At 45.4% G+C, this 288,358-nt stretch overlaps 2 protein-coding genes and 1 long non-coding RNA gene across 4 annotated transcripts; 1 reads left to right on the plus strand and 2 right to left on the minus strand.

The window, feature by feature from the left end:
* The first annotated feature begins 3,360 nt into the window (after positions 1 to 3,360).
* Positions 3,361 to 221,544, plus strand: STARD13 (StAR related lipid transfer domain containing 13). 2 transcript variants are annotated; one of them, XM_003409453.4, is made up of 14 exons: positions 3,361 to 3,789; positions 150,587 to 150,658; positions 151,856 to 151,937; positions 166,907 to 166,970; positions 189,374 to 190,749; positions 192,109 to 192,282; positions 194,278 to 194,437; positions 203,763 to 203,961; positions 207,730 to 207,940; positions 208,861 to 208,975; positions 210,580 to 210,801; positions 212,063 to 212,280; positions 218,414 to 218,590; positions 220,679 to 221,544. In XM_003409453.4, exons 1-14 carry the CDS (start codon positions 3,621 to 3,623, stop codon positions 220,794 to 220,796), a joined length of 3,357 nt encoding a protein of 1,118 aa, XP_003409501.2. In that variant the 5' UTR covers positions 3,361 to 3,620; the 3' UTR covers positions 220,797 to 221,544. The 2 variants fall into 2 exon arrangements, with proteins under 2 accessions (XP_003409501.2, XP_010587666.2); XM_010589364.3 differs by lacking the exon at positions 192,109 to 192,282.
* LOC135227970 (uncharacterized) lies at positions 11,528 to 25,076 on the minus strand. Its single transcript, XR_010318167.1, has 2 exons — positions 24,071 to 25,076; positions 11,528 to 11,878 (listed from the first exon to the last, which is right to left on the minus strand). It is a non-coding gene; the product is annotated as an uncharacterized LOC135227970 (long non-coding RNA).
* A 22,138-nt stretch (positions 221,545 to 243,682) lies between the features above and the next one.
* On the minus strand, positions 243,683 to 278,785 carry KL (klotho). The gene is made up of 5 exons (XM_064270253.1): positions 277,964 to 278,785; positions 256,411 to 256,921; positions 254,945 to 255,213; positions 244,645 to 245,746; positions 243,683 to 244,020 (listed from the first exon to the last, which is right to left on the minus strand). Exons 1-5 carry the CDS (start codon positions 278,783 to 278,785, stop codon positions 243,683 to 243,685), a joined length of 3,042 nt encoding a protein of 1,013 aa, XP_064126323.1.
* Between the last annotated feature and the right edge of the window lie 9,573 nt (positions 278,786 to 288,358).

Below are 288,358 nucleotides of genomic sequence, written 5' to 3' on the forward strand. Positions count from 1 at the left end.
CAGGGGTCCTCCCCCTCCCCCCCGCACATAGACAGGGGTCCTCCCTCCCGCCCGCATAGACAGGGGTCCTCCCCCCCTCCGCACATAGACAGGGGTCCTCCCCGCCCCCTCCCTGCACATAGACAGGGGTCCTCCCCCCCCGCAGATAGACAGGGGTCCTCCCCTCCTCCGCACATAGACAGGGGTCCTCCCCGCCCCCTCCCCGCACATAGACAGGGGTATGGCCGAATCTCATTACAGGCAGGGCCCTCAGCAAGCCCTCCGACTCCCCATCTGCGTATTCCTGGGCACAGACTCTCCTGCAAAGCCCCCGCCCACTTCTGCCTGTCGGAATCCCACCCATGTTTTAAAGCCCTCCCACAAATCTCCTTCGCTGGCGTGGCCCGGTCTGATGGCCCTAGTCACAGATAATAATGCTTACCCAACATGGTGTCTGCACCTTCTATGGGCCGCCCTTCGTGTAATGGTACCAGCTGGCCCCAACATGGTGTCTGCACCTTCTACGGGCCGCCCTTCGCGTACCGGTACCAGCTGGCCTGGAGTCGATGCTGACTCACAGCGGCCCTAGGAGTTTCAGCGGGTGGTTTTTCCGAGTAGATCACTAGGGCCTTCTTCTGAGGCGCCTCTGGGTGAACTCAAACAGCCAGTCTTGTGGTTAGCAGTTGATTGTGTTAACTGTTTCCACCACCCAGGGACTCTCCTTTAACCTGTTGTTGTTGTTTTGTACCATCGAGTCTCTTCTGATTCATAGCGACCCTACAAGACAGGGTAGAACTGCCCCTTAGGGTTTCCAAGGAGCGACTGGTAGATTTGAACTGCCGACCTTTTGGTTAGCAGCTGAGCTCTTTCTTGTAAGGCCTTGTTTATAAGCTTTCCATAACTTCTCTACTGACTGTTAGCACCTTGCCGGCAGGGCTTGGATATTTATTTTTGCATTTACTACAATGGTTCTTAGCATAATGTTGTCAATGTGATGGGTACTAAATGAGTATTTTGCTTCTTGGCAATTAAAAATTAGGGAAGGGTAGGAATTTGTCTTTTACATTTATGTAGAAAGATATTCCTTCTAACATAATTGATAACATCAATAGATTGGAAACAACTTCACTGCCCAGCACCAGTGGTTCAGTTAAAAGCTGGAGTCATCATGAAATACGGTATTTGCTGACACCCTTACAAAACATGCTTTAGAAAAAGAATCCCAAACCTGGGTGCCACGTAGCAGCAGAAGTGAATGATGCAGGCTGGATATAAAATGGAGACAATGGAAACGTATTTCGTCTTCCTCTTGTGGAAATGGCCTGGCAGGGCCTTGTGACCTCGTCAGAAGGGGCGGAGTGATCACCTTCAGCAGCCCAAGGTGCTTGCTCTGAAGCGGGGATCAGACATGCCTCCACCCTCCGACCTTTTATCAGTTCTGACACCAGCCGTCCCTCCCACAGCATTGTCTTCTGCTGGGCTCGATAGGTAACAATTCAGCATCAGGAATTGACTCAGGATATAGCTCTTGGATCAGGACAGCTTCTCCTCAGCTGTGCCCGCAGGCAGGCCTCTCTTGACCCTCAGCCCCTGCCCTTTTCCGGCAGGTGTTACGAAGCTCTTTAGCTCCACCAGTAAGTGCCCGAAGGTACCCCACGCTGCCAACAAACCTCCTGCCCAGAGACAATCAGCTCTCTGGCTCCGTGAATCGGCACACCCATTATAGCCACCTCACTCTGTGGGCCAGTAAGCCCACCATGCCATCTCAGGCTGGTCTCCTGCTTCTCCCTTCGAGGGTTCTGTGCATCTTATTTGCATTGTTAGCAAGCTGTCCAATCCCCTTGGTGGGCCACAAACACTGTATTTGCATAGTGTCACCCAATCATTTGGAAACCCTGGTGGCGTAGTGTTTAAGAGTTTGGCTGCTAATCAAAAGGTTGGCAGTTTGAATCCACCAGGTGCTCCTTGGAAACCCTCTAGGGCTGCAATGAATTGGAATCAACTCGATGGCAACGGGCTTGGCTTGATTTTGATTTACCCAGTCATTTGGTGGGAGTTATCAGACCATGCATGGCAAAAAGGGCCACATTAAGTAATTCACCAGACTGCACCTCTTAACTATGTCATTAAAAGACAGTACAAGTGAAATAAAAAATTTGTTGTTGTTGGGTGCTGTCAAGTCGATTCTGACTTATAACAACTCCATGTGACAGAGTACAACTGCCCTGTAGAGTTTCCTAGGCTGTAATCTTTATGGGAACAGATCACCAAGTCTTTCTCCCAAGGATCCACTGCATGGCCTTGAACCGCCGACCTTTCAGTTATCAGAGGATTCCTATTTCATCTCAGGTGGAGGACGGTAGGGAGCAGTGGAAACTGCAGTTAACAGTCTCTCAGGATCAGCTCTCTCTCAGGTCCAGGAAGTAGAATACCGTGGAAGGCAGTCAGATCTGTTTATCATCACTTTATCACTTCACAACCATCGCTTTACAATTTTTAGTGGCAAAAAAAAAGAAAAATGTTTGTAATCCTTAAGTGTAAAAAGCAGCCTATGCGGCAGTACATACAGTATGATATTGAACCAGATAATAACCGTGTGTGTTTGAGTGTGTGTGCGTCCCAATACAGTGACACCTGTGAGAGCCAGAACTCAACCAGACCACCTTCTTTCTCCAGGCCTCACAAATTTTCCGCCTTTGGCAGGGGCAGTCTTACCACTTTAATATTACCGCTAGCGGAAAATATTTGCATTTCCCTTCTGACAGATTTCCTTCTTACACAGGTTCCAGCTTTCAGAAGTTTTACTGTATATGCATAGGGAAGAAAATCTGGAAGGAAATAAATAAAAATGTGGTTTTATGTAAAAAAAAAAAAAATTCTTTTTCGTTAGAAACAAAATTGGCGAAGTGGAAAACTTAAAGGGGAATGGACACTTAATAAATAACACTTCGGAAGTTTGCCTGAGTGTTGTCTGTAAGAGCCCTCCGGTTTCCATCCTGGGAGAGCCTCGGCTCTCTGTGCTGTTTACCCTGGGTGCTAAAGCACTTCATGTTTATTTTTTGTTGGAAAGGCTTTGTTTGATCTAGTGCTTTTCCATGCAGGGTGGCAGTTGGCATTCAGCTACTTATGCTTGTTTGAAGTAGATTCTTACTTAAGACATGGATCACATCTGTCTTACCTGGCTGCAGCAGCCTTGTGGAAAGCCAGAGGACTTTCTGGAACTTGTGCAGCCCAAGAGTTCCTCCACCCAGGGTTTATTTTCCTGTGAGCGTCTTTTCTCTCGCCTCTCTCAGGGTGCTTGCTGGGTGCTTACTCAGCTCTGAGGCATGCCATTGATATTTGCATTTGCTCTCAGCTTTGTGTGGGGGTTGTAGCTGCCTGGGCTGCTGCCTCTGTGGGTTCAGGCAGACGACTGTGGATGTTCCTACTTTGTTCCCTGCCTCCGATTGGTCCCTGAGGTCACATGAGGGCTCGGGGGCTGGAATTCTGAGTTGTGGCTTTGGCACTCCTTTTTCTTTTTTAAAAATCGCTCTGTCTGTTGAGCTCTCCTGGGCTTGGTGCCTTACTCTTTGACTGAGACTGGAGACGACGAAACAGCCACCAGCAGGCAGACCGAGGTGACACTTGGACAGCCAGCCAGGATGTTCAGTCAGGTGCCCAGGACCCCAGCTTCAGGCTGCTACTACCTAAATGCCATGTCACCTGAGGGCCAGGAGATGTACTTGCGATTTGATCAGACTGCAAGACGCTCCTCGTACAGGGTCAGCCGGATCCTAGCACGCCATCAGCTAGTGACAAAAATCCAGCAAGGTGAGTTGCCCGAAATGAAAACGGCAGAAGGCTGTTTGTTGCTGATTCTGATTCCTCTTGGTTCGATTTCATGCTAACCCAGTTTTTTGTTTTTTTTTTTAATTATCGTCTTCACTTTACAACAGATGGATTTCTGTGCCACACTGCGCATAGCTTTGAAAAGTAACTTCAGGCTCAAGTTTTAAGCAAACGGTGACAGCGTTTCACTGCCACGTGACCTGACATAAAGTGCACAGAAAAGTCCACAGCAGGCAACAGTGAGCTGTGAATTTCCAGGACACGTGTGTGTGTGTGTGTGTGTGTGTGTGTGTGTGTGTGTGTGTGTCTGTACAGCAAGCCAGAAGGATTGACTTAGCGTGTATTACAGGAGCTTTTTGGCAGGTTCCTCACTCTCTGTGACATTTAAAACATGGACATTAGAGGATTTAACTAGGGGAGAAGGGAAGGAAACCAAGCCCCTACCCTGCCCAGTTAGTTCGAACACTGTCAGTGAAGGCAACAAAAAGGGAAAAGTGACAGTTAAGATCACTGGAAGCCCGAGAGTATCCCAGCAGCCCAGTGTAGGGAATCATGTGTGGTATCGCACAGCCTTGTAGGGGGACGCCTGGCAGGCTGGTGAAAAATGATTTTACCGGGCAAAGGTTTCCCAGAAGGCTGGCTTAAGTGGAGGCAGCAAAAATCCCAGTTGTGTTCCGAGGCCCATCAGGCTGACAGCCAGAATCTCAGTCTTTGCCCACTGATGTGTTTCTGTCCGTAGTTGCCACTGCTTTGTTGATACAGTTTTTCTGGTGAAGGATACAAGTGTCTGCTAACCTCAAAAAAATCCTGTGACCTGTGCCCAGAAGCACTGGCTTCATAAAGCAGAAGGGAAAGGTGATATTACCTACGAGTAACCAGGTATGGTTGGTGGGTTGGTTGGTTTGTTTTTAACTCTCAGCCTCCCCCCTCAAAAAGCCTGGAAATCACTAAAATTTATCATTCTCAAAAAAAAAAAAAGTTTAAACCGTGCTTCTTATCTTAGGATAGATCCAAAGGAAGTAGAAAGTTGAACATTCTTAAGAAACCCGTAACCGGTGCCCATTTAAAAGACACACATATTCACAGATAGACAGCCAGTTAGCCACCACCCCCCTTCCGGACTAAAAAACATAATAACTGAATTACTATATCGGTGATAAGTTTCCCAGAGATTTCTAGAGCCATTACAAAAATATAGTTTCCACTGAAATGAACGAGTTTGGGGTGATTACTGAATTTTAGAGGGGAAGTTGGGGTTTGTAATCGCTGAGATCTTTTTGTATTCTATCGAAAAGGAACAATACGTAGTCTAGTGAGCAAGGTTTGATGAGATTGTTTCCTTGGAAATTAGGGTTTGTTTGCAGAGGCTCCGGAACCGGTGATATGTGAAGGATGCTAGTCCTGCATACCAACCTGATTTCAGGAAGGATATTATGTCATTCCATAAACTCTGTGTGCGAGCCTGGATTGAATAGAAACAAAAGTCATCATTTCCCTGTGGCTTGATTTAAAAATAAATTTGGCTGAGAGTAAAAACCAGCTCTATGTAAGGTTTACACGGTGGTGCTTCTTTTACTATTATGGATGTTGTTGCTGTTGGGTGTCGTCGAGTCAATTCCGACTCATAGCGACCCCATGTGACAGAATAGAACTGCCCCATAGGGTTTACAAGGCTGTAATCTCTTTATGGAAGCCAACTGCCAGATCTTTCTCCCGAGGAGTGGCTGGTGGGCTCAGACTGATGATCTTTTGATTAGCAACCGAGTACTTAACCATTGCGCCACTAGGGCTGCTTACCATTGTGGATGCAGGGGCATAGTAAATGTTTGGTGACGATCTATAATCTATGGTTGGGAGCATTTCCTCCACATGCATATAGAGAGGATTATGTTAGAAATACTGCGTAAAACTGCTTCGAAATAAGGAGATCTGGTGGTGCGACAGTCAAGCACTCAGCAGCTAACTGAAAGGTTGGCAGTTCAAATCCACCCAGAGGCTCTGCTGGAAAAAGGCCTGGCGAGCTGCTCCTGTAAAGATCACTGCCTAGAAAACCCTACTGGGCAGTTCTACTCTGTCACGTGGGATCGCTATGACTGGGGATTGACCGGGCACCCAGCAGCCACAAGTTTGAAATTGCTTTGCGTACCTCCTTAGGTGTGTTTACAGTAATTGATTTCATTAAAGAAATAATTGTTCTTTTTTTTTTCCCTATTTAAGATTTGATGTTATGAATGCATACATTATCTTAGAAGCACCCTCTTCTGTAGACACGCGCGTTCTCTGGGTCAGTGTCATTCCAATTACTTAGAGAGTTTGAGGAGTCTCAACTACTTTTTTCTTTTTTTAATCGTGAGATGGTGGACTGTTTGGGACGATGAATGCCTGAAAATGAAAGTGACAATTAAGACCATTAGGGAAGAGAACTTCAGCAGTCCAGTGATGGGAAACCTTTATCTGTTGATGTCACGCAGCCTTATAGGAAGACACGTGAGAACGCAGATGGAAAATGACCATGTGGGCTGGAGGTTTTTAAGAAGATTGGTTTAAGGTAACAGTGGAGGGTTTTGGCTGAGCATTCACTGCGTGTGCTGAGAGCTTTACATGTATTTTATCTGCCAAAAAATTCCTTGTAGTTAAGCGTTACTGATATAACCATTTTAAAGGTGACAAAACCGAGGCACATTGGAGTTAAAGTAGCTTGTCCAAGGTATTGTTTTCTCATTTTTATGATGAGTGCTGAAGTAATGAACCTAAGATTAGTTTTTCGAATTAGATAATATGCCAAAGACCTTCCCGTCTTTGATGCCCAGCAAAGAGCTGCGTTACAGAATCAGAAATTCACGCTGAGATTCTCAGTCAGCTGTTATCTCTCCGGGAAGCCAAGGGGCATGTGTGTTAGTTTTCCTGAACAGGTAGCACCTAATAGTGTGTGGTGCCAACTGATTTTACTAATGAATGGTCTGTAACCAAGCTCCAAACCAAACCTGTTGCCACAAATCAGTCCTGGCTGATAGCAATTCTGTAGGAGAGAGTAGAGCTGCTCTGCAGGGTTTCCTAGGCTGTAATCCTTATGCGAGGAGCCCTGGTGGCACAGTGGTTAAGGCATTCAGCTGTGAACTGAAAGGTCGGCAGTTCATATCCACAAGCTGCTGTGCAGGAGAAAGATGTGGAAATTTGCTCCGGTAAAGAGCACAGCCTAGAAAGCTCTATGGGCAGTTCTACCTTGTCCTATAGGGTTGCTATGAGTCGGAATCGACTCCACAGCAATGGGCTTGGGTTTTTGTTCTGTTTTGGAATCTTCACGGAGGCTCAGCGCCACATCTTTCTTCTGTGAAACAGTTGGTGGGTTCCAACCACAAACCTTATGGTTAGCAGCCTAGTGCTTAACCACTGTGCCACCAGGACTCCTTAACGCTCTATAATCATGCATTAAAGTCTGTCAAGTGCGTATTACATGAATTCCACTAAGTTTTGTAGTTCACATAGCAGTGTCTTGAAATGACAGCTACATCAGTAAAATTATTGGCATGACTCTGCTTTAGATGCTTCAAGGAAAACTTAGCATTATATTAGTGTAATTTGGGGGGTAATTACAGTCACCATCTCTCAGGGCTCTTGGGAACAGTGCAAATGAGAGCGAGTTGCTCAGCACTGACCTCATTACAGTGAGATAATGGTTGGATGGTATGGGCATGATTCAACAGCAGATACACTCACAGGGAGGAAAAATAAGGAGGAGAAATAAAGACATCTTTGATGATACATAGGATTAGAATCAGTTACCCAAACCCAGGATGAATCTAAGCTTGCTCATCTAGGGTGCACTCCAAAATACACAAGGCATCCTTTTCTCCTGCCTGCTCTCTGCTTCTCGAGTGCTAAGGCCAGTCAGAAAGGCGGAGCTGTTTAAAATGGAGGGTCTTGTTTTGCGGAGTTCAAGTTTATCGCCAGTCATACTGCCCATAATCCCCACCCTGCATTCTTTGCTTGAATCAATAGGGAAATTGTTGTTGGGAGAGAGAATGGAATAATAACGGTCCTTATTTCCTCCCGGGCAGGCACTTGGGACTGGGTCAGGGAGAGGGTGCTGAGGAGGTAGAGAGAACCATGGTAGGCCAAGGGAGGGGAGATTCCACTTTTATAACACTATTTCGTGGTTATGACTTACTGAAGGAGCTTTGGTGGCACAATGGTTAAACACTCAGTTGCTAAACTAAAAGGTTAATGGTTTGAACCCACCAGCAGCTCCACAAGAGAAAGACGTGGGGATCTGCTCCTGTAAAGATTACAGCCTAGGAAACCCTGTGGGGCAGTTCTACCCTCACGTGGGGCCGTCGGAATCGGAACCGGCTTGACGGCAGCCAACGAGAACATGACTTGTTAGTTTGTTCTGTAAACCTTCATCTAAAGTAAAAAAAGAGAACATTACTTATTGGCTACAGGTGCTTTGAATACCATGTACATGACAGAACAACCAAAATGGAAATAACGAGAATGCTGATATATTGTGGAGTGTAACCAATGTTGCTCAACAAAGTGTGTAGAAATTATTGAGTGAGAACCTAACTTCCTGTGCAAGTTTTCACCAAAAATGCAATAAAATATATTTTTAAAAACGACCATGTACAAAGGCCAAGTCATGGAAGCTCCAGAGACACATCCAGATGCCCTGAGGGACCGAATTGCTGGGCTGAAGGCTATGGGACCATGGTCTCAGGAAACATCTAGCTCAATTGGCATAAGATAGTTTATAAAGAAAATATTCTACATTTTACTTTGGTGACTAGCGTCTGGGGAATTAAAAGCTTGTGAGCGGCCATCTAAGATACTCCACTGGTCTCATTCCTTCGAGAACGAGGGAGAATGAAGAAAACTAAAGATACAAGGGAAAGATTAGTCCAAAGGACTAATGGACCACATCTACCACTGCCTCGACCACACTGAGTCCAGCACAACTAGATGGTGCCTGGCTACCACCACTGACTGCTCTGAGAGACATCACAATAGTGGGTCCTGGGCAGAGCTGGAGAAAATGTAGATCAAAATTCTAACTAAAAAAAAAGACCAGACTTACTGGTCTGACAGAGACTGGAGAAACCCCGAGAGTATGGCCCCAGGACACCCTTTTAGCTCAGTAATGAAGTCACTCCTGAGGTTCACCCTTCAGCCAAGGGTTAGACAGGCCCGTAAAACAAAACGAGACTAAGTGGGCACACCAGCCCAGGGCCAAGGACCAGAAGGCAGGAGGGGACAGGAAAGCTGGTAACAGGGAACCCAAGGTCGAGAAAGGAGAATGTTGACATGTTGTGGGGTTGGCAACCAATGTCACAAAACAGTACGTGTACTAACTGTTTAATTAGAAGCGACTTCTGTAAACCTTCATCTAAAATACAATTTAAAAAAAGATAATGTACATATACACATGCTATTTGGAAAATCCAGATCTGTGCAAATATATGAATGTGATTGCTTGCTTTGTGAAAGGATTCAGTATGCTATTAAACCTTTTTTTTATTTTAAATGCTTAAAAACAGCATGCTGTAGACCGGATTGCGGTAAACACATGGATCCAGGAGAAAAGGTGCCCAGGGACCCAAACCCTTTGTAGACACCCCTTCACTCTCACTGTGGCCAGTTTTAGAGCTTCCCTGGGCCCTCATTTCTTGATTAGAAAAGGAAGAGTTGGACTATGATTGCTAAGGCTTGTTCTGGTTCTCTTGTTACTGTTGTTGCGTGCTGTCGAGTTGACCCCAGCTCGTGGCAGCCCCATGTGACAGAGTAGAACTGTCCCAGAGGGTTTCTTAGGCTGTAATCTTTACAAGAGCAGATTGCCAGGTCTTTCTTCTGTGAAGCCTCTGAGCGGGTTCCAACTGCCAACCTTTTGGTTAGCAGCTGAGTGCTTAACCACTGCACTACCAGGGCTTCCTACTCTCGTTCTCAAGTTCTCTAATTCTCTCTGTAGCTCAGTCAGTCACTCTTTGCACTAGAGTGTGGGAAGGCAGGAGAACTTAAACCTAAACTAATGCAAGCTGGAAAGAAAACAGCAGCTTGATAATGTAAATAATGGCTTATACTTCTTCTGCAACTTGTCAAGGAAACGGTAATGTGGAAATCAGATTTTAGCTCTACCTCTGTATCTGGGCCACGTCATAATGTCTCTGGGCCTTCTTTTCTTCTCCAATAAAAATAAAGGGTTTGTTTTAAATCACCCCTGCAGTCCCCGTCATCTCTCAGCCTCTGGGATCCTGTGATCACAGTCTGACCTAGAGAGAGGGAGAGTTCTTACGTTTTCCTTGCTGTGTGAGTCAGCATATACCTGGTCCTGCTTCATGACACCTGTCTAAGGCTTATTACCCACTTCACAGGAGCATTAGGAGGTCTGGGCTTGGGGACTATTTCAATGTGCAAGGCAGTGGTGGTTCCATAGTAGAATTCTTGCCTTCCATGTGGGAGACCTGGGTTCCATTCCCGGCCGGTGCACCACGTGCACAGCCACCACCCACCTGTCAGCGGAGGTTTATGTGTTGCTGTGATGCTGAACAGGTTTCAGCGGAGCTGGCAGACTAAGGCAGACTGGGAAGAAAGGCCTGGCGATCGACTTCTGAAAATCAGCCAGCGAAAACCCTGTGGACAACAATGCTCCAATCCACAGTGTATCATGGGGATGGCACAGGACCGGGCAGTATTTTGTTCTGTCGTGCATGGGGTCGTCATGAGACAGGGAGCAACTACGACAGCTACCAACAACAACATAATCTATAATTCAAAAGAACTTGTAGCAGGCTTGCTTTCTCAGGAGACCAGGGCTGTGAAGCAGAGTAATGGGATGCCTGGCCTGTTACAAGGACTGGGAGCCTAGGGGATGCCCATGTATGTGCGCACCTATGCTTGATGGAAGATGTAAAATGTAGTCACTTTCACTACTAAACCAAAAAAAAACAAAAAACAAAAAACATTGCCGTCATGTCGATTCCGACTCATAGGGACCCTATAAGACAGAGTAGAGCTGACCCACAGGGTTTCCAAGGAGCAGCTGGTGGATTCGAACTGCGGACCTTTTGGTTAGCAGCTGTAGTTCTTAACCACTGCGGCACCAGGGTTTACTACTAAGGGAGGTAGTGAAGGTCACATTTGCCTTTTCATTGGCTCTGTCTGCTTTTTTTTGTTTTTGTTTTTGACTATTTTTGAATATAGATCGCATCTGCAGGAATGTCACTAGAGTGGAATAAACTGCCTTTTTTATGTTCACAGGAGCCCTGGTGGCACAGTGGTTAAAGTGCTTGGCTGCTAACCAAAAGGTCAGTAGTTCGAACCCACCAGCCACTTCTAGGGAGAAAAACGTGGCAGTCTGCTTCCATAAAGATTCCAGCCTTGAAAACCCTATGGGGCAGTTCTACTCTGCCCTACAGGGTCTCTCTGAGTCAGAACACACTGCGCAGCCCCGGGTACGGTGTGGGTATGGTATGTTCCCAGAGAATGAAGTGAGCACTTGTGATGTCTGCGCCCTCTTTGCTCCATCAAATGGCATCTTGGGAATTTGCCCAACCTCAGTGGTGAGCGCTGCCCTCCACCAGCATAGGGGACCACCGCTCAGTTGCCATCAGCCTGGAGTAAACAGCCCTTTGTCCTTTTGGAATTGCCCTCTCCCTGTCTTTAGTATTTCTTACCCCACTGCTTTCAGAAAGGAAGGGTGAAGACACTGGTGGGAAGACGGAAGGAACACAGAAAGCACACTGAGTGCCTCCTTTGTGGGTTGCACAAGTTCTCATGGAAACTAATGAGTGGTGACCGTCACAGCTTCCTCTTTCAGGACGCGGGGCTTCTTTCCGTCCACGGCTGCTCAGTGAGGTGGTTGTGGGTGGGTAGTGGTGAATCATTCTTGCCTAATGGTGACCCCATGTATTGCAGAGTAGAACTGTCCCCCAGAGCTCCCTAGGCTGTAATCTCTAAGGGAGCAGATCACCAGGTCTTTTCTCCTGCAGAGCCGCTGGTGGGTTTGAACAGCCAACCTTTCAGTTAGCAGCCAGGTGCTTGATGGTTGTGACACCGGGGCTCTTGCTCACTGTGGGGCCTGTGTAGAAAGGATACTGTTTAACCAAAAGTTGTAGAAAAATCTGCTGAGCTAATTAAGCCAACTAACTTTAGTGTAACATTCAGCAAATTATTACGTAGTGGAAACGGGAACAGTGAAGAGTGAGTACTAGAGGGACATTAGAGAATGAGCCATGGGCTTGTACCATGCAGAGCTCGAGAGTTTAACTCCAGCCAGACTGTGGCTGCAGCTTTGATCAGCTCTGGTCTCACAAACACATATCTCAGATGCAGGCCGTCACCAGATTCGGGTTTGCTGATACTAGTTAGAGAATCGCCATCAGGGAGATAAGCGGCACACTTCACCAAGGAGAGGGGAAGGCGGAAGTCAGACTCTAGCCCTACTTCTGCCACTCATTATTGAGCGGTCTGGGGCAAGTCGTAATTTCTCTGTGCTATCTTTTTTTCTTCCTTGAAATAAAGGATTTGGATTAAACAATCTCTTGAAGTCTCCATTGTAGTCCTTGGGTGGTGCACACAGTTAATATGTGCAGCTGTTAACTGAAAACTTGGAGGTTTAAGTCCACCCAGAGACACCCGGAAAGAAAGGCCTGGTGATCTACTTAAGAAAGGTCAGCCATCAAAAACCCTATGGAGCACACAGGGTTGCCATGAGTCTGAACTGACTTGAAAGCCAAGTGGTTGGCTCAACTCCCCATCATCTCTAAAATTCTGGGATTCTGTGATCACAAGTATTACCTAAAGAGAGAGACGTTTCTTATTTACATTTTCCTTATTGTGTCATTCAAGGAGCCCTGATGGTGCAATGGTTAAGTGCTTGCCTGCTAAGTGAAAGGTTAGTGGTTCTAAGCGAAATGTTAGTGGTTCAAACTCACCCAGCAGCTTCATGGGAGAAAGATCTGGCAATCTGCTCCCGTAAAGATTACAGCCCAGGAAACGCTGTGGGGCAGTTCTACTGTGTCACAGTGAGTCGGAATCGACTTGACAGCAATGGGTTTATGACAGAGCTGAGGCCCTGAGTGAGTTCTAGAAAGGTCTGACGTTGCTGCAGCTAATTCAGGATATTCCATTACTGCTGGAAAGTGGAGCTGCCATCCACAGGAAAGAGGCAGGAAACTCTTCAGGAGTCTACAATTCTCCCAGGCTCTGGGTAATGTGGGATAGGGCCTCTCTGAGGTCCAGACCGGGGTGGCTTTGAGTTGATTTCTGACTACATCGTCCAGACATATTTTTGATTACATAAAATCTCTCTCTGTATGACAGAGGAAAGTGAATTGGTGGATTATGTTAATAGTAAAATCTGTTGGGTTCATTGTATAAGCAACTTATCAAGTTTCCCAGGATGTCTACAAATATTTTCTATTTTTCCTCTTGCTGGCAAAGAGATAACATGTTGGCATTGACATTATGAACGATGCTTTTTGAGAGAACCCCACAAACTTTCAACAAGTGACAACAGAATGCATAAGGAATTAGCCTAAAAGGAGCCCTGGTGGTACAGTGGTCAAACGCTTGGCTGCTGACTGAAATGTCAGCGGTTCAAACCCACCAGCTGCTCTGAGGGAGAGAGATGTGGCAGTCTGCTTGCTTCCTTAAAGCCTTACAGCCTTGGAAACCCCATGGGGCAGTTCCACTCTTTCCTATAGGATTGCCACGGTCAGAATCGACTCAACGGCAACAGGTTTGTCTTTTGGTTGGTGTAGCCTAAACCCCTGAGCCGTAAAGCCACATGGGACCATTTTGCAATCACTCTAGAAGGGGGCAGTCGAGGGCAGAGCTGCGAGAGAAAGACCTGGCCGTCTGCTCCTGTGAAGATTACAGCATTTCCTGTGGGGCACCTCTGCCCTGTCACGTGGGGTCACTGTGAGTCACTATGACGTGACCGGGTGGAAGCTGACAGCAACAACAACAACAACAACAGCAGCAGTCCTGCCCTGTCACGTGGGGTCACTGTGAGTCGCTGTGACACGACTGGATGGAAGCTGACAACAACAACAACAACAACAACAGCAGCTTTGCCCTGTCACGTGGGGTCACTGTGAGTCACTGTGATGCAGCTGGATGGAAGCTGACAACGACAACAACAACAACAACAGCAGCAGCTCTGCCCTGTCACTTGGGGTCACTGTGAATCGCTGTGACGTGACTAGACAGAAGCTGACAACAACAACAACAGCAGCTCTGCCCTGTCACGTGGGGTCACTGGGAGTCGCTGTGATGCAGCTGGATGGAAGCTGACAACAACAATAACAACAACAACAGCAGCTCTGGCCTGTCACGTGGGGTCACTGGGAGTCGCTGTGACACAGCTGGATGGAAGCTGACAACAACAACAACAACAACAGCTCTGCCCTGTCACGTGGGGTCACTGTGAGTCGCTGTGATGCAGCTGGATGGAAGCTGACAACAATAACAGCAGCTCTGACCTGTCACAGGGGGTCACTGTGAGTCGCTGTGACGCAGCTGGATGGAAGGTGACAACAACAACAACAACAGCTCTGCCCTGTCACGCGGGGTCACTGTGACTCGCTGTGATGCAGCTGGATGGAAGCTGACAACAACAACAACAACAACAGCTCTGCCCTGTCACGTGGGGTCACTGTGAGTCGCTGTGACGCAGCTGGATGGAAGCTGACAACAACAACAACAACAACAACAACAGCTCTGCCCTGTCACGTGGGGTCACTGTGAGTCACTGTGATGCAGCTGGATGGAAGCTGACAACAACAACAACAACAGCTCTGCCCTGTCACGTGGGGTCACTGGGAGTCGCTGTGATGCAGCTGGATGGAAGCTGACAACAACAACAACAACAACAACAGCAGCAGCTCTGCCCTGTCACGTGGGGTCACTGTGAGTCACTGTGATGCGGCTGCATGGAAGCTGACAACAACAACAACAACAATTGGTTTTTCTCTTTTTCTCATGACACTTGAAGGCGGCTGTGTGGTGCGGACTGTTTGCCCTGGACTACTACTGACTTAGTCTGGCAGTGCGGACCCTCTCAGTGGTGTCGGGGACAAAGGGCCTGCTGAATGGCTTCCGTAAAGATTACAGCCCAGAAAACGCTGTGGGGAAGTTCTGCTCTGTCACATGGGGTCACTGTGAGCCGAAACTGACTTGACAGAGCCCAACAACAACAACAAACAGGGCAGAATTGGTGTCGAACTGACTGTAGGCATGTACACACTCTTCTTTGAAAAGACATAAATTCCCATTTTTGAGAAGCTTAGGATCTGAAGGAATTTAAATAGGGCCCTTTGGCTAGAAAAAGGAAATCGATAGAAATAAATCCGAAATATCTGGCTAGACTAGACTGTCAAATATTTTCCTTGCAGGTAGCAGAAATCCTGCCAATATTAAAGGTCTGACAGAGACAGAGCTGGCTAAGGTACAGGTCTGTACTCTCTAACGAAACACAAGGGTGAGACAGTGGAGGGGAGAGAGGTGGACTTGTAAAAGAACTTGGCAGTCAAGGTGCCTGACTGACTGTCGGAATTTTGAGCTGAAGGAGAAATTGTCCTCATACATTGCAACGCGCCTCTTTCTGGTGGGAAACACTGGGATGTCAGGGAAGAATCTGTGATCAGCATGCAGTCTCTCTAAGTGACCAGTAACACTGCACGTCCCTTTGTGTCCGCCACATGACACACTGGGAGAAGTATGTGTTGTTGGCTGTGGACCAGTCAGCCCCTGACTCCACGCACAACAGAACGAAACACTACCTGGCCCTGAGCCATTCCCACAATCAGTTGTGTATTGGAGTGGTGTGACCCACTGGGCTTCTGCTGTTTGATTTTCAGAAGTAGGTCACCAGGTCTTTGTTCTCTGTGGCACAGGGTCAGAGTGAGTCAGAACTGACTTGATGGCACCCAACAGCAGGAATAACGGCGGCATCCCTGGCCGCTGCAGCCAGTCTGCCGAGGGCGCCTGGAGGAGCTCACGAAGTGAAGGCGTAGACCTGGGCTTTTGTTCTTGCCTTCCTCCCATGACCAGCTGTGTGTTGGACACTTGGGAGTTGGACCCTTGGGATCCGTTGGGTTTCCATTGGCTGATTTTTGGAAGATCACCAGGCCTTTCTTCCTAGTCTCAGTCTGGAAGCTGCCCTGAAACTTGTTCAGCATCACAGCAACACACAGGCCGGCACTGGCAGACGGGTGGTGGCTAAACACGAGGTGTAGTAGGCGGGAATGGAACCCGGGTCTCTCACGTGGAAGAGGAGAGCTCTACCGCGGAATCATCAATTCCGTCCCTCCCCAAAGCCCAGCGGTAAATTGGTCACGGAGAATAATTATAATAGTGATAAATTACAGGACACACTAATGCTGCGCCGGGACCAAAAGTTTATTTGATGTTATTGTCCAGTTTTATTTGACACATACAAAGAGAGAATGGAAACTGATTTTATGGTGGGCCTATGCTCACCAGCTGAAGAGCCCTGGTAGTACAATGGTTAAGTGCTCAGATGCTAACCCAAATGTCGGCGGTTCAAGCCTACCAGCAACTCCGTGGCAGAAAGACCTGGTGACCTGCTGCCTTAAAGACCGCAGCCTAGAAAACCCTCTGGGGCAGTTCTGCTCTCTCTAGGGCCACTGTGAGCCGAAATCACCTTGACAGCGGTGGGTTTTTGCTTACTGGGCACTGTGCTAGTTGCTCTAAAATTGGTATTTTTACCTTATTTAAGACTCAGAACACTTGAAGATGTTATTATCCTCTTTTTTTTTTTTTTTTAGCAGAGCAAGCTGAGAACAGATAATCTCGAGCTGCAGGTAAACGAATGAAATAGAAGTACATTCGAGCAGCATTGTATGAAAGCCACCCCCAGACCGTATGATTCTCTAAACTGCTGAGTTCGTTTTGAGGTTTTTGTTACTTTTATGGAAACTTTCAAGTTTTATAAGTCTTTGTGTACAGAAATTTATGTATTAAAAAATGCACTCAAAATGTAGATAAACGTCCTAATGCCCGCTTAGCAACTTAAAAACTAACCTTGTGTTTCTCACACTGATTCAAACGAATTACCTAAGAAACTTCCATTGCCGTTTCCTCGAAGGATGTCCTTCTGCTCCAGTGAGGAGTGTTCGTCATATTTATTAGATTCTTCAGCTAAGGAAGACTGCGTGAGGATGTCATTATCATCTGCTGAACTTTGTTTTTAGTGTCGAACAGATTAAAATCCTAACAACTAAACATTGTGGATTATTTCTCTTTTATTTTATGGACTATATATAGCATATATGTGTTGTTGTTGGGTGCCGTGGAGGGGATCTGACTCACAGGGACCTCGTGTGACAGAGTAGAACTGCCCCATCAGATTTTCTAGGCTGTAACCTTTACAGGGTCGGTATGAGTTGGAATTGACGCCAGTGGGCTTGGGTTTTTTGGTCTTTAACCTTTACAGGAGCAGGTCACCAGGTCTTTTCTCCCCGGGAGCCACTGGGCTGGTTCAAACCAACAGCGTTTCGGTCAGCAACCGAGTGCTTAAGCATTGCACCATAAGGATTCTTCAATATACATATAGCCCGATTCGTTGCCACTGAGTCAATTCTGACTCACAGCAACCCTATAGGACAGAGTAGAGCTTCTCCATAGGGTTTCCAAGGCTGTAATCTTTATGGAAGCAGACTGCCACATCTGTCTCCTTTTGGTTAGCAGCCAAGCACTCAACCACTGCGCCACCAGGCCTCCTGAATATATGTATAGCATATATAATATGTGTAATATAATATATAACATATATATAATTTGTTGTTGTTGTTGGGTGCCGTTGAGTCAGTTCTGGCTCATAGCGACCCCATGCACGATAGAACGAAACACTGCCATGTCCTGCTCCATCCCCACAATAGTTGTTACGCTTGAGCCCATTCTTGCAGCCACTGTGTCAATCCACCTCGTTGAGGGTCTTCCTCTTTTCCGCTGACCCTGTACTCTGCCAAGCATGATGTCCTTCTCCAGGGACTGATCCCTCCTGACAACATGTCCAAAGTATATAAGACACAGCCTCACTATCCTTGCTTCTGAGGAGCATTCTGGTTGTACTTCTTCTAAGACAGATTTGTTCGTTCTTTTGGCAGTCCGTGGGATATTCAATATTCTTCGCCAACACAATTCAAAAGCGTCAACTCTTCTTCAGTCTTCCTTATTCATTGTCCAGCTTTCACATGCATATGATGCGATTGAAAACACCATGGCTTGGGTTGGGCGCACCTTAGTCTTCAGGGTGACATCTTTGCTCTTCAACACTTTGAAAAGGCCCTTTGCAGCAGATTTACCCAATGCAATGCATCTTTTGATTTCTTGACTGCTGCTTCCATGGCTGCTGATTGTGGATCCAAGTAAAATGAAATCCTTGACAACTTCGATCTTTTCTCTGTTTATCATATATATATACACACACACACACACACATATATATATAAAATATATATATATGTATTTTATGGTCCCATTTAGGGGAACCCCCACAAAGGAATAGAGGCATTTGCTAGTACAGTCAATCATATGTTAAATTTAAATTAATCTTGAACCTTGTAAAACCCTTGTTTTATAGGATAAAATATTTGATGTTTTCAGCAGGCCTAATGGCACAAAGGTTAAGCAATTGGCTACTAATTGAACCCACCCAGCAGCTCTGCGGGATAAAGACCTGGCAATCTGCTTCTGTAAAGATTACAGCCTAGGAAACCCTATGGGGTAGCTCTGCTCTGTCACATGGGGTCGGTATGAGTTGGAATCAACTCGATGGCACCAGCAGCCAGTGTTTGTAAACCTGGAGAGCTACTCTGATAATAATCCCTTCACTTGGACAGCGCGTGATGGTTTGTGAAGAATTCCACGTGTGCGATCCTTTTGAAAACATGTGTAAGGTGGGATTATACTAAAACCTAGGAAAGCCAGAACCTGTGTGAGGAGAAAGCCTGTCCAAGAAGGAAAACTCAAATATTTTCCACTAAAATGAGCCATAGAAAAGTCGTAAGACTGCATCCGTCAAAGGTGGAAAATTCGCCAGATCCAGAAAAACAGCCAGTCCCGTTGAGTTCCGGGTCTCACTGGTTTCATTGTACAATCTCAATGGCAACGAGTTTGGGTTGTTTGTTTGTTTTTAAGGAGCATGTTGTTGTTTTTAGGTGCCGTCGAGTCAGCTCCAACTCACAGGTACTCCATGGACAACAAAATGAAACGTATTCCCCTGGAATCTGTCTTTCAGAGACCTGACAAATACCTATTCAAGCTTTCTGCTTTGAAATATTTCTAATGTTTTCCTGAATCATTCCTTTGGAAATGGAGTTTGACTTTGTTTTGCCGTTGTATGTAAAGGTGCGTTTACCTCAGCGGGCCCTACAGATGTACAGGGTCAGCTGTGAGAGCCGGAACTTGATGGAACTGCCTTGCTTCCCCCGGTCTCGAAAGTTTTCCACCTTTGCCACGGTGCAGTCCTACCAGTTTTCTACCGCTCATGTCAGTGGAAAATATTTGCGTTTTCCTTGTCCGACAGGCTTCCTCCTTACACAGGTCCCGGCTTTCGCAGGTTTTACGGTAATAAGGAAACTTGGCGTTGAGCTGCTGTGTTTGTAAAACATTAACTCATTGGCAGGTTGTTGCAGAGTCCAGTTTTCCCTTTTCCTTTCCTTCTGTAGTAAAATTACTTCCTCACATGCAGCTTCACAGGGGAATTTCTGACACGGCCCTTACACTCCTGTCTCGCCTGAGGTTTCTCCGAGCTGTCTCTCTCGTCTCCCCCGACCCTTGGGTCCCTTGGCCAAGCCGGGCCTGGCTGCTACAGCGTCTGTTCTGTCAGGCCTGTTTGCTGTGCTCAGTTGAGACAGGTTCTTCTCAGCTGGCGAACTGTCCCCAGGTCCCAGTGAGCCATGATGGCTGGACAGGGAGAGTGCATCTGCCCGTGAGTCCCCGATGTGAGAAGACTTGGCCTTGGGGATGGAAAGGCGGGTTGTCAGCAGAGTTTACTAACATTCATGTGCGTTTCGATAGAAGATTTGAGTCTGGGGATTGGTAATTTGTCATTACAAATTTCCTGCCACAATTTTTAACTCTTGGAGCCCGTTGCCGTCCGGTCGATTCCAACTCGTAGAACTGCCCCCATAGAGTTTCCAAGGCTGTAATCTTCATGGGGAGCCCTGATGGTGCAATGGTTAAGAGCTTGGTCACTAAACAAAAGGTCGGCAGTTCGAGTCCACCATCTGCTCTTTGGAAACCCAATGGGGCAGTTCTACTCTGTCCTATAGGGTCACTATGAGTCGGGATTGACTCAATGGTAACGGCCTTGGTTTGGTTTAATCTTTATGGAAGCAGACTGCCACATCTTTCTCCCTCATGGCGGCTTCATGTATTCCCGAGTAGAACGGTGCTCCATAGGGTTTCCTCAGCTGTAATCTTTATGGAGGAAGGTTGCCAGGCGTTTCTTCTGCAGTACAGCTGGATGGGTTCAAACCACACCAACTTTTAGGTTAGCGGTCAAATGCACTGCCTGGCAATGTACTTGGAGCTACCCATATCGAGGGTTTACTGAGCTGTACCAAGGCGATTTAAGCACTACGTATATTATTATTGTATTTCATTTTTACAAAGACGTGAGAGTTAGGCTTACTTAGCTGGAAAATGCACGTAGTAAGACCTCACTCTTAACCACAGTAAGGCCTTTACCAGTTGTTACCAGTTGGCATTGAGTCAGCTCTGACTCCTGGTGAGCCCACGTGTGTCAGAGGAGAAGTGCGCTCCATAAGGTTTGCAATGGCTAAATTTCTGGAAGTAGATTGCCAGGCCTCTCTTTCAAGGCACCTCTGGTGAACTCAAACCTCCAGCCTTTTGGTTAACAGCCAAGCTGGTTGGCCATTTGTACCGCCCAGGGACTTAGATGTGTAAACAAAGGCTCAGAGAGTTAAATGAACTCCCTAAGCTGCCCTGGTTGTAGGTAGTAAAGCAGGGCTTCAAAGGCCAGTCTGTGTGACTTGGGAGCCCGTGCTTCTCACCACTTTGCGTACTTATCCCCTTCCTAATTACAGGTGACATGTTTACATTACACTGAGCCAATGATGGATTTAGTTTTTCATCACTATATTATATGGAGGGCTGATGGCTCAGTGGTTAAGAACTTGACTGCTAATCAAAAGGTTGGTGGTTCAAATCCACCAGGCACTCCTTGGAAACCCTGTAGGGCAATTCTGCTCCGGACTAGGGATCAACTCAGTGGCAGTGGGTTTGGTTTTTGTTTTACAGACCTGGTCGGTCCCCTCTTGAAGGGCCGGTGGGGGACCTCAGGGTGCCACCCAAACCTGCGGCAACTTGGCATCACCGTCCTCCACTACCTCCTCTCCCGCTGCCCTCTGGAGGGCTGTCTGCCCTTTATCTGGGACACTCTGTCCTGTGTAAATGTCCCAGCAGTGACATTCCTGTGTCTGGCAAGGAATCTAGTGAAGTTAGGAAGGAACAAGATTCTGCCGCCCCCAGCCCCCTTTCCTACTTCTGACCCTTCAAAAGGTCACTTTCTCCCTAGGAAAGGCGGGGGGTGGAGGACCCTTCTCCTCCACATTTTCGCAGGACCCCCAGGCCCACAGAGCTAAGTGGCCCACTGGGCGTTCACAGTGGGCCTTTTCAGAGGGGCGAGCAGGAACCGGGCCAGACCTGGGTGGTTCTCTGGACCAGGGTGTGCCCAGCTCGTCACCTCCATCCTGCCATGAAAGCAGCACATTGAGCGAGGGTCTCCATTTCTGGAGACGAGGCCTGGGTGGAGATTTTTTTTTTCCAGATTTTGCAATTCTGACCTCAGCCCCGCCTGAGACCTGTGGAACCAGAATAGAGGTAGTTGTCCTCTGCACTTTTAGCCAGACAACAGTAGCCAGTCAGAAGAAAATATCAGTGTTCTGCCAACTTCTTCTGTTTGTGAAATTTTGCCAGAAGCAAAACAGGATCAAAAATAATAAACAGCCCTCTTCCCTGGCTGTGTGGCTGCTATTTATGCAGAGGCGGGTGACCTGACTGCCTGTGTGTGAGTGCTAGGGGAGGGGCTTCTGAATGAGAGGTTAATTTGGGGGTGATCGCTTGCACGCGATTCAGGGCTCTCTCACATAATCGTTTTTCCAAAGAGGCAGCCTGGAGTATAAGTAGCCCTGCCTCTCCAAAAGTACTGCAGCCTAAACTGAGGCTAAAACAGCCTGTAACACAGCTTCCTGAAAGTACTGATACTTCCATAGGAGAAACCAGGGAACAAAGTGAGCTCTAGGTGGGATAGTCAGGATTCCAGCAGAGCCAGAAACCTGGCCTGCAGGCCACACACAGGGAGCTAGAAGGCTGAAGGGCTGGATCCCAGGGCATCTTTGCGTCAGCTAGCCTGGTGATCGTGGATGTTTTTATTTAACCTGCTGGTGACTCAGTTTCTCCATCTGTCAAACGGGAATGATAGTAGCCTCTGCTATTCCGTAAAATTGTTGTTATTGTGAGGTGCCATGGAAGCGATTCTGACTCATGGCAACCCCATACCACAGAGTAGAAGTGCCCCAGAGGGTTTTTCTAGGCTGCAATCCTTAGGTCAAGTCTTTCTCCTGAGGATCCACTGTGGGGGGTTCAAACCGACGCCAACCTTTCAGTGAGCAGCTGAGAGCTTAACTGTTTCGCCACCTGGGGAATCAAATTAAATGGAGTGGCAAAGCAACGTAGGGTTGCTATAAGTCGCAATCAACTCATAGCAACAGGCTAGGGGCCCTGGTGATGTAGTGGCTAAAGAGCTCAGCTGCTGGCCAAAGGGTCGGTGGTTTGGATCCATCAGCTGCTCCTTGGGAACCCTGTGGGGCATCTCTACTCTGTCCTTTAGGGTCATTATGAGTGGGAACAAACTTGATGGCAGTAGGGGTGGGGAAGAAACATTGGGTCACTATGAGTCAGAATCAACTCGTTGTCAACACGCTTGATGTTTTTAAGCAATGTTAGGGCACCTGTTAGGGATCACTGTGCTTGCCTGAATACCAAAACCAAACCAAACCAGTTGGCATGGAGTGGACTCCATCTCATGGCGACCCCATGTGCGTCAGGGTAGAGCTGTGCTCCATAGGGCTTTCTTCTTTTTTTCCTAATCCATTAATTCCAGTATTTTTCCTTCTTTTGTTATTGTTGAGAATATACACAGGAAAACATATACCAATTCAACAGTTTCTATAGGTACCATTTAGTGACATTGGTTACATTTTTCGAGTTGTGTAATCATTCTCACCCTCATTTTCAGAGTTGTTCTTCCACTATTGACTTAAATTCACTGCCCCCTAAAGTCTCTATCTAATCTTTCGAGTTGCTGTTGTCAGTTTGATCCCATATAGGTAGCTCTTAAAAGAGCATAATGCTCAAAGCTAGTTAAACTAAATTATTGTTTTGTTTTAAGAAGACTTCAGGGGATGTTTTTGGTTTAAGGTTTAAAGATTATCTCAGGGAAAAAGTGTCAGGAGTTCATCCAACCTTCATGGTTCTGGGAAGTCTGGAATCCATGAGAATTTAAAATTCTGTTCAGGGTTTTCCCCCTTTTGATCAGAATTCTCCTTCAGAATCTTTGATCAAAATGTTCAGTAATGGTAGCTGGGCACCATCCAGTTCTCCTGGTCTCATGGCAAAGGAGGCAGTTGTTCATGGAGGCAATTAGCCTCACATACCATTTCCTTCTCCTATTCCTGACTCCCCTTCCTCTGTTGCTTCAGGCAAATAGAGACCAATTGTTGTGCTGCTGATGGCCACTTGCAAGTTTTTAAGACCCCAGGTACTATGTCTCAAACTAGGAGGCAGAACAGAAACACTAAACACATTATTAGGCCAATTAACTAGAATGTCCCATGAAGCCATGACCCTAAACCTCCAAACCAAAGAACCAAATCCCATGAGGTTTTGGTTGTACATAATCAGCCTCAGCAGCTACTCTTTTTTTTTTTTTTTTTTGTCAGAATAGAGTTGTTGTAAACATATTAATCACACAACTTTTGCCAATTCAACTTTTTACAGGTGTACGACTTGTACAACTTATTGACCCGCAATTACAGTAATCAGCTGTGCAAACCTGCCCTTAATCAATACAATATTTCCATCACCATTAACCCCCCTTACCTCTCCCTCCTGCCCCTGGTAACCACTAATAAACTTTGGTCTCTGTACATTTATCTGTTCTTGTCATTTTATATAAGTGAGGTCATACAATTTTTGTCCTTTGCGATTGACTTACTTCACTCAGCATAATGTCTTCCGGCTCCACCCATATTGTAGCATTTGTCAAGACTTCATTTCTCCTACTGGCTGAGTAGTATTCCATTGTGTATAGGTACCACATTTTGTCTATCCGTTCATCTGCTGAAGAACATTTAAGTCATTTCCCGCTTTGGGCTATTGTGAATAGAGCTGCAGTGAACATTGGAGTATAAGTCTCTTTTTGAGTCTCTGCTTTAAAGTCTTTTGGGTGTATACCTAGGAGTGGAATTGCTGGGTCATATGGTAGTTCTATTTTTAGTTTTTTGAGGAACTGCCACACTGTTTTCCACAATGGCTGTACCATTTTGCATTTCTGCCAGCAATGGATAAGGGTTCCAACTTCCTCACATCCTCACCAACATTTGTTGTTTTCTTTCTTAGCTGTAGTGGGAGTAAAATGGTATCTCATTCTGGTTTTGATTTGCATCTCTTTGATGGCTAATGATGCTGAATGTTTTTTCATGTTTTTGGTGGCCATTTGAATGTCCTCTTTGGTGAAATGTCTATTCAAGTCCTTCTCCCATTTTATGATTGGGTTATTTGTCTTTTTGTTGTGAAGTTGTTGAAGTTTTATATATGTATTGGTTGTTAGGTACTTGTCAGACACATGGTTTCAGAAGATAGTCTCCCAGTTTGTATCTTGTCAGTTTACTTTTTTTTTGGATGTGCCTGTGAGGCTTCTATGACTTTGCCGTGGTCAACTTGTGCGGGCCTCCTCAGTATTGTGTACTCTCTTACCCTTCATCAAAGCTACCACTTATCTATTGTCTAGTCAGTGTTTTTCCCTCCTCCCCATCCCCTCCCTCGTAACCATCAAAGATTGTTTCTTCTTGTGCGGAAACCTTTTCATGTGTTTTATAATAGTGGCCTCATACAGTGTTTGCCCTTTCTGATTGACTTGTTTCACTCAGCATAATGACTTGTTTGGTAAAGTCTTTTGATGAATAAAATTTTTAATTTTTATGAGGTCTCATTTACTTATTTTGTCTTTTGATCCTTGTACTTCTGTCATTAGATAATCCATTGTTCAAAGCTGGGCCTGACAGCATTGCCCCTGATTTTTCTTCTAAGAATTTTATGGTTTTAGTTTGCCCATTTAGGTTCTTAATTCATTTTGAAGAATGTTTTTGTGCATGGTGTGAGGCATGGATCCTGTTTCGTTTTTATACATGTGGAAATCCAATTTTCCCAGCACCATTTATTGAAGAGATTCTTCTTTCCCCATTGAATGGACTTAGCAGCCTTGTAAAAAATCAGTTGACCATGTACGTGTGCATTTATTTCTGGACTACCAATTCTATCCCATTGGTCTGTGTGTCTATTGTTACGTCAGTACCAGGCTGTTTGGATTACTATAGCTGTATGGTATGTTTTAAAATCAGAAAGTTTGAGTCCTGCTACTTTGTTCTTCTCTTTCAGTGTTGCGTTAGCTATTGGGCCTCTTACCTTCCCATGTAACGTTGAGGATAGTTTTTCTATTTCTATAATGAAGGCTGTTAGAATTCTTATCGGGCTTGCATTGACTCTGTAGATGGCTTTGGGCATTTGACATCCCGACCATATTAAGTCTTCAACGAACATGGAACATCTTCCCATTCATTTAGTCTTCTTCAGTCTCTTTCAGCAGTGTTTTATAGTTTTCGTTGTGTAAGTCCTTCGTGTTCCTGGTTAGATTTACTCTGAGGCATTCCATTCTCTTAGATGCTGCTGTAAATGGAATTGTTTCTCTGGCTTGCCTTTGAGGTTTCTCATTGCTGGTGTATACAAACCCACCTGATTTTGGTTTATTGACCTTGTGCCCTGGTACTTTGCTAAATTCTGCCCTTATCTCTAGAAGTTTCCTCCATAGGGTTTTCAGTGGCTCATTTTTTGGGAAGATCATCACCAGGCCTTTCTTCCAAGGTGTCTCTGCATGTGCTTGAACTTCCAACCTTGTGGTATGGTAACCGTTTGTACCCCCAAGGTCTCCACTTGCTGGGACACAGCAGCCGGAAAGACCAAGATCCAGCTCTTTGAGTTGGACACAAAGCACTTCTCTGAAAAGTATTTCTATAATTTAATAACTTATATCACTCTTCAGCGATGTGAGAACAGTGCAGTAACGTGTGCTTTATCTCTATGTTTTGTTTTTTAACTGGTTCCCAAGGAGGTAAAGTCTACTGATTCTTTGTTTTATTTTACACCTTCCTTTTATGTGTTTGAAGTGTTGTGAGTGAATCTATGTAATTAATTGGGGTCATTTTGAACTTCGCCTTATTCGTCTTATTTTTCTTCAATGCTGAGGTATCAAGAATTTTATTTTGGATTTTTACTCAGCAATAAGTATCGTTTTACCCTTAATGAATAATTTCCCGTAACCATGAAGAGAGCCTTTTAAAGTGAAAGATACTGTGTTGTAGACTCAGGGCCACTGGCACGTCAAAGTGTCATAAATCATACACTTTCAGAGTTATGAATTTCCAGAGATAAACTGGGCTTCCTGCCCAGGGCTCAGATCTTACGTGGCTAGTTACTCCTATGGACAGATGGCCTGGTGTGGTCGTGGAGCTGGACGGAGGCCGACAGAGCCCACGGTGGTCACAGCTGATTGCCTCTGACAGGGACCGGAGGAGCCCTGGTCACTCAGCCAGGGCCCTGCTGAAGGGAAGACGTGCCCAGTGCTGTTCCAGCCACTGTTGCCAGCACAGGCCGGCCTGGCAAGTCCTAGGAAGTAAGGCGAAAGGAACACACACTTTGTAAACATACCCCGCTAAAGCATTCGGGTTCTGTTTGATCGTTTTGATGGCAGCTTAATTTTGTTTGTTTTAAACAGTTTGAGTGCCGACGATGGGAGATTCCAGGGAAAAGGGCAGTTACTAAGCTAAGACTTGTGTGAAAGTCTTTGGGAATTGCTGTTCTAGCTGGGTGCTGTTGAGTCAATTTTCGACTCACAATGACCCCATGTGACAGAGTAGAACGGCCTCTGTAGAATTTTCTAGGCTGTAATCTTTAGGAAAGCAGATCGCCAGGCCTTTCTCCTGCAGAACCTCTGGGTGGGTTGGAACTGCTTACTTTTTGGTTAGCAGCTGAGTACTTAAATATTGCACCACCAGGACTCCTTCAAGCACAGTGTACATGAGGTTATTTGGAAAGGCTTGGGTTTCTGGAATGAAGTAGAATTGTAGGGGAACTTGACTGAAGCTTGTTTGCTGGAGGAATTTCCAAGTAGGAGGAATGACACACCAAAACTCTTAGGCCTCAGAAAAATGGGACCTGTCAGGATTCAAGTGACTCCCTCCTCACAGGAGGGTGAGACTAAGTTCTCTCCAGCACCACACAGGTATGTAACGCAGCTGGGTTTCCCTGCAGCCTTTGGTTCAGCAGAGCGCGTTTCTGGTTTGTACCTGGCTCCACTCAATGAACAGCTGTGTAGATAAATTACCACGTGTTGTGACTGATGTTAATAATTTGACTTGGGAGTTATGAAGCTCTCAGATCCTTGCTTTATCAGAGAAAGAATCTTCCAGATGTTTTTTTCTTTGGCTCTGGGAGGCTGTAGCATTTCTGAAACTTGTGGTTTGTAGATGAAATGTGTGTTGCTGAAAGGCAAGGGTTTTGGTATTATCTAGACCTGGGTTCAAGTCCTAATTCCAGCACGGATTGGCCATGTGATCTTGAGAGAGCGCCAAGACCTTCATAATCCTGTCTCCGTGTATAAACTGAGAATCGTAATGCTACCATTGACCACATCGTGTTGTTATGAGAATGAAGTGTTGTCCTACTTGTAACTTCATGCTCAGCTGCTAACTGAAAGGTTGGAGGTTAGAAGCCACCCAGCGGCTCCTTGGGAGAAAGACCCAGTGATCTGCTCCCATCGAGATTACACAGCTGAGACAATACTATTGGGCAGTTCTGCTCTGTCATATGGGGTCGCTGTGAGGTGGAATTGACTTGATGGCACCCAATAACAACAACATTTTAGAAATAAATATCACTTTTTTTGCACCTCCTAAACTAGTGGAGAAACCAACCTTGTCAATAATTCAACGGATATATGTTCAAAGTCAATCATGTGCAGAGAACTTTGCTGGTGTTGTGTGTGAGGCAAAATTATATCACACACAGCCACTGCTCGAGATTGCAATTAAATAAGACATACCAACAGTCAGTGCTAACACAGGTCAGGGGAGCCTCTGGTTCGGGGACTAAAAGGCCATCAAAATATAGGTGTTCAGAAGGAGAAGAACGTCTTGTCAGCAGGGCAGTAAGGTAAAGAAGACGAAATACTTGGCCTGAACTATAGAAAGTGGTCATGGTAAACTGAGAAAATATTGAAGTTGTTGAAGATTGCATTTCACTTGGCTCTACAATCACCACCCATGGAAGTAACAGTCAAGAAATCAAACAATTTGCATTGGGCAAATCTGCTGCAAAAGACCTCGTTAAAGTGTTCAAAAGCAAAGATGTCACCTTGAGGACTAAAGTGACCCAAGCCATGATATTTTCAAATCGCCTCATGTGCATGTGAAAGCTGGACAATGACTAAGAAAGATTGAAGAAGAATTGATGCCTTTGCATTATGGTGTTGTCGAAGGATATCGAATGTACCACGGACAACCAAAAGAACAAACAAATCTGTCTTGGAAGAAGTACAGCCAGAGTGCTCCTTAGAAGCAAGAAAGGTGAGACTTCATCTCACATACTCTGGACATGTTATCAAGAGGGACCAGTCTCTGGAGAAGGACATCATGCTTGGTAAAGTAGAGGGTCAGCAAAAAAGAGGAAGACCCTCAGTGAGGTGGATTGGCATGGTGGAGAGATGGTAATAGTTACTGAGCATGTATTACGCCTGTTGTTGGGTGTCATCCATTCCGACTTATCCTGACCCTATATGACAGAGTAGAACTGCCCCATAGGGCTTTCTAGGATGTAATCTTTTTTTTTTTTAATTTTATTATCCTTTAGGTGAGAGTTTACTGCTCAGATTAGTTTCTCATTCAAACATTTTATACACAAATTGTTTTGTGACTTCAGTTACAATCCCAGCAATGTGTCAGCACTCTCCCCCTTTCCCTTTCCACCCAGGTTCCCCATGTCCTTTCACACAGTTTTTCTGTCCCTTCCTGCCTCCTTGTCTTTGATTTTGGGCAGGTATTGCCTGCCCATTTGGTCTCATGTACTTGATTGAACTAAGAAGCACATTCCTCATGTGTTTTATTGTCTGTTTTATAGGCCTGTGTAACCTTTGGCTGAAAAGTGGACAGCAGGAGTGGCCTCAGTTCTGAGTCAGCAGGATGTCCGGAAACCATAGTCTCAGGGGTTCCTCTAGGCTGTAATCTTTACGGGAACAGATTGCCAGGTCTTTCTCCCACTTGAAATGCTGGGCGGGTTCGAACTGCCAACCTTTCTGTTCATTTAACTGTTGCTTCACCAGGGCTCCTAGTGTTAAGCCCAGGCTCTGTGTAAACATATTAACCAGTTATCTCATTGAGTCCTCACAACAGTAGATAGTATTGTTATTCTCATTTTGCAGGTGAAGAAATTGAGACCCAGAGGTTAGAGTCACTTCTTCAAGCTAAACCAAAAGAACCAACAGAGTCAGGATTTGAACCCAGGTCTGATCAAGTCTATGCTCTTCTACTGGTCACGGCTTCCCTTTATAGCTGCTGTTGCCGTTGTCGCCATGACTGACTAAACGAACATCATGAGGGATGAGGCTGTTACCTACATTGATGGGAAAATGATAAATATAGGCTGTATCTCTGCAACTTTTCAGAATGGCAAGATATTAAAGTGCTTGATAAGATTTCAGTGTGTCCAGGTCCCGACTTACTCTCTGTGTTTTTTCTCGCTCACCATGATAAGAACCCATTACTTGAGTTTGTTTTGTTACTGTTCCTTCTACTTGAGGTTTTCGTTTTACTTTAAGACACTTGGTCAGTGATTTGTGTTAGCAGTAATTCTCCCTCAGTGAAGGGGGTGTCACCTCACAGCAGACTACATCCATTTCCTGTCTGCTTTAGGTATAATCCGCTAAACATCAATTGGTAAGGGGTAAATGAAATCAACTACTATCATTAAGTGAATTTATCGTTTGTGGTAAGGAGGTTTGAGTTTTAAAAGCCTAGATATCACAAGGAGTCCCCTGCATGGCACGGATGGTTAAGTGCTCAACTACTAGCTGAAAGGTTGGCGGTTCAAACCCGCCCCAAGGCACCTCAGAAGACAGGCCTGGCAATCTGCTTCCGAAAGGTGACAGCCTTGAAACCCTGTGGAACAGTTCTATTCTGCACATGTGGGGTTGCCATGAGCGTAATCGGCCTGACGGCACTAACAACAGGAAGACATCACAAATGAGCTTGAATGATATTTTTTCTTTAAAAAATGTTTTTTCTAATAGTATAATATGACTAAATACAAATATAATTTAGTGCCTGTTTTTAGAAATGTGGATAAACCAAAATGCTGGTTAGATTGGGCCAACTGGGATGAAATAGCTTAAAACCACAAAATTAATCTGTAGAGCCACTCAGTAAACACATGTCTCCATAGGACCCTGTTCTTGCTGTTTATACCAAGTTCTTTGGAGGAGAGTCAGCATTTTATCAAGAAAGAGAACCTGGAATGTGAACTCTTCCGAAGTAACTGAAAACTCCGTAAATATTTTATGAAGTGTGAAGCCGCACATAGCTGCCTCCAGCAGGCTCCTGATGAAACTGAGTAAAAACTGCCCATACGGTGTTTTATAGGAGCTGTTAATGCAAAGTTTTACTTCCCTCCCTGAGCTGAAGTCCACACTCTGAGTCTGGCTGCAGGTTAAATCCAAATGAAGGAAGACTGAAGAGCCTCCAGGGAGCAGTCTGTGCTGAGGGGAAGAAGCCACACTGGAGAAGTTCTTTACTCTGAAATGCATAAATGATATCGATTTATTCAGTCTGTGCACTGCCTACTATTTTCCCAACACCCGCTAGTTTCTGGGCTCCAGTAAGGAGCCCTGTTGGCACAGTGGTTAAGCTGCTCTGCTGCTAACTGAAAGGTCGGCAGTTCAAATCTACCCGATGCTCCATGGAAGAAAAGACCTGACAATCTGCCTTTGTAAAGATTGCAGCCTAGGAAACCCTTCGAGGTATGTCTACTCTGTCACATGGGGTCGCTATGAGTTGAAAATCAACTTGGTGGCACCTAACAACAACAACTATGTATACATAGCTCATGAAGCCATTGTTAAACTAGTTTATATATACACACAAACACACACACATACACACACATGGAAATCCTGGTAGGGTACTGGTTAAGAGATATGGTTGTTGACGAAAAGGTCAGCAGTTCAAATCCACCAGGCACTCCCTGGAAGCTCCTTGGGGCAGTTCTACTCTGTCTTATAGGGTCACTATGAGTGGGAATTGACTTGACAGCAATGGGTTTTTGATATATGTATACACATATGTTGTTGTTGGGTGCTGTCGAGTTGATTCCGACTCATAGTGGCTCTATAGGACAGAGTAGAACTGCCCCATGGGGTTTCCAAGGCTATAATCTTCTTTACAGAAACAGACTGCCACATCTTTCTCCCATAATATATGAATGAAGGAGCCCTGTGGCACAACAGTTAAGCATTCAGCTGCTAACCCAAAGGCTGGCAGTTCAAACCCACCCAGCAGTTCCATGGGAGAAAGCCTTGGCAATCTGCTCCCATAAAGATTACAGCCTAAAAAACACTGTGGGGAAGTTCTGCTCTGTCCTGTTGGGTCGCTATGAGTCAGAGCCGACTTGACGGCAATGGCTGCACAGAAAGTGACTTTACTGTCTCCCTCAAGTCTAGTCCACTTGTATCTTCCTTCTTCAAGACGGGCTATGCCTGCAGATCAAGATGGCTCAAGGCCATGTTGGCATCGGCCAAATTCTCCTCTTGGCACGCCATGACCACAGTGTGACCTCTCCCAATAGAGCAAACACTGGCGGTCACTGGCCGACTTCTGCTTCCATGCCAGGTTATTCTCCAGGACAGGTGACATGTGCTGGAAGGGTCACTGCTTACCGAGAGGGCATTCTTCTCTCGAGGTTCACTATTGTGTATATATATATATATATATATATATATATATATATACACACACATATATATCTCTGTGTGTGTATATGTGTGCACACACACACACACACGCATATATATATATAGGCAATATATACAACCCAGCATACTCCATTCACAATTTACATGAACAGTTCAATGGCATCGGTTACACACTTCACACCGTGTCACCATTCTCCCCATCTCTGCCCATATTGTCTCATCACCATTAGTTCAGGCTCTCTTCCTCTTACAGTTCTCCTCTGTGCTTCAGATTAACTGTTGCCAGTTTACACTCACATAGATAATTCTTCATAAGAGTGCTGTACTCTAGCCAAACATTCTTTATGAATTGAGCTAAAGTATTGTTTAGTTTAATGATGGCCTCATGGGACAGTATCAGTTCAAGGTTAAAGATCATTTCCAGGCTTTGAATTCAGTGGTTCTCCCAGTCTCAGTGGATCCAAGAAGGCTGGTTTTCATATGAGTTTGAATTTCTGTTCCATGCTTTTCCCCTCTTGGTCAGGGGATTCAAGGTTCACTCTTCCTTTCTTGCCAGACCCAATTCTCTCTTTCCTGCTGGCCAGCTGCTCTGTAGATGGGTGGCATGAAAGACACCACAAGCTCTCCAACTACGATGTATAAAGGAAGACCTCAAAATTCTGGAATTCAGATCCCCACCAAGGTCAGGGAAGCCCATTCCCTGACTTTATTGATGTAACCTCAGGCTGAGTGAATCATGGAAAGCCCAAGTTCACCAGTTGAACACCCTCTTTGGGGGGCAGTGGCTGAACTTCATGGAGGCATGCTTCAGTGACTTGCTCTAGAGTAAATCACCCCCAACTTAGTGGCATAAAACAATGGCCGTTTGTTGTGCTTATGGATTCAGTGGGTCAGGAATTTGGAAAAGACAGCAGGGAGGACTGATCTCTGTCCCACCATGGCTGTGACCTAAAGATGGGGCTGGCTCAGTAACTGGGGGTGGGACTATCCAAAGCCTCGTGTGCCCCAGCGGGCAGTTGACCCTGGCTGTGGGTCAGGACCTCAGCAGGCACTGCCATCTGGGACATCTGTCTACATGTGGCCTTTCTGCGGCACTGAGGCTCCTACCACATGGGGAGCACACTGCAAAAGTGAGCAAGGCAAAAATGTCTGGGATTTTTTTTTTAATTTGTGTTGTGCTTTTAGTGAAAGTTTATAGATCAAGTCGGTCTCTCACACAAAAACTTATATACGCCTTGCTAAAACACTTTGCTACGTACTCCCAATTGCTCTCCCACTAAAGAGACAGCCCGTTCCCTCCCTCCACTCTCTCTTTTCGTGTCCATTTTGCCAGCTTCTAACCCCCTCCACCCTCTCATCTCCCCTCCGGGGAGGAGATGCCAACATAGTCTCAAGTGTCCACCTGATCCAAGAAGCTCACTCCTCACCAGCATTCCTCTCCAACCCATTGTCCAGTCCAATCCATGTCTGAAGAGTTGGCTTTGGGAGTGGTTCCTGTCCTGTGGCAACAGAAGGTCTGGGGGCCATGACCACCGGAGTCCTTCTAGTCTCAGTCAGACCATTAAGTCTGGTCTTTTTATGAGAATTTGGGTCTGCATCCCACTGCTCTTCTGCCCCCTCGGGGGCTCTCTGTTGTGTTCCCTCTCAGGGCAGTCATCGGTTGTGGCCGGGCACCATCTAGTTCTTCTGGTCTCAGGCTGATGTAGTCTCTGGTTTACGTGGTCCTTTCTGTCTGTTGGGCTCATAATTACCTTGTGTCTTTGGTGTTCCTCATTCTCCTTTGCTCCCGGTGGGTTGAGACCCATTGATGCATCTTAGATGGCTGCTTGCTACCCTTTATGACCCCAGAAGTTGCTCGCCAAAGTGGGATGTAGAATGTTTTTTAATAGACTTTACGATGCCAATTGAATATCTGGCATTTTTGTTGTTGGTGGTGAGAATACCCGCAGCAAAACATACACCAGTCCAACAAATTCCACACATACAGCTCAGTGATATTGACTGTATTCCTCGAGCTGTGCACCATTCTCGCCCTCCTGTTCCAAATTGTTCCTCCCCCATTAACAAAAACTCACTGCCCCCTAAACTTCCTATCTAAACTTTTGAGTTGCTATTGACACTTTGATCCCGTTTAGATAGTTTTTTAAAAGAGCACAACGCTCAAGACAGACATTCTTTTCTAATACAGCTAAACTATTGCTCAGTTTGAAGGAGACTTCAGGGGATAGTTTTGGTTTGAAGTTTAAGGTTTAAAGGTTATCTCAGGGCAATAGTTTCAGGGATTCATCCCACCTCAATGGCTCCAGCAAGTCTGGATTCCATGAGAATTTGAAATTCTGCATTTATCCCCCGTTTGATAGGGATTCTTCTGTAGAGTCTTTGACCAAAATGTTCAGTAATGGCATCCAGGTACCATCCAGTTCTTCTGGTCTCCTGGCAGAGGAGGCAGTTGTTCCTGGAGGCAGTTAACCACGGAAATGCATGGCATTTTTATGACCTAGCTTGGGACAATGCATAGTGTCCCTTTTGCTGCATTTTATTGGTTGAGTTCCACCGCCTGTCTGTCAATTTCTGGTACTGTGGTGGCCTGCCTGTTGCTGTGATGCTAAAAGCTATGCCACCGGAATTTCAGACACCAGGAGGGTCGCCCGTGGTGGACAGGTTTTGGCGGAGCTTCCAGACTAAGACAGACTGGGAAGAAAGGCTTGGTGATCTACTTCTGAAAATTAGCCAGTGAAATCCCTGTGGATCACAACAGAAAATTGTCTGATAGAGTGTTGGAAGATGAGCCCTGTAGGTGGGAAGGCACTGAAAATACACAGTAGCTGCAACAGTGAACTTGGGCATGCCAACGATAGTAAAGCTGGCACAGGACCGGGCAAGGTTTCGTTCTGTTGTACATGGGGTCTCCATGAGTTGACTCCAGCAGCTAACAACAGCAACACTGGTCAAGATAATCATAAAAGAGTACCCAGGTTCAAGGGAAGCATCCATAGGAAGAGGGTCAAAGAATTCATAGTCTATTTCATGACAGCTATAGGGCATGTTTGACACACTTGATGATCCCAGATTTCTGCCATTCTTGGTGGCAGGTGGTTGTCCCTTGACTGATTCCTTTAACTGGACGCTACGCCAGGAAGCAGCAGTACAACTAGAATCGTCGCCAGTGTGGACTTACCCCAGGTGTGAAGAGTGCCCCGGTGACGTTCCCTTGAGTACTGTTGTTGTCGTTGTTGGGTGCCCTTGATTTGATATCAACCCATAGCGACCCCACGTGACAGAGAACTGCCGCATAGGGTTTCCTAGGCTGTAATTGTTATGGGAGCAGATGGCCCTGTCATTCTCCCTCAGAGCCGCTGGATAGATTTCAGCCGCCAACCTTCCGGTGAGCAGCTGAGCGCTTAAAGCCACTGTGCCACCAGGGCTCCCCCTTTGCGTGCTAACTTGCACTAATTCCTTGGTTGCAAGTGCGTGTTGTGTAGACATGTGCTGGCGTTGTTGTACATATTTGCACACACCTCATCTTTGCTCACCCACAGCCCTGTGAGATAGCAAAGGCGAATATTCCCACAATTAAAGCAGAATCTAGGACCTTCAAGGTTTGGGGCTGGAGAAGAGTTGGTTCCTGACATTATTGCAGACCCTGTTTTCTTCCTGGTTCTCTCCTTTCACTGTAATTGTTTTTCCTGCTGCCATCTCTGATTTCCTGGGGTAGAACTAAAGTTTCTGAGTGCCATTTTATTAAGAAATTTAAGAAGATGGGGATCCTTTACAGCGGTGGTTCTCAAACAGGAAGAGTTTTACTCCCGAAGGGACATTTAGGAGCCCTGGTGTTGCAACAGTTAAGTGGTTGAGCGCTAACTGATAATGCTAGTGGTTCCAACCCACCAGAGACTCTGTGAAAGAAAGACCTGGTGATCTGCTTCGTAAAGAGTACAGCCTAGAAAACCCCATGGGGCAGCTCTGCTTTTTCACATGGGGTCACTGAGTCAGAATCGACTTGCCGGCGATGGGTTTGGTATTTCTTTATTTTTTTTTTTTTTTTTGGTTGTACTTTGCCTAGCCTTGTCCTCTGCCCAGAGGAAGTACTCAGAGAGGGAAGCGGGTTTCCTCATTTTTCATGTATCCTGGTTGGTGTGAAAGGCACCACACCCTCCTTAATGAGCACGTTTCACTGCAGTGGACACGGTGTTCCCAGCAGTTTCCCTCCCTCTCCAGGAAGCTGGTACGGTGCTCTCATGGGGTAGTTAAGACTTTAGTAGGGTGTAGGTGGGAGCTGGACTCTAACCCTCCCAGAGGGAGACCTAGGAATACCACCGGAAAAGCTGGAGCCCAAGGCATGTGCATGTGTGGATATGTGTGTGTTCATGTGTGTGCACTCGTGTGTGTGCAAGTGTGTATGCATTCATGTGTGTGTTCATGTGTGAGGATTCATGTGCGTGCATGTGTGCATATGTTCATGTGTGTGTTCATGTGTGTGCATTCATACCTGCTCATGTATGTGCATATGTGTTTGTGTACGTGTCTGAGTGTGTGCATTCACGTGTGTTTGTGTGCATCCATTTGTGCTTGTGTGTATGTGTGCTTATGTGCATGTGTTCATGTGCACACAAGTACGTACATGTGTGTTGTGCACGTGCACATGTGTGCATTGTATATGTGCACAGGCTTGTGTTCATACGTGCGTGTGTGTGTGTGTGTTTATGCACGTGTGCGGTCTGGGTATATCGTGGGAGGGCAGTGAGATCTCATCTCACAGTGACAGGCAAGTGGCTAATTACTTGTAATTTTGGAGATAATTATTTTCTCATCCTGCAAGCACAACGAGCAGGAAATTAAACTCACAAAGTTTGGGTCGTCCACGGATTGTCAGGAAAGACAGACTTGTTCTCCCCTCAGATCCCACCCCTCCCATCTAACAGCTGGCTGGAGACTAAAGCTGCCATGAAGTGCTGCCACCTCCATACCAGGCTCACGGTGCCACCAGGAACTGGCCAGAAGGCAGGACAGACAGCCTGGCAAAGGCGGGCCCGGGCAGACGGACCAGCTCCCGTCCACACCTGATGAATGTCATGGATACACAGCACCTGCTGTGAGTCAGCCTTTCTGGTTGGCCCATTCATTACTTGGCATTCCACGTCCAGGACAAACGAGGCTTCAGGTCATCAGTGCCAGTTAAAATGTCAGACAAATGCTGTCTCCCGTAAAAGGCCTGGCATCTCTGCTCAGTGTCTTTTGCTTCCCAGTTTGCGGCCACCTGTCTTCATTTCCAGAGAGGAGGATAAATACAATCCAGATTGTCCTCCTAGATCGAGTGTCCTCTGCCCCTGTTTTCTCACTGCTCAGGGGCTGGATTGGCCAGGGAGAGTCTTCTAGGGCCACTCCCAGAACAAAGGGAAAAGCCGGCCCTGCCTTCTGTCCTCGAGTGGCCTGCGCATACAGTGTTTTAACTGTTCTGGAAAGAATGAAGCATTCATAAGCCGTTGCATTTTCAAGAAAAAAATTTCCTGTGACATTTTAATCCCCTTTTGTGCTGGAGCACGTTCGCGTTTTCCTCGCTAGCCCTCTCAAGTGTTTTGTACCTTCCATTTTCAGCTGAATTGTATATTATGAGCCGTGACCCACAGTAAAAAATAATGCCACTGTTACTTAATGAAAGTCCTGTTCTTGGGCTATTCTGGGCTAAGGGGTCGGCATATAGACGCTGACCCCTGAAAGTGCAAAGAGCTGATCTGGTTCAGGCTTACGTTAGAAGGACAAAACGAGCAATGAGATGAGAATGGCCACCTGTGACCCCCGATTTGGTTTACATTTCCATGAAGTAGATTTTTCTATAAATGGTATGAGTGGGTGTCTGGGCATTTTTCCTACCATGGTTGCTGGTTTGTTTCTGAGCTCTCTTACGTTGCCTGTGGTAGCTTTGTGGATCAAGATTTCTCAACTTCAGCACGACTGACGTCTGGGGCAGACAGTCCTGTTTTTGTGGGAGCTGTCTTGTGAGTCGGAGGGTGTTAAGTGGCATCCCTGGCCTCAACTCACTACATATCGGCAGCAACCCCTCCCCTGCAGTTTCAAAACCAAACATGTCTACAGACATTGCCACGCGTTGTCCGGCTGATAACCGCTGATTTCCATAAAGGAAGAGTACCTGTATACAAGTGAATTCATTCCTCTACGTATGGTTTCTACAAATGTCTCTTGAACCCCTACTGTGTGCCAGAAGCTTCTTCAGAGACTGAAAATTGAGAGTAAATGTTGTCGTTAGCTGCCATCCTGACTCATGGCGACCCCATGCACAACCGAGTGAAACCCTACCAGCTCCTGCAACATGCCCAGGATGGGTTGTGGATCAGAGCGTTGTGATCCACAGGGTTTCTACTGGCCAATTTTCAAAAATAGGTTGCCAGGCCTTTCTTCCTAGCCTGTCTTAGTCTGGAAGCTCTAAGGAAACCTGTTCAGCAATACACGAGCCCCTACTGACAGATGGGTGGTGGTGGTGTAGGAGATGCCTTGACCAGGAATAGAACCCAGGTCTCCCGCATGGAAGGAGGGAATATTACCGCTGAATCACCTTGCCCTCAGGAGGTGAGGAGATCATAGCTACCGCCCTCCAGGGACTTGTGAGAAAGACAGACATAAATCTAAATAATTACACCCAGGCCATGCTCAGATAAAGATATGAAGGCATCTACTTGGGAGCTCAGCAGAGACTCTCAGCTCTGCACCGCCTTATGAGACTTCCTGGGAATTCTAATTTCCCGTTGTTTCAGGAAGTACCTTTTCCAGGGGAAAATGACCATTTATCAAGACATTTAACCAGAGAGAATTCCAAAACTAAACTTATAAATTCTTTCATAATTTTTTTTTTTAGTAAGTTGAATTTTCGCTGTCAAATGTAGATAGAAAATACCGTAATATCTAAATATGATTGTATGTACAAGGAGCCCTGGTGGCACAATGGTTAAGTGCTCAGCTGCTAACCAAAAGGTTGGTGGTTCGAATTTACCCAGCAATTCCCCGGGAGAAAGACTTTGTAAAGGTTACAGTCTAGGAAACCCCATCATGAGGCAGTTCTACTCTGTCACATGGGGTCGCTAGGAGTCAGAATCGATTCCATGGCACCTAACAACAGCCACAATCACCTGAGATTGTAGAATTTTGGATTTTATGAGCTGGAGTCTTTTTTTTTTTTCTTTTTGTAAAACAAAAAGATTTTATTTGGCAAATGTGCCAAGAGGCAAAAGTGGGAAACGAGCAAGCATGCTCCCAGAGCTGTGTCTGCCCCGAGTCGGCAGAATGTTACAGAATTATCAGTATGTGTGTAGGCCTTACGAATGGGTAGCACCTTCTAAAGCTTCATCTTTTCACAGACTGGGTAAGATCTGTTAAGTCACCATGACTCCACATTTGAATTGTCTTTCTTAATAATCGTGGGTACAAGTTTCAGTAACTACAGTCAGAAGGGCTATCATTGGTCCAACAAATCTTACTAGTTAGTAAATGCTAATAGAAGTAGATAAGAGCAGAAAATAGGTGGGTCTTTGTGCCCTAAGTATTTGTTTATGTGAAAGGTTTCCTAAAAGATGTTTTCCAAGATTGCCTTAGCTATTGTCTTTATACCTCAGGGCCCAGTTGACGGAGTCCAGCTCCAGGTGGGTTACGTTCTTTACACGCAACGACAGGGAATAATGGCTCCAATTTTATTTCCTAAATTACTCCCTCCTTTTGATTGGAGATTGGAGATGACACATCCATGATCAAAACCTGGACTTAGTGGAGATCCTGGGTGGCAGCCATGCAGGTGCCGGTTTTCCACGGGACAGCATCTAGTTCCTCACCAGGATCTTAAGTAAAGTAAGAGCACCGTTCTAATCAATCACATTGCAGAAATGAGCAGTCCGTGTACAGCAGCAATTTAGCCCGAGGCCTTCTTTTGCCTTTTAAGAGTGTGAGACGATAGAAGATAAATTTTATTAGCCTAATACTATCAGGATGGAGACTAAGAATATTACTGTTCCTTGGCAGTAGTGGTCTAGCCCATGTACTTGTTCCTGATGGTAACCAACCAGACAAATGCGGTGTTTGTAGGGGTGCCGTAGCGTGTGACCAAGTGGCTTGCTGTCTAATTCTGTGTTATCCTGTTTTACTTCTCCTGTGTTAGTTATACAAATGCAACAAGAGGTAATTGCTACAGCCCAGACCCCACCTTCTTGGGCTAATAAAGAATCTAAGGCTGTCCTGTTACCTGCTCTCTCCTTGGAGCCCTGGTGGCACAGTGGCTAAGAGCTCAGCTGCTAATCAAGAGGTCAGCAGTTCGAGTCAGCAGCCACTCCTTGGAAACCCTATGGGGCAGTTCTACTCTGTCCTATGGGGTCAGTATGAGTCGGAATCGATTTGATGGCAATTAGTTTAATGTCACCTTGGCTAAGGAGGTCAGAGATCGCTGTTGTGTTCCCATCCCATTAGTAGCTTCGTCTGCTATTTGTGCCATAAAAAAAAAATTTGTGCCATAGTGATGGATAAATTTCTTAAAGATTTTTCTAATTCAACTATACCATAAGTGGGAATTAAAGCTCTTAGAAATGACCGTGATCTGGAGTTTCTCGGCGTTTTCACCGCTGTGTTGAAGCTCTGTCTAAGGAAATGGGGGTGACTTCATGAAGGACATGCACTACAAGCTAACAGCACAAGCCGCGTTATAAATACCCTGCTGACATTTGGAATGTCCCTGGGAGACAAAGAGATGGCCGGAATTATTCTCCAGGCTTTCAAGCAGCAAAACAGATTTATTGAAAGGTGAATTCTCTTCCCAAGGTCACAGAGCTAGGCAGCGTAAGGGTAGTGGCTGGAATCCAAGGCTTGGTCCCTGCAACAAATTCCAAATGTGTTCGTGGTCTAATGTGGCTAGTCTAAGAAACTGGTCTGACGTGAGTTGTCTAAGAAATTGGGTCTCGCATTAGAATGATAGGTCTGTATTCAGGTGACACGGTGGTTAAGCGTTCAGCTGCAAATCGGAAGTTTGATGGTTCAAACCCACCAGCCTGCTCCACAGGAGAAAGATGTGGCAGTCTGCTTTCGTCAAGATTACAGCCTTGGCAGACTGTTGAATGGTCACAGGAAACCCAGGGTGGGAAGGGGGAGTGCACTGTCGCGTTATGGGGATTGCAAGTAGGGTCACATAACAATGTGTATAAATTTTTGTATGAGAGATTAACTTAGACTGTAAACTTTCACCTAAAGCACAATAAAGAAAGAAAAAAAGATTAAAGCCTTGGAAACCCTATGGAGCAGTTCTGCTTTGTCCTATAGGGTCCCTATGAGTTGGAATCAATCCAATGACAATGCGAGTTGCTACAGAAGCAAACCACCAGGTCTTTTCTCCTGCAAAGCCATTGGGTAGATTTGAACCACTAGTCTTTCGGTTATGAGCCTAGCACTTAACCATTGTACCACCAGGGCACCTTTCAAACATTTTATTTAACAGACCAGAAGCAGTTCACAGTGATTGTAAAAGCTTCCTAATTAAGCTTAAAAATGACAAGCACGTTAACAAAGGTGATGGCAGAAGCAAAAAGACGACCGATTGCTGCTAACCCTACCTGTGGTGGTGGCTAGGACCCGTGAGAGTTTCAGTAAAGCAGAATTTGTTTCATACGTTCATTTTTTTAAGCGTAAGGAGAGGAGCTGCTGTATTTGAATCACAACGTTTGCGGAGGAAATAGAGTATTCAATCTACCAGTTGAGACCAGGACTCCCTGAGACTAGTGCCCTGAGATGTTCTTTAAGCCTTGAACCGAAACTACCCTGAGGTCACTTTTTAGTGAAATAACAGACTGGCACACAAAATAAAGGATATTATCTGTGAGTACAAGGCTGCATTAAAAAACATCTATATAAAACCAAAAGATCAGCAATTACTCGAAGGCAGAGATGAGAAGGTAAGAACTAGATCACCAGGCCTTTCTTCCTAGTCTGTCTTAGTCTGGAAGCTCCGCTGAAACCTGTCTACCATGGGTGACCCTGCTGGTGTTTGAAACATGGCAGCACAGCTTCCAACATCACAGTAACACACAAGCCACCACAGTATAACAAACAGACCCCAAGAAGCTGGTAAAGCGGAGACGTCCATTTAAAATGAGTCAAGGCCTTATCCTGCATGTAAAACAAGATGACTAAATGCAGCAGGTGGGAGATTACAGTGAGCTTTAAAAATATATATATCTTTAATAGCTAAAGGGCTCTTGCCAACACATGCTGATAGCACGGCAGCTGTCATATGCCATGCAATCTCAGTTTGTGAGTCCCAGCTTTTATAAACTGCAAAATGTGTTTACAGCCAGTGATCTCCTCTTGCTCGATGCAAACTCCCAGAGAGGTTCAAACTAAATCTGGCCTCCTGGATTCGTGTCTGTTGCCCTCTGGCATGGAACAGAAAAGGCTGACAAACCCGATAATAGTAACCAGACTCCTTCTTATTGGTAATTTATGAGTCTCATTGTGATTATAATAATCCCAATACCAGGAGCCCTGGTGGTGCAATAGTTAAGTGCTCGGCTGCTAAATGAAGAGTCAGTGGTTCGAACCCACTAGCAGTTCTGTGGGAGAAAGACCTGGTGATCTGCTCCTGTAAAGATTACAGCCTAGGAAGCCCTATGGGGCAGTTCCACTCTGTCACATGGGGTCGCTATAAGTCAGAATCAGACTGCAACAATGGCTGCAAAAATGGGCTCAAAAATAGTAAACATAGGAAACAGGGAGAAGAATTGTTCTTGTTTTTTTTTTTTTTTTCTTATGATATTTGAAGGCAGCTGGGTGGGGCAAATGGTTTGCATTGCATTCCTAACCTAAATGTTGATGGTTCAAACTCACTCAGTGGTGTTGTGGAGGAAACGCCTGGCAATCTTCTTCCATAAAAACTGCAGTCTAGAACACACTATGGGGCAGTTCTACTCTGTCACATGGGGTCACTATGAAAATTAAGTCTTTCTGAGAATCAGCCAACGAAAACCCTATGGATCATAGCAGAATGTTGCACAGTATACCATGTTTTACACAGATAATACGCGCCTTCTACATTTGCTTGCCAACTGCACCCTCCTTTCTTGAGGTATTTTTGTAAGTAAGTGCACTATGCTAATTTTGTTTTACAGAAACATGTAAAAAAAACAAAAAAACAATTGGCCTAACAGCACTTACAGAAGTACCTCGTGCGGAGGGGAGAAGGTTGGCAAACGCAGAAGGCTTGCGTTACTTGTGTAAAACTACATTAGTGCTGAGGTGAGCCCCAACGTTGGAAGCACTCAAAAGACCAAGGGGCTGCACTAGTGGAGATCCTGAAGGTGATACAGGACCAGACAACGTTTCGTTCTGTTGTACACGGGGTCTCCGTGATTTAGAGCTAACTCAATGGCAACTAACAGCAACAGGGTCCTAATTTTCATAGGGACTGACAATATTGCTCTTTCTAAGATACCAGGGAGCCCTGGTGGCGCAGTGGTTAAGAGCTCAGACTGCTAACCAAAAGGTCGGCAGTTCATATCCACCAGCTGGTCCTATAGGGTCGCTATGAGGTGGAATCGACTTGATGGCAATGGGTTTTTTGGTTTAAGATACTGGTAAAAACCAACTGGTAGGAATTTATAATTAATAGAGAAACATACCAATAAGGAGGCTATCCAAGCAAGAATGGTCACGGAAAAGAGCCTCCTCACCAGCATCTCTACTATTAACCTGCTAGCTTGCTTTGCTGTAGGTGCCCCTGTGGGATGTGGTGTCAGCCGTCTCTCATGACCCTGCGTGCCTAAACTCAGCCTCATCTACACAGCCGTCAAGCGAAGAGAACCGGAAGTGCTGTGGGCACGTTCTTTTTTTTTTTTTTTTTTTGTGCTTTAAGTGAAAGTTTACACTCAAGGCAGTTTCTCATACAAAAACTTAAACACACGTTGTTATGTGACCCTAGTTGCTCTCCCTATACAATGTGACAGCACACTCCTCTCCACCCTGTATTTCCTGTGTCCATTCAACCAGCTCCTGTATCCCCTGCCTTCTCATCTCGCCTCCAGACAGGAGCTGCCCATATAGTCTCATGTGTCTACTTGAGCCAAGAAGCGTGTTATTCACAAGCATCATTTTGTGTCTTATAATCCAGTCTAATCTTAGTCTGAAGAGTCGGCTTCAGGAATGGCTTTAGTTTTGGGCTAACAGAGAGTTTGGGGGCCATGTCCTCTGGGGTTCCTCCAGTCTCAGTCAGACCATTAAGCCTGGTCTTTTTACTAGAATTTGAGGTCTGCACACCACTTTTCTCCTGCTGCATCAGGGACTCTGTGTTGTGTTCCCTGTCAGGGTGGTCGCTGGTGGTAGCCAGGCACCATCTAGTACTTCAGGTCTCTGGCTGATGGAGTCTCTGATTTACGTGGACCTTTTTGTCTCCTGAGCTCATATTTTCCTTGTGTCTTTGGTATTTGTCAGTTGGTGGGTTGAGACCAACTGATGCATCTTAGATGGCCACTTGCTAGGTTTTAAGACCTCAGATGCCACTCACCAAAGTGGGATGCAGAACATTTTCTTAAAAGATTTTATTATGCTAATTGACCTGGATATCCCCTGAAACCATGGTCCCTAGACCCCCGTCCCTTCTACTCTGTCCCTGAAATTGCTTGGTTGTATTTAGCAAACTTCTTAGCTTTTGGTTTAGTCCAGTTGTGTTGACCTCCCCTGTATTGTGTGTTGTCCTTCCCTTCACCTAAAATAATTCCTGTCTACTATCTACTTTACTATCTAGTTGGAAACCCTGGTGGTGTACTGTTTAAGAGCTACAGCTACTAACCAAAAGGTCGTCAGTTCAAACCCACCAGGCACTCCTTGGAAACTCTATGGAGCAGTTTTGCTCTGTCCTGTAGGGTCGTCATGAGTCAGAATCGACTCGACAACTATGGGTTTTGGTTTTATCTAGTTTATGAATAACCCTCTCCCTCCCTCCCCACCCTCGTAACCATCAAAGAATGTTTTCTTCTGCGTTTAAACCTTTTCTTGAGTTCATTTGTCAATGTCATTGGTCTGATACAATATTTGTCCTTTTGGGACTGAGTAATTTCACTCACCATACTGCTTTCCAGATTTCTCCATGTTATGAGATGTTTCACGGATTCATCATTGTTCCTTATCGTTGTGTAGTATTCCATTGTGTGAATATACCATAATTTGTTTATCCATTCATCCGTCCACGGGCACCAAGGCTGTTTCCATCTTTCTCCTATTGTAAACAGTGCTGCAGTGAACATGGGCATGCGTATATCTATTCATGTGAGGGCTCTTCTTTCTCTAGGATATATCCCAAGGAGTGGGGTTGCTGGATCATATGGTAGCTCTATTTCCAGCTTTTTAAGGAAGTGCCAAATGGATTTCCAAAGTGGTTGTACCATTTTACATTCCCACCAGCAGTGTATAAGTGTTCCAGTCTCTCCACAACCTCTCCAAAATTTATTATTTTGTGTTTTTTGGATTAATGCTAGCCTTGTTGGAGTGAGATGGAATCTCATTGTAGTTTTGATTTGCATTTCTTTAATGGATAATGATTGTGAGCATTTCCTAATGTATCTGTTAGCCGCCTGAATGTCTTCTTTGGTGAAGCACCTGTTCATATCCTTTGTCCATTTTTGAAAGGAGTTATTTGTCCTTTTGTTGTTGAGATTTTGCAGTATCTTGTAGATTTTAAAGATTAGATGCTGATCAGGTTTGTTGTAGCCATAATTTTTTTCCCAGTCTGTAGATAATCTTTTTACTCTTTTGGTGAAGTCTTTTGATGAGCATAGGTGTTTGATTTTTAGGAGCTTGCAGCTATCAAGGTTCTCTTCTGGTGTTTCTGCATTGTTAGTAATGTTTTGTATGCTGTTTATGCCATGTATTAGGGCTCCTAGCATTGTCCCTATTTTTTTCTTCCATGATCTTTATCACTTTAGATTTTATATTTAGGTCTTTTGAGTTAGTTTTGTGCATGCTGTGGGGTATGGGTCTTGTTTCATTTTTTTGCAGATGGATATCCAGTAATGCCAGCACCATTTGTTAAAGAGCCTGTCTTTTCCCCAGTTAACGGACTTTGGGCCTTTGTCAAATACCAACTGCTCATAAGTGGGTGAATTTACGTCTGGATTCTCAGTTCTGTTCCATTGGTCTATGTGTCTGTTGTTGTACCCGTACAAGGCTGTTTTGACTGTTGTGGCGGTATAATAGGTTCTAAAATCAGGTAGTGTGAGGCCTCCCACTTTGATCTTCCTTTTCAGTAAAATTTTTTTTTTTTTTTTGCTTATCTGGGGCCGTGTCCCTTTGCATATGAAGTTGGTGACTTGTTTCTCCATCTCATTGAAAAATGCCATTGGAATTTGGATCGGGATTGCATTGTATCTATAGATCGTTTTGGGTAGAATAGACATTTTCACAATGTTGAGTCTTCCTATCCATGAGCAAGGTATGTTTTTCCACTTATGTAGGCCTCTTTTGGTTTCTTACAGTAGCATCTTGTAGTTTTCTTTGTATAGGTCTTTCACATCTCTGGTAAGATTTATTCCTAAGTATTTTATCTTCCTGGGAGCTATTGTAAATGGTATTGATTTGGTGATTTCCTCTGACATTCTCTTTGGTGGTGTAGAGGAATCCAACTGATTTTTGTATGTTTATCTTGTATCCTGATACTCTGCTGAACTCTTCTATTAGTTCCAGTAGTTTTCTTTTGGATTCTTTAGGGTTTTCTGCATATAAGAGCATATCATCTGTAAATAGAGATACCTTTACTTCTTTTTTGCCAGTTTGGATGCCCTTTATTTATTTTTTTCTAACCTATTTTTTTTTTTAATTATGCTGGCTAGGACCTCCAGCACAATGTTGAATAAGAGTGGTAATGAAGGGCATCCTTGTCTGGTTCCTGTTCTTGAGGGGAATACTTTCAGACTCTCTCCATTTAGGATGATGCTAGCTGTTGGCTTTGTATAAATGCCGTTTATTATGTTGAAGAATTTCTCTTCTACTCCTATTTGCTGAGAGTTTTTATCAGGAATGGATGTTGGACTTTCTCAAATGCCTTTTCTGCATCAATTGATAAGATCATGTGGCTTTTGTCTTTTCTTTTATTTATGTGATGGATTACATTGATTGTTTTTCTAATGTTGAACCATCGCTGCATACCTGGTATGAATCCCACTTGATCATGCTGAATTTTTTTTTTTTGATGTGTTGTTGAATTCTATTGGCTAGAATTTTGTTGAAGATTTTCACATCTTAATTTCATGAGGGATATTGGTCTGTAATTTTCTTTTTTTGTGGTATCTTTACCTGGCTTTGGTATCAGGGTTATGCTGGCTTCATAGAATGAGTATGGGAGTATTCCATCCTTTTCTTTGCTTTGAAATACCTTAGTAAGTAGTGGTGTTAACTCTTCTCTGTAATTTTGGTAGAATTCTCCAGTGAAGCCGTCAGGATCAGGGCTTTTTTGGTTGGAAGTTTTTAAATCACCTCTTTGTTATGGGTTTATTTAGTTCCACCTCTGTTGTGTTAGCTTATGTAGGTAGTGTGTTTCCAGAAATTTGTCCATTTTCTCTAGGTTTTCAAATTTGTAAGAGTACATTTTTTCATAGTATTCTGTTATGACTCTTAATCTCAGTTAGATCTGTTTTGATATCACCCATCTCATTTCTTATTCAGGTGTTTTGCTTCCTCTCCTTTTTTTTTTCTTTTGTCAGTTTGGCCAGTGGTTTGTCAATGATCTTGTTAATTCTTTTAGTTGTTTTTCTGTTCTTTATTTCATTTAATTCTGCTCTAATTTTTATTGTTTTCTTCTGGTGCCTGAGGGCTCCTTTTGTAGTTCTCTATTTCTTTGAGTTGCAGGGATAATTCTTTGATTTTGGCCTTTTCTTCTTTTTGGATGTGTGCTTTTATTGCTATAAATTGACCTCTGAGCACTGCTTTAGCTGTGTCCCAAAAGTTCTGGTAAGAAGTGTTTTCATTCTCATTTGATTATATGAATTTCTTTATTTTGTCCTTAATTTCTTCTGTAAACTGGTGGTTTTTTAGCAAGGTGTTCTTCAGTTTCCATGTGTTTAATTTTTTTTTCCTGGCTTTTTATGTTATTGATTTCTACTTTTATGGCCTTATGATCAGAAAAGATGCCTTGTAATATTTTGATGTTTTGGATTCTGTTAAGGCTTGCTTTATGGCCTAATACATGGTCTGTTCTGGAGAATGTTCCATGTGCTTTGGACAAGAAAGTATACTTGGCTGCTGTTGCATGTTATGTATATGTCTATGAAGTCAAGTTGGTTGATTGTGGCATTTAGATCTTCCATGTCTTTATTGAGCTTCTTTCTGGATGTTCTGTCCTTTACCAAAAGTGGTTTATTGAAGTCTCCTACTATTATTGTGGAGCTGTCTGTCTCTCTTTTCAATTCTGTTAGAGATTTTTTAATGTATTTTGGAGAACTGTCGTTGGGTGCATAAGTATTTATTATGGTTATATCCTCCTGCTATATTGACCCTTTAATCATTATGTAGTGTCCATCATTACCCTTTGTGTTAGATTTTACTTTAAAGGCTATTTGGTCAGAAATTAACATTGTTACTCCTGCTCTTTTTTGACTGTTGTTTGCTAGATACATATTTTTCTATCCTTTGAGTTTTAGTTTGTGTTTCTAAGTCTAAGGTGTGTCTCTTGTAGGAAGTGTATACATGGATCATGATTTTTTATCCATTCTGCCACTCTCTGTCTCTTTATTTGTGCATTTAGTCCATTTACATTCAGCAAGATTATGAATAGGTATGAGTTTACTGCTATCTTTGGTGTCTTTTGTGTGTGTCTGTTCTTGACAGTTTCTTTTTTCCATTTAATTTTCTGTGCTGAGTGATTTTTCTTTATGCATTTTCTTTTCCTCTTTTTCATTATTGTTGCTTTTGTATTTGCCGAGTCTTTACATTTTTCTTATTTTTTTTATTTTGATGTGTAAGATTGTTAGTTTCCATTGTGGTTACCTTAATACTTACCTGTATTTTTCTAAATTTAAACCATTCTTTTATTTCTTCATATCGCCTTGACTTCTTCCCAATAGGAAAGATCTACGACTACATTTTTTAGCCCTTCTTTTTTGTTTTATTGTTGTCATCTTTTACATAATGTCATCTCTGTTTCCCTGTTAGGAGTGTTTTTGCTTTGATTTATTTTTGTGGTTTGCCTATCTGGGTTGATATCTTGTTGCTCTGTCATGTGTTCTAGTCTTGGGCTGTTATCTGAGTTTCTAACCAGAGGACTCCCTTTAGTATTTCTTGTAATTTTGATTTGGTTTTTGCAAATTCCATAAACTTCTGTTTATCTGGAAATGTCCTAATTTCACCTTCATATTTGAGAGACAGTTTTGCTTGATATGTAATTCTTGGCTGGCAATTTTTTTTCCTTCAAGGCTTTATATATGTCATCCATTGCCTTCTTGCCTGCATGGCTTCTGCTGAATAGTCCAAGCTTAGTCTTATTGACTCTCTTTTGTAGGTAACTTTTCATTTATCCCAAGCCGCTCTTAAAATTCTCTATCTTTGGTTTTGGTAAGTTTGATTATAATATGTCTTGGTGACTTTCTTTTGGGATCTACCTTGTGTGTTGTTCGATAAGCATCTTGGATAGATACCTTCTCATTTTTCATGATATCAGAGAAGTTTTCTGCCAACAAATATTCAACAATTCTCTCTGTATTTTCTGTTATCCTCCCCCCACCCCGTTCTGGTACTCCAGTCACTCGTAGGTTGTTTCTCTTGAGAAAGTTCTACATAATTCTTAGAGTTTATTCATTTTTTAAAAATTCTTTTATCTGATTTTTCCTCAAGTATATTGGTTTCAAGTGCTTTATCTTCAGTCTCACTAATTCTGACTTCCATTTCCTCACTTCTGCTCCTATGACTTTCTATTGATTTGTCTAATTCTGAAATTTTATTGTTATTCTCCTGGATTTCTGTTTGCTGTCTCTCTATGGATTCTTGCAGCCTATTAAATTTGTCATTATGCTCTTCTCTAAACTTCTTAAGTTCCTCGTGTGCTTTGTCTGTGTGCTGCTTGGCTTGTTCTGCATTTTGCCAGATCTCTTTGATTTCTTGAAGAGTTCTGTATATTAATCCTTTGTATTTTACCTCTGGTAATTTTTTTAATTCCAGTTAATTCTCTTCATCTGGAAGATTTCTTCAGCTGTAGTTCTGGGAGCTTGCTGAAACCATCATGATCTGCCTCTTTATGTGATTTGATATTGACTGTTGTCTCCAAGCCATCAATAAGTTCTTGTATTTATTTATTTATGTTTGATTTTTTGATTACTGTGTCCTAGCTTCTTGTTTTATTTTGTTTTGATATGCCCAAGTAGGCTGCTCAAGTGAGCTAGTTTGATTATTGGCACCTCTGAAGTTCTAACATCCTGTCACCAGGTGGTTAGATCTGCTACTAGGTATATGAGCCCAGGAGTCCATTTACTTTTCTTGTATGGATTCAGCTCAGGTGTCCAGGTAGTCAGTCACCAGGTGTGTCGTGCAGGCTCTTACCTACAATTAGATGAGCAGGGGTGATTGGTGTAGGCACAGTTATCTGGCTGTGGTAGGAGGTCACATGCTGAGCAAGGCAGGAGGCTGACAACTGCCCTAGAGTGTCTGTGAGGAAAGCATGTCCCTGTTCCCTAGGTCACCTAGGTGCGTGGGTTTTGCAGCTAGATGATGGGCACTCAGCACTGTTGGCTATGAGGACTGGGAGGCAGCACTCATCCTTGAACCCTTGTCACAGGTGGCTAGGTGGTGTAGGTGGAGCCACCAGTCCTCAGGCCCCTGATGTTGGTAAGTGAGGACCCTGCTTAACAGGCAGAGCAGTGTCAAACGTCATGAACCTACCTCTCCACCATATAGCTGAAACAGCTGAAGTTAGACTTCAGGTATATACTCTGTTGTGCTGTTCTGGGCACATTCTTAAGTCTCGGTGGTTAAGGGCAAAGGCATTCTCTGTTTATGGGTGGATCCCAGCCATGAATTTGCCCAAAAAAGGGACACTTTTGCTTGCATTTAGAAATCACTGCTGAGGTTCCTAATGATTCCTGAACTGGAGATACATTTAAAGGCTTCGTTGATCTCTGTTTACATGGGACTGTCCAGTGTGGGCTTGCTGACCTTGGGTCCTTTACCTGCAGCAGCTCAACAGCAACAGGTTTGGGTTTTTTGGGTTTGTTTTGTTTTGTTGTCAACAATTCTTTACCACTTGAAGCAAGTGTATTTTCATTTCATTTTACTTTTCTCTCCATTCTGTGGGGAGGTTCTCAGAACCTGAAGTCCAGAGTGTCAGCATCCATGTTTGTCTGTTACTGCTAAGCACAGGTTGAACAGTGTGGCTCTGAAGTATGGCAGACACCTTACCGAGGCTGAGCCTGGACGCTGCCTACAGCTCAGGGCTCACTCTGCCCTTGACCCATGATATCCAATAAGTTCATTCACCACTTTAATGTACACGCTTTGTACATACGTTGCTGTTGTCGGGTGCCATCAAGTCGACTCCAACTGATGGTGACCTCATGTGACAGAGTAGAACTGCCCCGTAGGGTTTCCTAGGCTGTAATCTTTATGGAACTGATTCCCAAGCCTTTTCCCGTGGGCTCAAATGTCTGACCTTTTGGTTAGCAGCTGAGTGCTTTAACCACTGCACCACCAGGGCCCCTTCAAGGTGAGCATAACCAAAAGAAAACAAAGCCCACCGCACCACCAAGTTGTGATCTAGGTGTTATGTGAAAGTCGTTTGGTATCAGCTCCTGCTGTCCTCCTAGGCAGTCTGGAAATAGGGAAGGGCCAGATCATTGTTGGGCAAGGAGTGGGCGCAGGGTTGGTATGTTGAGGCGACCTTGTGGTGGCTGGTACACTCCCTTGAGCTTTCCAGGGAGCCACAGTGCTGTCCTATACAGCCCTCATCATTCCACACGTGGGCAGGACTGTGAACTCCTGTGCCTTGCATGGATCACTCCGGTTTTATTGCAAAAGCACTTTGATGAAAATCTGGCTATTCATAGGGGCAAAATTGGTTTTCCTCTAGCAACTTCAGCATCAGATCAACAAGCTTGTTGTTGGGTGCTGTTGAGTGTATTTCAACTCGTAGCAACCCCATGTGAAGATCAAAGACCACAGCCTTCAGTATGGATTACACCTCAACATGAAGAAAACAAAAATCCTCACAACTGGACCAATGAGCAACATCATGATAAACAGAGAAAAGATTGAAGTTGTCAAGGATTTCGTTTTCCTTGGATCCACAATCAACAGCAATGGGAACAGCAGTCAAGAAATCAAAAGACGCATTGCATTGGGCAAATCTGCTACAAAGGACCTCTTTAAGGTGTTGAAGAGCAAAGATGTCACCTTGAAGACTAAGGTGCACCTGACACAAGCCATGGTATTTTCAATTGCATCATATGCATGTGAAAGCTGGACAGTGAATAAGGAAGACCGAAGAAGAACTGATGCCTTTGAATTGTGGTGTTGGTGAAGAATATTGAATATACCATGGACTGCCAAAAGAATGACAAATCTGTCTTGGGAGAAGTACAACCAGAATGCTCCTTAGAAGCAAGGATGGCGAGACTGTGTCTTACATACTTTGGACATGTTGTCAGGAGGGATCAGTCCCTGGAGAAGGACATCACACTTGGCAAAGTACAGGGTCAGTGGAAAAGAGGAAGACCCTCAATGAGGTGGATTGACACAGTGGCTGCAACAATGAGCTCAAGCATAACAACGATTGTAAGGATGGCTCAGGACCAGGCAGTGTTTCGTTCTGTTGTGCATAGGGTTGCTGTGAGTCAGAACGAACTCGACAGCACCTAACAATGACAACAAGTGACCCACGTGACAGAGTAGACCTGCACCATAGGGTTTCCTAGGCTGTAATCTTTACAGGAGAGTTCTGGCTGCGCAGTGGTAAAGCGCCCGGCTGCTAACTGAAAGGTTGGTGGTTTGAACCCACCCAGCAGCTAAGACCTGGTGATCAACTCAATGGCATACAACAACAATCTTTACGGAAGCAGATTGCCAGATCTTTCTCTCTCTTGCAGCTGGTGGGTTCGAACTGCCAGCCTTTCAGTTAGCGTCTGGGCACTTAACCACTGCACCGCTAGGACTCCTTCTTAGCAATCTTAGATGCTGGGATTTATTCAGAGCTCAGACTGGTGGTTTACTACATTTAAATATATGCAGAAGGGAGAAAACTAAATAAAGCCCAGAGGGTGAAAACCTTCTCAGACACTCAGTGTGGTTAAAAAAAAAAAAAGGAGGCTGTGGTGCAGTTATTCCAGGCTCCTGCACAGATCGCCCAGTGCTCTGTTATCACTGTCTTTGTGGTGGCCTCACCTGTGTTCCCATCATCCCCTCGTCACAAACAGGCAGGGAATTCCAAATAAAGGACAGCTTCTGACATGTAAAAGCTACTCAGAATCCGGGATAAATCTCAGATTTAAGCAGAATAAATTGAATTAGAAGATATTTCCTTTGAGCACCAGAGGGCCTGTTAGCATGCAGGAAATATTAACTCCAGTAATGATTGTTACTTGGTGTCAAGTTTAATTCAACTCATGGCGACCCCATTTGTGTCAGAGAAGAGCTACTGCACAGGGTTTTCAAGGCTGTGACCTTTCGGAAGAAGATCACCAGGCCTGTCTTCCGAAGCACCTCTGAGTGGATTCAAACCAGCAACCTTTTGGCTAGTGGTGGATCGCATAATCATTTTTGCCACCCAGCGACTCCTATAGTAATGATAGATTAGCTTATTGAATATGTTAGTTTTTAAAAAATATGTGCAGTGTTTCTGGATGGATAAAGCTTATTGTTTTGATTTTTAGCCTTTATCAGAAATCTGCAGAGTAGGGTTTTTGCTAGTTTGTCTATTTTGAAGAGGAAGGTAATCTCCTCTGGAAACTGTTCAAGAATAAAGGTTACTTGCTTAATATGTGTAGCAGGTTGATTTGACAAGCCAAATAGGGTGCTAAATCTTATGTTCCCAGAAAGTAGACTTTCAAATTCTAATCTAATATATTAAAAATATACTTCATTACAGCTTACTGTAGAGGCAAGTAATTACCTAGCGTATAGCTAAACCAGAAAAATCCATTGCCGTTGAGTCGATTCCAACTCATGGCGGCCCCACCTGTTACAGAGTAGAACTGCTCCATAGGGTTTTCTTGGCTGTAATCTTTATAGAAGCTGATCGCCCGGCCTTTCTTCTTTGACACCACTGGAAGAGTTTGAACCAGGAACATTTAGGTTAGTATCAGAAAGACCAAACCCAGTGCGATTGAGTTGAGTCTGACTCGCAGCACAGAGTAGAACTGCCCTAAAGGGTTTCCAGGGCTATAATCTTTAAGGAAGCAGACTGCCACGTCTTTCTCCCATGGAGTTGCTGGTGAGTTCAAACCATCAACCTTTCAGTTAGCAGCCAAGCACTTAACCACTGCGCCACGAGGGTTCCTTTAGGTTAGTAGCTGAGAACAAACCATTGGCTCTACCCAGGGGCCTTAGCATATAGATAGGCCTGTACTTTGCACGGAGCTCTGGTGGCGCAGTGGTTAAGAGCTCGGCTGCTAACCAAAAGACTGGCAATTTGAACCCACCAGCCACTTCTTGGAAACCCCATGAGGCAGTTCTACTCTGTCCCATAGGGTCGGTATGAGTCAGAACCGACTCTATGGCAACAGGTTTGGTTTTTGGTTTTTTGGTACTTTATACAGAGTCCCAGGGTGGTGCAAACAGTTAACCCGCTCAGCTGCTAACTGAAAGGTTGGAGCCAGCAGCACCTTGGAAGAAAGGCCCGGCGATCTGCTTCTGAAAACTCAGCCACTGAAAATTCTGTGGAGCACAGTTCTACCCTGACACACCTGGGGGCGCCATGAGTCGGAGTTGACGTGACAGCATCTCGTGTTTTCCCTTTGTCCTGGTACTTTATATAAATAGCCAGTTAGACATGTATATTTTCTTTTGAAGAAAGGAGAAATTTTGGGAAATGTCAACATGTGAACACAGCCTGTAAAGGTCCCCCGGCCTCTGATGTGGTGCTGACATCAAGTCCTGTGCTATTCCTCCTTTAAAATACACAAATAAATGACGCAGAGACCAAGAGCCCTGCAAACGAGTGGCTCTTCAGGCTTTGCAGCTGTACTGAGCCACATGGTTTCCTGATGATGACACAGCTGGGGATGGTGACTCACCCTGACCTGGCAAGCAGTTTCACTACATTTTCCATTTTAAAGACATGATTCAGAGAGCTGGTAAAATGAGGATAAGGCCTGGAATGTCGGAGCCCTGCAGTCTCAGCTTGCCACCCCTCCTACCTCTCTCTTCCTTTCTCCCCCGCTCCCCTGTCTGTCCTTCCCATCCTTATTCTGTCCTATCCAGTCACCATGTCCCCATCCCTTTATTCATTCCTTTATTCAAAACATCCAGAGCTTCTGCTGGTCCCTGTGGCGCAAATGGTTGTGCTCCACTCGACAGCACACAACAACATTATCCTAAAGGTTGGCAGTTCAAACCCGTCCAGCAGCTCTGCAGGAGAAAGACCTGGTGATCTGCTCCCATAAAGATTACAGCCTGGGAAACCCTAGGGGGCAGCTCTGCTCTGTCACACGGGGGTGCTGTGTTGCAGAATTGGCTCAATGCCAAAGAGTTAGAGCTTCTGTGGAGTCACTGGATGGTGAAACGTTTAATGAGCTCGGCTGCTCATTGGAAGTTTGGAGGTTCAGGTCCACCCAGAGGTGCCTTGGAAGAAAGTCCTGGCAAACCACTTCCAAAACCTCAGCCACTGAAAACCCTACTCTGACACACACCGGATAGCCACGAGTCGGAGTCACCCCAACGGCAGTTGGTTGCTGGTTAGAGCTTCTATGCCACGGCAGGCCTGTGGGAGGTGCTGGGATATCACAGGGAAGAAGACAGACAAGGACCTCATCCTCATGGAGCTTATAACGCAGCAGACAAGAACCAGTGGGAGCCGAAGTAGAGACTCAGGAGTGGGGTGCGGGGAACCGCTTGTAGACAGTGTGCTTCCTGGGAAAGGTGGCTAGTGTATTCGCTGACAGAGTAAGAATTTGAAGACATTTCAACAGGACGGAACAATGGGCCAGACACAACCACTGGTTGAAGTTAAAAAGAAGTTAAGCAGGAGTAAATATCAAGTCTTTCACTCAGGTTTATCAATATATAAACCAACACCAGGAAGACGCAACTTCATAGAAGGATGAGTTACGCCTTCAAAGCCGTGCAGCCTTAGGCTGCGTCTGCAGCGTGTCCGAGCCACATCCAGAGCCTTCTACAGGGCTTCTCTGTTTTTAGGGAGACACTGATGAATAAATAGCACATATTGGTCTCTTTTTTTTTCATTCTATGACCTAAGATTTGCCATTTTAATCATTTTTTAAGTGCACCGTCCTATGGCATTAATCACACTCTCAATGTTTGCAGCCGTCAAGGTTTGTTTCCAAACTTTTCCATTGCCCCAAATGTAAACTCTGCCCTTTAATCATCACCTGCCCATCCCTCCCACCCCCAGCTGCCAGTCTACTTTCATATAATATTTGGCCTTTTGTGTCTGACTTATTTCACTTAGCACAATGTTTTCCAGGTTCACCCATGCTGTAGCGTGTGTCAGGACTTGGTTTGTCTTTATGGCGAAGTAATACTCCTTTGTATGTAGGTACCAAGTTTTGTTTACCATTTGGTGGACACTTGGCTATTCTTTCCCCCTTTTGGCTGTCTATCGTGAGCAGGGCTACAGTGACCATTGGTGTACAAGTCTCTGTTTGAGTCCCTGATCTCAAGTCTTTTGGGTATATAACTTGGAGTTGAATTGCTGGGTTGTATTCCATGTTTAACTCTGAGGAAAGCATATTCTGTTTTTTGTTTTTGGGAGAATAAAACTCCCCACAATTCTCTTTCCCCTGGTAGAAGGTGAGAATGCTTATTTAATTCTTCTCCCCTAGTAAGCTTTAAGGAGCCCTGGTGGTGAAGTGGTTAAGCGCTCAGCTGCTAACCAAAAGGTAAGCAGCTCAAATCCACCAGCCACTCCTTGGAAGCCCTATAGGGCAGTTCTACTCTGTCCTATAGGGTTGCTATGCATCGGAATCTACTCGACAGAAACTTTTTTTTTTTTTTAATAAGCTCACAGTGGTTAAGCACTCGGCTGCTAACCGGAAGGTTGGTGGTTTGAACCCGCCAGCTGCTGGGAAAAAGATGTGGCAGTCTGCTTCCGTAACAATTACAGCCTTGGAAACTCTATGGGGCAACTCTCCTCTGTGCCGTAGGGTCCTTATGAGTTGGAATCCACTCGACGGCAACAGGAATAAACTTTCCCCACAGGGAATTTGGGTTTGGTATATGAAATGAGGCGGCTTTGGTGGTGCAGTGGTTAAAACAATCGGCTGCTAAAGAAAAGGTTCGAACCCACCGAGGGAGAACGATGTGACAATGTGCTCCCATAGAGACTACAGCCTAGGACACCCTGTGGAGTGTCTGTGAATCAGAATCAATTCAACGGCAGTGGGTATACATGAAATAAAAAAAAAATAAAAAAAATAAAAACAGGCATTAATTGGTTTTCTAAAGTAGCGGCTTTTCCTTAACAAACCTAGTAAAGTCTACTTATTGCTCAAAATGTGTAGGGTACAAACTTGCACTAGTAATTTTTACTACAGTTGTCCCTCAGTATAGGTGGGGATGCTTGAGTCCCTTACTTGTATAAAATGGCATGGTATTTGCGTATAACCTACACACTCCTCCCGAATACTTTAAACATCTCTTCATTACTTATAATACCTAATACCATGTAAATTTTATGTAAACAGTAGTTTTACTGTACTGTTTAGGGAATAATGACAAGAAAAAGAAGGCTTTTTTTTTCCCCTAATATTTTCCATTCGAGGTTGGTTGAATCTGCCATGTGGAACCCATAGGTGTGGAGGGCCGACTGTATTTTAGTCTGTTTTCTGAGACAAAATGAGTGTGGAGATGCTGCTGTAAGAGAGTAAGCTAGTCTATGATGTGCTTGTGGTAGCAATGGGAAGAAACAAAGGAGAGACAGTGTGAAGTTGTGGAAAGAACACTGGCCTTAGAGTCAGACACCTGGTGTGGGCTCCAGCTCTGCATGGGGTCACTGTGACGTAGACAAGCTCTTTAATCTCTCAGCGCCTCAGTTTCCTCATTGCAAATACCCTTGGGGGGTCTGTTTCCAGTGTATAAATGGGAGTTCTAGGAAATCCCACTCTCGCTCAGCCCTGCATTCTCCTCCTTGTTCCACCTCTGCTGGTTCCTGGGTCTTAACCCAGCAGAGGCCTTCAGCCTGCTGCCTGACCTGCAGATGTTGGATCCCCCAGTCCCCAGCAACCCCATGAGCCTGCAGAGGCCTCCAGCCTGCTTCCAAACCTACAGATTTGGGACTTGGTAACAATGACAAAAAAAATCAAACCCACTGCCATCAGGTTGATTCCAACTGACAGTGACCCTGAAGGTCAGAGTAGAACTGTGCCGTAGGGTTTCCAAGGCTGTCATCTTTATGGAAGCAGACTGCCCCATCTTTCTCCCACGGAGCAGCTAGTGGGTTTGAACCACTGACCTTTCGGTTAGCAGCTGAGTGCTTTAACCCTTGTGCCACCCCACAATTGTGTGAGCTATTTCCTTGAAGTAAATCTCTCTATTTATACATATGTTTCACTGGTTTTACTCCTCTAGAGAACCTAGACTAAGACAGCCACGTACAATGTGAAAGGTCCTTTGTTAGGCAATTGACCAAGGAAACTCCCCTTTTAACTAATTGGCTGTTCACATGAAACACATCATGGAAGGTGATTACATTATACCACATTATGGGAGAGCACCCAGTCCAGTGTCTGCCAAACCACTGAGAATCAGCCTACCCAAGTTGACACATGACATTAACCATCGCCGTGGCTGAGGAAACTGAGAAAACAGATCATTGGAAGAAAGGGGGGCGAGTCAAGGAAGGATTCTTGAAGAAATGCTTTCTGAGATTCATCCTTAGGCAGTCAAGGGCACAACTGACTGAGTGTTGAGGAACCCAGGACAACCAGGGAAAATGACAAAACGAAGACACAAGGTCAAGCGTTTGTGTGTGTGCTGTTGTGTTTCCTCTTGTGTCCGCCGGGTCATCATTTGATAGTGTGCTCCTCTGGGGTTAAAACAGATTGATAGTGTGCTCCTCTGGGGTTAGAACAGATTGATAGTGTGCTCCTCTGGGGTTAGGACGGATTAATAGCGTGCTCCTCTGGGGTTAAAACAGATTGATAGTGTGCTCCTCTGGGGTTAGAACAGATTGATAGTGTGCTCCTCTGGGGTTAGGACGGATTAATAGTGTGCTTCTCTGGGGTTAGGACGGATTAATAGTGTGCTTCTCTGGGGTTAGGGTGGATTAATAGCGTGCTCCTCTGGGGTTAAAACAGATTGATAGTGTGCTTCTCTGGGGTTAGGACGGATTAATAGCGTGCTTCTCTGGGGTTAGGATGGATTAATAGCGTGCTCCTCTGGGGTTAGGACGGATTAATAGCGTGCTTCTCTGGGGTTAGGACGGATTAGTAGCGTGCTTCTCTGGGGTTAGGACGGATTAGTAGCGTGCTTCTCTGGGGTTAGGACGGATTAATAGCGTGCTTCTCTGGGGTTAGGACGGATTAATAGCGTGCTTCTCTGGGGTTAGGACGGATTAATAGCGTGCTTCTCTGGGGTTAGGACGGATTAATAGCGTGCTTCTCTGGGGTTAGGACGGATTAATAGCGTGCTTCTCTGGGGTTAGGACGGATTAATAGCGTGCTTCTCTGGGGTTAGGACGGATTAATAGCGTGCTTCTCTGGGGTTAGGACGGATTAGTAGTGTGCTTCTCTGGGGTTAAAAGGGTCAGTGATGAGCACCTCTGGCTGTGTGTCGATTTCCTTCCTCCTGAATCCTCTTAGCCAGGCCCTGGGGGGTGCGAATAGTTAATGCACTCAGCTGCTAACCAAAACATTGGAGCTTTGAGTACACCCAGAGAAGCCTTGGAAGAAAGGCCTGGCGATCTCCTTCTGAAAAATCAGCCATTGAAAACCCTGTGGAGCACAGTTCTACTCCGACACACACGAGGTCGCCATGAGCTGATGTGACGGCAGCTGGAATTCTCGAAGAGTTTCCACTTCTGACGTTTGGGAAATGTCATTATATTGTTATCAGCTTGTATTTCTCACTTTCATTTACGGAACTGGCATCCAGTTTAGTGTCAGCTATTTTCCATGAGGGTTTGTAGGAAGCACATTTCCTGGCGGTAGCTGCCTTTAACATGTACCGCTCGGTTCATTTCCTTTATCAGCAATAGCTGGCGAGGAAGCAAGGAGTTTTGTTTAGTTTTCTTTATCAGGAGCTACTGTTCCATTCATTAATGAAAAGCAGCTTATTTAAACTAGATATGTTCAATTTGCCACCTTAAAATCTAAGAATACAGAGCCTGAAGGTCATTCAGTAAATACAACCAAATACTTAACATATTCTGTGATTCAGGGCTTTTTGTTTTTGGGGGTTTTTTGGTTAATAAGGGAGAAGGTGTAAGTGAAAAAGAAACAAATGATCGAGGAAGAAGGGATCGGAAGAAAGGGAAACAGAGAAAATGTAGGGTAAGAAAGGGAGAGAAACAATGGAGGAACGGGAGAAGAAAGAAGAAAGCATGAGGAGCCAAACCAAACCTGTTGCCATCGAGTCGTTTCTGACTTATAGTGACCCTATAGGACAGAGTAGAACTGCCCCATAGGGTTTCCAAGGAGAGCTTGGTGGATTTGAACTGCTGACCTTTTGGTTAGCAACCAAAACTTAACCACCGTGCCGCCAGGGTTTCCAGCACAAGGAAAAGGAGACATAAAGATTGGGAAAGAGGAATGAGCAGGACCCAGTGTGGGGTGGGGGGGTCCCTCTACTCCCAGACACGCTGCCTCTCTTTCCCATCTCGCCATCCAAATCTTGACCCCACTGAGGAAGTAGCCCTAGATCTGAAAGAACAACATCAGAGTCTCTAACAGGTTGTCACATGCCCAGGATCGTCACCGACTTCGGTTGCAAGTATGTCCTAAATATTCCTATAACAATCTACAGGCCTTGGTTACATTTCCTTCTTTCTTCCTTTTTACCAGATGACAGCCCTGACTCATGCAAAATTCACGACAACAGTAGAAATCTGTTTAAAATATCATATGCTCATTTATTCAGATTTTTCCTTTGAGCCTAGTTGGGCCTTGAAGTATAATGATATAAGGAGCCCTCAATAGAGAACGTAAAATCACCCGAATGAGAAACCCTTGGCTTCGGTGGTTTCTAGCTATTAAAAATGAGGCTGTCTGGGGAGGCATGGTAGAATTCTCACCTTCCACGCGGGAGACCCAAGTTTGATTCCAGACCAGTGCACCTCAAGCGTGAACAAGATGCTACCATCAAGTCAGTTATAGTAAGACATGCATGACTTTAAAAAAAAAAGAGTATCTGGACCCACCCTCTGGGGTGCTCTGAGGTGGGGCTTATTTTTTAAGTACCTTGGATGATATGAGGGAAGTCCCTGCGTAGTATAGACTGTTAAGCGCTCGGCTACTAACTGAAAGGTTAGAGGTTGGAGTCCACCCAGAGGCACCTTGGGAGAAAGGCCTGGCAGTCTATTTCTGAAAAATCAGCCGTTGAAGACCCTGTGGAGCACAGCTCTACACTCTACACTGACCCTCTAGGGCCACCACGGGGTCGGAATCAACACCATGGCACCTGGTGTGGGTGATGTGTTGTGCGGCCAGCGCTGAGAACCAGGTCTCTTAGGCGATGGTAGTAGAGTGTGTGAACCTTGACTCTAGCACATCTACTAAGGGTTTGTATAGATAACTGGGACCATATTGTTTTGTAACTTTTTTTTTTTTTTAAGTTGGTCAAATCTTTGGGTATCCTGGAAAATGCTGTGAAAAGACTAGCTCCAAAAAGTGAGGGGGGCGAGTCACGTGGAGCCATGTCTGTGGGGACGTTGCTGGAGTCTGTTTACTTTTCCATCATCTAGGCACAGTGCTTATCACATTGCCCCAAGACGGACTGAACAGTTGTCATCAGGCCGACTCTGACTCGTGGTGGCCCCGTGGGGTCAGAGCGCGACTGTGCTCGGGAGGGTGTTCCAGGGGTGATTCTTCAGAAGTAGCTTGCCAGGCCTTTCTTCTGAGGCACCTCTGGGTGGACTTGAACCTCCAACCTCTGGTTAGCAGCTGAGTGTGTTAACCATTTGCACTTCCCAGGGGCTTCACATGGTTCTCACTGCTTTCTGAAGCGAGCACAAACTTCTCACCGGGATGTTCCTTCGCTCTGAGTCTGCCCCTTTCTCCGGGCTCCAGCCAAACCCAGCTACAATGCATTCTCTTTCGGGTCTTTTTCTGGCCATTCCTTCGTTGTTGTTATTTTGGGGGTTGCGTCGATCCTGGCTCATAGCGGCCCCATGTGACAGAGTAGAACTGCTGCGTTGGGTTTCCTAGGCTGTAATCTTTACAGGAGCAGACGGCCAGGTCTTTCTTCTGTGGAGCTGCTGGGTGGTTTTGAACTGCCGACCTTTCGTTTAGCAGTTGAGCATTTAATCATTGTGCCACCTGCGCTCCTTGGCCATTCCTTTTACATGGCCGTATGTATGACTCATGCTAACCATACCCCTGTCATTGCCTGTTGACAGTCTATCCACCTTCCAGACCCTTCTTCCATGAAGCAGTCTTAATTCTCTTGCCAGCAGATACAAATAACCCATCTTGTCTTTGAAATTCCCCACTTTTTTTTTTTTTCTTCTCTCCCTCTCTCTTCCTGTGGACTTATCTGTTTTTGTTTCATGACCAGGAGTTTTTTCTTTACTGTTGTTGTTTTCACCCTTGCTTTTGTTTTTTCTAAGCTTAATTATCTAATAAGCTGACTGAGGGTTGTGAATATCTTATATTCCCTTGGATTTTCTGTTGTGTCTCCCTAGCACCGTGCTTTGTGTAGAAAGTTCTCAGCAAACATTCATTCAGCTTTTAATAAAAATCAAAATTAGTGTTGATTGAGATATATGAAAGTGAAATTTGGACAGGTATGTTTGTTGAAATGGGCCAGCAGTTTTAGGAGATGTTTTTCTGTTTCTAGTCGATTCTAGCTCATGGTGACCCCATGTGTGTCAGAGGAGGACTCTGCTCCATAGGGTTTTCAATGACTGGTTTTCTGAAGTAGATCACCAGGCTTTTCTTCCGAGGTACCTCTGGAGGGACGCGAGCAGGCCTAGACGCCGCTATAGAATCTCATGGTCTCTACTAAGTTCCAGCCAACACTGGAGAGAGAGGTCAACGTGTAGGCTCCTGGTGTGCATCAGGGACACACGAGGTGAATGAATAGGTGAAATTTTCTCCACCGCATGCTCAGTACTGCAGTGCCTCCCTTGTGTGAAACAAGACAGTCATCTGTCCCTCTGAGCCACTTCACCTTGCTTCAGTTTGATGTTTACATCTTGAATTATAATGGCAAGATTTATTATCATTTCGCTTCAGAAAAAAGCAAGCATTTATATGAAGGAATACAGTGCAGTTACCCTCACACACACCCCCACATACACACACACACAAAGTGATTATCATTCTTAAGGAATTGGCACACGTGAGCTTTTTCTTGACCAGGATCCTCTAGAAGGCAGGCCACCCCACCACCCCCCGCACTGTCTAAATGTTCCTTCTTTTACAGGAACTAAAACGTCAGTGCTGTCCTTGGGCCATGTCCTTCTCCTGCTGTGTAAGGTAGCCACACGTGTGCGTCTGAAGGAGAACCTACCTCCTGAGTTTACCAGTTCGTTTCATCAACTCTCTCTAATTATTTTCCCTTCCTGCCTTCCTTCCAGGTGCTTCTTGGAAACTCTATGGGGCAGTTCTACTCTGTCCTATAGGGTCGCTGTGAGTCAGAATTGACTTGACCTCAATAGGCTGGGCTGGTCCTTCCTTCCTTCTCTCTTTCTTCTTCCCTTCCTCCTTCCCTTTCTTTCTTTCTTTCCTTCCTTTCCTTCTTTCTTCCAAGTAATTTAAAAAAAAGAAAATCTATTTCAGGCACATAGACGCATCTCTGCAGCATTCTTTTCACGTGAAAAGACAAAGAATCTTTGCAGTAAGAGGACAGAGTGACAGTCCCACTCGTCTTGGCAGCTCAGAAATTAGATCAATCACATATTCTCTGTCAAAGAAGAAACCCTGTCTTAGCAGCGAAATTTCCGAATCCTTCATCTACACGTCAGTCAGATCCCTGTCACCAGCAGGAGCCTGATTCCATTTATATGTTTCCATTAGGGTACCATAAACAATGAGCTCCTCAGGGCTTAGTTTATTACTGGGATCCAGTCCTGCTTTCCTCTGCTGAATGGCAGCCTGAAAGCCTCCATTCTGAACATACTCACCTCAGGATACCCGCATAGTGTGGCCCCAAATGATTCAATTACGGCTGAAAAACACTTTCTTCCTGGAACTGGGACTCTGAAAGCCCATCTTCAGGCTTTCAGGTTCACAGGGTTTTTTATTTTTCATGAGTATTCCCGCCAAGACGTAAATGGGTACGAGGAGCAGGCTCCATCTTCTCATTCTTCTCGCTCCTCTGCTTTTACAGATTGAAGCATGTTTGAACAAATTACCCTCGATCTGCCCACAAATTAGCTTCTACACCAGTTGATTCAAATGAGAAATATTCTCCTATAGCACCAATAGTAGCAAATGCTAGCTCACAGTGAGGTTGAACTATAAAATAGTGAAAACCACTTATCTTCAAGTCGACTCCAACTCCTGGCGACCCCGTGTGTGTCCAGGTAGAACTGGGCTCCGTAGGGTTGTCAATGGCTGGTTTTTTGGAAGTAGTTCTCCAGGCCTTTCTTCCAAGACACCCCTGGGTGGATTGAACCTCCACCCTTTCAGTTAGCAGCTGAGCCCATTAACCATTTGTACTACTTGGGGGATCCACAGTAGTTATAGTTTACTATCCTTCTAGCAAAAAGGAGCCTGCGTTTCAAATGAGAACTTGAAATGCCCAGAGCGGCTTCTGACATTTACCAGTTCCCTCCTACCTGCCAGCAACAAGGAGATCCCTCTTCCTCCCTCTCATCAGAGGCAGCTTGATGTGGTGTGCTGGATGTAGGGTATGTCACTTGTCTGTTGCTGTGTAACAAACCACCCGAAGCTTAAAGACTTAAAGTAACAGTCATTTGTCAGCTCACAGTTCTGTGTGTGGGCAGTTGGGTCAGGGCTCAGCTGGCAGGTTCTTCTGCTGGTGTCTCCTAGGCTCAGCCATACAGTGACTTAGTGGAGTCTGGGTGGCCCTTACTGACAAGTCTGGTGGTTTGTGCCGGCTGCCAGCCAGGCTGCTCTCTCTATGTGGTCCCTCAAACTCAAGGAGGCTGGCCTGGGCCTCTTTTCAAATGATGATCTCAGAATCCCAAGAGGGTAATATTTGAAGCTGTGAGACCTCCTGAGGCTTAGGCTCCTAAGTTGCACAAGATCACTTTTGCATCAACTGTTGGTCAAAGCAAGTCACGTGGCCAAACCCAGAGTCAAGGGCCCTTCTTTTTTTTTTTTTTTAATTGTACTTTAGATGAAGGTTTACAGAGCAAATTAATTTCTCATTAAATAATTAATACACATATTATTTTCTGACATCGGTTAACAACCCCACGACATGTCAACACTCTCCCTTCTGGACCTGGACCTTGGGTTCCCTAGTACCAGCTTTCCCGTCCCCTCCTGCCTTCTAGTCCTTGCCTTTGGGCGGGTGTGCCCATTTAGTCTTGTTTTGTTTTATGGGCCTGTCTAATCTTTGACTGAAGGGTGAACCTCAGGAGTGACTTCATTACTGAGCTATAATGGTATCCGGGGGCCGTGCTGTTGGGGTTTCTCCAGTCTCAGGCCAGTAAGTCTGGTCTTTCTTTGTGAGCTAGAATTTTGTTCTATATTTTTCTCTAGCTCTGCCCAGGACCCTCTATTGTGATCCCTGTCAGAGCAGTCAGTTATATTTATCTATTAAGTGAATGAATGAAATGAAAGTAAATGCTGTTTAGAACAGAATCTTAGGACATCTGACCTGGAATTAATGCAGAGTTTCCCACAGGTAGTCAGTGGACAAGCAATCCTAATACACATTTCTACTTTCTGCTGGTCTGTACATAAATAACGTTGTTGTTGTTGTTGTGTGTCATCAAGTCTGTTTTGACTCACAGTGACCCCATGTGACAGAGTAGAACTGCCCCATAGGGTTTCCTAGGCTGTAATCTTTACAGAAGCAGATAGACAGGTTTTTCTCCTAGGGAGCAGCTAGGTGGGTTCAAACCGCCAACCTTTCAGTTAGTAGCCGAGTGCTTAACCATAGTGCCACCAGGGCCCCTTCACAGAAATAGTAGTGATCAGTTACTCTGTATGTCTTACCTAAGATGTATTCCTGAAAGCCATAATTTGGTCTGTCTCTTTTTTGTGACAATGCTGTAGACAGAAATGAAGCAATTTTCTGTATCTGGCGTACTCCGATCTTGGTCCCCATTGGATTAAGTGTATTTTTTTGTTAGATCGGTTAAGTTTATTGTGAAAGGTAAAAATCCGTCCAGAGGAGATGGAGTGTTTCCCAAGCATCAGTAATGATCAAGGCAGGGTTTTCCTTAGGAGTTTTTGACAAAGTAGTTTGAGGAGTCTCGGAAGTGTTTGAGTAAGGGATCACACAAAGGGGTATCTAGCAGCCAACCCATTGCTGTCTAGTCAATTTCAACTCATAGTGACCCTATAGGAATGAGTAGAACTACGCCAGGGTTTCCTAGGAGTGGCTCGTGGATTTGAACTGCCGATCTTTTGGTTAGCAGTCAAATGTTTAACCACGGAGCCACCAGGGCCCCATGTAGCAGCCAGATGTAGGATTACCTGGAGAAGAAAGAAGCTGGAGGCAGGAAGACCAGAAAAGGAGGCAGTTTGAAATAGTTCAGGTAGGAAACAAGGATTCTCTAAAATGGGTCAACGGTGGTGTCAAGGATTGAATTGTGTCCCCCCAAAATATGTATCAACTTGGGTAGGCTATGATTCCCAATATTATGTAATTGTCTGCCATTTTGTGATCCGATGTCATTGTTCTCCACGTTGTGATATTATATAATTATCCTCCATTTTATGTGTTGTGAATCCTGACTTCTGCCTGTGATTATAATCCCGTTGGTGAATAGGTTGTGTTTCTTATGTTAATGAGGCTGGATTAAGCTGTGTCACTGAGAATGAGGTTATGTTTATTATAATAATGAGGCAAGATTAGGGCATATCTTGAGTCAATCTCTTTTGAGATATAAAAGAGATTAAACAAGCAAGCAAGAGAAGCGGAGAAGGGGGTGAGAGATGCCAAGCCCCATGAAGATCGCCCAGGAGCAGAAACTCAAAAGAGACAAGGAACTTCCGCCAGAACCGACATAGAGAGAAAGCCTTTCCCTAGAGCTGGCACTCTGAATTCAGACTTCTAGCCTCCTAAACTGTCAGGAAATAAATTTCTGTTCGTTAAAGCCACCCACTTGGAATATTTCTGTTATAGCAGCAGTAGATAACTAAGGCAGTGTTGGAAACAGAAAGAAATAAGACATATTACAAAATGGGGCTGTTTACCTTTTTGAACAAATCCTTGGGTGGCACAAACAGTTAAGCGCTCAGCTATTAACTGAAAGGTTGGAGATTCGAACTCACCCAGAGGCTCCTCAGGGCAACGACCTGATGATCTGCTTCTGAAAGCTCACAGCCATGAAACCCCGTTGGAGCACAGGTCTACTCTGACACATGCGGGGTCGTCATGAGCTGGGATTGACTCGACAGCAACTGGTGTTTTCTTGTAGCTTTCTGAAGACAGGACTAAGTCTTAGGTCTCCAGCACTAAGCACAGTGCCTTCACCTGGCAGGTACTCTGTAGGTCTTTTACGAATTCAGAAATGGATGGAAGGTGAGAGGAAAAATAAGGATTATAAGACGATTACTTTTTTTTTTTTTTTTGGTCTTGTTAGCTAAAAGTGATGGTTCTGTTAAGAATATTAAGTACGGAGGAGGACAAATCCAGATTTTCATGGGAAAGATACGGAGCCCAGCTTTGGTTGGGGTGAATTTGATAGGCAGGTAGCAGTTGGAAATCTGACACTGGGCCTTGGAAAGAGGACAAGTGGGGTTTCAGGAGAGGGACTCAGAGGCCACCAGTCAACGGAGGAAGTTGAATTCCTCGGCATGCGATTATGAAGGGCTGGTTCTAGGCAGAAAAGAGAAGAGGCTAATGTGTAGCTCTTTGGGCAGAGCATATATAAGGAGAGGGAGAACAAAGAAAAGAAAGCCGAGAAGACCAAAAGTCATTTTAAAAATAGGAGAATGTCCAAGGGAAGAAAACATTTTCACTACATGACAGTCTTCAAAAAGTCAAAAAGCAACAGAGGAAGAAAGAGAGTCAGGAATAGGAGAAGGAACAGTTGTCCCCTTTGCCATGAGGCCAGAAGAACTGGATGGTGCCCAGCGACCATTACTGAATGTTTTGATCAAAGTTTCTATAGAAGAACCTTGATCAAAAGAGGGAAAATGCAGAACAGAGTTTCAAATTCTCATGAAATCCAGACTTTCTGGGGCCACGCAGGCTGGATGAATTCTGAAACTGTTGCCCTGAGATAATCTGGAAATCTTAAGCCAAAAATATCCCCCGAAGTCTTCTTAATAGCTTAACAATAAAAAAAAAAAAAATAGCTTAGCTTAATTAGTAAAGTTGAGTTACTGAGAACAGTAACTCAAAAGGTTAGATGGAAAACTTAAAGGACGATGAATTTATGTTAATAGGGGGGAACAGCTTGGAAAAGGAGAGTGAGAATGGTTGTAGTTTTCTATGTATAAGTCTTTTACATCTCTGGTAAGATTTATGCCTAAGTGTTTTATCTCCTTGGGGGCTACTGTAAATGGTATTGATTTGGTGGTTTCCTCTTCGATGTTCTTTTTGTTGGTGTAGAGGAATCCAACTGATTTTTGTATGTTTATCTTGTATCCCGATACTCTGCTGAACTCTTCTATTAATTTTAGTAGTTTTCTTGAAGATTCCTTAGGGTTTTCTTTATAAGATCATGTGTTCTGCAAATAGAGATACTTTTACTTCTTCCTTGCCCATCTGGATGCCCTTTATTTCTTTATCTAGCCTAATTGCTCTGGCTAGGACTTCCAGCACAATGTTGAGTAAGAGTGGTGATAAAGGGCATCCTTGTCTGGTTCCCGATCTCAAGGGGAATGCTTTGAGACTCCCTCCATTTAGGGTGATGTTGGCTGTTGGCTTTGTATAAATGCCCTTTATTATGTTGAGGAATTTTCCTTCTATTCCTATTTTGCTGAGACTTTTTATCATGAATGGGTGTTGAACTTTGACAAATGCCTTTTCTGCACCAATTGATAAAATCATGTGATTCTTGTCTTTCGTTTTATTTATATGATGGATTACATTAATTGTTTTTCTAATGTTGAACCATCCCTGCATACCTGGTATGAATCCCACTTGGTCATGGTGAATTTTTTTTTTGATATGTTGTTGAATTCTATTGGCTAGAATTTTGTTGAGGATTTTTGCATCTAAGTTCATGAGGGATATAGGTCTGTAATTTTATTTTATTTTATTTTATTGTGTTGTCTTTACCTGGTTTTGGTATCAGGGATATGGTGGCTTCATAGAATGAGTTTGGTAGTATTCTGTCCTTTTCTATGCTCTGAAATACCTATAGTAGTAGTGGTGTTAACTCTTCTCTGAAAGTTTGGTAGAACTCTGCAGTGAAGCCATCCAGGCCAGGGCTTTTTTTTGTTGGGAGTGTTTTGATTAGCTTTTCAATCTCTTTTGTAATGGGTCTATTTAGTTGTTCTACCTCTGTTTGTGTTAGTTTAGGTAGATAGTGTGTTCCTAGGAATTCATCCATTCCTTCTAGGTTTTCAAATTTATTAGAGTACAGTTTTTCATAGTAATCTAATATGATTCTTTTAATTTCAGTTGGGTCTCTTGTAATATAGCCCATCTCACTTCTCATTCAGGTTATTTGCTTCCTCTCCTGTTTTTCTTTTGTCGGTTTGGCCAATGGTTTATCAATTTTGTTAATTTTTTCAAAGAACTAGCTTTTGGTCTTGTTAATTCTTTCAGTTTTCTATTTCATTTAGTTCTGCTCTAATTTTTATTATTTGTTTTCTTCTGGTGCCTGGGGGTTTCTTTTGTTGGTGTCTTTCTATTTATTCAAGTTATAGGGATAATTCTTTGATTTTGGCCCTTTCTTCTTTTTGTATGTGTGTATTTGTTGATATAAATTGACCTCTGACCACTGCGTTCACTGTGTCCCAAAGGTTCTGATCGGAAGTGTTCTCATTCTCATTGGATTCTATGAGTTTCTTTATTCCATCCTTAATGTCTTCTATAATCCAGTCTTTTTTGAGCAGGTTATTGTTCAGTTTCCAAGTGTTTGATTTCTTTTCCCTGCTTTTCCTGTTATTGATTTCCCCTTTTATGGCCTTATGGTCAGAGAAGATGCTTTGTAATATTTCAATGTTTTGGATTCTAAGGCTTGCTTTATGACCTAATATGTGGTCTATTCTAGAGAATGTTCCATGTGCACTAGAAAAGAAAGTATAGTTAGTTGCTGTTGGGTGGAGTGTTCTGTATATGTCTACGAGGTCAAGTTGGTTGATTGTGGCATTTAGATCTTATGTGTCTTTATTGAGCTTCTTTCTGGATGTCCTGTCCTTCACCGAAAGTGGTGTGTTCAAGTCTCCTACTATTATTGTGGAGCTGTCTATCTCACTTTTCAATGCTGATAGAGTTTGTTTTAATGTATCTTTCAGCCCTGTCATTGGGTGCATCAGTATTTAATATGGTTATATCTTCTTGGTATATTATCCCTTTAATCATTTTATAGTGTCCTTCCTTATCCTTTCTGATGGATTTAACTTTAAAGTCTATTTTGTCAGAAATTAATGTTGCGACTCCTGCTCTTTTTTGATTGTTGTTTGCTTGATATATTTTTTTCCATCCTTTGAGTTTTAGTTTGTTTGTGTTTCTAAGTCTAATGTGTGTCTCTTGTAGGCAGCATATAGACGGATCTTGTTTTTCAATCCATTCTGCCACTCTCTGTCTCTTTATTGGTGCATCTAGTCCATTTACATTCAGCGTAATTATGGATAGGTATGAATTTAGTGCTATCATTTTGATGTCTTTTTTTGTGTGTTGTTGACAGTTTCTTTTTCCCACTTGATTTTATGTGCTGAGTAGCTTATCTTTATATATTGTCATTTCCTCATATTCATTGTTGTTGATTTTGTTTCTGCTGAGTCTCCATTTTTTTCCTGTATTTTATTTTGACATGTAGAATAGTTTGTCTCCTTTGTGGTTACCTTATTATTTACCCCTATTTTTCTAAATTTAAACCTAACTTTTATTTCTTTGTGTCACCTTGTCTTCCTCTCCATATGGAAAATCTATGACTACACTTCTTAAAAAAAAAAAAATTAGTCCCTGTTTATTGTTTTAATGTTGTCTTCTTTTACATAATAACATTGCTGTTTCCCTATTTTGAGCGTTTTTTTTTTTTAATCTTGATTTATTTTTGTGATTTCCCTGTTTGGGTTGACTTCTGATTGCTGTGCCCAGTGTTCTAGTCTTGGGTCGATACCTGATATTATTGATTTTCTAACCAAAAAACTCCCTTTAGTATTTCTTGTAGTTTTGGTTTGTTTTTTACGAATTCCCTAAACTTCTGTTTATCTGGAAATGTCATAATTTCACATTCATATTTGAGAGACAGTTTTGCTGGATATAAGATTCTTGGCAGGCAATTTTTTTCCTTCAGTTTTTTATACAAGTCATCCCATTGCCTTCTTGCCTGCATGGTTTCTGCCAAGTAGTCCGAGCTTATTCTTATTGGCTCTCCTTTGTAGGTGACTTTTTATTTATCCTAGCTGCTCTTGAATTTCTCTTTATCTTTGGTTTTAGCAAGTTTGACTTTCTTTTAAAATCTACCTTATGTGGAGTTCAATGAGCATCTTAGATAGATATCTTCTCATCTTTCACGATATCAGGGAAGTTTTCTGCCCACAAATCTTTAACGATTCTCTCTGTATTTTCTGTTATCCCTCCCTGTTCTGGTACTCCAATCACTTGTAGGTTATTTCTCTTGATAGAGTCCCACATTATTCTTAAGATTTCTTCTTTTTTTTAAGTTCTTTTATCTGATTTTCCTTCAGATATGTTAGTGCCAAGTGCTTTATCTTTAAGTTCAGAAATTCTGCCTTCCACTTGCTCAATTCTGCTCCTCTGACTTTCTGTTGAATTGTCTAATTCTGTAATTCTATTTTTAATCTTCTGAATTTCTGATTGCTGTCTGTCTATGGATTTTTCCAGCTTATTAAATTTTTCATTATGTTCCTGAATAATCTCTTTAATTTCTTCAATTGCTTTATCTGTGTGTTCCTTGGCTTGTTCTGTGTATTGCCTCATTTCCTTCCTGATGTCTTGAAGGGCTCTGTATATTAATCTTTTGTATTCTCCCTCTGGTAATTCCAGGAATTCATCTAGAAGATCCCTTGATTCTTTGTTTTGAGAGCCTGTTGAGGTGATCATGGTCTGTTTCTTTATGTGACTTGATATTGACTGTTGTCTTCAAGCCATCTATATGTTATTTTATTAGTTTATTTATGTTTGCTTACTGTGTTGTAGCTTCTTGCTTTGTTTTGTTTTGATATTCCCATATGGGTTGCTTGAGTGAGCTAGCTTGATTATTTTTACCTTTGGAGCTTTGACGTCCTGTCCCCAGATGGCTAGATCTATTATCAGGTATATCAGTCTAGGAGTCCATTCCCTTTTCTTGTATGAATTCAGCTCAGGTGTCCAGGTAGCTGATCATCAAGTGTGTCGTACAGGCCCTGTCCTACAGTCTTAGAAGGGCAGGGGTGATTGGTGTAGGTACCGGTATCTGGTTGCAGCAGGAGGTCACACTCTGAACAAGGCAGGGGGCTAAGAATCATTCCCCCAAGTGTTTCTGAGGGAAGCGTGTCCCTCTTTCCTGGAGCGTATAAGTGGGTGGGTTCTGCAGATGCACCATGGGCACCCAGTGTTTTTGGTTGTAAGGACTGGGAGGTACCAGTTATTCTTGGACCCTGTCATGGGTGGCTGGGTGACCTGAGTGGAGCCACCAGTCCTTAGGCCCCTGATGTGGGTAGGTGAGGACCCTGTTTAATAGGCAAAGCAATGTCAGACATCAAACACCCATCTTTCTGCTGCACAGCTGAAACTGTTGGAATCTGCCAACAAGGGCCAATTCTCATGAAATAGGCCCACACAGGCCCATGCAGGGAGGAAAGGTACTCAAAGTCCACAGACTGTTTATGCCTGGACAGGAGCTGCTTCTGTCCTGAGCTCCCCCAGTTAGTGAAGCTGGCAAATTATCTTTTCCCCCGAATGCAAATTTATCCCTTCTCCAAGGCCGGGAAGATGGTTCTAAGTGCCCAGCAGGGCCTATCTCAGGCCCAGGGAAATCAGCCGCTGAAGCCAGCTTGGGAGCGGTGGGGCGAGGGGCATGGTAAAATATACGCAAGTACTTAGCTTTTGCCAAGAGTGCCATTCTTCTCTGGTTCTGGAGGTGTGAGTAGGCTGTGTGGCTGGCTGCTTCTCCCTGAGGAAACTGCGGCTGAACACTAGTACCCGCCTGCCACTGCTGCTCCCAGGAATGGTGCCTGCGGGCTCCCCACGATTCGGGTCCGATAACTCCTCTCTGCTTCTGAACCATCTCTTCCTCCCCCTGCCCCTCAGTTCATTTTCTAAGCTTGCCTTTGATATTCAGAGCCCCTAGCTTGTCATAAATATACTTGTTTCACTTGTTTTTTCGGGACTTTGTTGTAAGAGGGCTTGCTGGAAGCGTCTGCCTATTCCTTCATCTTGGCTCCTGGACCTCATTGTTCTTTATGGCTGACCAATATTCTGTTGTGTGTTTAGTTTATCCATTCATCTGTTGATGGACACTTGGTTTGTTCCCACCTTTCCTCTATTGTGAATAAGGCTGCAATGAATATTGGTGTACAAGTATCAGTTTGTGTCCCTGCTTTCAATTTTTTTGCGTATATTCACAGAAGGGCAGCACAGTGGTTAAGAGCTTGGCTGCTAACCAAAAAGACGGCAGCTCGTATCCATCAGCCCCTCCTTGGAAATCCTATTGAGCAGTTCTACTCTGTCCTACAGGGTCGCTATAAGTCGGAATTGACTCAATAGCAATGGATTTGTTTTTTTTATTTGGATCATAATTCTATGTTTAACTTTTTGAAGAACCATCACACTGTTCTCCACAGTGGCTGCAACATTTTACATTCCAGCAATGCACAAGGGTTCCAATTTCTCCACATCTCTCCAATCCTTGTTCTTTTCCATTTTTCTGATAATAGCCATCCTAGTGGGTGTGACTCATAGCGACCCTATAGGACAGAGTAGAACTGCCCCATAGTGTTTCTAAGGGGCACCTGGTGGATTCGAACTGCTGACCTTTTGGTTAGCAGCCGTAGCTCTTAAGCACTACACCACCAGGTATAGGGTTGCTATGAGTCAGAATCTACTTGAGGGCAACAGGTGTTTTTTGGTTTAGCAGTGGGTTTTCATTGTGGTTTTGATTTGCATTTCCTTAATGACTAATGATGCTGACATCTTTTCATGTGCTTATTGGCCATTCGTATATATTCTTTGGAAAAATGTCTATGCAAGCCATTTGCCTATTTTTTTAAGCCTTTTTTTGCCTTTTTTTGTTGAGTTACTAAGGTTCTTTCTGTATTCTGCATATTAAACCTTATCAGATGCTTGGTTACCGACTCTTTTATCCCATTCTATAGGTTGTCTGTTCACTTTGCTAATAAAGTCCTGTGACACACAAAAGGTTTTCACTGAGATGAAGTCAACCTTATCTATTTTATCTTTTGTTGCTGCCACAGCATTTTGAAGATGCTTCTATCTTAGCCTTCCTAGGATATTGGAATTATTTACATGCTGGAGCCTCTGTTTCCTCACAAGCTATTTAGCATCTTACAGTCCTGGTCCTGGCATCCTCCACAGTGCGTAGCTGGTCCTTTCCATGTCGGGAACACTTAGGAGTACTTTGCTTGAACTGAAGAACTTAATCACTCAGGTTCAAAATGAGTAAATACTGACCCTGGGCATCATAATGGACTAAATAAACAGTGTTCCAAAGAGATAAGTTGGTTCTCAGATGAACCAACAGGAAGATAACAGGAAGTAGGCCAAGGTTTCAGCAAAGAGGGTTCCACTTATCAAAAGAAAGCTCCTGACCAGAAGGATGATGAAGAACAGTGGGTACGGCATGCAACTTGTTAAAAGCTGTAGCACACGTGCGTCTGGGTTTAAGGTGAAGATTTTCTAAACTCAGGGAGTGGATGAAATAATGTTGGAGGCACTGTTGAGGGAGGCTGTCTCCATGGAACCCAGCGGGCCAGAATGGGTGTTCTCTGTGTTCCCACCAGAGGCGCCAGACCTATCTGTCTCTTTAGCCAGGGTAAACAAACAAAAACCTTAAAGGAGCCCTGATGGTGCAGTGGTTAAGTGTTGGGGTGCTAACTGAAAGGTTGGCAGTTCGAACCCGCCCAGCGGCTCCACGGAGAAAGACCTGGCGATCTGCTCCCATAAAGATGACAGCTTAGGAAATGCTATGGGGCAGCTCTACTTTGTCATATAGGGTCAGCAACAAAAAGATTTGTATGTCGTGATTGCTTAGGGTTAGAAATCAGGAGATAGTAAAGTTAGCTAGCAGCCGATGATGGGTCTTTCCCATACAGGCAGTTGGGGTGCACATGGACTAAGACTTGGTGAATTACCATTTGCCATGCCCCTCACTTGAGAACGACCACTCCAAACTCCTTGCTCTATGTGGACTGACCATCTGCTGGCGATAATTGCAAATCCGCTTCCAGGATTCATAAAGCCCCTCTGTGTTCTTAGGCATCTCTGAAATGCCTCAGGCAACTGCGCTTCCCCCTCCGAGGACGCAGCCGCAGCAGCTGTGGGATTCACCAGGGTTTGTCTCTGCTCCATTCCTGGCAGCAGGCGACACTTGCCAAGCTGCTTTCCAGAAAAGTCTGCAAACTGTAAACCCAGAAAGGTGGAGCTCCTTGGGGCAGCAGAAAGTGCGGCCTTTGACAGTGAGCTCTGTGTGGGATCTGGGAGGACCTGGCACCTGGGCTTGTCCTCAGGGCCCGGCGATCTGTAGGGAAAGGTACAGGCTTCTGGGGCTGTATTTTCGCAGGATTCCCAAACAAAAGGTTCTTTCTTCAACCCTCCCCACCCCCCACAGCTCTTTTTCAGATTGCTAATTAACCAAACCTGGTGGAAGATAGGCCTTTGCTATAAATAAAATGGAAGTTGTGTGTGTGTGTGTGGTGCCCTGGTGGCCCAAAGGTGAAGCACTTGGCTGCTGCTAACCAAAAGGTTGGTGGTTCAGACCCACCCTGCAGCTCCTCGAGAGAAAGACCTGGTGATCTGCTGCCTATGGGGCGGTACCACTCGGTCGTGTGGGGTCGCTGGGAGTCAGAACAGAGGTGACATCACCCCACAGCAGTGGACGTGTGTACATGTGTGTAGGGGTTGACGTGAGCTGTAGTGTTTTTTGTTTTTGTTTGTGGAGACAGTGAATGAAGTCCTGCTTTCATTCTGATGAGAAGGGAAGGGGACTGTCGCAGGCCCTGTCATCTCTTCTAGTAATTTTTCCTGTACACAGTCTTGCAGCTTAACTTACTCCCAGCCTGGTTATCCACTTTTCATCAGAAAGCTGCCTTAGTGTATTGAATATGCTCTGCATTTTGCGTGGAGCCACTGTCTTCCCCAAGTTGAGAATTACCCCAGTCTCCCCGCTGCTGGGGTCTGTGTTGGGCTGCGCCCTTTCAGCACTCTGGCTATGTCTCATCTGTCTCCTCCGTGTTTATTTCCATATAGGCACAATTTAGGAAGTCCCTCCTTGGCCCGTCTGCCTTAAATTACTGCTCCGTTTATATTCTAAGCCGCTTTCCCACCCAGGAACCTTCTCTGGGTGCCTTTTATGTTTTGTAAAAACCAAAAACCAAACCGACTGCCGTCGGGTCCATTCTGACTCATAGAGACCCTACAGGACAGAGCAGAGCTGTCCCATAGCTTCCAAGACTGTAATCTTTACAGGAGCAGATTGCCACATCTTTTTTCCACAGAACAGGTGGTGGGTTAAGAGCCGAGCGCTTAACCGCTGTGTCATGAGGGCTCCTCTTGTGTTTAGTATGCACTTGAAAAGCCCAAAGCCCTCTTCCTTCAAGAGGTGCTGGGGCTTTCTATTCCCCAGCCTCCACCATGTGGTGCACACTCCCAAGTAGTCAAAACCTGCCAGGGTCTGGTGGCCTCTTGGGATCATGGCTGGAGCCTCTAAAACTCCATTTCTTTTAAGTTTACTTTTTCCCGCCAGTATTAGTAGAGGTTCTCTGCTGGCGCAGGGGTTCAGCGTTCAGGTGCTAACCAAAAGGGCAGAAGTTCGAATCCACCAGCTGCTCCTTGGAAACCCTATGGGGCAATTCGACTCAACTACAACCAGTTTGGTTTTGGTTATTAGCAGTTGTGTGGGTTTTGCAAATCATTATCTTATAAGTTTTGAAAGCGTATTGCATCTTCTTGATTTTATCCATAATTATGGTTCTTATTGTGAAGTTATCTGTCAGTGAGTTCTTTATTGATGTTTGATCAATATTTCTTATTTGTGTTATTTCTGGCCTCTTTTGTTGCAAGACTCCATGTAATGGGAGAAAGAAGCTCTCCACAGGCCTCTAGTGGACATGTTGAGGAACTGCGGAAATCTGGAATTCAGGTGTATTAATTCCTGAGGTAGGAATTAGTCGATCCAGGAAGTATGTTCTTCATTTGATATTGAATGTAAAAATAAATAGCATGCTTGAGGGCAAGGAAATTAAGAAGAATGGTGAAATCAAATTCTTGGTTGAATTTGACTACAAAGTATCGAGTTCTCAACTGTGGCCTATGGTCAACTGAATTGAGTTTTCTTTGACAAAGGGGTCATTCTAGTCACTGTTGTAAAACAGCAGTTCAATTTTAACTTCAAAGGATAGCTTTCAGTCATCTGTCTTCATAATTCATTTTTGTTTTTAAAGCCATAGTTGTTATCAATAATCTAAGATGACTGCTATGTTCATAGATTCATTATCTGAGTAAGAAGCCATCAGTCTAGCTGTTTCATCTCAGGAGAGTTGAGAATGACGATTTTAACTTCAAATGATGGTTTTATGTCAGCTGTATTACTGATTCATTTTTGCTTTTTAATCAGCAATCCCAAAGGACTGACCGGTTCACAAGTTGATTAAGAAACCGCCGATTTAGTTGCTTCATCACTGAGGGGTGGAGAACGACGTCCGCGGGAGGGATTGCGTGGGACCCGCTGCTGTCCACAGGCAGCCCCAGCCAGTCTCTGTGAGCAGCCAGTCCTCCACGTACCTCTGCGCTGCTGGGTTTCCTTTGCTGAAACTACTCCGCCCGCCACTTCCCCACCTGGTGAAATTCTTCGTAGCTTCACAAACCCAAGTCAAATGGCGTTTTGCCCCCCTTCTCCCTCCCCACCGTATACACACTACACAACCAAACGGCTGTTTGTTGGGTCCTGTCAAGTCGATTCTGATTCATGGCGACTCCCCATGACAGAGTAGAAATGCCCCATGGGGTTTCGGGGGCTGTAATCTTTATGGGAGCAGGTTGCCAGGTCTTTCTCCTGCAGAGCCGCTGAGTGGGTTCGAACTGTCAACCGTTCGGTTAGCAGCCGAGCACGTAACCACTGCGCAACCAGGGCTCCTTTCGGTTTTGTTGCAGATGTCCGATATGCTATCATAAGTTAAGTTGTGAAGGGGCTGTCAGTTTCTGTCGCCGAACCTTCAGCTTCTCACCGATGAGTATGGTGGTGTGTTTTGCAGTATTCTCGTCATCAGCCTACCGTAGACAGCTAGCAGGGCTCCTGCAGCGTCGGCTAGGTGGAAGAAGCCTGTCAACCAAACAGCACAGAGGACATGTACAGGAGCTCCCGTGCTTACTCAGAGGAGAGCACCCGAGAGCCTTGCACATCACCGTGCTGACTCTTACTTTACAAATCGGTTAAGTGCTTGGCTGCTAGCGGAAAGTTTGGCTGTTCAAACCCACCCGGTGGCTCCTCAGAGAAAGACCTGGTGGCCTGCTCCCTTGAAGAGTGCAGCCATGTCTATTCTGCCTCATGGGGTCACTGGGAGTCGGGCCCCGTAAGCCCGTGTTAAGGACCCCTGAGCGAGGTGTCTTCCTCCAATCAGCTGTGACCATCGCTCCGCAAGCAAGAGGTGGTACAGATATCTAGGAAAAGTAATGGCTGACCTTGACTGTCCACTTAGTATACACCAGGCGCTGTTCTCTGTGCTTACAAGCGTGAATTCATTTAATCCTCGTAACAACCAAACAAAATCAGTTTTACAAATGTGTAGACCGAGGCATGGAGAAGGTAAATAACTTGTTCAGGGCACACTGCTAGGAGTGGTAGAGGCAGGATTTGAACCTGGGCATTGTGGCTCCTGGTGATGCAATGGTTAAGCATTCAGCTGCTAACCAAAAGGTCAGCAGTTTGAACCCACCAACGGCTTCAAGGGAGAAAGACTACAGCCAAGGAAACCCCCTGGGGCAGTTCTGCTCTGTCAAACTGGGTCACTATGAGTTAGAATCGACTTGACGGGACACAACAACCACAACGACAGTGTATCACCAGAGTTCACACTTATAACTACTGTACAGAGCATTGCTTTTTGGGGGGGGCGGTGTTTATACCAAAACCAACCAAACCAAACCCATTGCTGTGGGGTTGCCTCGGACTCACAGCAGCATAGAACCAGAAATGTGTTGCGTGTGTGAGCTTTTAGAATGTATTCAGGTTGTTTCTAATTTAGGACAGCAACGTAGAAACACTATTTTTGAGGAACCAGCATTGGAACGTGTGTCCCAGGGCATTGTCTGACCCCTGTCCTCAGACAACCCTTCTCACCTCTGTCTGCACGCGCTGGGCCGGCCGACAAATGCTGGGTAGTCTCAGGCGCGTTGGACGGCTTCCACGTTTGGGTGGACTCCCAGGTCCTAACTAAACTGGTCCGTGGTCTGTTTTCAGAAATTCAGTTCTGTAGTGATACCAAAGCAGAAATGAATTTCTAACCTCTCTTTCTCTTTGAAAGCCATTGTCTTTAGCAGCCACTTAACTTTTCAGAGCTGCACAGGCCAGTGATCAACATGACATTAATCAAGTCTCAGGGTAAGTCAGCCTGCAAAGAAGTAAGAAGGGTAACTGTTGGACTCAGGGCTGTGTTTCTTCAGATTACTGCTGCTGTCCATCTGTGACATTATTCATGACCAAAAACAGATTCTGAATATTTTACAAATTGCTAAAAATTGCAAATGGCTGAGAATTTTTAGGGCCTTGCCATATATGTATATCACGATAACACATATGGGTGTGTCCCTTCTTCCATAATGCAGGAATCTATGAGGGAAAAAAATGCAATAGAAATGGACATAAAGTGTGTTGTAGGGAAAGGTGACAACAGGTACCCTGGGATGTTGTGAACTTGTTCTGTTCTATTTTGAGCCTTGACGGGGCTTTGTCATTACGTAATGGGAAGAATTAATTCAAAAAAGTGTATTGAATACCTTCTAGCATCCAAAAAATGGTAAACAGTGAAAGAAAATTTAAAAATGAATAAATTCTTGCCCTCAAGGAATTCACAGTTTAGTGGGAGGATATTTCCACATACAGATAAATACCATGTTTTTCACAAATAACGTGTCCATGTAAATAACGCGCACGCACATATAACACCCGAATGGTGAAATTAAGCAAAACGATTCTGGCATAGCGCACCCAGGCATATACCACTAGTGTCCTGTGACATTTCCAGAAGGGGATTTCTGCCTCATTTACCTGTCCTCCCATAAAAAAAAAAAAATTACAGGTAAATCCTATCATTCTGTTCATTTTCTTTCTTTCTGTTTATTTTCTTTAATCCCCTGCTTATGTGTATAAAAATAGTAAGAAAATGTTACTTTTTTATCATAATTGTATAATAAAGGGACAAGCCACGGTCAAGAAGTCGTGGATCACGTTCGGTAGTCCCGCTGTAATCGGAAAATAACCACAACTGTGTGTTCGTTTCTGTAAATTTAAGTTGATGATTATGGCTGTTTAGCTCAAGAGTTGAATGCAAAAACCTTGTCAGATCACCTGAAGTGAAACCATTAGGTTAGGCTGGGTCTGCTTATTTCACAGTCTAATTGTGTCTTCATAGGGTCAGTTGAAGTCAGCAACATATGTATAAAATTGGCATGCCTCCCTTATGAAAATAGTGCATGCGTGTGGGGGTGGGAGGTTGTGTGGTTGGCAGAACAAGCGTATGAGGCGAGCGTTATCGGTGGGAGGTTGTGTGGTTGGCAGAACAAGCGTATGAGGCGAGCGTTATTGGTGGAAAATATGATAGTGGAGTCCCTGTTGGTGCAAACGGTTTACATTCTTGGCTGCAAACAGAAAGATTAGCATCCGAGCACTTAGCCGTTGTGCCACCAGGGCTCCTCGTGACACAGTGTAGTCTGCTAGAATCAGAGCCTGGTAACTCTCAGTTGTCTGTTTTCTGTTGTGTTTTAAATTCTTTAATTTTTAAGTAGGGATCATCTTCACCCTTGTAGCTAGTACTCCTTCTGTAGAGCCAGCTAATACTCATCGTCTACAACATAAAACAATGTGTTCATCGATTATGCTGTTCATTCATTTGGTTTATATTGATCACCTGGGTGCTGTAATGGTTAGTGAACTCAGCAGCTAACCGAAAGGTTGGCAATTTGAGTCCACCCAGAGCTGCCTCGGAAGAAAGGCCTGGCAATCAGTTTCTAAAATGAGCCATTGAAAAGCCGACAAGCACAGATTTACTCTGACACACACAGGGTCTCCACGAGCCAGGGTCGGCTCTGCAGCAGCTAGTTGGTTGCTATGTGCTAGACAATGTTCTAGCCACTGAAGATACAAACAAAAGTTGGCCGTTGAGTGGATTCTGACTCACAGCGACCCTGCAGGACAGAGTGCAAGGCCCCATAGACTTTCCAAGGAGCGGCTGGTGGATTTCAACTGCTAACCTTTCAGTTAGCAGCCAAATTCTTAACCACTGCGCACCCAGCGCTCCAAAGATACATCAGTGTGCGTAAAATACACAAGTCCCTGCCTCCCGGGCCCTTTATCCAGGGGGAGATGAACGTTAAACATAGCGAGCAAACAGTATGATGGAAGGTGCAAGTTGTTGTGGTTGTTGACAGCTGCTGTCAAGTCGATTCATGGTGACCCCACATGACAGAGCAGAACCGCCCCATAGGGTTTCCTAGGCTGTAATCCTTATGGGAGCAGATGGCCAGGCCTTTCTCCTGTGGAGCCACTGGATGGGTTTGAACTGCTGACCTTTCAGTTAACAGCAGAGTGCTTAAGCGTTATGCCACCAGAGTGCCTTTCGTTTATCCTAATGCAGTTTGCTCTGTCACAAGAAGGAATACTGTCTCAGTGCCTCACGAGAGAGGGGAAGGCAAAGCAGAAAGGGAGGGTCTCACTGTGCAGGTGCTTCCGGGGTCGCTATGAGTCGGAATCGACTTGACAGCAGCGGTTTGGCTTTTGTGTTTACAGTGACGTGACTTCAAAATAGCCTTTCTGCCCATCAGGATTTCAGTCTTGGCCCCCGCAGCTGTCTGGCTTCGTGCTGGCCCATCCAGCTTCCCTCTCTGTGGTCGCGCCCTTCTACTATGAGGAGCGGTGGGGTGTTCCCCCTTGTGCCACCGAAGCTGCTTGAAGGTTTCTTTTAATCATTCTCGTGTCCACCCCCTAGCAGCTCACACAGGGCTCTGTATTCAATAGACATAGTAAACACAGATGTGTTATATTTTAAAAATGAAGAACACATACTGTGTCTGAGGCATCAGTGGTAGAATTCTTGCCTTTCATGTGGGAGACCTGGGTTCAATTCCCGGCCAGTGCACCTCATACACAGTGACCACCCATCTGTTAGTGGAGGTTTGTGTGTTGCTGTGACGCGGAACAGGTTTCAGCAGAGCTTGCAGACTGAGAGGGACTAGGAAGAAAGGCCTGGCGATCGACGTCTGAAAATCCACCTATGAAAACACTACGGAGCACAAGTGTCCGACCCACAGCCGATCATGGGGATGGCACAGGACTGGGCAGCGTTCAGCTCCATTGGGCATGGGGTCGCCATGGGGCGTGGGGCGACACTTGGTGGCAGCTGACATCAATGACATACTCTGCATATTTCTAACGCCCTTATTTTTAGAGTCATCCAAGTTCTATGTTTACCTCCAGAGTTCCTTTTTAAAGAAATGATTGTACAGGTGAAGAGCTCAGCTGCTAACCAAAAGGTTGACAGCTGATATCCACCAGCCTTTCCTTGGAAACCCTACAGGGCAGTTCTACTCTGTGCTATAGGGTTGCTGTGAGTCGGTATCAACTCCACGACAACGGGTTTGGTTTTGGTTTATATTGTTCAGCACAACCAAGCACAGAATGATGTGAGCCAGTAAGTGTTGATCACAAAGAGTCCTTCTCTGTCTTTTCCGTAACAAATTCTCTAAGCTGAGAATCAAGGATGTATAAATTATTGTCTGTTCTTTATGAAAACTCAGAGAGAAGTGGACACTTCACAGCAATGTTGCCTTGAGCTTATGCCGAGCCCCTGCTGTGTTAAAACAGGTGACAGCATTTCTTACAGCATCGTGCTGCTCTCAGTCAGACCAGTGAAGGGAAACGGGCCTCGGAGCACAGAAACAGCTGGGCTTGTCGCCACGAGCGGGGTCGACCTGACAGCTCTGGCTGGTTGTTGTTGTTGTTGTTGGAATTACGTGTGCTGGACGGAGACTTAAATTTGAATGCGATGTTGGTTACTTCCGTGAAGCCTTTGGCGCCACTTAAATCCCTGAGCTTCGTTCGGTTCCTGCATATGTAAAACAGTGATGGTTATGCCTACCCGGCTGTGCAATGGTTAAGTGCTCGGCTCCTGACCAAAAGGTTGGCGGTTCAAATCCACTCAGCCGTTCCTCAGGAGAAAGACCCAGTGATCTGCTCCTGTAAAGTTTACAGCCAGGAAAACCCTACAGGGCAGTTACACATTGTCCTACTCTGTTACATGGGGTCACTGTGAGTCTCAATCCACCTGGCAACACACAACGATAGCAACGACAAGCCCTGGTGGCGAAGCATTTAAGCGCTCGGCTGCTAACCGAAAGATAGGTGGTTCGAATCCACCAGTGGCTCCACAGGAGGAAGATCGGGTGATCTGCTTCCATAAGGATGACAACCTTGGAAACCCAATGGGGCCGTTCTACTCTGTCCTGTAGGGCCACTGTGAGTCAGAATCGACCCGAAAGCACCTAACAACAACCGCTTTAAGTGAAAGCAAGAAAATTCCACCAATCAGAGACTAGCAGGCTCAGCAGCAAACCTTCATTTCCCCCAAACGCCCATTTCCGTTCCGTTCCTGAATTCCTTACGCTCAGCACACACCTCGGAGCCTATGAAGCTGTTTTTGTTCTCTGAATGCATTCTTTCCCAGGAGCAACTGTTTCTGTCTTAGGGGAGAAACTACAGTCAGAGACCAATGCTTCCACAGGATTTAAACAAGATTTTGTTTCCCTGGAAACCAGGTCCTTCCTGCCCGCTGGACACATTTTTCATGAGATCTGTGGCCTCCGAGTCTCTGGGCAGTAAAGGCCACCTTGAACTCAAAATGTGGGTGGTGTTCTGAGGCACATCCTAGCTGTGGAGGAGACCCCAGATCTACACAGCCCCCGTGCTTTTGGCTTTAGTTACCGTCACAGGAGAAGGGAGGGCTGCGTGTGTGTGTCTGTGTGTGCTCATGAGCACGTGTTCGCGTGTGTTTGTGCGTGTGTGCGTGTGGGAGGGGGTGTGTGTGTGCATGTGTGCGTGTGTGTGTGGTGTGTGTGTGCGTATGTGTGTGCGTTTGTGTGCGTGCCTGTGTGTGTGCATTTGTGTGCGTGTGTGTGCATTTGTGTGCGTGTGTGTGTTGTCTAAGGTGACGGAAGAGCGAATGTGGGATTTATTAAAAGCAAAGCCTTTTAATAAGGAGTCCTGGTGGCGAAACATTTAAGTGCCTGGCTGCTAAATGAATGGTTGGTGGTTTGAACCCACGCAGCAGCTCCACAGGAGAAAGGCCTGGCAATCTTTTCCCATAAAGATTAAAAAAAAAAAAAGAAACCTTTGCTGTCCAGTTGATTCCGGCTCGTAGCCACCCTGTAATAGGGCGAGTAGAAGTGCATACCCTGTGGGCAGTTCTACTCTGTCCCCTCGGGTCGCTATGAGAAGGAAGCAACTCTATGGCACCCACCAATACCCAAGTTTTAATCCATTTTGATCATGGAAGGGCTGGAGCTGCCTTAGACGGTTACCCTGGGGTGCTGACGCCCCAGAATTCGGGTTACTGGGAGTAGTGTTACCACAGAGTAGCTCATCTTTTGTGGCCGGCGCCGCTTGCCTATGTTGCTGAATCAGAGGAACAGCATTAAAAGCCAAAGGCATTAGCAGATGCCCTGTAGCTGCCAGGGATGCTCAGGGCCACCCGTGCTTCACACTAAAAGGAGAAAGAAACCCTACAACCAAGCTTCAGGGGCCCGGGTCCCTAGACCTGTTAGAGAAGTGTGCCTCCAAGATTGGTTTTTAAGCTGGTTTCAATCAACTCTTAGAGAACTATTGTTAGAAAAGCAACCAGACAGAAGCAAAAAAACTGAGGAATGTGCTTTTTGTCTGAGAGGTGGTAAAAAGACAGTGTAATTATAGTTCCAGAATCTTCTTCAGGTCAACTTTTGTCCCTCGGAACCCTGGTGGCTCTGTGGTTAAGAGCCCGGCTGCTAACCAAAGAGCCAACAGTTCGAATCCACCAGCCCCTCCTTGGAAACCCTGTGGGGCAGAGCTACTCTGTCTTATAGGGTCGCTGTAAGTCAGAATCAGCTTGACAGCAATGGGTCTTTGTCCCTTAAATTTCCAAGTGAACTTCAAAATAGACACTAGATTTTTTTTAGAAATAGCATTGCATAATCCAATTTTTGATACTAACCTTGAATAAAAGCCGGGCTTGCCCTGTGACGGACCGGGGCTGAGTTCGGTCTGACCCTCAGGTTCATCAAGGATGGCCACTAGTATTATAAGTCAAGGTGACCTCTGCGCTGAGTGTCCTACCCTGGAATTCTGGATTTCTCCGCCCAGGCTTAAAGCTAACAGGGTTGAATTTTAGAGTAGAACTGCCCTACCGTGTTTCCAAGGCCATAAATCTTTACAGAAGCAGACTGCCTCATCTTTGTCCCTTGGAGCGGCTGTTGGGCTGGAACTGCTGTCTTCTCTGTTAGCAGCCAAGCGCTTAACCACTGTGCCGCCAGGACTCCCAAAAGGAAAAAAGCAATTGTCACTGAGTCAACCCCGGCTCATGGTGACCCCACGCGTGTCAGAGTAGAACTGTGCTCCTTAGGGTTTTCACTGGCCGCTGGCACAGTGTGCGTATGGCCACCAGCCTAAGACTGGTGGTTTGAACCCACTCAAGGGCCCTGTGGATGAAAGGCCTGGCAATCTGCTTCTGTAACCGTCGTAGCCCGGAAAACTATGGAGCAGTTCTGCTCTGACACACACGGGGTCGCCAGGGGTCAGAGCAGACTCAACAGCAAACAGGTTTGGTTTTTTCAGTTTGACCTTTAGAAGCAGATCATCAGGCCTTTCTTCCAAGGCACCTCTGGATGCTTTTGAACCACCAGCCTTTCAATTAGTAGCTGAAGGCTGAACCGTTTGCATCACCCAGGAACTTAGACCAGTATAAGATTTGATATTTAAGAGTGTTACAAATAATCAAAACTCTATGAAATTTCAGCACAGTGTTCATTCTGAGAAGTTGTTCTATATGCATGTAGGGAGACCATCTTGGTCCCAGAAAAAGCAAATGGATGGAAGAAGCTAGGTACAATGAGGCTAATCAGAGAGGAGGAGGAGGAAGAATAGATGATCAGCCACTGGCTAACCTTAACGTGATCGACTGAATCCTGCCCTTCTTCTTTGACTGAGATCAACTGATGGCACAAGGTGGTCTCTGCCCCTCCACCCAGCCATGTCTTTTGAAATTTAAATTTAGTAAGCCTGGCTTTGAACAAGAAAGAAAGGATTTTGCATCTTTGGGGTAGAGACAACACCTGGCAGAATTAATTGTGGTCAGGAATTTCTTTAGCATGACTATTTGGTTTCCTGAGTAAGAAAACCCCAAAATCAAAGCAAGATATCTGCTATCAACCTCTCTTTGACAGAAGTTAAGGGTTGTTGTTATAGTTGTGTGCCACCGAGCCTATTCTGACACATAGTGACCCCATGTGAAAAAGTAGAACTGCCTCATAAGGTTTTCTTGGTTGTAATCTTTATGTAAGACCGAAGAAGAATTGATGCCTTTGAATTATGCTGTTGGTGAACAATATCGAATATACATGGACTGCCAGAAGAATGAACAGATCTGTCTTGGAAGAAGTACAGCCAGAGTGCTCCTTAGAAGCAAGGATGGTGAGACTCGTCTCACGTACTTTGGACGTGTTATCAGGAGGGACCAGTCGCTGGAGAAGGACATCATGCTTGTAAAGGAGAGGGTCAGCAAAAAAGAGGAAGCCCCTCAATAAGAAGAATTGACACAGTGGCTGCAAAGATGGGCTCTAGCATAACAACGATTGTGAGGATGGCGCAGGACCGGGCCGTGTTTCTTTCTGTTGTACCTGGGGTCACTATGAGTCAGAACCCACTCGATGGCGGCTAGCAGCAACAGCACATCTTCACAGAAGCAGATTGTCAGGTCTTTCTCCCATGGAGTGGCTGGTGGTTCCAACTGACAACCTTTCAGTTAGCAGCTGAGCACTTAACCATTGCACAATGAGGGCGGTGGGAGTTGGGGCGAAGAGGAATAGACAAGCCAGAATTCGGATAGACAGTCCTGCAGAATAGTAGTGCAGAGTTCGAAGAGGCAACCCTATTCTCGCAGCGTTGTTACTAACACAGTACCTGAAGCTGGCACTGCCCCGGCAGGTGTTGTATGCTTTCTGCCAGACTGCTGACTCGCCCTGGTCTGCAGCCACTGAGTACCAAACTTCACAACCCTTCCAGACCATGTGAGAGCCAGCATCGACTCAGGCCTTTGGCAACGGAAACAACACGCCCGCTCCATATAGCACCATGTTTGTAAAAAAGATGCTGATGGGACCTCTCTGAGTTTCTTTCTTTCTGTTTTTTTTTTTTTTCTTACCACTTCTGACCTTGGTTTTTCTCTCACCCAAAATACCTTTTTTCAACTACATAAATGGTGACTATAAACGTAAACCTCACTGGATGGAAAACACAGGAATCAGATAGAGTACATCTGTGGAAAGAGAGGAGCCCTGACAGCACAGTGGTTAAGAGATCAGCTGCTAACCAAAAGGTCGACAGTTCAAATCCACCAGCTGCTCCTTGGAAACCCTATGGGGCAGTTCTATGACTTGCTATGAGTCAGAATCGATTTGAGAACAATGATTTCATTTTTTGGTTTGATGGAAAGAGACCATGGAGAAGCTCAATATCATCAGCCAGAACAAGGCCAGGGACCAACTGCAGTACAGACCATCAATTGCTCATATGCAAGTTCAAGTCAAAGCTGAAGAAAATTAAAACAAGTCCATGAGAACCAAAATACGACCTGGAGTATATCCCACCTGAATTAAGAGACCATCTCAAGAATAGATTTGACAAATTGAACACTAAGTCTGAAAACCAGATGAGTTGTGCAATGACATCATATATGAAGAAAGCAAAAGGTCATTTAAAAAACAGAAAACACCAAAATGGATGTCAGAAGAGACTTGGAAACTTGCTCTTGAATATAGAGTAGCTAAAGCCAATGAAAGAAATGATGAAATAAAAGATCTGAACAGAAGATTTCGAAGGGTGGCTCCAGAAGACAAAATAAAGCATTATAATGACATGTGTAAAGACTTGGAGTTAGAGAACCAAAGGAAAGAACATTCTCGGCGTTTTTCAAGCTGAAAGAACTGAAAAAGAAAAAGAAAAAATCAAACCTCTAGTTGCAATATTGAAGGACTCTATGGGCAAAATATTGAATGATGCAGGAAGTATCAAAAGAAGATGGAAGGAATACACACAGTCAGTGCACCAAAAAGAATTGGTCCACTTTCAACCATTTCAGGAGGTGGGCTATCATCAAGACCTGACTGGCACTGAAGGGAGAAGTCCAAGCTGCGCTGAAGGCAGTAGTGGAAAACAAGGCTTCAGGAACTGACGGAATACCAACTGAGACATTTCAACAAATGGATGCAATGCTGAAAGCGCTCACTCGTCTATGCCAAGAAATCTGGGAGATAGCTACCTGGCCAACTGACTGCAAGAGATTCATATTTACGCCCATTCTAAAGAAAGGCGAGCCAACAGAATGCAGAAATTTTCAACCAATATCATTAATACCACACGGGAGTAAAATATTGCTGAAGATCATTCAAAACAGTTGCAGCAACACATCGACAAAGAAGTGCCAGAAATTCAAGCCCAGTTCAGAAGAGGACATGGAATGAAGGGTATCACTGCTGATGTCAGGTGGATCCTGGATGAAAGCAGAAAATACCAGAGGGATGTTGATCTGTGTGTTATTGACGATGCACAGGCATTCAACTGTGGGGACCATAACAAATTCTGGATAACATTACGAAGAATAGGAATTCCAGATCACTTAATTGTGCTCTTGAGGAACCCGTACATAGATCAAGAGGCAGTCGTTCGAACAGAACAAAGGGATACCGCGTGCTTTAAAGTCAGGAAAGATGTGTGTCAGGACTGTATCCCTTCACCATACGTATTCAATCTGTGTGCTGAGCAAATAATCCTAGAAAGTGGACTATATGAAGAAGAACGGGGCGTCAGGATTGGAGGAAGACTCATTAACAACCTGCGTTATGCAGATGACACAACCTTGCTTGCTGAATGTGAAGAGGACTTGAAGCCCTTACTGATGGAGATCAAAGACCACAGCCTTCAGTACAGATTACATCTCAACTTTAAAACGAAAATCCTCACAACTGGACCAATAAGCTACATCATGATAAACGGAGAAAAGGTTGATGTTGTCAAGGATTTTGTTTTACTTGAATCCACAATCAACAACCCTAGAAGCAACAGTTAAGAAATCAAACGACGTATTGTATTGGAAATTTGCTACAAAAGTCCCCTTTAAAGTGTTAAAAAGCAAAGATGTCACCTTGAAGACTAAGGTGTGCCTGACCAAAGTCATGGTATTTTCAGTCATCCCATATGCATCCAAAAGCTGGGCGATGAGTAAGGAAGACTGAAGAAGAGTCTGTGCCTTTGAATCGCGGTGTTGGCGAAGAATATTGACTGTACCACGGACCGCCAGAAGAATGAATAAACCTGTCTTGGAAGAAGTACAGCCGGAATACTCCTTAGAAGGGAGGATGGTGAGACTTTGTCTCACATACTTTGGACATGTTATCAGGAGGGACCAGTCCCTGGAGAAGGACATCATGCTTGGTTAAGTGGAGGGTCAGTGAAAAAGAGGAAGACCCTCAGTGAGATGGATTGACACAGTGGCTGCAACAATGGGCTCAAGCATAACAATGATTGTGAGGATGGCACAGGACTGGGCAGGGCTTACTTCTGTTCTACATAGTGTCACTATGAGTCAGAACTGACTCAGTGGCACTTAACAACAACTACAGCTGCTTCTGTCCTTCTGAGCGGATTGTGAACAAAGCTATCTTTGTACCACGTGGTTACATTTTCTCAGTTTTTAATACTACTACCCGATGTACAATTAACTACTTGCTGACAATATTTTTTTCCCCATTTCTCTCCTTTTTTTTTTTTTTTTTTTTTTGAGAAGGAGTGGCTGATATAAGCCAAAGGTTTCTAAATTTTGGATTCTAAAAGTCTTGAAATAAAACTCCCATATTTACAGTGAAATGTCCAAATAGAATAAGGCAGTGCGGACATTTTCAAACTACCTAAGGCGGAATGAAGTCCTCCTTCAAACTCCAGGTCTGAGTGTCCTTATTCCTTCAGTGTATTTTCAGAGCCCTCCTGCTGCGGTTTTCTTGCCAGATTTTTCTCATGTAATCTTCCTGGTTAAAGAACTTTCACACATCAGGGTCACTTATCCAAGTAGCCGACCCTGTTACCTTGATTTGCTTCAAAACCAGAGATAGCGTGTTGATTGCCTCTTTCTAGAAACAGCCTGACTTCACAAAACGTGTCCATTTTATAAGCACATGTACTAACAGTCAAGTGAACATTTATAATTTTATAATGGAAAGTAATGCCCCTCCTGTTCCCCCAGGAAAAGAAAGGAATTCAATAATCGTGGAAATTATATGGTAGATGGCTGTGCCTGTTTAAGAATGTAAATCCTGGAAAAGGGGTTTGTGGCGAGTTTGTTTTTAGAGCGCAATATAAACATGGGTTTGTTTGGTTTGCAGCTTTACCTGGAATGCTTGCTACTGAAATTGTGTCAGAGGTATACAAAATGTTCTAAGAACCTGAGAGTCACAAGTTGCCACTTGAAAATGGGTTCCATGACATTAGAGACTTTGGGAAGTCCCCCAGCCCTCATTCTACACCTCTGTGCTCGCCTGGACCTGTCTGTGTGGAACCTGCAGACTGCGACGTGTGGCCACTCGCTCCTGCACCGGGTCCATATGTGGCCTGTCCGAAAGCCAGACATTTCCACTTCCATAAATAAGACCAACAGTATTCTACATCCCCTCACACGCATGTGAAGGCTGGACAATGAATAAGGAAGACGGAAGAAGAATTGATGCTTTTGAATTCTGGTGTTGGCGAAGAATATTGAATACACTGTGGACTGCCAAAAGAACGAACAAGTCTGTCTTGGAAGAAGTACAACCAGAATGCTCCTTAGAAGCAAGGTTGGCAAGACTGCAGCTTACATACTTTGGACATGTTGTCAGGAGGGATCAGTCCCTGGAGAAAGACATCATGCTTGGCAGAGTACAGGGTCAGCGGAAAAGAGGAAGACCCTTGATGAGATAGATTGACACAGTGATGGCAACAGTGGACTCAAGCGTAACAACGATTATGAGGATGGCGCAGGACCGGGCAGTGTTTCGTTCTGTTGTATGTAGGGTCGCTATGAGTCGGAACTGACTGACAGCACCTAACAACAACAACGGCAGCAAATTTTTGGCAAGCAGATCACCATGTCTTTCTTCTGTGGAATTGCTGGGTGGGTTCAAATTGCTAACCTTTCAGTTAGCAGCTGAGCGCTTAACCACTGTGTCACCAGAGTTCCACACAAAGCCCCTAGGGAGCCATACATTCTTGCTTCTAAACACCATCCTATTACTACCCTTTCCAACAACGCATGGCTGCTGAAGACCCCAGGGCCTTGCTGTGTAAGCTTCCTGCCCCCTCTTCCAGGCTAGACTTGACTTCTTGTCTCTAATGAAAAGGAAGGATTAATGATTCAAATATTGGTCTCTAGCTTATGGTCCAAGGAGCCCTGGTGGCAAAAGCGTTACGTGCTCAGCTGCTCACTGAGAGATTGGTGGTTTGAGCCCACTCAGTGGCTGCACAAAAGAAAAGCCCTGCGAATCTACTCCGGTAAAGATTACAGCCTAGAAGACTCCATGGGCAGCTCTCCTCAGTCATCTGGGGAGGCTATGAGTTGGAGTCAGCTCGATGGCACCCAACAACCACCACCACAGTTTGTGGTTTGTACCACTGAAGACCAGCAGGTCTGTCCTACGTAGCACTGCCACCCCTGGTTCACAAGCTTTCTCTGCAGTCACATCTCCTGGACACTGTTGGGATGGCTAACTAACCTGGTGTGCGCGGAGCATGTTAAAAACGGGAAGCTTCAAATATCATGCCTTCTACTAAAACAAAGGAGTTTCCAACCTTAATCCGTTTGTTTTGCTATCTAGTATAATTTCTAAAAGCACCTTCAGGTCCCAAACATGGGTAGCATTGGCATTGGTTTCCTTTTCAAATGCTGGGTAGAGAGAGATTTTAATGTGAAGTGAGTCCTGGTGGCGCAGTGGTTAAGCGCTCAGCTATTAACTGAAAGATCGGCAGTCTGAACCCACTAGCCGCTGTACAGGCTGCTAACCAAAGGGTAGGCAGTTTTAATCTGCCAGGCGCTCCTTGGAAACTCTGTGGGGCAGTTCTACTCGGTCCTATAGGGTCGCTATGAGTTGGAATCGACTCGAGGGCACTGGGTTTTGGGTTAGCCGCTGTACAGGAGGAAAGGCCTGAGGATCTACTTCCATAAAGATTTCAGCCTAGGAGACCCTATAGGGCAGTTCTACTCTTGTCACGTGAGGCCAGTATGAGTCAGAATCCACCAACAGGCACGCAACAACCAGCTGTTGTTGAAAAAAAAAATCTTACGCGGTTACCTGTGAGTCAGCAGTAGACAGCAAACTGGCGTCTTCTCAGTTGCTCTAGTTTCCCTTTAGCGTGTACATATTGATGCCGAAAGAGCTTAAAAGGCCATCCAGCTGAACCTCCTCACTTTTCAGAGGAGCAAATTGAGGCCCAGAGAAAGGGAAGAAGCTGCCCAAATTTTATTTGATCGATTAGCTGTGGGGAGTCCATGAGAGGTGCAAATGGTTAACACCTTCGGCTGCTAACCCAAAGGTTGGAGGTGCAAGTCCACCCAGCGGCAGCTCTGAAGAAAGGCCTGGTGATCTCCTGAAAATCAGCCATTGAAAACCCTACGGGGCACAGTTGTTCTCCGACACACTTGGGGGCACCATGGTCAGAGCCGGCTCAGCAGCAACTGGGAGTTAGATGTGCAGCCCAGTGCCAGCCTCACAGTCTGGAAGGGTGTCCTGTCCTTTCAGGTGTCCCCCACATCTCTGTCAGCACACTTCCTTCCCCAACTTTGAGGTCCATCTTCAGGGGTTCACGCTGCAGCCAGGAGCTGTGCCAGAACCTCAGTGGGGTCCACAGAGGGGAAGTGAGGAGCAGCCTGGCCTGGAAGTCAACCTCTGGGGTGGCTGGCACTGAAAACCAGCGTGTCCAAGAGAGCTTGGCCTGGAAGCACTGAAGCCATACACTGGAAGGGACTGTGCAGGGAGACAAGGACATGCAGCTGCAAGTGTGGGAGGAGGAGCGATGGGGTTGAAGCTGGGCTCCACGGTGTAGCTGAATGCCCTAGGTGAGGTGACAGCTTCTAGGCAGGTGCCATCAAGTTGATTCCAACTCATAGTGACCCCATGTGACAGAGGGTTTTCTAGGCTGTAATCTTTATGGAAGCAGGTCACCAAGCTTTCCCCCACAGATCTGCTGGATGAGTTCCAACCACCAACATTTTGGTTAGCAGCTGAGTGCTTAACCATTGAGCCACCAGGGCTCATATGTATATATACATATATATGTGTGTGTATAAATAGGTATGTGTACATATATATATATATATATATATACATACACACATACATACATACATATGTATATATACACATATGAGCCCTGGTGGTGCAACGGTTAAGAGCCCAGCTGCTAACCAAAAGGTTGGCGGTTCGAATCCGCTAGCCACTCCTTGGGAACCCTATGGGGCAGTTCTGCTCTGTCCTATAGCTATGAGTCAGAATCGACTCGACAGCACCGGGTTTGGTTTTATATATTTGGTGTTAGTTGCCATCAAGTCAGCTCTGATTCACGGTGACCTTATGTACAACAGAGTGAAACATTGCCTGGTCCTGTGCCGCCTTTGCGATCGTTGGTATTTTTAAGCCCATTTGTGACCCACAGGGTTTTCATTGGCTGATTTTCAGAAGTTGATCACCAGGCCTTTCTTCCTAGTCTGTCTTAGTCTACAAGCTCCACTGAAACCTGTCCACCATGGGTGACCCTGATGGTATTTGAAACACCAGTGGCAAAGCTTCTAGTGTCACAGCAACACGCAAGCCATTGTACTATGACAAAATACATGTATAAATATGATAAATATGTATATATATAACTAAATGCATGCCATTTTAGCAATTTTAATTATGCAGTTCAGTGACGTCAATGACACTCACCGTGTTCTGCAGCCAGCACCCCTTAAGCAATAACTCCCCTTTCTCCCCTCCCCGCAGCCACTGGTAACCACTAGATAAACTGAGCTCTCTGTCATTTGCCAGTTCTAGATATGTCGTGTAAGTGGGGTCATGAAATAGTTGTCCTTTTATGTCTGACTTGTTTCAACAGTATAACATTTTCAAGGTTCCTGTGTGTGTGTTTTAAGCAGCTGTGAACTGTTACGCTGTATGGCTGCACCATCACCTCTTTGTAAATTCCCTGTTGGTGGTTTCCAATCCTGTGCCCTTACAATTAGTGATGAAAGGAAAACCTGTAAATATTTGTACACCTGTCTGCAAAATTCCACAAAGGAGGATTTTCTTTGACTCAGCTCTCATATTCTTGCAGCCACCTCTAGCCCCTGCCTTTTTTACCCTCCTCTTCCTGTTCAAGCTGAAATGGCCTCTTGAGTCAATTAGTGCTACCCATTGTTGTTAGTGCTGTTGAATTGGAACGGACTCCTGGCGACCCCGTTCACAGTAAGATGGACTGTCATGATCCATAGGGTACTCACTGGCCGACTTTCAGATGTAGAGCACCAGGTCTTTCCTCCTAGGTCATTTTAGTCTGAAAGCTCCACTGAAACCTTTTCAGCATCACAGCAACACCAGGCCTCCATTGTCAGACAGATGGTGGCTGCCCATGAGTCTGTTGGCCAGGAACTGAACCTGAGTCTCCCACACAGAAGGGGAGAATTCTACCGCTGAACTACCACTGCCCTCTGTAGTTGCCGGAACCAAATCAATGACAGCTGGTGATTCTTGCTAACCACAACAAGCAAGGGATCGCATCACCGTTTAGGAGATTTACCCTAGCAATTTATTAAAGAGCTTCATGTCATCAAAGTGGGTGTTCACAGACATCCTGGTTCTTGGCCCAAGCTCATTGTCAGCGGCATGAGGCTGTCCCGGGAGGAAGGGGCAGGGGAGGAGCTGGGAGGTGCTGCGGAAAACTGCATCAGTTCAGAGGCCTCTGCACAAAATCTCTCTACCTCTTCAAACCAAAACCAAAATCAGCTGTCGCCACATTGACTCCAACTCAGGACGACCCTGTGTGTGTCAGAGTAGAACTGTGCTCCTTAGGGTTCTCAATGGCTCGTTTTTTCAGACATAGATTGCCAGGCCTTTCTTCCAAGACACCTCTCAGTGGACTTGAACCTCCAGCCTTTCGGTGGGCAGGCAAGAGTGTTAACTGTAACACCCAAGGACTCCTCTACCTCTTCAGTGACCCCAAGAGCCTCTTCCCCTGCAAATCCCAGCTCCACAGTTGGGGGGTGCACAGGTAGGCACAGGTAGTCTCAGCCACAGGTGGCTTCAAGATCAGGCTTCCCACAATAACCTCCACTCCCTCCCTTAGAGGGAGTAACTCTTAGCTGGCTCGATGCCTCAGTCATTCATTTTTTTCACCACCAGTTGTGGAGGTCTCTGACCCACAGAAGCCACAGAGCAACAGCAGAGATGGCCCCAGGGTTTTATTAAGTGTGGAACCATCGAAGGATAATTAACATACCAAACGTTTGCCACTCCACCCACTGTGACCTACACTTGCTGTGTATCCTCTGCCACTGTAGATTTCGAGTGCTCCAAACCCACGTCACTGTTCTCCTCACCCTGCTCTTTGTACACTGCACAGTCTTCCATCATCCTTCCATCCTGAGTTCCCCTTATCACAAGTGAGTGTAATAGCTGGGTGCTACCCTGTGCCAGATTAAACGTTTATATTTATTTAATACTCCCTCTGTTGTTGAAGAGAACCATAGGAGTGATAACCACAAAGAACTTTATCATCTGCTATCTGGATCGAATCTTGCCATCGCCTGTGAGGTCTTTAGATTACACGTTGCCTTTGATATTTAGGGATACCAAACCAAACCAAACCAAACCAAACCCAGTGCCGAGTCGATTCCGACTCATAGCAACCCTATAGGACAGAGCAGAACTGCCCCATAGAGTTTCCAATGAGCGCCTGGCAGATTCGAACTGCCAACCCTTTGGTTAGCAGCAATAGCACTTAACCACTACACCACGACGGTTTCCGTATTTCGGGATACCGTCCAGGAAATAATGCTGAGACTCGAATTCAAGCCCTAATACAGTATTCAGATCTTTTGCCTTGTTTTAATAATACCTATGCTATTTGCTCTTCGGTCCCTGGGTGGCACAGTTTGCCCTCAACTACTAACCTAAATATCAGTGGTTCAAACCTGCCCAGTGGTACTGCAGAAGAAACGCCTGGCAACCTGCTTCCATAAAGATTACAGCCAAGGAAACCCTATGGAGCACAGCTCTACTCTGCAACACATGGAATCTCCATGAGCCGGAATCGACTCGATGGCAATGGGTTGGGTTTGGTTTTGAGTCATTTGCTGTTAACTTGTGGCCCCACTGGCTGTGCAGAATACATACGGCTAAAAAGGGCTGGTTTGTCTTAGTGATTTACAGAGCAGCCTGGGGACACAGTGGCTGGCTGGCTCCTCCCCACGGGGTAGCAGTTAACTCAGCAATGCAATTTTCTGTCATCTAAAAACCAAAATGCATACCAGGGGCTCTCCTGATACACCAAGTTCGTTTTGTATAAATACCAGCAAATCCTGTTGGTTAGAATTTAATGCTGTCTGAACATAAAATGAGGGCTTGTGCTTTAGAATAGATAACTATGTGTACCAGTCTTGCGATGTACTTTTTCGGCGTGTTCTTTTCCTTTTTCTCCTTGGAATCAGTTGGCACAATTTAAAAAAAAAAATAATTTATTTTGTCGTTGTATTTGAAAATATACATAGCAAAACATACAGCAGTTGAACAGTTTCTACATGTACAATTCAGTGACATTGATTACACTCTTCAGGTTGTGCAACCCTTCTCACCCTCCTGTTCCAGATTGTTCCTCCCCCACTAACATAAACTCGCTGTCCCCTAAGCTTCCTACCTAAACTTACAAGTTGCTGTTATCAGTTTGATCCCATGTAGGCAGTTCTTTGTTGTGTGCCACCGAGTCTATCCCAACTCATAGTGACCCTATATGACAGCGTAGAAGCCCCATAGGGTTTCCAAGGAGGGGCTGGTGGATATGAACTGCCAACCTTTTGGTTAGCAGCTGAGCTCTTAACCACTGCGCCACCAGGGCTCCTTTGAGTCTTATTAGGCATGGAAAAACCGAAGCCCGGTTTTAAACCCTTCCTCCCTTTGTGGGAAGTTTCAGGTGAACTGAAATGGAATTTGTTACGTAACATGCACGCTTGACCCTGCGGTGGGGGGGCCTCCGAGAAGGGCCACCCTTCTTGGTTGGAGATGGAGCGGCAGCCTGTCCCTCTGGCATGCGCCATAGCTGCAGAGCCAGTTTTAAAAGAGAGGATTTATAGGAAAGCCAGCTGTGAGTTCTTGTTTTTTCTCTCAGAGCTGAAGGCGGGGCTACAGCCAGCCTGGAACCAGGCTCACATTGATCAGGCTAGAATGATGTGGGACAGCCTTGCAGCCGACAGCTAAGCAAGAGGAAATATTAGCTGGTCCAGATAACAGCGGAAACGCTGGGTGACAGACGCACCATCTGTCGGCTTCTGCGGGGCGATTTCCAAGAAGGCAGAGCGAGAAATGAAGAAGACAGGGGTGGTGTTTCAAAGGCTCAGCCCAGCCCCGGAACACATTTGAACAAAGTAAGTTTGTAGCCCACAGAAAAAGAAGTCGCGGTGAGGGGTGGGACGACAGTCACTGCCTGTTTGGACGGTGAGGTTTGCTATTGGTCTTTAAAGTTCTCTTTGCAGGGGGTCTGACAGAAAAACATTCTTTTAAGGAGATCTTGATTTAAGTTAAAAAGCAGTGCCTGTCATTTTGATTATTTGCTTTAAAAACATTTGGAAGTTACAGTAAGATTGACTGTACTTTTATTTAACCTCAGGGAATTGTTTAATCTCAGTTGGATTATGAATATGGATACAGAACTTTTTATTTTATTTTTTCAACTGTGGGCAAAATCATTGGGTATCCTCCCTACAAGGCAATTCAATGACTGGCCCATCTTTCAGATCGAAGAGGCTGGCTGTAAACCCCGCCTGTTAGAATGTTTAATTCTGGGGCACACACGACTGAAGTAGCCATCAGTGTTCCCTAGATTTCCTCTGTGCCTTTCAGTTAATTTCACTGGTGTTCGCGGAATTTGTAAAGGAAGCTGCTTCTGGTTCTGCTTTTAGTTTTTCTTCCTCAAAAAAAAATCCATTCTTCTCTTCCAGAGCGTAAGCTACCCTAAATAACAATCCTACTGTTTATCGTCAATTCCTTTTCAAACTTACTATTTTTCAAACCAAGCTGGACTTCGCTGTTTGATGTGCGTTCCCTCTGCGTTGATGCCATCGCCGTGGCTTCTCTCAGGCCCAGATTTGTCTTGGAACTCCAGAGGGGTCTGAAGCAGTGTTTTGGAATGATAAGATTATAGGGGCAAGAGCACAAGCTCGGAGAGGAAGCACAAGAGTCTCTTTATTTGGAAAAGGCAGTTCTCTCGCGGTTTACGTGGGAAGGAGTGACTTACTCTACACCGACTTTGGAGCCGGCTATCTAGTCCAGAGCAGAAGGGAAAGCCCTGGCGGGAAGCTGGCGAAAGCAGAAACCACTCAGTGTTATGGCCCAATATGGATGGCAGGGCTCTGCGGCCTGTGTGGGAAATGGCCACAGTCCAAGGTCTGGAATCATTTATCTTCTGGTCGAGCTTATAAGACAACTGTTTTCTGCATTTTAGAGAAACCCTCACTGGTTGGTTCCATTTTACATGGAGCAAGCCCAGCCAGGGGTGGTGGGGCTGCCAGACGTGGGGGAGGAGCATTGATCTCTTTCTGCTTTTTCTGACACCCTGACCTCATTAGTGTCCTTGACGCCTTTGAGTGAGGTCACTGACAACCACGTGGCTCCCACGGGGCCCTTGCCACACACCTGGTGGCAAATGCCACCTTTACATCTTTCTGTGTTGAGGGACCCAGAAGCTGAAAGGTGAACGTTTTGCCTTACTGTCCTCTGTTTAGCCTGTTTCCCTTAGCCTTGATTTGAAGGGGATTGTTGTTGTAAGGAGCCCTGGTAGTGCAGTGGTTAAAGCACTAGGCTGCCAACCAAGAGATCAGTGGTTCAAAGAAAGATGTGGCAGTCTGTTTCCGTAAAGATTAGAGCCTTGGAAACCCTATGGGGCAGTTCTACTCTGACCTATAGGGCCGCTGTGAGTTGAAATCAACTCCATATCAGTGGGTTTGTTTTTTTGTTTTTTGGTTGTTGTTAGAGCCCTGGTGGCATAGTGGTTAAGTGCTCAGCTACTAACTGAAAGGTTGTTGGTTCGAACCCACCAGTGGCTTTGCAGTAGAAAGACCTGGCAATCCGATCCATAAAATTTCAGCCTAGAAAACCCTATGGGGCAGTTCTACTCTGTCACATGGGGTCGCCATGAGTCGGAAGCTACTCAATGACAAGGAGTTTAACAGTTTTTGTTGGGTACGACCAAGTCGATTTTCGACTCGTAGCAACCCCACGTGACAGAGTAGAACTGCACAGTCCCTAAGCTGTAATCTTTATGGAAGCAGGTCCTCAGGTCTGTCTTCTGCGGAGCCACTGGTGAGTTCAAACCACCAAATCGGTTAGCAGCAGAGTGCTCAACCGTTTTCGCTACCAGGGTTCCTGATTGTGATGATGAAAAAATACAAAAACAAACCAAACCCATTGCCATTGAGTTGATTCCAACTCAAAGCGACCCTATAGGACAGAGTAGAACTGCCCCATAGTGTTTCAAAGGCTGGAATCTTTATGAAAGCAGACTGCCACATCTTTCTCCTGCAGTACAACTGATGGGTTCAAACTTCCAACCTTTTGGTTAGCAACCAAGCGCTTTAACCGCTGCCCCACCAGGGCTCCTTCCAGGGGAGCAGACAGACCTACTATTCTAATGTGTGAACCCCAGTTTCTTCGACTAGCCGTGTTAGACCTCACAAGGATGTTTGGAATTTGTTGCAGGGACCAAGCCTTGGATTCCAGCCACTACCCTTACGCTGCCTAACCTTGTGACCTTGGGAAGAGAATTCACCTTTTAATAAATCTGTTTCGCTGCTTGAAAGCTTGGCGAATAATTCCAGCCATCTCTTTGTCTCCCAGGGACATCCCAAATGTTAGCAGGGTATTTATAATGCGGCTTGTGCTGTTAGCTTGTAGTGCGTGTCCTTCATGAAGTCACCCCCATTTCCTTAGACAGAACTTCTACACGGCGGGGAAAAAGCTGAGAAACTCCAGGTCGTGAAAAACAGAATTCTACAACCTCATGCGATTGTTGTTGTTAGCAGCCATCAAGTCGGCCCCGAACTCATGGTGAACTCATGTGTGACAGAGTAGAACTGCCCCATATGGCTTTCTAGGCTGTAATCGTCACAAGAGCAGATCACCCGGCCTTTCTTCTGTGACACCATTGGGTGGATTTGAACCATCAACTTCTCAGTTGGCATCAGATTGCAAACCATTTGTGCCACCCAGGCTCCGTATAATCCTCTGTGATAGTAGTTTTGTCTGGGGGCCTACTTTTGAAGGTAAACTCTATGGGGCAGTTCTACTCTGTTCTATAGGGTTGCTATGAGTCAGAATTGACTCGACGGCACTGGGTTTGATTTTGGTTAAGCCAATTTCCACACCTCTCCCCCTCCCCCCGCCATGTACGAGTATTCTTTGATTTTTCTCATCATAATTCTGGATGTTTTGAAAAGCCACCCATTTCCCCAAGCAGGTCAAAGTTTTTAGAAATGGGGTTGAAATTGGTACAATACTGATTTGATTTAGTATGGTTGAATATATATAATTTTTTTTACTTCCTAATGTAAGGAAGGAAAATTGGTGATAACGTCAGTTAAGATGCCTAATATTTTCCTACATTTTTATATCATAGGTGTGATCGCATCTATAGAAATATATGTTTATCTTTATTTTTTATCTTTCAAAATTATTGCAATAAAAGCAACAGCATATAAGATATTACGAGTAAAAGATAGAAGCCTGTAATGCATTTTCATTTTAACCATTTTAGATGATAAACGTGGTAACAGCTTGTTGTTGTTGTTAGGTGCTGTCGAGTTGTGACAGACGAGACCTGCCCCGTAGGGCTTTCTGGGCTGTAATCGTCACGGGGCAGATCGCCAGGTCTTTCTTCGGCAAAGCAGCTGAGTGAGTTCGAACCATCAATTTACTGTTAGCAGCTGAGTGCTGATAACTTGTTGCACCACCAGGGCTCCTTGGTAGCAGCTTGTTGTTGTTTTTAGATGCCATGGAGTCAGTTCTGACTCATAGCGACCCACTGCACAACAGAACGAAACACTGCCCCGTCCTGTGCCATCCTCACAATCATTGTTATACTTGAGCCCGTTGTTGCAGCCACTGTGTCAATCCATCTCCTCAAGGGTCTTCCTCTTTTTCAACTTAGTGTAGGGCAAACGGCATAGAAGTCAGGGTGCTCAGAGGCACCATACCCATGGGCTCCATCACAGGACCCAGGGTGCAGGGTGGCCCCCAGAGTTGTGAAGCACAGCAGCCCCGGAACCACACCATTTGACTGCGGGACTCTCAGATGCCGCCTATTTTCACACCTCTGTCCTCTCCTCATTTGAACCAACCGTCTCTAAGAAGTGGAGCCCTGGTGGCGTGGTAGTTAAGAGCTCAGCTGCTAAACAAAAGGTCAGCAGTTCGAATCCATCAGCTGCTCCTTGGAAACTTTACGGGGCAGCTCTACTCTGTCCTATAGGGTCACTATGAGTCGGAATCGGCTCGACACCAGTGGGTTTTTTTGGTTTTGGCCTCTGTGAAGTACTGTCTCTGCTACTTTTTGACCTGCTCTTCCTCCTCCAGCACCACCTGAAACATCACTTCTCTTTGAAAGCTTTTCCAACTCGATTCCTCCTCAGAATTTGAGGAGTCTTCATTTATGGTTCCACTTAGTATGCTGCTGTTGCTAGGTGTTGTCAAGTCAATTTCGACTCACAGAGACCCCATGTGACAGAGTAGAACAGCCCCATAGGGTTTTCTAGGCTATAATCTTTATGGGAGCAGATGGCCAGTCTTTCTCCCATGGAGCCTCTGGTAGATTTAAAGTTCCAACCTTTAGGTTAACATCCGAGCACTTCACCATTACACCACTAGGGCTCCTTACAAGAGACCTACCCATTACCCGTTACCATCTAGTCAATTCCAGCTCATAGCAACCCTACAGGGCAGAGTAGAATTGCCCCATAGAGTTTCCAAGGAGTGCATGGTAGATTTGAACTGCTGACCTTTTGGTTAGCAGCTGTAGCACTTAACCAGTACGCCATCAGGGTTTCCTAGGGATAAGGAAATGTTGATAGATTTTGGGGGTCAGCCACACAGATGATGCTGTTTTAAAGGTCATAAAATTACTTTTTTTGAAGCAAAAAAACCTAGGCATCACTCCGTTTAAATTATTGTATATTTTTGTGCGTGCGTGTGTGTGTGTGTGTGTGGTTAATATGGAGCCCTGGTGGCGCAGCAGTTAAGAACTCAGACTGCTAGTCAAAAGGTCAGCAGTTCCAATTCACCAGCCGCTCCTTGGAAACCCCATGGAGCAGTTCTTCTCTGTCCTGTGGGTCACTTATAAGTCAGAATCGACTTGATGGCAACGAGTTTTGGGGATTAATATATATATAACAAAAACATTCACCTCTTCAGCAATCTGTGTGTACGGTTCAGCGTTGTTCAACCATGTTGTTCGACCGTCACCGCTATCCATTCCCAAGTGTTTTCGTCACCCTTCACAGAAACTCAGCAACCTCCAGACATCTCTGATGCTCCTCTCATCTGGACAGATGTTGATGTAAATTGTTGATGTCGTTGGGTGCCGTCGAGTCAATTTGAACTCATAGCCATCCCATGTGACATAGTAGAGCTGCCCCATAGGGTTTCCTAGGCTGTAATCTTTACGGGAGCAGATTGCCAGGTCTTTCTCTCACAGAGCTGCTGGGTGGGTTCCAACTGCCAACCTTTAGGTTAACAGCCAGGTGCTTAGTATCTAATGAAGTCCTTCTCTTGTTCTCCTAGTTCATTATTTACCTCTTTCTCTGCTCCTCAGAGCTGAGCTCACAAACACGGGGGATGTGCCCTGTTTCTTTGATTCCCCCGTGCTTACCCTAGCTTCTCGTAACCTGTTGGAGCTCAAATTATGCCTGTTGAATGAATGAGAAAGTCAGTCTGTCCCTACCTTTCTGAAAGTTGTGTCTGAAGGTCAGCGGTTTGAATCCACCAGCAGCTCCATGGGAGAAAGATGTGGCTGTCTGCTCCTGTGAAGATTACAGCCTTGGAAACCCCATGGGACAGTTCTACTCCATTCTATAGGGTCACTGTGAGTCAGCATCGACTCCACAGCAGTGGGAAACAGGGCATATCATTACAATATGGAGCACTGGTGTTGCAGTGGTGAAACGCTCACCAGCTATCCTTGAATTTACTAAAGGTTAAACATAAGACAACCTTTGAGGCCAAAGTTGAAAACTTCGATGAAACAATAATCTTAGAGCTAGGAGGGGCCTATTTGAGATGGGAAGTCTGGATGTTTTATCTTTTCTTTTGAACTTCAGTTAAAAACAGTTTAAAAAGAGAAAACTTGAGTCTACTTGTTAAGTGACTGTGAAGAAAACTATGTAAATTGTGGAAGCTTTCTATAATCTCTGATTTAATCTTTTTTTACTCGGAGTAACCGGCAGAGGTAAAGCCACGTTACCATAATAGTTTCTGCGTGTTACATCAGGATAAATCACAGAGATGCTTGAAACAGTCTTCTACCAAATCAGGGGTCATGAAGTCAGTTGAACACGGTAGAATTGGAAGGTCCAAGCTCCATTTAAGGAGCCTTGGTGGTACAGTGGTTGAGAGCTCAGTTGTTAACTGAAAGGTCGGAGGTTCGAACCCACCCAGCAGTTCCATGGGAGAACTGTAAAGATTACAGCCTAAGAAACCCTATGGGGCAGTTCTACTCTGTTACATGGGTTATCTAAGAGTTGGAATCCACAAGATGGCACCCAACAACAGTAAAGTTCTGGAAAGGGGGCCAGGAAGCGCCATGCAGCTGAGACACCAGCACCCATTACCTGCCTCTGTGTTAAAGAAGGATGTTTTTATATATTTTTTTAATTCTTGGGATAATATATAAAATGTATCACCACTGATAGTACTACCTGTTGACACACTGAAGAAAGAGGCCAGGGCACTACCATTACTGAACGTGTGGATCAAAGAATCTATAGAAGAATTCTGAGAAAAAGGGAGAAAATGCAGCAGAGAATTTCAGATTCTCATGGAATCCAGACAGAGGCTAGATGAACCCCCAACACTCTTGGATTCATGGAGGCTGGATGAACCCCCAAAACTCTTGCCCTGAGATAATCTTTAAACCCTAAAGCGAAAACATTCCCTGAAGCCATCTTTAAACCAGACAATAAACCAAAAAAAAAAAACTCAGTGCCATTGAGTCAATTCCGACTCATAGCACCCTATAGGACAGAGTGGAAGTGCCCCCTAGGGTGTCCATGGAGCAGCTGGTGGATTCGAACTGCTGACCTTTTGGTTAGCAGTCTAACTCTTAACCACTACGCCACCAGGGTTTCCAAACCAGACAATAGTTTAGCTTAATTTATTAAAGAATGTCTGCCTTGAGCACTATGCTCTTTTAAGATCTGTCTATATGAATTGACAACAGCAACTTGAAAGGTTAGACAGGAAACTCGAGGGGGGCAGTGAGTTTATGTTAATAAGGGAGGAACAACTCAGAAGAGAAGGATGAGAGTGATTGTACAACTTGAAGAATATAATCAGTGTTGCTGAATTGAATATGTAGAAACTGTTGAATTGGTGTATGTTCTGGTGTGCATATTTAAAGCAACAAAAATAAATAAATAATTTTTAAAATAAAATAGAAAAAAAGCGGCCAGGCAAAGGATTGCCAGTGGGCAGGTAGAGTTCCTCCACAGGCCTGTCCCTCTTTTCTCAAAAGCACACAGAAACATGTGCTTCCTTGCAGATGTTTCTAAATAGCTGTGTTCCGTGTGTGGCAGAATAAGTGAATGCAGGTGTCTGCTACAACCTTTCAGTTAGCAGCTGAGCGCTTAACCACCAGGACCATGAGCTAGGCACGGTTAAAAAGAGACAGACTCTAACGCCTTCTCAAGGACGTTACAGTCCCACCTTGGGGACAGAGATGGACACAACTGAAAGAAGAAGGAGTTGTGCTAATTAGAGGAATGAGACAGCAGCTATGGAGTATGTGTTTAAATGTCATCGGGAAAATGGGAAGTTAAATGCAGGGCTTGGAAGCACTACTGCCTTAGCGCAGAGCATACTACAAGAGCTTCTTGCAACTACTGGTTCTCTAGTTCCCACAAGAAAACAATGATTTAGAACCATCTCCTGAGAATGGCTGATCTTTCCACATGTATGTATTATCCTGCATCCTGGACCGTGTGTACTGGGCCCAGCTGATGACTGGCTCCATACATTACAGCAAGAAACCCGGCAGGCAGATGAGATGCAATTTCTACAATTAACCAGAAATCACCCCGTGAAACGAACCCTTACGTAACACTGAGGCATCCTGACTGGCGTGTTTTGGGCCTTGCAAGTACTCGAATAAAACCACAAAAGAGCTCAACAACAATCGTGGGATCTCAGTTTAAATAAAAGCAGTTTATTTTTAGCTGGGGATCAAACTCCAGATTAAGTGACCTCTCTGTGCCAGGCCACACAGCAGAAAGAAAGAAATGAGATACCACAACTTGAGAGTCTACTGTTAAAATCTCCCACTTGGTCCTGTTCTGAGCTATCATTTTATTTTTCTTGTTAGTCTCACTGACGTTCACTTATTTGGTGTTGTATTGTTTTTACAAAAGGCCTGAATGTTTGAATTACTACAATTTTGTTGTCTCAAATTCCATAGCTAGTGACATTGTATATTTTATTTCAACAAATATTTACTGAGCATGCACTGTAAGCAAAACAAACAATTCCAAACCCACCACCATAGAGTTGATTCCAACTCACGTGACAGAGCAGAGCTGCCCCGTGGGGTTTCCTAGGCTGTAATCTTTACAGGAGCAGATCACCAGGTGTTTCTCCCACGGAGTTGCTGGGTGGGTTTGAACCACCAACCTTTCGGTTAGCAGCTGAGTGTTTAACTATTGTGCCATCAGGGCTCCTACTCTGTGTAGAGGGGACACTGTAAAGCCTCTTGGTCAACGCTTCCTGATGGAGAGGGGAATGGGAAAGGAAGGCCCTCCTCTCTGCAATGAGAGCAAGTTCACCAGGCAGATGAGGGGACCCCGAGCAAAGGAACAAGGAGTGGGTCAGCACCACATGTCCAGAGAACAGCAAGTGTTCCAATCCCGTGCCTACAACAGGGCATTGTTGTTGTTGTTGTTGATGGGTGCTGTCCAGTCAATTCCAACTTGTAGTGCCCCCATGTGACAGAGTAGAGCTGCTCCATAGAGTTTTCTAGGCTGTAATCTTTATGGGACAGATCACCAGGTCTTTCTCCCACGGAGCTGCTGGGTGGGTTCAAACCACCAACCTTTCAGTTAGCAGCTGAGCACTTAACCACCAGGACCATGAGCAAGGCACAGTTAAAAAGAGACAGACTCTAACATCTTCTCAAGGACGTTACAGTCCCACCCTGGGGACAGAGATAGACACAATTGAAAGGAGAAAGAGTTGTGCTAATTAGAGGAATGAGACAGCAACTCTGGAGCACGTGTTTAAATCTCATCGGGAAAATGGGAACGTTAAATGCAGGGCATGGAAACATCAGTCAGTTTCAGTAGAAGATGCAGTAGGGAACAGATAATCTAGGACAGAGGGACATAAGTCTAAAAACGCAAAGACAAAGTATTGGATGTGTTCAAGAATAAATGAGTGGTCCCCCGGCACGACTGGGCCTCGGGCTGTTTGGGGACCGTGTTCATTGGGAAATGGGGCCTGAGAGAGAGGATAGGGCCAGATCCTTGAAGGCTTTTAGATATTATTTTATGAATCATAGGTAGCTATTGACAACTTTTGGGGAGGGGAGTGATATTTTGACTTGAAGTTTAGGACGAATGTTCTGGTGTGAAAGGTGGATTAGAGAGGAAGTAGGTACCCCATTTATAAATCCTTTGCAGTCATCCATCTATCCATTCACCCATCCACCCTTCTCCCCACCCACCCACTCATCCTTCATCCATCCATGCACCCATCCACCCTCCACTTATCCATCCATCCATCCATCCACCCATCCATCCTTCACTCATCTATCCATCTACCCATCCTTCACCCATCCACCCACCCATCCATACATACATACATACATCTGTCCCTTTGTCTATCATCCATCCTCCATCCACCCATCCATCATTCATCCATTCATCTGTTCAACCATCCTCCATCTATCCATCCATCATCCTCCCCCATCATCCCATCCATCATTCATCCACCCATCTGTCCATCAATCCATCTATCCACCCACCCATCCATCCCTCTATCCATTCAACAGATATTAATTGAGCACCTACCGTGCCAGGGCCAATTTCAGTCTGTAGAGATATAGCAATGAACAAAAACAGAAAAAAGCAAATATTCCTGTTCTCACAGACCTTACATTCTAGTGGAGAAGACACACATTGAGCAATAATAAATAAATAAAATATGTTTATTTTAGTGACAGTTGATAAAGAGAAAGACTAAAACCAGGAAGGGTGATAGAATGTGAGGAAGAGGGGTTAGACTTTTGAAACAGTGGCCAGAGAAGGCCTCTTGGAGCGAAGATCTGATGGAAGAGGAGGGACTGGGAAGATCTTTGGATGTCTGGGGCAAGAGCATGACAAGCCAAGGAAACAAAGTATGAAGTCTCTACCACAGGCAGGCTCAAGAGTTGGCTGTCTAACTTGGGCAGTGCTGGACAGAAGAAGGAGGAGACGGGAGAAAAGCTAGTTCAAGAAAACCATCCTATAGTGACTGATGGGATTTTGTTAATAAAGAATACGTCAAAGACAACTTGGGGATTATTTTTTAATTGGGATAAAATACATATAACATAAAATGTACCATTTTGAAGTATATAATTCTATGGCATTTAGTACATTCAGCTTGACCACACCCAACAACAACAAACCTTTATCAGATATATGATTTGCAAATATTTTCTACCATTCTAACTGGGGAATTTTTAACCTGAATGACTTAGGTAGAAATGTTGTTGTGTGTCAATTCGTGGCGACCCCATGTGACAGAGTAGAACTGTCCAATAGCGTTTCCTAGGCTGTAATCTCTATGGGAGCAGATGGCCAGGCCTCTCTCCTGCAAAATGGCTGGATGGATTTGAACTGCCAACCTTCTGGCTAGCAGCCGAGTGCTTAACCACTGCACCACCAGGGCTCCTTTAAGTAGAAATATTTGGTGCTAAAACAGCTTTTGCTGGTGTCCTTGATGGTCTCACCATGGGAAAAGATGAAGCAACTGAGTGAGTAGCACCATGTCTCAGTCAGCTAGTCCGGCAATAACAGAAACACCACAAGTGGGGGAGCTTTAACAAACAGAAACTTTTCTCACAGTTAGGAGGCTGGAAGTCCAAATTCAAGGTGCTGGCTCTAAGAAACAACATTCTCTCTCCCTGGGCTCTGGTGGAAGGTCCTTGCATCTTTGAGCTTCTCCCCCTACGCGATCTTCACGTGGCTTGGCATCTCTCTTCCCTTGTCTCTGCTTCTCTCCGTTGCTTGTTTAATCTCTTTTATATCTCAAAGGAGATTGATTTAAGGAACACCATGCAGGAATGCTGTCTTATTAACACAACAGAGACCACCCATTCCCAAATGGGATAATAACCATAGCCAGAAAGGTTAGGATTTGTTCCACGTATATTTGGGGAACACAATTCAATTCATAACACATGGTATTAGGGCTGAGAGTTGGAAATTAGTGGCAGAGTTTGGGAATAGCTGCTGAGAGGAATAAGAAACGGGCCTTACTAGACATGAATACAAGACCCAGTGGACGGTGTTTTTGGTGTAGGGGTCCGTCTTTTCTCTGCTCAGCAAGCACGTGTCAGTGCTCACTGTGAGGGCCACTGCTGATTGCTGAACCCTCAGAAATGAAATGTGCTCTTGACAGAGAGGCAACAGAATATTTGTAAATGCGCCCAGTTTGTTCCTTTATTAGATTGGGAAGAATGAAGGAGCATAAATAATTACTTCTGACAACAAGCTCACTTCTGATGCAGACAAGTTTTATGGGGCTGACTCTGAAAAGGTCCTTTTTTTTTTAAGACTCTCTCTCCTAGGTCTGTGGAGCTGACTCAGCACCAGATAGCTGCATTCTTCAATAATTCAACTAAAACCAACCTGTTGCTGTTGATTGCAACTCACAGGGACCCTGTAGGTCAGAGCAGAACTGCCCCATAGGGATTCCAAAGCTGTAATCTTTACAGAAGCAGAAAGATACCTTGGAGGGGCTGGTGGATTCCAACTGCTGACTTTTCCATTAACAGCCAAGCGCTTAACTCCTGCGACAGCAATGCTAAGAGTAGGGAAATTTCATCTCTGCCACTTTCATATTGGCCGTTTGTGCTAGTAACCAATATTATCTTCTTGCCATGGTTTCTCTGTGAGTTAGCATTGTTTGTAAGAAATAGATGGATTTGAAACATGAGATCTCTCCAGCCCTTAACTACTGCCTCCCTTCTCTTAGCATCTGGGGTTATTTCTATTCTTGTGTCCAAAGAACTGACTCACAAAAAGACGTGGAATTTGGAGTTCTCAATCTTTACGATTCCCCTGAAACTATCGCCCTGAAATAATCTTTAAACCTTTAACCCAAAACTATCCCCTGAAGTCTTCTTGACACCAAATAATAGTTCGGCTTAACTAGTAAAGAATGTCGGCCTTGAGCATCATGCTCTTTTAAGATCTGCCTATATGGGGTGGAATTGACAACAGCAGCTCTAAATATATGATAGGAAGCTTAGGGGCAGCGAGTTTCCGTGAATGGGGAGGAACAACTCAGAAAGGGAGAATGACAGCACAACACGAAGAAAGTCATCAATGTCACTGAACTGTAGTGTAGAAACTCTTAAACTGGTATACGTTCTGCTGTGTATGTTCTCACCACCACCACCACCAAAATAAAATAAACTATTTTTTTTAAAAAGTCCTTACGATAGTACCGCTGTGAGTGCCACATGTTGCCTCCAGCTTGAATGGTGATACCGTCGTAGCTGGTCTGCGCCCACGCCACAAGTCTAGTTGCCATGGTGTCCTTCACATTAGGAAAATATTTGTCAGCCCCAGGTGTCTGGAGGAGATCCCGAGAAGAGAGCATGTTCTCCAGGGGCTTGGATGGAGTAGGCCAGTGATTCTCACATTTTGTTTCTACAGCGATAAAACTTCAGCTTTGGTAGCAGGGTTATGACAGAGTGGCTGAGTCCTGCCAAGATGAAACCGGAGGTCGCTGAAACAGCGTCCTTCCTGTGGAAGAACATACAAACTGCGTTAGAGTAAGTGAAAGGAGCCCCGGTGGTGCAGCGGTTAAGCGCTTGGCTGCTAAATGAAAGATTGACTGTTTGAACCCACTCAGCAGCTCCGCAGGAGGAAGACCTGGCAACCTGCTCCCGTAAAGATGCAGCCTGGAAACCCCTATGGGGCAGTTCTACTCTGTCACGTGGGGTCGCTGTGATTGGAAACCGGCTCGATGGCACACAATAACAACACAATAACCGAACGTGTTGACCCAGGAAAATTATGTTGCAATATCCAAAGTGGCATGGGGATCGGGTATTTTAATTCTTGGTCATTGATTTAAATCATCCCTTTCGTCAGAATTTCTCCTTACAGACTGTGGTTACGTCCAGATAATGTTCTCTTCCAGTAAGAGAGGAAGAACAAAGGAAACTAAAGAAAACACAGTTTCCTAGAATCCCATAAAAGCTCTTGCCCAAGATGTGAAGAAGCATGGGAAAATATGAGTGCTTTTATAAAACCAAAGTTTTCCCTTGAACTCACTGCAAAACTGCAGTTCACATCGCACGTTGGTATGCGTGTATGTTTGTACAAGAGGCGACTGTATCACCAGAAAAATGTGGTCTCAGAGCCGCTCCAATGCTATATGGTCTTATTTTTTTAAAGGACTAGCAGCGTACATAATCTCCTTTTAAAAAGCAGTTTGTCGTTCATTTCTCACTAAACAAAAAGCTCCGTTTTCACTCCCTCCAAAGCCCGTATCTGCAAGTGGAGAAACTTTTTTCCTTTCCTCTAGATTCTTCCCTATTTTGATTTTGTCTTCTATTTTGCTAAATATTGACAAAGCATTATAGCATTAAAATTTTTTCTACTAACAAACATGGCCAATTACATCTCGTTTATATTAAAGCAGCTTCATTCTGTGCTAAATGCTTTAACGTATGACTTTAATTATAAACCACCCAGAGGTGCCTTGGGAGAAAAGCCTAGCAATGTGCTTCCGAAAAATCAGCCATGGAAAACCTTGTGGAACGCGGTTCCTTCAAATCTAGAAACAAATTCTAGTTAATTTAAATATTCTTAACATAAAAGAATCTGCATTTACAAGATGCATAAATCAGTTATTTTTTTTCAAGATCCAGTCAAAATATTTCTTTAAGTGAAAAAATTAATCCTCTTAGCAAACTGAATTTCAAACTTGTTTTTTTTTTTTTTTAAAGCACAGAATATTTCCAAAACGAAATACCGTGAAACATGCGAGAGCCAGAACTTGACAGGACTGCCTTGCTTTCCCGGGTCTCTCAAGTTTTCTGCCTTTGACAGGGTGCAGTCACCACTTTTCTATCACTCGCTTTAGTGGAAGATATTTGCGTTTTCCTTCTCCAATAGGGTTGCGCCTTACACGGTCCCTGGTTTTCACAGGTTTTACTCTATGGGAACCAGCCCTCCATATTTAAATTAGATTTTATTCCCAAGAATGTATTTAACATGCAACTTTAAGGAAAGGTTTTTTTTTAAGTATATTTATGGTTCCAAAGTCATCAAACAAAAATGCAGTTATGAGGCATATGCCTTGTTGGTTACAGGGTTCCCGTGGCGTTTCTGCCGCCTGTCGCTCTGCCGTGTGTCAGTCACTTGGACGCTAGTACAGACTGAGGCAACGCAGCACAGGAAAAGCATGATTTTGGCTTTTGCTTCCACCTGGCAAGAACACTTCCCTGTTTTCCTGTATAAATGAAAATAAGCATAAACAACCCTAGAGGTCTCTGGCATAATTCTGGCCTGGTTACTAACAGGAAAAAAAAGAGAAAAACACACATAAAAACCTAAGCTTAAAGAAACTTTGCTTCAGTTCTGAGGAAAATAAAGTATAATCCAATGATGCTTAGCTAACAGTGCCATTTGACATCCTGATTGCCTTGATAACCACCTCGGAGCCTTCTAGCACTCAGGTGGTAGATGGCTGGATTTAATTACTAGTACAGATTGCTGGATAAGCACCTTGACTAAGCCCTGTACTTTCTCCTCCTTCCCCCACCCCTCAACTTAAGATCCTGCTTTTGGTTTCCTCATTTTTCTGGTGTAAGTACTGGGTAGTGGCCAAGAACAACAGTGCAGAAAGGCAGCTTTGAGCAGCATGACTTCCTGGAAAGGTGGGAAGACTTTGGATCCCAACACTGTTACTTGCAAGTAGCGTGGTTGTGCTTTCTTACCGCACTGAGTTTGGATTGCTCATCTCCAAAATGGCGGCCACCATGCCCACCTCAGAGTGTCAAGAACCAAACCCATTGCCCTTGAGTCGATTCCGACTCACAGCAACCCTGTAGGAAAGGGTTGAGTAGAACTGCCCCATAGAGTTTCCAAGGAGCGGCTGGTGGATGTGAACTGCCAATCTTTTGGTCAGCAGCCAAGCTCTTAACCACTGCACCACCAGGAGAGATAATAAAGGGCCCAGTGCTGTGTTTGGATTTTTTTTTTTTTTTGGCTGTGCTAGCCCTGGTTGTATGTTCACTAACGAACTCTGCTGTGATGATGACCTCATCGTTACTGCTGGCCTCCTCTTACAAAACCTTAGAGGCTTCAGGCTGACGGGGATCCTTAGTGCTCTACATGGAACCTTCTCCAAGGACCTTTGGAAGAATATGGCTTGATAATTCAGCTTTTTCTTCTTATCATTGACAACCCTCATTTGCTTCAGAGCTCAAGCACTGCCAAACGGTTGTCCTCTTTCTACTCCTCATAGTACCTGGTACAGTGGTGAATGTATAATAGACAATTAAAAAAAAATTAGTACATATTTAATGGAAGGAGCCCTGTGGCACGACAGCCAAGTTAAGTATTTGGCTGCTAATCAAAAGATCGGCAGTTCGAATCTACCCAGTGGCGTCATGGGAGAAAGACCTGGCGATCTGCTCCCGTAGAGATTACAGCCTGGGAAGCCTAATGGGGCCGTTCTGCTCTGTCATAGGGTTGCTGTGAGTCAGAATCGACTTGACGCCACACAACAACAACACACGTATTTAATGGAGCCCCAGGTTTGCTAATGGGCACCCAGCTGCTAACCGAAAGGCTGGAGGTTCAAGTCCACCCAGAGGTAACTTGGGAGAAAGGCCTGGCAATGTACTTCCAAAAAATGAGCCATTGAAAATCCTATGGCGTGCACAGTTCTACTCCAACACACATGGGGTCACTACGAGTTGGAGTGGAGTCAAGGCAACTAGTTTTCTGGTTTATGTACTTTGTTAAAATATGTATCAGTAATTGGGGAAATTGTGTATTTTATTTTTCTTCTGTTATTTTTTATTTATACCTTAAAAAAAAAAAAAAAAGGAGCCCTGGTGACACAGTGGTTAAGCACTCAGCTGCTAACTGAAAGGTGGGCAGTTCAAACCCACCAGCTGCTCTTCGGAAGAAAGATGTGGCAGTCTGCTTCCGTAAAGATTACAGCCTCAGAAACCCTGTGGGGGCAGTTCTACTCTGTCCCATGGAGTCGCTATGAGTCAGAATCAACTCAACAGCAATGGGTTTGGTGTTTTGGTTTCCCTTCAAAAAAATTTTGAAAAGCTTTGTTGTTTATTACCTACCGACCATATTTTTATGTGAATAACGTGTGTCTCCTAGTTTGTTTGCCAACTGTGCCCTACCTCTGCAAGATAGTCTAGTAAGTGCCGCTATGCCGATGTTTTTTACATGCTGCTGTGAAAAGGTTAGCATATACTGCTTACAAACATGCCTCAGGTAGGGAAAGGCGGTTGGCAAACAAATGGAGAAGGGGCTTTTTATTTGTGTAAAAATACAGCATTCCCATTTAGGGAGTGAATGAGGACTAGAATTGGTGAAGAAGCCCTAGGTTTGAGTTGTAGGGTCCCCACTGTGTGAACTGGGCATCTTATTTTCTTTTTATTGTTGTTTTATTTTGGTGAAGATGTGTGCAGCAAAACATAGACCAATTCAACAATTTCTACATGTACAGTTTGGCGACATTCTTCAAGTTGTGTTGCCCTTTTCCATTTCCTTTTCCTAGATGTTTCACCATCAACACAAACTCGCTGCCCCCTAAACTTCTCATCTCACCTTTTGAGATGCTGTTGTCAACTTGATCTCATATAGATGGTTCTGTAAAAGATCGGAGTGCTCAAGGCAGATATTCTTCTCTAATTAAGCTAAACTACTTGAGTTGGGATCCACTCAATGGCAACGGGTTGCTGTTTGGTTTAAAGATGACTTCAGGGGATAGTGTTAGTTTAAGTTTGAAGATTTCCTCAGACAAGTTTTGGGAGGTCATTTAGCCTCAATGGCTCCAAAGATTCTGGATTCTATTAGAATTTCAGGTTCTGTTCCATGTATTCCCCCTTTTGATCAGGATTCTTCTGTGGAATCTTTGGCCAAATTTTTCAGTAAGAGTAGCTGAGCACCATGCAGTTCTTCTGGTCTCACGGCAAAGGAGATAGTTGTTCATGAAGGCAGTTGGACATGTTTTCCAGTTCCTCTTCCAATTCCTGGCTTACCTTCTTCCTCTGCTGTTTCAGGTGAAAAGATACCAATTGTGGTACTTTGGATGGCCACTTGCAATCCCTTAAGACCCCAGGCCCTAAGCATCAAACTAGGGGGTAGAACAGAAGCACTAAAATCAATATTAGGTTGGGCAATTTATCTAACATTCCTTAGCCTTCCTTTCTTCTCCTGTAAGCAGGGGTGGTATCTTTTTAGAGGTTGTTGTGAGGACCAAATGAGCCCTCGTACGTAAAGCTTTAGCGAAATACCTGGCACAGGGTATCTACAATAACAGTGAACGTCCTTTCTAGTACAGCGTGTGAATGGAATAAGAGAGAATTAAAGAAAGAATAAAATCAAACTTCCTCATACAGTTTGTATCAGGTGGAAAAATGAAAAACCAGACCTGCTGCTGTCAGGTGGACTCTGACTCGTGGTGACCTCTGGAACAGGGGTGAGCTGCCCGCACGATTTTCCTGGCTGCAGTCTTTATGGAAGCAGATCGCCCAGCCTTTCTTACACGGTGCCGCTGGGTGGGTTCGAACCCCCAACCTTTAGGTTAATAGTCAAGTAAAAACTATTTGTGCCACTCAGGGACCTTCTGTTAGGTAGATTACCCCTGAATATGCATTAAAAAGGCATGCAGCATTCTAGTGATAGTATTTATTTCAAAGAAGATAAATTCCAATAATAGGTGGGCATGATTATGGTTAACAAATTAAGGATTAATGCAAGCAATGTTACAAATATACTGATTTAGCCTCTATTAACAAATAGAAATTTATTTTCTTGCAGTTTAGGAGGCTAGCAGTCGACATTTAGGGTGCCAGCTCTAGGGGAAGGCTTTCTGTCTCTGCTCTGGAGGAAGGTCCTTGTCTCTTCAGCTTCTGCTTCATGGTTCCTTGGTAATCTCCATGTGGCGTGGCATCTATCTTCCCCCATCTCTGCTCTTTTATATCTAAAAAGAGATTGATTTAAGACACACCCTACACTAATCCTGCCTCATTAACATAACAAAGGCAACCTACTTCCAAATGGGATTGTAACCACAGGTATACCCATTGCCATCCAGTCAGTTACAACTCAGCGACCCTATAGGACAGAGTAGAACCGACCCGTGGAATTTCCGAGGCCATAATCTTTATGGAAGCAGACTGCCACGTCTTCCTCCCAAAGAGCAGCTGATGGGTTTGAACCACTGACCTCTTGGTTAGCAGCTGAACACTTAACCACTGTCCCACCAGGGTTCCTTGAGCCACAGGCATAGGGGTCAGTATTTACAACACATTTTTTTTTTTTTTTTGAGGTGGGTCACAATTCAATCCACAGCATTAGTTTATACCCTACTTGGGAAATAGTCTAATTATTGAATACAGTTTGGTAAGTCCTTGAGTTTGGCCAGGCTACTGTGTGCCTCAGACTGCCAGTTGCAGTGAGAACTGCTGGAAAAGAGACAAGACTCAAGTTTGCAGACTCCTGTAACTTGATTTCAGAGAAAGCAGCCCAAGGCCATGTGCAACCAAGGGCTAGATGGCCAGCTGATTGGCAGGGCCTGCAATATGACGTCATTTACCCCGAAATTTTAGCAACTGTCTTATAATAACTGCCTGCCTGAAAAAACATTTGCAGTTTTGTTCTTCATCGCCCTACGGTCAGAACCCTGTGTGTCTTCTCATTTTTGTCACTATCAGATTTCAGAGCAGGGAGAGAATGAGAAATTCTACATTTCAGAATAAAATTGAGATTCGGGAGCCACGGAGGCTGGCTGGACGAACCCCCAAACTATTGCCCTGAGATAATCTTTAAACCTTAAACCAAAAATATCCCCTGAGGTCTTCTTCCAACCAAACAGTAGTTTAGTTTCACTAGTAAAGAATGCCTGCCTTGGACACTGTGCTCTTTAAAGAACTTCCTGTATGGGATCAAGTTGACAACCGCAACTCGAAAGACTAGATAGGAAGGAAGCTTAGGGGGCAGTAAGTTCATGTCAATGGGGGAGGAACAATTCAGAAAAGGAGGGTGAGGATGGTTGTACAACCTGAAGAATGTGATCAAGGTCACTGAGCCGTACAGGTAGAAACTGTTGAATTGGTGCACGTTCTGCTGTGTATATTCTCAACAACAACACAAATAAAATAAATTATTAAAAGAAAAAAAAAGAATGAAATTGAGAGGAGCTGGGTGGATGTCAGGGACAGCGGCGGCAGCTGAGGCTGTGGTTTGTCCGATGTTAGGTTCGTCATGTCCGAGACCACGATATGAAATCATGTAAGCAGTTTGGATGAGAACTTGTCAGCCCCGCCTTCCTGGCAACGCAGTTTTACACAACCCACAGCTGCAGAGCTCACGTGGGCTTTCCTTTTGTGAATGACTTATTTCAGTCAGCATGTTTTCAAGGCCCATCCATGTCTAGCATGTATCAGGACTTTATTTCTATTTATAGTTGAGTAAATGCTGTTAAAGAGCCCTGGTGGTGCAGGGGTTAAGAGCTTGGCTGCTAACCAAAAGGTCAGTGTCTTGAACCCACCAGCAGCTACTCGGGATAAAGCCTAGCAATCTACTGCCGTAATGATTACAGCCTGGGAAACACTATGGGGCAGCTCTACTCTGTCACAGGGGGTCGCTAGGAGTCAGAATCAACTCACTGGCACATAACAATAGTATTTCATTGTAGGCCTAGACCACATTTGGTTTGTCCACTCATCCGTTGATGGACATTTAGGTTGTTTCCACCTCTTGGCTATTGTGAATACTGCTGCAGTGGACAGTGCTGTACCAGTATCTGTTTACCTATCCGCTTTCAAAACTTTTAAGTGTAAACCTAGGAGTGGAGTGCTGGATCCCATGGTTATTCTGGCATTCCTGAGTAGTGCAAATCGTTAAAGCGCTCACTTACTATCTGGAAGGTTGGTGGTTTGAGTCTACCCAGATGCACCTCAGAAAAAAGCCTTGGCAATCGACTTTCAAAAAACCAGCCGTTGAAAACCCTGTGGAGCACAGTTCTATTCTGACACACACGGGGTTGCCGTGAATCAGAGTTGGTACTGGTGAGGGATTCTATGTTTAATTTTTAAGGAACCACCAAGCTGTTTTCTACAGTGGCTGCACCATTTCCCATTCTCTCCAGCACTGGGGGACCGTTCTCTACATCCCCAACAAGGCTTATTCTTGTCCCTTTTTCTGGTAATAGCCATCCTAGCTAGCGGATGGGAAGTGGTATCTCCTTGTGGTTTTCAATTGCGCTTCCCTAATGACTAGTGATGTTGAGCATCTTCTCATGTGCTCATTGGCCATTTGTATATCTTCTTTGAAAACTGTCTATTCAAGTCCTTAGCTCATTTTTTTTTTATTGTGCTTTAAGTGAAAGTTTACAGTTCATATCAGTTTCTCATACAAAAGCTTATACACACATTGTTTTGTGACCCTAGCTGCTCTCCCTACAACGTGACAGCCTACTCCTCTCCACCTGGTATTCCCCATGTCCATACAACCAGCTTCTGTCCCCCTCTGCCTTCTCATCTCGCTTCCAGACAGGAGCTGCCCACATAGCCTCATCTCATGTGTCTACTTGAGCTAAGAAGCTCACTCTTCGCAGTATCATTTTATGTTTTATAGTCCAGTCTAATCTTTGTCTGAAGAGTTGGCTTCAGGAATGGTTTTAGTTTGGGGCTAACAGAGAGTCTGGGGGCCATGTTCTCTGGGGTCCCTCCAGTCTCAGACCAGGAATCTGGTCTTTTTACTAGAACCTTTACCCATTTTTTAATTGGATCATTTATCTTTTTGTCATTAATCATACACGTAGTTTTGATATGACTTCACTTTGGTTACTCTTTGTGTCATAATTTACTAAAATAAATATGCCTTGTGAAATGTTTTTAAAATTTCAAAATCTTGCTGGAAACTTGAGTATAATAATGCATTAGGGTAAAACTGTTCTTAGCTCTTTGAATACATGGACTTTTTAAAGAATATGTGATTTACATTGGGCATATTGAGAAGGGGGTGCAATATTCCAACCATATATTTATTATTTTATTTTTACTTCGTTTTATTTTATTGCTTTCTTGCCTATAATCCTTGGTTAAGGGCTCAACTGCTAACAGAAAGGTTGGTGGGTCAAACCCTCCCAGCAGCTCTGCAGTAGAAGGACCTGGCAATCTGCTCCCATACAGATTTCGGCCTACGAAACCCTAGGGGGAGTTCCACCCTGTCACACGGGGCCGCCGTGAGTCAGAATTGCCTCGATGGCCCCCAACAACAACGACAAAGTTTCATCACTACTACTGAATACACTTAGGGCTTTATTTCCTGTTGTTACTACTACCTACGCATTGCGTCCACTCCGTTCCTACTCACAGCAACCCCGCAGGACAGAGTAGAACTTCCCCATAAGGTTCCCACTCGTAGTGTCTCCGTCATCTAGTGCTGCCATAACAAAAATACCGGAAGTGGATGGCTTTAACAAAGAGAAATTTATTTTCTCACAGCCTGGTAGGTTACAAGTCCAAATTCAGGGCATCGGCTCCAGGGGAGGCTTTCTTCTCTGTCGGCTCTGGAGGAAAGTCCTTGTCCTCAATCTTCCCCTGGACTAGGAGCTTCTCGGGTACAGGGACCTCAGGTCCAAAGGACATGCTCTGCTCCTGGTACTGCTTTCTGAGTGGTAGGAGGTCCCCAACTCTGCTTGCTTCCCTTTCCTTTTATCTCTTTAGAGATAAAAGGTGGCGCAGGCCACACCCCCGGGAAACTCTCTTTACCTTGGATCAGGGAGGTGACCTGAGTAAGGGTGGTGTTACAATCCCACCCTAATGCTTTCAACATAAAATTACAATCACAAAATGGAGGACAACCACACATGGCCTAACCAAGTTGATACGTATTTTAGTGGGGACACAATCCAGTCCATTACACATGATGACCCTGTGCACAACAGAATGAAACACTGCCTGTGCTGTGCCATCCTCACCATCATTGTTAGGTCTGAGCCCAGTGTTGCATCTACCGTGTCAATCCATCTCTTTAAGGGTCTTCTCCTTCGCTGACCCTCTTCAAAGAAGCTGTTTCATAATCTGTTCGTGTGGTACGTACTGAAAGCTGGATTCTCTCCATGAAAACGAAAACTGAGCATAAAAGACAGAAGAGTTTTTGAGCAATATTTAAAGTGAGGTTGATAGTGTGCGTGTGCGTGTGAGTGCGTTGCCTGTGTGTGTGCATGTGGGTGGGTGGGGGTGTGTGTGTGCTCGCGTGGATTGTGTGTATGTGTGTGCACATGGAGTGTGTGTGCCTGTGCTTGTAAGAAAGCATCCCGGACATTTTTCTCAGAATTAATCCTCTGGGCTGATTTTGAGTTTTCATGTGTATACTCTCGTGTCGCACTCAGCATTCATGATTCCCAGAAACGCTGGCCACACGCCTACTCTCTTCCACACTTATGATGGACATGTAGGGATTCAGCATCATGGAAGGCAGTGGTCCCTGCCCTCAAAGTGTTTATAATCTTTTTTTTAATAATATTTTATTGTGTTTTCCGTGAAGGTGTACACAGCAGTTTAGATTCCCATGCAACAATTTCTGCACAAATTGGTGACAACGGTTACATTCTTCACAATGCATCAGCATTCTCACTACTTCCTCACCATGCGTGAGCGTCCTCACTACTTCCTCACCATGCGTGAGCGTCCTCACTCCTTCCTCACCATGCGTGAGCGTCCTCACTCCTTCCTCACCATGCGTGAGCGTCCTCACTCCTTCCTCACCATGCGTGAGCGTCCTCACTCCTTCCTCACCATGCGTGAGCGTCCTCACTCCTTCCTCACCATGCGTGAGCGTCCTCACTCCTTCCTCACCATGCGTGAGCGTCCTCACTCCTTCCTCACCATGCGTGAGCGTCCTCACTCCTTCCTCACCATGCGTGAGCGTCCTCACTCCTTCCTCACCATGCGTGAGCGTCCTCACTCCTTCCTCACCATGCGTGAGCGTCCTCACTCCTTCCTCACCATGCGTGAGCGTCCTCACTCCTTCCTCACCATGCGTGAGCGTCCTCACTCCTTCCTCACCATGCGTGAGCGTCCTCACTCCTTCCTCACCATGCGTGAGCGTCCTCACTCCTTCCTCACCATGCGTGAGCGTCCTCACTATTTCCTCACCATGCGTGAGCGTCCTCACTATTTCCTCACCATGCGTGAGCGTCCTCACTCCTTCCTCACCATGCGTGAGCGTCCTCACTCCTTCCTCACCATGCGTGAGCGTCCTCACTCCTTCCTCACCATGCGTGAGCGTCCTCACTCCTTCCTCACCATGCGTGAGCGTCCTCACTATTTCCTCACCATGCGTGAGCGTCCTCACTATTTCCTCACCATGCGTGAGCGTCCTCACTATTTCCTCACCATGCGTGAGCGTCCTCACTATTTCCTCACCATGCGTGAGCGTCCTCACTATTTCCTCACCATGCGTGAGCGTCCTCACTCCTTCCTCACCATGCGTGAGCGTCCTCACTCCTTCCTCACCATGCGTGAGCGTCCTCACTCCTTCCTCACCATGCGTGAGCGTCCTCACTCCTTCCTCACCATGCGTGAGCGTCCTCACTCCTTCCTCACCATGCGTGAGCGTCCTCACTATTTCCTCACCATGCGTGAGCGTCCTCACTCCTTCCTCACCATGCGTGAGCGTCCTCACTCCTTCCTCACCATGCGTGAGCGTCCTCACTCCTTCCTCACCATGCGTGAGCGTCCTCACTCCTTCCTCACCATGCGTGAGCGTCCTCACTCCTTCCTCACCATGCGTGAGCGTCCTCACTCCTTCCTCACCATGCGTGAGCGTCCTCACTCCTTCCTCACCATGCGTGAGCGTCCTCACTCCTTCCTCACCATGCGTGAGCGTCCTCACTCCTTCCTCACCATGCGTGAGCGTCCTCACTCCTTCCTCACCATGCGTGAGCGTCCTCACTCCTTCCTCACCATGCGTGAGCGTCCTCACTCCTTCCTCACCATGCGTGAGCGTCCTCACTCCTTCCTCACCATGCGTGAGCGTCCTCACTCCTTCCTCACCATGCGTGAGCGTCCTCACTCCTTCCTCACCATGCGTGAGCGTCCTCACTCCTTCCTCACCATGCGTGAGCGTCCTCACTCCTTCCTCACCATGCGTGAGCGTCCTCACTCCTTCCTCACCATGCGTGAGCGTCCTCACTCCTTCCTCACCATGCGTGAGCGTCCTCACTCCTTCCTCACCATGCGTGAGCGTCCTCACTCCTTCCTCACCATGCGTGAGCGTCCTCACTCCTTCCTCACCATGCGTGAGCGTCCTCACTCCTTCCTCACCATGCGTGAGCGTCCTCACTCTTTCCTCACCATGCGTGAGCGTCCTCACTCTTTCCTCACCATGCGTGAGCGTCCTCACTATTTCGTCAACCTGCGTGAACGTTCTCAGTATTTCCATTCTGGTTACTCTGCTTCCATTAGTCTAGTTTCCCTGCTGCCTTACATTCTCATCTTTGTTTTAAAGTCATTACTGGCTATTTTGTCTCATAGGTGATTTTTTTTAAAGGAGCACAGTAGTTACAGGTGATATACATTGTTTTTTGAGCCAATCTGTTATTTAGTTACAAGGTGACTTGGGAGAGGGTTAGTTTCTGTTTGAAGAGTACTTTAGAGCAATAGGGTCCTCTAGTCTCAACTAGTCCAATAAGTCTGGTTTGTGGGGTTTTTGTTTCTTTGTTTTGTTTTTTTAGGAATTTAAGGTTCTAGTCCACATTTTTCTCCCGTTCTATCAGGGTCTATCTGTTGTGGCCCTTATCAGAAGGGTCAGTAGTAGCCGGGCACCATCTAGCTCTTCTGGGCTCAGGGCAGACGAGGCCGTGGTTTGTGTAGACTGTTTGTCCTGTAGGCTAGCTGCTTCTTTGAGTCTTTGGCTCCCAAAGTGTTTATAATCTTAACCACCTAAAAATTTGTCTCCAGCTCACACCAGAGGCGGAAGACTGCCCCACACCAAGGCCAACTGAAACTCAGCCACCTTGACCTGTCTGAGGCCAGCTGGTCACTGGGTCTGGCTGGTTGATAGAGAGGAGGGGTTCAGGTCACGTGGCCAACTCACCCACAGACCTTGGTGAGAATGCTTTCACATGCTGTAACCACAGGGGAGTCTGGGAGCCACCATCCACCTGAGTGCTTGTTAAACATTTAACACTTCTGTGTCACCATATTATTTAAAAATTCTTAATTAGAAAAAAAAAAGTTTTTCCATGGGTAAAAAAATATATATTATGCTTATTAACTGACCTAGAAATTCAAGACCCATGTATGATGTCCTGTTTCTGAATATTAATGGTAAATAAGGGAGGGTGTTGTTCTCGTGTGCCGTCCAGTCGATCCCGACTCGTCGCAACTCATTGTGACCAGTGTGACACAGTGCAGCTATCCCACAGGGTTTTCTTGGCTGTAATTTTTATGGGAGCAGATCACCAGAGTTTTCTCCCATGGAGTGGCTGGTAGGTTCAAGTCACCCACCTTTTGGTTAGCAGCCAAGCACTTAACCATTGCACCTCCAGGACTTCTTACAAATAAGGATGTTTTCGTGTGTTGTCGAGCCGATTCCAACTCGTAGTGACCCCATATGACAGAGTAGAACTGCCCCGAAGCATTTCCTATGCTGTATTCTTTATGGCAGCAAATAGCCACATTTTTTCTCCCGTGGAACAGCTGGTAGGTTCGAGCCGCCAGCCTTTGGGTTAGTAGCCAAGCATTTAACCACTGCACTACCAGGGCTCGTTATGAATAAGGATACAAGTCTCAGTAAAATCCATGCCCATCCAATAACCTACTTGTGATCAGGTCTCAGGTTTTCCTAACCAGACTTCTCATAAATGTAAACCTGGTCAATGTGCTTTGTATTCCTTTGATCCTCCGTTCTTTTTGAAGTGGCAAATAAACACTGAAAACGGAAATATGTTAAGTCAGGATACGGGAGATAAAGTGTGAAATAATCCACAACTCGGGTCATTACTGTACTGGCAATAATCACCTCTGAAAACATCAAGGAGCCCTGGTGGAGCCATGGTTAAGAGCTCAACGGCTAACCAAAAGGTTGGCGCTTGGAAGTAGCTCCTTGGAAGAAAGGTCTGCCTCTGTAAAGATTATAGCCTGGGAAACCCTGTGGGATGAAACCCTACGGTTCGTTACTTTTTCACCTGGGTCACTATGAGTTGGAACTGACTCGATGGCACCCAACAACAAAAACCCTTTGACATCGACTCGATTCTGACTTATAGTGACCCTATAGGACTAAGTAGAACTTTGAGGACTAAGGTGTGCCTGACCCAAGCCATGGTATTTTCATGCCTCATATGCATGTGAAAACTGGACAACGAAGAAGGAAGATCTAAGAATTCATGCCTTTGGATTATGGTTTTGGTGAACAATACTGACTATACCATGGACTGCCAGAAGAATGAACAAATCTGTCTTGGAAGAAGTACAACCAGTATACTCCTTGGAAGCAAGGGTGGCGAGACTTCGTCTCACATACTTTGGACATGTTATCAGGAGGAACCAGTCCCTGGAGAAGGACTTCGTGCTTGGTAAAGTACAGGGTCATCGAAAAAGAGGAAGACCCTCAATGAGATGGATTGACCCAGTGGCTGCAACAATGAGCTTAAGCACAACGATTGTGAGGATGGTGCAGAACTGGGCAGTGTTTTATTCTCTTGTACATAGGGTTGCTATGAGTCGAAACCAAGTCGATGGCATCTAACTACAACTGTCTTTGTGGGAACAGATGGCCAGGTCTTTCCCTCACAGAGCCATTGGGTGGGTTTGAATTGCCAGCCTGTCGGTTAATAGCCAAACACTAACCACTGCACCACAAGAGTTGACAGCTTTTCTGTCTCTGGTACTTATATGAAAGGGATCTTCTTTCCTGTCTCCCCACCTTCCCTGCAGCCCTCTCCCCTCCTGGTTATCCTCCCCCCTACCCTATTTCAAGGATCTTAGGTAAGGGAAAGTCCTTACACTGGTTTAAAGGAAGGAAGTGACTCAGTGGCTCTCCCAGGGGTCAGGTGAGCGGGTAGAGAGGGTAAGCTGGGAGAGGGAATTCCAGATTACAAAAGGAACACAGACGGAGGAGCAACCATGGCTGGGATTTCAGGAATGACATCAGCATGAGTCACGTTCCTCCACGTTCCCAGACAGACATCCCAAAGCACTTCTGTGGATTGCCCCGTTTATGTTCACAGCCTCATTGGAAATGAGGGGATAAAGTGTGAAGAGAACGTTTGTACATACCTGAAGCAGAGCTTCATAGGGGGTTGCTGGCAGAAGCTATTGGTGGTTCATTGGTGTCCAGGTTTTGCAAATAGAAACTTTTATGCCAGATAGCATTTTAAAACCTAGAATTCGGTAAACAGAAACTGTAGGGATATTTTTGCTATCTTGGGGATTACTTAGTTCCGATGGGGGCAGAGGTGGTTCACTGGTAGAATTCTTGCCTTCGTTGCAGGAGACCCAGGTTCTACTCTCGGCCGGTGCACCTCACGCGTAGCCACCACCCCTCTGTCAGTGGGGGCTTGTGTGATGCTGAACAGGTTTCAGCGGAGCTTTTCCAGACTAAGACTAGGAAGAAAGGCCTGGTGATCTGCTTCTGAAAATCAGCCAGTGAAAACCCTGTGGGTCCCAATACTCTGATCTGCAGCCGATTGGGGGGATGGCACAGGACCAGGAGGCATTTTATTCCACCGTGCATGGGGTCGCCACGAGTCGGGGTGACTCCAAGGCAGCCAACAACCGTTATTTAGGTTAGTTAGCAAAGCATGTCTGCCTTGAGTGTTGTGCTCCCTTAAAGAATTACCTGTGTGGGCCAAACTGACCACAGCAACGGTTGTGTAACGTGAAGAAAGTAGTCAATGTCCCTGAATCGTACAGGCAGAAATTGTTGAATTGGTTTGTGTTCTGCTGTGTGTATTCTCAACAAGAACAACAACAAATAAATTATATAAATAAAAACCTGTGAAAGTTGGAACCTGTGAAACGGGGAAACCTTAAGAGAAGGAAAACTCAAATATAGAAAAGTGGCAAGATCATACCCTGTCAAAGGCGGAAAACCCTCAAGGCCTGGAAGAACAAGGCAGTCCCCGTCAAGTTCTGGCTCTCGGAGGTTCCACTGTGACACTCACTCCACCTTACATCCCAGTTATATTTAGAGTTTTGGTGCCTTAGAAAGTTTGTGACTCACTCTGCCGGGAACCGAACCCTTTCTCCCCGGGACCGTCTTTGGCATCTCCGATGTGCATCCTTGGTGTTCCTTTTAATATGAAGGGAAACAGTGAGAGGAAGTGTGGAGGCTGGGAATCCCAGGATGCCTCAGAGGTCGCGGAGCAGCGGTGAGCAGCTTCCTGACTGCTCCATGCTCAGAATCGCTGTGAGCCTCTGTGTTGGAAGCTTTTCCCCACAAATTCTCTCAGGCCCTTTGCAGTGCGGGCACTGTGCATCTGCAGAGAATGTGAACAGTTCTCGAGGAGGAAAACAGAGAAGTCAAATACAAGGAAAATGCCAGCGTGGGGGTGAGTGCCGGACCAGCAGTCCACAGAGGGTGCCAGGGGAAGGTGGGAGTCTTGCTTCATCTTGGGTGGGAGTGGGGTGGTCAGCAAGGACCTGGCAGAGGAGATCAGACTTGAGTGAGGACTCAAAGATGTGTAGGGGGGAAAGAAGAATCACCTAGTCAGATGAGGCAGGAGAAGGTCATTATAGACAGAAGGCAAAGTACAGTAAAATCTGCAGTAGCCGGAACCTGCATAAGGCGGAAACCTGTCCGAGAAGGAAAATGCAAATATTTTCTTCTAATTGAGAGTGGTAATACTTCACCCTGTCGAAGATGGAAAACTTGCAAGACCTGGAAAAACAAGGCAGTCCCGGTGAGTTCCAGCTCTCACAGGCTCCACTGTACCTACAGGGAGGAGGGTGGGCACGTAGGGGGCAGTGGTACTAGAGAATCGCATGTTATCTAGTACACCTGGCTTCCCGAGACGTGGAAAAGAGTTGTGGTGGTACAAGAGTAAAGCGCTCGGCTGCTAACCGAAAGGCTGTCAGTTCGAACCCACCCAGCAGCTCTGTGGAAGAAAGATTTGGCCATCTGCTCCTGTGAAGACTACAGCTTAGGAAACCCTATGGGGCAGTTCTACTCTGTCACATGGGGCGTCTACGAGTCAGAATGGACTCGAAGGCACCCAACAACAACAGCAAGGAGCAGAACTTACCAGGGACCCATGCTGAGCTCAAGAGTTCTATGCTGTCTTCAGAAGTTTGGGTTTTACTTCAGAGGAATTTGAGAGCTATGAAGGATTTTAAGGAGGACGGGAGTTATCCGATGTGGGTTCCATTTCTGAAGGTACCTTTTTGTGGTGTTGGCTGCCCTCCTGGATAAAATGCTCAGATTGCCTTATGAACGTGAGCGCCCCAGCGATTTTATAGAAAAGTATTCAAGAAGGCCTTTGTTGTCCAGCCAGCACAGCTGGTGGATTCTAACTGCTGACCTTTGGTCAAGATCTTTAACCACCACGCTGCCAGGGCTCCAGCCACAGGTATAGGGATTAGAATTGACAACATACATTTTGGGTGGACAAAATTCAATCCGTAACAGAGGGTTGGGAGGAGGCTTCTTGGAGAAAATGTTCCACAGCTAGGCCTTCCAGGAGCGAGAGGCTTCAACTGAGCAGGTGAGAGGGAAGGTGGCCTAGGCAGGCCCAGCTGGGTCCACTGCCCGAAAGATGCTCACCCAGCATGTCTCAGACCTTCCCTCTGCTCCTGAGAGTAAGCACAGTCAGGGAAGAGAGGCAGACAGACTGAGAGCACCCCACACCCTAGGGCCGCCATCATGGTAGGTACGAATGGGCAGCCCATGGGAGCTGGGTTTCCTCCAGGCCACATTCAGGGAGATCTTGATAGTCCAGACAGAACTAGGCCTCGGATCTGCTCATATCCAGACTCATAGTGACCCCATGCGACAGAGTAGAACTGCCCCCATAGGGTTTCCTAGGCTGTAATCTTAATGGGAACAGATTGCCAGGTCTTTTCTCCCACTGGGTGGGTTTGAGCTGCCAACTCTTTGGTTAGCAGCTGAGCACTTAACCATTGTGCCACCAGGGCTCTCCCCAGCCGTTAAAAAAAAAGTTGCTGTCGAGATGTTTCTGACTCATAGCCACCTATAGGACAGGGTAGAACTGCCTCCTAGGGTTTCCAAGGCTGTAGTCTTCACGGAAGCAGACAACCACATCTCTCCCTTGCAGAGCAGCTGGCGGGTTCAAACTGCTGATCTTCTGGTTAGCAGTTGAGCACTTTAACCACTGCACCACCAGGACGCCTCACAGCTGCTCTTGAGAGGACCTACGCCTTTGCTCATCACCAGAACTGCCCACTTCCTCTGGGTCCTCTAGTTTGGAAATGACCCTGAACCCAACCTGACTCCCAAGTGCTTTTCCAAACACACACTTAGCAGGTCCCTAAGCTACACGCACAATGCCAGTTTCCATGCCTTGATTTGTCGTTGATTCAGGCGGAGGCTGACACAGCCCCAGCAACGGCAGCAGTCGAGTTCTCAAGTAGACGGGGACAAACAGTGACCATCATCCTCCCAGGAAAGGAGAGAAAGCAGGAGAGCATTTTCAGGAGGCAGAAGGTACCTTTGGCTCTTGGGGGTGTGGCAAGCCTACACTGGGAGTGAGCGCCAGAAGCCGCAGCCTATCTGAGTTGGAATTAACACAGAGAAAGTCAGTGAAGATGGATGTCCGAGGGTACCTGGAACAGAAGCAGCAATTCTAGGCTCCTCTTCAACCCGTCATTTGCTGGCCACTGCGTTCTGAGTGCCCTGTTGTTAACTGCTGTCGAGTCAGCTCTGACTCATGGCAACCCCGTGCACGACAGGACAGAGCCTTGTCCGGCCCTGTGCACCTTCATGATCATTGCTATGCGTGAGCCCATTGATCTGACTGCTGTGTATTTTGAGTCCCTTCTAACCTAGGAGGCTTGTCTTCCAGGACTCTTATCAGACGATGTTCTGTTATGATCCGTAGGGTTTTCACTGGCTAATTTTCAGAAGTAGATCTGCAGGCCCTTCTTCCTGGTCTGCCCTAGTCTGGAAGCTCCACTGAAACCTGTCCACCACAGGTGACCCTGCTGGTATTTGACATACCAGTGGCATCACAGCAACACACAAGCTACCACGGTACCATAAACTGACAGACAGATGGTGGCCAAGTGCTCTGCTAGGTGCAAAAAGTGGAGTGACATCTTCCCTTGAAGAGCTTGCAGTCTAGTGGGGAAGACAGGCATGTGGCAACGGAATTTCTATATAATCTGGTAACCACAACAGTAAAACCAAACACCCAAACCCCTTGCTGGCCAGTCGATTCATAGTGACCTTATAGGACCGAGTAGAACTGCCCCATAGGGTTCCCAAAGCTGTAATCTTTACTTTGTGGATAACACTGTGAAGAATGGGAATTCCAGAACACTTAATTGTGCTCATGAAGAACCTGCATGTAGATCAAGAGGCAGTTGTTCAGACAGAACAAGGGGATGCCGATTGGTTTAAAGTCAGGAAAGGTGTGCATCAGGGTTATATTCTTTCACCATACCTATTCAATCTGTATGCTGAGCAAATAATCCGAGAAGCTGGGCTATATGAAGAAGAACGGGGCATCAGGATTGGAGGAAGACTCGTTAACATCCTGCATTCTGCAGGTGACACAACCTTGCTTGCTGAAAGTGAAGAGGACTTGAAGCACTTAGTGATGAAGATCAAAGCCCACAGCCTTCAGTATGGATTACACCTCAACATAAAGAACAGAACACCTCACAAACGGACCAATAAACGGAGAAAAGATTGAAGTGTCAAGGAGTAGGAGGGGTGACAAAGGAGGGGAGGCAGCCAGAGCACCGGGCTGGGGCAGGGTCCAGCACCACAGGCTGGGGCAGGGTCCAGCACTGTAAGGCACCTTACACAGATTCCCTTGCTACACGTCTGTCTCCCCAGTAGACTATCAGCTCTTCAGGGGCAGAGGTCACCCTCCTTTTTGTACCTGGCAGAGCACTTGGCCATCGCCTGTCTGTCAGTTTGTCGTGTACCAGCCTTCTGCGTAACTGAACCCAGAGTGGCCATGGTCCCAGGGAAGCAGGCAGAAGCTGGACCAGGGCGGGCATTACGCGCTGTGGTCACGGGCTGGCTCTCCACAAGCAGGTGACAGGAGGCCGGGAAGGAGTTTCAGGGAGAAAGCCGAGGGGCCACGTTTGTATTTGAGTCAGTAAGGAAGGCAAGAAAGGAAACAGAGACCCCTGCTAGGGAGAGATGAGGGCCCGTAAACAGGGCAGAGGGAGCTGGGCTGGGAAGGAGCGTGAATTTGAGAAATACATTTAAGAGAGCGGTCAACTGATCCTGGGGTTATTGGGGGGGGGAGGGGCTGCGCAAACCCCCAGGTGTCAGACTACTACAACTGTGTTCAGTTAGTTCATTAATTTATTTAACCAGATGCTTCTCACAGAAGCAGGAGTCATCAGGACAGAGCTCTTTAAACGGGGCCTCGTGAGGGCAGTTGGTAGGTATTTCCAACAATTTTTAATACAATAGAATAGGACAGAAAATATCAAACAGTGTTCCATATTTAAGGACCCCTGGTGGCCCAACCATTAAGCCTTCAGCTACTAACCAAGAGGTCAGTGGTTCGAGCCCCCCCCCCCCAGCAGCACCACAGGAGAAAGACCTGGTGATCTGCTCCATTGCCGTTGAGTTGAATCCAACACAGAGTGACCATATAGGACAGAGTAGAGCTGTCCCGTAGGGTTTTCTAGGCTGTAATCTTCATGGGAGCTAATCTCCAGGTCTTCTTCCCACGGAGCCTCTGGGTAGGTTTGAACCACTGCCGACCTTTCAGTTAAAGCCGAGCACATAACCGTGGTACCACCAGGACTCCTTGAATATCCACCCAGGATTTGTTCTTTCCTTCCATCTGAAGGTTTTAACAGTGAGAACGACCTTTTCAGGAAGTGTTTGTGGGAGGCTGATGACCCCTGGAGGCAGTGACCTTGGGCTCTGTTCACCCTCAGCTTCTCCCAGTCACTGACACACAGGAAGCCCCGGTTCCCCCGATCATAATTACTCCAGTATTTGTTCAGATTTTTTTTTTCTCATAACATGGAAAAATAATCTAGTGAAGGCATTTCCCTTAATGAAGCCCACATGTCTGACACTGGTTTTTTTCCCAGGGCTCTGGAGTGCTTGGGTATGTGTTAACACTTCTCAGCCCTGAGATCCTCATATATCAGTCTGGGATGACTCATTTTACTTATTAACCAGTAACCGGGCTGTAGACTACAACGGCCACACTGTCTTCCCCAGCCTGGAGTTCCTGACTTAAAAGCCATGGCCTGAGGGGGCTCTCGCTACTGTTCCCCAAGCCTCGGTTTCATGTAAGAGTCTCATTGTAACATTGCATTCGTGGAACAAGGCTTCCTGTGGTAATTTATTTGGCAGAGTAAGAAAAGTTTCATAGAATGTAAAAAAGGAATCGTCCATTAGATACTTGTCATAAAAGGCAATCTGTCTACAGGTACGGACCGTTCTGATCAGGGCCACGGTAGACGGACCCTGAGAGAACAGGAAAAAAATGTGGAACAGAACCTGAAAGTCCTAAAAAAAAAAAAAAACCAAAAATTCAGACCTGCTGGGCTGGTTGAGACTGGAAGGCTACCCAAGACTGTTCCCCTGAGATATTCTTTAAACTTTGAACCAAAACACGCCCTTGAGGTCACCTTTTAGCAATGTAACAAATTGGCTCACAAAATAAAGAATATCACCCATAAGAAATGTGCTCCTTTAAAATGTCATCTATACAGGGTCGCTAGGAGTCAGAACCAACTCGACAGCAATGGAACACAAGACCAAATGGTCAACAAATGCTTTCAAACAAAGATAAGAAAGTAAAGAGCCAGGGAAACTAGATTAATAGAAACAGAACAACCAGAACGAAAATAATGAGAATGTTCACGCACTGTAAGGAATGGAACCAATGTCACTGAACAACTTGGGTAGAAATTGATGAATGAGAACCTAAACTGTTGTGTAAACCTTCATTGAAAACACAATAAAATATTATTTAAAAATAGCAATCTGGATGCAAAGGATGAGAGCCATTTGGCCCCACACTCCCCCCTCCTGCAACCACAGATCCAGGCTCAGGAGCTTTTACTTCCAGCACTGAGTTCACTGAGAGAACCCCAGCTTCAGTATCAGGGTGTGGGCAGATGAGGAATTGCCTATGGGCAGAACTGTTCAGCCAACTGCCTCCTGGCTTAAATCTCACCTCCTGTGCAAAGCTTTTCCTGGCCACCTTATCCAAAGTGCCGTCCTCTAGCTCTGAGCTTCTGGAGGGCTCTGTCCTGCTCTGGAGGGTTCTGTGTTGCTCTGGAGGGCTGTGTCCTGCTCTGGAGGGCTGTGACCTGCCCTAGAGTGCTATGACCCACTCTGGAGGGCTGTGACCTGCTCTGGAGGGCTGTGACCTGCTCTGAAGGGCTGTGACCTGCCCTGAAGGGCTGTGACCTGCCCTGAAGAGCTGTGTCCTGCCCTAGAGGGCTATGACCCACTCTGGAGGGCTGTGACCCGCTCTGGAGGGCTATGACCTGCTCTGGAGGGCTGTGACCTGCTCTGGAGGGCTGTGACCCGCTCTGAAGGGCTGTGACCCACTCTGGAGGGCTGTGACCTGCTCTGAAGGGCTGTGACCTGCCCTGAAGGGCTGTGTCCTGCCCTAGAGGGCTATGACCCACTCTGGAAGGCTGTGACCCGCTCTGGAGGGTTGTGACCTGCTCTGGAGGGCTGTGACCTGCTCTGGAGGGCTGTGACCTGCTCTGAAGGGCTGTGACCTGCTCTGGAGGGCTGTGACTTGCTCTGAAGGGCTGTGACCTGCCCTAGAGGGCTATGACCCACTGTGGAGGGCTGTGACCTGCTCTGGAGGGCTGTGACCTACTCTGGAGGGCTGTGACCTACTCTGGAGGGCTGTGACCTGCTCTGGAGGACTTTTGTTTTATTGGGTTGCAGCGATATAATGTCTTTGTCTTCCCTGCTAGGCTCAGAGACCTGCAAGGTGGGACCCTGTAGCCCGCGGCCTTGCATCCTCCCACAGTGCTTTTTGCAGGAGACTTTTCACATCCTAGGCACTCAGCAGGAGTCCCTGGGTGGTGCAAATGGTTAACAGGCTTGGCTGCTAACTGAAAGGTTGGAGGTTCTAGTCCACCCAGAGGCACCTCAGAGGGAAGGCCTGGTGATCTGCTTCCAAAAATTCGGCCACTGAAAACCCTGTGGAGCACAGTTGTACTCTGACGCACGTGGGGTCGCCATGAGTCGGAGACAGTGGCAACTGCCAAGCACCCAACAGATGTCTGTTGAATAAATAAATGATGCAAATCGCTTGGCCTTCTGCAGACCCAGCAAAGATGAGCTGTAGGGAGAATCAGAGGCCATCGCACTCACTGCTTCCTATTTCCGGGAAATGACACGGTTCAGCACTCTACTGCTAACCGAAAGACTGGCAGTTCGAACCGACCCAGCCGCTCCGTGGGAGAAAGCCTGGACGCGTGCTTTTGGAAAGATTACAGCCTAGGAAACCCTGCAGGGAGTTCTCGTCTGTCACACGGGGTCGTGATGAGCCGGGATTGACTCAATGGCACCTAACAACAGCAATAAGGACCTCTGCTGTAGTAATAGGGGCAAATGCTGCATTCCACGTGCTCATTCATGGTGGGCTGACAGTGGCTCCCAGAAACACACCCACGTCCCTGGAACCTGTGAATGTGACCTCACATGGTAAAGGGTTTGCTGGTGTGATGAAGTGAAGAGATTTGGCATGGGGAGATTGTCCTAGATTGTCTGGTGGGCCCAAATCTGATCACGAGTGTCCTTAGGAAGGAGAGGAAGAGAGTGATTGGGCTCCACCAGTATAGAAGACAGAGATTGGAGTGATGTGGTCACAAGCCAAAGAAGGCCAGCAGTCACCACAAGCCGAGAGGCAGGGAACAGATTTCCCCCAGAGCTTCTAGACACCTTGATTTTTTACTTCTAGCCTCCAGAACTGTGAGAGAATACATTTCTGTTGTTTTAAGCCACCAGTCGAGTCAATTCTGACTCACAGCAACCATACATGACAGAGTAGAGCTGCCCCTTAGGTTTTTTCCTAGGCTGTCATCTTTATGGAGCCACTGTGGGTTCAAATCTCCAGCCTTTGGGTTAGAAGCTGAGTGCTTAACCATCGTGCCACCAGGCTCCTTATTGCAGCCCTGGGAAACGAATATCTCATCTGTCACTTTTCCTCCAGTAACTCGTTCAGTCCCCATAACAACTCTGTAAGGTAGGCTCTGCTGTTATTCCCATTTGACAGATGAAGTAACCGAGGCATGCTGAAGTTAACTAACCAGGGTCACAAAGACAGTGAAAAATGGAGCCAGGCTTTGACCTCAGCCCTTGCCTTTGACCACTTTATGCCACGTGATCCCTCTTGTCTCCGATTAGTCTGTTTATGCCCTCAAAACAAAGGAACCATTTCTAAACAAATCAACAGAGTCTCTTAAAAATTGAATCCTTGAGACTAAATACATGTGTTCAACAAGAGGAGACACTTGACTTTTATTTAAAGAATAAATATGCCATTGTTTTTGGGTGCTGTCAAGTCGATTCTGATTCATGGTGACCCCATGTGACAGAGTAGAACTGCCCCACGGGGCTTTCTGGGCTGTGATCCTCACCGGAGCAGATCACTGGGTCTTTGTGCTGCAGAGCCGCTGGGTGGGTTCCAACAGCCAACCTTTGGGCTAACTAGCTGAGCTCTTAACCACTGCACCACCAGGGTCATTAGTTAAGAGCAAAATGAAGTTAGTATGTATCTCCATTTTAAACTCCCTTTTAAAGTAATAACATTAACCCTACACAAAAATAAAACTGTCTTGTCCTGAAGAGTTCGACTGTTGTAAATTTGCTAGTTTTAGAATATTGAGTCATGTTTGTTTTGGTTATTTAAAGGATTTGGGGAATCACAAAGAATCCAGATAGTCATCTAGTGATTAAAACAAGATGTGGAGTTTTTCTTTATTTGGTCTCATTTATTTGTTTTTTAAGTGTAACCTTGAAACTTCAGCAACGCCCTTTAGAAAATAGCACTTTATTGCATAAAACAAAACACATCTTGGAAATTGTCTAAATACATAATGCAAGAGGTTCAAGATGAGGGAACAGCTGTTACATAAAATTTCCACTTTCCAAATACCTTCAACGTTCAAGGGCTAGGTGGGAACATGGTTGGGAATCTAACCTTCTCTTTGAACTTCCTGACTTGTGTTGGGTTAAGCCATCCCTGTAGCATCATTTAAACATAGTTGTAGCAAATGAATAAACTTCCACTTGGAATTTCCTTTTTGAAGTCTGCTGAGACTATAAATCAAAACCATATGAGATGTGTCTTCATCTAGAATGTAAAATAACATGAGAAATGTCAACCCAGAAGCACTCCCTGAAATACGTCCGCCAGGATGCATGCTCTGAAGAGGGTCTTTATTTGGAGCGAAAGCCTCCAGAGAGCGGGGTTTATTATTTTTGACCCATGGTTCTGGAAGCCTACGTTGCTAAAAGGAGATCCTTTTGAAGGGCTGGCAGGAGCAATGCAATCCAGCCGTCCCAAATGATGTTCAGAAAGATGTCTCTTGGCATGGAAAGGTGTTCAAAATTCATTGTCAAATGAAAAAGCAGGTTACAGATCAGGATATCCAATAGGAATACCATTTTATTTAAAGATTATGTAACATAGATAGTATACTTAGTATAGCTACGCATTACATCGTTATAACAAAAGGTGGGAATCTCTGCGTGGTATAATTAGGGTGATTGTTCTTTTCATTCATTCTTTCAGTTATGCTTATCTTTGTACTTAGTAACAAAAAATGAAGTAATTTTTATATTATTTTTTAAAATATTTTCAGTGTACCGTTTTTAAGTGTGCAAGTCAGTGACATTGGTTATGTTCATTGTAGTCACCACTGTCCATTGCCAAATGTTTTCCATCACTCCCGACAGAAACTCAGTCCTCCCTAAAAAATAACTGCCCACCCCCCATCCTCTGGAGGCCGCTAATAAACTTTGGTCTCTGTACATTTGCCCAATCTGGATAACCCATACCCGTGGAATCATACGTATTTATCCTTTAGCGTTCGACTTTCTTCACTGTTTTCAAGCTTCATCCATGTCATAGCATGTACCCGAACTTCAGTCTCTGTGTGGCTGAACAATACTCCGCTGGCTGGATAGGCCACGTTTCCTTGTGTGTCCTACCTCCCTGCTCAAATGCAGCCAGAAGCCTGTGCTTTCCTTGCTCAGCCCGCTCTCGAGTTGGTTCTCACCCTCCCCTGCCTGCGCAGGGGGCCAAGGGAGGGTCAGGGCCATCAGTAACCAGCACCACCAAAATCGGGCAATAGTGTCAAGTTTGTCGGTATTTTGGTAAATAAAGTTTCTTTGGTAAACTCAAAAAAAAAAAAAAGACCAATTGCCATCGGGTGGATTCTGACTCTCAGTGACCGTGTAGGACAGAGTAAAACTGCTCCATGGGGCATCCAAGACTGTAATCTTTAGGGGGTTGGATTGCCAAATTTCAGTCAGTAGCCGGGTGTTTTAACCACTTTGACACCAACGCTCCTTGATTCCTCGATAGCTAAATTGTTTGTGATCTTCTGTTTTATTTGCACACTTGAACCTCGGTTTGAGTGTGTGTGTGTTATGTTTTCCATCTCAGGTTTAGATTTCCCTCCTCTCCTACCCCTTTAGATTTCGTTTAAAGGGCGATTTTAACTAGCTTTCTCCCTTGTTTCAGGCTTGTTATCAGGGAAAATGGCCTTTTTTTTTTTTTTAATTTACTGCACTTTAGGTGAAAGTTTACAGCTCAAGTTAATTTATCATTCAGAAATTTATACACATATTGTTTTGTGACATTGGCTGCTATCCCTGCAATGTGACAGCACGCCCCGCCTTTCCACCCCAGGTTCCCTGTCTCCATTCATTCAGTTCCTGTCCCTTCCTGCCTTCTCATCCTGCCTTTGGACAGGAGCTGCCCATTTGGTCTCATATATTTGAACTAAGAAGCATGTCCCTCACGCGTGTTATTTTTTATTTTACAGGGTTGTCTAATCTTTGCCTGAAAAGTGGGCTTCAGGAATGGATTCAGTTCTGGGTTAGCAGAGCATCGGGGGGCCATAGTTCCGGGGGCTCCTCCAGTCTCTGTAAAATGACCTTTTTAATACCCCAACTCCGTATCTGGGCAAGCATACTAGCCAAGGCCATCGTTTTGACTACACTGGTAAAGCGTGTTACATCCTCCAAGCTTGCGAGGTCATCAGGTTGCATTCCTATTGTACAAGTAGCTACCTGGACCTACATTTGGAGTAGCTGTGTGTTTGCACGACACATATTCCTGCCATTTCCTAGTTTGTTCTTAAACAGCTTACAGACTTGACGAGCACCAATTAAGATTTAGTGACAATAATTATTAAGGCCCAAAGATTTCTTTAAAATTCTGCATTATCTAGGATACAAATTGAACTATTTGAAAGTTCAAAAACTTTTACAAAATGAGCCCTGGTGATACAAATGGTTAAGCACTCAGCTGCTAACCAAAAGGTTGGGGGTTTGAACCCACCCTTCCACTCTGCAGTAGAAAGACCTGGCGACCTGCTCCTATAAAGATTACAGTTTAGGAAATCCTATGGGGCAGTTCTACTCTGTCACATGGGGTCGCTATGAGCCAAAAATCGATTCAGTGGCACACAACAACGGCAAAAATTTTACTATAAGTTTTAAACTATTAAACTTTTTAGTAATTTATGTAACTCTTTTTACCTACACCTCACCTATCGACTGTCTTGTTACCTGACATTTCACATTTACGACAATAGTAAAAACTCTACTATTCAACTGTTTTGCACATTGACATCCATCTGGCAGTAATGAACACTGAGGTGTGAGGTGAGAGTAACGCTGGCTGTGATAGTTAAGGTTATGTCTCAGCTTGGCTGGGCCATGATTCTCAGTGGTTTGGCGGTTATGGAATGATGTAATTCAGCAGTTGTGTAATGATGTAGTCATCCTCCATTCTGTGATCTGATGTGGTCATCTTCCATTTTCACATAAAGCCAATTTTCACATAATGACCTGGACTTCGGAACCTAACCATGCTGGTAAGTGAGGAGTGGGGTGTATTTGATTACATTTGTAGTGTGTTTGTGGGATGTCTCAATGGACTTGAATATCACTGCTCTATGTGGTTAGATCATAGTATGACACAAGTCACGATGCATTTCTATGAATATGCAAAGGGGGGTTTCCAACACCCAGTTCAATTTCCCGCCTCTTTAGTTGAAAGCTTAATCTCCCCACCCCAAATCACATAAAGCTATTTCAGCTACCTGAACTCATTTTAAATTTCTTTCTGTAATGTGCCAGTGTTTATTAATGAATTGTAAAATAAAAATCCCAATACTTAAAAAGCAAGGCTATTAGCTCAGCAGCCTGTCTGGCCTTGAAAAACATGGAGGAAAATGAACAGGCAGCTGAAAATCAAATAAAAATGTGATTTCTTGAATCTGATCCTTATATTCTAGGGTGAGTGTTATATGCTTAGAAAATCATGCACAGATCATGGTGGTGGAATAATCTGGAAAAGAATAGTAGTAATGGCTACACAAGAAACCCTGGTGGTACAGCAGTTAAGTGCTCAGCTGCTAACCAAAAGGTCAGCGGTTCAAACCCACTCAATGGCTCTGCGCGAGAAAGACTTGGCAATCAAAACCCTATGGGGCAGTTCTACTGTGTCTGCAACACATGGCGTCACTATGAGTCGAAATCGACTCGACAGCACCCAGCAACAGCAACCACAGTGGTTGCACAATGTGATGAATGCAATCAATGTCACTGAATTGTTCTGTAATAGTTGTTGGATGGGAAAGTGTTCTGTTATGTATGTTTTTATCACACACACACACACACACACAATCACACACAGAGTCAGTGCCATTACTCATATTCATCAGACATGTAGAAAGCATTCCAGAAAACTAGCAAAGACACATTAAAAATTCCCAGTAAATATTTTATATACAATCTAAACCAGTGGCAAGGAATTTAGAAAGGGGGAAGAAAGCAACTTTTTTGATATACCAGGCAGATAATGAAATTACATTGGAACCATACACATTTTTTCTTTGGATAAAATTAAGCAAAAGCTAGTGTTCTTTTTTTGCTTTTTAACACTTTATTTAACTGTACTTTAGATAAAGGTTTACAGAACAAACCAGTTTCTCATTAAACAGAACACATATTGTTTTGTAACATTGATTAACAATGCTGCGACGTGTCAACGCTCTCCCTTCTCGACCCTGGGTTCCCTATTACTAGCTTTCCTGTCCCCTCCTGCCTTCTAGTCCTTGCTCCTGGGATGGTGTGCCTCTTTAGTCTCATTTTGTTTTATGGACCTGTCTAATCTTTGGCTGAAGGGTGAACCTCAGGAATGACTTCATTTCTGAGCTAAAGGGCGTCTGGGGCCTATACTGTCAGGATTTCTCCATTCTCTGACAGGCTGGTAAGTCTGGTCTTTGTGTGTGTGTGTGTGTGCGTGTGTGTGTGTGTGTGTGAGTTAGGGGCGACGAAGTGGTTAAGTGCTATGACTGCTAACCAAAAGGCCGGCAGTTCAAATCCGCCAGGCACTCCTTGGAAACTCTATGGGGCAGTTCTACTCTGTCCTATAGGGTCGCTACAAGTTGGAATCGACTTGACGGCACTGGGTTTTGGTTTGGTGTGAGTTAGAGTTTTGTTCTACGTTTTTGTAGGTTCTGTCTGGGACCCTCTATTGTGATCCCTGTCAGAGCAGTCAGTGGTGGTAGCCAGGCACCATCTAGCTGTACTGGACGCAGTCTGATGGAGGCCGTAGTAGATGTGGCCCATTAGTCCTTTGGACTAATCTTTCTGTTGTGACTTTAGTTTTCTCCTTTCTCCCTTGCTCCCAAAGGGGTGAGACCAGTGGAGGATCTTAGATGGGCCCACACAGGCTTTTAAGACCCCAGACGCTGCTCACCAAAGTAGAATGTAGAACATTTTCTTTATAATCTATGTTATGCCAATTGAGATAGACATTCCCTGAGGCCATGGTCCCCACAGCCCTCAGCCCAGCAGTTCAGTCCCTCAGGGAGTTTGGATGTGTCTGGAGCTTCCATGACCCTGACTTGTACAGGCTGTGCTGGCTTCCCCAGTATTGTGTACTGTCTTACCCTTCACCAAAGCTACCACTTACCTATTGTCTTATTTAGTGTTTCTCCATCCCCACCCCTCCACTCTCTCGTAACCATCAAGGATTGTTTCTTCTTGTGTGCAAACCTTTTCATGAGTTAGCAAAAACTAGTTTTGATTGATCCACTTATTACAGTTGCTGTAGAGATCAATGCATAAAGCCTCGAGTTGGGAGTTAGAAGCTTTGGCCAAGTTGCATCCTACCGTTCCCGCCCCTGTTGCTGCCGGGTCCGTGGAGTCAGTTCGACTCACAGTGATCCTGTGTGACAGAGTCGAACTTTCCCATAGGGTTTCCTAGGCTGAAATCGTTACAGGAGCAGATCACCAGGTTTTTCTCCTATGGAGCCTCTGGCTGAGTTCGAATCACTAACCTTTCATTTAGCAATTCCTGCCCTACTAGGAGTAAAAAAAAAATAGAAAATGGACTGCAAGATTCTTGGAGTTACTTTATCCTGACAGAGTCTGTGTTCCTTCTACTGGACATAGTTTTCCCAGAGTCCATGAAAGGAGCCCCGGTGGTTAAGTACTCGGCTGCTAACTGAAAGATCTGTGGTTTGAACCCACCAGCCACTTGTCGGGAGAAAGATGAGGCAGTCGACTTGCTTCCGTAAAGATTTACAGCCTTGAAAACCCTATGGGGCGACTCTACTCTGCCCTATAGCGTTGCTATGAGTCAGCATCCACTTGAGGGCAATGGCTTAACTAGAGTGCTCAGAGCTGTAAATAGGTGGGTCAAGCAGATGAAATAGCAGAGAACCTTCTACAACTACGGCCATTTGGATATGTCTGAAAACAGGTATAGAAGAGGGCTGATTCCCTAAGAACATTCACACTTTTTTTTTTTTTTTAACATTTAAAAAGTAAACTGCCTTAAATCAATGTAGAAGAACCAGTTGACAAGTTGCCTTCCAGTCAATTCCAACTCATGGTGACCCCGTGTGTGTTGGAGGAAACTTCGCTCCACAGGGTTTTCAATGGCTGATTTTTTATAAGGCGCTATTCCAAGGTGCCTCTGGGTGGATCCGAACCACCATCGTGTCAGCTACTGTGGACTCTTGTTCCCCACCTTTCCAAGAGGAGCCGGAGACACCAAGTGAGAGAGAGAGAGGCCACCTCCAGAATCTCATACTGTTGTCCCAAGAAGCTTACTCAAGACTCAAAAGTCTTGGCCAGCCAACATGGAGGCACTTTGGCTGATGCCTACAAATGCTGAACCTCTTTCTAATTGTCTAAAGGAGCCCTTGTGGCACAGTGGTTGAGTACTCAGCTGCTAACTGAAAAGGTCAGTTGTTGGAACTCAACAGCTGCTCCACAGGAGAAAGATGTGACGGCCAGCTTCGGTAAAGATTACAGCCTTAGAAGCCCCATGGGGCAGTTCTGCTGTGTCCTGCAGGGTCGCTATGAGCCGGAATCGACCTGACGGCAACGGGGTCTAATAGTCTAAATCATCCGTCTGATCCGCTACCTTGCGCTTCAGTCCACGGCCTGCCCTCCTGTGGAACCCCCTGGAACTTAGCGGTAGCCAGTGGTGCCACAACTTCAGAAAGCTGGGCTGCGCGTGTGCTTGTGTGCAGCCGCCCTGAGGAATACCACAAACGTCCGATAGGAACAAGCTTCACAAAGGAAAGAAGAGAAGAAAGGACTACTTCTGCCTCGTGAAGAACTTGAGTCGGAACAGTCTGGGTAGAAATGATCTATTTGGCCGCTAGAGCATGCGTTTCTGCTTGGTTTTCTTTGTGATGGGTTAGAGGGGGTTGTAAATTCTTTCCTTTTTATGCTGTTGGGAATACACGTGTAATCATATTCCTGAAGAGTTTTCTCGTTCTTTGCAGTAGAACTTTTGGTTCTTCTGTGGTGTAAGTGTGTTTGTGTGAGAGAGAGAACGTGTGTGCGTGTGTGTGAGCACCCACACGTTCACACGTGTGAGAGACGAGCATGAAAGGGTTGTTTAATTCATATAGAGCATGTATCGAAAGCTGGGAAGCAGGATTCCAAGCAGAGATGACATTGAGACTGACTGTGTTCATTTCTGCGACACACTAATGGAGATCCAGTAGCAATTTAAAGTTGAAATAAAGGCCTACGTGCTTCATCTATAGAACAGATGGCTGGCGGCTGTGTTAGTTAGCTTATGCTAGATGAAGCTGCTGTAACTAATCATCCCCCAAGTCATGGTGGCATAAAACAGCACAAGTTTATTTCTTGCTCATATTACATGCCAGTGGCTGGTCTGCTGTGGTGTCGTTCCTCATGTCCAAGTGTCATCATTCCAGAGCCCATAGGAAGGAAGATCTTTTATCTAGGACATGCTTGAGGAGCCCTGGTGGCACAATGGTTAAGTGCTCAGCTGCTAACCAAAAGGTCAGCAGTTCTAACCCACCCAACAGCTACATGGGAGTAAGACCTGGCAACCTGCCCCCACAAAGATTACAGCCTAGAAAACCCATTGGGGCAGTTCTAGCCCGTCACATGGGGTCACTATGAGCCAGCATCCACTTGATGGCACCTAACAACAACAATGGCACTGTATGTGGATATGAATGATGGCGTATTAATATTACACCAAACCTTATGTTACCACCGTACTCTTCTGCCAGGAGGGCGTTTACAGCCCTAATAACCTGTGCAGATGGGACGCCAGGTATTGCGGTGGTAACAGACTTTGATTTCAGCCCCATGGCGTGGCATCAGGACACACCTTTGTGAACTCTCCGAATAATATGAGTTTATTGCAGTGTGTAAATGGCCTGAATAAGTCTGAAATATATACCAAGTATGTTTTCCTTACACGTGTAGCATTTCCTTGCTATGATATTTTGAGTTACTGTTATTGTTGTCACTGGGTGCCGTCAAGTCAATTCCAACTCATAGCGACCCCATAGGACAGAGTTGAATTGCCTCATAGGGTTTTCTAGGCTGTAATCTTTACGGCAGCAGATCACCAGGTCTTTCTCTCTTGGAGCTGCTGGGTGGGTTCGAACTTCTAACCTTTTGGTTAACAGCCGAGAACTTAACCATTGTGCTACCAAGAAAACAAACGACAAACCTGTTGCCATTGAGTTGATTTCCTACTCATAGTGACCGTAGAGGACAGAGTAGAACTGCCCCATTGGGTTTCCAAGGAGCAGCTGGTGGATTTGAACTGCCAGCATTTTTGGTCAGCAGCCAAGCTCTTAGCCACTGTGCCACCAGGGTTCCTATATCTTTATAGACGGAATGGATATTCTGACATTGACTTGAACAAAATTGGCCTAGTGTGCGATCAAAGAAATACACCTTCAGAAATAGAAGCTTCACTTTAGAAGTTCTGTCTGAAGACCAAGGAGTCTCCCATCTTCAGCAGCACGTCAGTAATGACGCTGACTCGGCCGTGTGAGTCGTCCAAAGCCGACAACCACGAGCGCTGTTGAAGCTTTAAGGCCTTGGATTGGCTTTAATAGAGATCATTGTACCCACTGCAGACACTTCGTGGTGCCTGAATCATCTGCTGTGTGAGAACAGGAATCCCTCAGAAGCGGGGTGCCCACAGAGCTAGCCAGTTTAAATGAAAAGACAAAACACTGTCTCTCAAGTCCGCTTTTCTGAGTCCCGTGGAGATGCAGCCTCGCCTTTCTCTCTCCCCGCCCTCCACCTCGCCTTTCTAGAGCACTTTTAATTAGCGTTGAAGAAAGAAGACCTACTTAACTTGGAGCCAGTTTGCCCAACAGAAATCTGGGGAGATTTGTAAGAACAACAGAAATACATATATATGCCCTTACATAAAGATTTCATAAACTGCATGGGTTAGATCAGGTGCCTTCTAGCCAGCTAATTGTCTGATCATAAAATTTAATTTGTCCCTTACTTGCATTTTTATGGTAGTTTAGAAAGAATAGGAGCCCTGGTGGTCCAGTGGTTAAAGCCGTGGACTGCTAGCAGAAGGGTCAGCAGTTCGAAACCACTAGCTGCTCTGTGGGAGAAAGATGTGGCAGTCTGCTTCCGTAGAGATTTACAGCCTTGGAAACCCTGTGGGGTCGCTAAGAGTCAGACTCGACTCAGCGGCAATGGGTTTTTGTATTCCAACAATTTAAAAAGTAAACATCATGCCCAAAAGAGAGTAAATTTCCCATTTTTACAAACAACAGTAGTATATGGAAAATGATTCACAATGTATTATTGCGTGAATAAGACGGCCAACCGAAGGTATTAAGTTCCATGTTACAATTCCAGGAAACAAATAATATACAGCAAAATATGTGTTTAGTATGGGGCAAAAGTAGACTTTTTTCTTTCTTTCTTTCTTTTTTAAAGTCTTCAACATTGAGCACGTATAATTAAGAAACATGACATTGTTGTTGTTAGGTGTCAGGGAGCCGATTTCCGAATCATGGAGCCGCTGTGAAGAACCATGAAACTACTTTATAAAAACAGTGCCGCTTGCACCGATTTGTTCACAGGGCGCCTTTGTTCTCGGGGCCCTAGTAGTGCACACCCCGAGGCACCCAGAGAGCCGGGCCCCCTCAGCCAGCCTGGTCTCCGTGTTCTCCGTGTGTAAGTAAGGCAGTCGATTGTGCTCTTGCCCTGAGGAGCCTGGTCTCCATGTTCCCCACGTGTGAGTGAGGCAGTCGTGTGTGCCCTTTCTCTGAGGAGCACATGCACACACGTGCAGAAACACATGCTAAGCAAAAAGCCACCTCGTGACTTGCTTGAGGCGACAAGTGAGAAGTTTTGCCTCATTTTCGTGCAGTTTGTCGTCCTGCGGTGGTTTGCATGTTGCTGTGATGCTGGAAGCTAGGCTGCCAACATTTCAAACACCAGCAGGTCACTCATGGTGGATGGGTTTCAGTGGAGCTCCCAGACAAAAACAGACTACGAAGAAAGGCCTGACGACTGACTCCCAAAGGTTATCCAACAGAAACCCTGCGGTTCCCAACAGAATATTGTCTGGTACAGTGCTGGCAGATGAGTCCCCCAGGTTGGAGGACGACCGACTCCCAGAAGTTATCCAACAGAAACCCTGCGGTTCCCAACAGAATATTGTCTGGTACAGTGCTGATAGATGAGTCCCCCAGGTTGGAGGATGACCGACTCCCAAAAGTTATCCAACAGAAACCCTACGGTTCCCAACAGAATGTTGTCTGGTACAGTGCTGGCAGATGAGTCCCCCAGGTTGGAGGATGACCGACTCCCAAAAGTTATCCAACAGAAACCCTACGGTTCCCAACAGAATGTTGTCTGGTACAGTGCTGGCAGATGAGTCCCCCAGGTTGGAAGGCACTCAGAATACAGTGGCTGCCACAATGGGCTCTAACACAGCGACAATTGTGAGGATGGCACAGGATCAGGCAGCGGTTTGTTGTGTTGTACGGGGGGTCACTACAAGTCAGAAACAACTCAGCAGTACCTGACGCCAACAACAAAACAGCAAGAGCACAACTACAAAGATATCCTCACAGCATTTTCCTTAAATGTCATTTAAATCTCATTACAGAGATCTTTGTGAAACGATGGCAATGGCAACAATGATTCTTTTTTAATTCTCGAATCATTTTGACCATTGGAAAGGGCACACACCCTGGGGAAACAGTAGTGTTTGGCTGTGGGGGACTCAGTAGAAATTGCAAGACTTTTTTTTTTTTAACTCAACTTGATGGGTGAAGTCAAATTTGGTATTGGTTAATTATGTCCATCAAGTTGAGTTTATTGGTTTTGTAGATAAATAAGGAGCCCTTGTAGCACAGCGGTTAAGTGCTCAGCTGCTAACTGAAACGTTGGTGGTTCAAGCTCACCCAGGGGCTCTGAGGGTGAAAAGATCTCGGTGGCTCTGCTCCTGTAAAGATTCCAGCCTTGGAAACCCTGTGGGGCAGTTCTCTGTCACATGGGGTCTCTATGAGTAGGATTTGACTTGGCAGCAACGGGCTTTTGGTGACACACATGTTAAGCGCTCAGCTGATAACCGGAAGGTTGGCAGTTCGAACCCACCCAGCCTCTGCACAAGAGAAAAGACCTATCCATCTGCTCCCATTAAGAGAACAGCCTAGGGAGCCCTATGGGGTAGTTCTATTCTGTTGCATGGGGTTGCTGTGAGTCACCATGTGTAGATGGAACCCAACAACAACATCGATGACTGTATTGTACTGACAGGGAGAGCAAGCCTGAAGCTTAAAAATTGAGAAGGCAGGAGCTGACCTGCGACTCGACGGGAACTCGCCCAGTATTATGCGTGTTGCAGGAAGAGTGGGCGCCCCTCTCCCCTTGACATACCTGTGTGGTTATCAAAGTGGAAGCCCTCAGAGAGGATTCGCACACCAGTACTAGACAAGTTCCGGGCCATGCAATGACTGCGCCTCGTGCCTTCAGCAGAGAAAGCCCAAGGTAGCTGACAAAGCGCAGATACAGCACTTGCCTGGCACTGGTGGGTCTCAGAGGCACCCGTCCTGACAGCAATGCTTTCCAAAACTGTATTTCCAGCTCGGCACCGCCGGTGTTTCTGAAGGCTGGTTGAGGTTGTTGTTGGGTATGATCAAGTCTGTGGCCCCATGTGACAGAGTAGAGCTGCCCCATAGGTCCTCCTAGGCTGTCATCTTTACAGAACAAGAGCACCAGGTCTCTTCTCTTGAAGAGCCACTGGGTAAGTTAGAACTGCCAAACTTTTGGCTGGCTTTCAAGCTTTTAACCACTGCACTACCAGGGCCCTTGAATGCTGTGTACATAGCAGCCATGAGTACCCACGAGGTCTGTGCTGGTAGCTATTCCTTGAAAAACCCTCATGTCGGAGACAAAACTGGAGATTCAGAATTATCCATATTTGGAGTGACAGTGGCTTACCAGTACCAGTTGCCATCGAGTCAACTCCGACTCATGGCGACCGCATGTGTGTCAGAGTAGAACTCTGATCCATAGGGTTTCCAGTGGCTAGTTTTTCAGAAGTAGATTGTCAGGGCTTTATTCCTAGGCACCTCTAGGTGGACTTGAACCTCTGACCTTTCTGTAGCAGCCAATCCGGTTAACCATTCGTACCACCCAGGGCATCCTCAGGGACAGTGGATTAGGGGATGCCAAAAGAAACAGGCACCCTGGGCCAGCGGCCGCCACAGGCTCTGTTTTCCTTAATGTAATGACAAATTTTAATCCAGATGCAACCCGATCAGTGGGACAGAGCTGTAGGTTTTTGTTCTTCCCTTTCGGCTAAGATCAGGCCTTTGGTCTGTTTTCAAACACCAAACAGCTCCATTAGACTCAGCATTATGCTGTTCAGACTTCCCGTGTGCAGCCCAGATGTACAGTCTCTGCCACAGCCCATGTTAGTTCAGATCCTCCGTGTGCAGTGGTCCCAGGAACGCCCTGTCCTCTCTGGCTTTGGACCGAGGAGAAAAACGAGCCCCCGATTCCATGGAAACACAATGACCTGCCCAGGACCTATCCCAGCAGGAGAGGAGGGGCTGGGTAGGGCCTGTTAGAATGGGCTGTTTAATTTCCTTTGGGGAAACTGGCCCTTTGACAGATGAACCTCTTGTGCCCTGTGTTTGTATTCTTCTAGCAGAGTTGTGGTTGGGAAGTGGTCCAGGATCCGCAGGGTCAGATGCTGACCTGGTTCACACACGGTGCACCCCTCCCATCTCACCCGCAGCTTCTCCAGGAAGGTGATCACGGGGGCCGTTGCTGTCTGTATCTGCCAAAAAATGTCACCCAGAGGACATGGTCTGGCCTTGGCTTTCAGAGGCATGGGCAGCCCCATCACGCTCATTTCTCAGTTTGTGATAATCAGCATTGCTCTGGCCTCCTGCTCTGTGCCTCCTAAAACACTTACAGTGTGCATGACTAATGAACAGTCTGTGGTGGTGTTAGCAGTTAAGCCCTCTGTCCTACAGGATTGCTAGGAGCCAGAATCGACTCAGGGTACCAACAACAGCAACAACTAACCAAAAGGTTGGCACTTCAAACCCATCCCGAGGCACCTTGGAAGAAAGGCCTGGCTGTCTACTTCCTAAGGTCACAGCCATTGAAAACCCCATGGAGCACAGCTCTACTGTGACCCACATGGAGTCACTGTGGGTCGGAATCGACTCGAAGGCGACCGGTTTGTTTTTATTAATAATGCATCTAGCCTTCAGGTCGTTAATAAAATTAAAGAAATACTACTACATTGGATTTTTGTAGTACCTTTCTTCTTGACAAAATGTATTTCCATAGACTGCCCAGTTTTAGAGGAGCCCTGGTGGTGCCACAGTTAAGTGCCCAGCTACTAACCAAGAGGTCGACAGTTCGGTGCCACCAGCTGCTCCCCGGGAGAAAGCTGTGGCGGTCTGCTTCCATAAAGATCACAGCCTCAGAAACCCCGTAGGGCATTCTCCTCTGTCTTACAGGGTCGCTGTGAGTTGGAATCCACTTGAGGGCAACAAGCTTTAGTCCTTCTTCCGTTATCCAAAGACTGAAAGAAATAAGGGTGTTGAATAAGTACTCTTATCATTATCTTTGGAACGTAAAAAAGAAAAATCTTAAAAAAAAAAACCTTAAAAAAAGGGACTATAACGTATTTCCTCCTCTGCCCAGCCCCCTGGTTGCTTGGGGTGTAAATAAAACCTTTTCCCTGCCTGAAGCTCAGCCTTTGTGTTTTGTAATCTGCGGGTTTGTTGTTATCCAAGTACTTAGGCGTCAGTACTGGAGGTAATCCTAATAGACCCCGTGACAAGAAGCCCATTTCTGGGCCTGCCTGCCTGCGCAGACTCACCTGAGAACAATCCTGCTTTGTGATCACTGGGCACAATGCTCACTAGTGTCCTTTCCCGGCTTAATGAGGCAGAGTGCCGGTGGGCGCCTGGTGGACTCATCCATTTCTCTTTCTTGTGTTTTTCAGAAATTGAGGCGAAGGAAGCATGTGACTGGCTCCGCGCTGCTGGCTTCCCGCAGTACTGTCAGCTCTACGAGGGTACGTCAGCCTTCCCTTTACATCGCCCCTTCCAGAGGGGAGACGTATGAAATGAGCCTCGTGTAATTAGGCTGTGTTTTGACTTCTGGTCTTTTCTCAACCAGTTTTCTTTGCTTCCTTTTTCTCCTCAGCCTTGGCAAAGCCTAGGGCTTATGCTGATACCAATTTAGAAATGAGTATCCCTTCCCAAAGGAGCTCTGATGATGCAGTGGGTAAGCACTTGGCTGCTAGCCCAAAGGTTGGTGGTTTGAATCCACCCAGGGGCTCCATGGGAGAAAGACCTGGTGATCTGCTCCGGTAAAGATTAAACCAAAACCAAACCAAACCCATTGCCGTTGAATCGATACCGACTCCTAGCGACTGCAGCCTGGAAAACCCTGGGGCAGTTCTCCTCTGTCCCATGAGGTTGCTGTGCGGCGGGATTGCCTCAGCAGCACACAACATCAACATAGGTGTCGTAATGGCAAGAGATAGTGCAAAATATAAAAAAGAGAAAGGAGTAGAGGCCTATGAGAATGAACCGCCGTTGTCTGTTAGATTAAGCATGGCCTCTACTCCTGTAATCTCCAGACTCCTACCTCCATGGATAGGGTACCTTCAGGTAACACCGTGCTCCGAGGGTTGCCTTTGACGTCCAGCACTGGCCTGAATAGCCTTTTGGAGAGAAGTTCTGGCACTGGAATTTCTTCTTCTCTGTGGGTAGATTCAGTTATCTGAGTATTCTGCTGCCACTCCAAAGAGACTCAGGATTTTGCTATGAAAGAAAGCATTTGAGACCACGGAGCTTGGGATGTTTTGGGAAATTTCCTTCTTGAGAAAAAAACTAAATATTTCATGACTTCATCAGGATAGAAGGCAGCGACCTACGCTTTAGGCGGTGGAGTGTAGAAGCTTGTCTCCGAGTTCCTATCAGCATGTTTGGGACCATGGTGAGCTGGAAAAACTTGCCACTCGGTATTCAGCTGTACTCAGTGTCTAGTACTTGATTATTCTCCTATATCACCCTTCCTTTGTACTCTTAAAAGCATTTGTTGTTGTAAAAATAAGACTACCTGCTGTCTCGAGCACTGCCAACATGCCCCTGAGGGGGAGCGGCTGGATTAAGATCAGTGGCTTGTCCAGGACCTTGGTGGCCACGATGCTTTGGTGCCCGTTCAGATAAAACCAGGTGTGTTAATACCTTTCTCTCTCTCTCAGATTCACAATTCCCCATCAACATCGTGGCCGTCAGGAATGATCATGATTTTCTTGAGAAGGACCTTGTAGAACCTCTTTGCAGGTAAAGCTTGTGAAGTATTTTTGTTTTAATTGTTCAGTCTGCGATGCATATCCCTCTGTTGAGGAGCTAATTCAACAATTCAATGTATGTTTATTTTTTTACTGCCTACCGCATGCCAGGCCTGGGTCCAGGTTCTAAATGTACTGCAGTGAGCATGCTCAGTCCCTGATCTCATGGAGCTTGACTCCTGGTGGGAGGCTTCAGACAATAAAAAAATATATAGATTAGGAAAAAGGAGAGAGAGATGAGATACAGAGAGAGATGATAGAGAACGAGATTATAGAGATGATAGAGCTAGAGGTGAAAGAGATAGAGATGAGAGAGATGATGTAGATAGATGATAGATGTAGAGATGATAGTGACAGATTATAGAGATGGTAGAGATAGAGATTATACAGATAGTAGAGACAGAGATGACAGATATAGAAATGATAGTGACAGAAATCATAGAGATGTTAAAGATGATAGAGACAGAGATTATAGAGATGATATAGAGAGATGATAGAGATAGAGGTGGAAGAGATAGAAATGAAAGAGATCATAGAGATAAAGATGATAGAGACATGTTAGAGAGAGATGATAAAGATGATAGATGATAGATACAGAGAGATGATAGAGAAACAGATTATACAGATGATAGAGATAGAGATGAAATAGAAATGAGATCATAGAGATGATACAGACAGGTGAAAGAGATGATAGAGATGACAGATATAGAGAGATGAAGCTAGAGATAATAGAGAGAGATGTAGAGATAGAGATGAAAGACGTAGAGGGAGATGAGAGAGGTGATACAGATAGAGAGAGGATAGACAGAGATGATAGAGATAATAGAGATGATATAGATGATAGATATGATTCACAGATGTGATTGGTAGATAGATGATAGAGCGATAGATCAATTGATCGATAGAGAGAACTTCAGAGAGTGTTAAATGCTATTAAACAAGTGTATAAGATAATGATATAGAGAGCTATTGGGGGCACAGGCAAATCAGTGGGAGGAGGCAACATGGGCGGCCACAGCATGAGTGCCAGGGAAGACCCTGAGAAATTCCATGAGTAGTCGAACTTGGCTGTATTTTCTGCAAAGTCCAGTAATTATATCAGCAAAGCAGAGTATAGTGAAGATCCCGCTATGTGACAACTGCCATAAGGATGCAAAGACCTTAATTCCCTCCCCTGAACAAGTTCCTAGTCCGATTAGAGAAATCTAGGTGAAGAAATCAGGTATGAATACATGAACAAATAAGTCACAATTATAATTTGGATTTTAATAAAATATATCAGTGTAACAGTAGGTGTTTGAAGTCATCTAACTAGGGCACTGGAGAGAAGTCAGAGCCGGAGAGAAATGTTACCTTGGCAGATGTGAGTTGTTTTTCTGAGGCCACAGCTAGTTATGGGCAGAACTGATCATCAGCCCAGTACTTGTAACTTTCCACCCAACATTCTTTCTAGTAGACTCTGCATTTGATGTAGGAAAGACGGCAGCTTAAGGTGAAAGTAATGAGCAAAACTTTTGTCAAGAAGGAGACCAGTCTATGATAGATGCTGTTATTAGTTGCCATCAAGTCCATTTCGACTCATAGTGACCCCATATGATAGAGTAGAAGCTACCCCATAGGTTTTTCTTGACTGTGATCTTTACAGGAGCAGATTGTCAGGTCTTTCTCCCTTGCAGCCTCTGGGTGGGTTTGATTCACTGACCCTTCGGTTAGCAGCCAAGGCTTACCTGTTGCTCCACCAGGACTCATTCATGTTAGAATACTGTGTACATAGTCCTAGACTTGTCTGGTCTTAAGGCACATACAGAGTAAAGCTAGATGATGACCCCCCAGGTTGGAAGACACTCATAAGATGACTGGGGAAGAGCTGCCTCCTCAAAGTAGAGTCAACCTTAATGACGTGGATGGAGTAAAGCTTTCGGGACCTTCATTTGCTGATGTGGCACGATTCAAAATGAGAAGAAACAAATGCAAGCATCCATTAATAATCGGAACCTGGAATGTATGAAGTATGAATCTAGGAAAATTGGAAATCATCAAAAATGAAATGGAACGTATAAACATCAATATCCTAGGCATTAGTGAGCTGAAATGGACTGGTATTGGCCATTTGGAATCCGACAATCATATAGTCTACTATGCTGGGAATGACAACTCGAAGAGGAATGATATTGTGTTCATCGTCAAAAAGAACGTTTCAAGATCTATCCTGAAGTACAATGTTGTTAGTGATAGGATAATATCCATACGCCTACAAGGAAGACCAGTTAATACGACTATTATTCAAATTTACGCACCAACCACTAGGGCCAAAGATGAAGAAATAGAAGATTTTTATCAGCTGCTGCAGTCTGAAATTGATCGAACATGCAATCAAGATGCATTGATAATTACTGGTGATTAGAATGCGAAAGTTGGAAACAAAGAAGAAGGATCAGTAGTTGGAAAATATGGCCTTGGTGATAGAAACAATCCCGGAGATCGAATGATAGCATTTTACAAGACCAACGACTTCATCATTGCAAATACCTTCTTTCACCAACATAAACAGTGACTGTATACATGGACCTCGCCAGATGGAACACAAAGAAAGCAAATGGACTACACCTGTGGAAAGAGACGCTGGAAAAGCTCAATATCATCAGTCAGAACAAGGCCAGGGGCTGACTGTGGAACAGGCCATCAAGTGCTCATATGCAAGTTCAAGCTGAAACTGAAGAAAATCAGAGCAAGTCCACGAGAGCCAAAATATGACCGTGAGTATATCCCACCTGAATTTAGAGACCATCTGAAGAACAGATTTGATGCATTGAACACTAGTGATCAAAGACCAGACAAGTTGTGGAATGACATCAAGGACATCATCCATGAAGAAAGCAAGAGGTCACTGAAAAGACAGGAAAGAAAGAAAAGACCAAGATGGATGTCAGAGGAGACTCTGAGACTTGCTCTTGAGCGTCAAGCAGCTAAAGCACAAGGAAGAATTGAAAAAGTAAAAGAACTGAACAGAAGATTTCAAAGGGCCTCTCGAGAAGACAAAGTAAAATATTACAATGACATGTGCAAAGAGCTGGAGATGGAAAACCAAAAGGGAAGAACACGCTCGGCATTTCTCAAGCTGAAAAAACTGAAGAAAAAATTCAAGCCTCGAGTTACAATAGTGAAGGATTCCGTGGCGAAAATATTAAACGACACAGGAAGCATCAAAAGAAGATGGAAGGAATACACAGAGTCATTATACCAAAAAGAATTAGTCGATGTTCAACCATTTCAAGAGGTGGCATATGATCAGGAACCGATGGTACTGAAGGAAGAAGTCCGAGCTGCTCTGAAGGCATTGGTGAAAAACAAGGCTCCAGGAATTGATGGAATATCAACTGAGATGTTTCAACAAACAGATGCAGTGCTGGAGGTGCTCATTCGTCTATGCCAAGAAATGTGAAAGACAGGTACCTGGCCAACTGACTGGAAGAGATCCATGTTTATGCCTATTGCCAAGACACGTGATCCAACCGAATGTGGAAATTATAGAACAATATCATCAATATCACACGCAAGCAAAATTTTGCTGAAGATCATTCAAAAACAGCTGCAGCAGTGTATCAACAGGGAACTGCCAGAAATTCAGGCCGGTTTCAGAAGAGGACATGGAACCAGGGATATCATTGCTGATGTCAGATGGATCCTGGCTGAAAGCAGAGAATACCAGAAGGATGTTTACCTGTGTTTTATTGACTATGCAAAGGCATTCGACTGTGTGGATCATAACAAATTATGGATGACATTGCGAAGAATGGGAATTCCAGAACACTTAATTGTGCTCATGAGGAACCTTTACATAGATTAAGAGGCAGTTGTTCAGACAGAACAAGGGGATACTGATTGGTTTAAAGTCAGGAAAGGTGTGCGTCAGGGTTGTATTCTTTCACCATACCTATTTAATCTGTATGCTGAACAAATAATCCAATCTGTATGCTGAACAAATAATCCAAGAAGCTGGACTATATGAAGAAGAACGGGGCATCAGGATTGGAGGAAGGCTCGTTAACATCCTGCGTTATGCAGATGACACAACCTTGCTTGCTGAAAGTGAAGAGGACATGCATGTGAAAGCTGGACAATGAATAAGGAAGACTGAAGAAGAGTTGACACCTTTGAATTGTGGTGTTGGCGAAGAATATTGAATATACCTTGGACTGCCAAAAGAACAAACAAATCTGTCCTGGAAGAAGTACGGCCAGAATGCTCCTTAGAGGCAAGGATGGCGAGACTGTGTCTTACATACTTTGGACATGTCAGGAGGGATCAGTCCCTGGAGAAGGACATCATGCTTGGCAGAGTACAGGGTCAGCGGAAAAGAGGAAGACCCTCAACGAAGTGGACTGACACAGTGGCTGCAACAATGAGCTCAAGCATAACGATTGTGAGGATGGCGCAGGACCGGGCAGTGTTCGTTCTGTTGTGCATGGGTCGCTATGAGTTGGACCCGACTCGATGGCGCCTAACAACAACAACAAGACACATATATATGCTTGTCTTAAGGCAGCCACTCTAGGGTTTCTATACGGAGGAAAAATATGTTTATGTTAAGAAATGGTCTCTGAATGTTCAAGGAAAATAATACAATCGATTTACTTAAGTGGGTAAAAGAGCAAAGCAATCTTCAAATCGCAAATTCCAGAAATGGGCTATTGGGACTAGAAACAAACAAGAACAAAATGCCATTTGCAAAAGTTGATGAGGTTCTTATTCTTTGCTGTTGTTGTTGGGTGCCATCAAGTCGATTCTGACTCATAGCGATCCCATGTGACAGAGTAGAACTGCCCCATAGGGTTTCCTAGGCTGCAGTCTTTATGGATGCCAACTGCCACATACTTCTCCTGCGGAGCAACTGGTTAGCAGTAGACGGCGTAGCCATCCCCATGGGGCAGTTCTACTTTGTCCTATAACGTCGCAGTGTGTCGGAATCAACTCAATGGCAATGGATTTAGTTTTTTTTTTAATCTTTGTGGGAGCAGATCTCCAGGTCTTTCTCCTGAGGGGCTGCTAGATGGGTTTGAAGCACCAACCTTTCCTTTAACAGCCGAGTGCTTAACCATTGCACCACCAAGTGTCCTTAAATTAAGTCATATATGTATAAAGTAAAATCCACTGTTCTCCATGTACAGTTTTTTGAGTTTTGACAAATGCGTACCATCATGTAACCACCACCAAAGGCATCACCCCCCAAAATTCCAGGTCCTCCTTTGTCTTCAGTCTCTACTCCTAGCCCCTGCCAAACACTAATTTATTTTTTGTTCCTATAGTTTTCTTTTTCCGGAATGTCATACAAGTGAAATAAAAAAAGTAACTAACTTTTTGAGTCTGGCTTCTTTCACTTAGAATAAAGCACTCAAGATTCATCCATGCTGTTGTGCGTATTGGTAATTCTTTCCTTTTTATCACCGAGTGGTATACTGCTGGAAGCCCTGGTGGCGTAGTGGTTAAGTGCTATAGCTGCTGACCAAAGGTCGGCAGTTCGAATCTGCCAGGTGCTCCTTGGAAACTCTGTGGGGCAGTTCTACTCTGTTCTATAGGGTCGCTATGAGTCGGAATCGACTCGACGGCACTGGGTTTGGTTTGTTTTTTTTAGTATACCGTTGTATAGATGTACTGGAGTTTACTCTTCCACTCAACGGTGGAAGGACATTTGAGTTGTTTCCAGTTTAGGTGATTATAAAGCCACTGTAAACATTCATATCCAAGTTTTGTGTTAGCACAAGCTTTCATTTCTTTTGGATAAAAACTTATGAATGGGATTATGGTTAAAATATGATAAGTGTATTTTAACTTTACAAGAAGCCACGTAACTGTTCTCCAAATGGGCCGTACTATTTTGTATTCGCACCCACAATGCATGAGAGTTCCAGTTGCCCCACCTCTTTGTCAGTACTTGGTATTGTCAGTTTTTGTTTTGTTTTCAGGGATCCTAATAGGGTCACTATGAGTCAGAATCGACGCTACAGCAACGGGTTTAGTTTTCGGTTTTGGTAATAGGTGTCTAGTCATATCTCATTGTCATTTTAATTTAATTTCCTTAATTAAATGACTTAAGTGGGTAAAAGAGCAAAACCCAGTACCGTCGAGTCGATTCCAACTCATAGCAACCCTACAGGACAGAGTAGAACTGCTTCATAGATTTTCCAAGGAGCTCCTGGAGGATTCAAACTGCCAACCCTTTGGTTAGCAGCTGTCTTCAAATCCTGAATTCCAGAGATGGGCTACTTGGACTAGAAAACAAACAAGAACAAAATGCCATTTGCAAAAGTTGATGAGGAAAAATATGTGGCAGTTGGCTTCCGTAAAGATTGCAGCCTAGGAAACCCTGTGGGGCAGTCCTACTTTGTCACATGGGGTTGCTATGAGTCAGAATTGACTTGATGGCACCCAACATTTCCTTAGTGACTAATGGTGTTAAACATTTTTTCGTGTGTTTATTTGCCATTTATTTGAACTGTCTGTTCAAATCTTTTGCCCATTTTTTTAAACTGGGTTGTATATTTTCTTATTTCACTTTGAGAGTTCTTTATATGTTATAGACATAAGTCCTTTGCTAAATAGGAATTTTGAAGATACTGTCTACCAGTGTATAGCTTTTGTTTCCAATCTCTTAACAATCTCTTTTATGAGACAAAAGTGTTGAATTTTGCTCAAGTCCAGTTTTATCAGTTTTTTCCTTTCGTGCTTTTAATGTGATATCTAGTAAACTTTTGTCTAACATGAGGTCACAAAGATGTATGAGGTACAAAATATGGCTCGAGATTCATTTTTTTGCATGTGATGGCCGTTTGTTTCAGCACCCAGGTGAAAAGACTATACTTTCTTCATTGGATTTTCCCTTTCAGTTTTATTGTGAATCAACTGACCATGTATGTATGAGTCTATCGTAGACTCTGTTCTGTTTCATTTATCTGTGTGCCTGTCCTTTCTTCAGGATGGCTCTGTCTTGAATACTTTAGCTTTAGGTAAGTCTTAGAGTCAGGTGGTGTGAATCCTGCTTTCTTCTTCTCCGTCAGGATGGTTTGGCTACTCCAGTTCCTTTGCCTTTCCATATAAATTTTAGAAACGGTCATTAAGATCTATAAAAAGAAAATCTTACTGTAGTTTTGAATAGAATTTGTTGAATCTATAGATCAGTTTGGGGAAAATTGACATGTTAACAATATTGAGTCTTCAATACATAAACATAGTATATGTCTCTATATATTTAGATCCCGTTTATTTTCCAACTGTGATTCATAGCTGTCAACATGCAGATCCGCACACATTCGTCAGTGCCTAAGGGTTTCGTGTTTTTTGCCGGCAGATCCGCACACGTTCGTCAGTGCCTAAGGGTTTCATGTTTTTTGCCGGCAGATCTGCACACGTTCGTCAGTGCCTAAGGGTTTCGTGTTTTTTGCCGACGACTGAAAACCTCCCGAAGCACAGCTCTGCTCGGATACACGTGGGGTTGCCATGAGTCAGAGTCAACCAAACAGCCCTTAGTTTGGGTTTTTTTTTTGTTTGTTTTTATTTTTAGATTTGGTGCTACTTTAAATGATAAAAAAAAAATCGATACTTTTTTTAAAAAATTATTTTAAATTTCAATTGTTCATTATAAAGATGTTTTGTGTATTGTCCTTATATCCTGGAATCTTTTTAAACTCAGTCATTATTCTGGTAGCTTTTTCATAGAATCCTTGAGCTTAAATATAAAATTTTAATGAAAGATGATATTGTAAACTGAGAATAAAAATTCTATCACATTTTTAAATCAGAATTTCAGAGGCAAATATCCTCTCAGGCTGTGCAGTTCTATTCATAGGATGACTATGAGACTTAGTGGGCCCAACTTTGAAGCTCAAACGTGTGGGTGGTAAGTCCTTACCCACTCACCACTGCATGTTATCTGAGGTACCTGGCTAAGTTGTGGAATTTTCCGTCGATGTCTACTCTTAAAAAAAAAAAAAAAAAAAGCCTTTTGGACACCTTACAGGGACAAGCCAGTATAATTATGTGAAATCATTGTTGTTGTTGTTGGGTGCCGCTGAGTTTGCTCCGACTCATAGCCACCCAGTGTGACAGAGGAGACCTGCCCCATTGGTTTTCTAGGCTGTAATCTTTATGGGAGCAGATCAACAGGCCTTTGTCCCGTGGAGCCGATGGGTGGGTTCAAACCGCTTCCTTTTCAGCTAGCAGCCAAGTGCTTAACCACTGCGCCACTGCATAAACAGTAGCACTGCAGCTATGCCAGACCACACCAACCTGTTGATAACGGCTCAGCGTGGATAAAAACAGATACGGTGGCAGGAGGCTGTTATAACTGGAGTAACTCTTACGACAGCTATGCCTCCAAAAATATTATGAAGTAAGAAAACCGTTTGGCTGTAGGTGTGTGAACTGAGATGCTTAGGGCGTAGGCGCTAAAAAGACACAGAGCTGTGGGTAGAACAGAGGCCGAGGGAGTTGGCACATGGGGGAGTGGATCAAAGGACACAGGCAGAGGAGGTCGGCAGGGATGGAGGCGGGGGCTGAGGGGAAAGGCATGGAGCTGCTTTGCCTTCTGCACGCACTCTGCCACCAAGACGCAGATTCCCGTGTGGCAAACAGCAGAAAGCAGGCAGAAGGGAGATCTCTAGCCCCAGGGGAATGCCAGCACTTTGCAAACTTTGAGATTGATAAGTGGCTAATTAGACGCCTGCCCATTCAGATAGTAAGTAATGATTTATACTGGGAGAGTAGCAAGCAGTTGTGATCTTGTTCCTCTTCTGCTGTGTGCGCTGCAGTCACAGAGCGGGGCCGGGCTCCTGCCTCATTCTCACAGTTCCCTGGGCTGTGCCTTGCTTACAGGTGTTTTCTTCTAAGGTGTGCTCTGCAGTCACAGAGGGGAGCTGGGCTCCTGCTTTGTTTTCACAGTTCCCTTGGCTGTGCCTTGGTTACAGGTGTTTGAAATGCTGAGCTGGTACAGGCTGTGAAAGTTACCAGAGCTGGAGGGTAGGTAGGTTCTGCCAGGTAGATAAAGGAAGAAGGTCTCCTGCAGTTGTTATCCATGGCAAGAATCTGGTTCACCTTTGGTTTTCTGACAGACGGTAAATGGATTTTTTAAAAAAAGCCAAACCTATTGCTGCCAAGTCAGTTCTGACTCGTAGCCACCCCATATGTGTCAGAGTAGAGTTATGGATTTTCTGTGGCTGATTTCTATTTTTTTTAAGTAGATGGCCAGCCCTTTCTTCAAGGTGCCTCTGGGTGGACTCGAATCTCCAACCTTTCCATTAGTAGCCAAGCACTTAGCCATTCGTGCCACCAGGGACAATGAATGGACTAGGTGCAGTTAGTCTTGGAGAGTTGTCGAACTGTATTACCTTTTTTTATTGGTTTGGATGAGTTGTACTAAAGGGCTCCATGGCAGGAAGGACCCAAGCCCAGCCCTGATTATCGGGTGTGTAGCTTTCAATTCTAGAGCCCAGAAACAATTCAGGTTTGCTGTCTTTGCTGAAGGCAAAAGATTATCTGGCCCCAAATGCCCATAGTGCCAAGGTTGATAAATGAATAAATGATGATTTATTTTGACAGATGGCATGACCGCTGTTAAGTACAGATGTGGAGTACCTAATGGGGGAAGGGGGGTAGACAGGCCTCCCAGAACAAGGACCTTAAGGCCAGTAGAAATTATCCAGATAAGAACACGTGATATTTTGATGTCGCTGTTTTGACCCAGACATTTTAACTCCAAAACACTTTAATGCAACCCATTGCCATGGAGTTGATTCCAACTTATAGCGACCCTATCCTGTGGAACAGAACTGCCCCAAAGGATTTCCAAGGCTGATCTTTACAGAAGCAGATCGCCAAGTCTTTCTCCTGCAGAGGGGCTAGTGGGTTTGAACCACCAACCTTTTGGTTAGCAGCCGAGCACTTAACCACCACGCCACTAGAACTCTTCTACTTTAATGCAACCTGGAGCAAAATTTTATTTTTAATAAAACTGACATACAGGAAAAAGCATCTTCTTCCCCTTCCCCCAGTGAACCTCACCCGATGATAAATTATATGGTATGGGGCTCAAGTCTGGGGCACCGTCATGTACGGACATGGTAGGGTCAAAGATAGAGGATTTCACTAGTGTGGATTATTTTATATAAAAAACATTGATTTTGTATTTTTTGATGGACTTTTTATGTGACCTTTTCCAAAGAGCTGCTCCAAATGACATTTATATGCCTACACTTTCAAGAGCAGTCCCTGAGAAGCTACTAAAGTCAGCTGGGAGGCTGAGGGAGTGGAGAGGGCTTATGCTTTTAATGATATTTACTTCTATCCTTTCTTCTTTTAGATATTTATATTTCATCATTTAAAAAAATTAGCAGCATTAAAAGTCTTGCTTTGCCAGATAATAGATAATAGTGCTGAATATTAAAAAAAAGAAGAAGAAGAAGAAGGAGTTGCCGTCAAGTCGATTCTGTCTCATGGCAACTGCATATAATTTTTCTCCATAGGATTTTCAATGGCTGATTTTTCTGAAATACATTGCCAGGCCTTTTGAGTCCTCTGGGTAGACTCAAACTTCCAACCTTTCAGTTAGCAGCTGAGCCCATTAACTGTTTGTACTACCCAGAGACCTCTAGCTAACATTTAGTGAGTGCCAGAGGAACAAACAAATCTATCTTGGAGGAAGTACAGCCAGAGTGTTTCTTAGAAGCGAGGTTGATGAGACATAGTTTGGACATGTTATCAGGAGGGACTAGTCCCTGGAGAAGGACATTATGCTTGGTAAAGCAGAGGATCAACAAAAAAGAGGAAGACCCTCAACCAGATGAATCGACACAGTGGCTGCAACAATAGGCTCAAACATAGCAATGATTATGAAAACGGTGCAGGACCAGGCAGTATTTCGTTCTGTTGTACGTGGGTCACTGTGGGTTGAAATCGACTTGACGGCACCTGACAACAACAACCTACTGTATTATATATATTCCCGTCTCTTTATTTTTTTCATATGGGATTCAAATTACTGTTCAGTGTCCTTTCATTTCAGTCTGAAAGATTCTTTTAGCATTTCTTATAGGGCAGGTCTACTAGCAATGGATTCTCTCAGTTTTTGTTTATCTAGGAATATCTTAATTTCTCTTTCACTTTTGAAGGATAGTTTTTTGGAGATACAGTTTTTGGTTAACAGTCTTTTCTCTCAGCACTTTGAATATACCATCTCACCGCCTTCTGGTCTCCATGATTTCTTATTGGAAATCAGCTGTTAATCTTACTGGGAATCCCTTTTAGGTGATGGCTCACTTCTCTCTGGCTGCCTTCACGATTCTCTTTGTCTTTAGCTTTTAGCAGTTTGATTATGGTGCGTCTAGGTGTGGATCTTTTTGAGTTACCCCATGTGGAGTTTGTTGACCTTCTTGAATTTAAATTTTGGGAAAATTTTGGCCATTATTTCTTCAAATATTCCTTGTCCTTTTTCTCACTCCCCTCTGCTTCGGGAATTCCCACTATGTATATGTTGGCACACTTGGTGGTGTTACACAGACCCCTGAAGCTCTTTTCATTTCCTTCCATCTTTTTTCTTTCTGTACCATAGACTGTATAGTCTCAACTGACCTCTTTAAGTTTGCTGATTTTTTCTTCTGTCTACTCAAGGCTGCTGTTGAGCCCCTCTAGTGAATTTGTCATCTCACTTGCTGTACTTTTCAACTCAGAATTTCTATTTGGTTATTTTTTCATTATTTCTGTCTCTTTATTGGTATTATTAACTTGGTGAGACATCATTCTCATACTTCTTTAGTTATTTAGACATGGTTTCCTTTAGCTCTTTGAAGATACTTGAAATACCTAATTTAAAGTTGTTGTCTACTAACTCCAATGTCTGAACTTCCTCTGTGACAGCTGTGTTGACTGCTTTTTTTCCTGTGTGTGGAACATACTTTCTTGGGTTTTTTTTTTTCTTTTCTTTTTCTTTTTTTGGTTTGTTTCTCTTTGTCTCATAATTATGTCTCATAATTTTTTGTTGACTATTCGGACACTTTAGATATTATGCGGCAACCCTAAAAATCAGAGCCCTGCTTCCCAAAATTTGTTGTTAATATCTGTTTAGTAACTTCCCTCAACTAATTCTCTAAAATCTGTATTCTCTGTCATGTATGGCCTCCTAATTCTCTACTCAAGTTTCCTTAGTAGTCAGTAAAGGATTGGACAGAAATGTCCTGAAATGCCTTTGCCAAGAGGCCCTGTATACATGCTGGGCACATCTTCAAGGCTCCAGCCATCAATTTACGTCCTGCTTATGAAGAGTGTCAAGGCCAACCAGAGGTGAGAGATTAGGGCCTTCTCAGGTCTCTCCTGGGCATGTACACAGTCCTACACATGCATATGGCCATTTAGATTTATACATGTCAGAACTTTACCAAGCCCTCTATGGACAGCTCATTCCAGCTGTTCCTTTTACGTTTTGGTCAGCTTCTTGTTTGCTTCAACAGTTATCACTGTCTCAAGCAATTACAATGTTAAATAATTGTCCCTGGTTACTTTTGACATACACCCTTGGAAACAGCTATTCTCAGTGATGAGCTCTGAGCCTGGTCAAAGAAAAATACTATAAGTCGGGTTTCCAGGGAGCAGCCAGACAGGTGAGATAATAGCAAATCTCTGGGGATGGAGCACTTGGGGAATGACAAACCAGTTCTGCTTCTTCCAGTAGCTGGAAGTGTCTGCTGAAATAATTTGCTCATTTTTTCTTAATAAGATTATTTCACTTATTATTCAGTTTAAGAGTGTCTATATGTATTCTGAATATGCTCTGTGTCAGGTGTCTGTTTTACAAATGTTTTCTCCCCACAGAGAAGCAATTTTTTTTTCTAATAATATTTTATTGTGTTCCTCATGAAAGTCTAACCAGCGAATTAGGCTCCCGTTGACAATTTCTACACAAATTGTTCAGTGACATCAGTTACGTTTTTCACAATGTGTCACCATTCTCTTTAGTTGTGCTCTGGTTTTTCCATTTCCAGTACTCTAGTTTCCCTGCCTTCTTACCTTCTCATCTTTGCTTCAGAGTGATTGTTGACCTTTTGGTCTCAAATAAATGACTTTTTAATGGAGCACTGTACTCACAGATAATATCCTTTATTTTGTGTGCCATTCTGTTATTATGCTACAAAGTGACCTCAGGGGATAGTTTCAGTTCAAGGTTTAAAGAGTGTCTCAGGGCAGTTGTCTCAGGGAGTCTTCTGGTCTCAACTAGTCCAGTAAGTCTGGACTTTTTAAGAATTTGAGCTCTGTTCTGCATTTTTCTCTCATTCTATTAGGATCCATACATCATGGCCATGATCAGAATCATCTAGTTCTTCTGGTCTCAGGGTAGATGAGGCTGTGGCTCATGTAGGCTATTAGCCTTATAGACTGGTTTCTTCTCTGAGACTCTGGTTTCCTTCTTTTTCTTTTGCTCTTAACAAGTAAAGGCCAATAGTTGTATCGTAGATGGCTGCTTGTGAGCTTTTAAGACCCCAGACACTACTCACCTAACCAGGATTCAAAACGTGAACTTTAAGAACTGTATTATGATAGTTGACTGAATTGTCCTGTGAGATTAAGGTTTTAAACCCTCAAACCCCAGCCTGTTTTCCTATAGATTACAGCCTTGGAAACTGTATGGGGCAGTTCTACTGTGTCCTATAGTGTCGCTATGAGTTGGTTTGGTTTCTATCAAACTGGAAGGAGTCCCTGGGTGATGAAAACAGTTAAACACTTGACTTACTAATGAAAGGCTGGCAGTTCAAACCCACCTAGAGGCACCTTGGAAGTAAGGCCTGGTGACTTGCTTCCAAATAATCAGCCATTGAAAACCCCATGGAGCACAGTTCTACTCTGACACACATGGGGTCACCATGAGTCAGATTCTGCTGGACAGCAACTGGCTATCAAACTGGAAGAATTCCCTGTTGTTGCTGTTGTTGTTCTTAAGTGCCATCGAGTTGGTTCCAAGTCACAGAGACCTTACGTACAAAAGAACAGAACACTGCCTGATCCTGTGCCATCTTCACAATCATTATGCTTGAGCCCATTGTTGCAGCCACTGTGTCAATCCATCTCCTTGAGGGTCTTCCTCCTTTTTTCTGACCCTCTACTTTACCAAGCATGATATCCTTCTCCAGGGACTGGTCTCTTCTGAAAACGTGTCCAAAGTACATGAGACATAGTCTTACCGTCCATACTTCTAAGGAGCATTCTGGCTATCCTTCTCCCAAGACAAATTTGTTCACGCTTCTGGCAGCCCGTGGTATATTCAGTATTCTTTGCTAACACCATAATTCAAAGCATGAGTTCTGCTTCCATCTTCCTTATTCATTGTCCAGCTATCGCATGCATATGAGATGATTGAAAACATCATGGCTTGGGTCAGGTGCATCTTAGCCCTCACACTGACATCTTTGCTTTTCAACACTTTAAAGAGATCTTTTGCAGCAGGTTTGTCCAATGCAACACATCCTTTGATTTCTTGACTGCTGCTTCCATGGGCATTGATTGTGGATCCAAGTAAAAGAAATCCTTGACAACTTCTATCTTTTCTCCATTTATCATGATGTTGCTTATTGGTCCATTGGTGAGGATTTTTGTTTTCTTTATGTTTGGTGCAATCCGTACTGAAGGCTGTAGGGAATCCATCAGGAAGGAATCCCTGGGGGGTACAAACAGTTAATGTGCTCAACTGCTAAATGAAAGGCTGGAGGTCCCAGTCCACCCAGAGACACCTCTGAAGAAAGGGTAAGCAATCTACCTCCAGAAAATCAGCCAATGAAAACCCTGTGCAGCACAGGTCTACTCTGACACACATGAGGTCTCCATGAGTTGAGTCAGCTCTACAGCTTGGTGGTTTTTGGTTATCAAGCTGAAAGAAGCTTTAGGTTCATTGATGGTAGTAATCATCCCATTTTTCTTTCTTTTTAGACGACTAAATACACTGAACAAGTGTGCCTCAATGAAACTTGATGTGAACTTCCAAAGGAAAAAGGTAGGTGTCCATGCCTCACGCCACCATTAGCTGTCCCAGCAGGAGCAGCTCACCAGCATAGATTAAAAACAGATGAACCGAACCCAAATGCTGGAACAGCAGACCGTCTATGTTTGTCCTCCTGATATCCTGTTATTATCATTACCATCGTAAATAAGTCCATTATAAACCCACGGTGAGGTTGGTTTTGCTCCAGCATTTCATTTTGCTTTAATTTTTATCAAAGTGTTTGCATAAAGATGTAAAATATCTCAGTTCTTTATGGTAACCTTTGAGAAGTTTGCCCCGGCATTTCATTTTGCTTTCATTTTTATCAAAGGGTTTCCTTAAAGACATCCAATGTCTCAGTTCCTTATGGTGATCTTTCAGACGTTTGTTTAGCTGAATACGTCAACCCCATATGAGAACCAAATACCACACAGAGATTAGCACATTAAGAGAGTTCAGGAGCGGGTCTGTGGGTTCATGCCAAGTGTCTTTTCCTTCATTCTTTCCAACAACATTTCATTTCAAGTGTGTGTTTGTTCTCAGGTGGGTCCATTTCATAGTGGTGTGAGGGGGCCGGGGACAGTGTAACAGCACCAAGACACCTCATCTTCCTCCATCCTCCCTTTTGATTTTTCTCTAGAAGTTCTAGGGAACACCTCTCAGTTTGCAAAGTCACTGTGCACCCTTTCACTTGTAGGACTTTGCTTGTGCAATGCCCTCTGCATGAATGAGACAGGAAATTTCAGCCTGAAACAAAACCATACTTTACTGAGTACTAGCTGTTCTCCAGGAGCTGTGATAAGTGCTTAGCATGCATTATCATATTTAATCCATTGAGGTAGGGATTCTCCCCATTTTCTCCATAAGGAAAGTAAGCTTGGGTATCATTGTTAGCTGCCCTTGAACCAGCCCCTGACTCAGGGCAACCCCACACACCACAAGTCCTGGCTCTGCGCCATCCCCGTGATCTTTTGCAAATCAGACTATTATACTCAATCGAGTTTTCTTTTTTTTTTTCAATATTTTACTGTGTTTTTGGTGAAAGTTTACACAGCAGATTAGGTTTCCATTTAATAATTTTGATACATATTGTTCATTGACACTGGTTACATTTTCCACATTGTGTCAACATTCTCATTGTTCTCCTTCTGGTTGCTCTGTTTCCATTAATCTGGCTTCCCTGCCCTCCCTTACCTTCTCATATTTGCTTTAGGGTAAATGCTGACCGTTTAGTTTTATGTGGATGATTTTTTTTTTTTTTAGAGGAGCACAGTACTCATGGGTAATGTTATTTATTTTATGAGCCAATCTGTTATTTAGCCGAAAGATGACCTCGGGATGTGATATCAGTTCAAATTTTAAAGAGTATCTGAGGGCGATAGTCTCAGGGGTTCCTCTAGTTTCAACCAGTCCAGTAAGTCTGGCCTTTTTTTTAAGAATTTGAGTTCTGTTCTACAATTTTCTTCCATTCTGTCTGGGACCATCTATGGTGACCCTGATCAGAATGATCAGTAGAGGTAGCCAGGCACCATCTAGTTCTCCTGGTCTCAGGATAGATGAGGCAGTGGTTTGTATAGGCGATTAGTCCTGAAGACTAGTTTTTTCTTTGAGTCTTTGGTTTCCTTCATCCTCTTCACTCCAGAGGAATAGGGACCAATGGTTGTATATTAGATGGTGGGTGGCAAGCTTTTAAGACCCCATAAGCTCTACTCACCAAACTAGGATGTAGGAGATAAACTTTATAGACTATGTTGTGCCAGTTGACCAAGTTGTCCCATGAGACTATGGTCCTAAGCTTTCAAACCCAGTAAACCAATTCTGTGAGGTTTTTGGTTATATCTGGGAAGTCATAGGGTTTCCACTGGCCAATTTTCAGAAGTAGATTACCAGGCCTTTCTTCCTAGTCTTTCTTAGTTTGGAAGCACTGTTGAAACCTATTCAGGATCCTAGCAACACTGAAGCCACTGACAGAGGGGTGGTGGCTATGCATGAGGTACACTGGCTGGGAACCAAACCTGGGCCTCCCGCGTGGAAGGAAAGAACTCTACCTGTGAGCCATTGCTGCCCACCCCCCCCCCACACACACACAAAGGTTAGGAGGTTAAAAAATTGGCCCAAGATCTTTCAGATCAGGGTTTCGACCTCAGGTGTGTCTAACGCCAAGACCAAGGTTCCTAACCACCTGCCGAGCTCCTGACTTTCTCCTGAGTTCATCCTTCTGGGAAATCTAGAAGTTAAAATTACTAGTGACTTTTTTTTGTTTAACATCTCCAATTTGTTACAAGCCAAGCCTCAGCATATTTTGAAGGAGCAGAGAAAGCATCTTTGAGTCAAAAGAAAGTGTTCTTTATTCCACTCTGCACAGAGAAATCATTAAATACAATGGGTTTTAAGTCACCCCCGAGTAACCCAATCTTTAAAAATAACTTTAACCTGGATTTCTGCTCTGAAATAGCACACAGAAAATCAAATGAATTTTGATTGACTCCACCTTCTGAACACTTTGGGATTTGAGCTAGAAACACGAGATTCAAGATAAAGGTAAAAGACTGCAGAGCAATATCCAGAGAAATATTAAAACCTGAGCATTTTGTTCAAGCGAAGACAAATTCAAAATGTGGGAATCAACCTCCCAACAGCTGTCTTGCTGAAGAGACCCCTTGAGAAATATGCATGCTGTTTGAAGCAAGAGGGTCAGATGTTGTTTGGATTGTAACACACGGTTCTTGTTAGAGCTGAAAACAGCCATGCCTGTGTGCCTGAAGGGTGGGTACCACCAACGGCTGGTCCAGAAACTGCCACTGTAGATCACTGGGTGCCACCAACGGCTGGTCCAGAAACTGCCACTGTAGATCACTGGGTGCCACCAACGGCTGGTCCAGGTACTGCCAGCATAGATCACTGGGAACCACCAATGGCTGGTCCAGATACTGCCAGCATAGACCATTAGCTGCAATTTATCAAAAAAGAAAAATTATCACAAAAATTAATGACACAATTTGTGTTTTGGTTTTCTTTTTTAAGAAATTTTTATTGTGGTGACATATATTGCCATCTCAGCTCTTTTTACGTGTACAGTCCAGAGACATTAATTATGTTCACCATGTCGTACAAAGGAGCCATGGTGGCACGATGGATAAGCACACAGTTGCTAACAGAAAGGTCAGCAGTCTGAACCCACCATCCGCGCCTCAGGAGTAAAGACCTGGCAAGACCTGGCAATCTCTTCCTGTAAAGATTACAGCCTAAGAAGCCTGTGGGTGAAGTTCTACTCTGTCCTGTATGGTCACTGTGAATCGAAATCGACTCAATGGCACATGACAGCAATATGTTGTACAAACATTATCACTATCCATTTCTGGAATTTTTTGTCACCTCAGACAGAAATTGATGCCCCTTAATCAATGGCTCCACCTTTCTCCCTCTTACCTGCCCCTGGAGACCACCAATGAACTTTGGTCTTCATGCGTTTGCCTATTCTAGACATTTTCTGTAAGTGCCATCATATGCCATTTGTCGTTACATCTGACTGACTTCACTAGCGTCATGTTGTCCAGGCTCACCCGTGCGGCAGCATATATCAGGACCTCGTTTCTCTTTAGGGCTGAGTAACATCGCATTGTGTGTGTGGACCGCGTTTTGTTCATCCAGTCCTCCGCTGGCGGACACTTGGGTTGTTGCTCCCTCTTGCGATTGTGACTAGTATTAAAGTGAACTCCAGTGGACTCGGTTCTGTTTGAGCCCCTAGTGACATGTTTGTTTAAAACAAACTTGAGTCTTTGGATTTGTATTCTTTCATTTCTTCAAGACCACGTGTGAGGCAGCCTTGAATAACAACATTTGTTAGACTCTGTGTGTTCCTCTGTGAACAGGTTACTATCCAGTACTTCAGGATCCTACATTCCAGTTTATTCTTTTGATTGGCTGTCTGGCACACGCCCTTCCATCCCCTGCTTAGCCAAGGCTCACACCTGCATCCCCCGGAATAAAAGGGTTGCCTCTCACATTGTAAACTTGGGAGAAATGGCCTAAATTTTCAAATAAATAATTCTTGCTTGGGGATTCCTCCCCACTCATGAAACTCAATAATGACCAGTGTCTTAGTTATCTAGTGTTAGAAATTCCACAAGTGGGGGGCTTTAACAAACAAGTTTATTTTCTCACCGTTTAGGAGGCTGGTAGTCTGAATTCAGGGCACCAGCTGTCAGGGAAGGTGTTCTGTCTGTTGGCTCTGGGGGAAGGTCCTTGTCTCTTCAGCTTCTGCTCATTGGCTCCTTGGTGGTCTTCATATGGTGTGGCACCTGTCTTCCCCCGCTTGCTTGTTTAATCTCTTTTATATCTCAGAAGAGATTGACTTAACACACTGCGCACTAATACTGCCTCATTAACATAACAAAGAAAACCCATTCCCAAATGGGATTATAACCACACAACACCAAAAAACCAAACCCGTTGCCGTCAAGTCAATTCCGACTCACAGCGACCCTATAGGACAGAGTAGAACTGCCCCATAGAGTTTCCAAGGAGGGTCTGGTGGATTCGAACTGCCAACCTTTTGGTTAGCAGCTGTAGCTCTTAACCACTACACCACCAGGGTTTCCATTTATATAATAATCCATTATTATAACCACAGGCATACAAAAAAACCCATTGCTGTCGAGTCGATCCTAACTCATAGTGACCCCGTAGGATGGAGTAGAACTGCCCCATAGGGTTTCCAAGGAGCAGCTGGTGGATTCTTACCACTGACCATTTGGTTAGAAGCCGAGCTCTTAATCACTGCTCCACCAGGGCTCCTTCACAGGTATAGGGGCTAGGATTTACAGCACATATTTTGGGGGGACACAATTCAATCCATAACAGCCATCATCACAGCCCAGGCCTGTGCAGCCACACAGGAGACGTTGGGCAGTAGGCTGTGCTCCATGATCTGCCCCTTACTGCAATAAATAGGGAGAATGAATGCTGTTGTTAGGTACTGGCAAGTTGATTTTGACTCACAGCAAACCTATATGACAGAGTAGAAACTACTCCATAGGTTTTCATGGCTGTAGTCTTTATGGGAGCAGACCATCAGGTTTTTATCCCATGGAGCCTCTGAATCGGCTTGAACGGCCGCCTTCTGGTTAACAGCCAAGCACTTAACCACTGTGTCACCAGGGCTCCTTAGAGAGTGAATAGGAGCTAAGAATAGACCAAATGATTGAAACCAGAAAGTGAAACTGGAGAACTGGGCCCTACATGACACATCGAATAACTTTGGATTTCATTTATTTGGAAGAAAAATAGAGACAGCACCATTTCCTGTTGGTATGTCCCCGTTTTCAGTGAATCAAGACATAGAAATAGAGAGCAACAGGGGAAGAAGGAGAGCCAGGGATAGAGGGAGGTTGTGGAATGTCTGGCTGATCGCCTCCATGAACAACTGCCTCCTTTGCCATGAGACTAGAACCGGATGGTGCCCAGCTACCATTACTGAACGTTTTGATCAAAGATTCTGTAGAAGAATCTTGATCAAAAGGGAGAAAATACAGAACTGAATTTCAAATTCTCATGGAATCCAGTCTTTCTGGAGCCACTGAGGCTGTATGAACCCCCAAAACTATTTCCCTGAGGTAAACTTTAAACCTTAAACCAAAAATATCCCCTAAAGTCATCTTTAAACCAAACAATAATTTAGCTTAACTAGTAAAGAATATCTGCTTTGAGTACTGTGCTCTTTTAAGAGCTATCTATATGGGATCAAACTGATAACAGCAACTCAAAAGGTTAGACAGGGAACTTGGCGGGGGGGCACTGAGGTTACGTTAATGCGGGAGGAACAGTTAGGAGGAGGAAAGTGAGGATGGTTGCACAACTTGAAGAATGTAATCAGTGTCACCGAATTGTACATGTAGAAATTGTTGAATTGGTGTATGTTTTGCAATGTGTGTTTTCTCAACCAAAATAAATTTTAAAAATTATTTAAAAAAAAAAAATGGAAACAGAATTCTCACCTCCATTGTATGGAGGCCCAGGCTTTTCATTCTGTGGACCGAAGTCCCCGAATAGCACCACAGTCATCCTCCTCCTGCCTGGGGCTTTGGGCCCATGGGGATTGTGTGTGCTTGCTTCCCAGTTCAGTTTGTTGTTTAATAAACGTTAACCAGTAACCCATTACTGTCTTGTTAACCCCAATTCGTGGCCACCCCGTGTATGTCAGAGTAGAACTGTACTCCATAAGTTCTTCAGTATCTGATTTTTCAGAAGCAGATCGCCAGGCCTTTCTTTCAAGGCACTTCTGGGTGGACTTGAACCACCAGCCTTTCAGTTAGCAGCTGAGCACGTTAACCATTTGGGTCAATAAACATTTGACCCAGTGCCTACTCTAAGCTGGTACTTCACTGTCATCATCTCCGCTTCCCAGATGCAGACTGAAGGGCAGAGAAGCAACTTGCCCAAAGCCACACAGACACAGGAGAGGCAGAATTTGAACCCAGGTAGTATGGCACCAAGGAGCCCTGGTGGCACAGTGGTTAAGTATCAGCTGCTAACCCAAAGCTTGGCAGTTTGAACCCACCAGTCGCTCTGTGGGAGAAAGATGTGGCAGCCTGCTTCTGTAAAGATTTCTAGCCTTGGAAACCCTATAGGGCAGTTCTCTTCTGTCCTGTAGTGTCACTATGAGTCGGAATCAACTTGACAACGGCACTGGGTTTGGTTTTGGTTTATTTTGGCAGCAGATTACTCCTCCTGGCCTTTCAAAGGTGTTCAGAAATGTATCGGAACCTGAGTGAGCTTCTTGTCCTTGGCCTGAAACCCTAAAGGGTGTCAGATTTCCTTATTAATACTATCGATGCTATCAGTTTCGTTTTGTTTTTTAAAAGAGGGATATATATATATATATATTTTTTTTTTTTTAATATTTTATTGTTTCTGGTGAAAGTTTACACAGCAAGTTAGGCTCCCAGTTGAGGATTTCCACACATCCTTCAGTCACATTAGTTAGATTGTTCACAATATGTCAGCCTTCTCTTTAATTGCTTTCAGGTTGTTCTATTCCCAGTGCTCTAGTTTTCCAGCCCCTTTTTCTTCTCATCTTTGTTTTAGATGGTCTTTTAGTAGATTGCCAATCTTACGGGTGATATTCTTTATTCTGTGCGCCACTCTGCTGTTTTACTGAAAGGTCATCTCAGGGGATAGTTTTGGTTCAAGGTTTAAAGAGTGTCAGTATCAGGGAGTCCTCTGGTCTCAGGTAGTCCAGTAAGTCTGGCCTTTTGTACGAGAACCTGAGTTGCGTTCTAGACTTTTCTCCCACTCTATCCAAGACCATGTACTGTGATCCCAGTGAGAAGGGTCAGTGATGGTAGCCAGGCACCTAAGTAGGAGAGGCTTTTTCTTTTTTCTTTTCTTTTTTTAAGAATCTGCACTGATATATATATAGTGCTTTAAGTGAAAGTTTACAGCTCAAGTTAGTTTCTCGTACAAAAACTCATACACACATTGTTGTGTGACCCTAGTTGCTCTCCCTGTAACGTGACAGCACACTCCTGATTCCCACCCGCGATTTCCCGTGTCCACTTAGCCAGCTCCTGTCCCTCTCTGAGAAGAGCCAGTTTCTCTCATCCGTCCTAAAGCCCTCAATTGATGTATTTATTGTCTCCATGGCACGTTTCCTCTGGCTCTCTAGAAGCGACTGAGTCACCAATCTCATTGCTACACTTTGCTTGTCCTTCTGGTTTTGTTTACATGTCAAGGCTTTGGTGGGCTGACCACAGAAAGTGAGAAGTCCACCAGAAGGTCCTCAGGGTGATGGCTCACTGCCTGGTTCAGCAGACTGCCTTGTGCCTCAGATGCCACTCTGAAAACGCTGTGAGAAATGGAGTCGCACTTGCCCTCACAGGATCTAAGACCGAACCATTTGTTTTCTTTTAGAAGTCTACTATTTATTGTTGATTTAGCACTTGGCTGCTAACTGAAAGGTCAGCGGTTTGAACCCTCCAGCCATTCCACAGGAGAAAGATGTGGCAGTCTACTTCCATAAAGATGACAGCCTTGGAAACCTATGGAGCAGTTCTACTCTGTCCTATAGGGTTGCTATGAGTCATAGGGTTGCTATGAGTCGGAATCAGCTTGACAGCAGTGGGTTTTGTTTGGTTTTTATTAACAGCAGTTTTCACAACTGTCTTCTTGGCCAACCTTGGAATGTTATATTCCAAATTGTAATCTCAGCCTCCAAGAGAAAGGAAGCTGCTGGCTTGGCTCGAAGTGTCCAATCTCTGTCTTGTGTGATTTTGCCCATCGAGTCTCTCCATTATCAGGGTGTTCATTCATGGAAACCTTATATAACAGAAACTCCTTATCACCAGGGAGGGGCACACAGTGGCCTTCAAAGCTACCGTTGATGTCCTATTATTTGTTAAGGTGTATGGTGGGTGTGTGGGTCCTCCTCTTATCGTTGCTTTTAAACTATCCAACTCCTAGTGACCCCTTGTGACAGAATAGAACTGCCCCATAGGGTTTTCTAGGCTGTAATCTTTATGGGAGCAGATTGCCACATCTTTCTCCCATGGAGCCACTGGGTAGATTTGAACCACCAACCTTTCAGTTAGCAGGGGAGCACTTAACCACATGCCACCAGGGCTCCTTCTTTAAACTATAAGTATGTATAAAATGTGGTATAAAAACTAGAGATCTGACCATTTGGCAGATGAGAAAAGTGGTCCTTTAAGGGTTTGAGATGACCTCCCAATTCTCTGTGAGGGTCAGGTGGAGAAGACTGCTCTGGACCCTGGCCTCACATGTACTGAGAGATTTCCTAAGGCCCACCAAGCCTCCTTTCAGGAGAGCTGGACAGCACTACTGTCCTCCAGCCTGGGCTGCGAGCCCCTCACCCCTGCAGAATTCTGATTGCCACATTGGTGCCTCTGAACAGACAACCACATAACTTCAGTTACCTTGAGCAGAAGGTACACTTCTTGTGTTTTTTGTTTAATTTTGATGAAAATATACACAGCAGAACATATACGCATTCATCAGTTTCTACATGTACAGTTCAATGACATTGGTTACCTTCTTCACTTTGTGTCACCGTTCTTGCCATCTCTACCCATATTGCTTCACCACCATTGACTTAGACTCACTACCTCCTAAAAGAAGCCTTGGTGGTGCAATGGTTAAGTGCTCCACTGCTAACTGAAGGGTTGGGACTTTGGACCCACCCAGCGGTTCCGTGGTGGAAAGACCTGTCGGTCAGCTCCCATAAAGATTACAGCCTAGAAAACACTATTATATAGGATTGGTATGGTTTGGAATCAGCTGAGTGGCACACAACAATGACACACCTTAAACTTCTCATCTGTGCTTCAGAGTTACTGTTGACAGTTTGGTCTCATATCGATAGGTCTTTAAAAGAGCACAACACTCGTGGTGAACATTATTTGCTAATTTAGCTAAACTGTTGCTTGGTTTAAAGATGGCTTCAGGGGATAATTATGGCTCATGGTTTGAAGGTTTTCTCAGAGCGGTCGATTCAGAGGTTTCCTCCAGGTCCAGTAGATGCAGCAAGTCTGGATTCTGTAAGAATTTGAAACTCTGAGCCATATTCCCCCCTTTTGATCAGCTTTCATGTATTGATGTCTTGGCTGAAACGCTCAGTAATGGTAGCCAGGCACCGTCCAGTTCTGCTCTTATAGCAAAGGAAGCAGGAACCCACGGAGGCAGTTAGACCTGCAGTCTATTCCCTTCTCCGATTCCTGGGTCTTCTTCTCAGCTGTTCCTGAAGGAAGACACATTTCTAAAATTCTGTGTGACTGTGGATTAACTGCCTCTCGCAGCTGTGGATCCATGTAGGCTCATGTTTTCAGTGTAAAAATAGGACCAAATTCAACTTTAAAAAAAAAAAAAAAAGCTTTCTTTTTGAATATCTGGTTGGCATCTGTTTCTGAGCAATATATAATTTCAGTCACGAACGTTCTCATTCTTAGCAAAAGCCAAACGTGGAAGAGCCCATCAAAATTAAAAACCTCAAGGGGTATGCAAAGCTGCTTACTCTCAGGGATGTGTTTCTTCTTTAAAAAACCAAATATCCAAAACCAGTTGCCGTCAAACTGATTCACGGCAAACCCACGCGTGTCAGAGTAGAAATGTGCTCCATAGGGTTTAATGGCTGATGTTTCAGTAGATGGCCAGGCCTTTCTTCCGAGGTGCCTCTGAGTGGATATGAACCTCCAAGCTGTCAGTTAACAGCCTAACATGTTAACCGGTTGCACTACCCAGGGACTCCTCTTCTTCGTTATTTCGTACCTATGAAATTCACTCCCCAGTGATGACATGGAAATCCCAGTTATGGTTAGTGTGCTATGACTTCTGTTCAAGTAAATAACAGAGACTGTTGTTGTGTGCCACTGCGTTGTGTTGCCACTGTGATTCTGACTCATAGTGACCCTGTAGGACAGAGAAGAGCTGCCCCCTAGAACTTCATAGGCTGTAGTCTTTAGGGAACCGATCATCAGTTCTTTTACAGAGCTGCTGGGTGGATTCCAACCACCAGCCTTTTGGCTAGCAGTTGAGTGCTTAACCTTTGTGCCACCAGGGCTCCTTGTCAGGGACAGAAGCCTACAGTGAGCTGTGTATTCGATGAGGAATGAGAAGGACCTGTACACTCACCGAGCTCTGTCCTCTACCTAAGAAGATTACCCCAGAGAGAAAGAGCGGCTTCAGAAGAAGGCACTGGTTGGAGTTATTGTTTTAATAAAGCCCTCTGCAATCATGGCCAAAGGTGGAGAACAACACAGAACAGTGACTGATTTCACCCTGCAGCCTTCACCTCCTGGCCTGGACCTGACAGTCAGCTCGGAGGAGTTGCGGGTACAGCAAGGGCCCGTCTCCACCCAACTCCGCCCGCCTTCCCAGCTGCCTTTCACACCATACAGCTCCCACCGACTAAAACATCTCCTGGCCTTTCCAAGCAGCAGAGCCAAAGAGGAAAACTAAACTGTGTCCAATAATTCATCCGGCTGCAGAGTACCAGGGTCTTGAATTGAAGATAACTGAATGTTTATGTCCCAGAGCCGTAGGATTTTTGAGTTGGGAGGGGTCCCATAATGATGATCCTCTTCTCCAGCCTCTCACGCAGTACAGGAAGGAGCCGTGGTGGCACCACGCCTGCTAACCACAAGGGTGGTGGTTCACACCCACCCGGCAGCAAGTCAGGAGAAAGGCCTGCTGCTCTGCTCCTGGAAGCGTCCAGCCTAGAAAACCCTAGGGGGCAGTTCTACTGTGTCACAGGGTCTCCCTGAGTCCGAGTCGACTCCACGGCACACAGCAATAACGCAGTACAAGGTTTACTTCTCGGAGCATCTCTCAGGGTTCATTCAGCGTCTGCTTGGAAGCGTCTAGACATGACTAACTCGTGACAAGGCGACTTATTTTACTCTACTTGTTAGAAGGAGTCCCTGTGTGGTGTAAATAGTTAACACTTTCACCTGAGAGCCAAAAGGTTGGAGGTTCAAGTCCACCCAGAGGTGCCTCAGAGGGTAGGCCTGGTGATCTACTTCTGAAAAATCAGCCACTAAAAACCCTAAGAACCAATGTCATAAAACAATATGTGTACTGACTGTTTAATGAGAAGCGAGTTTGTTCTGTAAATCTTCATCTAAAGTGCAATTAAAAAAAAAAAACACAAAAACCCTAAGAAGAATCGTGATCGAAGGTGGAGGAAATGGGGAACAGAATTTCCTGTTTTCATGGAAGCCAGACTTCCTGGAGCCATTGAGGCTGGATGAACCCCTGAAACAATTTTAAGCCTTAAACCAAAAATATCCCCCGAAGTCTTTCAACCAAATAATGGTTTAGCTTATCTAGTGAAGAATGTCTGCCTGGAGCTTTGTGGTCTTTTAAAGAACTACCTATGTAGGATCAAACTGACAAGAGCAACTTGGAAGGTTAGATAGGAAGTTTAAGGGGCAGCGGGTTTATGTTAATGGTGGAGGAATAATTCGGAAAAGGAGCGTGAGAATGGCTTCGCAATTCAAAGGGTGCAATCAGTGTCGCTGAATTGTACACATAGAAATTGTTGAATTGCTGTATGTTTTGCTGTGTATATTCTCAACAACAACAAAAATAAAATAAATTATTAAAAAAGAAAACCCTATGGAGCATAGTTCTACTCCGACATACATGGGGGTTGCCATGAGTTGGTATCAACTCGACGGCAACTGATTTTTAATTACTAGAAAAGTCTTTCCTATAATAAGCTAAAATCTGATCCTGCGAAAACTTGACCTTCTGATTCTAGCTCTTTTCTCTGGAGAAGCACAGAATATGTATTTCTCCTTTCACACAGCAGTCCTTCAGCTGTCCTGGAAAGCAGAGCTTGGCTAGCTACCAAAAGGGCCAAATCCTGCCTGCACCTGTTTTTGTTAATAAAGTTTTATTGAAACACAGCTACGCCCATCTGCTTTGTAACAATGGCAGAGTTGAATAGTTGCGACAGAGACCACTTGGCTCATAAAACCTAAAATATTTGCTATCTGGCCTTTTATGGAAAAATTTGGCCCACATCTGCTCAGTCTAGACCCTCAACGAGGTGGATTGACACAGTGGCTGCAACAATGGGCTCAAGTATAGCAACGACTGTTAGGATGGCACAGGACCAGGCAGTGTTTTGTTCTGTTGTGCACAGGGGTCACTATGAGTCGGGACCGACTCAACAGCACCTAACAACAACAACGCTCAATCCAGAGCAAAGATTTTCAACTATCGACAGTGAAGGAGGAGCCCTGGTGGTACAGTGGTTAAGTGCTTGGCTGCTGACCGAAAGGTCGACGGTTCACATCTACCAGCCGCTCCTTGGAAACCCTATGGGGCAGTTCTCCTCTCCCCTGTAGGGCCACAATGAAGGCGCCCTGGTGGCACAATGTTTAAGCACTTGGTTACTAACCAGAAAATAGGCAGTTTGAACCCACGCAGTGGGTCCGAGGAAGAAAGACTTGGCGATCTGCTCCTGAAAAGATCACAGCCCGGGAAACGCTGTGGCAGCTCTGCTCTGTCGCACGGGTCCCTGCGGGTCGGAGTCAACTCGGTGGCATCCAGCAACAACAGCAATGGTGAAGGACCCAATTTTTATTTTATTTTTAATTTCTAGTCTGCCACAGACCAAGATACTTTTGTAAAATTAATAAAAGCAAATTACTAGATATATGAAATGAAAAAAAAGTTACACAATATACAAGTCAAAATGTTATATTAGATTGAGATTCCAGTACATATAATCAAAACAAAAATGAGGAAATAGGAAAGAATTAGAAAAAGTGTTCCATTTGTTGTTGAGAGTGTGGGTGTAGGCAATTCGTAGGAAGAATCGCGATTACACTTCGGACGTCTTCATTTTCAACGTGTTTATCTGCACACTGCGAACAAACACTACGTAAAACTTCAGTATATAAAATTTTAAGGTGATATGGGTTTCTTGCTTGTTAGATGATTTTGGTTGGATTGACAACCACGCTACTCACAGGTAATGTGTATCTAAAATGTTTCTATGTTTTGTTTTGAATTTAAAGCCCTCTTCCTGGAGAAACCAGGCTTAACAGAGTACCTGTCCTAGATAAAAGAAGAGATTTTTAAAAGCAGTTTCAAAAAGCTTAGGGTGTAAAGTCCTTGGGTAGTGCAAATGGTTTGCACTCAGCTAGTAACCAAAAGCTTGGTTGTTCGAACCCACCCAGTGGCTCTGTGGGAGTCAAGACCTGGCTCTCTGCTCCCATAAAGACTACAGCCAATTTAGCCTCACATACGTGGTTGAATTATGTGTGCCAGCCCAGGGACAAGGACGAGAAGGCAGGAGGGGATAGGAAAGCTGGACGAATGGAAATGGGGAACCCAAGGTCGAGAAGGGGAGAGTGTTGACATGTCACAGGGCTGGCAACAAATGTAACAAAACAATGTGTATTAATTGTTTAATGAGAAATTAATTTGCTCTCTAAACTTTCACCTAAAGCACAATTTAAAAAAAAAGATTACAGCCAAAAAACCCCATGGGGCACTTCTATCCATCTCAGGGGTCTCTTAGGTCACAAATCAACCACAGAAGCAAAATCAACAACAAAAAGCTTAGGGTGTTCCTTTTGACCTTTTATTCAAAACGAAGTAATGCTGTATTTTCAAAATTCACCTTCAATCCTTCATCAGTCGCCAAGTGCTACAATTATACCAGTAGAAATTTAAATTATCTTTCTGTGAAAAACTTGGACCCTGGACATTATACGCCTCGAGGTAACCTTAAACAGCAAGTTGCCGTCAAGCCGACTCCGAGTCACGGTGACCTCATGTGCGATGTGTGTCAGAGTACAGCTGTGTTCCATGGGGTTTCCAGTGCTGGGAGGTGCCTCTGGATGGTCTTGAACCTCCAGCCTTTCAGTTAGCAGTCACATACGTGAATCATTTGCACCACCCAGGGACTGCGGGAGCAGCGTAAACTCCCCCTAGGCTGGCACGCGTTGTAACGTTGACTTACTGTGCACACCTAATATGCAACTCTTACCACGTGCAGCTCACCGTGGGGGTTAGACCACACCCAAGCTGCTCCTGCCCTGCTCAGTGAGACAAGCTCACTGATCTCTACCTTGGATAGTGCAGGGTTGTCAAACTGTGACAGCTTTAAATGCCTGTTCTTAGTTTATCTTGTTCTCAGCTCATCTCACTGAGGGCTGCTAACAGGTGGGGACTGGCACCAGTCCACAGGCCACTCTGTGGGTAGCGTTGCTCTGGAGTTCCCGATTCCAAGCCAAACTGTTAGTTCTTTCAAGCATCCTTTACAGAGGATGTGGCTCCTAGATCCCTAGCCATCCTGATTGCTCCTCTCTAGAAAGACACCCCTTTCCATGGGCTCCTTAAACGTGGCCCTTAGAAAGAGCCCATTGTCCTGGGCATATATGGCCAACAAGACAGAGGCTCTGAACTTCTGAGTCCTGTGTTCCTTGCTACTGGTCACACCTCTTAGCTTCTCTTTGTTCGACAGCCGTGTTGTTGTTACCTGCCGTGAAATTGGCTCCGGCTCACGGCAGCCCCACGCACAATGAGGTCACACCGTCATGGCTCCGGCTCACGGCAGCCCCGCGCACAATGAGGTCACACCATCATGGCTCCGGCTCACGGCAGCCCCGCGCACAATGAGGTCACACCGTCATGGCTCCGGCTCACGGCAGCCCCACGCACAATGAGGTCACACCATCATGATCCATAGCGTTCTCGCTGGCTGATCTTTGAAGCAGATCCCCAGGCCTTTCCTCCTAGTCTGCCTTAATCTGAAAGCTCTGCTGAAACGCCGTAGCAACACACACAGCTCCGCTGACAGAAGAGTGGGTGATGGCTGCTCCTGAGGTGCCTTGGCTGGGGTTGAACTGGTGTCTTCCCGCGTGGAAGGGGAGAACTCTGACACTGAGCCAACCGCTGCTCCATGTGACATGGGTAACTCACACTGAGCTAAATTGCCTACAGTTCTCAAGGCAGTACATATGAACCAAGTTTGTCCCATCCTATGTATCCTGTAGTTAATTACTAAAATTAAAGTCTTTTAATTTTACTTCATGGAATTCCATTGTATTAACAGACATCCTTCAGTTCTGTTAAGATCTTTCAGAATCTAAATATTGCTGTTCTCTGTTAACGACAATGAAAAACCAAACCCCTTGCCACTGAGTTGATTCTGACTCATAGCCGATCCTATGGGACAGGGTGGAACTGCCCTGTAGGGTTTCCAAGGCTCTCATCTTTATAGAAGCAGGTTGCCACAGCTTTCTCCCACAGAGCAGGTGGAGGTTTGAACCGCCTTTCTCCCACAGAGCAGGTCGAGTGCTTGACCACTGCTCCACCAGAGCCCTTCCTGTTAACAATACTACGTGTTACCTAGCACTTTAAAGTTTGTGTGGCATTTCGTATGTGATCTCATTTGGTTCTGTTGACAGGTCATGCTAGATTTATATTATCATTTCCATTTTGCAGCTGAGAAAACTAAGTCTCAGAGAGGGTGCCTGTCTCAAGATCACTTAGCAAATGGTCTTGTGCCGTCTTCACTTTTTAAAAACATGAGTTCTTCTGGCTCTGCTCAAGTTGTTCTTAGAAATGGACATAACCTGGAGGGACGCCTCCAGAGACCCTCTCGGTTCCCTTCAGTCTTTGGTCTGCACTCTTTCGTGGAGCTCCTCAATCAGTTCCCAACAAACCGTCTGCAGCGCCCAGCACAGTCCGCCATCCTGGCCACAGCATGCCAGTCTTGTCAGCTGCCTTGCTGAAATCCAGACACTCTGATGGGAGACCAGATACTCCATGGTCTGCTAACCCACGGAGTTGGGAAGAAAGCTGGCTTGCCGTGTCTTTTTCTTTGTAATCACATCCGATCCCTGGATATCTCCGTTTGCATTTCTAAATAATCACAAACTTTTCTTTTCTTTTCTTTTCTTTTTTTTGTGGTAAAATATATACAGCAAAAACCTTTGCCATTTTTCCGTGTTTAAACATACAATTCAGGGACGTTGATTATGTTTATCATATCATGCAACCATCACTGCTATCCATTTTCACGTGTTGCAAACTGTTTTTAACCTTGAAAAAATTATCAAACAGATAAAATTTGATTAATTTCTTAAACAATCAGTGTTGGTGTGGTTGTGAGATGCTGTTGAGTCAGTTCCAAGTCATAGCAACCCCATGTGACAGAGTACAACTTCCCCATAAGGTTTTCCTGCCTGTAATCTTTACGGGAGGAGATCTCCAGGTCTTTCTCCCATGGAGCCGCAGGGTGGGTTTGAACCCACAACCTTTCAGGTAGCAGCCGAGCACTTAACCGATTTCGCCCCTAGGGCTCCTAAACAACCAGTGTACTTCCGCAAATGTTATTGGGGCATCTGCTATGTGCCTGATGCTGGCGGGGCCCCAGTGCCCGAAGAAACTCATGTCTTCTTCAGACTGTGGATTACAGCCCATTTGTGGGTTGTCGAATGAATTTAATGAGTCACAATTTTTTTTTTTTAATGAAACAGACTAAGCTGGACTATAAAGTATCAGTGTGCAAATAAGGATAATTATTATGGTGTGGGTTTTTATTTTATTTTATTTTTTATTATTGTACTTTAGATGAAGGTTTACAGAACAAACTAGCTTTTCATTGAACAATTAGTACCCATATTGCTTTGCAATATTGGTTTACAACCCCACGACATGTCAACACTTTCCCCTCCTCCCTATTACCAGCTTTCCTGTCCCCTCCTGCCTTCTAGTCCCCTGGGCTGGCATGCCCCTTTTGTCTCGTTTTGTTTTATGGGTCCGTCTAATCTTCAGCCAAAGGGTGAACCTCGGGAGTGACTTCATTACTGAGCTGAAAAGGTGTCCGGGGGGGCCATACCCTCAGGGTTTCTCCAGTCTCTGTCAGGCCAGCAAGTCTGGTCTTTCTTGTGAGCTATAAGTTTGTTCTATATTTTTCTTCAACTCTGTCTGGGGCCCTCTGTCGTGATCCCTGTAAGAGCAGTTGGTGGTGGTAGCCGGGCGTCATCTAGTTGTGCTGGACTCAGCCTGGTGGAGGCCATGGTAGATGTGGTCCATTAGCCCCTTAGACCAGTCCTTCCCCTGTGTCCTTGGTTTTATTCATTCTCCCTTGCTCCAGACAGGGTAAGACCAGTGGAGTGTCTTAGATGGCTACTCACAAGCTTTTAAGACCCCAGACAGCATGAATTTTTTGGCTGTAGTTTAATTTGTACGTGTGCCGTGAGTTATGCTGGAAAACGTATGTCTTGCTGTGCATCACTAGAAGCTGCACAGGTGAAAGAAACAGACTCAAAGCCACCTCCATATCCTCTGGTGCACATGACAGAATTTCATGTAGAGGGGTCTGAAGAAGAATGGGTATTTGTGTGTGTGTGTTGTTTGCTTTGGTTTTTGTTTGTTTGTCTTGGTTCTAACCACCTGTGTTAGGCTGGGTTCTCTAGAGGAGCAAAACCATTGAAGCATATATATAAATTTATAGAGAGAGGTTTACTTCAAGGAAATGGCTTATGCAGCTGTGGAGGCCGGCAAATCCCAAATCCGTAGGTCAGGTGGCAGGCTGAAGACTTACCACGTCCCAAGAACCAGAAGTCAGACAACAACGGGACAAACACAGGATCGAGAGAGTGCGAGCTTTGCAGAACATCTGTTTATATCATGAATGTAAGCCACACCCCCAAGGAAACGCCCCTTCCAGCTGATTGGCTGCTCACATCAGATCACGGAACGGGAGGTCACGCAGCGTCTGCCAGACCCCTGAGAGTTAGTTACAACCTAGCCAAGCTGACGCGTGACGTTAACATCTAAACACTGAAATTTCCCTGAACTCTTTGCCTTCTTCTCCAGGAGTTTACTGCCGTTTCCTATCCTTTGGTCTGGTCGTAAATACCTTCCTGCTGGCCAGAGTTAGTTTAATAAGCTTTTAAAGTTTAGTAGACAAGGGCTGGCTTTTCATCCCTCATCCAGACTGTCCAGCCTGGCCTCTCTCCTTAGCCAAAATAAAAGAGTCGTTATCCAACGAGTGTGCCTGTAAAACCACATCGTAACCAAGTTTGGGTTCGCTTGAGACAGCTTGCTGGAGTCAACACTAAAAATTATGGTTTCTATTTTTAAATATCACATTTTCTTTAAAAGCTTCCTCTACTATCCTTTTGCCTTCTCAAAAACCATTTGCTAAAAGGGCTTTTTTTTTTTTTTTCCAGAATGCTTACTTAATACCACATTCTTCTCACTAACTTCCTGCAATGTGATATGAAAATCCAGTAAGCTCAACTGTTCTGCCAATCACCGGGCCTTGTATATAGATGGCCCTCAGATGTCGGCTTTTATTTTATCGATCAAAGGGAGAAAGGAAATATAAAATATTACAAAGAAAGTTTATTCCTGCAGTTTTCATTCCAGAGTCTTTCCCTATTTCTACTGGCACGATTACAACTTTTTAAACTCTTTTACTAAAGCTTTGTGCAACTTTTAAACATTAAAAAAAAAAAAATTAGAAGTTAAAAAAAACAAGAAAAAGCAAGTTCCATCATGATCTCAACACTATGGAATTCTCAGTTAGTATCTTGATTTTGTACATTCTTCCACCTCATACTGGAATGTTTGAATTTGTCATTTAGCATAACCTATACAGAATCTAAGGAGCCCTGGTGCTGCAGTGGTTCAAGCGCTCAGCTGCTAACCGAAAGGTCAGCAGTTTGAACCCACCAGCCGCTGCATGGAGAAAGAAGTGGCAGTCTGCTTTCATAAAGATTAACAGCGTAGGAAACCCCATGGGGCAGTTCTACTCTGCCACATGGGGTCGCTATGAGCCAGAATCGACTTGACAGCACCCATCAACAGCAACAATCCAAATGCTATAGAAACTCAGAGGAGAAAGTGGCTTGTTGCTTTGGGGTAGTCAGAAAAGGCTTCAGAGAGAATGCAGCCTGTGAGCTGAGTGCCCAAGAATGGTCAGGGGAAGGACATTCTCAACAGTGGGGGCCGTTTATACCCTTATAGAGGCCTGCTGCTGCAGTGGTTAAAGCGCTCAGCTACTAATCAAAAGGTCAGTGGTTCAAACCCACCAGCCACACCGCAGGAGAAAGACATGGCAGTCAGCTCCCGTAAAGATTTACAGCCTTGGAAACCCTGTGGGGCAGCTCTGCTCTGTCCTATAGGTCGCTATGAGTTGGAATTGACTGGGCGGCAGTGGGCTTGATTTGGTTTAGGCTTTCAATCCCGCCGAAGAGCTGGGACACTGAGGTTGTGGACGAGCGAGGAGAGTGCACGAAATCAGAGGAACACCAGAGGCAAGGAAGGTGCACTGTGGCCAAATTGGAAGGGCTTTGGCCGCCACAGGGGAGACAGGTAGGAAGACCACAGGGAGCTGAGGTTTCTCAGTGGGACATTACATACCGAGCTGTGGCTCACTCTGTGGAAGCTGCTTAGACGGGGCAGGTGCTGGAGACAAGGACTCTGGACGAGCGTTCCTGTGATAGGGCTGGAGATGGCTGGTGAGGGCCTGGAATAAGGGGTTGAGAGTGATGGTTGGAAGGAGGAAACAAAATCATCTCAGAGTCGGGCCTTGGTGGTGCGCAGTGAGCGGAAAGAGGTCAAGGGATGGTTCAGTTCCCTTCAAAAGGAAATGATCGCTTCTGTGCCCTAGGGCAGCCTCTGTGCTGGGCACCAGGGGTGTGCAAGGATTAACAAGGCCATCGATGCCCGTGGGGAGCCCAGTGTCTCTCCTCTCAAGCCCCTGTCCAAACCCATTGCTGTGGAGTCAGTTGCAACTCATAGCAACCCTATAAACCCAACCAAACCACACCCGTTGCCGTCGAGTGGATTCCGACTCATAGCAATCCTATAGGACAGAGGAGAACTGTCCCGTGGGGCTTCCAAGGCTGTTATCTTTATGGAAGCAGACTGCCAGGTCTTTCTCCAGCGGAGCATCTTGTGGGTTCAAACCACCGACCTTTTTGTTAGCAGTGAGCACTTAATCACTGTGCCACCAGGGCTTCTTCTCCTCCTTCAGGGGCTGCAAAATTCGAGCAGAAACCCATCAGGTAAAGAATATCAATGCACGAGGCTGCAGAGGGTAAGACGTGCAAACCATGGGGACGTGGCAACCTGGACGATACCAAAGTTCAGATTTTCTCAACAAGAAAGCCGGTCAAGCGAGGCAGCAGTGGACTCTCTTGTGGCCTCAGAAAAGGCCCCAGGTCATGCTGAAGGGAATTCAGTGACCGTCTTGTGTTTAGCTCCTAAAGGGGGCATGTGATAGGAGATAGATGTGGAGGATTAACTGGGGGATATATGGACTCTGAGGCTCAGAAACATGGTCCTGGGGCTGCGTGAAGGGGTGTCAGGAAAGAAGCACATGCGTCTTAGGGCAGGGTTGAGTTTTTTATAAAAGGAGCATGGCAGGTGGTTTACAGTCAAGACTGTCCAGTGAGAGGTAACCACACACTCTCTGTAATCATCTAAGGAAAGCTCGCGAGAGAGGTTGTTGCTGGGTGCCGTCCAGTCAAGTCCGACTCACAGCGACCCGTGTGACACACTAGAACTGCCCCATAGGGTCTTCTAGGCTATCATCTTTACGGGAGCAGATGGCCAGGTCTTTCTCCTGTGAGCCACTGGATGGGTTCAAACTACCAACCTTTGGGTTAGCAGCTGAGCGCTTAACCACTGTGCCACCAGGGCTCCTTTCTTAGAGAAGTAGGATTCAAAACCCCTATGAAAACGGAAAGGAAGAAAGCTTGGCAAATGGAGACAAGATCCCTCCAGCCTTCGGGGAAAGAAGGCGTTCAGGACAGTGGAAGACTGAGGACCACAAACCAAATCCATCGCCGTCAAGTCAGTTCCGACTCATGGCAACCCCATGCGCGACAGAGTAGAACTGCCCCATAGGGTTTTCTCTGCTGTAATCTTTGAGAGAGCATATCACCAGATCTTTCTGTCACCGCTGGGTGTGTTTGAACCAAAAACTTTTCAGTTAGTCCAGCCCAAACAGTTTGCACCACCAGGGAAGGACCAAGTAAATGTGCCCAGAAAACCCGAGGACACGTGTGAATTGGAGCAAAGAACAAAAAGGAAGTGGGAGCTTCTGCCTGTATTTCCCTAGACTTAGTTTTTGCCAAGGTACATGTAGGTGGCACAACAGTTAAGCACTCAGCTGCTAACAGAAAGATTGGCAGCTGGAACCCACCCAGAGCTTCTCAAGAGAAAGACCTGGCAATCTGCCTAGGAAACCCTATAAGGCTGTTCTACTCTGTCACATGGGGTCGCTATGAGTCAGAACTGACTCAATGACAACAGGTTATAACACCGTGAAGGAGCCCTGGTGGCTCAGTGGTTAAGTGCTTGGCTGCTAACTGAAAGGTCAGAAGTTCAAACCCACCCAAGGAGTTCTGGTGGTGAAGAGGTTAAGCACTCAACTGCTAACTGAAAGGTTGGTAGTTTGAACCCACCAGCTGCTCCACAGGAGAGAGATGTGGCAACCTGCTTCCGTCAAGATTACAGCCTTGGAAACCATATGGGGCAGTTCTACTCTGTCCTACAGGGTGGCTATGAGTCGGAACCCACTCGATGGTACCTGACAACAACAACGTAGGCATTGGACTTGTTTCTGTGAAACAATATCTACTTCAGACCCCTAAGTTACTACCTGTAAGACTGGGAAGGGAGAGCAGACCAGCTTCCCTACAGAAAGTGTCCCCGGGCAGCCGACAACACTCTTCCTGCAGAGCCCTGTTTAAGCTCTCAGCTACTAACAGAAAGGTTGGTGGTTTGAACCCACCCAGCAGCTCTGTGGGAGAAAGGCCTGGTGACCTGCTTCCATAAGGGCAGTTCCATGAGTGGGAATCGGCTCGAGGGCCCACGACGACAAGACACGTAACAAGCACTTCCTTGCTGTTTTTCAGGGTGACGACTCCGACGAGGAAGAGCTTTGTCTCAGCAACAAATGGACTTTCCAGAGAACCAGCCGGAGGTGGTCTCGCGTGGACGACCTGCACACGTTGTTTCCAGGAGGAGACAGAAATGGGTCGTTGGGAGACCTTAGGATGAAAGCCACGCCCAGCAGCGAGAGTGTGCTCACCGAGCTGAGCGAGCCCGAGGTCTCCTCGGTGCACAGCGGGAGCAGCGCAGGCAGTGAGGGCCAGGGCCAGCCGGGGAAGCCCAGCACCAGCCGCGAGGCCTGGGACTGCCCGGCCCAGCCCTGGGCGGAAGGCCTGATCATGCTGGACGCCACGCCTGCCCACAGCCTCCTCTCGCCGTCCCACAGAGACACTGCCAACCACTCTTTCCACCCAAAGAATGAGAAGCCAGGGAGGACCAGAGCAAAGTCGTTTCTGAAGCGCATGGAGACCCTGCGTGCCAAAGGGGGCCCCGGGAGGCACAAGGGGTCAGGGCGGACGGGGGCCTTGGTGATCAGTGGGCCCGTGCTGCAGCAGGAGTCCGAAGCCTTGAAGACCCTACTGTGTGTGCAGATGCCGAACGGAGACCTCCAGCTCCCATCCCCAGGGGCCTCCAAGAAGTCCAGCAAGTCCAGCAGTGAGTCAGAGATCAGCAGCAGCCAGGTGAGCACCCCCTGCCTACAGGAACGGAAGTGCCACAAGGCCAACAAGCGAGGGGGCATGTACCTGGAAGACCTGGACGTGCTGGCAGGGACAGCACTGCGGGAGCCCGGGGACCACACACACGCCTTCCATTCCCAGGAGGACTTGGTGGTGCATATTCCCAAGGACCACAAACCAGGCACTTTCCCCAAGGCCCTTTCCATCGAAAGCCTTTCGCCTACTACAGACAGCAGCAACGGGGTTAACTGGAGGACCGAGGGTCTCTCTCTGGGCAAACAGAAGGGCCCCAATGCCAGGGAGCCCCAGCTCATGGCCTCCTGTCCCAGAGAGAGCCGGGTGAGCATCTACGACAACGTCCCCAGCTCCCACTTATACGCCAGCACGGGAGACCTTCTGGACCTGGAGAAGGATAACCTTTTCCCCCATCTAGACGACATTCTGCAGCAGGTCAATGGGCTGCAAGAGGTGGTGGAGGACTGGTCCAGGGGCATCCTGCCTGAACTGCAAACCCGTGAAGGGCTGGCTGGAGAGCCTGGGGCGGCCCCCGTCCCAGCTCCGAGCCAGATCGCCTTAGATTTCGAAGGGAATTCCATCTCCGAAGGCCAGACCACCCCCAGCGATGTGGACAGAGATGGAACCTCTCTGGTTGAATCCGACGCCCCTGGGGTCAGAGAAAGGAGGGATTCCGGGGTAGGGGCCTCGCTAACCAGGCCAAACAGGTTGGTGGCAGTTGTGGAAGGACTCTTAACCACAATTTTGTTTGTAATCTTAGTTTATTTTTTTTCCCCAAATTTTTATTATTTTTATGTTATTGTTTGTTTTATTAATTATTTATTTAACAAACATTTACTTTATTCCCAGAGGCCCTGGGTGGTGCAGTTAAGTGTGCAGCTACCAACTGAAAGGTTGCTGGTTTGGACCCACCCAGAAGTGCCTCGGAAGAAAGGCCTGGCAATCAGCTTCTGAAAGGTCACAGCCATTGAAAACCCCACAGAGTACAGTTCTACCCTGAAGCACATGGGGTCGCCATAAGTAGGAATTGACTCAAGGGCAACTGGTTTGGTTTTCTTGGTTTTATATCTTTTGCAAAAATCTAATGGTGATTGGATCCAAATTTATTCACATTTTCCCTTTGTTTCAATCTTACTTTTATTCAAAAAAAAAATTTTTTTTTTTTTTTGAGCTTCTTATGTACCAACCACAATGCTGGGCCCTGAGAGAAATCACAGGTACCTGAGACCCAGGGCACTTACTGTGACCTTACAAAAGTGTTAATTAACACGTCCCTACCAAAAACCTTAAACTTCTTTTATCCTATGAGAAATTTCCGAGGTCTAAGGTGCATACTTCCTAAATTCCGTTTGGCTTTAAAATACCGATTGTGTAGCCCGTAAAAACTGGTTTGCAAAGACCATTTCAGCAGCCCAGAAAAGCGGCCCTGCAAGGGCCTGACCTCGAGAGGCAGCTACGGTGGGTCTGCTGCTGGTTTCCGGTTGACGGGTTGATGTGGCACTCTCCCTTGGGGCCCTGGGATGTGCCGTCAGTACAGGCACGGGCTTTATCTGTGACGCCACTTCAGGGCCATTGCAGCAACATACAGATGGAGCTTTCTAGAGCCGCCAAAATTTGAGAACTCACTCCCTGTCTCCGCTCACTCTTTGTTTCTCTCTCCCTCTCTTTCTCTCTTCCCTCCCTCTTTCTCCTCTCCCTTCTCTCTCTCTCTCTCCTTGTCTGTCTTTCTTCTCTCTGTTTCCTCTCTCTCCTCTCTTTCTCTTCCTCTCTATCTCCCTCTTGCTCTCTGTCAATCTAAACTGCTTCAACAATTTGGGAACAAGGACACAAACAAGCAAACAAACTTCATTACATAGCTTACTTAAGCCTCCCAGTGAAACAGATAAAATGACCTTCTCCAGGTTGATCAGGCTTGATCCATTTATTCTCTAGATATTTGTGTCTTCTGTCCCATTTGTTCTGTGGTCTTCTTGGCTCTGAACGCATTCCAATGAGTTAGCGATGTCTCGTACTTTGCAATAACCTGACCTCTGTGACTGGCTTCTCTGGCGGTCTTTCTGGTAAAGGCATCTCCGGTGGAGCAGTTTCCAGCTCTCGCACCAGCCCCAGCTGTCCACAGCGTCCCGTCTCATCAGCAGCCAGACGGCCGGCCAGCTCAACCTGCTGCAGCGGTTCTCCCTGCTGCGCCTGACGGCCACCATGGAGAAGTACTCCATGTCAAACAAGCACGGCTGGACGTGGTGCGTATCACGCTCACTCGGGGCCAATCAGTCCTTTGAGGGTCTGGTGTGATCTTGCCAAAGCCTCTGCGTTTCTGTTCTGAATTCTGAAGAGCCTGCTCTTTACCTTCACTGACAATCCCCTGAGGTCCCTGGGTGGCAAAAATGGTTTCCTCCCCATACAAACCCACCCAGCAGCATGGAAAAAAGGTCTGGCGATCTGCTTCCTTAAAGATTATTGTTGTTGTTAGGTGCCATCAAGTCAATTCCAATTCATAGCGACTCCATGTGACAGAGTAGAGCTGCCCCGTAGGGTTTTCTAGGCTGTGATCTTTACAGGAGCAAATCACTAGGTCTTTCTCCCTGGGAGCACTGCAAGCCTTTCGGTTAGCAGCCAAGTGCTTAACCACTGCGCCACCAGGGCTACAGCCAAGAAAACCCTATAGAGCTCAGTTTGACTCTGTAACATGTGGGGTCGTCATGAGTTGGAATCAACTTGAGGGCAGCAAGTTTGATTTGATTTGGTTCGACAGTGCCCTGAAATCCACGCTCAGAGCTGTGCCTGGCCGTCTGCAGCAGCCCCCGGGCCTCCGGCCGCCAAGCCTGGCGTGACAGAGCCTCCAGGAAGCCTGTTTATCTGCAGCTCTTGGTTGGTCGCCAGGCATGGCAATCAGGCCCTGAGAAAGAAAAAGGACTAGGAGAGGATGATTAATGTGAGCAGAGGAATTAAAAACAAACTTGCCATAAAATAAGTATGGCAGTTGGCGACGGAATATCTGTCACTTGTGCCTGCGGCTTGGTGCAGCGCTCAGCACCTGGAGCATTGATTCATTCATGGAGCATTTAATTATTCAGATAGTTCTGCTTTTATTTCACTGGCAAATAAAACCAAGACCCTCAGAGAACCTTTCTAATAAGGAGTCGATACAAGGAATCAATAAAAATGTCAGAACTTGACTCTGGACCTGTTTTAGATGATTGGATGTATTTGAAAAAAATACAAAAAGTATCAGAAATTGTTCTACGATATGTATTATTTTATAAAGGAATTGATAATGCTTTGTAAAATATTTTAGAAGGTTCTAAATTATTTGGTCAAATGAATATATACTTGCTTATTAATATGTCATTTTAAGAAACAGTAGCTAGTTCTACAAAGTCAGGACACAGCCAAGAAATGTGTTCCGTCTTCTCTGCTCTCCTCTTTCCCTCACCCCAGCCAAATTTATCCTTCCTCTTTTGGTTTTGTCATGCATTTTCTTGAGGACTTTAAATGTCTGGAACTCCTGGGTGGTACAAACGGTTAACACCTTTGGCTGCTAACCAACAGGTTGGAGGTTTGAGTTCACCCAGAGGTGCCTCAGAAGAAAATTCGGGCAATCTGCTTGTGAACAATGAGCATTAAAAACCCTATAGGGTACAGTTCCGCTCTGAAACACATGGGGTTGCTACGAGTTGGAATCGACTCAATAGCAACTTTTTTTTTTCCCTTTAAGTGTTTATCATCTGAAAAATGTATCAGTCACAATTAAATTGGAAAGTTGTCCACTTAACTTGAAAACAGAGCTGTAAATACATTCTGCTAACGTGAATCATAAGGAGTCTTGGTGGCGCAACAGTTAAGCAACTGGCTGCTGACCAAAAGGTCAGTGGTTCAGACCCCCCCAGTGGCTCCCCAGGAGAAGGACTCGGTGATCTGCTCCCATAACAAGGACAGTGTAAGAAAACCTATGAGGCAGTTCTACTCTGTCCCCTGGGGTCACTGTGAGCCGGAACCGACTTGACGGCACCTAACAACAACAACGCAAATCATGCTATTTAATAGTTGGAGCTAACAGCACACAGGGCACACATAGCCCCAGACCGTAATACGATTAGTCAAGAGAGAAAGGCTGAGTCCTCTGGGGCCTGCCGGGCGTTCCAACCAAAGCTTGGCTTCCCTCTTGCTTGCTTTCACAGCCTCTCCCCATCGTGTGTCCCAGGAGGCTTGCATGACCCGGTTTCTGTGAATTCTAGGTCCATGCCAAAGTTCATGAAGAGGATGAAAGTTCCCGATTACAAAGACAAGACTGTCTTTGGCGTTCCTCTCATAGTTCACGTCCAGAGAACGGGGCAGCCCCTGCCTCGGAGCATTCAGCAAGCACTGAGGTATCTGCGCAGCAACTGCCTCGATCAGGTACGGCCACAAATCCCCAAATGGGCTTGGATTTATGGGATGCCAGACTGAGTTAGTCCTGCTCACTGGCAGAGAAAGGAGGCCTAGTGGCACAGCGGTTAAGCACTCCACTGCTAACTGAAAGGCCAGCGGTTCAAATCCACTCAGACGCTCCAAGGGAGAAAGACCTGGCACTCTTCCCCTGTAAAGATTACAGCCTAGGTATTGGAGAGAATAGACACAAAGAATTTATTCCAGGTGGCTTGCAGCCACAGATGGGAAAAGTAAAATAATACAGCTTTAAGAAACTTGCATATAGTTTTGCATGGTCAGAACACAGGCTAGACAGACAGTGGATTAGAAAACTAAGCTGGTGGTAAGGATCACCAAAAGCCCTGGTGGAAACGGTTAAGAGCTCAGCTACTAATCCAGAGGTCAGCGGTTCGAACCCACCCAGCAGCTCTGCAGGAAAAAGACCTGGTGATCTGCTCCTCTAAAGATTTACAGCCTAGAAAACCCCATGGGGCCATTCTACTCTGTCACATGGGGCTGCCATGAGCTGAAATCAACGTGACGGCACCCAACAACAACCCTAGACAGTATGATCACACAGGTAGCAGTGATGGAGCTAACACTTGCTTTGAGATCTGTCTGGCTGCAGAGCCAAAGTTCTCACCACTGTTTTCTGCTGCCCCATTAGACTTGCTTCTCCCCAGGAAACTTCGGGGTGATGCCATTTCCAACATTGAGGGGTCCTACACAACTTATGTTGGTCATTACATAATGGAGTGTCCCTTCTGTGACAGGTCCCAGCACTTGGAAACCTTGTGTTTCCTTTGAGCAACTTCTCTGTTTTTATTTAGGGACCAATATTCAACGAGTATTTTCCTCTCTGTATTGGCTAGTAGGACGCTTAGGGCCGAATTTCGGTATGCCGGTAGAAGACGTACATAATATTTTGGCGTGAATTTTATACGTTAACCTCATTGCTAGATTCACCTACTGTTCCCACCCCCACTTTCCCTTTGCTTTAATTTTCTTATTGATTACCTTTAATTATAACTTGTTGTTGTTATTGTGTACTGTTGAGTTGATTCCTACTCATAGCGACCCTATGCGACAGAGTACAACTGCTTAATAGGGGTTCCAAGGCTCTAGTCCCTGTGGAAGGAGCCCTGGTGGTGCACTGGTTAATCATTCGGCTGCTAACCAAAAGGTCAGAGGTTCGAACCCACCAGTCACTCCACAGGAGAAAGACATGACAGTCTGCTTCCATAAAAATTACAGCCTAAAAAAAAAAAATTACAGCCTAGAAAACCCTATTAAAAAACAAAAAACCTCTTCGCCGTCAAGTCGATTCCATTCCAACTCATAGCAACTCTATAGGACAGAGCAGAACTGTCCCATAATGTTTCCAAGGAGCGGCTGGTAGATCTGAACTGCCGACCTTTTGGTTAGCAGCCATAGCTCTTAACCAAAGAGGGCTCCAGGGCTCCTTCGGTGGGCACTGACACCTCTTCAGTCCCTTCTCACTGGCTTGTCCTGCTTCCTCACCGAACCCGTCACCATTTACCAAACCCAGGAGGATGCCACGGTGTACCTCTCTGGTGTTCTGCAGTTGAAAAGCCATGTGCAGCAAAGCTTTATAGGAAGTAAGGCTCGTTTCAGGAGCATAAATACCGATTCTAAATGTAGCAACAGTGAATAAGGCTTCCTCTCTCTGCGTCCGTCAAAAGGAAGATCCTGAATTGTGTCGGCGATCATGGATGATGGTTGCAGAGTGTGATGACTGCAATCGCTATCACTCAGTTATAAACCCGAAAAACGCCGAATTGGCAAATGCGTTATATATATTCTTACAACAATAAAAACAAGAAGAAAGTAAGAATCTGGCAGCCTTTGTAGAATGTCAACGGGACTTTCACAACAGCCGGTTGCTACTTTATAAGGCAGCAGAAGTGGCAGTTAAGGAGCCCTGGTGGCTCAGAGGTTAAGCGCTTGGCTGCTAACTGAAAGGTCGTCGGTTGGAGCCCACCCAGCAGCTCCGGGGGAGAAAGACCTGGTGATCTGCTTCCGTAAAGACGGCAGCCCAGAAACCCTATGGGGCAGTTCGACTCTGCCACGTGAGGTCTCTATGAGTCACAATCAACTCGATGGCACCCAGCAACAGTTTCAGTTTGACAGATGGCTTAGTTCCCATGCTAAGAAATGCGGTCATTGATTCCACAAATATGTCTGCGCATTCATGTTAAGCGTAAGCAGCCATCGCGGGCGTTGACCGCAGCCGCAGGGGCTCGGAGCAGCGCTGCGCTCTCAGCGCACACACTCCGGGCGGAGTGGCTGTGGGTGATGAAGCTCGCCACAGCCTCCCTGCAGCCCTGCAGCTGGCCACACGCGAAACGAGGACACAGCTCCTTCAGCTAGGAACTATTTGTGCTCAGGCTCGGCAATGCGTGAGAGGAGCCTGGCCTCCTGGCTGAGAAGCTTTATTTCTGCCCTAAATCACCCGTGCACAGGAGAGGTGACACCGGCTCCTGATGGATACTAAGGCTCGAGGCCCCTGCAGAGCTCCAGGTGAGAACTGCCACCTTCAGCGTTCGAGAACCTTTCTCTTTCTGCATGAAACCAGCCTTTCTCGTCAGGTGAAGCACACGTCTGAGGAAGAGGAAATGGCAGTTATGATAAACATCATTAAGTACCGAAGGGGATTAGCAGCCACAGGGTGCCACGTGGAGATTTCATATCATTTAGACAAGATTGGAATTCCAATGGCACACGCCTGCTCAAATCTGCTAATGGAGCCGTGAGTTTTAAAAGCCTAATTACGCTGGGAAGATAGTGCTTAGCACAAGTGGCCTTCGCCCCATGCCTGGTTACCACATCCCTGTCGTCTAGCACAGATAAAACGAGGGCTGCTCCGGGGTTCCCTACCGAAATTATTCTTAGCATTCTCCTGTTTCTGTAGCTTGGTTGTTAGGTGGAGGACAAAGGAAAGAGAGGAGAAAGACAAGACCAAGGAAAGGTTCATGGCCATCTGTTTATCTTTAAAAAGAGCCAGAGAAACCAGCGCCTCATTGGTCACTGCACCCACTGTTCACAGTAGCCAAAGAGTAGAAACAACTCAAGTGTCCACCAACAGATGAGTGGATGAACAACACGCGGTATATCCATACAATGAAGTATTATTCAGCCATAAAGAGAAATGAAGTCCTGAAGCATGCTAGTATGGATGGCTACCACAGGCCACTGGAGTCACTAAATACAGCCAACACTCAGGGGAGGGGAATTAAACCCCACCTCTTGAAGGGAGAAGTATCAAAGAACTTGTGGACACATTTTGGAGCTACTGTATTACCCAGCAATTCCACTCCTGGGTACGTGCCCAAAAGACCTGAAGGCAGGGATATGAACAGGCACACATACACCAGTGTTCATTGCAGCACTATTTACAATTGCCAAAAGGTGGAAGCACCCCAAGTGTCTGTCCACAGACGAATGGATGAACAAAATGTGGTCCATACACACAATGGAACGTCACTCAGCCATAAAGAGAAATGAAGTCCTGATGCCCAACATGGATGAACCTGGAAAACATCATGCTAAGTGAAATGAGTCAGTCCCAAAAGGGCAAATACTGTATGATCTCACTTCTATAAAATAAGCAAATATATGGAAACCAAAGATTTTTAGTGGTCACCAGGGGTGTGGGGGGGGGTTGCTGCCGGGGGCCCTAAGCTCATGTTAACGGCGGTAGAACAATTGGGAAAGGATGGCAGTGATGGTTGTACCACGTGAAGAGTGTAGTCAGTGTTGCTGAAATCGACACGTAGAAATTGTTCTTAAAAAGAGAGAGATCTTACAAGAGAAATGCTTAGAAAATGCCCTGTACCAACCGGGAAATGCAACCTAGACGTAACAGAATCAGCCCCACTATGTACTAAATCTTGCATTGCTAACCACCATTCTCCCCATTGTACAGAGGGTCATTGGAGCCGAGCTTTAAAGGTGGGTTAGAGCAGAAGGAAAATGGTTAAGCATTCAGCTGCTAACCAAAAGGTTGGTGGTTCCCATTCACCCGGTGGTTCCACAGAAGGACCTGGCAATTTGCTCCCATAAAGATTTTAAAAAAGCAAATCAAACCCATTGCCGTTGAGTTGATTCGGACTCACAGGGACCCTGTAGGACAGAGTAGAACCACCCCATAGGGTTTCCAAGGAGCACTTGATGGATTTGAACTGCCGACCTTTTGGTTAACAGCCCAGCTCTTAACCACTACACCACCAGGTAAAGATTACAACCTAGAAAACCCTGTGGGGAAGTTCTACTCTGTCACATGGGGTCAATATGAGCTGAAAATTGACTCCATGGCACCTAACGACGACAGTGCGATCTGAAAACGTGGGCCCCCTTGTCCATAAATTATTACGAATTTCAAAGTGATGACAGCGTTAAACCCAGTGCCCACCCCGACTGCCCACCCTCGGCTGGGAGAACTGAGACGCAGGGAGGCCGTTCCACAATCCTTGGAACCGCCTTCCATCTGTGTAGAGAGGACGACGCCCTCAGAAGCAGCAGATTTTTAAAAATGTTTCTTCCGTTCTTCGTTTTTTTTTTTTTAACCTGGAAAAAAGCCTCTAGTCAAAATGCAAACTTCTATCTCTGTTTTCAAAACTTTTTGAATAGTTCTTGGTGGTTACACATGACACCACACAGTGGGTTTGTTGTCGTTAGCTGCCATCAAGTTGCCCCCAACTGAAGTCGACCTCATGCACAGCGGGATTGGACCTTTGTGATCACTGGCTGATTTTCAGAAGGAGATCACCTGGCCTTTCTTCCTAGTCTGTGTTAGTCTGGAAGCTCCACTGAAACCTGTTCGGCATAAAAGGAGTTTTTCTCTAGCCCCAGGACCTTTTCTCAGGGGCTCTGTACCCTAAGAAGAAGATACCGTACCTACTGTATTCTGGATGCCATCCTCTTCAAGTAACAGAAGACGAACCCAAAATGGCTTAGACAGTAAACCAAAAAGCCAAACCAGTTGCCATCCAGTCTATTTCCATTCATGGTGACCCCATTTCCTATTGTTTAAGCTCAAACAGCAGTCAAGAAATCAAACAACATATTGCCTTGGGCAGATCTACTTCAAAAGATCTCTTTGAAAAAGCAAAGATGTCACCTTGAGGACTAAGGTGAGTCTGACCCAAGCCATGGTGTTTTCAATCGCCTCATATGCATACAAAAGCTGGACAATGAAAAAGGAAGACTGAAGAAGAATTGAGGCCTTTGAATTATGGTGATGGGAAAGAATATTGAATATTCCGTGGACTGGCAAGAAGAACAAACAAATCTGTCTTGGAAGAAGTACAGCCAGAATGCTCCATAGAAGCCAAGATGGCAAGACTTTGTCTCACATACGTTGGACATGTTATCAGGAAGGATCAGTCAGTCCGTAGAGAAGGACATCATGCTTGGAAAAGTAAAGCGTCAGTGAAGAAGAAGAAGACCCTCGGTGAGATGGATTGACACAGTGGCTGCAACAATGGGGTCAAACATAGCAACAACTGTGGGGATGGCGCAGGACCAGGCAGCATTTCATTCTGTTGTACGTGGGTCACTATGAGCCAGAACCAACTCAAGGCATTTAACAGCAGCAAACTCGTGACACGTGGAGTCACCATGGGCTTAAGCAGTAGGAACAGCAAGAAGTCAGGAAGCAGGTGGTTCCAGTCTCTGTTGGTTCCTCTGTGCAGTCATATCTTCCGTCTTTCCACTCAGCCATCCTCAACTACTACATTGGGCGTCCACTCTAATGTCAGACTACATTTCCTTTATCAGGAGTCCTCCGGTGAAGCCAACAGTTAACATGCTTGGGTGCAAACCTAAAAATTGGAAGTTCCAGTCCACCCAGAGACACCTCAGAAGAAAGGCCTGGCCATCTACTTCTGATAATATCCAACATTGAAAACCCTACAGACCAGTTCTACTTTGACACACATGGGGTCACTGTAAGTGTGAATCAACTCAGCGACGGGTGTTGATTTTTTATAATGAAGTCCTTGGGTGATGAAATGATAAGCCCTTGGCTGCCAACTGAAAGGACGGAGATTCACGTCTACCCAGAGGCACCTCAGAAGAAAACCCTATGGAGCACAGCTCTACTCTGACACACATGGGGTCACCATGAGTCAGAGTCGACTCCATGGCAGCTGGTTACTGATTTTATTATGTTTAGGAAAGAGATTTCTTTCTGCACTCCCAGCGAGAAATCCACAGAACCCACAGAATTTCTCACCTCCCTTGGAAGACAGGGGTGGGGTGGGAAGGTTACTAGCAGGATTTGAGGCACAACAAATAAATACCCGATGATCCTCTGGACACCCTGTGAGATCTGAGTTCAAACAAACAGCTCCGAGCTGGCTGCCGAAGTGCTACAGACAAGTCTAATATCATTAAAATAACACTATTTGCTGAAACTAGAGGGAGACTTGGAAAGAGAACAGTACAAGTAAAACCACCCAGGAATGTGTGTGCAGTCAGGCGGTGGACACCCAGAAACAAAGCCAGACAGACGCGGCAGACAAAGGAGACGCAAGCTCTGCAGATGAGCCACAAAAACTTGCCTGTTTCATTCCTTTTATAGTTCCCGATCCAAAGTTCTTCAGTACTAAAAAAAAATCACTAGGAGTCCGTCTCAAACAGAATCGTGCCAACTCAAAAACCACCCCGTTGCCATCCAATCAATTCCAACTCATAGCGACCCTGTAGGACAGAGTACAGCTGCCCCATAGGGCCTCCAAGGTTGTAATCTTTATGGGAGCAGATGCCACATCTTTCTCCTGCAGAGTGGCTGGTGGAGTTTTGAACTGCTGACCTTTCTACTAGCAGTGGAGTGCTTAGCCACTGCGCCACTAGGACTCCCCATACCAGGTCATGTGAGGATAAGTATTTGTGAGTCACACTCAAGAGTTCACCTTCCCGGTATTTAGATCTGAGAACTACAGTGCTGCAGAGGCCTAGGGCACAGTGCCGGGCCAGCTTCCAGGATCAGAAAGATTCTTGTTGTTGTTGGGTGCCATTGAGTCGATTCTGACTCATAGCGACCTTATATGACAGAGTAGAACTGCCCCATAGGGTTTCCAAGGCTGTCATCTTTATGTGAGGAGCCCTGATGGCACAGTGGTTAAGCACTCAGCTGCTAACTGAAAGGTCGGTGGTTCTAACCAACCAGCTGCTCAGTGGGAGAACGATGTGGCCGTCAGCTTCTGTAAAGACTGCAGCCTAGGAAACCCCATGGGGCAGTTCTACCCTGTCCTGTAGGGTTGCTATGAGTCGGAATCGACTCCATGACAACAGGTTTGGCTTTAGAATCTTTACGGGAGGCAATTGTCACATCTTTCTCTGCGGAGCAACTGGTGGGTTTGAACCGCCGACCTTTCGGTTAGCAGCCAAGCACCTTTAACCACTTTGCCGCCAGGTAATGGATATAAACAACCTGAAGATGTGCTCTCACTGTGGTAATAACCCATTTGACAGCCTTGATTTTTCTTTCGACAGTATGTGCTTTCATCCCATGTGGCTTTTTTAATTGCGAAAATATATCTGCAACAAAACACCTGCCACTTCAACACCCCTCACCGGTACAGTCGAGTGACGTTAGTCACCGTCTTCGTGTAGTACGGCATCACCACCCTCCGTTTCCAGGCCTTCCATCGCCCTTGAGAGAAGCTCAGTGTCCCCTAAGCACGTGGAGCTGCTACCAGAGGAAGATAGATGTTCTTTAGGTCATTCATGGAAGGCTACCCAAGTAGGGCCAAGTTTTGCATTCTCGAAAACATTCCCAACTTAAAGAATAAAAGAGGAAGTAATTACCATTTTATGGGACAATAGGCCTGATTATCCTGACCTGTGGAATCAGAGTGAGAAGCCTTGGAATGCAAGGAGGCATTACTAAGAATTCTGTTTTTATTGCCACAAAAAAAAAAAAAAAAGAGTAGCAGGATACAATTTCCCCTTCAGTGCGTTCGGCTGACATGTTCAAAAACCTGAGGGTTCTCCAGTTACTTGGAATTCTTCCCTTGCTGCTGCTGCAGTTTGAAAGAATTAGCGTTGCTTCTCCTTTGTTACAAAAGTCAAAAGAGCTTGAGCTGAGAGTGGCTGGGGAGACCACCTGACACTCCCTGCTTCTGGGATAGGAAGGGGATCCCTGGTGGCCACCGCCTGTCTGTCTGGCCACTCAGGAATGTCCACACCTCGCTTTGTGCAAGTGGGCCCACCTGCCAGCCCTTGAGGAATGAGAGAAGTGGACGTTGAGGGTCAAAGCCCCACAGGCGTTTAAAAATAGCAGAAGCCTTATTTCACAACAAGCCGGGGCTTCCAGAAAAGTTCAGTCTTTGTTGGCATCTTGGTTTCCTAGTGCTGCTGTAACAGAGATACCACAGTTGGGGAGCCCTAAGGAAGCGACATTTATTTTCTCACAGTCTAGGTGGCTAGAAGTCCTAATTTAGGGCACCAGCTCTGGAGGAAGGCTTTCTCTTGTCTGTCCACTCTGGGGGAAGTCCTTGTCTCAGCTTCTTCTTGGAGATCTCCCTGCGGCATGTATTTTCCCCAGTTCCTCCTTGCTTGCTTCTGTGCCTAATCCGCTCCTTTTATATCTCAAAATCGATTGGTTTAAGACACACCCCACACTGATAGGCCCTCAGTAACAGAACAAAGAAAAGCCCGTTCCCAAATGGAATAACACCCACAGGTGTAACAAAATCACACCCGTTGCCCTGGAGCTCCTTCTGACTCATAGCGACCCTACAGGACGGAGTAGGACTGCTCCTTCGAGTTTTCTAGGCTGTAATCTTCATGGCAGCAGACCACCAGGTCTTTCTCCCGCAGAGCCGCTGGGTCACCAGCCTTTCTGTTGGCAGCCGAGTGCTTAACTCTTTGTGCCACTAGGGCCCCTTAGAGTAGCTATAAGTATGGCTGATGGGTGGCAGGCAGATTCATCAATTATTTGTTGGATAAATGAGTAAAGCAATGAAGTCCACAGTATTATAATAAGTATTATGTAAGACCTAACACATTGGAAAACAGATTCACCTGTAGTTTCTCGTTTAATCTCCACAGCGGCGCTGTGCAGCAGGCATTATTTTTATCTTCATTTTACAGAAGAACGAAGTGAATGTCCAGAGGGTGACCTGCCCAAAGTGGCTAAGCCAGTCAATCACAGTTACTAGTTTGGATGCAGTTCCAGCTCACCCCATTCTGACCCCATGCCTTCCCCTGGCACCCACAGTGCTCACCCTGGGAGGGTGTCTGGGGAAAGGTGGCCTGGCTGACATGGTCGTGTGGCTTGTTTCAGGTGGGCCTTTTCCGAAAGTCGGGAGTGAAGTCTCGGATCCAAGCATTACGCCAGATGAATGAGAACTTCCCTGAGAACGTCAGCTATGAAGACCAGTCAGCTTACGACGTGGCGGACATGGTGAAACAGTTCTTCCGGGACCTCCCAGAGCCACTCTTCACCAACAAGCTCAGCGACACCTTCCTCCACATTTACCAGTGTGAGTTGACATCTTGTAGATCACCATTCACATGAGGAACCTCAGTGGTGCACTTGCTTGCTATGTCTGTCTACCTATCCAGCCAGCCATCCAGCCATCCATCTACTCTCTATCCATCCAACCATTCATCTGTCTACTATCCATCATCTATCCATCATCTATCCATCCATCCATTCATCTATCTACCATCTATCATCTGTCCATCCAGCCATCCATCTACTATCTATCCATCCATCCACCCATTCATCTATCTACTATCATCTAGCCATCCATCCATTTGTCTACCTACCATCTATCATCTAGCCATCCAGCCATCCAGCCATCCATCTACTCTCTATCTATCCATCCATCCACTATCTATCCATCCATCCACCCATCCCTCCATCCATCTACTATCTATGTATCCATCCATCCATCCATCCATCCACTGTCTGTCTGTCTATCCACAGCCATTCATCCATCCATCCCTCTACCTGCTATCTGTCTAGAGTTCTAATTATACAAGTAATTCATAAATCCATGAAGAAGTATATAAAAGTTATAATCCTCCTCTCCACTCCAGAAGTAACCGTTGTTTACTGATTCACATGGAAATTTCCAGGCCATTTTTTTCTGCATTCAACAGCAAGATCATCCTTCTCAGTAAGGTTTTGTATAAGATCTAAAATTAACTTTCAGCAAGTTTAAAATATGACGAAGACACATGGAATTTATTTTGTATGTAGGTATTTATTGAAACTTATTTAATTAAAAAAATAAGCAATTCCTTGGGATATAGGCAATTCAAAGTCAAATGTATTAAAATGATTCAAAATAAAAAAAAAAGTGAAACAAGGTATTTTAACTGGTCAAAAGTGAGCAAACCAAATCAAGGCTTAAGCTTAATTTGAGTAGTCTATACTTGCACTTGGAATTTTTTAAGTGATATTAAACTGATATTTCTCAGCAAAGTCCCTATAATTAAAATAATCGTTAAAAATAACAATTATTGATTAAAAAGCACATCTGACTACAAGTAGTTGCAAAGAGGGATATTAGAAACAGACACATGACTCTTTTCTAGATTTCATGTTATAATTAGGACATTTTGTTGGCACAAATCCCAGTTCTTTAGAGAAAAAAAAACAGTTGTCCCATGGACTCTACATTTTTTCAATAAAACATGCCTGGAATGGGCCTCAGTGTGGAGCTGATCCATTTTGGAGAAGATCACTGTAGAGAGTCCTGCCCTCGGTGTGTCCTGCCCTCGGTGTGTATAAAGGGTCCACAGTGTTGCAGGTTCAGAAGGTATTGTCATCAGCACCAGTGGGAAAAACAGCATAAGCTGGTGACCAACTGGGTAAATAATATCATGGCAAAGTGAATAATAAAACCAAACCCGTTGCCATTAATTCCCACTCATAGTGACCCCATGTGACAGAGTAGAACTGTCCCACAGGGTTTCCAAGAAGCAGACTGCCACTTCTTTCTTCCCCAGAACAGTGGGTGGGTTCGAACTGTCAACCTTTCAGTTAGCAGCACCGCCAGGGCTCCTAAGCACAGTGAACAGGTTAATTGATCATATGCAACTCTAGAGCCTAAATGCGGGGAGCTGATGACGTTGTTGCCGTGAGCATTGACACTCATTTTTCAGTTATGCCTCCTTTGGCGTTTGGAGTCATCAGACTTGATTCTTTAATGAGCTCTCAGGCTGAGGTTGGCACTAGTCTAAGGCTGAAGCCAGGTTATTTCCACAAGAGAAATGCCTATCACCCTTTCTGAGACTCAATAGCAAGAAACCAGGTCAAACAAAAAGAAGAAAAAAACAGGTGCCATCAAATGGACTCTGCCTCATGGCAGCCACAGGTGTGTCAGAGTAGAACTGTGTTCCATAGGAATTTCAACAGCTGATTTTTCAAAAGTAGATTGCCAGGCCTTTCTTCTGAGGCAGCTCTAGGTGGACGGGGACCTCCAACCCTTTCATGAGCAGCCAAGCATGTTAACTATTGGTGCCGTCCAGGGATTCTACCTGAGCAAACATTTACTGAGCGACATGTGTGCACAGGGCGCCGTGTTGAACACCACAGAGGGCATGGATGGGCAAGACTGACTCTGAAGATCTCACAGCAGAGGGAGATAAGACAAGTACATAAATAACTGCTATACAAGGTTGGAGAAGTTCCATAAGAAAGTTTCCAAAGGAAAAAAAAGTCCAAGGAGGATGAGTTGGGGATGACCTGGTGGAGGACATGACAGCTAAAGGTTGAGGTGTATGGGGTATACATTCTGGGTGCAGCAGATCACACGGGCCTGTCAGGAAATCCAGGGTATCTGTTTGGCTTGCGTGTACGTAAACATGTAACACAACACAAAATGGCACTGAAAAATTATCTGGGGACCATGCCAAGGAAGGGCATTGAGTATTTGGGTAAAGAGTTGACACTTGATTCCTTAAGCACTGGAGAACCCTCCAGTGCTATTCAAGGACATACCAGGTAGGATACTTTCCACTGTAAAAGGCCCAGCCAAAAGTCCAGCCAACAGTGGTTTAAGCAATAAGGACATTTTATCATCTCACAAGACAAGAAATCTGGAATTTTAAATAATTCCAGAGCTGGCGAACTCAGCATCTCAACGATGCCAAGGCTGAAGTCAGCCCCTTTGCAATTCTCTTGGCTTCCCCCTACGATCACAAGATGATCACCACAGTATATAATTATCACACCTGCTCAGAATCACGTTCAAAGGCAAGAGGAAGGCTCAAGGGCGTCTCTGTCTCTTTTTAACAGGGAGAAACATCTTGCCGAAGCTCCTAGCATTTTGCTTGGTCCCGCTGGCCAGAAATGGTCCATAGTGTCGTGTTCCCCTAAACCAATCACTAGAAAGGAGAGTGGGATGATTATTTTTTGTTTAGGCCAACATGGTTCGTCTCCTGGAACTAGAGGAGACGTCCGTCTTCCCAGACCAGACCCACTGCAGCCCTTAGCTGCACAAAACGTGTGTTTTCTTGGCAAGGAAGAAGGAGAGAAAGGTTATTAGCAGGCAGCCAACCTTGTGTCTACCGTGGAGTCAGTCATCAGAACTGCTTTTTCTTTGTTGTTGTTGAAAGTGTACACAGCAGAACATGCACCAGCTCAACAGTTTCTGCGTGTACAATACAGGGACACTGATTACATTCTGCAAGTCGGGCAACCATCCCCACCCTTTCCTCAGTTATCCTTCCCCACTTAACACGAACGCACTGCCCCCTAAGTTTCTTCTCTAACCTTTTGAGTTGCTGTTGTCAATTTGATCCCACATAGATAGATCTTAAAAGAGCACAAGGCAAACTTTTTTTTTTTTTTTACCAGTTAAGCTAAACGGTTGTCTGGTTTCAACCCAGTGAGCAGGTCTGACTGCTCAGAGCGTGAAAAGCGGGGGGCAGCGTTGTTCCTTTCTGACAGTGCTGCCTAGTGGTTACAACGCTGGGTTGTGGGTTTGCGCTTCCGGGGTTCCGATCCCAGCTCTGCCTCTTGCTACCTGTGAGCCTAACACTGTGGCTGCTTCTTTGTTCCTCTGTCTCCTGCTCTCCCACATCAGGACACTAAGGGTGTCTGCTGACCTCACAGAGTCTCAGAGGCCTGAGAAGATTGGTGACAGGCACTTGACCTGTGCCTGCATGAATGTGTACACACTCAGTGGGCGTTGACCCCTGTTGTCTCACCTGTCTCTGAGTGTGTCCTGGCCGCCAGGGAGACTGGCTCTTTCTGCGGCGCTTCCTCTAATGACCTGGCCCCCGCTTCTCCTCAGACGTCCCCAAAGAGCAGCAGCTGCAGGCAGTGCAGGCCGCCATCTTGCTGCTGGCTGACGAGAACAGGGAGGTCCTCCAGACACTGCTGTGCTTCCTCCATGATGTCGTCAGCTTGGTGGAGGAGAATCAGATGACACCCATGAACCTGGCCGTGTGTCTGGCCCCCTCCCTTTTTCATCTTAATTTATTGAAGAAAGAAAGCTCTCCAAGGTGGGTTTCCCTCAGCAACGCAGTAATCTCTTACCAGGCGTTCCCACAAAGATACCCAGCTGCCATCGAGTGAGCTCCGACTCGTGGTGACCCCGTGTGTGTAGAGTAGAGCTGTGCCCCATTCGGTTTTCGTGGCTGTGACCTTTCTTCTGAAGCACCTCTGGGTCGATTCGAGCTGCCACCCTTTTGGTTAGTAGTCGAGCACTTAACCATTTGTACCACCCAGGGACTAAGTTATTAAAAAGGAAAAAATTCCATGCTGTGTTGCTGCTTGAGGATTTGTCAACACTCATGTTATGACAGAGAATGTCTCAAGGCAGCCTGATTCCTGTGGCTCACATTCATAGATTTACCATGTTATCACCACGTTGACAATGTCTTTGATGATCCAGGAAGCCTGAGGAGTTTCATTTGTGTGAGTGGGAAGGGGAAAAAAAGAAAGTAGCATTTTATAATCTCTAATAAAAGGGGTCTGTTGAAGACCAGGAGCCCTGGTGGCACAGTGGTTAAGAGCTCAGCTGCTAACCCAAAGGTCGGCAGTTCAAATCCACCAGCCGCTCCTTGGAAACCCTATAGGGGAGTTCTGCCCTGTCCTATAGGGTCGCTATGAGTCGGAATCGACTCCACAGCAAAGGGTTTTGCGTTTTGTTTTTTTGGTTTGTTTAAGACCAAAGTGCCTTCGGTTAAGTGGTTTCAAGCTTTAAGAAGCAGGTGAACAACCAGCAGGTATTCCTGCCCTTGTCCCTTCCCAGGGAGTTTAGATCTGAGCTGTCAGACCCCAGCCTGGCCCAGGGCATCTGTGATGCATGGTCATTGTTTTTATGTGGAGATGAGAGAGTGTGGACCCTGAGCCGCAGCTGGGTATGCAGAGAAAACACAAGGGTTTCCTGTCTGCTTGTGACGCTCGTATTCTATTACAGAGTCATACAGAAAAAATACGCCACAGGGAAGCCAGACCAGAAGGACCTCAACGAGAACCTGGCCGCTGCACAGGGGCTGGCCCACATGATCGTGGAGTGCGACCGGCTGTTTGAGGTGCGCAAAAGGCTCTCACTGTCTTTCTTAAGCTTCTATAACTAGAGAAGACGCTTGCTGGGGTGGCCACCCGTGTGGCCTGTGTTTGTTTACTCCTGATTTTGTGACGATAAGACTTTTGGTAGCTGTGGTCTTTGCCCCCAGCACATGTACAGTCAGTTTCAAGATGCTGAGGGTTACCATGATGGTGGTTTTCACCAAATCAGTTGTATCATCTTTGGTTGCCAGGTTCGAGGCCAATCTACCGATTATGTTATGTTTGACTTTACCTCGGGACTTGATTAGGTGCCGTGTCTGTGTGTGTGTGCGTGAGCTCACGAATACAGCCAGAGGGATGTTAAAGAAGTGAGTGGACTGGACTTGGGGCATACTTTTTGTGGTAGAATTGGCATTTGTACATGGGCAAAGTGTGCTAAAAAGGTAAGGCTCCTTGAAAGAGAGGACGGCAAGATTTTGCCTCACATACTTTTGGACATGTTGTCAGGAGGGACCAGTCCCTGAAGAAGGATATCATGCTTGGTAAAGTAGAGGGTCAGTGAAAAAGAGGAAGACCCTCAATGAGTTGGATTGACACAGTGGCTGTAACGATGGGCTCAAGCTTAACGAACGATTGTGAGGATGGCACAGGACCTGGCAGTGTTTCAGTGAGTCGAAGACGACTCCATGGCACCTAACAACAACAATAACAACATTTTGAAGTCATATTTAATGTTTCAATTAACAGGTCTGTTTGTCTCTATTGACAGCTAGTAAAACCTTCTGAGCCCACATGTTGCCAAAATGAAAAAAAATACTTTCGAAGTAAAATCGAAGGCAATTGGAAAGGATGAATGGGAGGTCATTGCAGTGTTTGAATAATACAGTAAAACCTGTGAAAGCCGAACCCTGTTTAAGGCAGAAACCTGTCAGACAAGGAAAACTTAAATATTTTCCACTAACAGAGAGTAACAAAAGTGATAAGACTGCACCCTGTCAAAGGCGGAAAACTTGTGAGACCTGGAAAAACAAGGCAGTCTTGTCGAGGTCTGGCTCTCAAAGGTGTCACTGTAAATAAAACCTCAGAAATACGCTTGTACTTCCTGACCTTGAGAAGGCACCTCCGACCCTGGGCATGGATCTTCAGCAAACGTCTCTTCCCCTGTGGCACAAGCCTGTTGCTTATACCTCGCAGTTGTTAGGTGCTATCAAGTTGGTTCCAACTCACAGCAACCCTGTGTACAACAGAATGAAACACTACGCAGTCCTGCACCATCCTCACAGCTGTTGCTATGTTTGAGCCCATCGTTGTGACCACTGTGTCAGTCCATCTCTTTGAGGGACTTCCTCTTTGTCACTGACCTTCTACTTTACCAAGCATGATGTCCTCCAGAGACTGGTCCCTCCTGATAATATGTCCAAAGTGTGTGAGACAAAGTCTCACCATCCTTGCTTCTGAGGAGCATTCTGGCTGTACTTCTTCCAAAACAGATTTGTTTGTTCTTCTGGCAGTCCATGGTGTCTTCAGTGGTCTTCATGTGTTGTTGTTGGTGAAATGACTTTGCTTTCTTTATTAGTCTCAGCATTTCTTCAACTCTGTGTGACTTTCTGTGCATCTGTTGGTTCAGGTCCCTCATGAGATGATAGCACAGTCACGAAGCTCATACATGGAGGCTGAAATCCATTCTCCAACTCTGGAAGACCTGGGGAAGCATCTGGAGGAGAGCGGAGCGACATTCCATGCGTACCTGGAGCATCTGGTCCAGGGCCTCCAGAAAGAAGCCAAGGAGAAGTTCAAAGGATGGGTCATCTGTCCCAGTATAGACAATACAGACCTTGCTTTCAAAAAGGTGATCTCAGGGCTTGGAAAAAAGTACCCCCCAGAGGCCCACTCTAACCACCAGGGACCTTTTTTTTCTTTTAATAGTCCCTGGATGGCTCAAATGGTTAAGTGCTCAGCTGCTAACCAAAAGGCTGGTGGGTCGAGTCCAACCAGAGGCACCTTGGAAGAAAGGCCTGGTGATCTACAGATAGCCCTGACTTACAAGGAGGTTCTGTTCTGACAATTCCATCAGAAGTCAGTTCTGACATTAAGTTGAATACCTCTTTTTTTTGTTTGTTTTCATTATTATTACCTTTTATTATCCGTATCTTTATAAATCTGATCTTTATTTGTCTTTGGGGGTTGGAAACATTACATATAAACTTATTGATAATTTTAATACATACATAAAAAAATACATCAAAAAAAAAAAACCATTGTAACTGGGGCTCGTCATAACTCAAATACGTGAGTCGGGGACCACCTGTACTTACAAAAGGTTGCAGCCTTGAAAACCCTATGGAGCGCCGTTCCACTCTGGACACAGGGGGTCACCATGAGTCAGAAGGGACTTGACAGCAACTGATTGGTTTTGGTTCTGTATACAGGGTAGCCGCACGAACAGTGTAGGCGCATAAACAGGTAAAACACCAGCCTGGAGACTGTGAGGCACCCCTGTCCCAAATAATAAAAATACAGACCATGGAGCCAGGCTGCTTGGATCCCAGTCCTGTCTCTGCCACTTAGCTGTGTGATCCTGGGCCACTCATATGCCTCCCTGTGCCTCAGTTTTCTCCTTTGTGAAATGGGCAGGATGATAGTATCACTGTCAGAAAACCAGTTGCCATCCAGTCAATGGTGTGTGTGTCAGAGCACAACTGTGCTCCATGGAGTTTTCAATGGCTGATTGTTCGGAAGTAGATAGCCAGGCCTTTCTTCCAAGGCACCTCTGCGTGGATTCAAACCTCCAACTTTTCAGGTAGCAGCTGAGCGCATTAACTGTTTGCAGCATCGAGACTCCTCACTGTCAGAGAAGGACTGTTTAAAAACCAAATGGGTTAGGGCGGCGCCTGCGGCATAGTAACCACTGTGTGTGTGGGTGGTGGGGCTTGGGGTTATTTATTATTATTTTAAGCATCAAGGATTAACATTTTTTAATTTTAAAACTGAGGCACGCAGAATCAGTTTCAAGTTACATAACTGGTGGCTTTTTGAATGCCTGAAGAGGCACAGTGGGTTTCTGTGGACCGGGTCACCTCTGAGCAGCTCTTGGGCAATATCCTCCCTAGGTGGGCGACAGGCACCCGCTGAAGCTGTGGAAGGCATCTGTGGAGGTGGAAGCACCCCCCTCGGTCGTCCTGAACCGGGTGCTGAGAGAGCGGCACCTCTGGGATGAGGACTTTGTGCAGTGGAAGGTGGTGGAAGCGCTGGACAAGCAAACGGAGGTCTACCAGTATGTGCTGAACAGCATGCCCCCCCACCCGTCCAGGGACTTCGTGGTCCTCAGGTAAGCCTGGGTTGTGTGGTGCTGTGCGCCCAGGGCGCAGGAGAGATGCAGTTCAGGCGCTTCACCGTTCCACCCCCTAAATTCACGCTCCACTCCCCACAGCCGGGCGACTTCACCCCAGGAGAGCTTGCTGCCTTTCTGCTGACTTCCTGCCTCTGTCACCCAGTTCACAGCTCTGCCTGCCGGGGCTCTTTCATGGCCCCACTCAGGTGGTGCACACATTTTATTAGGCTATAAATATTGCTCGTTTCCTCAAAACAGAGGCCCAAGAATAGCTGCCGTTTGTCCCGTTGCATTTGCTGCCAAATTCAGCCAATTGAGCCTGACTGGCTCTTTTTGCCCTAATTTTTCCTTGCCCCCGCCCACCACCCCCAGGAAAGCACGTCTTCAGTTTGTGTTACTCTCGAGTTTTGAGTGTTATACGAACTCCTTTGTGTGAACATAAATGCTCACAGCTAGTTGTTGAGGATGGAGCTGTGGCACAGCCTGGAAGGCCTGGAGCCAGGTGGGACTCTCGAATGTGCACAGATTCCAGGATCTGACAGGCATGCTGACTCTGTCTGCTGTTGAAATACCGCTTCTGATTGATCCCTGGGTTGGGTTCCAGACCCCTGCTGTCTGGGTGTGGAATGCGATGTCCCACCCTCGTTTTGAAGTTGGTGCAGTAGAAACGGGATGCTAAGTCAGTATTCCATCAGGAAGAATATCAATGGAGGCTACCAAAGAACTTGAATAAGATGTAATTAGAGCAATATATCTTTTTTCTTTGTTTTTGGTGAAAATATACACAGTCATACACCATTTCAACAATTTCTACATGTACAACTCAGTGACATTGATCATTCTTCAAGTTGTGCCAACGTTCTCGCTATCCTTCTCCGAATTGTTTCATCACCATTGACTTAAACTCACTGCCCCCTAAGCTTCTCATCTAACCTTTCGAGTTGCTGTTGTCAATTTGATCCCATATAGATAGTTCTTTAAAAGAGTACCATGCTCAAGGCGGACATACTCTACTTATTAAGATAAACTAACTTTCGGTTCAAAGAAGTCTTCAGCTAACAGTTTTGGTTCAAAGTTTAAAGATTATCTCGGGGCAATGGTTTCAGGGTTTTATCCAGCTCATATGGCTCCAGAAAGTATGGATTCCATTGAGAATTTGAAATTCTCTTCTGCATTTTTCCCCCTTTGGATCAGGATTCTTCTACAGCCTCTTTGATCAAAACGATCAGGACTGGTAGGCAAGCACCATCCAGTTCTTTTCTATATTGATTACTGATAACAAACAAGCACTTTCTCCCCTCAGAGATTAGCAGTGTAAAAGGAATGACTAGTGAAATTGCCAAATGGATATTTAAAATACTTTCTCCATGAGATTAGTTTTGGTGGCAAACTAAAGGTTGCTTTTCACAAGGGATTATGCCTTTGGAATTGGTCTTGGTACCTTGACTTTTATTTATTTACTTTTTTCTGGTTCATCATTACGTACTATTTTATTTATTTATTTTATAATTAAGCTTTAGGTGAAAGTTTACAGGTCAAGTTAGTTTCTTATTCAAAAATCTATACACATATTGTTTTGTGACATCAGTTGCAGTCCTCAAAAGGTGACAGCACCCTCCCTCTTTCCACATTGGGTCCAGATTTCCTGTCCTTCTCCCCTTGCTTTTGGGTAGGAGTTGCCCATTTCGTCTAGTATATTTGATTGAACTAAGAAGCACGAAGCACGTTTCTCACATGTGTTATTGTGTGTTTTATAGGCCTATCTAATCTTTGTCAGAAAAGTGGGCTAGCAGGGTGTCCAAGGGCCATAGTCTTGAGGGTTTCACCAGTCTTTGTCAAACCTGGAGACCTGGTCTGTTTTTGTGAATTTGAATTTTGTTCTACATTTTTCTCCTGCTCTGTCCAGAACCCTCTATTGTGATTCCTGTCAGAGCTATCAGTGGTAGTAGCTGGGTACCATCTAGTTCTTCTGGGCTCAGGCTAGCGGAGGCTGTGGTTCATATGGTCCATTAGTTCTTTGGACTAATGTTTTCCTTCTGCTTTTGGTTTTCTTCATTCCCCTTTGCTCCAGATGGGATGGAATCAATAGATATATCTTAGATGGCCACTCACAAGCTTTTAAGACCCCAGATTCTACTCACCAAAATAGGATGTAGAAAATTTTCTTCATGAGCTATGTTATGCCAGTTGACCTAGATGTCCACCAATACTCTGGCCCCAGCCCTCCACGCCAACAACATGGTCCCTCAAGGTGTTTGGATGTGCCTAGGAAACGTCTATGACTTTGCCTTGGTCAAGTTGTGCTGGTGTCCCCTATATTGTGTGTTGTCTTTCCCTTCACCAAAGTTGACACTTGTCTATTGTCTAGTTAGTGAGTTCTCCCCACCCACCTCCTTGTAACCATTAAAGAATGTTGTTTTCTGTGTGTTAACTTTTTCTTGAGTTTTTATAATAGTGGTCTCATACAGTATTTGTCCTTTTGTGATTGACTTATTACACTCAGCATAGTGCCCTCCAGATTCATCCATGTTGTGAGATGTTCTGCAGATTCATCATTGTTCTTTATGCACAGTATTCCATTGTGTGTATATACCATAATTTGTCCATTCATCTGTTGATGGACACTTAGATTGTTTCCATCTTTTTGCTGTAGTGAACAATGCTGCAGTGAACATGGGTGTGCCTATGTCTATTTGCTTGACTTCTCTTATTTCCCTAGGATATATTTCTAGGAGTGGGATTACTGGATTGTATGGTATTTCTATTTCTAGCTTTTTAAAGAGTTTTCATATCTTCTTCCATAGTGTTTGTACCATTTTACATTCCTACCAGCAGTGCATAAGAGTTCCAATCTCCATGCAACTTCTCCAGCATTTATTATTTTCTGTTGTTTCCTTTTTTTTTTTTTTTAATTAGTGGAGTATTGTCTGGGAAAAATAGTATCTCATTGTAGTTTTGATTTACATTTCTCTAATGGCTAATGAACATGAGGATTTCCTCATGTGTAAGCTAGCTGCTGCTTTGGTGAAGTGCCTGTTCATATCCTTTGCCCATTTTTTTTATTGGATTATTTGTCTTTTTGTTGTTGAAGTATTCTATGAATTTTAGAGATTAGACCCCTGTCAAATATTTTGTAGCCAAAAACTTTTTCCCAGCCTGTAGGTTCTCTTTTTACTCTTTGGGTAAAGTCTTTTGGTGAGCATAGCTGTTTGATTTTTGGGAGCTCCCAGTTATCTAGTTTCTCTTCTGGTGTTTGTACGTTGTTAGTTATGGTTTGTATACTATTTATGCCATGTATTAGGGCCCCTAGCATTGTCCCTATTTTTTCTCCCATGATCTTTATTGCTTTAGGTTTTATATTTAGGGCTTTGATCTATTTTGAGTTAGTTTTTGTACATGGTGTGAGGTATGGGTCCTGTTTCATTTTTTCACAGGTGGACATCCAGTTATGCCGGCACCATTGTTAAAAAGACTGTCTTTTCCCCATTTAACAGATTTTGGCCCTTTGTCAAATATCAGCTGCTATAGTTGGATAGATTTACATCTGGGTTCTCAATTCTGTTCCATTGGTCTGTGTATCTGTTGTTGTACCAGTACCAGGCTGTTTGGACTACTGTGGTGGTATAGAAGGTTCTGAGATGAGGCAATGTGAGGCCTCCTACTTTGTTGTTTATCCAGGACCTCTTTCCTTTCCACATAAAGTTGGTGATTAATTTTACCATCTCGTTAAAGAATACTATCGGAATTTGGGTTGATACTCAAGTACCTTGACTTTTAAGGGTTGATTTTCTCTTAATTATATGGTTCTCTTGGAGCCCTGGTGGCGCAGTGGTTGAGAGCTTGGCTGCTAATCAAAAGGTCAGCAGTTCGAATCTACCAGCCGTTCCTTGGAAACCCTTCAGGGCAGTTCTACTCTGTCATATGGGGTCGCTGTGAATCGGAATCAACTTAATGGCACCTAAGAACAACAACATGCTTGGATAGTTCAGGAACAAGGAACTCACTGCCTCCAGAGACAGCCCACTCCATGTGTGGTGACACACACAGTTAGACAGCTATTATCTATACGGAAGTAAAGCATACCTTCTGGAGCCCATTAGACGAAATTTACTTCTCTCACTCAAGAGCCACTCAGGTACTTGAAGGGAGCCCTGGTGGTGCAGTGGCTGAGTGCTCAGCTGCAAACCTAAAGGTCAGCAGTTTGAATTCACAAATCAATCTGTGGGGGAAAGATGTGGCAGTCTGCTTCCATAAATGTTGTTGTTGTTGTTAGGTGCTGTTGAGTCAGTTCCTACTCATAGCAATCCTATGTACAACAGAATGAAACACTGCCTGGTCCTGAGCCATTCTCACAATCTTTGTTATGCTCGAGTCCGTTGTTGCAGCGACTGTCTCGGTCCATCTCATTGAGGATCTTCCTCTTTTTTGCTGACCCTCTACTTTACCATGCATGAGGTCCTTCTTCAGGGATTACCCCTCCTGATAATATATCCAAAGTACATTAGACAAAGTCTCACCATTCCTCCCTTCTAAGGAGCATTTTGGCTGTACTTCTTCTCAGACATATTTGTTCATTCTTCTGGAAGTCCATGATATTTTCGTTATTCTTCACCAACACCATAATTCAAAGGCATCAGCTCTTCTTTGGTCTTCCTTATTCATTGTCCAGCTTTCACATGCATATGAGGTGACTGAAAACACCACGGCTTGGTTCAGGTGCACCTTAGTCCTCAAGGTGACATCTTTGCTTTTGAACACTTTAAAGAGGTCTTTTGCAGCAGATTTGCCCAATGCAATGTGTCATTTGATTTCTTGACTGCTGCGTCCATGGCTGTTGATTGTGGATCCAAGTAAAATGAAATCCTTTACAACTTCAATGTTTTCTCCATTTAGCATGATGTTGCTTATTGGTCCAGTTGTGAGAATTTTTGTTTTCTTTATGTTAAGGTGTAATCCATACTGAAGGCTGTAGTCTTTGATCTTCATCAATCAATGCATATTACAGCCTTGGAAACCCTATGGGGCAGTTCTACCCTGTGACGGGGGGCCACTATGAGTTATAATCACCTTGACAGCAACAGGCGTCAGATACTTGAAGGTAGCTAGGGGGCCCCACTGTGTTTTCTTCAACGTGAACACCACTGGTTGGTTTATCCTGTCAGACTTGAATCAAGCATCCCCTCCTCCAGGTCACCTCCCCCACCTGTGCCCCATCCCCAGAGTGATCCCAGAGTGTCTGGACCCACGGTGCACCCACGTTCTGTTTGAGCAGCTATGCCTCTTGCGGGCTGGGCCTCTCCTGTGTCCTCAGTGCCACCTTCCCAGCGCCCAGCTGGCCACCTGCTCAATAGACATTTGTTGAATGAATTGAATGAATGAATCCTAATTCCAGCTGTACAAGGCCACCTCTTCAATACGGCAGGAGCCTCCCCAGCATCACCTTGGAGAGCTGTGAGACCATTCCTGGCGTCCAGGCCCAAGAGCCGACACTCTTCTTTTCAACTGCATTGTTCAAGCTTTACATGCACTTAAGGAAGGAAACCATTCAACAGCAACAACCAACCAGATGCCATTGAGTTGATTCTGACTCCTGGCAACCCCATGTGTGTCAGAGGGTTTACAATGACTGATTTTTAGGAAGTAGATCACCCAGTTTTTCTTCTGAGGAACCTCTGGGTGGACTTGAAGCTTCAGCCTTTCCGATAGCAGTCAAGCATGTTAACTGTTTGTACCCCCAGGGACTACATGGAAACCATTCCAAACCAAACCAAAACAAACCCATTGCCATCAAGTCAATTTTGACTCACAGCAACCCCGTGTGATAGGGTAGAACTGCCCCATACAGTTTCCTAGGCTGTAATCTTTATGGAACAGATTGCCAGGCCTTTCACCCATGGAGCTGCTGGTGGGTTCAAACCCCCAGCCTTTCGGTTAGCAGCTGAATGCTTAACCGCTGCACCACCATTGCTCCTTTGGAAACCATTACCGTTATCCAAACAACTATGACTGGAGTCTGAGCCTAGGCATCGGGCAGGAAACGTGAGCATCCACCTCAGCCCAAGCTCAGGCTTCTCTGTGTGTCTTGGCCGTGACTTGGCCATCACTGTGCTGTGTGGGTTGTTTGCCGCAGGACCTGGAGGACGGATCTGCCCAAAGGGATGTGCACCTTGGTGTCCATGTCAGTGGAGCATGAGGAAGCCCAGCCGATGGGTGGCGTGCGTGCAGTCGTGATGGACTCTCAGTACCTGATAGAGCCGTGCGGCTCCGGAAAGTCGAGACTGACCCACATCTGCAGGGTCGACCTCAAGTAAGTATGAACTAGGAGGACTGCTGCTGTGGGCGAGTGTGTGAATTGGCTCACATGGCGCATTCGTGAGGACCCTGCTTTTCACCCCTAACTTCTTTTCTTCTTTATAATAGTAATAATGTATTGGCATATTTAAGGAGTCCTGGTGGCACAGTGGTTAAGTGCTCGGCTGCTAACCCAAAAGTCAGTGGTTCAAACCACCAGCCACTCCACGGGAGAAAGATGTGGCAGCCTGCTCCCATAAAGGTTACAGCCTTGGAAACCGTACAGGGCAGTCCTACTGTGTCCTGTAGGGTCACTATGAGTCGAAATCGGGTGTGGTTTTGGTTTGATTATTGGCTTATTTAGCTGGAAATTCTGGGAAGATTTTATTTCAGGCCCTCACAGAACCAACCGCTCAAGCAGTGTCATCAGAAATGTCCCTCTGTGTCAGCTTCAGGCTTAGACAAGCCCTAGTAGGGGGGTGGTTGACGAATGTTTGATGACTCCTGGCAGCTCCCACGGCCTTAGCACCATCATTAGTCAAGTGCCTACCAAGTGTTTGGTGTGCCAACTTGGAATTCCACATACTATATCCTTGACCCGAGGGGCCCCCTTTCCAGAGCAGGTGATGCCCTGAGCACTGGTCCTAGCACCTACCCCACCACCTTGCTGCCTGTTGAAGGCACTGGCTCTCAGTGATACTTGGCATTGTTGGGGGGCCAACATCCCTCAAGATGTTGGGATACACAGTGCATGCACACACATACATGAACACACACACACTCATGTACGCGTGGAAACGGTGCACTCATACATGCACACATGCACCTGTGCACACATGCACACATATACATGAACATACTCATATACACATGAAAACATGGTGCACTCATCCATGCACATGTGCACATACGCACACACGCACATGAACACACACTCATACACATGAAAACATAGTGCACTCATACACACGTTCACCTATGCCCACACACACACAAATACACTCATATACACATGAAAACAGTGCACTCACCCATGCACATGTGCACATATGCACACACGTGCGCACACATATGAACACATACACTCAGTACACATGAAAACATGGTGCACTCACCCGTGCACACATGCACATATGCCCATATGCACACACATACAGACTCACACATGCATACATGGTTGTTATGGGTGCTGACACTGTGCTCCATTTGAGTAGAATACATGGACTGGAACCACAGTACTGTCATTTTATATCATTTGCACTTTTCCTTAATTGCCGTTAGCAGGCTTCCATACACGATTACTTATGGCTCTCCCAGCTCTCTTCTCCCCTTTTCAAAATTCCTGACTTTTCCCCTCCAGCCCTTGGCGCTTTTTTTATTTTCATTTTAGAAGTCCCTGGGTGGTGCAGACAGTTCACACGCTTGGCTGCCAACCGAAAGAAAAGTTAGCGGTTTGGGTCCACCCAGAAGTGCATCAGAAGAAAGGCCTGGCAATCTGCTTCTGAAAACTCACAGCCACTGAGCATCTGTGCAGCACAGTTCTGCTCTGACACGTGAGGGGCCCCAGGAGTCTCCATCGACTCCACGCGACAGGTTTATTTTGCTGTTGTCTCCACTATATCTCCGTGCTTCTTGCAGGGAGCAAGCACAAGCAGTAGCCCGTAGTGGACACTCAGTAATTCTAAGTGCCCTTCTCTTGTATTTCTTTGATGCCTGCGTCCTTTTGCTGACCTCTGCACTCACCCTTCTTGAAGAAGAAATGCACTTGAACCCAGCTTTTTGATGACATTCATTAGGCTGAACCAGAGATTTGGTCTGGGGAGATATTTACCGATTTATCTCAGTAAATTATCCATTTAGTCTGAATCGTCTCCTCTCACCCTGAGGAGCTGGTATCATCCTAGAGCACCTGAGGAGTACTGAAAAGATACAGTAAATACTTGGCAGCGACACAATGGGGTCTCATACCCTCGAGGCGACATGTCCAAGCTGTATGCAAACGTACCAAAAACCAAGGCACGAGGACAGCCCTTGTGTGCCAGGACTGACTATTCTGATTTAGAAAAAGACGTTTCCACTCCCTTTCTGATTTTTCTCCCCACAGGGGTCACTCCCCAGAGTGGTACAACAAAGGCTTTGGACATCTGTGTACAGCGGAAGTTGCCAGGATCAGAAACTCTTTTCAGCCCCTCATTGCTGAGGGTCCAGAAACTAAAATCTGAGTCTTCCCCCAAGTGGGTCATCAAGCTCAGGGAAGAGGAAGTAAAAGCAGACACTTGTGGGACAGCGTGAACATGTGGCAGCAAGAGAGAGATCAGCAGGTGTGCTTCATGCTGAAAATGGACACGCCACACAGTCGGAATGTCCAAGACACAAGAAGGTGTGAGAACTGTTCCTAGCCCTCCTGGAGAAGGCTATATCCCTACTAATATAATATTTTTAAAAATCAGAACATTTATCTATGTTACTTAAAATTAAATAGATTATTCCTTGTGCATTGCCTAATTTGCTATTTAAAGGCTTCCAAGAAGCATATTCTTAACTGTAAATAAATGTATGTACAGCATATGTGTGCATATCTCTATCTTTACTGTATATATGTAAGATACCGATTTTATACGGAGCTGAGCTCTTTGAAAAGCGGCGCTTGACTCAGTGAACCAGTCCTCATGGAGCTTTTTCCATCGTCTCCCCACTGCAATAGACACCAAGCAGTGTCTGCTGCCGACCCCAAGGGGTGAAAATGTCACCTGTCAGTCTGCCTTGATGTCTAACCAAAGATTCGCTAACCAAAGGGAAATAACACTCAAAGGTTCTTGTGTGTCGACTGTGTCACTCGAAAACTGAGAGTGGAGTGTTGAATAAAGGTGAAGAAAGGGATATCTTTCTCTAAAAGCAGAGCAGTATGTGAGAAGTTATGACCAAATTTAAGGCTAGGTCACAAGCTGCCACTAGGCCTGGCCAGATGTGGTTTCGGTGAGATTTCAGATTCTGATTGGAGTCAGAGCGAGTGACTGAAACAGATCCAATGTTTCCCCCGAGATTAGAGCTGAATATAATCACCTTTCCGTATTCACAGCCAATAGAACCGCCATGCTTTCTAAAGTCTTCATAGATATGTTTCTTAGGGTTCTTAAATGTTATTCTCTTTGACCAGTGGCCTGTTTGGTCACAATTAATTGATATTTTCGTGTCCATGGATTGCACTGAATCTTCTCTGGATACAAGCAAAGGAAGATAATGGTTATCCAAGAGAACTAGACATATACCTTCAGGGAATTCACATTGTTACATAGGATGCTTTTAAAATATAACTCATTAAAGTCTTGTCATCTGAGAGACAGGGTTTTTGACTAACATAAGACCAAAACTATATTCTTTAAATAGTTTTGGAAAAAAAAAAAACAAGTTTATTAATTCTGTGTTTCTTCGTTAGCTAGCTCAAGCTCCCGATGCATTTGACCCATCTTTATTTATTATTGTACAGACAAAGCAAATCAACTCTCCTAACCAGTTGCCAATGGACATAAGTTGTGTTTTTACTGTAATTGAACAACTGCAGAGAGAGAGAAATTATTGTGTTTGGTTTCAGGGAGAGGGTTGTTTTTCGTTTGTTTATGTTTGTTTTGTTTTGGTAGCCACTGACAGAGACTGATAGGATTTAGCAACTGATGTTGGAGGCGAAAAAGAAAAACTTAAGTGTTTTCCATTCTTTTTTATTAAATGGATTTATGTAATTTTTTCTTATCAGCAATGTGCAATTGTTCTATTGAGAGGGATAAAAGTGCTATATATGAGTTCAATATGATGCAAAGAAAATCATACTGTTTGAATTATGTTCTAGGGGGTTTTCATTTCCACACCTACCTAAGAAGGTAACAGCAAACCCATAATTTACTATTTGGGCAATGAGCTGTGAGCAAAATAAATTCACTTCTGCTCTCGCATTTTAAATTTAACCATAACTGCTATATTTCTTTAATTTACATGGATAATTTTGTTAGCAAAACACTGGCCCTGCCCCAGAAATGGGGCTTACATGTTTGGAAAATATAATGTCCACTGTAAGGGTGAAGAGTGTTGTATCACGTACAACAGAGCTTGTAGAACCCTGAAGTGTGTGAGGATCATCCAGGGTCTTGTTAGACTGCAGACTCTGGGGTGGATCTGAGAGTCTGCATTTCTAACGAGCCTCAGGTATCCCTTTGCTGCTGGTTCACGGACCACAGTTTGAGTAGACGGGATTTCAGACTTCCCTTCTCTTCAAATTACCTGACTTTTTTATGCAGAAACTAATCGCATCACGGCTGTGTAACAACCCAGTGCATCTTTTAAAAAAAGAAGGAAATAAAGGGGAAAAAGAGGAAGACAAAGATGCGTCAAGCTTGTTTGTCAAATACCACAGTATTTTATTATTGTTATCTTGCCAATGGAAATAAAATATAATATCGCATTTTATTATTGTATTTATACCTCATGTATTTTTTACCTCAGTTGTTGGCTATCAATCACCAATTGTAAATAAATAACTGCCAAGGCAAATAAATTTCTATACATTAAATATTTCCAATTTCCTGCAAAAGACATGTTGATTTTCGTGCTTCGTCTCTTAAGTGGAAAACCCACTTCGGGAGAAAGCCTTCTATCTAAGATAGGCTCCCGTGAGCTTGACTCCTCAGCACCACAGCCAACGTCCTCTCCAAAATGTGTGGTTATCAGCTGACACTCACCAGCCCTCAGAGGCCTCACCCCGTGTCTCAGACAGTGAGGTGGTCGGTGGGGACTTCTCCGTGCCGCACACCCGCTGCGTCGCGTCAGCCCCAGCTCGTGGTGCGCCTAGCTGTGTCGGTACAGCTGTGCTCCCTGAGGTTGTCAACAGATGATTGCTCAGAATCTGATCACCAGGCCCTTCTTCTGAGGCACCTCTGGGTGGACTTGAACTTCCAACCTTTCAGTTAGAAGTTGAGCACATTAACTATTTGTACCACCCAGGGACTCCAGAGTTTTTTTTTTTTTTTTTTTTGGAGAAGAGGCATTTCATTATTCTTAATTCCAGAGTTATAAAAACACAAAATTTTTATTAGATTTAGTGGACTCTTTAGCTGCATTTCATTGAGTAGAAAAGAAATTAAAACTTAATGAAGTGATTTACAACTTCACTGCTAGACCAAGGTCAGTAGCCAAGCCCGACTTTTAAAACATAACAAAGGTAGCTCCAAGCTAAGCGAGCAGGAACCCCCAAGCATCCTCAGTTGCAGGCTGCAAAAGCCACAGCAGTCTAAAGGGCATGTTGTTGTGGTGTGCTGTCAGGCTGGTTTGGACTCAGGGCAACCCTGTGTGACAAGGTAGACCTGTCCCATAGGGTTTCCTATCCTGTAATCTTTTTTTTTTTTAACCTAATAAAAGTGGTTTTTATTTTATAGATGAGACGCCCAGAAAAGAAAAAAAGAGTAGTTCAAGGATATCCAGTTAATTATTCCCAGTAATCGGTTTCTAGATCCCTTATTCATGTTTTGGGGCCTTCCGTTAAACAGATAAAGTCAGCATTGCCATCACCATCTCCCCCATCACCATCCACCATCATCATCATTCCCAACGTTCATCATCCCCCATCATCACCATCCCCTATCATTTTCATCATCCCCCATCATCACCATCCCCCATCATCACCATCCCCAATAACTATCCCCCATCATCACCATCCCCCATCATCACCATCCTCCATCACCATCCACCATCTTCATCATCCCCCATCATCACTATCTTCCATCATCACCATCCCCCATCATCATCACCATCCACCATCATCATCCACCATCATCATCCTCCATCATCATCATCCCCATCTTCATCATCCCCCATCATCACCATCCTCCATCACCATCCCCCATCATCACCATCCCCCATCATTTTCATCATCCCCCATCATCACCATCCCCCATCATCATCATCCCCCATCATCACCATCCCCCATCATTATTATCATCCCCATCACCATCCCACATCGTTATCATTATCCCCCATCATCACCATCCCCCAACTTCACCATCCCACATCATTATCATTATCCCCCATCATCACCATCCCCACTGTAACTTTGGATGTAATCCTATCTGGAAATGAGGTTTTTTTACGTTAATGAGGCCCTCTCAGTGTGTGTGGAAAACTCAGTCACTCCTGAGTGGTACAAGGAGCAGAACTGACACAGAGATATGCAAGCACAAATGGAGGAAGACAAAGGCCACACCACATGATGACAGGCTGTAGTCTTTACGGGAATGGGTCTCCAGGTCTTTTCTCCTGCGGAGCCGCTGGGTGGCTTTGACCTTTCATTAAGCAGCCATTCTCTTAACCACCAGGGCTCCTTATAGAGCACACACCCACCAAGAATTGTTCAATCTGCTTCCTGCTCATCCCATTCATGCTTTCTCCTGTTACTTGAAAGTTTTGCCTTCATAGGCAAAGGAGGAAGGAGCTCTGGTGGTACAGTGGTTAAAGCGCTCAGCTATCAACCAAAAGGTCAGAGGTTTGAACTCACCAACTGCTCTGTGGGAGAAGGATGTGGCAGTCGGTTTCCATAAGGATTTACAGCCTAGGTAACCCTATGGGGCAGTTCTACTCTGTTCTGTAGGGTCGCTGTGAGTCGGAATCCACTTGAGGGCAATGAGTAGGCAAAGGAGGAATTTCATCGACCCGTTCCTTTTTCTGTGGGAAGGAAGAGAATGTGGTGATCATTCTAGAAGCCACAGCCCTCAAATGGTGTCCCGGCGACCCTGGATCAATAGAATTAAAACTGGATTCTGAACATTCTTCATGGAATTCTTTGTTACGATACTGTCCTACTTTTTTGATATTTGGCCAGAGAAAAACCGGCTCTGTGACTTCTTCTTGGGAAGGTGATGGACAAAGGACAAAATGACCCCCAGCCGAGTGGACTGCTCTGTGCTGACACGAACACTAAGGCAGCATGTGCTGTCTACACAAGGAATGAAGAAATAAACACCTGACACCACAACCTTGCAATGTTGGAATGCCATGAATCTTCAACAGCTGACGAAGTACAGGTTTTTAATGGTCCTTCCACAGACTAGGAAACCCTGGTGGTGTAGTGGTTAAGTGCTACAGCTGTTAATCAAAAGGTTAGCAGTTCAAATCCACCAGGAGCTCCTTGGAAAATCTATGGGGCAGTTCTGCTCTGTCCTACAGGGTGGTTATGAGTCGGAATCGACTTAACGGCAATGGGTTTTTGGTTCACAGACGAAATCTTTTGTAGTTTTTTTTTTTTTAGGTAACGTTTGTTGTGTGCTGTCAGGTGGATTCAGACTCATAGCAACCCCGTGTGATGGAGTAGAACTGCCCCATAGGGTTTCCTAGGCTGTCGTCTTTACAGGAGCAGATCTCCAGGTCTTCCTGCAGAGCCACTGGGTGGGTTCGAACCCTTTAGGCTAGCAGCCAAACGCAACTGTTTGCACCACCTCCATTCTAATCATTCATTAATTCATCAGGCCACCAAGACGCCTCTTAGCCCACATCCTCCTCACTTAGCTGAAGCTCAAAATGCCAAGTAACACTTCTGCTATGAAGCAAGATTTCCTGTATAAAACATACTCATTTGTTGGTGTTGTTAGCTACCATCCAATCAGGCCTGACTCATGATAACCCCACGTACAATGGACTGAAACGCTGCCCAGTCCTACACCATCTCCATGGTCAGTTACTGATGGACCATTGTCATCCATACGGTTTTCACTAATTTTCAGAAGTAGATTGCCAGGCCTTTCTTCCTAGTCTGTCTTAACCTGTAAACTCCACTGAAACCTGTTCCGCATCATAGTAACATGAGAGCCTCCACTGACAGACAGGTGGTGGCTGTGCACAAGGTGCATCGGCTGGGAATCAAACCCGGGTCTCTAGCATGGAGGGTGAGAATTCTACCCTGAACCACCACTGCCCCTATCCAGCTATCTTAGAAGAACAAACTCAGATCGACTCTCAGGCGTAGGCTGTTCTACATCGCTGTATAACTTCGGGCACTGTTTTATGCCCCAAGTAGCTGCCACTTCCCCACTGACGGCTAGAATCCCTGTAACAGGAGAGGAAGCCTCTGATTTCCAATAAAACAGAAAAGGCCTAATTATGCAAATGATGGTGATATAACACTGTATGGAGCTCATTCATATTAAAATGTCATCAATCACCTGTTCAGCAGGTGGGGTGGCTGATTCAAACTCTTTTGGAAACTGAGGCTGGTAAGGGATTCTGGAACCAAAACCAAAATCAAACCCATTACCATCAAGTCGATTTTAACTGATAGCAACCCTGTAGGACAGAGCAGCCCAACAGGACTTCCAAGGCTATAATCTTTATGGAGGAGCCCTGGTGGTGCAGTGGTTAAGAGCTGTGGCTGCTGACAAGAAGGTTGGCAATTTGAATCTACCAGCTGTTCCTTGGACACCACAGGGGGCAGTTCTATTCTGCCCTATAGGGTCGCCACGAGTCAGAATCAACTTGATGGCAATATTTAAAAAAATCTTTACAGAGCGGCTTGTGGGGCGGTCGTACCCCCTCCCCCCGACCTTTTGGTTAGCAGCTGAGCACTTAACCGCTGCACCACCAGGGCTCCTGGGCTTTGTAACAAGGTGGTGATAAAGGAGAGACAGCTCAACCCTGAGGTGAGGATAGGAACGTAGAGGAGGGGGCGGAGGAGCCACGCACCTGAGGCACCTTCTTCACAGGACTGCCTCGGCTGGCACTTCAGCTGGTCTGTGGAAACAACAGTGTTGTTTCTTATGAGATAACCCAGGCCAGTGCGAGCAGTGGTGGTTCAGTGGTGGGATTCTCGCCTTCCATGCCAGAGAAACACAACCGTTGTCGTGGAGTTGACTGCGACTCATAGCAACCCTGTAGGACAGAGTAGAACTGCCCCATAGTGTTTCCAAGGAGTGGCTGGTGGATTCGAACCGCTGACCCTTTGGTTAGCAGTGGAGCTCTTAACCACTGCGCCACCAGGGTTTCCAAGACCCAGGTTCAACTCTCCACAATGACCAATGCATCTCAGGCGCAGCCACCACCCAGCTGTCAGTGGGGACTCGCGCGTTGCTGTGATGATGCTGAAGAAGTTTCAGTGGGGCTTCCAGGCTAAGACGGACTAGAAAGAAAGGCCTGACATCTCTTTCTGAAAACCGGCCAATGAAAACCCTGTGGATCACAACAGTAAGGTCTGCAACTGATCACGGGGTGGCCGTGGCGGCATTTTGTTCTGTTTTGCATGGGGTTGTCATGCATCGGGGGCCAATTTGAGGGCAGTTAACAAGGGCAACAACTCAGACTAAGGGAAATTAATGTATGTATGTCTGTGGTTGCTGGGTCGAGTCGGTTCCGACTCATAGCGGCCCTATGTACAACAGAATGAAACACTGCCCGGCCCTGCGCCACCCTCACAATCGTTGTGATGCTTGAGACCATTGTTGCAGACATATATGACTACTGTGTGATTAAAAGGAGCCCTGGTGGCACAGTGGTGAAAGCACTCGGCTGCTTTGAGCCGAAAGTTGGGTGTTCTGACTCCACCAGCCGCCCCGTGGGAGAGAAACACAGCAGTCTGTCTCTATAAAGATGGCAGCCTTGGAAACCCTATGGGGCGGTGCTACTGTGTCCTTTAGGGTTGCTGTGAGCCGGAATTGACTCAGTGACAAGAGGTTTGGGTTTTTAATTTTTACAGGAGTAGACTGCCAGGTCTTCCTCTCACGGAGCCGCTCGGTGGGTTCGAATCACCAACCTTTTGGTCAGCAGCTGACAGCTTAGCCATCTCTCCACCAGGGCTCCTTTTCCAGCATAAAGCTGGTGGCAGATGTACACCGCACATCGGTGAAAAGGGCAAACACCCGTTGACTCAGTGAAGACGGCTCCCGAGCCCTGCCACATTCTAAACAGACGCAGCAGTTGTTCGGCTGCGACACTCACTTTTCAGAAGAACGTGTGGCTGTCCTAATCGTCCCCACAAATCTCAAAGTCCATATTTAACAGAGCCCTACTCGGCGGTGACCCCAAAGTGTCACCCGACAACCCTGAGGACTAGAGTACCATCCAGACTTCAGGTTATTGCATGGTGGCCATCAAGCAGGATATTTTTAATATGAAAAGAAAGGGTTTAAACAATCGTACACACAGCTGCGGCTGCTTTCACAGAACCAGACAGGAATGAGAAGCAGGCCTCCTTTCTCTGAGAAAATAAAGAACATCCTGTAATTTTATGTTGTTGTTCAAGGATTTGGCAGTGCAAAGAAACACCTCCTAATGTCCCCACATTCCAGAGTCAAGATGTTCTCCAGACATTGGAAAAAGACTGCTCAGCCCAGGCGCCTTTGTTGTTGTTGCTGTTATTGTGGTTGGGTGCTATGGACTCCATTCCAAGTCATGGTGATCCCATGTGACAGAGTAGAACCACCCAATAGGGTTTTCTAGGCTATATTTTTTAGGGGAGCAGATTGCCAGGTCTTTTCTGCCGTGGAGCCACTAGGTGGACTTGAACAGCCAACCTTTGGGTTAGCAGCCAAGCACTTAATCATTGCACCACCAGGTACAGTTGGGTAAAGGCTGAGGCAGGATTCGCTGAGAGAGAATGAGAGGGAGAGAGAGGGAGGATAAAAAGCCCTGTTCTTACTGGAAAGCAGAGCCCAAGTGTCTACACACACAGCCAACAACACACATGGCTTTTGTCTGATTACAGGGGGTGCTTCCTCTTCTTTACAAAGGGCTGTCAGCCCAGCTCCAACGGGACAGTGCCGTTACGTAACATAGAACAGCCTACCTCCTCTTACCACTTAAGACAAAGAACAGGCTGTGTTGGTTTGTTTTCTCACTGTGATGAGGCTTTTCAGGGCTACCTTGTGTCTGGTCGTGAATTTGGAACATAAACCAATAAAAGAGTCAGGTAAAAAGGATTTCAGAATTATAGAAGAAATCCTCTTTTGGGTTTTATCAACTTCAGTCCCACCCACTGCTGTCAAGTGGATTCCAACTTGTAGCAACCCTATAGGACAGAGTGGGACCGACCCATAGGGTTTCTGTCATGGATTGAATTATGTCCCCCCAGAAATGTGTGTACCCACTTGGCTGGGCCACGATTCCCAGTATTGTGTGGCTGTCCTCCATTTTGTGATTGTAATTTTATGTTAAAGAGGATTCGGGTGGGATTGTAACACCCTTAGCAGGTCTCATCCCTGTAATATAAAAGGAGTTTCCCTGGGGTGTGGCCTTTTATCTTACAAGAGATAGGAAAGGGAAGCAAGCAGAGAGTTGGGGACCTCACACCACCAAGAAAGAAGCACCAGGAGCAGAGCGCGTCCTTTGGACCCAGGGCTCCTGCACAGCGAAGCTCCTAGTCCAGGAGAAGATCAACCAGAGGGACCTTCCACCTAAGCCAACACAGATAAAGCCTCTCCCTGGAGCTGATGCCCTGAATTTGGACTTCCAGCCTTCTAGGCTGTGAGAAAATGAATTTCTCTTTGTTAAAGCCATCCACTTGTGGCATTTCTGTTACGGCAGCACTAGATGACTGAGACAGTTTCCTGGGCTGCAATCTTTACAGAAACAGACTGCCACGTCTTTCTTCTATGAAGCAGCTGGTGGGTTTGAACCGCCAACCTTCCCGTTAGCAGCCGATTGCTCTAACCACTGCACCACCAGGGCTCCTTTCAACTTCACTAATACGAGCTGACGTGTTCATTACAGTTAATTAATTACCCTTGGGGCAGCGGTGGTTCAGTGCTGGAATTCTCTCTCTCCACCCAGGAGACCCGGCTTGTATTCCCGGCCAGTGCAGCTCCTGAGCAGCCACCACCCGTCCGTCAGTGGACGCTTGTGTGCTGCTAGGATGCTGCACAGGCTTCAGCTGAACTTCCAGACTAAGAAGGACTAGGACGAAAGGCCTGGTCATCTACTTCCAAAAGTCACCCGGTGAAAACCGTATGGGTCGCAATGGTCTGATCCGCAACCCATCGTGGGGATGGTGCAGGACTGGGCAGTGTTTCATTCCATTGTGCGTGGAGTCACCAGGAGTCGGGGCAACTCGAGAGCAACAAACAGCAGCCACAATGAGATGAGGATGTGAACAAGAAGAGAGGAACCGTGCTGAGATTTTACAGCATTTGGGATTTTATGCAGAGAATTGGTTGTAGCGCAATAGACAGGATGAGGACCAACGGGGGCTGGTGAGGAGCCTCAGAGTAGCAACAGCAGAAATCCATGACCTGCTCCGGGCTGGCGGGATAAAGGAGAAGGAGGTGCCACTGGAGCCCAGGTCAGGTCTCCTGAGATAGGCCGGCAGCCCCATCCACTGGGTCCTGGCACCACATGGCCACATCACAGCCCAGCTGCATCACAGTCCCCGGGGCATCAGCAGTTTTGAAAGCTCCCTAGGTGGTTCCAGGCTGAGAGCCCCTGCTTAAAGAGCCCAGCCAGAATCTCCAACCCTCATGTTGAATCTGCTCCCCACCCACAGGGCAGACGCCAGGAGAACAGCTGAGGCCTAACCACCGCTCCAGGGTCTGGAGCAGACGTCAGAGGCACGTGGATCGGACTGCTGCTCCAACAAACTCGTGGGATGGTAAGTCAGGTGTGAGGCTGGAAGGAGGAGTCAGGGAGGTGAGGAAGAGTCAACACTTATTAGACTGACAGTCCCAGGGACAGGAGGCACAGCGCACCATGGGAAGCGCCCAGGACAAGGTAACAGCAAGCTGGAATTGCCAGAGATACTTACATGTGGTAAACAGGGCCAGGTTCTCTAGGTTTCCCGGGCTTCTGGGGATTACGCATTTTGAATAATTCTGTAGGCTCAGGGGTGTAAGTCTGCCCTGGTTGTTGGGTACCTATCCCCTGGTCACTGGGACAGTGCACAGAGGGCCAGGAGTGGGAGAACCTGACAAGGAAAGAGGTTGGAGAGTGGATTTAATCAGCTGCTCAGAAAGGAGAACCGACCTGCCTCCAGCCAGAGCCTTTGAACTGGGTCAAGGCAGCATTTTTTTTTTTTTTAATTGTGGTTTAAGTCAAAGTTTACAAACCAAGTTAGTCTCTCATATAAAAACTTACATACACCTTGCTATAGACTCCTAGTTGCTCTCCCTCTAATGCGACAGCACACTCCTTCCCTCCATCTGTTTTTGTGTCCACTCCTCCCTCTCATCTCCTCTCCAGACAGGAGCTGCCCACATAGTCTCATGTGTCTACTTGATCCAAAGAGCTCACTCTTCACCAGTATCATTTTCTATCCCATAGTCCAGTCTCCAGAGAGCATTTTAAGAAAATGGTGTCCCAACAGCCAACCTGCCCTAAGTCCCCTGGGAAGGACTCTCCAGGGGCTACACCTGATTTATAGAAAACTTTGTTCTATAGGTAACTTTATAAAAATTGCTCTGTAAAAATATTCTATCATGGGATGGAATTGACAACAGCAACTTGAAAGGTTTGATAGGAAGCTTAAAGGGCAGTGATTTTATGCTAATGGAGGAGGAACAATTCAGAAAAGGAGGGTGACGATGTTTGAAGAATGTCGTCAATGTCACTGAGTTGTACATGGAGAAATTGTGGAGTTGGCGTATGTTCTGCTGTGTATATTTTTAACAGCAAAAATGAAATAAATTATTTTAAAAAGCTATATTAAAAGAGCCATATTTTGCTTACTGTTACTGAAAAAATGGATTATCACACTGCGTGCTAATTACAGGAAACCATTATCTGGCTCAGCTGATGAGTAGGGCATTTCGGATATCCACAAATTGTCTAGAGTAGGACAGGCTGCTTAATAACCCTATTAACTTGCTTGGAATGTTTGCTAATTATCTGCTGAATGAGCTAATCATCAAAGAAAGGGTAATGTTCCCTGTGATATTAGTGTGATTTTGTTTTGTATTTTAATTCTTTGAAAATCGATAAGCCACAATGATACGTAGGACGAATCTCTGTTAACTAGAAACAGACATCTTCACGTGATGGCCTTTTAAATGATGGAGAAAGCATTTGAAGTTTTTGCACAGCCCTAAGGTAATCACTGGAAGGAGCCCTGGTGGCACAGTGGCTAAAGCGCTCAGCTGCTAACATAAAGGTTGGTTGTGCGAACCCACCAGCCGCTCCTCGGGAGAAAGATGTGCCAGTCTGCCTCTGTAAAGACTAGCAAAGCCACTGCGTCAAGTCCATTCCGACTCACAGGGACCTCATAGGGTTTCCAAGGCTGTAATCTCTACGGGCTCTCCCCAGTCCCGCAGGCTCCTGGCCAGCTTTCTGGCTTCCTTCATAACCTTCCCTCCTCTTCACTAAACCATTGCAGCCAGGTCCCCAACACGGCTGGACTCTTCCAGCTCTCATCCTGTTGACCTTCTGGCTGAGCAACCCCCACCACGTTTGTTCTGGTGGATTGTCAGATCCATGACAATGGGCACAGACAAATTAAGGACATTTTAGGATGGTACCTGTTTGGTTCCTTTTTCTTCTTGTTGTCTTATACTAATATTTTTCCCTGGCCCTTCCACCTCTCTCAACTGTATCCCATGCCTCCTCTCCAGGTTATCACATTGCATGCAATGAACTACAGTAGTCATCACTATTGTAAGGAGCCCTGGTGGCGCAGTAGTTAAGTGCTCAGCTGCTAACCGAAAGGTCGGCGGTTAGAACTCACCAGCCAATTCTTGGGAAAAAGATCTGACAATCTGCTCCCGTAAAGATTACAACCTAGGAAACCGTATGGAGCAGTTCTACTCTGTCACCCGGGGTCACTGTGCGTGGGGATTGACTCAATGGCACACAGCAACAATTTACTATTGCTGCCTCTTAACTGAAATATTATACCTCGAAGCCTTTGAAGTACTTATCAAAGACTCAGAATACCCATAATTTTTTTAACTACACTTTTTTTAATTAATTTTTATTGTGCTTTAAGTGGAAGTTTACAGATCAAGTCAGTCTCTCATACAAAAATTTATATACGCCTTGTTTTATACTCCTAATTGCTCTCCCCCTAATGAGACAGCACACTCCTTCCCTCTACTTTCTCTCCTTGTGTCCATTTGGCCAGCTTCTGGCCCCTTCTGCCCTCTCATCTCGCCTCCAGACAGGAGATGCCAAGATAGTCTCATGTGTCTCCTTGATCCAAGAAGCTCATTCTTTACCAGTATCATTTTCTATCCAGTCCAATTCCTGTCTGAAGAGTTGGCTTTGGGAATGGTTCCTGTCTTGGGCTAACAGAAGGTCTGGGGACCATGACCTCCGGGGTCCTTCTAGGCTCAATCTGACCATTAAGTCTGGCCTTTTTATGAGAATTTGGGGTCTGCATCCCACTGCTCTCCTGCTCCCTCAGGGATTCTCTGTTGTGTTTCCTGTAAGGGCAGTCATCGGTTGTGGTGGGGCACCATCTAGTTCTTCTGGTCTCGGGCTGATGTAGTCTCTGGTTTATGTGATCCTTCCTGTCTCTTGGAAACCCTGGTGGCGTAGTGGTTAAGTGCTATGGCTGCTAACCAAGAGGTCGACAGTTTGAATCCGCCAGGTGCTCCTTGGAAACTCTATTGGGCAGTTGTACTCTGTCCTGTAGGGTCGCTATGAGTCGGAATCGACTTGACGGCAGTGGGTTTGGTTTTGTTTTTCTGTCTTTGGGGCTTATAATTACCTTGAGTCTTTGGTAGTCTTCATCCTTCCCTGCCCCAGGTGGGTTGAGACCAATTGATTCATCTTAGATGGCTGCTTGCTCCAAAGTGGGATGCAGAATGTTTTCATTATAGATTGTATTATGCTAACTGACCTAGATGTCCCCTGGAACCATGGTCCCCAAACCCCCGCTCTTGCTACGCTGGCTTTCAAAGCGTTCAGTTTTTTTCAGGAAACTTCTTTGCTTTTAGCTTAGTCCAGTTGTGTTGACCTCTCCTGAGGATACCCATAATTTAAAAGAAAAAAAAAAGTATAAAACATTCACGTCATAAATACAACCCCCAGGGCCTTGAAACACTCTAGAACTTGCTGTCTAACAAACCCCAAACCGAGCTCGGCTCACACGACCCCGTGTGACAGAGCAGAAGTGCCCCCATAAGGTTTCCAAGCCGCAATCCTTACAGGGGCAGATCACAAGGTCTTTTTCCCTCAGAGCCACTGCGGGGGTTTGAACACTTGCCTTTCAGTTTGCGCTGTTTCGCCACCGGGGCCCTCGCCAACTAATAACTTGGATCTTAATCAGCCAAAGCTTTGATTCACATGTGGCTGCAAATCAAAATTGGCTCAAATGCCTTGGGCGACATTTCTGCCTCAGGCCATGATCAGATAACAATTGCTACAATATTAAAGGGAACCCGAACGTTACGAGCTGATCAGCTCAGATCTAAAGAAGAAAAAAGGACAGCCAGTTCCAGCAGCTTATTAAGGGGCAATGTTCCCACTGCAGAGGATTTATACAGATAAGTCAAGTCATGGAAAATCAATGAGTTTTACCTAAAATAAGCATGTTGAAAAATTACGCTAAAATCAGAAACTCTACCAAAGGTTTTTGAATCACATAATAAGTTAATGAGCTTTCAGTTGTTTACCAACTAAATAACAAATAAACGCATTTCTGCGTCCTTAGACTGTTTGAAAAGGTCAGATGGCGCAGCAAGCTGCTAGAGGAACCTTTTCTGTCAAATCGTCTTCAGGATTTTACCAATTCAACATTGGCTCCTAATCCAAGCCGATACCAAAAAAACCCACTGCCGTTGGTCAAACCGAATGAATGGAATCAATACCCATATGAAGTATTAGTATCAAGTAAATGTGAGTATACCAAAGGCTTTACTGAAGGTATTCTATGAGAACATATATTCGAAGTCATAAATAACTAATCATATTAACTGTGATAGTACCAGGCCTTACGTCGTTGTTGTTAGCCCCGTGGTGTAGACCCCACGCGCAGTGGAATGAAATCCTGCCCAGTCCCAGCCCATCCCCATGAAGAACGTGGATCAGACCATTGAGGTCCATAGGGTTTTCATTGGCTGACTTTGGAAGCAGATCGCCAGGCCTTTCTTCCTAGTCTGTCTTAGTCTGGACGCTCTGCTGAAACCTGTCCGGCATCACACAAGGCCCCACCCCACACAGGTGGTGGCTGTGCATGTGGTTTCTCGGCTGGGACTCAAACCCAGGTCTCCTGCATGGAAGGGGAGGATTCTACCACTGGACCGCCGGTGCTTCCTGATCATACGTTACTGAGATGGAAATCGCTGATTCACAAGAAGTTACATGTGCATTACAAGTAACCGGGCTTAAAAAAATATATGTTTAGGGCAGGTGCTTTGGTTATTATACCTACTATATCCTACCATATTTAGGTCTGTGCTACGGTAGATATTACCACTCCCATTTCAAGATGAGGAAACTGAGGCTCAGCAAGGGTTGAGTTACCCCAGAGCACACACCTATGGGGCCATTTGAACCTGGATCTGGCTGACTTTCTCTCCACGCCATTCTGACTCAATTAACATGTTAAGTTGAACATAGTTCCCTTTTCAAACCTACTGGGTCAAAAACAGGGCGTGAGCGTTAACCCCCAAGTCTCTTCTGGGGTGCAGCATTCATGTTGTGAAAGTGAATTTCGCTGCATTTTAGGTGGCATGGTGGTTAAGTGCTACGGCTGCAAACCAAAACGTCGTCAGTTTGACTCCACCAGGCACTCCTTGGAAACCCCATGGGGCAGTTCTACTCTGTCCTATAGGGTCACTGTGAGTCGGAATCAACTCGACGGCAACGGGTTTGGTTTTTTGTTTTGTTTTTTTTACTGTCCTATTTTTTTTATCCTAGTCATGGAGCCTTGGTGGTGCAGTGGATAGGCGCTCAGCTGCTAACCAAGATGTTGGCAGTTCAAATCCAGCAGCCACTCCTTGGAAATCCTATGGGGCACTTCTACTCTGTTCTGTAGGGTCGCTATGAGTTGGAATCAACTTGACAGCAAAGGGTTTGGTTTTGGTTCGGTCACCTAGAAGAATGGTCACGGAAGGTTATATTTTGGCTTCCCCTGAATGTGTAGCACTGAGCTGTTTGGCACCTAACATCATTTATCAGTTTTTGGTTCTTGTCAGTCAACCCCCACTTATTACATTAGTCTCTAGACAAAGGTGATGTCCATGAACTAATTCTGTTCATTCCTTTATTCTGTCATTACTTCTTGTTGTTGGGTGCCGTCGAGTTGATTGTGACCCATACCCACCCCACGTAACAGAGAAGAACTGCCCCATAGGTTTCCTAGGCTGTAAATTTTACAGGAGCAGATGACCAGGTCTTTCTCCACGGAGCCCCTGGGTGGGTTTGAAACGCCGAGCACTTAGCAGTGGCACTATCAGGGCTCCTTCATTCATTCTTACGTGTATTCGGCTAATCAACGGCATTTATTGAACAAGAGGACATATAAGACACTGTGCTAGATGTCGGAGAAACCAAACAAACAAGATGTGGCTTCTACTTTCACCGCACGAGCCAGGCCCTCCTGTCAAGTATGGTTGATGTCAGTCAAGTGAACATTTTCCTTCCTGCAGAAATTTCAAGCAGCATTGGCTGACTTTGGAAGCAGATCAATACTAAATATTTTTAAAATACTTTCTTTTACTCTTTGTTGTGGAGAATGTACACAGCAAAACGTCCACCAGTTCACCACCTTCTACCTGTGCAACTCAGTAACATTGATAACATTCAAGTTGTGCAACCATTCTCATCCCACTTTTCCAGCTTGTTTGCCCCATTAACATAAACTCCTTACACATTGCGTTCCAGTCGATTCCAACTCATAGTGACCTATAGGGTTTCCAAGGAGCCGCTGGTGGATTTGAACTGTGGACCTTTTGAGCTTTTAACCACTGCTCCGCCCGGGCTCCTAGCATAAACTCTGTGCCCCTCGAGGCTTCCTATCTAACCTTTTGAGTTGTTGTTGTCAAATGATCCCATAAAGATAATTCTTTAAAAGAGCTCAATGCTCATGCAGACATACTTTACTAATTAATCTATATTATTATTTGGTTTAAGGAGCTCTGGTGGCACAGTGGTTAGGTGTTCAGCTGCTAATCAAAAGGTTGACGGTTTGAACCCACCAACTGCTCCAGGGGAGAAAGATGTGGCCATCTGCTTCCATTAAGATTACAGCTTTGGAACCCCTCTGGGGCAGTTCTACTCTGTCCTAAAGGGTCACTATGAGTTGACATTGACTTGATGGCAATGGGTTATCGGGTTATGATTTGGTTTAAAGATGATGTTGGGATATTTTTGGCTTAAGTTTAAAGGTTATCTCAGGGCAAGAGTTTGGGAGTTCATCCAGCTTCAACAGCTCCAGAAATTCTGGATTCCATGAGAGTGAAATATTTCCACATTGTTTCCTCTTTTCATCAGGATTTCCCTAAAGAATCTTTGATCCAAGCGTCCAGCGATGGTAGCGGAGCACCATCCAGTTCTTCTGTCCCCGCGGTAAAGGAGGCAGTCGTCCACACACTCCATTCGCCGCTCCTGTTCCTGACCCTTCTTCTTCCTCTGTTGCTCCAGGTGAACAGAGACCCGTAATTGTAACTTGGGTGGCTGCCAACAAGCTTTCAAGACCCCAGGCACTACACAATATTAAATATCAAATGGAGATGCTACATGGCAATCAAATCACCCTATTAATTTAAAAAGGGAAAATCTGAGTTAGAGAAAAGACTGAGTTTGTAGGCTACATGAAAAGAAAAGCAGTTTAATTCCACCTGAACTGCTACAATGTTTAGAACTAGGTTTCCAGGATTCTTCCTTCCGCATAGGTGCTTTAAAAAATACTTGTTTTAATGAGTAGTTCAGCTTAACTGTAAATTTCCATGTCAATTATATGGATGAATTTTAGAGCCTTTATAAAACCAGAAGAAGCCCTAGTGGCCCGGTGGTTAAGTGTTCGGCTACCGTCCGAAACAGCGGTGGTTTGAGCCCAGCGGCCGCTTCTCAGGAGAAAGACGTGGCGTCTGATTCCGGAAAGATTACAGCCTGGGAACCCTAGGGGCAGTTCTGCTAGGACCTACAGGGTTCCTGGGAGTGGAAATTGACTCCGTGGCAGCGGGTTTGGCTTTTTGGTGTATAAAACCAGTCGCAGTCAGTCCCAACTTACGGCGCCCCCACGTGCATCGCAGTGGAATGACGCTCCGCAGGGTTTTCAGGGGCCGATTTTCCGGAAGCAGATCACCGGGACTTTCCTCCGAGGCACCTCTGGGTGGGCTTGAACCATCAACCTTTCAGTCAGCAACCCAATGCATTGACAGTTTTCATCACCCAGGGCTGGCCTTACTGCAGGCCTTGTCCCCTGCTGCCATCCAACCCATCCTTAGAGCTTCATCTATGACTCTTTATTTTTCCAATGTGACTGTGTTAAAACTATCTGGCTTGCAGTCTACCTCTGTTGGATAGCAGTGTTATAAATAATATAAAGGTTATGTCGAGTCGGTTCTGATTCATAGTGACCCCACGTGACCACAGGGCTTCCTAGGCTGTAATTTTTACGGGAGCAGGTGGCCAGGTCCTTCTCCCACGGAGCCGCTGTACGGGTTCAAACCACCAGCCTTTCAGTTAGCAGCCAAGTGCTTAACCATGGCACCACCAGGGCTTCTTCAGGGCATTAGTGGATTCTAACTATTATCTATGGAAGACAAAAATAAAATGAAAAATGTCCTTAATGAACGTGAAAAATCATCTTTCCAAATCAAGGCAAAATGAACTGGGGATAAATACAAGGGGCCCACCTTGGTTTGCAAGAATGAACCATGAATATAGGGCAAATGCAGACAAGGCAGAAAACAACCAAGAGGCCTCAGGGAACCAACAGCTTACTGTTACTTATATCCCTACAGAGCTGGCCACCACTACCCATCTGCCAGTCTGTTGTACTGTGGGGCCTTGCCTGTTGCTGTGATCCTGGAAGCTTTGTCACCGGTATTTCAAATACCAGCAGGGTCACCCATGATAGACGGGTTTCAGCAGAGCTTCCAGACTAAGACAGGCTGGGAAGAAGAGCCTGGCTGTCTGCTTCCAGAAATCAGCCAATAAAAACCCTATGGGTCACAACAGACTGTTGTCTGATATAATGCTGGAAGACGAGCCCTCTAGGTTGGAAGACACTCAAAATACACAGCGGCCTCAACAGTGGACTCATACCAACGATCGTGACGATGGCACAGGACCAGGCTATGTTTCCTTTTGTTGTACGTGGGGTCACCATGAGTCAGAGTTCCAGCAACTAACACCATCCCCTGAGTTGGCCTCACAAAGTAACAGCAGGTGGAGTTCCGAGGTCAGTCAGTGTCCAGTTTTGATCTCTGTATTTCAGAATATATACAAAGTGGTTCAAAACCCAGAATCCACAAGAGTAAGGCCTCAAAGATGAGCACAGGAGCAGAAAGAAAGTAGTGCTCTGAGAAGCTGTTTAAGAGAAGAGTGTGCTTTGCCCACTGGACCAGAAAGGCCCTCATCCCCAATCTCCCCTACTACCTGCCCCCCCAGCCCATGGCTGACCCCCCAGCCAGTGGCTGACCCCAAAAAATGCTGTCTCCTTTTCTCCCAGCAGAGAGCTGCTGCCTCTGCAGGTGGTTGGGAACTGGAAGTTAGCGTGCAGCTTTCGTTATAATTCCACTGAAGGCTTTTTAGATGCCATTTCTCTCTGGGACTCGACTTCTCTGTTTTGTCCCTTTCAGTTCATCCGCCATTTTGTTCTCTATGTGTCTGAAATGGTCTCTCAAGCTCAACTGTAAGTACCAGCCTGGAGGACCCTCTCCTTCTCTACCATCTTCCAGCCTCTTGCAGTCAGCCCTATCTCCTCACCACTACCATCATAATATGGAGCCATACTGGCAGAACGGCTAAGTACTTGGCTGCTAACTGAAAGGTTGGCGGTTCAAACCCACCCAGCAGCTCTGCAGGAGATATACCTGGTGATCTGCCTTAAAGATGAGTCTAGGAAACCCTGTGGGACAGTTCCACTCTGTCACTTGGGGTCGATATGAGTAGGAATCCCCTGGACAGCACCTAACAAACAAGGATCGAATTCTCTGTGGCTCAATAGGCTTATTTCGTATGGTTATGAAAGAAGGCAAAGTTGCAGGCAGATATATTACAACACTCTATCCAGAAATAGATTATTTCTCTCTACACTCAAGGATCACTAGGAGTGGGAATTGATTCTATGGCAGTGGGTTTTGTTTCTTTTTTTACACTCAAGCAAAGGAGCCCTGGTGGCACAGTGGTGAAAGTACTAGGCTGCTAACCCAAAGGTCAGTGGTTTGAACCCACCGGCGGCTCCTCGGGAGACAGATGTGCTTCCACGGGCAGCGCTAGTCTGTCCTACAGGGTCGCTGTGAGTTGGAATTGACTTGACGGCAACAGGTTTGGTTTTTGGCTTAGGCTCAAGGAAATCAAGGTAAATACTGAATATTGTAGCAAGAAAACACATTTTTAAACAATATTCATTATTTAGTGGTAATTGACAATAAAAAACTTATACAATGGAGAGGAATAATTAAATAAGTTGTGACAAATTCATACAGTGGAACACTATACAACTATTAAAATCATGCTTTTTGAAGATGACTAACAAAGGAAATACAGTAAAAATTAATAAAGCAAGATACAGAACTATGTACAATATGAACTGACTCTCAGGTCACAGAAGAAAATGTTAGAAAACACAGAAAGAAAATACATAGAAAATGTTAATAATGGCTACCTCTGGGTTGTGAGATTATAGATCATTTTTATTTTTCTTTACATATAATTTCTATTTTAAATATGTTTAAAATGAACATATATTACTCTTATAATCAGAAAAATATATACATAAACGATTGTTTTTCTAATCTCCTATTTTAATAAGAAGCCTGATTTTTAAGAGAATGCCACAAAAAGCTTATTATTCATGGGGGGAAAAAATCATACCACCTCTACAGATGGCTTGGGCTACAGTCCATATTTTATGTTACACTCTCACCCTGTGTTAGCGAGGCTTGTTATCACACAGCTTGCCTGACGCAATATTAGCTATAAAATAGATCTTCGGATCGTCTCAACTGCAGTGGAAATAGAGAGACTTCCCTGTCTCCAGATCAGCGAGGCTTATCAAGGGACAGTCAAGGACCGGACCTAGTTAGCCCTTTCAGGAAATCAGTAGCGTGCCTCAGTGTACCCGTTCAAAACGAAACTAGCTCCAAGCCAGTTCCACAGTAGCAGCAGCGAGAAGACGAAACGGGCCTTGGAGACCCCAGAACAAATTGCCCAGTCTCATCAGACCAGACTGCTTTGAACCAATTAAGAATATTACAAACTACAAATTCAAAGAAATTGGCACATTCTAAAGACTAGAAAATCGATGAGCTATCGTTTTGTTCTTAGTCTCTTAAGGAAGGTCACCTCATTCCAAGGTGTGCTCCTAAATAAAAGGGTTTTTTTTAAGCCAGGAGGTCACAATGTTTATCATAATGAGCACCCTCTCCCCCACAAGAACCACTGCAACACAGCGCACGTCACAATCCCTTTATGCCTCCTGAGGAGCCCAGCATCTATGATTCACATTTATTTTTCAGCAGACATTTATCGGAAGTCTCCTATGTGCAGGACCTCAATGAGATGCCAATAAAACAAAGCCCTAAAGACCCAAACAAGGTCTCTGGGTGGCTCAAATGGTTTGTGCTCAGCTCCTAGCTGAACGGTTGTGGTCTGAACCAGCCAGCGGCACCACGGAGAAAAGGCCTGGCAATCTACTTCCACAGAACTTGCTGTTGCCGCAGTTATTGTTAGGCACCGTCAAGTTGATTTCTACCTACGGTGAGCCCATGTGACAGAGGAGAACTGCCCCACAGGGTTTTTTAGGCTGTCACCTTTACCGAAGCAGACTGCCAGGTCTTTGCCCCACAGAGCTTCTGGATGGGTTCAAACCACCGACCATTACAGTTAGTAGCTGAGTGCTTAACCACGGCACCACCAGGGATTATGGCAGAGAGAACCCTATGAAGCTAGATTCTGCTCTCTCACACGTAGCTCACCATGACTTAGAGTCCACTAGATGGCAACGGATTTGGTTTGGGGTTTTAAGGGGCCCAAGGCTTAGAGGGAAACCCTGGTACCGCAGTGGTTAAGAGCTCGGCTGCTAAACAAAAGGTTGGGAGTTCAACTCCACCAGGCACTCCTTGGAAACCCTATGGGGCAGTTCTGTTCTGTCCTACAGGGAATTGACTCGATGACAATGGGTTTTTGTTTGTTTGTTTTTCAGGCTTAGAGAGTGCCTCAAAAGTCACAGGAAATGTGAGGCTCTGTAATTTTCTCTGCTAAGTATACCATTAACCAGTTACAAATGTTAATATTAGCAACATTTGACAGATACTACTTTTCAATGAAACCTTCCAACCTAGGGTCCTTTGTCATCTCTCCAATATCTGCCGTCTTCCTTCTCCTTGGAAACCTGGTTCCAGAGAAATTTAGGCATGAGGGATTACCATGGCAATTGAGAGATTTGGGGCTTAACTTTTTATTCTAACACTTGCAATTTTTCCTGAAAGGAAAACATTAAATTTAGAAGCGGGCACAGATAAAAATATTCTTAAGCTTTTCGTTCAATTTCCGTACAAGTTCTGCATTGGTGTGGTTTCTATTCCCATGCCTCTAGTAAAAATGATGTTACAGAAATGATGGTCCCTGTAAGTTTTTAATCACCCTAAAAGAGAACTAACCCAGTCATCATTAACATGATTCAGTACTTTATAATCACCTATGCCCTGATGGTGCAACATTTAAGCACTCCGCTGCTAACTGAAAGTTTGGTGGTCTGAAGCCATCCAGCAGCTCTGAGGAAGAAAGGCTTTGGCAATCTGCTTCCTTAAAGTTTACAGCTTAGAAAACCCTATGGGGCAGCTGTACTCTGTCAGGTGGGGTTGCTGTGAGTCGGAATCAACTTGATGGCACCCAACAACGACAGCACCAGGCCCATTTCAAAACCTCTGCCCCAGGCCACGCAGAAGGTTTTCTAAAGCTCAGACACAGGAAATCTACAGTTTCACCACACGGTGAAGTGTGACTGCATAATTATTTCAAAATCAATGAATAGAAATGTCCAGAACTATTTGTAACTTCTTCGACCTTTCTTAGAGTAGTAAAAAATTAGGGAAAGGGAAATAATAAAAGCAAAGAATAGACAAGCTAGGAAAGCCAGTAAAGTCTTTCTGGAATGAAAGAAGCTGCACTCTGTGCACACGGTAAATTCTTCCGGACAGAACCTTCCCAGACTTCCAGGGCCCAGGAAGCCGTTGTTGTCAATAATTTTCCTGTAGTGTTTCATGGACGGTTTGGGTTCAAACTGATTCGCGGCATAACGAAAGAGGCCAAACTTGGGAGCAGTGCGGTCACTCAGTGAATAAGCAAAGTATCCGCAAAGATTGATACCATCCAATATGTAAGCTAAACAAACAAACAAAAGACAGGAGAACAGTTATTAAAACATTTTGCACACAGCACATCACTTTTACATAGCTTTGTTACCTCAGGGAAATTTTCAGTACCTTTGAATAAAATTGCACACTAAATTAGATTTAATTTGAAAAGGGCTCCGTTATGCAAAGACAAGGAGCCCTGGTGGTGTAACAGTTAAGCGTTCGCCTGCTAACCCAAAGGTCAGCGGTTGGAACCCACCCAGTGGCTGGAGAAAGACTTGTAGACCTGCTCCTGTAAAGATTACAGCCTAGAAAACCCTACGGAGTGGTTCTACTCTGTCCCATGGGGTTGATGTGAGCAGGAATTGACTCGACAACACCCAACAACAGCAGGTGGTGCAGGTGGTTGGTTAATGAGCACAGCTGCTAACCAAAAGCTTGGTGGCTTGAGTCCACCCACAGGCGCCTTGGAAGAAAGGCCTGGGGATCTATTTCCAAAAAATCAGCCACTGAGACCCCTACGGAGTACAGTTCTACTCTGACACACAAGGGGTCCTCATTGGTCAGAATCAACTCTACAGCCACTGGTTATCTGGTATCATGCCCTCTGGCGACATGACGTTCAAAGACCCCTGTCTCAGGGGCTCCTTACCTTTCAGAGCTTCGTTTACATAGTTTTGTATGTAATGCACCCTCAGCTTGTCCTCTGTCTCCTGCGGATCGCCATCGATTCCATTGGCTATCACGTACATGGGGAGGTCTCCGTACTTCGATTTCAGCCAGTTCAGCACTCTGCGTAAGCCCCAGGGCACCACGGCCACCTGACTGGGAGAGTTAAGCCAGGTGATGTCCGTCATCTCTTGAACTTCCAGGTAATCATTGTACTTCCCTGGGTCCTCCTTCTCCCAGTCGACAAGGATGGTAGTGTAATGGCTTAATGCCAGAAAGTCAAAGGAGCCCTGGATCAACTTCTTGTCATCTTCCGTGAAATAGGGGAGAAGAAAATTGTTTCTCTGGCTCAGCCAATCCCTCATGACATGTGGGTAATCTCCAGAGCCGAAAATGGGCTCGGCGAGCCAGCCAATGTCGAACTCCAGAACCCTGTCGGCCACTTCTTTGTCCTTCTGGGAGGAAGGGCAGGCCGGCTCTATCCAGTCCGCCTGCAGAGCTATGGATACCTGGCCTTTCTGAGCACGCCTGAAGTTCTCGTCATACACACGCCACGCCAGCGCGTGGGCTCTCAGGAGGTTGTGTCCGGCGCTGTAGGTCATGTTCCTTGTAGGTGGCTGGTTCATGGTGATCCAGAACTTGACAGAGTGGCCGAGCTCCTTAAAGCACAGTCTGGCATACTCCACAAATGCCAGGGCCGTGTGGGGGTTCTCCCAGGCGCCACGCTGGGCCAGGGGGCCTGGCAGTCCTTGGTGTGGGGCTACTGGCTGCCACAGGGCCACCACTGGGGTGACGTTGGCACGGACCAGCTCACCGACCAGGCAGCGGTAGTAACGCAGGACCGTGCCGTTGATCTGGGACTGGTTCCCCAAGGGGAGGACCAGGGCCCAATCCAGGGAGAAGTGGAAATGGGTGACGTGCGTCTCCTGGAGCAAGGCGATCTGGGGCCGGATAGCGGCAAAGTCAACACAGTAGGATTTCCTCTTCTTGGTCACCACCCCGTCCACTTTAATGAGCCTCTTGCTGTGGTGGACATCCCACAGGTAAACATTCGGGTCCGTAAACTGAGACAGGGTGGTGTCTACCTGAGAAGAACAAAGTCGGCATTAGATTCACCTGGACAGTCTGGGAAATCTCTTCAGGGAGAAAATCCCAGTGTGGTGCACACAGTTAAGCACTCAGTTACCAGCTGAAACGTTGGCAGTTCGAACCCACCCAGAGGCATCTCAGAAGAAAGGCCTAGGCCTTCGAAAGTTCATGGCCTTGAGAACCCTACGGAGCACAGTTCTAGTCCATACACGTGGGGTCGCCATGAGTTGGAAGCGGCTCACGCGGCTAACAACAGTTATTAGGTATGTCCCTGGGTGGTGCAAAGAGTCTGTGCACTCAGCTGCTAACAGGAAGTTTGGAGGCTCAAGTCCACCCAGAGGCGTCTTGGAAGACAGGCCTTGAAAACCCTGTGGAGTGGTTCTACTCTGCATACGTGGGGTCGCCGTAAGTTGGAATTGACTCGACGCCAACTAACAAAACAAGCAACAGGATGAGCAGAAATTGGCGCCCTTCTAGCTGAAAACTTAAATGCTTCTCATAAATTGTAAGTTCCTGAGGAAGGAGACACTCCCCGTTCTTCTAGACACACTTGGATTACCCATAGTTCTTGCTAACGTTTGAACTGTTACTGTAACGTTAAAGCAAAAAAAAAACAAATTTGTTTGGTGACTTCAGATGACAAACACTAACAATTCCCGCACACCCGTCTGCATCAAGTAAGCAGAATATTTTTGGATGATTTTCGGTTAAGAGATCAACAATGATATGAAACTTTCAAACTAAAAAAAAAACCTAGGCAAAAAACAAAAGCTTAGGACAGGACTAAGTTAGTCAAAAAATGAAGTTATATTTAAAATTAAGTTGTGCTTATTAAAATCTCCTTCTAAATTGAGATTTGCTGTAGGAAAAAAATAGAGTTGTTGTAGAGTTGACTCCAAAGCAGGGCAACCTCCTGTGTGTCAGAGTAGAGCTGTGCTCCGGAGGGTTCTCAGTGGGTGATTTTTGGAAGTAGATGGCCAGGACTGTCCTCCAAGGCACCTCTGGATGAACTCACGTCTCTAACTTTTTACTCAGCAGTCGAATGCGTTAACCATTTGCCCCACCCAGGAACTCCATGCTGTAGGTAGAGGATGTGTTAAATAAGCCTAACTGTTGCCCTTTACTGACATTAGGGCCCACGGCAGAATTTAACAAATTAAACCTGATTGATCTTAGAAAGCCTGATTGAGAATGCAGAAACAAGAAACATTATTGCCACCCACCCACAGTGAGATTTGTTAACGTAGACCGTTTAATTTTCCAAATCCTTTTTCTGCAGCAAGGATAAAGCAGAAAAATTGTAAAATCAAAATTGCATGATCTTCCTTCCCTGTGTGAAAGCAGTAGAGGAAATGCCAACTGCGAGTCTGCCCCCAAGACCACACTGCTTCCTCCAGTTTCCGGCTCCGGCTAACAACCCCTCGAGAGCCAGATCCTTTCTCTGACCTGAAGGAGGTCCCTCGGTGGTGCAGACAGTTTCTGCTGAACCACTAACCTAAACCTTTGAACCCAGCTGGCAGTGCCACGGAAGAAAGGCATGGTGATCCGCTGCAGAGATTACAGCCAAGAAAACCCTATGGGCAGTTGTTCTCCGTAACACATGGTGTCGCCATGAGTCGGAATCAGCTCGAGCTGGTTTGGCTTTGGTTATAAAATCGGGGCCCATACAAATCCACGTTTGAATCTGTATCATTGCATTTTATGGGGCTGTTGCAAATTAGCTGCTGTTTCTCTGGAGAGCTCAGGGCTGTGTTCACAAAGGAAAGTAATAAAAAGCCAGCATGTCAAAGGGAAATCGCTTTTCCTGGAGAATCGTCCGTCCTTGTGGATCGCCCATGCATGCGTTTCCCCTCACACTCTGGGAATCCTGTCAGAAGTCTTTTTCCACCACCACACACCCACAAATCATGTCCCCTCAGCCTCACAGCAGAAAACGTTTACGTGCTCTTCTGAGGAAAAAACGTTCATTGCCTGACGGAATTTTTTTATATTACTTTTACCACATTCTGGGTTGATTTAATCCAAAACTTTACCACCATAACTGCTCCAAAACAAGAGCTTTTATTCAGTTCATCTGAAAACAGATACGTGAAAGTAAATATAATTTCTACAAAAAAAAAAAAAATGACATTTAGAAATGAATCTTTAGGCAACACTCCATCAAACCTCCCTTAATTTGTTGACTGGTTTTTTACCAAAAAAAAGAGAAATACAATTTCCCTTCAGAAAGAACAGGTATAAAGTTAATTGCTCATCTTTACTACCCTATGGACGAAACATCTTCCCAAAGCCGTCCAGAGTTCCAGGAGTTCTGTGTCCTTGGCATGCAGCAGGTTCCGTACCTAGTGGTGGTGTTAGGCACTGTCAAGTAGATTAAGACTTACAATGACCCCACGTGACAGAGTAGAACGGGCCCATAGGGTTTCCTAGGCTGTAATCTTTACAGGAGCAGATCGCAAGGTCTTTCCTCCCACGGGGCCGCTGGGTGGGTTCGAACTGTCAACCTTTGGGTTAGCAGCCAAGGGCCTAACCATTGTGCCCCCAGGGCTCCTTAGTAGTTACTGGAAAACAAAACTGTTAGCTGGGAAGTTGAGTCTAAGTTAAGTGACAATCTATGTGAATAAGTCCGAAGTCAGTCTTCAGACAGCTTGCGTGCTTCCCGGCATATTATTTTTAAAGCTTTTCAGATGAAACATTGACTTATTAATATTGTTTTTAGGTGCCGTCGAGTCAATTCCGACTCATAGTGACCCCATGTGACAGAGTAGAGCTGCCCCATAGAGTTTTCTAGGCTGTTATCTTTTTAGTTTTTTTGCATTGTTTTATTTTTTAGCTGTACTTTAGATGAAGATTTACAGAACAAACTAATTTCTCATTAAACACTACACGTGTTGTTTTATGACATTAATTACCAACCCCACGACATGTCAACACTCCCCCTTCTCGACCTTGGGTTCCCTATTACCAGCTTTCCTGTCCCCACCAGCCTTCTAGCCCTTGCCCCTGGGCTGGTGTTCACCTTTAGTCTTGGTTTGCTTTATGGGACTGTCTAATCTTTGGCCGAAAGGTGAACCTTGGGAATGACCTCCTTACTGAGCTCAAAGGGCGTCCGGTGGTCATACTCTCCCAGTTTCTCCAGTCTCCGTCAGGCCAGTAAGTCTGGTCTTTTTTTTTTGAGTCAGAATCTTGTTCTACATTTTTCTCCAGCTCCGTCTGGGACCCTCTATTGTGATCCTTGTCAGGGCAGTCAGTGGTGGTGGGCGGGCACCACCCATTTGTACTGGACTCAGTCTTATGGAGGCTGTGGTAGATGTGGTCCATTAGTCCTTTGGACCAATCTTTCTTCGTGTCATTGGTTTTCGTCATTCTGATTTGCTCCAGACAGAGTAAGACCAGTGGAGTGTCTAGATGGCCGCTCACGAGCTTTTAAGACCCCAGACGCTACTCACCAAAGTAAAACGTAGACCTTTTTCTTTATAAACTCTGTTATGCCAGTTCAGGTAGATGTTACCCGAAACCATAGTCCCCACAGCCCTCAGCCCAGCAATTCAGTCCCTCAGGGAGTTTGGATATGTCTATGGACCTTCCATGACCCTACCTTCTGCAAGTTTTGCTGGCTTCCCCAGTATTGTGTCCTGTCTTACCCTTCACCAAAGTTACCACTTACCTATCGTCTATTTAGTGCTTTCCCATTGCCACCCCTCCTCTCCCTCATAACCATCAAAGATTGTTTCTTTCTGTGTGTAAACCTTCTCATGAGTTTTTACAGTAATGGTCTCATACAATGTTTGTCCTTTTGTGATTGACTTGTTTCCCTCAGCATGTCCTTCAGAGTCATCCATGTTATGAGATGCTTCACAGATTCACCGTTGCTCTTTATCGTTGTATAATACTCCATTGTGTACATGTACCATAGTTTGTTTATCCATTCATCTGCTGATGGGCATCTAGGTGGTTTCCGTCTTTTTGCTATTGTGAACATCGCTCAGTGAACATGAATGTGCATATGTCTATTCGTGTGATGATTATTTTTCTAGGATATATTCCTGGGCGTGGGATTGCTGGATCATATGGTAGTTCTATGTCCAGCTTTCTAAGGAAGCACCATATTGTTTTCCAGAATGGCTGTATCATTTTGCATTCCCACCAGCAGCGCATAAGAGTTCAGATCTCCCCACAGCCTCTCCAACATTTGTTATTTCCTGCGTTTTTGATTCGTGCCAGTAATGCCAGGGTGAGACAATGTCTCATTGTAGTTTTGATTTGCGTTTTTCTAATGGCTAGTGATTGCGAGCATTTCCTCATGTGCCTGTTGGCCCCTTGAATGTCTTCTTTGGTGAAGTGTCTGTTCATTTCCTTTGCCTATTTTTTAATTGGATTATTTGTTTTTTCTTGCAGAGGTGCTGGATTTTCCTGTAGGTTTTAGAGATTAGACCAGTGTCTGATCTGTCTGTAATAGCCAAAATTTTTTCCCAGTCTGTAGTTTCTCTTTTTACTCTTCTGGTGAGGTCTTTTGATGAGCATTAAGTGTTTAATTTTTAGAATAACCCAGTTATCTAGCTTATCTTCTGAAGTTTGTGTGTTGTTGGTTATGGTTTGTATCCTGTTAATGCCATTTATTAGGGCCTCTAGCGTTGATACTATTTTTTCTTCTATGACCTTTATAGTTTTTGGCTTTATATTTAGGTCTCTGATTCATTTCAAATTAGTTTTTGTGTATGGTGCAAGGCATGGGTTCTGTTTCATTTTTTTTTGTAGATGGATATCCAGTTTTGCCAGCACCATTTGTTAAAAAGACTGTCTTTTCCCCACTTGATGGGCTTTGGCCCTGTCAAAGATGAGGTGACAGTAGGTGGAAGGATTTACATCTGGGTTCTCAATTCTGTTTCATTGGTCAATGTATCTGTTGTTGTACCATTACCACACTGTTTTGATGACCATAGCTGTATAGTGAGTTCTGAGGTCAGGTAGTGTGAGTCCTCCTACTTTATTCTTCTTCTTCAACAGTGCTTTATTTATCCATGGCTTCTTCCCTTTCCATATAAAGTTAATGATTAGATTTCCATCTCTTTAAAGAATGTTGTTGGTATTTGAATTGGTATTGCATTGTATTTGTAAATTGCTTTGGGTAGAATTGTCATTTTCACAATGTTGAGTCTACCTATCCATAAGCATGGTATGTTTTTCCATTTATGGAGATCTCTTTTCATTTCTTGCAGTAGTGTTTTGTAGTTTTTTTTGTATAGGTCTTTTACATCCCTGGTTAGATTTATTCCTAAGTATTTTACTTTTTTAGGGGCTACTAAAATGGTATTGTTTTTCTGATTTCCTTTTCATCGTTCTCTTTATTGGTATATAGGGATCCAACTGATTTTTTGTATGTTTATCTTTTATCTTGCTACTCTGCTGAATCTTTCTGTTTGTTCCAGTAGTTTTCTTGTGGAGTCTTTTGGGTTTTCTACGTATAGTATCATATCATCCACAAATAGGGACAGTTTAGCTTCTTCATTATCAATTTGAATGCCCTTTATTTCTTTTTCCTGCCTTATCGCTCTAGCTAGAACTTCCAGCACAATGTTAAATAGGAGTGGTGATAAAGGGCACCCTTGTCTTGTTCCTGTTCTCAAGGGGAATGTTTTAAGCCTCTCTCCATTAAGAATGATGTTGGCTGTTGCTTTTGTATAGATGCCCTTTATTATGTTCAGAAACTTCCCTTCTATACCTATTTTGTTGAGAGTTTTTATCAGGAACGAGTGTTGGACTTTTTCAAATGCCTTTTCTGCATTGATTGATATGATCATGTGATCCTTTTCTTTCCTTTTATTTATGTGCTGGATTATGTCAATTGATTTTCTAATGTTGAGCCACCCTTGCATACCTGGTATGAATCATACTTGGTCGTGGTGTTATTATTTTTTTGATATGATGCTGAATTCTATTGGCTAGAATTTTGCCGAGAATTTTTGTGTCTGTATTCACGAGATATGGGTCTGTAGTTTTCTTTTTTTGTGGTGTCTTTGCCTGGTTTTGGCATCAGGGTTGTGTTGTACTGGCTTCACAGAACTACCTCAGAAGTGTCACTTGCTTTTTCTATGTTCTGAAGTAGTTTAAGAGGCACTGGTGTAAGTTCTTCTTTGAATGTTTGGTAGAATTCTCCAGTGAAGCCATCTGGGCCAGGACTTTTTGTTGTTGTTGTTGAAAGATTTTTTATTGCCTTTTCAATCTCTTCTCTTGTTATGGGTCTGTTCAGATTTTCAACATCATTTTGTGTTAGTTTGGGTAAGTAGTGTGTTTCTAGAAATGTGTCTGTTTCTTCCAGGTTTCCAAATTTGTTGGAGTATAGTTTTTCATAATACTCTGTTATGACCCTTTTTATTTCAGTTGGGTCTGTTGTAATGTCCCCCATTTCATTTCTTATTTGAGTTATTTGCATCCTCTCCTGTTTTTCTTGTCAGTTTGGCCAGTGGTTTGTCAATTTTGTTGATCTAGGCTGTAATCTTTACAGGAGTAGGTACACAGGTCTTTCTTCTGACTGGTAGGTTCAAACTACCAAACTTTCAGTTAGCAGCTAAGCACGCACTAAATCGTTGTGCCACCAGCAGTCCTTGCAAAGACATGTACTCCTGTGTATATTAAGAGTTTGAAACACTGTCAGCAGAGGAAAAATGAGTTTTAATATAATGTATTAAAAATGTAGAGTATTGTTTGTAAATTTAAAAAACATAAAACACACACATATTAGAACTGACATAACAAAGAACTAGTACTGATCAATGAGGAAGTTAGCTGAGGAAGGACCCCACCAATATAATACAAAGCTCGAAGTGAAATCTGGAAGGAGAAAATAGCAATAGCAGCCAATTCCCACTAGGGAGCTTCTGGAGACGTTTCCATCCACCTTGGGTTTGCAAGTAAATTAATTTTGTTTGGTAGGCTCTGCATGAGAGAACTGGCAAGCTCTGATAGGTGAAGGGTTGCTGTTTTTGGGGTGCCATTGAGATTCCCAGTGATTCCATGTGACAGAGTAGAACTGGCCCATAGGGTTTCCTAGGCTGTAATCTTTACAGAAGCACATCGCCAGGTCTTTCTCTTGTGGAGCCACGGGGCGGGTTTGAACCATCAACCTTTCAGTTAGCAGCTGAGTGCTTAACTACTGCACCACCAGAGCTCCTTGAATGACACAACATGGAAAATGCAAATAAGAAATCTCTCTCTCTTTAAGTAATACTTGTGATCACAGAATTTTACAATTTTAGAGATGACGGGGACTTTAACCAGTTGCCGTGGGGTCAGCTCCAACTCATGGCGACCCTATGTGTGTCAGAGAAGAACTGTGCCCCATGGGTTCTCAGCGGCTGATTTTTCATAAGTAGATCATCAGGTCTTTCTTCTGAGGCACCTCTGGGTGGACCCAAACCACCAACTTTGCCGTTAGCAGCCCAGTGTGTTTACCTTTTGCACCACTCAGGGATTCCACTCTTCCAAGGGCTTCTTTTGAAACCCTCACTCGTCAAGCCAATGGATTGGCTAGAAGCACCCCACTGCTTGTCTGTGGGTACTGAATGCAGTCTCTGTTTTGGTCACGACTTTCATACTCAGACTCCATTCAACAGCACCCACTCCCACCCAACCTACCCTGCTTACCTACCACCAGGTGGTGGTTCATTCCATTCCATTATTTGTGATCCACTGTCTTCCCGCCAGAGACTCCTTTGCTCCTTTGAAGGCAGGAGCCCAATCATCCTCAGAGTGTTCCCTGCCAGCGCTCCCCTTATCTGAGCAGACCTAGCAACTAACCCTTGTACACACTTTTTGTTGTTGGTGTTGGGTGCCCCTGAGTCGGTTCTGACTCACAGCGATCCCATGTGACAGAGCAGAACCGCCCCACAGGGTTTCCTAGGCTCTGACCTTTACGGGAGCAGGTCACCAGGTCTTTCTCCCTCGGAGCCGCTGGGTGGGTTCTAACCGCCAACCTTTCCAATAGCAGCTGAGCACTTAACCACTGCACCACCAGGGCTCCTATTTAGTTGTTGTTAGGTGTAGTCGAGTCAGTTTCAACTCATAGTGACCCTATATACAAAAGAAGGAAACACCACCTGGTCCCGCACCATCCTCACAATGGTTGTTATGCCACTGTGTCAATCCATCTTGCTCAAGGCCTTCCTCTTTTTTGCTGACCCTCTTCTTTACCAAGCATGATGTCCTTCTCCAGGGACTGGACCCTCCTGATAACGTGGCCAAAGTAAGTGAGATGAAGTCTCACCATCCTCGCTTCTAAGGAGCATTCTGGCTGTATTTTTTCCAAGAAAAATTTGTTTGTTTTTCTGGCAGTCCTCGGTGTATTTACACTAGGCATCTAATAAATGCTTACTTATTCAGACTCTAGAAAACAAATCCCTTTAAAATTAGGAAAATTAAAAATGATATTGAGGGCTAACTACATAAGCTCTCGATAAATATTGGTTGAACTTCCACACTGTTTCACAACGACTGGAACAAGGGTGTTGATTCCTGACGTGTTTCTGAAGCTCAGTGCATCCTCGGTTTTGCATCCAGGGGGCTCTGCCTCCTGTTCCTGCTTCAATCTCAGGAGCTCCAGTGGAAACTCGCACACTTTGGAGTTCTGTGAATATCCTGTCCATCGAAGAACTCAACTGCTTTAAAAAGGCTTAAAAACCACTATATAAGCGAGAGTATTTTATCTTTTTACTTTCTTTAAAAGAAAAAAAAAAGTCACTGTTGAGTCAACTCTGACTCATAGTGACCCTATAGGGTAGATTAGAACTGCCCCATAGGGTTTCCAAGGCTGTAATCTCTCTTTACAGAAGCAGACTGCCATATCTCTCTCCCAAGGAGCAGTGGGTGGGCTCAAACCACTGACCTGTTGATCGCCAGCCACGCGTTTAGCCACTGTACCACCAGGGCTTGTTACTTTCTTACCAGACCTTAGATATTCATATATTTTAAATTTCTTTCCCTTCGGATCTGATTTAGAGTGCAAGACGTAGCTAGGAAGATTTTTGGAGAGAAGGGTGCCACATTCCAAATGGTTTGCTCAATGTGCTCATTAAGAGCCACGTTCTGCCCAAAGACTTAACCACGTGGCATGACACCCAGCCTCATGAGGACGCATTACCATACCTACTAGTGGTGGGACACGTGAGACTGCTGAAGGGTTTTGTCAGCCGACTTACTTGCACGTGGTTATCAACAATCCCCCATGCAAAGTCACAGGGAAATGTCCCTTCTAGGGGTTGGTTTTCAGGTAAAGGCGGGAAGCCATTTTTCTCTATCAGTTTTTGGTAGAACAAGGCTGAAGACTTGGGCCACAGCTTCTTATCCTGGCTTAGAAAATCAACATAGAAGAGCCCACGTCTGACGCTGTACCCTCTGTGCCACTCGAAGCCATCCATGAGCGACCACGCAGTGTACCCGATGACATTGACCCCATCCAGTCTGATGGCTGCAAAGGGAAGAAAGGACAAGAACAACATGACCCTTCACTGCGCATTCACCTCATGATTCAAGAGCATTTGAGGGTTTTACTACTTATTGAAATAAATTAAACATCACGTTTATTGTTTGGCAAATCGAGAGTTTTTTCTCATTTTCTCATTCTCAAAAGCTCTAACCAAACCTAATCTACAAATAAATATTTTTTAAAAATAAGCTTATCTCAGTTTGCTTAGCAGTCCCTGGGTGATGGAAACAGTTAAGCACTTGTCAACCAACCAATTTGATGGTTCAAATTCACCCAGAAGTGCCTCGAATGAACTTCTGACAGGTTACACCATTGAAAACCCTTATGGGGTACAGCTGTACTCTGAACCACTCGGGGTCTCCACGAGTCAGAATTGACTCGATGGAGCTGGTTTAAAGATAAGCTTATCTCCAGTATGTTTTTATTTTGATTCCCCAGCACCAAGACTGGATAATTCTTTATTTCCAGTGTGTGCCCCTCAGGGGCAGGAAAGATGTCTTGTTCCAGTTTCTATCCTAGGCACCTAGCTTTGTGCCTGATGCAATAAATGAATAAAGTCTTTAAAAGCATGAAATGTTTACTTTTTTCCCTAGAAAATGTGGATATTTTTCTTTAAAACGTGTTTGTGTTCAGTAAAAGCAGTAAGAACTCAAAGACATATACAAAGAGCTAGATAATCTTGGGATTTATTTTATGCTTAACAATCTGAAAGTCTAGATTAGTAACTCTGAAAGTCAAGTAATTTCACATATTATAACCCAGTTTCTCTATTTACAAAATGAGTTTTAAAAATTGATTTTAGTTCCTCAAGGCCCCAAGTTAGAAAGGTATTAAGGAAAAAAAAATTGTCATTGAGTCGATTCCGACTCATAGCCACCCTGTAGGACAGAGTAGTTTCCAAGGCTGTCATCTTTACGGAAGCAGACTGGCACATCTTTCTTCAGTGGAGCAGCCGATGGGTTCAAACCACCAACTTCCAATTAGCAGCTGAGTGCCTAACCACTGCACTACCAGGGCACCTTAGAAAGGTATTACATAAATGCATTCCTGCTATTGCCAAAATGAATTTCTACGTTATTATTAGACAATACAAATGCATACAGTTGATTATAGATAATCCTAATGATTGCTATTCCAGTGGGTTTTGGCAGGACATTAGAATTCTAGCTGCAGTCCTACCTTTCAAGGTTTCCATTATGAACTTTTTGAGGTAATACATAGATTTGGCATCATCTCTCTTGGTGGTCCCCGAGACAAACCAGCCATTTTCCACAATAAATATTGGAGGGTGGTTATATTCAAGGTCTATCCAGAAAAGCAGCTGCCTCAGGCTGGGGGATTCTAACTGCCGGAACTTCATGTGAGGGTCCAACAGCTGGAAACTCAAGGTAGGTCCAAAGGAAAGAGCAAAGAAGTCAGCTGTCCCCTTCACGAACTTTCTCTCAGATTCGGTAAACTCAGGCAGAAGAGATGAAAGGTTACTCCTCATACTCTCAGGGTAGTCACCGTCAATAAATACGGGTTTCGCAAACCAGCCGAGTACAAAGTCCAGAGATTTCTGGCATTCTTTGATGCCATGATCAGTCATTCTTCGAGGACTGATCCAGTGAGAGCTTAGGGCGATGGACACCTGGCCTCCTTGAGTTGGACGGAAAGAAGTATTGTACAGATGCCAGACTTTGGCATGAGCCTACAACGAGAAAAACCACGGTGAATTGTCTCTGATTGAGACTAAAAATGTAACACACACTGAATTGAGGTCAATCTGTTTCTCATCACATAACCTAATAACTAAAGCCACAATAAACAGAGCTCTGCTGCTAACTTAGAGGTTGGCGGTTTGAACCCACCCAGCCACTTCGTGGGAGAAAGACCTGGCAGATCCATTCCCGTAACAGTTATGACCTAGAAAACTCTATGGGGCAGTTCTGCGCTGGCACATTGGGGTTGCTATGAGTCAGAATCGGCTTGACGGCAACAGGTTAGAGAACCTCAAAATGTAAAAATCAATTAGAACCAATAAATTATTTTAGAGATAGATAACTCCCACCAAAACCATGACTAGAATGATTCCTGCCAGTGAAAAAAAACGTGAATTTCTGTGTTGGGTGTGTGTAGTTATTATTCACATTTTGAGAAGTTCATGAAATAAGAATTTGTTAAAATATCTTACTATTTAATTGACTTTGGATTATGTGCTTTTTAATTAATGGATTAAAAAAAAAAAATCCCACATCTGTGAAGACATCAGGAATTTCTAAGTAGAATTATATTTTTTTTATCCTAAGACCTGGGGAGTTTTCCAATTTGACTCAAGTTGTCAGAGTCAATTATATTTTCTATTCTTCTCTCATAACTAAAATTCTAACACATGGCCTCACGATCTTTGTTCTTCCCTAAGAAGACTTAGCTCCAGGAATTAAAGAACCAGCTCCGATATTTAGCCTTGGCCCATGCTCCAGAGCTCCCCATCATTGTTGGCTGCCTGCAGGACCAGCATTCAGGCTACAAACCAGAGCAGAAAACACCAACAGTGCTGCCGCTGTGAGCAGATCAGGGCTCCCTGTTTAGCCAGCACTCAGCCAGGAGTTTCCTACAGCCACGAAAAGTGTTTGCACCCATAAAAGCAGAGATACGCTCCCATAAAATCTTACTTTCAATGTCTTGTTTTCATTTATTTCCTTTTTATCTAAAAGAATAGTAAGGGTCATAGTTTGTTCTCCCCTATTTGAACCAAGTTGCTCTTTACCTTCAAATTCCTTGATTTGCTCTCCCTATTTTTCTACAAAGCAGCCCTGGTGGCACAGCGGTTAATTGCTTGGCTGCTAACTGAAAGGTCGGCGGTTCAAACCCACCAGTTGCTCCGAAGGAGACAGATGTGGTAGTCTGCTTCTGTAAAGATTACAGCCTTGGAAACCCTATGGGGAAGTTCTACTCTGTCCTACAGTGGCTATGAGTCAAAATTGACTGGATGGCCACAGGTTTGGTTTGGTTTTTATTTTTCTACAAGGAGCCCCTGTGTGGCACAAATGGTTACGTGCTAGACTATCAACTCAAAGGTTGGTGGTTCGAACTCACCCAGAGGCACCCTGGAAGAAAGGCCTGGTGGTCGGCTCCAGAAAGATCACACATGTGGTCCCCATGAGTTGGAATCCACTTGATGGCAACTGTTTGTTTTTTAAAGTTTTCTACAAATACAAGTGCTACTTATCAGCCTATTTTTTCCCTAGCATATCCTCTTTGGAAACTCGATTTGCATTCTTTGTTTACTCCTTCTGTTCTCCAAGATGATCATGCCAATTTTCACTCCAATCCCTGGGCCTGAAGAAGCTCTTTCCCTTGGAATGCCAAATACCATCTTCATTTTTCCTAAGTATTCTTCTTGTGTCTCATTGCAGTGCTGGCATCCAAAAATGGCCTCATCACCATTCTGATGAGTTTGGCCAAACATGTCAATGGGATAAAATATTTTATGCCTAAATTTCATTTTTAGTTTCTTAATGAGTATCTGCTATTGTTGAGCACGGTCAAGTTGATTCCAACCAACTCATAGTGACCCCACATGACAGAGAAGAACAGCCCCATATGGTTTTCTTTATGTAATCTGATATTGAATATACCATGGACCGCCAGAAGAACGAGTAAGTCTGTCTTGGAAGAAATACAGCCAGAGTACTCCTTGGAAGTGAGAATGGTGAGACTTCATCTCATGTACTTCGGACATGCTCTCAAGAGGGATGAGTCCATGGAAGAAGACACGCTTGGTAAAGTAGAGGGTCAGCAAAAATGAGTAAGACCCTCAACAAGCAAAGAATGATATGTTTATCAGAAGAACAGTGGCATTTGCCTATGTGCTCTGTAGGTTCTAGCTTTGTGGTATCTCCTATCCCTTCTCTTGCTTCCTCACCACGAGCACTTATTAGTCCCTCTTTCTCCAGTGACAGGAAATCTCATGATGTTGTTTAAGAGAAAAACAGGAAAGAAAAGGAATGTCCAGGCTGGTACTCAGGAATTCACCTCTTGGGACTCACCACCAAAGCACTGTCTTAACTTGGCCCAGTTTGAAGTGATAAGGACACTAGGTCATGAAATCATCAGGGCGGTCATTTCCTAAATATAAAAGTCACCCCTCTGTAAATCAAAAGTTGGGATGTGGGACAGGGGAGGGGTCAGATAGGAGTTGGAGCAATCCAAGAACTTCCTAATAGGGTAAATTTTCAGATTGCTGAAGTAAGACTTATAAAATAGAATTGTTTATCATCATGGACCACTCTACTAATCTTGAATACTTTGATGTGGCTCGGTCATGAACCACTCTGGCTTGGTCATGGGCCACTCTTTTAACCTTGAGTACTTTGACCTGGCTTGGTCATGGGTCACTATTCTGAGTACTCTGACCTTGCTTGGTCATGGAACACTCTTCTAACTATGGGTACTTTGACGTGACTCAGTCATGGACCACTCTTCTAACCTTGGGTACTTTGACATGGCTTGGTCATGGACCACTCTTCTAACCTTGGGTACTTTGACATGGCTTGGTCATGGACCACTCTTCTAACCTTGGTTACTTCATGTGGCTTGGTCATGCACCACTCTTCTAGTCTTGACTACTCTGACATGGCTCAGTCATGGACCATTCTTTTAATCTTGAGTACTCTGACATGGCTTGGTCATGGACCACTTTTCTAACCTTGGGTACTTTACATGGCTCAGTCATTGACCACTCTTCTAACCTTGAGTACTCTGACATGGCTCAGTCACGGACCACTACTCTAACCTTGAGTACTCTGACGTGACTCAGTCGTGGGCCACTATTCTAAGCTGAGTACTCTGACCTGGCACGGTCATGGACCACTCTTCTAACTTTGGCTACTTTGACATGGCTCAGTCATGGACCACTCTTCTAACTTTGGGTTCTTTGACATCGCTCGGTCATGGGCCACTGTTCTAACTTTGGTTGCTTTGATGTGGCTCAGTCATGGACCACTCTTCTAACCTTGAGTACTCTGATGTGACTCAGGAAATGTTTTGTAAGGAAATGACAAATGGCCTGGGCCACAGGGAAGTGTCCATGTGGTCTTTGATGTCAGATAAAATTCCTGCCTCTTCACATCTTATTTGTGTGTTCGTGGCCATGGTTACTTAGCCTAGGCAAGCCAAACTCTCCTGTGTCTCTTCCTCGGACTGTCGTGAGGAGTAAATGAGATCATTTATGTAAAACACCTAGCACAGAATTTGCATACAGTAGAGTCTCCATGAATGATTACTCCTTCTCACTCAAAAGTATGAGTAGACCAAAAGATAAGAGCATTCCAGGCAACAGAGACACCACCCGGAGGGTTCAGCCCACAGCAGCTGTCAATGTCATGGGTATGACCTGGGGTTTGGAGTAGAAAAGACTGGGGTTTGGGTCCCAACAACCTCTCTATGACCAGTGTGGTGGTGTTGTTAGGTGCCATGGAGTCAATGTCTACTCATGGCAACCCCGTGTGATACAGCAGAACTTCCCCATAGGGTTTTCTAGGTTGTAATCTTTATGGGAGAAGATCAACAGGTCTTTTTCCAAGAGAGTCACTGGGTGGGTTCAAACCACCAACCTTTCAGTAAGCAGGCAAGTACTTAACCATTGCACCAGCAGGGCTCCTTGTTACCAGTGTGAGCCACAGTTATCTATCTGTACAAAGGGGAATAATATCTCTTTTGTAATAGGAACATGATGGGTATTCAGTGATATAATGCAGGTGAAAGTGCCTGTTAAGTAGTTAATGATTTTAAACCAAAAAAACCTATCGCTGTCGAGTCGATTCCAACCCTTAGCAACCCATCAGTATAAATGTGCAGCACTGGAAGGCACCTGGGGTATCACTGGTTTAACCATTCACTCCACGCCAAACCCCCTCTTCATCTGTTGACTGCTATGTTTTTTTGTTGTTAGGTGCCGTCAAGTCGATTCCGACTCATAGGGAACCCACATGACCAAGTAGAACTGCCCAAAGGGTTTCTCAGGTGGTAATCTTTATGGAATCAGATTGCCAGGTCTTTCTCCCACAGAGCCTCTGGTTGGGTTTGAACCATCAACTTTTCGGTTAACAGCTGAGTGCTTAACCATTGCACCACTAGGGCTCCTTGACTGCTCTGTAGAGCAGCCTGTTTCAGTGGTCATCTGTGTGCAGCATCTCCTCCAGGACGTCCCTCGCCACACCCAGGTCCTCCTCTCTAAGCTGCCTCTTCCTCCTCCAGGCACCCTCAGAGTCTTACACACACCTTATAACATCACTCAGTGTATGTCAAAATAGCACCTCCCTCACCAGACTGAGCTTCCCAAGGAGTTTCCTTTCCCCTTCTCTGGCATACGGAGGACCCCACTGTCTGTAAAACCGAACTGAACTCTGCTTTCCCACCTCCTCACGAGGCAGTTCAATCCATTTTCCGGTGGGTAGATTTGAATCAATCAAATACTATGAGGCATCCTCAAGAGCAAAAGAGAAAGAAGGAAACCAAAGTCTCAGAGAAGAAAATGGTCTACAGAGCGAACAGCCTACACAAGCCACAGCTTCGGCTACTCTGAGACCAGAAGAACTAGATGGTGCCCGGCTACAACTACCAACTGTTCTGATCAGAGCCACAATAAATGGACCCTGATGGAATGGAGAAAATTGTGGAATGAAACTCAAATTCTTTAGGGGTGGGAAAAAAAAACAGATTTACTGGACCACTTGAGACCAGAGGACTCCCTGAGACTACTGCCCCAGGATGCTCTTTAAACCCTGAACAAAACTATCCCCTGAGATCACCTTGTAGTGAATAACAGATTGGCACGCAAAATAAAGGATATCACCTCTGAATACGGTGCTCCATTAAAAAACCATCTATAAGAGACCAAAAGGTCAACAATTACTCTAAAGCAAAATGAGAAGACAAGGGGAAAGGGAAACTAGAGTACTGGAAATGGAACAACCAGAACACAGTTAAAGAGAATGCTGACTTGTGAAAAATGTAACTAACGTTACTGAATGATTTGTGGAGAAATTGTTAAATGAGAAACTAATTTGCCACATAAACTTTGACCAAAAACACATAAAAATATATATATTATAAGGCAGGGTGTGGGACAGGCCACCACTTAGGATGTTGCAACAGGCAAGGAAAAATAATAAAAAGATACGGTCTTGTGTTACTTTCTAATTATTTCACGTACGTTAATCTTATAAACTTGTTGTCTTAAGACTGAGATTTAATAAAGGTATTAAGAAGGATTTAGGGAAATGAGGATATGAACAAGAATGTTTATCTCAATATTACTTACAACAGGAAAACACTGAAAACGATTGAAATGTCCAATCTTCAGCTGCATTTACGCCCATACACTGTGTTGGCTTGTGCATTACCACGATGCTGGAAGGTATACAACCAGTATTTCAAATACTGGCAGGGTCACTCATGGTGGACAGGTTTCAGTGGAGCTTCCAGACTAAGACAGACTAGGAAGAAAGGCCTGTCCACTTGTTTCCAAAAATTAGCCAATGAAAACCTTATGGAGCATGACAGAATAGCATCTGACTAGCTTGCTTTGGACACGCCATCAGGAGGAATCAATCCCTGGAGAAGGACATCATGTTTGGTGAAGTAGAGGGCCAGCAAGGGCGTGGGAGACCCTCGGTGAGATGGATCGGCACAACAGCCTCAACAGTGGACTCGAATATGCTAGTGACCATGAGGATGACATAGGACCAGGCAACGTTTTGTTCTGTCATACATAGGGTCACCATGACTAAAGAAATACTACTGTTGTTGTGTGCTGTCAAGTCAATTCCAACAGTGGTCCTGAAGGACAGAGTAGAACTGCCCTACTGGGTTTCCAAGGCTGTAATCTTTAGGGAAGCAGACTGCCACATCTTTCTCCCGCAGAGTGGCTAGTGGCTTTGAACCGCCAACTTTTTGGTTAGCAGCTGAGCCCTTAACCACTGTGCCACCAGGGCTCCTTAGAAATACTACTTCCCAGGCATTATAACTAATGCAGAAGAATGTTCGTTGTCATGTAACCAATGTTTATAAAATACTGACTGAACAAAAAACGGTTTTAAAACAGATCGACAGCACTTTTAATAAAGAAAAATATGTGCTTAAAGATCTGGGAGTGTTTATAACTTGTTCTAAGAGATTTTGGGGTAAGATTATAGGCAGTACTATTCTCTTCATTTTGCTCATCTATGCTTCATCTCCCGTCATACATATACATTGCTTTGGAGAGAGGAAAAAATTAAAACTCGAAAAAGGAAAATGGCTCATTGCAGTTGGATGGGCAGGCCCTGCTTGACCTGTCCATGGTGGGTATAGAGCGCTCCGATCTACCACTGAGCCGCCGCCGCTCCGTAAAATATCTATTCCATGTGTGTCCACAGCTGGCCTCTCTCAGTGAACTTAGCTATATTTCGCTGGACTTATTTAACTGACTCGACGACACTAGGTGGTTTTGTTTAGATGGTAGGTGTTGGAGGACATGGATCAGGCCTTTTGTCTCTGTGTCCTCAGATTCCAGCAAAATGTCTGAGACAGGGTAAGTGTGTAATACACAGACGTGGAGGACTGAAGGTGGGCAGTAAGAACCGGGTCACAGGGTCCGGGGCAGAGGGAACCCTTTGTCAAGCAGAAAAATTCTCTATCATTGGTAGCTTCACTCTGTTTTACTTCCGAGACCTTGAAATATGGAACTTTCGGCCAAACACCAGTAAAGGAATACGTGATGGGGTTTGCCACGGGGAGCGCTGAGGACACTGCTGTCTTCTCTCCCGGTGGGTTAATGATGCGATCTGGGGCTCAGCCCAGGCTGCTTTGTGATGCCCTCCTCGCTTCCTCCCCAGCATCTATTTAGACCTCGTGATCTGGGGTCCGAAAAATCTAGATAGAATGAATACAGTCTTTCTTATCCATTCTGCCAATCAGCTGAGCAGTTGCCATCGTGACAATTCCAACTCAGCACAACCCCACGGCGACCTACGCGTGTCAGAGCAGAGCTGTGCCCCGTCACGGCGACCTACGCGTGTCAGAGCAGAAGTGTGCTCCGCAGGACTTTCGATGGCTGACTTTTTTGAAGGAAATCATCAGGGCTTTCTGCGAGGTGCCCCTGAGCAGAGTCAAGCCTCCAGTTTTTCAGTTAGCAGCTTAGTGCCTTAACTGTTTTCAGCCCCCAAGGACTCCTGCTAACCAGCTGTTGCTGGGTGCCACAGAGTCAATTCCGACTCCTAGCAACCTCATGAGACAAAGGAGAACTGCCCCATACGGTTTCCTAGGGCTGTAATCTTTACAGGAGCAGGTCTCCAGGTCTTTCTCTTGAGGAGCGGCTGGCGGGTTCAAACCACTGACCTTTCTGTTCGCAGCTGAGTGCTTAACCACTGGGACACCAGGGCTCCTTAACATACGGAAAACACTTGAAACTGACTGGCACATTGTTGTCATTGTTGTTAGGTATCATCGAGTCGATTCTGACTCATAGCAACCCCATATGACAGAGTAGAACTTCCCATAGAGCTTTCTAGCTGTAGTCCTTACGGGAGCAGATTGCCAGGTCTTTCTCCCATGGAGCCGCTGGGCGGGTTTGAACCACCAACTTTTCGGTTAGCATCTGAGCACTTAACTATGGTACCACCAGACTCCTTTATGAGGATTCAATAAACCAATAAATGGAATGTTCTTGGAATTGTAACTGGCATGTTATTGTTTACTTTTCAGGTATGGCAGGAGTGTAATTTAATTTATGGTTTTTAAAAGATGGCCAGCTGCTACGTGGAGAGTAGACCCTCGGAAGGCAGGATGAAAGCAGGAGAGTTGTTGCTGTCATTCAAAGACGGCCGTGGTTTAGGCCAGGAGCCCTGGTGGCACAGTGGTTAAAGTGCTTGGCTGCGAACCAAACGGTTCCAACCCACCAGCTGCTCCACAGCTGTTCTACTCTGTCCTATAGGGTCGCTATGAGTTGGAATTGACTCAGTGGCAACACGTTTGGTTTTGGTTTGGTTACATGATGAGAATGGGTCATATTTACACCGTCATTACAGGCACGGTCAGCAGCACTTGCTGATGGGTTGGATGTTACAAGCAGCATCAAAGGACAACTCAGAAAGCAAAAAATAAGGGACTGAGGAAGGGAAGGGATGAAGGGTCAAGCTCTGTCCTGACCGTGTATCTGATTTCCCAGTGGAGATGCTGGTCGGCAGCTGAGTAGGAGTCTAACACTGGAGCAGACACGCTGGCGTTAATAATCACTCACACACATTTCAGTGGCAACAATGCACCTTTTGTTATCATTCCTTAAATTTTTAAAAATTTGAAATGCAATAATTCTTAAGGGATTAATATAATCCTGCAAATATCTTAATTACATTTACTAAGCCCAGTGGTAAAAGAACTGAAGTGAAGCTCAAAAAAAGAAAAGAATTCAAATGGCTCCTTTGTGTCTACTCCCCCCTCGGTAAGAGCCCTCAGGATACTAAGTTAGTTGTAAGTTAAAGGTGCACTCTTTTGGAAAACATCAAAGGTCTAGAAGAATTTCGCAGCATTGCAGGTTCATTGTTTTTTCTTTCTGGTCTCGGTTCACCACAGCTTCAAGAACAGGTATCACAATCATATAACGACTGGTTGCTGGGTGCCATTGAGTCGACTCTGACTCATAGTGCCCCCCGGTGACAGAGCAGAGCCTCCCCGTGGGGTTTCCTAGGTTGTAACCTTTACGGGAGCAGATTGCCAGGTCTTTCTTCTGTTGGAGCCGCTGGGTGGGTTCAAACCACCAACCTTTTGGTGAGCAGCCAAGTGCTTAACCGTTGTGCCAGGAAGGCACTTACTGTGTTGTTAGGTGCTGTCAAGTTGACTCCGACTCTTGGCTATGCCACGCGACAGAGCAGAGCTGCGCCCCGCAGGGTTTCCTAGGCTGCCATCTTTACGGAGGCAGATCTCCAGGTCCTTCTCCCAAGGAGCCACTGGGTGAGGGCTGCTTCCCAGCAAATCCCTATCCGGTGTCGTCACACAAGTGTGCCCACTAGCGTAGTGCCCATGGTTTGGGACCAGTTGATTCCTCTTGCTCCCATCTGGATTTCTTGGTGGTTTATGCCCTGCAGTCCATTCTGATAGAATTTCAAGCAGCCATCCACGAAACAACCATCAAATATAACACGCAATTTTTCAAAAATAGTCATCTACACAGGATACAGGAAGGGATAATGAAATAGGGGCCATTAATACAATCAGTCTAATCCCATTGTAACTGACTCGATCGAGGCAATAAAAGGGGACATATTAGAGCTGACGGCTCATATGTAATACAAAACCAGACTGAAAAATGAGTCTGCCTGGAGAGGTGGCATGGCTGCTGCCTTCAGCCAGACTTCTTCTTTCTCAGGATCCAGAGGCTCAAAAGTTTGCAGATTTTTGAAAGTGACTGGTTTCAGGGTTTTTTTTAGGATCCCTGATGAAGCAATGGTTAAGCATTCGGCTGCTAACTGAAAGGTCAGCAGTTCAACGGGAGGAACACCTGGCCATCCGCTCCCGTAAAGTTGACAGCCCAGGAAACCCTACGCGGCAGTCCTACTCTGCCACATGAGGTCGCTATGAGTCGGAATCAACTCGACGGCACCCCAAAACAGCTTCGGTTTGATAAATGGCTTAGTTCTCATGCTAAGAAATTTAGTCTCTATGCAACAAATATTTACTAAACACCTACTATGTGTTCAGGCCCATACCTGCTGGGAATGAGTAAATGCACAAAATCTCTGCCCTCACGGGGCTTCAGGGTATGCCATGACTTCTCGTTGTTGTGTTGGGTGCTGTCAAGTCCATTCCAACTCATGGTGACCCCATGTGACAGAGCAGAACGGCCCCATAGGGCTTCCTAAGCTGTAATCCTTCTGGGAGCATATCACCAGGTCTTTCTCCCTGGAAGCCACATATATAACTTTACTTACTGCATATATAACATGGAAAGAAAAACATACCTCCATATTCTCCCAAAAAGAAAATACAGCGTCATCCCAACATGAAGACTTTTCCACCCAGGCCAATCCACTGGTGTGTTAAAGGTCATAACGTTTAATTCAGGTTTCTAGGAAGGTATTCAGGGTGAACCTTAATTCCTGCTGCATATATGTTGCTAAAGCTCTTTATTATTCAGTCCTAAAGGACTAAGAAAGAGCCCTAGTGGAGCAGTGGTTGAGAGCTCAGTTGATAACCAAAGGGTTGCCAGTTCGAACCCATCCAGCAGCTTTGCAGGAGAAAGAACCTGGTGATCTCCCATAAGGATTACAGCCTAGGAACCCCTATGGGACAGTTGTACTCTGTCGCATGGGGTCTCTATGAGTCAGAATTGACTCAACAGCAATGGATTTTGGAAAGAACTAAATTTGAGATTAGATCTCCTCTAGAACTCACAAGAAATTCTAGCATCCACTAGTTTTGAGAAATGGACAATAATATAATAGGTTTATTAAGCATCTACTTGCTTGCTGAAAGCAAAGAGGACTTGAAGCACTTACTGATGAAGATCAAAGACTATAGCCTTCAGTAAGGATTATACCGCAACATAAGGAAAACAAAAATCTTCACAATTGGACTAATAAGCAACATCATTATAAATGGAGAAACTACTGAAGTTGTCAAGGATTTCATTTTACTTGGATACACAATCAATACCCATGAAAACAGCAGTCGAGAAATCAAATAACATACTGCATTGGATAAATCCGCTGCGAAAGATCCCTTTAAATTGTTAAAAAGCAGAGATGTCACTTTGCGGACTGAGGTGTGCCTGACACAAGCCAAGGTATTTTCAGTCGCCTAAGATTCTGTTCTATAGGGTCGCTATCAGTTGGAATCGACTCAATGGCAGTGGTGGTTAGTGGGAAGACGCATGCGAAAGCTGGACAATGAATACAGAAGACCAAAGAAGAACTGACGCCTTTGAATTGTGGTGTTGGCTAAGGATATTGAATATACCATGGACTTCCGACTCGATGGCACTGGGTTTGGTTTGGTTTTTGGTTTTCCACAAGAATGAACAAATCTGTCTTGGAAGAAGTACAGCCAGACTGCTCCTTAGAAATGAGGATGGTGAGACTTCGTCCCATGCACTTTGAACATGTTATCAGGAGACACCAGTGCCTGGAGAAGGACACCATGCTTGGTAAGGTAGAGGATCAGTGAAAAAGAGGAAGACCCTCAATGAGATGGATTGACGCAGTGGCTGCCACAATGGGCTCAAGCGTAACAAGGATTGTGAGGATGGTGCAGAACTGGGCAGTGTTTTGTTCTGTTGTACATTGGGTCACTATGAGTCAGAACTGACTTGATGGCACCTAACAACAACAAGCATTTACTGTGTACTTAGCCCTGGTGGCACTGTGGTTAACCTTCCCCTGCTAACCGAAAGGTGGGCAGTTTGAACCCACTCCACTGGAGAGAGACCTGGTGATCTACCCCCATAAAGACTGCAGCCTTGGAAATGCCTTAGGGCATTTCACATGGGGTCATTGTTGGTCATTGTTGGTCAGAATCCACCGGATGGCAACGAGTTTGGTGTTTGGTTTGTGCACTGACTATCATACTAGGTTCTAGGATGTTGAACACGAATAAAGTACAAAAGCTGCTCTCATGAAACACTCAGTGTTACGCGGTAGTTTCCGGGGAAAGCTGTGAAGGTAAAAGAAGATTGGATCCTTTTCTACTTCAAGCTGAATGACTCAAGCCAGACCAAAGAGACATCTTCCCTGAGAGTCTTCTGCTGGAGGCAAGAGTCACTCCCTCCCTGGAGCTGAAGGAAATGAATGTGGAGTTGCTGACAAGGTAAGGACCCTCTGCAGGTGGAGGGAAAGGAGCCAAGCTGAGTACTGTGTGTGTGTGTGTGTGTGCATGTGGTATATAGTATGTGTGGTGTGTATGTGCTAGTGGGGAGCCAAGCTGAGTACTCTGTGTGTGTGTGTGTGCGCACGCCCGGTATACGTGTGTACACGTGGTATATTATGTGTGTGGAGTGTATGTGCTAGTGGGGAGCCAAGCTGAGTACTCTGTGTGTGTGTGTGTGTGTGCGTGCAGTATACGTGTGTACACGTGGTATATAGTATGTGTGTGGTGTGTATGTGCTAGTGGTTTGTGTACAAGTAGTGTGCATGTGTGGTGTACGTGTGTGCAGTAGCGTGTGTGTGTGGTCCGTAGTGTGTGTGTGCAGGTGGTTTGGGCCTGACTAGTGTGTGTGTGCTTATGGCATGTGTGGTGTGTGTGTGTGTATGCAGGTGGTCTGGGTGTGATGTGTGTGTGGTGTAATGGAGAAAGAAGAGGGCCCTCTTTGATGGGTTTCACTCTTACAACTAAGCAGAATAAAGCCCAAGGTTGGTTTTCAAAATCATCCAGTTGGTTCCGATTCACGGTGACCCCGTGTGTTGCAGAGCTGTGCAATAGGGTCTTCATGGCTGTGGCCTTTCGGAAGTAGATCCTCAGGCATTTCTCCCGAGGTGCCTCTCTGTGGGTTTGAACCTCCAACCTTTCGCTTAGCAGCTGCATGCTATACCATTTGCACTACCTAGGGACTCACCCTTACAACCAGGCAAAGTCCGGAAGCCCTGGGGCACTTCTATTCTGTGTGTGACTCTCGTGTCCCTCTAATAAGTTCTCCTTTCCTCCAAGTTAGTCATTTCAAGCATTAAAGACAAGTCAGCTCCGCTTCATGGCGACACCACGTGTGCACATAGAGCTGTGCTGCCTAGAACGCTCAAGGCTGTGATGTTTCAGAAGCAGGTTGCCAGGCCTTTCTTCTGATTTGCAAGCATAGGCTTCTTTAATACATGCATAACCAAACTGATGACTCTACAAAAATTCACTCAGCTAAAAGACAAACAAAACACCAAACGAAACCAGCTGCCATTGAGTTGATCCTGGGTCATGGTGACCATTTGTTGCAGAGTAAAAACCCATAGGGTTTTTATGGCTGCGACCTTTCAGAGTTAGATTGTCAGGACGTTCTTCCAAGGTGCTACCGGAGGGTTTGAACCTCCATCCTTTCAGTTAGCAGCCAAGCGCTTAACTGTTTATGCCACCCAGGGTCTCACTCTTACAACTGGGCAGAATAAAGGCCAAGGTTGATTTTTAAAAATCATGTTGAATTTTGGAGTTGTCATTTGAGAAGGTTTTGTCTGGACTTTTCCAAAGCAGGTTACATAAAAGACCTTATTCATTTGTTTTTAATTAAAAACTTCCTTCAAAATGAAATAAAAATGTTTTCATAACTCACTTTGGATAAATACACCAGTAAAGGACAGATTAAGCTTCGTGCCTCATTAATTTATCCACACAGAACTAATCAAATTCAGTCGAATCAAATCATTCTATTTAACACTAAATCCCACTGCCCAAAAATCCTTCCAAATTGTGGGTGCTGTGTTGTTAACAAAACACCCAGCTTGTAACCTGAATCCGTCCAGTCCGTTAATCACAGCCTTATTATTCGAGACACGGAGGGGTTCAGTTTCTGGTTTGTGTGTGTCTGTTTTTCTAATATCAGCAAAATTCCCCATAAGGGGACAGGTAGGGAGACGTGTCGCTAGATGAGAAGACAAGAGGATGAGGGGCGCAGATAAGTGATATATTTGCAAGGTCAGCAAGCCTGTCCCGTGGTCCCTCAGCCACCGCAATCGCCAAAGTAACCCGATAGCACCCTCAGGATTTCAGTTCCGCAATGCTCTCTGATTCCAACAAAAATGAGAAAAATGTGTTTTTTCCATAATGGTCCCCTTGACTTTTTAAATGTTCTCCCTGTGCCTCACAAGGAGCCCTGGTGGTGCAACGGTGAAGCACTCGGCTCCTAAACAAAAGATTGGCGGTTCGAACCCACTCAGCCGCTCCGAGGAGGAAAGACCTGGTGATCTGCTCCATAAAGATGACAGCCTAGGAAACCCTGCGGGGCTACACCTGTGGAGCAGCGAGTGGCGGGAAGTCAGTCTGTACTCTGTCCCCGTTCCCGTTTTGCCTTCGTGGCAGCAGCTGCTCCACAGTCGTAAGTCAGGGTGTTTCATGCCACAGGCCCCAGTCGTGAAATAGGTGCCTGGCAGCCCCGGCAAGTTTAAAAACTGAAACGAAATACGACAGATGAGAAAGCCCCAGGGCGCACTTCGTAGCCAGCGACCTGGAGTCGGCTCTGACTCACGGCGCCCACGTGGGTCAGAGCAGAACTGTGCCCCAGAGGGTTTTCAACGCCTGATTTTTCAGACGTAGGTCACCAGGCCTTTCTTCTGAGGAGCCTCTGGGTGAACTCGCATCTCCAATCTTTCGGCTGGCAGCCGAGCGCGTTAGCCATCTACACCACGCAAGGGAGGACACTGCGTACAGTAAGGGCAAATATTATGTCTTGAAACATTTGTTTCAGCTGTGTGTGTGCCAAGATGTATAATGTCTTTCTTACTGTGGTGAAGGTCAAGAAAGTTTGAAAGTCACTCGTCTAAGTCAGGGATATTTTTATTCAGCAAGCACTTACTGACCACCTACTACATGCCTGGTACGGTTCTAGTGCTTTGGGGTAGAGCAGTGAACAAATCAGACAAAAATCCCTACCCTCATGAAGCTTACATTTTAGCAGAGGGAGGGATAATGAACAACAAACCCAACAAATAAGTAACTTATAAAGTATGCTTGTTGTTGTCTTCATTAGGCGCCATCAAGTCAATTCTGACTCACAGCGATCCCATGTGACAGACTAGAACTGCCCCATAGGGTTTCCTAGGCTGTAATCTTTACCGGAGAGCCCTGGTGGCACAGCCCTGGTTAAGAGCTCGGCTGCTAACCAAAAGGTCAGCAGTTCAAATGCACCAGCTGCTCCTTGAAAGCCCCCTGGTTCTACTCCGTCCTGTGGGGTCACTATGAGTTGGAACTGACTTGACGGCATCTAACAACAACAATAATCTTTTCCAGAGCAGATTGCCAGGTCTTTCTCTTGAGGATCCGCTGGGTGGGTCTGAACCACTGACCTTTTGGTTAGTAGGCGAGGGCTCCTGTGAATATGTTAGGAGATGATGAGTGCCATGGGAAATGTGGAACAGGGTAAGGGACAACCACGAGCCGAGGAGAAGCGGCATGTTGTTTGTTTGTGGTGGTGCTCACTGAATTTTTCTTTTCCTTTCGTTAAATACACTATGGTTGTCATCTTTTTATTCGCAACTCTACAGACAAAATTCAAGTGTTCCTACCAGACAAGATTTGTTTGCATTGCCATCAATTTTCTACAAATTAACATGTACCCTTACAGATTTTAATATACCCTAATCCACAGGAACCAGAGACCTACATCATCCTGAGACCAGAAGAACTAGATGGTGCCCGGCCACAACCGATGACTGCCCTGACAGGGAGCACAACAGAGAACCCCTGAGGGAGCAGGATAGCAGTGGGATGCAGGCCCCAAATTCTCACAAAAAGACCATACTTAATGGTCTGACTGAGACGAGAGGAATCCCGGCGGTCATGGTCCCCAAACCTTCTGTTGGCACAGGATGGGAACCATCCCCGAAGATAACTCATCAGACATGAAAGGGACTGGTCAGCAGGTGGGAGAGAGATGCTGATGAAGAGTGAGCTACTTGTATCAGGTGGACACTTGAGACTGTGTTGGCATCTCCTGTCTGGAGGGGGGATGGGAGGACAGAGAGAGTGGGAAACTGGCAAAATTGTCACGAAAGGAGAGACTGGAAGGGCTGACTCATTAGGGGGAGAGCAAGTAGGAGTACAGAGTAAGGTGTAAATAAACTTATATGTGACAGTCTGACTTGATTTGTAAACGTTCACTTGAAGCTCAATAAAAATTAAAAAAAAAAAAAAACCCTAATCCAGTGTAAAAGGCAGTTGAACGGCACAAACAGTTAAGTGCTTAACGACTAGCCTGAAAGGTTGGCGGTTCAAACCCACTCAGAGGTGCCTCAGAAGAGAGGCCTGGCAGCCTGCTTCTGAAAGGTGACAACCTTGAAAGCCTATGGAGCAGTTCTACTCTGCACATGGGGTCGCCGGGAGTCGGAATCACCTGAGGGCGACAGCAGCAGCAGCACAGTCAATGGTAAACGGAACGAAAGCTCACCTTCCACCCCCAGCCACTCCCTTCCCAAGAAGCAGAGTCACGTGAGCCCAGGGGCCTGCTCCTCAGCCTCAGTGTGGAAGGGCAGCAGCAATCCCCCCACCCAGCCCCAGGTCTAGGGAAACCTGTCCTTCTGGTCCCCCTTTGTGACCATAAATCACCTCCGAAGGGTGTTCTTCACCAAAACACTGGTCTCCCGGTGCTCGGGCCTGACTGATTTGCCAACGTGCAGCCAGAGGTGTTAATTAACACACATAAACCTCCTGGCCTTCAGTGCTGAGCAACTTCTAAATCCAAAGAATTAACTTCTGTTTGGGGATTTCAGAAGGAACCTCAAATTGCATTTTCAATAGCTTACATTATGCCAGAGATTTTTTGTTTTTAATTGTTCTTGTTCTATTCTGAGGCTAGAAAATCAGACCCAAGAAATTCTTCCCGGGTTCCACTTGTAATACCTAGAAATTTGGGTGAATCCCTCTCTCCCCACTGGTCCCCAAATCGGCACGCGTTCCTGGGCAGCCAAGAATAACTCTGTAAGGCTGGGCGGCACGGGGAAGCAGTTTCAAATAGGGCTGCCCAGGTGTGCTTCATGGAGAAAGTGCCTTCTGATCCAAAACGGAAAGGAGATGGGTAGCTCGTTCTGTGGCTATGGGGGTAGGACGGGTGGGAAGAACATTCCAGGCAGAGACAAGTGTTAGTAACAAGGCCCCCAAGGAGTTGTGTAATAGGTATATTCACAACAACAACAAAAAACAGCAGCTGCTGAGGCTGCCTGTGTACAACCAAACACCTCATGGGATTTAATTTCTTGGTTTGGAGGTTTAGGGTCATGGTTTCATGGAACATCCCAGTTAGTTAGTCTAATATTGTGTTCAGTACTTCTGTTCTACCTCCTAGTTTGTTGTCTAGTGCCTAGGATCCTAAATGCTTGCAAGCAGCCCTCAACGTATGACAACTGGTCTCTATCTGCCTGTAACAACAGAGGAAGGAGGAGGTCAGGAATGGAAGGAGGATATGGAATGTGTGGCTAATCGCCTCCATCAACAACTGCTTCCTTTGTCAAGAGACCAGGAGAGCTGGATGGTATTCAGCTACCATTACTGAATGTTTTGATCGAATATTTTGTAGAAGAATTCTGATCAAAAAGGGGAAAACGCAGAACGGAATTTCAAATATTCATGGAATTCAGACTTTCTGGAGCCACTGAGGCTGCGTGAACCCCTAAAACTCCTGCCCTGAGAAAATCTGTAAACCTTAAACCTAAAATATTTCCTGAAGCCTTCTTAAGATCAAACAATAGTTTAGCTTAACTAACAAAATGTCTATCTTGACCATTGTGCTCTTTTAAGAACTATCCATATGGGATCAAATTGACAACAGCGACTGAAAAGGTTAATAGGAAGATTAGGGGGCAGTGAGTTCCTGTCAATGGCGGAGGAACAACTGGGAAAAGGAGGGTGAGGATGGTTGCCCAACTAGAAGAATGTCACCAACTCCACGGAGTTGTACAGGTAGAAATTGTTGAATTGGTGTCTGTTCTGTTGTGAATATTCTCAATAACAACAACAAATTTAAAAACAATAAATCCCCCAAGGAACAACAGGAAGACTGTCACTTTGGCTAGAATCCCGGGAGTGAGGGCTGGCCATAGCCAGAGTTGAGGCCAAATTTGTTACAAATGCCTCTGAGGGTGGCTCCAGGGTAAGGACCAGCAGCAGTAACAGTGGCCTGATCCTTTTCTCCCTCTCTCTCTCACACACAAAACATACACATGCACATACACACGCACATACACACACACACACACATGCCATTTTGTGTCAAGGCTCACCAAGTACCTAAAAAACCCATTGCAATTGAGTCGATTCTGACTCATAGCAACCCTATAGGACAGAGGAGTACTGCCCCATAAAGGCCCCGTTTCCCCAGGGGCTCTCCTCAGCCCATGTGTAAATTAAGGGAAGCACAGAAAGGGGTGGGAGAGAGGCCTTGGCCAGCTTCCACCTTCACCAGGATGGGATCCCCGAGGGCCAAGGAATGTGCTAGACGCTGATGATACCTGTCAATGTAAAGGGCCAGGGCTCTGCCAGGCTGAGACGTCGTCTTACCAGACTCTGCAGAATATGCTTTACCTTTTCAAAGAAGCTCAAAACATCCCCCTTCACACACCGCCCCCAAACACATCAAAAAAGAACACTGAAGACAGAATGAAAACATCTCGCACAACAAAATTAAGAAGTCTTCTCTGACAATGGCAACTTACTTCTTCATAAGCTACAAGAATGACTAAATTTCAAGCCCAAAGACACATGAAAGCAAAATTAATATTTTACAGCAACTAACATTTTGTGTGCGGCATCAGCAAAAACCAGGTGTCCATCTGTTACTAATTTCTTAGGAATACAAAGTCCAGTGCATTTCTGGGAAGGATGGTGAGCGTTTGGCAAAATTTTGGGTAAGGACTCAAAAATATAACTGAAAAGTTAATCGGGGCTGAGGATGCGCATAAGAACCCCAAGCTCGTTGATTATTTAAAATGTCAGAATACCAGATAGCTCAGGCACTCCAAATTCCTTATCGTATGCATGAAGTGATCACAGAAGGCACTAGAAAAACAACTGTCTTCTTTTGTAAACATACAGGGTTTATTATATATACCATAAAAATAGAGTGCGTATTATTTAAATCTGAAGTACTAATTTTGCAGGAATGGTCCATTAGGACCTCCAGGTGGTCCACAAATCACTTATTAGTGTCTGGTAAGAATTGATAAAAGGAGCCCTGGTGATGCAGTGGTTAAGCACTTGGCTGCTAACCGAAAGGTCAGTGGTTTGAACCCACCAGCCCCTGCTCAGGAGGTCTGCTCCCATAAAGACTGTAGCCTTGGAAACCCTACGGGGCAGTCCTACTCCATCCTATAGGGTCTCTGGGTTTCTAAATGGATAATTTCCTTGTGCTTTTCTTCGAAAGCTGGGCAGGTTCTTCCCCTAGTGTTTCTGTCACCAACCATAAACAGGTAGGTGGTTTTTAGGGTCTTTTGATCCTTGAAATATTCACAGACTGAAAAAGTTTTTAGACATTACTCTAAAGTACTCTTATAAAAAGGTATGCATCAGAGTAAAATCACTAAAATGACAATTTGTCAAAGAAACCCAACAGGCTTCTGTGACTGGTGGTAGCAAACAAGCTTTGTGGACCTGACAGGAAATCTAATTTAGCCCTTATAACCATGTTATCAGCACTTAACATTTACCAACCAGCTCCAGGCATTAAGCCAACTCAATAACCCAGTACTGTTCTGTTTCAATTTTCTACGGCTTCAATTAAAAGCATTTAGACGTAGTCTTTGTCTTGAATTTGTTCAAAATATGTGGTTTAATCCTAAATTTAAAAATAGGTCTTTCAGTAGGCCCACAGTCCACCAAAATACGGTAAAAGAGGTGTACATTTAAACACTTTTATTAAAATGTTTCCACGTGTATATAAAATATTTTATCGTGATCCAAAAATCTGTAGAAACTGACCCAACCACCGACATCATTATAAAGGAACGCCCCAAACAGGTGAGACCTAATTTTGAACACTAAGAAAAGGGAAGAAAAGAGAAAGACATCTTTTCAGAGCAACTTGACTGTGGCATATCGGTACGTCCTACCGTCCAAATTTAGGAAACCTGTTGTTAAAATTAGTTGTCAGGCTAATAATCTCATAAAGTACGGACCCTTTCAACTGGAGAGAGCACTGTGGACTTTGGGATGGTAACACACAATCTGTGTCACCCTGAAGTTGTTTCTGTATTTTTATGCCCAGCTTTGTTGAGGATTGTGGAAGAGACCTTCGTACCAGCGATGACTGGGTAAGGTTGGCCGATGCCGTAGGGACTCTACACTCTACCGTAGAACCAACTTCCAAAGACAGCTTAAGTCAAGTCAGTTCAAGCCCCGCTCTACAGGATATGCACTTTCCCCCTCCCCCAACTTTTTACTCCGGAGAAAAAATTGGGGGAGGGGGAAAGTGAACTCTTGGAAAATGCGTAAAAAGAGGAAACATTATAAAGAACACCATATACTGCCCAACCTTCCTCCTTCGGCAACTGGCAACACATTTTTGCCAGTCTTATTCTGGAGATGCGCTGTGGACACGTTCACCGTGGATGGAGTGTGAACTTGTGCCGCAAGCAAGACAGACCTTACTGAACTCCTACATGGCACAAGCTCTGGCCCAGGGCAAAGCTACCTGCGTGGCTTCGGACAGACGCGTTTCCTTCCTCCACCCTCGTCACTCTCCCCTCGCTACCTCTGTGAATTCGCCCGCCCTGACCTCTAAGAATAATCCCTCCACACCCCATGGAAAAGAGCTCCCTTTTCCCTCAGACAAACGGGTGATTCCTGTTTCTTACTGACGCAGGGGCCCTAGGGGACACTCACTCGCGAGCGCCCTGAAGATTCTCCCTCCCGTTTCCAGTTCCACGCCTTCCAAGGGAAGTCCAAACTGCCCAGTTGCCCCGGCGGTGGGAGCCCGGAGGGAACCTCTCAAACGCTTTCAAAGGAGGCCTCCTCTGGGCTCGCGGGGAGATCTGGGCGCCCCATGGCACGCGCGCCTCCGCTCCTCCGCGCGCCCTCCGCGGCCCCTTGCACTCACCAGGAGGAGGTTGTGCGCCACCAGGTACCCAAGCCGCGCGCTGCCCCGGACGCCGGGAGCCAGGCGTCCGGTGGCGTAGCCGTGCCAAGCCACCACGTAGGGGTTGTCGATGGTGATCCAGTGCTTGACCTGACTGCCGAAGTGGCGGAAGCAGAGTTCGGCGTAGTCCCTGAAGAGGTCCGCCAGGGCGCGGTTGGCCCAGCCGCCATAGGCGTCCTGCAGGCGCTGGGGCAGGTCCCAGTGGTACAGAGTGACCACGGGCTGCACGCCCAGCTCCCGCAGCCGCTCCAGCAGGCGCCGGTAGTACCGCAGCCCCTCTCGGTTGGGGGCGCCCGCGCTGCCATTGGGGAGGACCCGGGCCCAGGAGATGGAGAAGCGGTAGTGGGTGACCCCGAGTTCGCGCAGCCCCTCCGTGTCGCGGAAAACATTGTTGTAGCTGTCGCTGGCCACGTCCCCGGTGGCGGGCGGGGAGGACGACGGGGCTCCCGTCGGCCGGCCAGCGAGCGGAGGGTCGCGCGGGAGCCCTGGGGGGTGATGGGTGAAGGTATCCCAGATGGACGCGCCTTTGCCGTGCTGCTGCCACCCGCCCTCGGTCTGGTAGGCGGCGCTGCCCACGGCCCAGAGGAAGCCGTCGGGGAAGGCGTCGTGCAGCAGGCCGGCCGCCTCGGGGGTCTGGGGACGCGCGAAACGGGCCCAGGTCCGCACACCGTCGCCGGGCTCGGCGCGCAGGCGGCCGCCCAGGGTCAGCAGCAGGAGCAGCAGCGGAGACAGCGGCCGGGGGCGGCGCGGCGGGGCGCGCGGATAGAGGGCGCGGGCGGGCATGCTGCGCGGAGCCGGGCGCTGGCAGCGCCGCGCGCGCCCTTTATCCGCGCGCCCCGCCCCCGTGGGCAATCATTACCCGGACCAGGGGCGGGGGCGCACCCGGCGAGCGGGCCCGGGAGCGGCGCGCACTAGGCGAGGTGAGGGTGCCGCTTCGGACTTGGGCGCACCGGCCCATGCCGGTCCTGCTCCTGGAGCCGCAGAGAGGACGACAGGGCAGCCCTGAAGTTCTCTGCGTGCGCCTGCTCTTCCATCCACGCGCCCTCCGGGGAGAAGAGGAGGGAAGCAGCTGAGCAGTTTCCGCACAGTCCGGCGCGGGGTTTCTGCCTGGCCGCCGGAAAACCCCTGACACCCAGGAAAGCTGCTCCCGCAGCCGCCTCGGGAAGCACCTGCTCTCCCTGTCTTCCACCTGAGGCCGAGGAAACCTGGAGATTGGCATTGCTAGAGCAGGTTAGGAATTGGCTGCACTCTAGAGGGAGGTCAAGGTGGAGAGAGCCAGATCCTGGGGAAGGACTCGCCGTGGACCTTCCCTGACGGCCTTTGGGTAAGAGGGGCCTTTGGGTAGGAGGGGCGCTTGAGGACCACCCTGCCGGGCAGGGTATGGGCTGATCCTTCCTCAGCTCCCCAGTCGAGGAAGACTTCGCGGAAGATGAACTAGATTTATGCTTGGTGCTGACTGAGTCTGGGTTCCTCCTTACTCTTATCTTTGAACAATTTCAACCCAGTGTTTGTTCTTTTGTTAGATCTGGCATAAGTCCCTGAAAACTTGAAAACACAGTTGTTGATTGTTCTTCTAAAACACACACACACAAATAACAGAAGATTTCCACTTTGAGTAAATCTCATTTATCTTGGTTGTTCTGTTGCACCTGCTTTATGAATAATCCCAAGTGTTACTTTCCACCTCGAACTGAGGGAGTCATTTATCTGTGAAAAGTTGTGAAGACAGCTGGACTGGAGCTGGGGGTCCCTGAGACCCACAAATGCCACGGGAACTGTGAAGGGAAGGGAGGGGGAGGGAATTGAGTCCAACCAGTGCTCCACCATCCTCTACAACAAATAGAGCCGTGAAGGTTTCCCAGTGGCCAAACAGCCCCTTGGACAGAGGGTGTGGTGTCAGGTGTTTGTTTGTAATTGTAGGTGTGATTTGTGAATGACTGACATGCATTCGGTTGGCGAGTCAGGCCTGGGCTCCATCATCGTAATCTTGGGCAGGTCCATCTCTCTAAGCCTAAGATTCCTGTTAACTGAGGGGAGCAGTAGCTGCCCACCACCTTAGAGACATGTGAAGCTCAAGTGAGAAAATGAGCACAAAACTGACTCAAACATGGAAAGCCCTAGAAAAATGTCACTGTTGTTGAGTGCCATCCAGTCGATTCCAGCTCATAGCGACCCCATGTGACACAGTAGAATTGCCCCATAGGGTCTCCTAGGCTGTGATCTTTACAGGAGCAGATTGCCAGGTGTTTTCTCCCACAGAGCTGCTGCAGGGTTCAAACCACTAACCTTTCGGTTAGCGGCCAAGTGCGTAGCCATTGCGCCACCAGGGATCTTGCTTTACCTCCCTCTCCAGCACTCTGTGACTCAGTACTGGCAATCCCACACGTTTGTTGGATGAGTAAAATCCTCACAAAGGTGTAATCCATTCTCAACAATGATCGTCTCAGCACTGATTCATATGAGTTTAAAATCAATAGTTTTAAATGTTGCAAGTGAGGCGATTTTATTAATTTCCTTACAGTCTAAGCACAACATATTCCAGTATTTTATTAAATATTCCTAACTTCAGCTAGCACCTGTTATCATGATTTTTGTTGTTGTTATGTGCTGTTGAGTTGGATCAGACTCATAATGACACTACGCACCACAGAACGAAACACTGCCCAGTCCTGAACCATCTTCACAGTCGTTGTCATGCTTGCGCCCATTGTTGCAGCCACTGTGTCAGTCCATCTCATTGAGGGTCTTCCTCTTTTTTGTTGGCCCTCTACTTTACCAAGCATGATACCCTTCTCCAGGAACTGGTTCCTCCTGATAAAATGTCCAAAGTATGTGAGACAAAGTCTCGCCAACCTTGCTTCTAAGGAGCCTTCTGGCTATAATTCTTCCAAGACAGCCTTGTTCGTTCTTCCGGCAGTCTATACTGTGTTCAGTATCTTCACTAACACCATAATTCAAATGCATCAATTCTTCTTTGGTCTTCCTTATTACTCGTCCAGCTTTCTCAGGCATATGAGGGGATTGAAAATACCATGACTTGGGTCTGGCGCACTTAGTACTCAAAGTGGCATCTTTGCCTTTTAACACTTTAAATAGGTTTTTTGCAGCAATTTGCCCAATGCAATACATGGTTTGATTCCTTGACTGCTGCTTCTATGGGCATTGATTGTGGATCCAAGTAAAATAAAATCCTTGACAACTTCAATCTTTTCTCTGTTTATCATGATATTACTTATTGGTCCAGTTGTGAGGATTTTTTGTTTTCTTTATGTTGATGTGTAGTCCATACTGAAGGCCGTAGTCTCTGATCTTCATCAGTAAGTGCTTCAAGTCCTCTTCACTTTTAGGAAGCAAGGCTGTGTCATCTAATGAGCCTTCCGCCAATCCTGATGCCCCATTCTTCTTCATGTAGTCCAGTTTCTCAGATTTTTTGCTCAGCGTACGGACTGAATAAGTATGGTGAAAGAATACAACCATGATGCACACCTTTCCTGACTTTAGACCACGCAGTATCTCCTTGTTGTGTTGGAATGACTACCTGTTGGTCTGTGTACCATGTATCATGATTAGTGAGATTAAACAACCAGACTGGAACAAAGACATTGTTTTTCTGCTAAGTGTGGCATTTATATTTTTCAATAAATATGAAATGGCAAATCAGGACACTTTAGCAACTAGAAAACTTAAGCCACACAACCACACAGTCACGTTTTTAATTTAGTATGGTAACATCTGGGGCTTAAAGAATAAAACTATGAAAAAACCCATTGCTGTTGAGTTGGCTCCGACTCCCAGTGACCCCATGTGACAGAGTAGAACTGCTCCATAGGGCTTCCCAGGCTATCACCTTTACTGGAGCAGACCGCCAGGCCTATCTCCACTGGAGCGCCTAATGGGATCAAACCACCTACCTTCCAGTTAGCAGTCGAGCGCTTAACCACTGCGCCACCAGGACCCCTTGGACCATGAACATGGAAGCTAATTTAAAAAGTCTGTGGCTATGTGTAAAATCACATGCCCCCTCTAGAGTTGGACATTAGAGAGTTTGCTGGGTTGTGGCTTGTTAAGTTTCAGTTAGAAACGCTGCCTAGATCTCAGAGAAAACAGCTTAGGCTGAGTGTTACTTACCGATGTCTGGTCTGTTTGCTCAGGGCGGATTGTATCTATTGCTGCTTTTATTTAACCAACAGGGTTTTCTAGGGTTTTTTGTTTTGTTTTGTTTTTTTTAAAAAAGAGACTTTTAGAGCAGCGATTAAAAAGAAGGACCACGTTAGCTAAATGCTGCACATTTGAAATCTATTTATTTCTGAGGGGGGACATATTGTCGCTGGTAGGTCAGTTCCAACTCCTAGTGGCCCGTATGACAGAGCAGACCTGCCCCCAACTCCTAGTGGCCCGTATGACAGAGCAGAACTGCCCCCAACTCCTAGTGGCCTATATGACAGAGCAGACCTGCCCCCAACTCCTAGTGGCCCGTATGACAGAGCAGACCTGCCCCCAACTCCTAGTGGCCCATATGACAGAGCAGACCTGCCCCCAACTCCTAGTGGCCCGTATGACAGAGCAGACCTGCCCCCAACTCCTAGTGGCCCGTATGACAGAGCAGACCTGCCCCCAACTCCTAGTGGCCCGTATGACAGAGCAGACCTGCCCCCATGAGGTCTCCTAGGCTGTGATCCTTACAAGAGCAGATCACTAGGTCTTTCTTCCCCAGAGCCACTAACTCGGTTCAAACCACCTTTCGGTTAGCAGTCGAGCACTTAACTCCTGCCCAACCGGTACATACATACCCTAAAGTGGACATCGAAGCTTTCAGCAATCGCAGAAATGCTTCTGAAAACCTAAAAGACCTGCTGCTGTGAAGTCAATCCGACCTGTAGCAGCTGGGAGAACTGCCGGTAGGGTTTCCAAGGCGCAGCTGGTGGACTCGAACTGCCAGCCTTTTGTTTAGCAGCTGAGTTCCTACCCACTGTGTTACCAGAGCGCCTAGATGTTCCTAAGTGACAGTTAATTTCGCCCAATAATGACGATTATGTGACAATTAAACTGTATTTCCACAACTCGCTGCTTAAAAAGTTCTGTTCATGGTTACTGAGTTCCGGATTCCTGAAGTGTGAATAATTGCTGCTGCTGCTGCGTCTCAGGTGTTCAGTTTTATTTTGGTTCTTATCTTTCACAACCACTTTCAAACATTGGAAATGTGAATTTTATTCCATTCTTTCTGCAAATAAGAGATTTATTACCTACTATGCTTTGAATGGAGTCCATGTGGTTCAGTGGTTAAGAGCTTGGCTGCTAACCAAAGGTCAGCAGTTCAAATCCACCAGCCGCTCCTTGGAAACCCTACGGGGCAGTTCTCGTCTTCCCTGTAAGGTGGCTGTGAGTCAGAATCGACGTGTCAGCACTGAGTTTGGCTTCTGCTTTCGGTGCTTTGAATATGAAGGTGAAGTTATTGATGCATCAACGGAAAGGAAAATTTTAAATTTACTTACCAACTTTTGTTGTGGCGATGATTTTCAACAACCTGAAGGTGATCAAAGGAGCCCTGGTGGCACAACAGTTAAGCGCTCGGCTACTAACTGAAAGGTCGGCAGTTCAAACCCACCCAGCGGCTCCATGGGAGAACAGACTTGGTGATCTACTTCCGTAAAGATGACAGCCCAGGAAGCCATATGGGGCAGTTCTACTCTGCCACATGGGGTCGCTGTGAGTTGAAATCCACTCAACAGCACCCAACAATAGCAACAACCCTTCATTTATTCATTAAGCAAATACTTGTTCTGTGCCAGGAACTATCGTAGGTACTAGAAATGAAGTAGTTAACAAAACAGGAAAGAAAAATCTCTGCCATCTTCTCATACCAGGCTCCCCACTGTTCTCTCTGTTCCAGTCACACTGGCCTCCTGGGTGTGCTTGGAACAAGCTAACGCGCTCCCGACCCCAGGGCCTTTGACGTGGTGCTTCCTTTGTCTGAAATTCCCTGGTCTCGCTCTTCACAGGGCTGACTGCTTCTCCTCAGTCAGAGCTCAGGACAGAAGCCACTCCCTGAAAGCGGCCTCCTCTGACCTACAGGCCAAAGTCATCACCCCCAGTTACTCTCAGCCAGAGGGCTCTATTGTGTTTCCCTCATAGAGCTACAGCCCTCTCAGATTATCTTCTTGTTGGCTTGTTTGTTTTTCTTTATTCCCTACTAGGATGTAAGCTCCATGACAGTAGGCCTCTGGCTGGTTCTTTGCAGCGTCTCCAGCCCCTGCACGTTTTATTTGTGGACTGAATGAATCCATTGGTGAGGGATGGCTGAGGCAGAGTGTTGAGAACTCTGAAGCCACATCTGGGCTGAGGAAAAGCAGCTGCGATTGATTAGCAATGTCTTCCGTGGGCCCAGGAGGGGGAAGTGGTCACACAGCACCATATTGGACATCCTACATATATCCTATGGTAGGCGATGGCCCAAGCCTACTCTACTGAGACTTCAAGTAGGTCTGATGAGACTGGAAATAGAACACAAAAGCATGTAACTGTGGTGTGGCTTATGTGCCACCATACCACATGTCTTAGTCTGGGTTCTCTAAAGGAGTAAAACCAGTGAAATGTATATGTAAATATATAAACAAAGATTTATTTTAAGGAAATGGCTCACGCAATTATGGGAGCTGGCAAGTTCCAAATCCACAGGTCAGAGAGCAGGCTGGAGACCTTTGCTGGCTCAGGTTGTGGGGGCTGGTGAATCCAAAATCTGCAGGTCAGGCAGCAGGTCGCAGACTTCTGCAGCCTTACGTCCCAGGAACCGAGGTCAGGTGACAAGAAGAGTGCAGAGTCGAGAGAGAGCAAGCATTGCCAGAACACCGTTTATAACCTGGAGGCAGGCCACACCCCCAAGGAAACGCCCCTTTCAACTGATTGGCTGCTCACATCAGATCACATCATAGAAGGTAATTACATTATATCACATTGTGGAAGAGCACCCAGCCCAGTGTCTGCCAAACTAAAAGCACTGAGAATTGTAGCCTAGTCAACACATGACATTAACCATCACACCCCACTTCCCTTGGTACATCCCTAACAAGCCCGGAAGGATGTAAAAGGCAGTGACTGTGGGACTTTGGTTCTCTGCACTAGCAAATTCCCCACTCCATAGAGGTTTTCAAAACCATGAAACTGCAGGCCACCTTCGTGAGGAAGAGAGGCAACTGGCAGGCAGGCCCACTCACCAGTATCCTTGCTCTGCTTATTTGCAAGCAAAACAAGTGAAAGCCCGTGGCACAAACAGCTAAGCACTCAGCTGCTATATGGACTATGTGAGGAAGAACAGGGCATCAGATGGGAGGAAAATTCATTAACAACCTGCGTTATGCAGATGACACAATCTCACTTGCTGAAAGTGAAGAGGACTTGAAACACTTATGGATGAAGATCAAAGACTACAGCCTCCAGTATGATTACACCTCGACATAAAGAAAACAAAAATTCTCATATCAAAAAACCAAACCCGTTCTCGTTGATTCCAAACTATGGCGACTATAGAGTAGAAAGTAGAACTGCCACAAAGGGTTTCCAAGGAGCGGCTGGTGGATTCAGGCTGCCGACCTCTTGGTTAGCAGCCACATCACTTAACCATTGCACCACATGGGCTCCAAAATCCTCATAACTGGACCAATATGCAACATCATGACAAATGGAGAAAAGATTGACATTGTCAAGGATTTCATCTTATTTGGATCCATAATCAATCCCCATGGAAGAAGCAGTCAAGAAATCAAACCACTTATTGCATTGGGCAAATCTGCTGCAAAAAACCTCTTTAAATGATAAAAAGCAAAGATGTCACTTTGAGGAATAATGTGCACCTGACCAAAGCCCTGGCATTTTCAGTCACTTCATAAGCATATGAAAACTGGACAATGAATAAGGAAGACTGAAGAAATTGATGGACTTGAATCAATTGGCAAAGAACACTGACTATACCACGGACTGCCAGAAGAAGGAATCAATCTGTCTTGGAGGAAGTACAGCCAGGATGTTCCTTAGAAGCAAGGATGGCGAGACCTCGTCTCACATACTTTGGACATGTCAGCAGGAGGAGCCAGTCCGTGGAGAAGGACATCATGCTTGGTAGAGGGTCAGCGAAAAAGAGGAAGAACCTCAAAGAGATAGATTGACGCAGTGGCTGCAACAATAGGCTGAAGCGTAACAATGATTGTAAGGATGGCGCGGGACCGGGTGGTGTTTCATTCTGTTGTGTATAGGGTCGCTATGAGTCGGAACTGACTCTATGGCACCTAACAACAACATATCTTCTTGTAGAGTCCTGGTGGCAAAAACGGTTAAGCGTCAGCTGCTAACTGAAAGGTCAGTGGTTTGAACCCACCCAGTGACTCCACAGGAGAAAGATCTGGCAATCCGCTCCCGTAAAGACTGCAGCCTAGGAAACCCTACGAGGCAGTTCTGCTCTGTCACATGGGGTTGCTATGAGCTGGAACGGACTGGCCAGCATCTCACAACCACAATGTATCCTCTTGTAAAGCAGAACGTTGAGTGAACTGCTAAGAGTGAGCAAGCTGAGTATGAAAAGTAGAATAGCAGCTAGTGAATTTCCTGAATAGTCAACAAAAGATGATTGAAACCCCCATCATGCTAGACAGCATGCATTTTCAAAGCAACTATAAGCCTCATCTATCTTAAATACCAGAAGGAGCCCTGGTGGCGCACATAGTTAAGTGCTCAACTGGTAACCAAAATGTTAGCAGTTCGAACTTACCCAGCTGCTCCACGGGAGAATGACCTGGCGGTCTGCACCAGCAAAGATCACAGGCTAGTAAACACTGTGGGCTAGTTCTACTCTCACATGGAGTTGCTAGGAGTTGGAATCAAATTGACAACACACAACGACAACAACAGCATCCTACCTTATGCAGTATTTCGGGTTGTCTATATGCCTGCATTTAAAAACTCACAATTCTATGACCTGTTTATTACTGAGATCACACACAGCTATACTTATCACATAATACAAAATCAAACTTGCTGTTTCCTTGAATATAGGCAGTTCCATGTGTTAATTAGGACCCAGGTCAAGGGTTCAGAGCTTGGATGGCCCAATTAGCATCCCACAGGCCTCCCTGTGCCTGGCTGCAGGCTTAAAATTGGTGTCGTGAGTCATCAGGGGCATTGACTGGGGGGGGAAGTGAACTAATTAGTTGGAATGTATCACCAGCATGGAAAAATAACACAGGATGCATCACTCTCCAAGTGTGGCTAATTAAACTTGGGTGTGGGGTCTGACCCCTTCACCAAGTGACACCAGAGTCCCCTGCAATTCTGCACCTCAACATATTGATGACCCACCCACAGTGTTTTGGTCACTTGGACAGCCAGGTCTTCAAGAGAAAGCTTGAAGACCTGGTTTTCTCATCAGGGTTCCCCTGCGTGGCCCCTGCCTTTTCACCTCTACGGAGGGAACCTTGTGCGTCTGGCTTTGTGATTCTAAGTTGTCTTCTCTTCCTCTTGTTTGGGAGTCCCTGGGTTGCAAACGGTTAAGAGCTTGGCCACTAACCTAAGGATTGGCGGTTCGAACCCAACTAGAGGAGCATTGGAAGAAAGCCATGGTGATCTGCTTCCAAAACACCAGCCATTGGAAGCCCTGTGGATGCCTTCAGGCGCAGCTGTCTCCTCGGGTATGAGACCAGGTGAATGGGGTGGTGCCTGGCTGATGTTATTGAACAGTTTCATCACAGTTTCTACAGAAGAATCCTGATCAAAAGGGGAAAATACAGAAGAGAATTCCAGATTCTCACAGAATCCAGCCTTTCTGGAGCCACAGAGGCTGGATGAACCCCCTGAAACTATTGCCCTGAGGTAAACTTCAAACTTTAAATCAAATATATCCCCTGAAGCCTTCTTAAAACCAAACAGTAGTTTAACTTAATGAGTAAATAATGTCTGCCTTGAGCATTGTGCTCTTTTAAGAACTATCTGTATGGAATCAGTTGAAAGCAACAACTCGAAAGGTTAGATGGGAGGCTGAGGGAACAGTGAGGTTATGTTAATGGGGGAGGAACAATTTGGAAAAGGAGGGTGAGAATGGTCGCACAGCTTGAAGAGTATGATCAGTGCCAACGTATACATAGAAAGCCAACATCATCAGTGATCAAAGAAATGTAAGTTGTACAAAAGTAGTCAGGAATATTGTGAAAAGAATAAGGGAAGAATTTACCCTGTTATAACCAATATATTACTAGAAAAGGAATTAAAAAAAGAAAAAAAAAGTAGTAAAACATATTAAAATGCCCACAAACAGATCCGGATATCTATGGTAATTTAGCATAAAGTAAAGAGTGTTGGTGGTGTAACGGCTAA

The sequence above is a fragment of the Loxodonta africana genome, chromosome 17 (assembly GCF_030014295.1).
Source record: "Loxodonta africana isolate mLoxAfr1 chromosome 17, mLoxAfr1.hap2, whole genome shotgun sequence".
Lineage (NCBI taxonomy): Eukaryota > Metazoa > Chordata > Mammalia > Proboscidea > Elephantidae > Loxodonta > Loxodonta africana.

Excerpts from the sequence above, each read along its gene's own strand:
- KL (XM_064270253.1), bottom strand. The coding sequence starts at position 278,785 with ATGCCCGCCCGCGCCCTCTATCCGCGCGCCCCGCCGCGCCGCCCCCGG. Across the intron at positions 256,922-277,963 it reads TGGCGCACAACCTCCTCCTG|GCTCATGCCAAAGTCTGGCA; the intron begins GTGAGTGCAAGG and ends TTCTCGTTGTAG. Across the intron at positions 244,021-244,644 it reads TGTAAACGAAGCTCTGAAAG|CTTACATATTGGATGGTATC; the intron begins GTAAGGAGCCCC and ends TTGTTTGTTTAG.
- STARD13 (XM_003409453.4), top strand. The coding sequence starts at position 3,621 with ATGTTCAGTCAGGTGCCCAGGACCCCAGCTTCAGGCTGCTACTACCTA. Across the intron at positions 150,659-151,855 it reads GTACTGTCAGCTCTACGAGG|ATTCACAATTCCCCATCAAC; the intron begins GTACGTCAGCCT and ends TCTCTCTCTCAG. Across the intron at positions 207,941-208,860 it reads AAGAAAGAAAGCTCTCCAAG|AGTCATACAGAAAAAATACG; the intron begins GTGGGTTTCCCT and ends ATTCTATTACAG.